Genomic DNA, 288,358 nt, shown 5'->3' on the forward strand with positions numbered 1-288,358 from the left:
AAGAGCCTCGCTGCTCTATCTTCGGAAGGACCCTTGAGACCAAGACCTGAATGCTGCAACGGCGGCACGGAATGGGAAGAGAAAGCTTTCTCCAAGGAAGAAGCAGCGAGTAAGCCAACAGATAATCTGGGTGAGCATTATCCAAGCCCACGCACCATTAAGATCACCGAATCGAGTGTGAGGGGGTGTTTTATGTCCCAAACCAAGCCTTAGGAGTTTAGTGGGGAGGTGATTATAGTGTGTGTAAGGTGTGATTTGTTGGACGAATCCAGTTATACCCTGTACATTACCGTAGTGTGCTGTTTTCTTTGTCGTCTTAATTCGCGACAGGGGCCTGTTAGGACAGGACAGTTTTTGTACTGTTGTACTGTTTCGTTTACGCCACCAGGTGTTACTTTTACTAGTGTGTGTGTGTGTGTGTGTGTGTGTGTGTGGGGGGAACCGAATAAAGCATTGTATGGTTGAGGCTGAAAGACCTGTCTCTGGTTCAGTTTTCTGCTCCCCCAAATAATTCCCGTGTCTAGAACCGTAGGCTGGGGTGATTCGAAACCATCAAGGCAAACCACCTACAAACTCCATCTGCACTCTCAGGTTGACATAAAAGATTCCATGGCACAATTCAAAGAAGAGGGATTTCTCTTGGTGTCATGGCCAACATTCCCCATAACCATCATCACAGAATATCTGGTCATTTATCTCATTGCTGTTTGTGGGACCTTGCTGTGCAGTTTAGCTGCCATATTCCTTACATAACAGCAGTGACTACACTTTACAAGTACTTCATTGGCAATGAGGTGCTTTTGAACATCAAGAGGTCATGAAGGGGGCTATATAAATAAAAGTTCTTTCTTCTTTCTTGTAATTTCTTGTGTCGTATCAGATAATATAACTTTAATTCCTACCATGGGCTAAAAATGTTCAAATAATCAACCAGATTGAAGCTAATTTTCTCTAATGCTAATGCAAGACTGAGTTTTTTTAACATTTAATAGTTAGGACAATTAATAACTGTTTTAGAAATGAAAGAACTGTTTTTGCAATAGTAAATGTGAATCTCACATTTTAGAGAAAATTGCTAATTCTACATCCCCTATAATATAACTCAAAATAAGAACCATTTGTGAAGAATGAAAAGAGGATGATTAAATGATAGATGCGGAGAGAGAGCTTGTAAGATACCCTACTTATTCTTATATACATATATTTGTAGGATTAGGATTTGGTTTAATCTCATATGATTAAGGTTTTGGCTTTCATTTCACTTATATACAGCTTGTAGACTTGTACTGTAGCTGGAAATAATAAAACAGTCATGTTGCTCATTCCCAGAATGCTTCAGGGTATGGATGACATTTATCAAGTAACAGCTTAGTCAGCAAGGAGAGTTTTTTTGTCAGCAAGGAATGAAGAATAAAGGGTCAAAGGTCTTCCAGATAAGAGGGTAATCTATATCACAAACAAACAAGGCAACGAACAACAGAATAGTTCGGAAAACTGAAGAAGAACTAAACTGAAAAATAACTCTTATCACACGATAATGCATCATCAAGGTGGCAAGGATGGATGTGAGTGACTAGAGGCCTATAAAAATCTTAAGCTTTCCTTCACAACTTGTAGACACAAGAATAGAGTGAAAGTGGGAAATATTGTTTATTTCTCTATACGATTATTGTTTAAAACATTGGGTGTGTCAAGACTTGGTCAAACTTAATAAAGATTATTTGCAACCAAGAATGGTGTTAGGTCCAAGAACCGAGCTCAAGATGTTCTAAGTCAAATTTAACTTACTCATTTATAAAAACGCATTAGATGAAGACAAAACCACAGCCTGTGTGCGCAATTCAGTTTTTGCCTCAGGACTTGAAGGGGCTTGTACTGGCATCCCTTACCCTGATCTAGCATAAAATCTATATATTATTAAAATCAAGATGACCTGTCATATTTCAATTCAAAAATTCCATGTTTCAATGTTAATTGTGGTCACACACGGTGCTGTTTACCCTGTCAGGCTTTTATTAATGGGACAGTCTGTGATGCTAGGAAACTTTTAAAAACTGTTTTTGGTTTCCCTGCAGTTCCATGCTCTAGCTACGAGGTGACATTGTGAAGCACTAAAAAGATCTTTCCCTGTCCTTGAATCTCTGCAGTATCATGGATTTTTACTTTGCATGGTGATTTGAGCTTTACTATGCAAAGATTCAAATTTTTTATATTTTAACTATATAAAATTTTATTAACTTGTTTAATTTCCCCGTCCATGTAATACTTTCCCTAAAAAGGTACTCTTTTCCCTTCCTTACAGCCTCCAGCCAGCCTCTCCCATCCCCTCCTTAACCCTGGAAATAGAATTGTAATTATTTTTTAATTGTATTAATCATTAGTTAATTGTAACTTGGTATAAATAAAAAATATATCACTAGACCTTGTTTGTACATTTTTTTGGCAGTTCTCTAGCCTGTTTGCCACTGTTTTCAGTCCACTCACAACTCCACCCCAGCTGAGATCAAACTTGGGGCCTATTCAAGGGGACCCTCTTCTGACAGAACTTTGCTCCCCCATCACCATCCCCTTCCCTTTTCCCTTCTCTTCCTCTGCTCCTCAGAGATGTTTACAGCCTTCCCTACTTCCCCTCACTTCTGTCTTTAGCCCACTCCCTTTCTCCTCCCTATCCAATCCCCCTCATCTCTCCCCTTCTCCTCATATCTACCCTTCGCCTCCTCCCTTTCCCCACCACTTTTCTCTCTCCTCCTTTTTAATCTTCCTCACTCGTGTTCTATTATTCGCACTCTCTAACCCTGCTTGCCCTGAATAGTGTACTCAGTCTTGACTCCTTGTGTACCATGTTCACTAAAAAAAGGGCACTTATCATCATGTTTTGAATTTCAATCCACTTGGTTATATATGTATTTGCATATATATAGATGTTGGGAAAATTAGTTTACAAAATAAACTTTGGCTGAACAATGATGAATACACAGATTTCTGTACATTGTAGGAAAAGTAGCCAAAATAAAGTGAGATAATTTTCAGCTCCCCAGACATCAACTGATCCAGTCCAAGTAGTCTAACTCAAAGTCGGATAAAAATCATTATTTAGTCACAGTAAATAGATCTTCCAGACTTCAGTGGAAAATTGACCAAGAAGAGTCTAATTTCCCTATTTTAAACCACTTTCACAGAACAATGTATATTCAATAAGTAATTCTATCAGTGCCCACAGGGAGATCGTGGAAATTGATGAGATACTCAGTAGCTTTCATTGTTCGTTTTCAAACCAATTGGAACTAATTTTGCTGAAGCTATTTTACAAAGCTCTGGACAATAGTGCCCTCTTGTGTACAAATAAACCAACAATTTTATTCACACCAAAAAAAACTTTTCAATTGCATCTTAGCTTCTTGGTTAACCTTCATTATAAAACAGAAGTAAAGATTTAGCAAAGAGATTAGAAACCGTTCTTCCATGATTAATTAACAATGATCAGGTAGGCTTATCAAAGGAATATACTCTAATATTCCTAGATTAATGCAGAAAGTGAAAACAATAATACTGCCCTGTTCAATGCTGTCGCAAGATAATGAGTACATTTCTGACAGGGTTTAAAGGGACTTTAAAGATAAAGATTTGGGATCTAATTTTATAACCTGAAACTGCGCACCATAATTCAATACAATGAGAATATCTAGTGATTTAATATCCAAATCTTTCACAGACTAAAGGCATGAATCTGTGATGCCTCTTGCCTCCACTTTTGTTTGATTTAATATTAAAACCATTAGCCAAAAGGATCAGATAAGATTATTACATACAAGATGTTTATGGTGAGTCAATTGAACATAAAATTGTTTCCCATGCAGATGACGTGATGTATTATTCGACAAAAATATCAATACCTAACTTAATAAGATTGAGTCATTTTGTGCTCCTAGCAACCTCAGGGTGTCATCCTGAATTTATTAGTTCTTGTTAATTTTACCAGTTACTCTTTTCACCCTGTTATTGTGCCATCCAATATTATACTAAAGAAAATGAACTATAACTAAACATTGTATGGAAGTTATAACTGAAGATCTTAAAAAAAAGGATTTTTTGTGGCATTGCTTATGGATATAAAACAAAAAGAATATCTTTCTCTTCCTGTATCTATCTCTTTAGGTGTCTCTCATGCATCAATTCTTTGTCTGCATCTCTCTCTTTACCTTCCACACGTTGGCTGCGAATTTATGTGGGGGTTCCGGGGCAGCCGGTGGGTTGCGACCCCGTTCCTGGCCCCAGCTTGCACAGTGAAAAGAATCTTCCTTAGATTGGGCTTGTTAAGTCCACCCTGCGAGGTTCCCAGCCAATTAAGAGGAAGTGGGTCTGATGGTGTCATCAGCCAGTTTCCTTAAAGGGACCATGGCCACATTGATTTTGACAGTTTGTCCTGTCAGTGTTCTGCAGCATCGAGGCACTGCAAACACTGACAAGCACTGCAGAATGGTGCACAGCTGCACCCAGGCTCTCCCATGACTCCCTGCATATGCACTGTGTCCTGTGCAGCATCAGGTGATTGCGGAAAAGGCTGGTGTTGTTGTTGGTGATGCTGGTGATCGGGCTGATTGTGGTATGAGTCTGAGGACCAAGGTGAGAGAGTTTCAAGGGCATCGATGCTGATGTAATAGATGGCAGCTGAAGTTGAGATGACAGAAGCGATCTGTCATTGGTGAGAGAGGTTGCTCCAAAGAGGTGACAGTGGATAGAAAGTTCATGGCAAACAATTCCAACCTGCCCATAATTCAAAAGTGTCTTCCAAATCCTGAAGGCTTCAGCTTCTGAGATTGGAAAGTGAACAGCTGTGAAATGGTAGTTTTTATACCACTTCTGCAGCTGTAAACTAGTCAAATCAATAGTCATTGAGAACCCAAGGTTCACGTCCCTCAATGTTCCCCGAGGGACGTGAACCTTGTAAAAAATTTGGAAAAATGGAAGTACCTTTAAAGTACATCTTAATGATATTAATTAGCTGGCCCGCCACTTGTGTCGGGTCTGTGAACCACAGCCAGATCCGGCACTTTGGAAACTGACAAGGAGGAGGGTTCAGAGCAGGATCCCGCCCCGCTGTCAATCATGATCATTTTGACAGCGGGCCCGCCTCCAAACCCGCACTCGCAGAGCTGGTAAGATTCTGGCCATTGTCTCCCTTTCCCATTTCTGAGTGGTTCTTGTACTTTCTCTCATTGTCAACTCTGATTCTTTGTTTGTCTAGGATTCTTTTAATGTCTCCTTTCTGTAAGTCACTCCTTCATATAAGTGGGAGAAAATGTCAATGTCTGTGAGGCTGAGAATATTCAATTAGAAGATTGCTTGCTTCTCCCAGAATTCAATATACTCTTAATGTAATACCTCTTCATATAATGGTCTTTTTATTAAAAAAACTATATTAAAATCAAAATAAATTGTGTACGGTAACATAAAAACAAGAATCACTCTCCATAAATGTCACAGGTTAAAACAAGGTAAATGCCAGTGAGGTCTATTCAGAATTAGAATTATTTAATTTTCTGGATCACTTTATTCTCTCTCTTTCTCTCCCACCTCCAAAATCAGGGTTGAGATAGAACAATTTGAGATGTAACCATGCCGTTTTCAAAATTCTGGAGAATTCCACTACCTAACCAGTTGGACAATCATATAATAATGTGCCAAATCTAAAAAGGACTAGAAAACACTGCAATCAAATTGGTCATTGGTCAAAGATGTCATTGGAGTATGGTGAGCATTGATTCATTAGATTATGACTAACGCTTCAGGAACTATGGGAAATATGAAATACCAAATTATTTTCATATTTACAACAGAAAGCAACAATTATTAGAAGGGTAGTCACATAGAAATAGATAATATTTGAGATGTACAGAATTATTTTAGCCACAAGAAAAACTCTCTCAAAGTATCTGGTAATAATATGGAATATATCTTAATCTACAGTTTCATATTTCGTGCTGTTTTGATTCTGCAACATTGGCACTGGTGCTGTTGTCAAAATGACAGTAGACAGCCCCTGATTCAGGGCAGTACAACGGCACAAGATTTGGTTTTGTTTCCCTTCACACAACAACAATTTGCATTTTTAGCATTAAACATAGTAAAATGTCCCAAGGCTTTCACAGAGCATTATCGAACAGTACTGGACACCAAACAAGACGATGAACTATTAGGACAGATGACCAAAAGCTTAGTCAAAGAGGTTTTAAGGAGTGTCTTGAAGGAGGCGAGGTAGATACATGGAGAGGTTTAGGGAGGGAATTCCAGAGCTTCGGGCCTTGGCAGCTGAAGGCAGGGCTGCCAATGGTGGAGTGATTAAAATTGGGAGTGTGTAAGAGGTCAGAATTAGAGGAGTGCAGAGATCTCAGAGGGTTGTAGGGCTGGAGGATTTTACACAGGTAGGGAGGGGTGAGGCCACGGAGGGATTTGAAAACAAGGATGGAAATTTTAACATCAATTTTTAAAACTAAGAAGCCGCTTCCAGTTAAATCAGACTGTAAAAATCTTTAGTGAACACATTAAGTCGCAAATAAATCAGTGTAATTTGAAAAATTAATTTTCAGTATCTTATGATGCATTACATATCATTTTATGCAAATCAACCCACACAGAAAAAAACATGTCACTTTTGTTTAGGTTTATGCTGCAAAACATATATTATGAACACTTCAAAAGAGGGATTTGAAAACAAGGATGAGAATTTTAAAATCAAGGCGTTGCCGGACCGGGAGCCAATGTAGGTAGGTCATCGTATACAGGGGTGATGAATGAACGGGACTTGGTACGAGTTAGGATACGAGCAGCAGACAAATAGAACGGCAAGGTTGCGAATGACAGTTCCCAGCGAGGGAGATGGAGTCGGTTTGTGGTGGGGACTGAAGACAATGGCTTCGGTCTTCACGATATTTAGTTGGAGGAAATTTCTCCTCTTCCAATACTGGATGTTGGACAAGCAGCATGACAAATCAAAGGCAGTGAAGCAGGTGGTGAATGGTGGTGGACAATTAAACAACGAACGGGAGGAGGAGGCTCCATGAATATCCCATCCTCAATGATGGTGGAGTCCAACACGCAAGTGTAAAGACAAGGCTGAATCATTTGCAACCATCTTCAGCTAGAAGTGCGAGTGGATGATCCATATTGGCCTCCTCCAGATGTCCCAACAATCACAGAAGCAAGTCTTCAGCTAATTTGATTCACTCCATGTGATATCTAGAAGCAGTTGAGCGTGCTGGATATAGCAAAGGCTATGGGCCCCGACAACATTCTGGCTGTCATGCTGAAGACTTGTGCTCCAGACCTAGCCGCCCCTCTAGCCAAGCTGTTCCAGTACAGCGACAACACTGGCATCTACTTGACAATGTGAAAAACTCTTCAGGTATGTCCTGCCCACAAAAAGCAGGACAAATCTAATCTGGCAAATGACCGCCCCATCAGTCTACTCTCAATCATCAGCAAAGAGATGGAAGGTGTCATTGACAGTGCTATCAAGCAGCACTTACTCACCAATAACCTGCCAGAACCACTTGGCTCCAGACATCATTACAACCTTGGTCCAAACATGGACATAAGAGCTGGATTCCAGAGGTGAGGTGACAGTGACTGCCCTTGATATCAAGGCAGCATTTGACTGAATGTGGCATCATGTAGTCCTAGTAAAATGGAAGTCAATGGGAATCAGGGGGAAAACTCTCCACTGGCTGGAGTCATACCTAGCACAAAGGAAGATGGCTGTGGTTATTGGAAGTCAATCATCTCAGCCCCAGGACATCGCTGCAGGAGTTTCTCAGGGCAATGGCTTAGGCCAAACCAACTTCAGCTGCTTCATCAATGACCTACCCTCCATCATAAGGTCAGAAGTTGGGATGTTCGCTGATAATTGCAAAGTGTTCAGTTACATTCGCAACTCCTCAGAAAATAAAGCAGTCCATGCCCGCATGCAGAAATACCTGGATGACAGTCAGGCTTGGGCTGATAAGTGGCAAGTAACATTTGCGACACACAAGTGGCAGGCAATGACCATCTCCAACAAGCGAGAGTAAAACCACCCCCCCTTGATATTCAACGGCATTACCATTGCCGAATCCCCACCATCAACATCCTGGGGGTCATCATTGATGATAAACTTAACTGGATCAGCCACATAAATACTGCGGCTACAAGAGCAGGTCAGATGTTGGGTATTCTGCTGTGAGTGTCTCACCTCCTGACTCCCTAAAGCCTTTCCACCATCTACAAGGCACAAATCAGGAGTGCGATGGAATATTCTCCACTTGCCTGGATGAGTGCAGCTCCAACAACACTCAAGAAGCTCGACACCATCCAGGACAAAGCAGCCCGCTTGATTGGCACCCTATCCACCACCTTCAACATTCACTCCCTCCACCACCAGCGCACCGTGGCTGCAGTGTGTACCATGTACTAGATGCACTGCAGCAACTCACCAAGGTTTCTTCGGCAGCACCTCCCAAAACCATGACCTCTACCACCTAGAAGGACAAGTTCATCAGGTGCATGAGAATATCATCACCTGCAAGTTCCACTCCAATTTACACACCATCCTGACTTGGAAGTATGTCGTCATTCCTTCATTGTCGCTGGGTCAAAATCCTGGAACTCCCTGCTTAACAGCACTTGGAGTTCCTTCACCACAAGGATCGCAGCGGTTCAAGAAGACGGCTCACCATCATCTTCTCAAGGGCAATTAGGGATGGGCAATAAATGCTGGACTTACCAGCGACCACATCCCAGAGTGAATAAAAAAAGAGGCTGTACGAAGGTGGAGCTGGGTGTCATCAGTGTACATATGGAACCTGACATCAGATGATGTTGCCGAGGGGCAGCATATAGATGAGAAATAAGAAAGTGCCAAGGATAGATCCTTGGGGGACTCCAAAAGTAATTATGTGGGAGTGTAAAATAAATTGTTGCAGGTGATTCTCTGACTATGACTGGATCAATAGGAATGGAATCAGGCGAGCACCGTTCCACGTAACTGGACACCTGAGGAGAGGTGTTACATAGAAAATAGGAGCAGTAGTAGGCCATTCAGCTCTTCGAGCCTGCACCACCATTCAATATCATGGCTGATCCTCTATCTCAACACCATATTCCCGCTTTCCCTCCATACTCCTTGATGCCTTTTGTGTCTAGAAATCTATCTATCTCCTTCTTAAATATATTCAGTGACTTGGCCTCCACAGCCTTGTGTGATAGAGAATTCCACAGGTTCACCACCGTCTGAGTGAAGAAATTTCTCCTCATCTCAGTCCTAAATTTCCTACCCCATATCCTGAGACTGTGACTCCTTGTTCTAGACTTTCCAGCCTGGGGAAACATCCTTCCCACATCCAGTCTATCCAACCCCGTCAGAATTTTCTACGTTTCAACGCGATCCCCTCTCATTCATCTAAACTCTGGTGAATACAGGCCTAGTCGACCCAATCTCTCCTCATAAGACAGTCCTGCCATACCAGGAATCAGTCTGGTGAATCTTCGCTGCACTCCTCTATATCCTTTCTTCGGTAAGGAGACCAAAACTGCACACAATACTCCAGGTGTGGTCTCACTAAGGCCCTGTACAACTGTAGTAAGACATTCTTGCTCCTGTACTCGAATCCTCTTGCAATGAAGGCCAACATATAATTTGCCTGCTGAACTGTTTGCTGCACCTGCATGTTTGCTTTCAATGACTGGTGTACAAGGACACCCAGGTCCCTTTGTACATCGACATTTCCCAAGCTATCTCTATTTAAATAATACTTTGTCTTTATGTTTTTCCAAGCAAAGTGAATAACTTCACATTTATCCACGTTATACTGCATCTGCCATGTTTTTGCCCACTCACTCAACTTATCCAAATCGCCTTGCAGCGTCTTTGCATCCTCCTCACAATCCCACCTAGTTTTGTGTTGTCAGCAAACTTGGAAATATTACATTTGGTTCCCTCATCCAAATCATTTATATATATTGTGAATGGCTGGGGCCAAAGCACTGATCCCTGTGGTACCCCACTAGTCACTGCCCGCCACCCCAAAAAAGACCCGTTTATTCCTACTCTCTATTTTCCTGTCAGTTTACCAATTTTCAGTCCATGCCAGTGTTGGAGGAAGATTGTGTGGTGAATTGTATCAAAGGCTGCAAACAAGTCGAGAGAATGAGAAGGGATAGTTTACTACTGTCACAGCTGCATAGGATGTATTTTGTGGCTTTGATAAGGGCTGTTTCACTTAAGTGGCAGGAGCAGAAACCTGATTGGAGGAGTTCAAACATGGAATTGTGGGAAAGATGGACACGGATTTGGGAGGCGACAACATGTTCATGGACTTTGGAGAGGAAAGTGAGGTTGGAGATGAGGGGGTAGTTTTGTAAGATCCGCGGGTCAAGGGTGGGATTTGTTGTGAGGTGGTGGGGGACAGTACCTGAGGAGATGAAGCTGTTAACAATATCAGCTAACATGGGGGCAAGGAAGGGAAGTTGGGCAGTTTGGTGGGAATAGGGTTGAGGGAGCTGGAGGTGGGTCTCATGGACAAGATGAGCTTGGAGAGAGCCAGGGCAGTAGTACTGCAACCTGCTTTATAAGTCATTACATTCAAGACTGTAGGGATAAAGGGCCCAAATTTCCCCAGCCACTTAGAGCGGCGTAGTTAGACGTGGTGCGCCGACTTCGTGGTGGAGAAAACGCGCCGAAAACTTACCGGGATAATTTGCCCGCTTCTGTGGTCCCGTGGCGTGGCGTTGCGAAACCTGCAGGGGCTGAGCTTGGGTCGCGCTTGCTCAGCGCAGCTGGCACGGGCGCGGGACTTGGGCCCAGTGTGTCTTCGGGTGCCGGCAGGGGGCGCATGTCCGTTTGTGCGTTCGCGCATGTGCAATGCGCGTTGAAGTGTGCGCACATGCGCAATGGGCCAGGAACCTTGGCAATCGGCCATTTAAAGGGAGAGCATCCTCAATGCACCAGCAGCATTGGCAATGGGCCATATTTCAAGGTAAGGTGCTAATATTGATTTTTGGGTGGCTGAAGGAGTAGAGAGGAATGCTGCATAGGTGCATGCAAGGTGAGAACGGTGTTTTTTCAACATTACCTGAGTATGAATCCGATACACCAATGACGCAAGAGCATGCAACAAGAACAAAGAACTTTTTGCATGAGGAAGTGGAGAAACTAGTCACTGTCATTGAGGACAGATGGCAGGAGCTGGATATCAGCAAGAGTGGTCCCACAAAAGTTCCACCCAAAGAAATGAGGAGACGCTGGAACCTAGTTGCAGAAGAATTCTCCGCAGGGGTGAATACCGCAAGAACTGGAAGCCAGTGTAAAAAGAAATGGCAGGACGTTGGTCAAGTAGTGAGTGTAAACATTATCTTGAGTTTTAATGGAATTGCAATTGTTACTGTGATCATCTGTATATGTCCCATCCACCAGTAGCTCACCATGTGGCAAAAATTATGTTTTCATTTTTGCAGAAGAAATTGGCCCACAACAAAAGGGAGAGAACTAGAACAGGGGGAGGGCCGCCAAATCTGCACCAACTATTACCCCTGGAACAGAGGGTCACTGCCTTGCTGAGTCGCACCTGCAGAAAAAGAATCAGCTCTGCGCAAGCTGGGCCCACAGGCGAGGGTGAGGGTCAATCATGAAAATGCATCGTCGCCCTTCAAATCAACCTGTTGCCTGGCCTGCTACGCACGAGACTACTCATTCCACCCATCCTGCCCCCTCCTTTCCTGCTAACCATTTGACAGATCTGTTGTATTTTGCAGAACAAGAAGATAAGCCTGAACATCCTGAAGATCAACAAGAAGATCCAGATGTCTCTGCTCCAGACCAAGGCGGGTGGGGGAAGGAGGGGTCCATGAATCTGTGTTCACGGGAGAATGCTGATTGTGATATGGATCAGTCCATGGTACAGGGCATCACTTTGCCAGACACCTCCATGAGCTCTGCCACGATATTCCTTGGTTTCACACCTTCTGAGGTTGCGGGTCCCAGTGGCAGTGGTGGAATGCAGGTTGGAACACCCAGGGCCCCACCTCACAATAGAGGGGTACCACTAGGCAGACCCACAGCGAGGGGAAGGAGAAGCTGACCAGTCTCTCCTGAGATGCAGCCTTCGCCAGATATACATCAGGTTTTGTCATTGGGTGAGTAGATCAATGCCATTACCCGATCACTCGTGGCCACAGTCAGTGGAGTGCGTGATGAGGTTGTGACACTATCGGGAGAAATATCATCACTGAGACGGGAACTGAGGGCGGGCATGTTAGAGGGAGTGCAAATGATGGCAGAGGCCATGAGGGAGCTAGCTGCTGCAATAAGGGCACACAGACCTGACAATCAAATGGCACTCCTACTGCAATCCCCACACCAGCCTCTGTTGAGACCCAAACCATGCCCCCAGCAACCCCCCACCACCACCGCCCCGATGAGGATGTGCACATTCCCTGATATGTGGGTGAGAGATGGGTGCAGCCTTTCTTTGCTGTTGTTCTTGTTGTTGTTATTGTTGTTGTGGAAGTGCATTGTAAGCTTTCAAATAAAAGATTTTTTGCATTAAAACTGAATCATGTTCATTATCACCACACATTTAGGAACAACTGTAAAAAAAAACATCCCTCACCCCTACAGACATGCGTGCCTGCTGCCCCTAGCCCTGGCCAAAGGGCTAGCCGGTGTGTTCTGCAGTCGGCAAGGCAGGACTGCTCTATTTGGAAAGAGGTGACATGATAGGTCCAAGTCAGCATGGATTTGTGAAAGAGAAATCATGCTTGACAAATCTTCTGGAATTTTTTGAGGATGTTTCCAGTAGAGTGGACAAGGGGGAACCAGTTGATGTGGTGTATTTGGACTGTCAGAAGGCTTTCGACAAAGTCCCACACAAGAGATTAAAGTGCAAAGTTAAAGCACATGGGATTGGGGGTAGTGTGCTGATGTGGATTGAGAATTGGTTGTCAGACAGGAAGCAAAGAGTAGGAGTAAATGGGTACTTTTCAGAATGGCAGGCAGTTACTAGTGGGGTACCGCAAGGTTCTGTGCTGGGGCTCCAGCTGTTTACATTGTACATTAATGATTTAAACGAGGGGATTAAATGTAATATCTCCAAATTTGCAGATGACACTAAGTTGGGTGGCAGTGTGAGCTGCGAGGAGGATGCTATGAGGCTGCAGAGTGACTTGGATAGGTTAGGTGAGTGGACAAATGCATGACAGATGAAGTATAATGTGGATAAATGTGAGGTTATCCACTTTGGTGGTAAAAGCAGAGAGACAGACTATTATCTGAATGGCAGCAGATTAGGAAAAGGGGAGGTGCAACGAGACCTGGGTGTCATGGTACATCAGTCATTGAAGGTTGGCATGCAGGTACAGCAGGCGGTTAAGAAAGCAAATGGCATGTTGGCCTTCATAGCGAGGGGATTTGAGTACAGGGGCAGGGAGGTGTTACTATAGTTGTACAGGGCCTTGGTGAGGCCACACCTGGAGTATTGTGTACAGTTTTGGTCTCCTAACTTGAGGAAGGACAGTCTTGCTATTGAGGGAGTGCAGCGAAGGTTCACCAGACTGATTCCCGGGATGGCGGGACTGACATATCAAGAAAGACTGGATCAACTGGGCTTGTATTCACTGGAGTTCAGAAGAATGAGAGGGGATCTCATAGAAACTTTTAAAATTCTGACGGGTTTAGACAGGTTAGATGCAGGAAGAATGTTCCCAATGTTGAGGAAGTCCAGAACCAGGGGTCACAGTCTAAGGATAAGGGGTAAGCCATTTAGGACCGAGATGAGGAGAAACTTCTTCACCCAGAGTGTGGTGAACCTGTGGAATTCTCTACCACAGAAAGTTGTTGAGGCCAATTCACTAAATATATTCAAAAAGGAGTTAGATGAAGTCCTTACTACTAGGGGGATCAAGGGGTATGGCGAGAAAGCAGGAATGGGGTACTGAAGATGCATGATCAGCCATTAACTCATTGAATGGCGGTGCAGGCTCGAAGGGCCGAATGGCCTACTCCTGCACCTATTTTCTATGTTTCAATGGGCCCAAGTTTCCACACGCACTTAGAACGGCGCAGTCCCGACCTGGATGCCCGTTTTTCGCGCTTCAAAGTGCGCCTAAAAAAATCCTCCGTATTCTCCACCTCCCTGCAGGTCCTCTGGCCCTCGGCGCAGCGCAGCACGAGCTGTGGGGAGGCGGAGCCAGGTCCCTGCGCTGAAAACAGTGCCGGGACCTCTGCACATGCGCGCTACAGTAGGCATGCAAGTGCAGTAGCTCCAGGCGCCGAACTGTGTGGGAGGGGCCCAAAGCACACAGCCCCTAGCCCTGGCCGAATGGCCTCACTGGGGCTGCGTGAATAAGGCTCCTCCCACGGCCAGCTCCTGCTTCCCCTCCCACCCCCCCCCACCCCGACCAGACCCGACACCTGCTCCGCCGCCCCCCCCCCCGGACTGGACCCGACCCGATTCCTGCTCCCGCTCCCCCCCGGACCGGACTCGACTCCCGCTCCCCCCCGCCTCCGGACATGACCGTTCCCGCTCCCACCCCCCCCCGACTGGACCCGACCCAATTCCCGCACCCCCCTGGACCGGACCCGACTCCCGCTCCGCCCCCCCGACTGGACCCGACCCACGCTCCTGCTCCTGCTCCCCCCTCCCCCCCGACTGGACCAGACCCGACCCGCGCTCCCGCCCCCCGACCCGACCCCCCCCCCACTGGACCCGACCCGACCCCCGCTCCCGCTCCGCCCCCCCCCCGACTCGACCCGACCCGACTCCCGCTCCCCACCCCCCGCCCCCGCCCCCAGACTGGATCTGACCTGACCTCCCCCTCCCTCTCTCTCTCTCGCTCCCCCACTCCCTCCCTCTCTCTCCCTCCCCCCCTCTCTCTCCCTCCTTCCCCCCCTCTCTCTCCCTCCCTCCCCCCCTCTCTCTCCCTCCCTCCCCCCGACCCGAACCGAACCGAACCTCCCCGACCCAACGCCACCTACCTGTAAATCTGGTGCTGGGGACGGGCCCTGCCTGAAGTCTCGGGCCGGCCCGTTCAGCCTTCGGTCCCGAAATGCCTGCCTGAAGCACTTTCACACAGGTAGGAAGATGGTTTATTTAATATTTTCTTTGCTTATAAATGTTTATTCAGGTTGGATTTATTTGTATAATATTTGTATAAGTATAAATAAGGATTTATTATAGAATTTAATGACTTCCCTTCCCCCCCCCGTCCTCCCCCCCACCTCGTTCTGGACGCCTAATTTGTAACCGGCGCCTGATTTTTTAATGTGTAGAACAGGTTTTTTCAGTTCTACAAAAATCTTCACTTGCTCCATTCTAAGTTAGTTTGGAGTATGTTTTCACTGTGGAAACTTTGAAATCAGGTGTCAGTGGCTGGACACGCTCCCTTTTGAAGAAAAAATTCTGTTCCAAAGTGGAACTGTTCTACCTGACTAGAACTGCAGAAAAAAAAATGTGGAGAATTGCGATTTCTAAGATAGTCCGTTCTCCACCAGTTGCTCCTAAAAATCAGGCGCAGATCATGTGGAAACTTGGGCCCTATGTTTCTAATAGCTGATTTATCTTTCATTTATTTTTGATGATGTCGTGAAGATGTTGTGTTGAAGTTGTTTTGATGTTGTGCTGATGCTGTGAAGGTGTTTAGTGCTTTAAAATTTTCTAACTCACCTTCCCCCCTCCCCCACCCCCTATCTCTGGCTACCTACGCTGATTTCTTAAATGTAGGTAAGATTTTTCTGTGCCTATAAAAGTGGCCACATACACTGGTCTAAGGTAGTTTGGAGTAACTTTTAGCTGGCCAAATTTGCTTTGATGGTCAAAACAGGCGCAAGTGGCTAGTCACGCTCTCTTTTGGAGAAAAAAAACTAAACTAAAAAAAAAACCTAACTAACTGACTTACACTGGAGCAAGTTAAATGGGGAAGTTTTCAATTTTTAAGTTACTCCAAAAAAGCGACTTGCTGCAAAAAATGCAGGGCAACTCCTGGGGAAATGTGAACCCAAAGGGAGTAAATTAGAACAGGTGATTCTTATTGTCATACAGCTTCACAGCACATAGAAACATAGAAAATAGGTGCAGGAGTAGGCCATTCGGTCCTTCGAGTCTGCACCACCATTCAATGAGATCATGGCTGATCATGCATCTTCAGTACTCCATTCCTGCTTTCTCTCCATACCACTTGATCCCTTTAGCCGTAAGGGCCACATCTAACTCCCTTTTGAATATATCTAACGAACTGGCCTCAATAACTTTCCATGGTAGAATTTCACAATTCTCTGAGTGAAAAAGTTTCTCCTCATCTCGGTCCTAAATAGCTTACCCCTTATCCTTAGACTGTGACCCCTGGTTCTGGACTTCCCCAACATCGGGAACATTCTTCCTACATCTAACCTGTCCAATCCCATCAGAATTCTATATGTTTCTATGAGATCACCTCTCATTCTTCTAAATTCCAGTGAATATAAGCATAGACGATCCAGTCTTTCTTCATATGTCAGTCCTGCCATCCCGGGAATCAGTCTGGTGAACCTTCGCTGCACTCTCTCAATAGCAAGCACACCTTCCTCAGATTAAGAGACCAAAACTACACACAATACTCAAGGTGTGGTCTCACCAAGGCCCTGTACAACTGCAGTAAGACCTCCCTATTCCTATACTCAAATCCTCTCACTATGAAGGCCAACATGCCATTTGCCTTCTTCACCGCCTGCTGTGCCTGCATGCCAACTTTCAATGACTGATGTACCATGACAACCAGGTCTCGTTGCACCTCCCCTTTTCCTAATCTGTCACCATTCAGATAATATTCTGCCTTCCTGTTTTTGCCACCAAAATGGATAACCTCACATTTATCTACATTATACTGCATCTGCCATGCATTTGCCCACTCACCTAACCTGTCCAAGTCACCCTGCAGCCTCTTAGCATCCTCCTCACAGCTCACACTGCCACCCAGCTTAGTGTCATCTGCAAACTTGGAGATATTACATTCAACTCCTTCGTCTAAATCATTAATGTATATTGTAAATATCTGGGGTCCCAGCACTGAACCTTGCGGTACCCCACTAGTCACTGCCTGCCATTCTGAAAAGGACCCGTTTATTCCTACTCTTTGCTTCCTGTCTGCCAGCCAGTTCTCTATCCATGTCAATACATTACTCTCAGTACCATGTGCTTTAATTTTGCACACTAATCTCTTGTGTGGGATCTTGTCAAAGGCCTTTTGAAAGTCCAAATACACCACATCCACTGGTTCTCCCTTGTCCACTCTACTAGTTACATCCTCAAAAAATTCGAGAAGAGTTGTCAAGCATGATATCCCTTTCATAAATCCATGCTGACTTGGACCGATCCTGTCACTGCTTTCCAAATGCACTGCTATTACATCTTTAATAATTGATTCCAACATTTTCCTCACTACCGATGTCAGGCTAACCGGTCGATAATTGCCTGTTTTCTCTCTCCCTCCTTTTGTAAAAAGTGGGGTTCCAATCCATAGGAACTGATCCAAAGTCTGTAGAATGTTGGAAAATGACCACCAATGCACCACTTCCTTAAGTACTCTGGAATGCAGCCTATCAGGCCCTGGGGATTTATGGGCCTTCCATCCCATCAATTTCCCGAACACCATTTCCTGACGAATAAGGATTTCCTTCAGTTCATCCTTCTCGCTAGACCCTCGGTCCCCTATTATTTTTGGGAGGTTATTCGTGTCTTCCTTAGTGAAGACAGAACCAAATTATTTGTTCAATTGGTCTGTCATTTCCTTGTTCCCCATTATGAATTCACCTGATTCTGACTGCAAGGGACCTACATTTGGCTTCACTAATCATTTTCTCTTCACATATCTATAGAAGCTTTTGCAGTCAGTTTTTATGTTCCCTGCAAGCTTCTTCTCGTACTCTATTTTCCCCCTCCTAATTAAACCCTTACTCCTCCTCTGCTGGATTCTAAATTTCTCTCAGTCCTCAGGTTTGCTACTTTTTCTGGCCAATTTACATGCCTCTTCCTTGGATGTAACACTATCCCTAATTTCCCTTGTTAGCCGCAGTTGAGCCACCTTACCCTTTTTATTTTTACGCCAGACAGGGAGGTACAATTGTTGTAGTTCATCCACGTGATCTTTAAATGTCTGCCATTGCCTATCCACTGTCAGCCCTTTAAGTATCATTCGCCAGTCTATCCTAGCCAATTCACGTCTCATACCATTGAAGTTACCTTTCTTTAAGTTCAGGACCCTAGTCTCTGAATTAACTGTGTCACTCTCCATCTTAGTGAAGAATTCTACCATAATATGGTCACTCTTCCCCAAGGGGCCTCGCATGACCAGATTGCTAATTAAACCTATCTCATTACCCAAGACCCAGTCTAGGATGGCCTGCTCTCTCGTTGCTTCCTCGACATATTGGTCTAGAAAACCATCCCTTATACACTCCAGGAAATCCTCCTCCACAGTACTGCTACCAGTTTGGTTAGCCCAATCTATATGTAGATTAAAGTTACCCATGATAACTGCTGTACCCTTATTGCACGCGTCCCTAATTTCCTGTTTGGTGGTCTGTACACAACTCCCACTAACGCTTTCTGCCCTTTGGTGTTTCGCAGCTCTACCCATATAGATTCCACATCATCCAAGCTAATGTCCTTCCTTACTATTGCGTTAATATCCTCTTTAACCAGTAACGCTATCCCACCTCCTTTCCCTTCCTGTCTATCCTTCCTGAATATTGAATACCCCTGGATGTTGAGTTCGCAGCCATGGTCACCCTGGAGCCATGTCTCCGTAATCCCAATTACATCATATCTGTTAACAGCTATCTGCGCAGTTAATTCGTCCACCTTATTATGAATGCTCCTCGCATTGAGACTCAGAACCTTCAGGCTTGTTTTTTTAACACTCTTTGTCCTTTTAGAATTATGGTGTAATGTGGCTCTTTTTGATTATTGCCCTTGATTTCTCTGCCCTCCATTCTTGTTTTTCTCCTTCCTACCTTTTGCTTCTGCCCCTTTTTACTTCCCTCTGCCCCCCTGCATAGATTCCCATCTGGCTTTTTGGTATCTGATTCTGTGAATCTGGAGATTAGATGCGTTATTCATCTATGAGTTGCCATCACAGCTGAGCAAGCTCCTGTACTCCATCAAAGGCAGCACAGGCAAACTTCTAGCAAATGTCACTGGAGTCTTCGGAACAGTAACTCTCACTAACTGTTTTGCCCTCCATAGTCTGGGGTCAATGCAGCTAACAGTAGCACTCCACTGTTAGTGGTTAAGATTGCTATCTCCATATAAACCACTAGAAATTGGAATGTACCAACTGTGGACCGTCTTGTACCTGATACCATGTATTTATAATTTATCTATAAAATGTTTTTAAAACTGTTGTGATACAGTGAACATCCTTCTAAAGCTGGTATTAATCAGCTCAATTAGACACAACTAAATTGGAGACCGTAAGGCAGCATTCCATGTGGGTGTTGGAGTATACTTGCAGAGAGCTGTGCAAGAACTTGGGTTTTTGAGGGTACTTAGAGGAATTAGGCATTGCAATGAACCAAGAACTAACTGTTAGAATGGCTGTTCTGCAAGATCCAGGGCTTTTGGACTCTCCGGCTCGTGTACAATCATAAGTGGCCTTGTTATTGCAAAAACTGATTATTGCTAGAAAAGCGAGGGAAAGAACCAGGGAGACTCAGAGCTGTCTACAGTTTTATCTCGTATCTCTTGTATGTCTGTGGAAATTAGCGAAATTATTATACTATAATCAATTATAATTCTCTTTTACTAATTTTCAGCATTAATCTTTGCTAGATTGTAGTTTAATATTAAGATTGCTATAGTTTTATTAATTTAATGTTATTTCTCTTGTTAAAATTAGGGAAAAGTATGTTAAAGCCTAGATTTTAATTAGTTAGAACTTGTGTTATCTTCAAGGTACTGGATTGCGTCATTTACCATGGAAACAGAAAATAAGCATAGAAAAAGCTTGTGCTAAGGTTAAAAATCAGATACGTGAGACCCAAGGTCTATGCCTGAACACAGAACTTACTGCGCCGTTTGACTGGATGGATTTCTTCGCAGTTTGGTTTTTGGGGCGTATCCTAATGGGTTTTGGACATTATCAGTATAGAAGGGCCAGGAAGGTCACTGAGCCGGACAGGTGCAGACACATATGTGAGTTAAAGGAATGAGGTATGGGCCATGGCTACTAGCCAATGGACAATAACGGGGGATATAATTCTGAATTGTACTTTCTAAACTGCTGCTCAAATACTGTAATGTATTAAGCCTCTGTTGGAGGTGCCCTCTTTCAGATGAGATGCTAAACCGAGACCCCCTCTACTCTCTTAGGTGGATGTTAAAGATCCCATGGCACTATTTGGAAGAAGAGCAGGGGAATTATTCCCAGCGTCCTAGTCAATATTTCTTTTTCTTCGGCAATCCCCGGAGTCGAGGATGACTTGCTTCCACACTAAAATGAGTTCTAAGGTGACTGATGAGACCAATGCAGGATCTACAGTCTCTGTCACAGGTAGGGCACGTGGTGGTTGGAGGGACGGGTGGATGGAGTGCTTGGTTTGTTGTTCTCTCCTTCCACTTTTTGCATGGCATCCGTGTGCTCCCAGTGAAGCGATTCGAAGTATTCAGTGTCTTCTCGGATGCTCCTCTTCCAATTTGAGCGGTCTTGGGCCAAGAATTCCCAAGAGTGACGTAGCTCGGAGAAGAGTGCTTGTTTTGGGAGACCAGCATCGGGCATGCGGGCGTGGCCCGCCCACTGGAGCTGGTCGAGCGTGGTCAATGCCTCGATACTGGAGATGTTGGCCTGAGAGAGAACGCTGACGTTGGTGTGCCTATCCCGCCAATGAATTTGCAGGGTTTTGCGGAGGCAGCGTTGATGGTACTTCTCCAGTGCTTTGAGGTGTCTTCTGTACATAGTCCATGTCTCTGAAGCATATAGGACGGGTGTCACTACTGCTCTGTAGATCTTGGTGCCGGATTTGAGATCCTGGTCTTGAACACACTTTTCCTCAGGTGGCCGAAGGCTGCATTGGCACACTGAAGGCGGTGTTGGACTTCTTCATCGATGTCTGCCCTTGCTGATAATAGGCTCCCAGGTATGAGAACTGGTCCACATTGTCCAAGGTCTCATCTTGGATCTTGACAGTCCAAGCACTCATGGTCATATTTCACTGAGAGCCAAGAAGGGAGAGGTGCTCATCAAGGACAGAGAGGCAGTCAGTGCCCGCTGGAAGGAGCACTTGAAGGATCTTCTCAACCAAGACTCTGTCTTTGACGTGAGAGTCCTTGAATCTATCCACAGCATGTTACCCATCATCACCTTCGCACAATCCCAGACCGGCATGAGATTGATAAGGCCATCGGACAACTGAAAAACAACAAGGCCTCAAGAGCAGATGGAATCGCTGCCGAAGTACTGAAGCATGGCAGAGAAGTACTCTTGGCGCAAATCCATGTCCTCATCTCTCGGATCTGGAAGGAGGAGAGCATGCCAGGGGATCTCAGAGATGCCGTAATCGTGACCACCTTCAAGAATGGAGACAAGTCCGACTGGCCAATATTTATCCCTCAATCAACAACAGTAAAACAGATTATCTGGTCGTTATCACATTGCTGTTTGTGGGAGCTTGCTGTGTGCAACTATTTTTAGTTGAAATGTAAATCAAGTGCCCCTTGATTAAAGGAGGCACTAAAACCGACAGATTAACAAATTAAACTTTAAACATTAAATGGATCAAATTAAAATTTGGTTGCCGAGGGTGCTTGCTGTGTGCAACTTGGCTGTCGCATGTTCTACATTACAACAGTGACTACACTTCAAAAAGTACTTCATTGGCTATACAGCACTATATAAATGTATGTCTTTCTTTCTCACTTATGCTTAAATAAAAATCATAACTGTTACCTTTGTATATGAATAAAGAGTCTGACTGAATACTGTGAGCTCAAAGTAAAGTGTGACCTTAGACTTTTGTTGCATGTCTCCAGTGCCTCTCCAGCCTGTGAGGTCTCCTTAAGTACTTGTGCTCCCAAGGGATTGTGGAATCCCTTGGGACTCCAGGGGATGAGCCCTCTGGTGGCTGTACAAGGTAAATACAAGTTTACATACATAACAACACTCCCCGCCCCGCCCCGCCTCCAAAGTCAACAATATAACTATTTACAAGGTGAGGCGATCTGGGGCCTTTCTTTCCCTGGTTGATTGTCTCGGTGCAAATGCTGGTTTTGGCGAATTGTTTATTGCACCCTCGCTGGGCTGCTGTGCAGCTGGCCTTGCTGGGCTGCCTGGTGCGGTGAGTCCCGCTGGGCTGCTGCGGGTGATGGGTTCTGCTTCGTGGCCAACCGCGGTGTCAGTTGCCACTGATGTGTATGTTGGGGGTCTAAAGAAGGTAGGGTCCAAAGTTGGTTGCTCAGGATAGTCCGTGAATCTTGAGTTTGATTTGGTCCAAGTTTTCCGGTGAATGAGTCCATTTGAAAGTTTGACCTGAAACACCCTGCTCCCCTCTTTGGCCACAATAGTGCCGGGAAGCTACTTGGGACCTTGTCCATAATTCAATACAAATACAGGATCATTGATTTTAATTTCGCGTGACAAATTAGCGCTATCATGATATGTACTTTATTGAAGCCACCTGCTCTCTACCTGTTCATGTAGATCAGGGTGAACTAACGAGAGCCTTGTATTAAGTGCCCTTTTCATGAGCAGTTCAGCAGGTGGAATCCCAGTGAGCGAGTGGGGTCTCGTGCGGTAGCCAAGTAGAACTCGGGATAGGCGAGTCTGCAATGAGCCTTCAGTTACCCTCTTCAAACCCTGCTTGATAGTTTGCACTGCTCTCTCTGCCTGACCATTGGATGCTAGTTTGGATGGGACAGATATAACATATTTGATCCCGTTACGGGTCATGAACTCTTTGAACTCAGTACTGGTAAAACATGGCCCGTTGTCGCTCACAAGGACATCAGGTAGTCCGTGCGTGGCAAACATGGCCCGCAGGTTTTCAGTGGTGGCAGGGGATGTGCTTGCCGATATTAACTCACATTCAATCCATTTGGAGTATGCATCTACAAAAACAAGGAACATTTTACCTAAAAACGGGCCTGCATAGTCAACATGGACCCTGGACCACGGTTTAGAGGGCCAAGACCATAAATGTAGTGGCGCCTCCCTGGGTGCATTACTTAATTGCGAGCATGTGTTACATCTGTGCACTTAGAACTCTAAGTCCGCATCGATACCGGGCCACCACACGTGGGATCTGGCTATCACTTTCATCATTACGATGCCTGGGTGGGTACATTGATGAAGGTGTCTCTGCCCTTCTTGGGGACCACTACCCAATTACTCCACAGAAGGCAGTCTGCCTGCATGGACATTTAATCTTTGCGCTGCTGGTACGGCTTTATCTCTTTCTGCATTTCCACTGGGACACTGGACCAGCTCCCGTGAAGCATACAATTTTTTACTAGGCACAGTAAGGGGGTCCTGGCTCGTCCAGGTTCTAATCTGTCGGGCTGTGACGGGTGATTGCTCACTCTCAAATGCTTCCATAACCATGACTAGATCTGCGGGCTGTGGCATTTCCATCCCCGTGGTGGGCAATGGCAGCCTACTGAAAACATCGGCACAGTTTTTTGAGCCTTGCCTGTGGCGGATAGCGTAGTTGTATGCGGACAACGTGAGCGCCCATCTCTGGATGCGGGCCGATGCATTCGTAGTTATCCCCTTGCTCTCGGAAAACAGGGATATCAGTGGCTTATGGCCAGTTTTCAATTCAAATTTTAGCCCAAACAGATATTGATGCATTTTCTTTACCTCATATACACACGCTAATGCTTCTTTTTCAATCATGCTGTAGGCTCTCTCAGCCTTAGACAGACTTCTGGATGCGTGAGCAACCGGTTGCAATTTCCCAGATTCATTAGCTTGTTGCAATACACACCCGACACTGTATGATGGCGCATCACATGCTAGTACCAAACGCTTACATGGATCATTCAACACAAGCAAGTTGTTTGAGCATAACAATTTTCTAGCTTTTACAAAGGCATTTTCTTGGTTTTTGCCCCATACCCATTCGTCTCCTTTACGCAATAAGGCGGTGTAATGGTTCTAACAGTGTGCTGAGACCTAGTAAGAAGTTACCAAAGTAGTTCAGGAGTCGTAGAAACGACCACAGCTCCGTCACGTTCAGTGGCCTCGGTGCGTTCTCGATTGCCTCCATCTTCGAATCAGTGGGCCTGATGCCGTCCGCCATGATTCTTCTCCCCAGGAACTCCACTTCAGGTGCCAGGAAAATGCACGTCGAGCATTTCAACCTGAGCCCCACGCGGTTGAGTCGACTAAGAACCTCCTCCAGGTTCTGCAGATGCTCGACTGTATCCCGATCTGTAACCAAGATGCCATCCTGGAAGACCACCGTGCGTGGGACCGACTTCAGTAAGCTTTCCATGTTTCTCTGGAATATCGCCGTGGCTGATTGAATTCCAAACGGGCATCTGTTATAAATAAAGAGACCTTTGTGCGTGTTGATGCGGGTGAGGCCCTTCGATGATTCCTCCAGCTCCTGCATCATGTAGGCCGAGGTCAAGTCCAGCTTTGTGAATGTCTTTCCTCCCGCCAGCGTAGCGAAAACGTCGTCAGCCTTTGTTAGTGGGTATTGATCCTGCAGGGAGAAACGATTGATAGTTAATTTGTAATCGCCACAGATTCTGACGGTGCCGTCTCCCTTGAGCACTGGAACAATAGGACTGGCCCACTCGTTGAATTCGATCGGCGAAATGATGCCCTCTCTTTGCAGCCGGTCCAGCTCGATCACTACCCTTTCTCTCATCATGTACAGTACTGTTCTTGCCTTGTGATGGATGGGTCACGCCCCTGGAATTAGGTGGATCTGCATTTTTGTTCCTTGGAACTTCCCAATGCCTGGTTCGAACAGTGAAGGGAACTTGTTTAAGACCTGGGCACATGAAGTGCCGTCAGCGGACGAGAGCGCTCAGACATCATCCCAGTTCCAGTGTAACTTTCCCAGCCAGCTCCTGCCGAGCAGTGTCGGACCATCGCCCGGTACCACCCAGAGTGGTAGCTTGTGCACCGCTCCATCGTAGAAGACATTTACAGTAGCACTGCTGATTACGGGAATCAGTTCCTTTGTGTAAGTTCTCAGTTTTGTGCGAATGGGAGTCAAGACTGGCCTTGAGGCCTTGCTGCACCACAATTTTTCAAAAGTCTGTTTGCTCATAATGGACTGGCTCATGCCCGTGTCCAGCTCCATTGACACCGGGAGTCCATTTAATTCAACCTTCAGTATTATCGGGGGACACTTTGTGGTAAATGTGTGCACCCCATATACCTCTGCCTCCTCGGTCTGAGGCTCTGGTTCGTCGTAATCCACCATGGATCTGTCCTCCTCTGCAACATGGTGGTTTGCAGGATTAACAGGATTTGCAGCTCGCCTGCACATACGTTGGAGGTGTCCCATTGTTCCACAGCTTTTGCAAATGTACCCTTTGAAGCGGCATGAATGGAAACGATGATCACCCCTGCAGCGCCAACAAGGTGTTAATGGCCTTGCATTCATCACCCTTGATGGTGGACTCTGAGACATCTGCAGACGTGCAGCTGCAGGCAAGTGGGATCTGTTCTGTACGTTGCGATTTGAAAACAACATCACTTTGTTCACAGTACTTGTAGCAGTGCTTGTGTGCTGAGAGATTTGCTTAGTATTGTCACTGGTGGCAATGAACGCCTGGGCTATCGCTATGGCCTCACTCAAGGTTGGGGTCGCTACAGTCAAAAGTTTGCGCAGTATCACTTCATGGCCAATGCCAAGTACGAAAAAGTCTCTGAGCTTGTGCTCCAAATGTCCTTCAAATTCGCAATGTCCTGCAAGGCGTCTTAGCTCGGCGACATAACTTGCTACTTCCTGGCCTTCAGAACTTTTGTAGGTGTAGAACCAGTACCTCGCCATCAAAACGCTTTCCTTCGGGTTCAGATGCTCCCGGACCAGTGTACACAAATCATCGTACGATTTCTCTGTGGGTTTCGCTGGAGTGAGCAGATTTTTCATGAGGCCATACGTTGGTACCCCGCAGACGATGAGGAGAATCGCCCTTTGTTTGGCAGCGTTCTCTTCTCCTTCCAGCTCGTTGGCCACGAAATATTGGTCGAGTCGCTCCACTGGTTTTCCAATCATCTCCCTCCGAGAATTTCTCCAGGATGCCCACTGTTCTCTGCATCGTAGGGTTCGTCATCTGTATCTCATCGCCAGTTGTTGTATATGAATAAAGAGTCTGACTGGATACTGTGAGCTCAAAGTAAAGTGTGACCTTTGTCTTTTATTGCAGGTCTCCAGAGTGCCTCTCCAGCCTGTGAGGCCTCCTTAAGTACCTCTGCTCCCAAGGTATTGTGGGATCCCTTGGGGCTCCAGGGGATGAGCCCTCTGGTGGCTGTACAAGGTAAATATAAGTTTACATACATAATATTACCAATATAGAGTCAGCTTCGAACCATTAAACAGACAGTCTAAGGCGATATCAATTTCTTTTCTTACACTGTCTTGTCCCATATCACAGCGAAGTTAGTTGTCCATACACTGATAGCTCTTTAAGCATATTACTTCTGATGTAAGTGCTGTGCAAGTAAAAACAGCAGTAAAATAGATAGTTTGAGGAATTAAAGAGATTCCAGCCAGATCAATGCAATTTAAAATGCTACATCAAATTAATTATGTTATAAATAAAATGTATAGGGCTGTCCTTTCAAGGCATAAATAATGCTGGCATTATTAGTTCAAACCGAGACTCCAAGCGCCAGTGAGCATACCAGCACATCAATTATGGTATTGGCCGATTCTTGAAATACATTGCGAAAATGCTGTCTGGGAAAAAAACATATTCTTAAAAGCAAACATTCCCTTGGATCCAAGTCTATGCCTTCTAAAAAGGTCAAGAGGCACAGGCAAGAGTTTTGCACAGATGCAAGGTTCTTAATCTATTATAGATGGAGGACCTATGTGTAACAAGGGTCAACTGCCATTTCCACAGTTCAGTGGAAGTCTTTCCCCTTTGCATTACCAAGTTTAGATGGAATTTGGTCCAAAATGTTAACATAAGCAAAACTAGGGTATTGGTATGCATGAGAAGCAAATTATCAGTTCATATCAGGCCATATGGCAGTTGCAAAGGAGTCAGATTAATCATGCCGAACACTGTTTCATTAATATTCTACTCTTATTTCCAAGTTGCTTAATTCAAAGGATCCAATAGTTCAATTTTCCAAGCTCTAAATTCCCATTTTGTTATTTATGTTGCTTAATTCAAATAATTGGATAATTCAAATATCTTTAGTGCAGCAAACAACGGAATTATCAGGAGTAGACTGTAAACATAACCAGGGCTGTTTAAATGAGCCTCAATTTCTTTACAGTCAAGCAACGCAATGTGAGTCATGTAAATACTTTAACTTTATACATCATCATAAGTTATTGGCACAAATGCAGCTTTGTTGCAGAAGCAGCACCTTGACTACCTCAGTATCAATGCATGTATTTTGAAACCACATCGCAGGCTTGAAAAAATTATGTTGTCTCATTACATGGTATCAGTTACAGAACTAGAAACAAAGAGGGAGTGGATAAACCAGAATCTGCCCGGCAACAAAAAGGCCAGTTCAGTCTCTCCAATTATAATCATGACTGCCTTTTTGTCGGTGGATTGGAGTTTGCACCTCTCTATGCCATCAAACCTCACTAGACAGACTACCAATGAGGACTCCTTCTCACGCTGCTAACTGAGTCAAAGCCCATTACCATGGTTACCATTAGAAGTCAAATCAGCTTGTTTGTCTGTTATAATTAGCACCTTTCTAAGACAGTGGAAAGAAATTGCTGGATTATCCCTTAGGTGCTTCCATTTTGTCTCTAAAGGTCAATATCATAATGCCAGCTTGTCAGTGAGAATGAAAGGTTACTGTTGAGTCAGGTTAGTTCTTAATGCATTTATATTCCATCAAATGTGTAATTCAACAAAAAGACAAAGGAAAGATGTTTTTTATTCATTCATGGGATGTGGGCGTCGCTGGCTAAGCCAGCATTTATTGCCCATCCCTAATTGCCCCCGAGAAGGTGGTGGTGAACCACCTTCTCGAACTGCTGCAGTCCATGTGGTGAAGGTACTCTGTTATGTAGGGAGCTCCAGGATTTTGACCAAGCGATGGGACAGACTAGTGTATCACGTGCTATGGCACTGACTGACAGACTAAGTCCACACTTGTGAAGCCATTGTATTCACCTCCCATCTACTCTGTAACCTTGCCACCGATCCCATCCATCTCCTCGGCCATTGTCTCAGGTTAAGCCAGATCGTTTGCAACCTCGGTGTCCCATTTGACCCCATATCCTAGCCATTACAACGATAACCTACTTCCACCTCTATGACATTGCCTGCCTCTGCCTCATCCATGCCTTTACCAAATCCAGCAGTGACTATTCTAATGCTGTTCTACCAGCCTCCCATCCTCCATTCTCCAGCTCTTCCAAAACTCTGCTGCCCAAGTCCTATTCTGAACCAAGTCCAGCTCACCCATCACCCCTATCTTTGCTGACCTACAGTGCTCTCTGTTCTAAGTCTCTTACAATTAATCTTGTATCTATGGTCCCTCATTCTAGATGTCTCAAGTATTGGAAACAGTCTGGTTCTTTTTATCTTGCCCTACCCTTTCATAATTTTAAACACTTCCATCATAGCACCCCGTAATATGCGTTGTTCTAATGAAAAAAGCCCCAATTTTTCAAGTCTCACAAATGCCAAAACAATGGTAGGTTCCTTCTTTTTTAATAGAATATGCTTATTCTGTATTTTTGCAATCTCCTTTTTAAAAACATCTCATCGTTGGTCTAGTCGCTTGTGTCAATTTCTCTTTCTACTTCACTTCAACTAGCTCATTCCTCATCTTTCTAGAATATGGCTTAATCCAATCTGGTGTTTTAATTGTACTTAATTTTTCTCTTTCTAGTTGGATCGTAAACCTCATCATATAGTCGTCACTACTCCCAAAGTGCTCATCCACATTTAACGCCTCTACCTGACATGACATCAGCTGTGGCTCAGTTGAAAGGACTCTTGCCTCTGAGTCAGAAGGTTGTGAGTTCACATCCACATCCTGAGACTTAAGTAAAAACATCTAGGCTGATGCTCCAGTGCAGTACTTAGGGAGTGCTACACTGTCGGAGGTGCTGTCTTTCGGATGAGACATTAAACTGAGGCCCCATCTACACTCTCGGATGGATGTAAAAGATTCCGGTACTATTTTGAAGAAGAGCAGGGGAGTTATCCTCGTTATCGTGGTCAATCAAATCACTAAAAAAAACAGATTATGTGGCAATTATCAGATTGTTGTTTGTGGGAGCTTGCAGTGTGCAAACTGGCTGCCTCGTTTTCTCCATTACAACAGTGACTACACTTCAAAAATAATTCATTGGCTATAAAGTGCTTTGGGACATCCTGAGGTTGTGAAAGATGGTATATAAATGCCAGTCTTTCTTTTTTCCTTTGATCTATTTCATTACTCGTTACCAGATCTAGCAGCACCTCTGCCTTTAAAGGCATTGTTATCATCATAGGCAGTCCCTTGGAATCGAGGAAGACTTGCTTCCACTCTAAAAATGAGTTCTTAGGTGGCTGAACAGTCCAATACGAGAACCACAGTACCTGTCACAGGTGGGACAGATAGTCGTTGAGGGAAGGGGTGGAAGGGACTGGTTTGCCTGATCTTGATTTCTGCATGTTCTCGGCGATGAGACTCGAGGTACTCAACGCCCTCCCGGATGCACTTCCTCTACTTAGGGCGGTCTTTGGCCAGGGACGCCCAGGTGTCAGTGGGGATGTTGCACTTTATCAGGGAGGCTTTGAGGATGTCCTTGTAACGTTTCGTCTGCCCACCTTTGGCTCATTTGCCGTGAAGGAGTTACGAGTAGAGCGCTTGCTTTGGGAGTCTCGTGTCTGGCATGCGAACTATGTAGCCTGCCCAGTGGAGCTGATCAAGTGTGATCAGTGCTTCAATGCTGGGGATGTTGACCTGGTCGAGGCGCTAACGTTGGTGCGTCTGTCCTCCGAGGAGATTTGCAGGATCTTGCGGAGACATCGTTGGTGGCATTTCTCCAGCGACTTGAGGTCTTTACTGTACATAGTCCATGTCTCTGAGCCGTACAGGAGGGCGGGTATTCCTACAGCCCTGTAGACCATGAGTTCGGTGGCAGATTTGATGGCCTGGTCTTCAAACACTCTTTTCCTCAGGCAACCAAAGGCTGCACTGGAGGCGGTGTTGGATCTCGTCATCAATGTCTGCTCTTGTTGATAAGAGGCTCCCGAGATATGGGAAATGGTCCACATTGTCCAAGGCCGCGCCGTGGATCTTGATGACTGGGGGGCAGTGCTATGCTGCGGGTCAGGTTGGTGGAGCACCTTTGTCTTACTGATGTTTAGCGTAAGGCCCATGCTTTCGTATGCCTCAGTAAATACATTGACTATAACTTGGAGTTCGGCCTCTTTATGTGCGTAGATGCAGGCGTCGTCCGCGTAGCTCGACGACAGAGGTTCGGGTGGTCTTGGACCTGGCCTGGAGACGACGAAGATCGAACAGATTCCCATTGGTTCTGTCGTTTAGTTCAACTCTAGCAGGGAGCTTGTTGACTGTGAGGTGGAGCATGGCAGCGAGGAAGATTGAGAAGAGGGTTGGGGTAATGCACTGCTGGAAGAAGTCTGTAAACATTTTAGGAACTCCACTCCCTTTTCCCCATTTACTCCCTATCTATCCCAATCATATAACTAAAATCTCCCAGAACAATTATTTTTTTATTCCTACTCATCTCTAATCTGACTACATATTTTCTCTTCCATTTCCTTCCTGTGATTTTAAGGTCGATAATACACTTTAATGTAACAAGCTCGTTTTTAGATTGTTGAGCACCAACCACATTACCTCTGCTGTACCACTTCATTGTCTATATCAATCCCCTTTTATCAATATTGCCACTCTGTCTCCTCATCGTTTCTATCCCTCCTAAATATATATATTTATTTTCTACTTTTGTCTAGTATTCAGCCAGATTTTTATTAATCCTATTAAGTCTATCTTCCTGTAAAATTAGTGCCAGTTCCCCAGTTTATTTCCAATACAGTATATGCATTTTAGCCCTTTTTTCTTTATCCATGATTATTTTTGTCGGAATTATTCCTACCGTTACTTCAGTCTTTGTAACTAGTCCCATTTGATTTCATTTCATATCCCTCTTGCTAATTTGGTTTTTGCATATTATCCTTGTCTATTTCTCCCAATGATTGTTAGCTGATCCTGGTTGGTTTTATTTTCTCAGCCCCACTCTTTCTGAATAATAATATTAATAAATATAAGTTTAAAAAAACAATGAAAGTATATCTTAAAATAGTAAAATTCCTCAGACTTTCAAAACGGAGATGTGGGTGTGCAGATACATAGATTGAGAGGTAGGATTGCAGGTAGAAAAGGACATAAAAATGCTAAGACTTCTTGGTTTACATATAGGGGCATTGAACATGATGTTGATTTGTGCAACACTGCTTGAGCCATCTTAAGTACTAGACAACCCATTGTTGGAAAGATAGTTTGAACCATTGAAAGGCTACAGCAAAGTTGCATTCGGACAATACCAGAAATGTGAAACTATAGTTAGGTTTGAGAAATTGTAGCTTTTCTCATTGAAATGGAGACTTTCAAAAATATGTAAACTTTTGAGAAAATAACCAAAAGAAACATTATTTCCAATGGTTGGTTAATAACGAGAGGTCAGAATTTTCAGATAAAGGCTGGTATGTGGCATTCTCTGCCACAAGGAAGGCTCTTAGAGAATTAATTGTTTGAAGAAGTGAAATATTAAGAGCTTATCAGCCAGCAGGAGGGCTAGTTGGCTCATGGGGAGGAAAAACTCAGACTTAATGGTCTGTTTAATTTCTGCACCGAAACAGCTTTACTAGTAAGAGTTAACACTATCAAAAAACGGTAAGTGCAATTATTTACAAAAAAAGCTTCACAAACTCCCCACCTTTTACCCAGTCCAACCCCGCCCTGAGGAACAGGAATCCACCCGTTCACAGTGTGTCCTGGGAGCTGTAATTCAGCGAGTTCTGTCCAATCGGCTTACAGCGCAAGACGCCTGCCAACTACAACTCCCAGAACACAGTGCGTGCGCACCACTTTTCCCTTCGATTATTTCTCTCTAAAACCCGACATTGAAAACCGAGCATGAACTCGAGGAGGGAGGCGGGCTCACTTTAAAAAAAAAACCCGCCCAGCCGGCGCGCGCTCATGAAGCCGATGTGGGGAAACGGCTGCCAACAGCCGTGTGAGGCCCCAGAGGCGGGCTGCCCGGGCCGCTGCCTGTCGGGCGGGTGGGTGGGCTTGTGTGAAATAGCTGCCCTGCCCGGTGCCGGGCTCGGAGTGCGGCGCGGCGGCCATTAGTGCGGCCGACGCCCAGGCGGTGATAGGGTTAACGGTCTCTCCCCCCGGTCCCCTCCCTCTCTCATCCTCCAGCTCCATCATGACCAAATGAACACTCGGGGAATGAAATTTAAATTTCGCAAAGGAGAACGAGTCCTCTGCTTCGAGCCAGACCCGACAAAGGCCAAGGTTTTATACGATGCCAAGGTAGCGGCGCGACTGTGTTGAATTGGCGCAGCGCCTGTTCCAGCCCATTGCCCAGACATACCAGAGTCGGGGGTCGGGCCCGTGGGTGGGGGCCCCGGGGCGGCGTGGGGTGGGTTACCCTGATCCGGGCTGCGCCGTGTTTCTCAGTTCATTGGTATTTACGTTTTATCTGCAAACAGAGCAGTATTCCAGATGTTGATGGCTGCAGTGAAAGCTTGTCCCCTCTGATTAATTGTCAATGTTTCCCCTGCCCCACGGTAACGGACTGTGCTGCTAGCGATCACCATTCCTGAGAAACAAAGATAACATAAATAGGAACAGGAGTAGGCCATTTGGCCCCTCGAGCCTGCTCTGCCATTCAATAAGATCATGACTGATCTGATCATGGCCTCAACTCCACTTCCACTCCTGCTTACTCCCTTATCATACAACAATCTGTCTATCTCCACCTTAAATATATTCAAAGACCCAGCCTCCACAGCTCTCTGGGGAGTATTCTAAACCAATGAGATTAAAGGATTGAACAATGTACAGGAAGGATCAAGATCCTTGTTACTTCTCCCTCTTGCCACTCCACCATCATGTCACAAAATGTATAACGTGCACACGCACACAAGCAAATCTGTTCGAGAATTTTGCTAACTTGATTCCTGGGCTGGTTCTCTTTCGGATTGAACCCCACTCTCTTGACTAGGAACAAAAATGGAGATTACTGGATAGAAACATCATCATAGGCTGTCCCTCAAAATTCAGGAAGACTTGCTTCCACTCTATAAAAGTGAGTTCTTAGATGACTGAACAGTCCAATATGGGAATTACAGTCTCTGTCACAGGTGGGACAGACAGTCGTTGAAGGAAAGGGTGGGTAGAACTGGTTTGGCGCACGCTCCTTCTGCTGCCTGCGCTTATTTTCTGCATGCTGTCGGTGATGAGACTCGAGGTGCTCAGCACCCTCCTGGATGCACTTCCTCCAGTTAGGGCGGTGTCGGTGGGGATATTGCATTTTATCAAGGAGGCTTTGAGGGTGTCCTTGAAACGTTTTCTCTGCCCACCTTGGACTCGCTTGCCATGTAGGAGTTCCGAGTAGAGCGCTTGCTTTGGGACTCTTGTTCAGGCATGCGAACAATGTGGCCTGCCCAACGGAGCTGGTCGAGTGTGGTCAGTGCTTCGATGCTGGGAATGTTGTCCTGATTGAGGACGCTAACATTGGTGCATTGGTCCTCCCAGGGGATTTGCAGGATCTTGCAGAGACATCGTTGGTGGTATTTCTCCAGCGATTTGAGGTGTCTACTATATATGGTCCACGTCTCTGAGCCATTCAGGAGGGCAGGTATCACCAGAGCCCTGTAGACTATGAGCTTGGTGGCAGATTTGGGGGCCTGATCTTTGAACTCTAAACAGCAAGTCAGTCTGCATTTGGCAAAGCAGTCCCAACGTCTGTCGCCGAGCTACAGTATGTGGACGACGCCTGCGTCTGCGCACATGCAGAGGCTGAAATCCAAGTCATAGTCAACGTATTTACTGAGGCGTATAAAAGAATGGGCCTTACGCTAAACATCTGTAAGACAAAGGTCCTCCGCCAGCCTACCCTCGCCACACAGCACCCCCGCCCCCAGTCTTCAAGATCCACGGCGCGGCCCTGGACAACGTGGACCATTTCCCATACCTCGGGAGCCTCTTATCAACAAGAGCAGACATCGATAACGAGATTCAACACGGCCTCCAGTGCGCCAGTGTAGCCTTCGGCAGCCTGAGGAAAAGAGTGAAGTCCAGGCCCTTAAATCCGCCACCAAGCTCATGGTCTACAGGGCTGTAGTAATACCCGCCCTCCTGTATGGCTGAGACATGGACCATGTACAGTAGACACTTCAAGTCGCTGGAGAAATACCACCAACGATGTCTCTGCAAGATCCTACAAATCCCCTGGGAGGACAGATGCACCAATGTTAGCGTCCTCGACCAGGCCAACATCCCCAGCATTGAAGCACTGACCACACGCGATCAGCTCCGCTGGGCAGACCACATCATTCGCATGCCAGATACGAGGCTCCCAAAGCGAGCGCTCTACTCGGAGCTCCTTCACGGCAAACGAACCAAAGGTGGGCAGAGGAAATATTACAAGGACACCCTCAAAGCCTCCTTGATAAAGTGCAAAATCCCCACTGACACCTGGGAGTCGCTGGCCAAAGACCGCCCTAAGTGGAGGAAGTGCATCCGGGAGGGTGCTGAGCACCTCGAGTCTCGTCGCCGAGAGCATGCAGAAATCAAGCGCAGGCAGCGGAAAGAGCGTGCGGCAAACCAGTCCCACCCACCCTTTCCCTCAACGACTATGTGTCCCACCTGTGACAGGGACTGTTGTTCTCATATTGGACTATTCAGCCACCTAAGGACTCATTTTTAGAGTGGAAGCAAGTCTTCCTCAATTCTGCGGGACTGCCTATGATGATGATGATGTACAGACAACTGACGAGTTAGATCAGGCCAGAATTTTCTGGAGCAGGGTATCTCATGGCATGTTCAGTTAGCCTTGTTCCTGCAGCTTAATTTAGCAACATTTTGCCCACAAAGTTGCTGGAAGTGTGAGCTGATCCCTGCACAGCAATGGAATCTTCAACCCGAGTGAACAATACAGCCGACGGTATTCTCAGCCAATGAGATTAAAGGATTGAAAAATAAAAATGAAGAACCGTGAAAGAGGGTGAATTAGAATGGGTGAATTCAATGTTAAATAAGGTGTAGAAAGAGAAATAAAGATTGGATTAGGAGAGATTAAGAAAGAGACAGAAAGGAAAAGCAAGATTTAAAAAAAAAAATCAGTCCTTAACCCAGATGGTTTATTTTCTGGGCCCGAGAGGTTGATTGGCAGCCATTAACAATTTTTCTTGGCAGTCCCCTGGAGTCGAAGATGACTTGCTTTCACACTAAAATGAGTTCTAAGGTGACTGATGAGACCAATGTGGGATCTACAGTCTCTGTCGCAGTTGGGGAGGGATGGGTGGGTGAGTGGCTTGATTTGTCGTACGCTCCTTCTGCTTTTTGTACTTGGCTTCTGCGTGCTCCGGCAAAGAGACTCAAAGTGTTCGGTGCCTCCTCGGATGCTCCTCCTCTGCTTTGAGCGATCTTGGGCTAGGGATTCCTGAGGGTCGGTGGGGTTGTTGCATTTTTTCAAGGAGGCTTTGAGGGTGACTTTGAAGCGTTTCCTCTGCCCTCCTGGGACTCGCCTGCCGTGACGTAGCTCGGAGAAGGGTGCTTGTTTTGGGAGTCTAGCATCGGCCATGTGGACAATGTGGCCTGCCCACCGAAGCTGGTCGAGCGTGGTCAATGCCTCGATGTTGGCCTGAGAGAGAATGCTGACGTTGGTGCGCCTTACCTGCCAATGAATTTGCAGGATTTTGTGGAGGTCTACTGTACATAGTCCATATCTCAAGCATATAGGAGGGGAGGTACCATTACTGCCCTGTAGCCCATGAGCTTGGTGCTGGGTTTGAGATCCTGGTCTTCAAACACTGTTTTCCGAAGGCAGCCGAAGGTTGCACTAGCACTTTGAAGGCGGTGTTGGACTTCGTCATCGATGTCTGCTCTTGCTGATAGTAGGCTCCCAAAGTATGGGAAGTGGTCCACATTGTCCAAGGTCTCATCGTGGATCTTGATAACCGGGGAGCAGTACTATGTGGTGGGGGCAGGTTGGTAGAGGACCTTTGTTTTGCTGATGTTTAATGTGAGGCCCAGACTCTCCTGCGCTTCAGTGAAGGTGTCAATTATGGTTTGGAGTTCGGATTCCGAATGTGCACAAACGCAAGCTTCATCTGCACATTGTAATTCAATGACAGAAGTTGAAGCAACCTTGGATCTGGCCTGGAGGCGTTGGAGATTGAACAATTTCCCGCTTGTTCTGTAGATGAACTCTGCTCCAGCTTGTTAAGGGTGAGATGAAGCATTGCAGCGAGGAAGATTGAGGTGAGCATTGGTGCAATGGCACAGCCTTGCTTGACACCGGTCTGCACTTGGGTGGATCCGTTGGTAAGAATCACGGCTTGCATGTCATCGTGAAGCAGACTGGGGATGGTGAAAATTTTGAGGGCAGCTGAATTTGAGAAGGATACTCCATAATCCCTCACGGTTGACAGAGTCGAAGGCCTTTGTGAGGTCAAAGAAAGCCATGTACAGAGGTTGATGCTGCTCCTTACATTTTTCTTGGATTTGTCGCGCGGTGAAGATCGTGTCCGTTGTGCCCCTTAGTGGCTGTAATCCGCATTGCGACTCTGGGAGGAGCTCTTCAGTCACTGGGAGGAGACGATTCAGGAGGGTTCTTGCAATGACTTTCCCTGTGGCAGACAGCAGGGAAACTCCTCTGTAATTACTGCAGTTGGACTTGTCCCCTTTCGTACGGCGTCTGAGATCCCCTGGCATGCTCTCCTCATTCCAGATGAGAGAGATGAGGTCATGGATTCATGCCCAGAGTACTTCTCCACCATGCTTTAATATTTCGGCAGGGATTCAATCTGCTCCTGAGGCCTTGGTGTTCTTCAGTTGTCGGATGGCATTTTCAACCTCATGCCGGGCTGAGATTGTGCTGAGGTGGTGGCGGGTTGCATGCTGTGGGATGGAGTCAAGGACACTTGCGTCAACGAAAGAGTCTTGGTTGAGGAGATCCTTGAAGTATCCATTCTAGTGGGCACTGACTTGATGAGCACCTCTCTGTTCTTGGCTCTCAGTGGAATAGGACCTTGAGTGCTTGGGCCATAGGTGAACTTGACTGCTTAAAAAATCCACGCACGTCATGATTGTTGGCTAGATGCTGGGATCTGCGCTTTTTCCACCCACCATTTGTTCTTTAGATCTCGAGTTGTTTTGTTGGATCTCGGCCTTCAGTTGCCTGTAGGTCTGCTTTCATTGCAACAAGGAAGATCGAGAAGAACGATAACGCAGCCCTGCTTGACCCCGGTCCGGACATGGATTGGGTCTGTGGTGGATCCGTTGGTCAGGATCACAGTTTGCATGTCGTCGTGGAGCAGGCGGAGGATGGTGACAAACTTTTGGTGGCAGCCGAAACGGAGGAAGACGCTCCCTCACAGTTGAGAGAGTCAAAGGTTCACTAAGTTGATTCTGGAGATGAGGGGGTTGACCTATGAGGAAAGGTTGAGTAGGTTGGGCCTCTACTCATTGGAATTCAGAAGATTGAGAGGTGATCTTATCGAACGTATAAGATTATGAGGGGGCTTGACAACGTGGATGCGGAGAGGATGTTTCCACTGATGGGGGAGACTAGAACTAGGGGGCATAATCTTAGAATAAGGGGTCGTCCATTTAAAACTGAAATGAGAAATTTCTCAGAGGATTGTAAATCTGTGGAATTTGCTGCATCAGAAAGCTGTGAAAGCTGGGACATTGAATAAATTTAAGACAGAGATAGACCGCTTCTTAACCGATAAGGGAAAAAGGGGTTATGGGGAGCGGGCAGGGAAGTGGACCTGAGTCCATGATCGTATTAAATGGCGGAGCAGGCTCGAGGGGCCATATGGCCTACTACTGCTCCTATTTCTTGTGTTCTTATGTGAGGTCAAAGATGGCCATGTACAAGGGTTGGTGCTGTTCCCTGCATTTCTCTTGTAGTTGTCGCGCAGTGAAGATCATGTCCGTGGTACCCCTTAGTGGACGGAATCGGCATTGTGACTTTGGGAGGAGCACTTCAGCCACAGGGGAAAGACGGTTCAGGAAATCTACTGGGAGGAGATAAAGATGCACCGACCTCACTGTTCTCGCCCAGGCCAACATCCCCAGCATCGAAGAACTGACCACACTCGAGCAGCTCTGCTGGGTGGGCCCCATCGTCCCGACACGGGACTCCCTAAGCAACTGCTCTACTCGGAACTCCTACACGGCGAGCGAGCCCCAGGTGGGCAAAGGAAACGCTTCAGGGCACCCTCAAAGCCTCCTTGATAAAGTGTAAAATCCCCACTGGTACCTGGGAATCCCTGGCCCAAGACTGCCCAAAGTGGAGGAAGAGCATCCAAAATGGTGCTGAGCACCTGGAGTCTCGTCGCCGAGAGCATGCAGAAACCAAACGCAGACAGCAGAAGGAGCATGTGGAAAACCAGGCTCCCCACCCACCCTTTCTTTCAACCACTGTCTGCCCCACCTGTTACAGAGACTGTAATTCCCGTATTGGACTGTACAGCCAATTGAGAACTCACTTTTAGAGTGGAAGCAAGTCTTCCTTGATTTCGAGGGACTGCCTGTGATGATGATGAGTTCTGCTTTCTTTCACTCGAGTTGTGGAGTTGTTTCCAATTCAGAAATGCCTTGCTTTTGCGGTTTATTAGCTCCTGGATCTCCTGGTCGTTCTCATCGAACCAATCTTGATGTTTTCAGGTAGAGTAACCAAGAGTCTCTTCGCAGATGCTAATTTTGGTGGACTTGAGGGCAGACCAGGCACTATGGACTCTGTGCGGCTCCGGTTCATTGGAGGGCGTCAGGTTGGCTGTGGGACATTGGTGGAATAGGGCTTTCTTTGCAGGGTCTTTGTGTGCTTCAGCGTTGAACTTCTTGTGGCACCATTTCTGTTGCCTCTGTTGTTTTGAGGCTACGTTGATGGAGATAACAGAGCAGATTAGGTGGTGGTCAGTCCAGCTGTCGTCCGCTCCTGCCATGACGCGAATGATGTGGACATCTTTGTGGTCCCTCGCTCGGACGATGATGTCGTCTAGCAGATGCCAGTGGCTGGAGCGAGGGTGTTGCCAGGAGGCCTTGTACTTGTCTTTCTGACGAAGCACCGTGTCGGTTATGACAAGACGATGTTCTGAGCATTTCGTCAGGTGGAGGATACCATTGAAGTTGGTTTTCCCGACTCATTCCCTGCCAATCACACCTCTCCAGAGGTCTGTGTCCATTCAAACTCTGGCATTAATTAAGAGATTGATTGTCAGTCATTAACAATTATCACATTATTAAAAGGGTACTTGAGATGAATTACTAGAGTTTCTGTGCTGAGTTTAATGGGTATTAATGTGCAAATGCAGCAACTTCATGAAACTCATGGAGAAGTGAATTTGAAATTCACGGGTTACCTTTCTCGCCACAAGTTGCTGGCCGATTTGCATATTAATAGTGGCATGTGTCGTTCATATGTCATTTTTTTCAACAAATTTTGGGTTTAGGCCCTTCAAAAACAGTCTTCAGCATTTTCTGTTTTTATTTCCAGTATTTGCAGTAATTTGCTGTTTACCCAAATTGTCTAGTACTGGTGGTTTTGTTTTACAAAAGGATATCGGACAGTTGATTTTCGGGATACCCTGTTGTAGTACTGCGTAGATTGCTGGGTTTGTATTATCAAAAGGCATTTAGGAGACCGAGGGCTAGTTACAAAACCATCTGTATGGAATATGCCATCTGTTTACTAGAATGATACCAGAGTTGAGAGGTTATACTGATCAGGAAAGATTGAACAGGCTTTGGTCTCTTTTCGCTAGAAAAGAGAAGACTGAGGGGTGATCTGATTGAGGGCATTAAGATTATGAAAGGGTTTGATAGGGTAGACGTAGAGAAGATGTTTCCACTTGCGAGTGAGACCAGAACTCGGAGCCATAAATATAAGGTCATCCTGACTTGGACATGTGCAACATCACTATAAAGACTGCAGCAGTTCAAGGAGACGACCTGCACTTTTTTAGGACTAGCTAGAGATGGTCTTGCCAGCCTACATCCCGAAACCAAATAAAATACAAATGCCTCTTGTATTGTCTGATCAATGCTTTGGAATAGCTGAAGGAGATGTCAAATGATAATGTGCACTTTAGGGTGCCCACTGCTGTATCCGACTGATGAGCTCTTTCTTCAAGTTGGTGAAGGAAGTTTGTTTGATCCCTGGGCAGTCTGCCAACAACACAACAACAGGTGTGAAAAGGAGCCATTATATTCTTTCTAAAATATCTAAAATATCAGGCTGTTAGTTTCCTCGGTGATGGATTGGATGACATTGTAATTGTAACTATTAAGTAGGTTAGATGACAGCAGATATTCTTGCTTCACTCTTCTGTTGAAAAAGTTAATCCTAATGAGCATATAATCTACCTTTACACATATGTTGGAGATGTAATACATATCCTAGATAAAATCCAAGATTTGGCCATGTATCAGATGAGGGAATAGGTTAAAAACCTTTTTAAAATTGATGAAAACGATACAAGAGTTTCCACTGAGTCTTGTGATGTTCTGTGATCTTGCACCGAGTTATAACTTGCCCTATTTAATAAAATCCAGCATATTCCTTTCTGGTAGCTGGGTCTCAAGATGTGCTTCAACAAAATTTTAAAAAGCATAATTGTTTTTTTTTTGTTAGTTTGATGCTATAGTCAAAATGACTGGTGATATTTTGACATTTGCTTAATTACTCAACACAAAATATCCAGGAAATCTCAAAATGACAGTTAACAGCATTTACACCAATGAAACTACAGAATTGAATAACTCCTCCCTTTTAAAAAGCGAAGTGAATAAATATTTGAAAAATAAAAATGTAGAAAGATTTGGGGAAAGGTCAATGAATGGAACTAATTGGATAGCTTGAGATTCAGCAGGGGGGATCATGGGCTAAATGGCTGCCTTTGCTGTACAATTCTGGTTCGATTTACTCCAAAACAAAAGAAAATGGTTCATTTGATTTATGAGAAAATAAACTTGCACATAAGAAAATTGCCCCCAATTTCTTGACACTTTTCTCTGTAAATGAGCTTGGTCGGTAGAGATGAAAAAGGCCGAAAGATCCCAGAATATCTGTAAATGAGAATATTGCAAATATTCGTTAAGATGTTGGACATTTGTCAATGAACTGTTTTAATATTCTCAAAGATTTGCAACCAGAAGCTGAACTGCCATGAAAAATATCCTCTAATTAATTGTTTTTAAAGCAAAGATGTTATAATTTCTAATTGTCTACAATTCCACAGTTCATTAGAAAAATACCCTCTGAAGTATAATTTAGATTTTTCAGTTCTGTGTTTTCTTTAGTAGATTCTTTGAGTCCTTTACAAAACTATTTTTTTTTTCTTCGAACTTCCCTTATAACTTCTCCAATAGAGGAGAAGAGTATTCTACTCCTGGGTCTCCACCAAGCTGCTCTGAACATTCTGAGATCAAAAACTCAGCGAGTGGTGTATCACAAGATCAAATCTGCACCCTGCCATTTAACTGTCTTATTTTTATTTCTTTTTTAGAGAAATTGAAGGGAGTGGGGAAATGTAGCCATGATGTTACAAGATGTTAATTCTAACAAAAACTTAATTCTTCCATTTATAAGTGGTATACTGTATGGAATTCATTTTTGATTGCATTGTTTTAAAATATTTGATCATCTCTTCTAATAGATTGTTGATGTAGAGGTCGGTAGAGATGAAAAAGGCCGAAAGATCCCAGAATATCTGATTCATTTTAATGGTTGGAACAGAAGGTAAGAAAATTCTTTGCATTTCTCAGAAACTAATCCTTTACCATACATATGTATGAATGCATAATTAGCTCTGGAAAGTTTAGATCAAATGAAAAGATCAAATCACAACAAAGATGGGAAAATCAGAGAGCAGACTACTTTAGCAAAGTGCCTGAAAGGATCAAAAATGTTACTGGTGGACGGACAGAGCTACAGGAATTTCTACAGGGGTTCTCCGATTTCTCACGGTACTGTGGAAATCCCAGGGAAATGGCATAAATGTCTGCTTATGCTGTTACTCCAGCATTTCCACCAATCTTCTACTAAAGTTATGGCAGAAGATCGGAAGAACTTACTGGCAAATGTCTTTATTGAGTAAGGACCACAGAAAATTTTCAGTAGCAACTTGCTTTATAAATCGCCTTTAATGTTAAAAAAAGGTCCCAAAGTGCTTCACAGAGGGGTAATCAGACAAAAATGGATGCTGAACCAAAAGAAGGAACTATTAGGAGAAATGGGAGGGAGGTAGGTTTTAAGGAGGGTCTTAAAGGAGGCAAGGGATTTACAATGTCAATTGACATGGGAGAGCAGGAAGGGAATTTGGATGGTCAAAAGTTTAGTGGGAATGGGGTGAAAGGAACATGGTGTGGATCTCATAGACAAAATGAGCTTGGAGGGGGGACAGGAGAGAAACTAGTGAAGGACACAGGATCAGCGTTAGGGTAGGTTTGGCTTGATGGGCAAGGGAAAGGGTGGGAAGCAGCAGAGGTGGCGACTCAATCTTACTAATAAAGAAGTACAACAGCTGTTTGCATTTGTTGGAGGTGAGGATAAGGGGTGGGGGAGAGGAGTTTGAGGAGATCGTTGGTAGTGGAGAAAATAATTCTAAGATAATCTTTGCTTTCCTGATGATTCTAGAATACTGGGCTGCTTTGGCACTGGATTGAGGCCAAATAGTGCTTGATGTTGTCCAGCCAAATCTAGTAATCGATATCTATACCAGTTGTGTACAAATACGCTCATGTCTAACACAGTGTCTGCTCCTTGGACTTGAGAGTGCAAATATGAAGGCATACCAAGGGGAACAACTACGATGGGAGAGAATAAGGGGAGAAATTGGACAGCCTTGTGCATGTTTTTTTGGCGCTATGTCGCCTTTTTTGTTAGTAAAAGGTCCTCCCCTAAATTGACCAAAGTTAACGAATTGTGGTTTTGAAATATCGCCGAAAAGCGGATCAACAATGTGCAACGCCAAAAAAAAACGCTTAAAATTGGCGAACCTGTATTCAGGGTGAAAAAAAACGCCTGAGAAAAGCCTGCGTTGAATGAAGCCCCAGAAACAGCGGTCGATATGAAGACCTACAAAAAAGGTAAATTGATGATTTTGTTTTTAAATTCTTTTTCAGCGATTCATTAGTTAAGTGTATAGTGAATGTTTTCTGATTTTTTTTTTTGTGTGTTTGCTTCCCTCCCAGGGCCTGTATTTTTGGCGGTGATAGGCCTCGAGCTAAAATTGTCGAGGATTGCGGTTTCCACCGCGAATCCTCGTGCAATGCCGATTTTTACCGTCGGGCGCATTTTTTGCCAATTTTACCCTCAAAGTTTTTAAAGAGTTATTTTTTCCGTAAGATAACAGAAAAAAACGATATCGCTAAAAACTGAATTTCTAGCCCTTAAGGTTTTACTAGGAATAAGGGCATCAAAGGTGGGAGGGGGGTGCGGGGGGGGGGGAAGGGGGCAGGTGAGAGGGAGTGATTGAACAGCTCGATAGAAGTATTGTGGTGAATGGAAGGCCAAATGCTAGGCCATTGAGAGTTTGAAAGTGCAGCTGTAAATAACTTGGATTTTTTTTCCTGGGGCAGACACTGAAGGAAGTGGGGTTGGAAAGGGATAGGGGACTATGGATGGTGAGAGATGCAAGGGAGTGGTTGTAGAAGGTCATGTCAGTGATTGAGACCATGGGAGCAGAGAGGACAAGGGAAATGACAAGGTCGTGGGGATGCCCATGAATTATGGGTAGGAGAGTTTATATGGAGGGAGAGGTTTGGGGAGGACAGGCGGGCTAAAATCAGAGGAAAAAGGCAAGCTGAGTTGAACTGGTTTTGAAAACACCAAAGATGAGGAGTGACTCAGTACAGAGACTGAGGGAGGATATCTCGGGGAGAAACTCAAGGTCTTTTGAAACCCATCAGCTTAATAAACACAATGAGATTAAGACAAATTTAATCTCATTTAAAAAAAGTGTATTAATTGAAAGAAACAAAAGTGCTAAAAATGGACAAGAGATTTCACGCAGAGCATAGTTAGAATGTGAAATTGTCTGCCACAAACCATTGTTGAAGTAGAGTCCATAAATTATTTTAAAGGGGAATTAGTTGCTTGGAAAAAGTAATATTAGAGTATAGGGAGTAAGCAGGAGTTAAACTAGATGGTTTGTGGAGAAAAACAGTCCAGATTTGATGTGCTGAATTGTCCGTTTCTGTGCTATAACATTCTAACATGTAAAAGGGAACACAAAATAAATTCAATGGGGAAAAGCAGAAAGGTATAGGAAAACAGAATGTCAAAGAAGAGATAAATTGGAGATTTATCACAATAGCAATAGAGAAAATCAGTACCATTCAAGTGATACTAAAACCATTATCAGTTTTCTAACGATACTAATTCTGATCATAACCCATAAATATAATTTGATTCCTGCATCAATATTGGAAGATGTAAAATTTCTAGTAGAGTGTGGCTGGTTGATTTCTAGTTATGCATTTTCCTTTTTTAAGTTCCAGATATTGGGCATGAATACTGTATGCACTACATTGCAGACTCAACCAAATTAGTTAAAATGTGTTGAATTTGATCACCGTCTCATCAGCTTCTGTTCATTTCTAGTTATATTTGTCTGGTATTTTTGAATTCCAAGATTAGTGGTTGTCTGTGCAGTGTTGTAAAGCAATGCATAATCTTACTGGCAGGAAATCCCCATTACCTGCACTCTAACACTTTATTTATCCCATGAATGAATAAAAATTATAGTTATGCATTGGTAAATGTTCATGACACACATTGCTAAGATTATTTCTCTGAACACTTCTTCTGTCATTTCATGACACATTGTACATTCAAGGGTGCAGTATCCTTTTGTGTTGGTCAACGCAGATTGTCTTCCGAAGGAGGAAGGCATCTGTGTACTGTGCATAAGAGGACTAGGCGAGTGAAAAGAGAACACGATGAATCTGGATAATTTTGTTGTGAGTCTGTACCCTGGATTAGTATTTGACAGAATTCTATTTTCATCTTCTTAATCCAAGCCTGTATTCCTGCACTCCCTCACTATCTATGAATCCATTCAGCTTCCTGTATTAGAATGCTAATTCTTCATTCACTGTAATTAGCTATTTATTCGGCAAGCTCTGTCTTGTGAAGAAATTTTACCTTGATTCCCATTTAGCTTGTATTATTTCTGCTGGATCTTTGCTTCTGATTCGTCACAAAGAAGTTTCTACCTTGGTTCATGATTCTTGCCTCATCATCTTTCCTACTGAGAATAAAACGCTCTCTTAATTTTCTCCTCATAACTCAACAATGTGGAATTATCCTTGTTGCCTTTGCACCCTTTCAAGTGTCCCTGTGCCTCTTTGGAGTTGTGTAATCAGAGATCGACGTAACCTGAATCTTGCCACATGTTGCGTCTAGTTCACCCAAAATAAAAATTGGATTGTGTGCGCATCATACAAATGCAAATCTGTTTCAGTACTGATCACTATACTGTCTACCCTGATCACAGAGTTGAGATAAGAATTTGGAGATAACAAAACAGCCAAGGACTACACAAACTCTGGTAAAACTCTACCAATACTATTGATGGCAGATGCCATTCATTCTCTGAATTATCTGTAGTGAAGGGCGCATCACTGAAAGGATGCATACCGATGGCTTTTGACTCTACATATGCATTCAATCACAGTTTAAGTGTATAGCTCATCTGAGCACTGTATTTTCAAACTCAACTAAGAAGTACTTTTAACATGCCAACTGATCACCTTTAGTATAGAATTTGAAGTGGAGAGTTCATTGCTACTGTTGGGTCCAATGATTTTTATTTTCCCCATTTATTTTTCATTTGTCAATTTCTGTTTCACTTTGTTGAAAGCCTCAAAGTATCTTTGTTGAGAGAGGTAGAGACATTAGTTCAAATAGATGCAGAAACTAATAGTAATAATGAATTCTACCTATACTGTCATTGTAAATTGAAGATAACCGGACTATTTGCAGTCTTGACCTTCAAATCGTTCAGTATATCATCGCTATTACTGAATTCTCATGTGCTTGAAAATCTATCACATGCACTGTCTTTATTATTTAATGTTATTCTGTTTTTGTTAATCGTCTTAATTAAAATTGATGGTTTTAATTCTATAAAGTGCAAGTTTATGGGTTTTTGCTTTTGCTGTTTGTTTAAACATAATCCTGATGAGTCTTGGTGTTCATATGTACAGTACAACTTTGTTACAATACCATCCAAGGCAATTATCACAAATAAATCTGATGTGAAGTTCTGATTGACGTTATTTCATTATTTAACTCTGTGAACTGCATCGCTTTCATGTGAATTTTGGTTGCACAAATCAATTAAAAAAAAATTGTATATAGGAAAAAGGCATGTGTTTTGCATATTTGAAGTCTGAGCTGTCAGATGTGATGTACATTCAGCATTGTATTTTCGGTTCTTAACAAACTCATTCCCATTCTCAGCTTGAGGCAATTCTTGCCGACTTTTAGGTAAATGGGAACTTTAATTAAAAAGGATTGGTAACAGGTGGTTAACTAACAAATGGTTGACACTTGAGGTTGTTTTAAGAATCAGGCCATTATAGAATCTATTCTGTATAGTGATTATGGTGTCCTTTTAATTTCTGCATTGGTCCAGGGTTATAAAGAAAGAAAGGAAGAGGCCTTTCCATGATTTCTGATAATTTAATATATTGGTTGTAAAACCTCCATTTTGAGGTGTAAAATCCAGTTTGTGTGTCTTGAGTAACTTTTTTTTTACTGGTTCTACTCAGGTTAGTTTTCACATTTGGAATTTTGTTGAGATTTGGTGAATTGCTACCATGATTTATAACAATGCGGGATTTGGCCAGTGTTGATGACTTTTAGAAGATTGATGGAATGGCAGTCTCCAAACCTGTAATAGTTCCAGTTAAATGTTTCAGTTGTACAAGAGGCAGGAGTCCTGATTCAACCATATACAATTCCAAAAATCACATCTTAGTTTTTCAAAGAATTTATAAGCTGGAGATAGAAATGGAAGATTTTCAGTTAATTCTATTAAAGTTCATTCATTCATTCATCTAGTGATTTTAATCCAAATGGCCATTTTATTGATTTATACTTTTAACACTTTGCCTCCTGGGTAAACTGGCTATTATTAGACTTTGTGATGGAAACATTTTGTATTTGTTAGTAATTCAGTATGGTAGGAATGAATTGAAAGTGGCTTTGTTCTGGTGCACTGTGCTTGTAGCTCAACACAAATTGGTGACTTTTTTTTAAAACAGTGACTACATAGGTGTGTGCTTAATAAGAACATAAGAAATAGGAGCAGGAGTAGACCGTTTGGTCCCTCAAGCCTGCTCCACCATTCAATAAGATCATGGCTGATCTGATCTTGGCCTCAACTCCACTTTTCTGTCCGCTCCCCATTACCCTTGACTCCCTTATCATTCTAAAATCTGTCTATTTTCACCTTAAATATATCCAGTGACCCAGCCTCCACAGCTCTCTGGGGCAGAGAATTCCAAAGATTCACGATCCTCTGAGAGAAGAAATTCCTCCTCATTTCCGTTTTAAATGAGCTATCCCTTATTCAGAAACTATGCCCCCTAGTTCTAGATTCACCCACGAGGAGAAACATTATTTTTGGGTATCACACCTGCCTTTAGGAATTGATCCAATGCTGCTTTTCAAAAGGAACGTTAAGTATCTGATTTACATTAAATCTAATACTTGACAGCCTTTCAGATTTCATTTTCCTATTCTTAGTAACTGTACTGTGGTAAATATATATTTTCATATTGTGTTGCAAGAATTTTTATTTCTTCTAGGAATTGCTGTATATTGTAGTGTTTTTAAGATTTAGATTCTAGCAGATCAGTCCTTTTCCTAAATATACTTTTAACCCTTTCAGTGACACAAATTAATCAGAATATCATATTTGAAAGTAGATTTGTGCTGTTGAATGGGTTAATGACATTATTTCGGTTTTGTAAGATTTTTTTTTGATTTGAGTTTTTCTTTTTTTTTGTTACCTTTTATTTTTACCTGTCTTTATCCTCCTGTCTCTAGCTGGGATAGATGGGCAGCAGAAGATCATGTACTTCGTGACACGGATGAAAATCGCAGATTACAGCGTAAATTGGCCAAGAAAGCTGTGGCTCGCATGTAAGAATAATTTACGTGATGTAAGCATCATTACATACCCCAAAGTATTTACAAAATAATAATTATATAAAAATACTTGGCAGCTTGGTCAGATAAATGCATAAATCTTTCACCTGAAATCTGGCAAGAAAGAAGGTCTCCAGAAGTTCAGCCTAAAGGATTGATGAACTGAAGTTTGAGAAACAAATGAATTCTATCGTGCTATTTCCCAATACAATATGCTGCCAGGGCATAGCTAAAGCACACTGGAATGGGTCCCCAATAAGTACAGGCTTAAAAGGTGAGTAAATGTGCTCTTGTCGTGACTCGAGTCAAAGTGCAAAGTCACAACAGGAATCCTCCAAAATATTCAATGTGAGTTGCTTTGCATGATCATGACTGACAGCCTTCATACCAAGAGTGCTGTGATTGAAAACGAGCTATTATTTGTGTCCCAAGCAAGAGTAGAATTGTACAGTAATTGCTACCAGTACAATGCCAGGCAGAAACTCCAGTACATCATGTATACAAAGATCCATTGAAGTTGCCTCAGAGATTCCTACCTGCAGTGCTGTGAAAAAGGTACCATGGACCACTTGCAACTTGCCCAACGTGTTCACTCAAGATCATATGCAGCAATACATTTACAAGTGTTCACCAACAAACTCCATTTATGTTGCGTTCTTTGTGCTGGTGTCAAGCTGTACTTAGCTGGGTTAAAAATAAGTAGGGCTAATGAAATTCAAATTACTGAAAAATATTGAATAACCTTAACTGCTATCTTGGTGGATAATTAGGAATACAAAACTGTTTGTGCAACAAATGCAGTTTAAGGATTAAAGATACTGCATCATTGCTATGTATCCTGATATAAATATATTGTTACCTTGTTTTGTTACAAAAGCTTTTGAAATGATTATTTTCCATAATAGACTAAATAGTGTTTTATATTATTCAAAGTTGTATCTTTTGTGTGTTTTTCTGTCTTGGGAAAGTGTTGAAGCAAACACTGTTTTCGGAAATTTTTCAAGCTCTTGCCTAATGGAATAAATTGACAAAGGACTGAATGGTTTAATATTAACTTTCATGTGATTAGGAAAAACAAAGGGAAAAAAAAGCGTCGTTGTCGGCTACCTGGTGTTGACTCCGTGCTAAAAAGTCTTCCTGTGGATGAAAAAGAAGAGAATGATGAAAACTGTGAGTATATTTTCTTTTAAAAGGTGTTTATTTTCTGTTTTGAATTTATAGGTCAGCTCCTAAACAAAATGTCTGTATAAGTCATGGGTCATGTGAAGTAAACTGAAATGTTGTAGTGTGTGTATTTTGCCACTCGGAGTGTATGTGTTTAACTCACTGAATAACTAGTGCTTGTTTGTTTGTTGTCAAATCCCAGACTAGCAATGCCACAATTTTTATTTTTCTTGCTGTTTACATTCTTTCCTGGTTTCTGCACTATTAGTTTGGAAAAAGATATCAGAAATAGATAATGTCCTGAACCTATTACAAAGCTTATTAGAGCGTTTTAGTAATTGGCTAATCTATGTCATAATACAATCGTGTGACCAACAATTGCATTATTGTAAAAAAAAAAGTTAAGACGATCTTATAATTTGGTGAAGATAAATGTACATTAATCATGAAATGTTTTCTGAAACCTTGATAATATAGCAAATCATATCTTCTAAAACCAGCACTAGCTAGTTTGGTAGTGCAGTCTAAATTATGTTCCTTTTTCAAAACCGCTATCTTAAATGCAAGTTGGCTAAGGATTTTTTTTAATGACATACCAAAAGAAATCTTCCCACCCACTTTCTCAAGGCATTTGAGATGTTCTGATTTAAGTGCTGATGAAGACTAAGAAAATGATTCAGATTCTTATTTCAGTAATGGTAGCGGTGTTGATGTCATGCAAGCGATAATGTCAAAAACACTGATTTACAGTGAACTTTGGGATTTCGACTGGTGCTTTGGGGACAGAAATCCACAACTCTATTATTCAATGAAAATCACAAATGAGTGGCATTTTATTATTATATGGGATGGTCCTGGGCTTTTTCAGCACTGGTGTAGAGGTCCGGGAGTTTCATGTCATAGATGTTGAAAATTAGAATCTCTGTCTCACAACTAGAAACCATTAACATTGACCTTTTTCAACTTTCAGCAAAACACAGATGAGGTAGTCAGGTACAAAATGATACCTGGTGTTTTTTTTCTTCAAAATTGCTTTAACATTACTTGAAGAAAAACAAATTCTTTCCTTCCCTCAACCCTCTTTAACCCAGGAATGTACTATTTATCAGGAAATGTTAGAGGGAAAAAAAACAGTAAGCTGTTTGTTTTTATTTTTTTAATCCTGTGTTCTAAGATTCTGAAAATACTGGAGTGGTTCTCTTTTTTTTACTAGAACTTACTTCCTTTCACTGGTGCTTAAATGTACATTTTCTAGCATAGACTTATAAATATAATGAAGCAAATTGAAGAAAGCATTTGTTGTGCAAATGTTATATGTTGTGTCATCTCAGTAAGGTATTAATGTTTTAAAATCCATAAAGTAAGGAGGATCAAAAAACAGCAGACATATTCAAATTAACTTTTCTTTGATATATTACTTGCTTCTGTAAGGACAATACAACAGAGCAGGGCTTTAATTGCACCTCAAAGTACTCAAGTTTCCTAATGCCTCTATGTTATAATCTTGTAATCTTTTGGGGCCAAGTTTCGACCTGAGTTGCTCCTGTTTTTTTGGAGCAACTGGTTTAGAATGGGGTATCTTAGAAATTGCAATTCTCAGCATTTAGTTTGCTCCAGTTCTAGTCAGTTAGAACAGTTTCAGTTTGGAACAAATTTTTTTTTTCAAAAGGGGGCGTGTCCGGCCACTTACGCCCGTTTTGAAAGTTTAGGCAGTGAAAACTTACTCCAAACTAACTTAGAATGGAGTAAGTGTAGATTTTTGTACGCTCAGAAAAACCTTGCCTACACTTAGAAAATCAGGTGTAGGGAATGGGGTGGGGGGAGGGTTTAAAGGGAAGTATACAAACATTAAACACTTCAGTTTTACAAATAAAGAGCCATCATCAATAATAAATGATGAATACAGCAATAAATCAACCAATAAATCAATCAAAAAAAATTAATAAAAAATTAAAAAATCAATAAATAAAAAATGTTCTACTTACCAACTGCAGCACCGGGAGTCCTCCAACAGTATGCTGGGACACCCCCCCCCCCAATGTATCTCTGTCAGTGTCTCTATCTCTCTTCTGTCTGGGTGTGTCTCTCTCACTCTGTCTGTCAGTTTCTGTGTTTCTGACAGAGGGAGGGAGGGAGGAGGAGAAGGGAGGGAGGGAGGGGGAGAAGGGCCCGCTCCAGCACCGGATTTACAGGTAGGTGGCTGGGGGTCGGGTCCGGGGAGGGTGGGGGGGAGCGGGGGTCCAGTCCGGTCCGGAGGGGGGGGGCGGGAGTTGGGTCCGGTCGGGGGGGGGGAGCGGGGGTCGGGTCCAGGGGGTGGGGGGAGGGGGGGGAAGAGTCGGGTCGGGAGGAAGCAGGAGCTGGGCGTGGGAGGTGCAGCCTGATCCACGCAGCCCCAGTGAGGTCATTCGGCCAGGGCTAGGGGCTGCGTGCTTTGGGCGCCTGGAGCTACTGCACATGCACGCCCACTATAGCGCGCCTGTGCAGAGGTCCCGGCACTGTTTTCAGAGCAAGGACCTGGCCCCCCCCCCCCCCCCCACAGCTCGTGCTGCGCCGCGCCCAGCTCCAGAGGACCTGCAGGGAGCCGGAAAATCGGTAAGTATTTTTTAGGCGCACTTTCTGGCGCGAAAAACAGGCGTCCAGGTCGGGGCTGTGCCGTTCTAGGTGCGGCCCGAAACTTGGCCCCATAGTGTGGTCTGCTGCACTTTGCGTTAGGTTATGGCAATCTGTGTGCTGAGTTTCTGTTTTAATATATTACATTAAATATATTACTGCCATCATTATTTTGTTTTATGGTGGATGGAGGGAGTGAAAGCGTTGCTGCATAGCATTCAGTTATTGCAGTGGCTTTATTTTTTTAATAAAAATAGGGAAAAAGCAGTGGTAACTAAAGGAAAATGCACATGGCCATTGTATTTTTTTTAATAAATTGCCTGGGCTGATAATGTACTAAGCATTCAGACTTCTTCAAAAATATTGACAAGGTAACTTTTGTTTTGATGACGCTCATTCGGTCCTTGATTTGAGCTTTTGCTCATGATTTAAGTATGACTTAATTTAAACAGTGTTTACTCCAGAAAGTTAGACCATCATCCTGGGCAGTTGCATTATCTCCATTTAATTCTTTAGTAAACCTGTGAATATAATGGCCAATAATGTTCTTGAATGGACTACGGTCATGAGCAGAAACTCGAGTTACTTTATGCAACTTAAAAACTGAAGTTTGAGTCAAATCACATGAAGATCTGGAGCATTCTTGAAGACCAAAGTGAAATTTGTGATGCCTCTGTGACTAATGGAGAATTTTTTTTCTCACATTATATTGGTTACAGTAATTAATAAGGGAAAGCTCTTAAAAAAAAAAAAATGTTGAAAGTTCCTAATGTATAGAGTTTCTTTGTTAGATTTCAGAATATAAAGTTTTGTTTACCCCTGAGGTTGAGTTCACTTAAATCTCATGTGTAAACTAACGACATTTTCAACAGCGATATTCAAATCTTTCTTCCTTTTTTTTCCTCCTTTGAAGCTATAAGTGTTACTTCTAACGATGAGGTTGATGACGACGATGATGATGAAGACAATGATGTAGATGGTACAGATGAAGAATTATTAGAGTGTGAAGATGACAGTGAACCAGAAGAGATACTAGAAATGGTAAATAAAACTGGAAATGCTGGAAATAATCAGCATCTGTGGAGAGGGAAACAGGTCAATGACTTTTCATTAGAACTGGAAGAAGCTAACTGTTTGGTAAAAATGAGAATAGGAATAGAAACAGATTTAATAGAAATGGTAAAGTTTCTTTAGGCTGATAAATCATATTTAAAAATGTTTGAATATTATCCTCAAGTGACATTGGTGGCAATAACATTCTCTGTGCATGTGTGAAGGATAGCTCCTGACGATTATCTACTCCAATAAGTCAAACTACCAAAAGGACAAAATATTTTCTGTAAATGTTACTAAATGTACAAATATATTTTTCCCTACCTAGTTGCAAGATTGTTTGCTGTATCTCATTTCTATATCTATTATCAGTATCAAATTTAAAGTTTTAAGTAAACGTAACCAAATTAGTTATCCAATGTCTTTCCAAGATTATCAGCCAAATCCAACATGATCTAATCATAATTTGTCTTGTTCATGGACTGGCTTATTTTGGCTGTCACCAGTAAGCTCTGAATTACAGAAGCTGATGGAAAGCATTAGAAATTTATAGATGTTGTTTGGTTTATAGCAGCTACAATTAAAATGTCTTGAAAGCGACCTCTTAGTCACTATCACCACAACAAGCACTACAGTAGCAGGAAAGCACAGGACCGACACAGTGGTGTAGTGATTACAGTACTAGATTAGCAACCCACAAGTTATGAAAATCCCATTATGATAACTTGTGAAAATACATTCAATCGATCTGGTCATTTGAAAATTCTGGATTGTCTTCACAGGCAGCTGGTTCACTAATATCCTTCAGGGAAGGAGACCCACTTTTGGCACACACATGGCTCAAGTCCCACACTACATGATTTACTTTTAATGCCCACTGAAGTGTCCTGTCAAGCTACTAGGTTGTAAAGACAATCACTCAGGGAGACACCCCACCATCATCTTCTCAGGGCAATTATAATGGCAATAATTCCAGCCTTGCCAGTGTTATGCACATCCTAAGAACAATTAAAAATAAAGTAAATCTGTTGTAAAACCAAAAAATTGAAATGAAAATGGTTAAAAAGGTGTCATTTATATCTGGAGAGTCTGGTATACCAAATTCCCTGTTGTGCATGATGTCATCTGAGCAATAATGATTCAAATTTCTTAAAAATAGGTGGTTCTTCTTAATATGGGATATAAAACTGATCTGAACTACAGTACCAATGATCTTGAAAGCATAAGGTAAAGGACAAACGCACGTTGGAACATAAACATTTCTATAAACAGGAAAAGAACTACCTAGCTATTTTTTATATCGCATTTCTCGGAATCCCTTCTTTCTCCAGGTACACATCAAATTGACTCCTGGTCCCATTTATATTATCTGTTTCAATGGCTTTCCTTGGTAATTTATTCTGCAACTCTATTGTCCACTGGCTGTAGAAATGTTTTCTTTTAACTTTCAATGTTTTAACTTCTACTTCCTGCCATTTGAACAATTTGTAAATTCTTTACACGATCTTAAGAATTTTAATTAGGTCACCTTGAAGATTGATTACATTCTTTTCCATAGAGAATGAGCCCAACTTCCTTAATCTTTCTTCATCATTTAAATTCCTGATCCCCAGAATCATCTCGACTCACTTCTGTACCTGCGCAAGGCCAAAAATATTCTAGCTACATTAGGTGCCCAGAATTTCACACAGTGCAGCAGTGGAGGTCTGACGGACATACTATCCAGCATCATACAGACTCTAGATTTGTAATTTTTCCATTTGCCTTTTACAGCAGCTGAGCACTGTACTAAATGTTTCAGACTTTTCCACTAAAACTCCACAGTCTTGTTCCGAGTCAGCACTCTGGTGCTGTTCCATTTAGCACAGCCCTTGTTGCGATACTAATTATTTTACATTGAACCACATTGGATTGCATCAGTCATTATCCTTATGTTCAAAATTTGCCTCTAAAAACGTTCTCTAAAATGTTACAAACATACAGAATTGAAGGGCAGAAAAAGACCAGCTGGTCCATCAAGCCTGCCCCATGCCTCACAATAGCTGGAGTATCATGACTAAACACATTCTCCCCCCCCCCCCCCCGCCCCCAACCACCACCATCGCTACAGCCATGTTATCACCTGGGAAAGGCAAAAAAGAGAACTAGTTAACAACTATAGCTGCTATTTTGTATTTAGCTGCTCCTGGATAACCAATTTTCTTCATTATCTAGAAGGATGATCAAGAGACTTGCTCTAAAAAGGAAATGGAAGAGAAAACCATAAACATAGAAATTCCAGAAATTCTGAAGAAGAAACTTGAGGATGATTGCTATTATATCAACAAAAGGAAAAAGGTATAATTTCTGTTGTGCAAAAGCTATTCATCTATTGCATAGATATTAATCATGTTTGCTGACACTGAAAGGATCTGTGTTACAAATATGGGTCTGCAATAGGCACCTGTTCCGGTTAAGTTGCATCAGTAAGCTCCTTTAAGCAATCTGGGCACCTACTTTTTATGGAAGTTGACTCCCACTACCCTATGCCTACCAGTGTAGTAGCAAGCTTTTTGCTAACAAACAGATTTTAGTTTTGCTCATGTCCAAGTTCTTTCCATTAAAAAAATAATGAAAGATCACCAACTCATGACGTGGGTAATTCTACAAATCATATCTATGCGACACATACTTGGAGGAAAGTGTACTGTAATTTACCTAACTACGTTTGAGTAAAAGGCATTGACGATTCCATGTTGTGTGAATTAGATACAGGCCCATAGCATGCAGCAGATCTTCTGTAGGGTACTGTGTTTGACAGCCATGTAAAGTGCTCTGCTTCCATTGGTCATGTTGAATAAATACTTGATTATATAGCACCTTTATCATACTGTTGTGAGTATCTCAAAGTGCTTCACCAGCAATTACTTTTTAATTGAAGTGAATTGGTGTGTAGACTAATGCAGTATCAAATAGGACATAAATGAATCACCAGTTAATGCTTTTCTGATGGTATTAGTTGATACAGGATTAAGATTACTTATAGTTTGTCTCATACAACATGTGCAGCCAGCAATGCCCCAATTACGTGAGACAAAAAACAAGTTGCGGTCGGCCACCAGATGAAAGAAAAATGCACAAAAGCAAAATACTGTGGATACTGAAATCTGAAATAAAAACAGAAAATGCTGGAAATACTCAGCAGGTCAGGCAGCATCTGTAGAGAGACAAACATAGTTAACATTTCAGATCGATGACCCTTCATCAGAACAAAATTCAAACAGCCCTAGGCAAGTTTTGACAGTTGTGAGAACTATGACAGTTGTAACAATAACAACCTAAAAACTGTGGACTAATTTTGACTTTGGGTGATAGTGGAATACAGGCAATATTAAATCGGCCGCCTGTTACACATCTACCCGATTTTCCTTACCATTGACGCCATACTTAACAACTGCTGAATCCAGATTTTTGTGTCTATAGCCTGCAGACATCTGTATCTTTGGATTGGTATACTGTATTACTGTTTGTTAAATCATTACTATGGTACAATTATGATACTTTCAAGTTGTAAACCTCTTGCATTTTATCTGCATTTTCAAATGCTTATAGTTTAAAAAAAATTTACAGTTCAGGTCAAAAATGTGGATGATCTTGTTTTGACAGTTGGTGAAGCTGCCGTGCCAGACGAACATTATTAATATTTTGGAATCCTATGTGAAACATTTTGCAATTAATGCAGCTTTTTCAGCCAATGAAAGATCTCGGCATCATCAAAGTAACTCACAGATTCCAATGAATCCTCATTACATTCCACCTGAGAAAAAGTAAGTGTGCCTAATGGCTCTTGGAAATAGGAAATGATGGTGTTCACAATTAGCCAGATTTTGCTCCCAGCGGCGAACGAACGGCGCTAGCCATTCATTACAGACTTTCTGTAGGCTTTGTACTGGAACTTGCGATGTTTAGAAATCCAAAACAGAGTGCCGCCCCCTACAGGGCATCTGGGACCTGTGTGACCAGAGCAAGAAACTGTGTATCGCCTCCAGCAATCAGATTGAAGAATCCTTACTGAGACACGCAGGGTGTAAGTTAGACTATTAATTTAATGCCAAATCCTGTGCAGAAAGTGAAATAAGGAGTTGGAAAGAAAGATGGGATTAAGAGAGATAAAAGCGAGAGAAAGAAAAAGTTAAAAAAAAAAGTTATTTTACATTTTTAATTTAAAAAAATCTCCAATAATAATTAAAATGTGAAGGAATGAGCCTCCACACTTGTTAAAATTAATTTTCATTGTCAGAGGGATTATTTGGCACTATTTATGACTAAAAATTCACTTACACTTGAGTGGACAAGTCCTAACATTTTTTTGGCATGTTTAGTGGGTATCTATCACCCAAGTACCCCAACTTCACGCCCTGCCATGTGTTTGAATGCCAAATCTCTTGGCGAGACACTGTTATAGCAAAGCTTCTGGAGGAGCCGGCAGCTTGGACACCAACTTCCTGATTTCCACATTTAACTGTGTGTGCGGTGCCAGAAGTTGCTGCCTGACTTACTCTGATAAACTCACTGTTATTTTTAACCCAAAAATCTGGGCCATTATATAAACCTGACACTTCTTATGTAATTTTTTCTGCAGTGTTGAACTTTGTAAGGAAATGGTGGATGGTTTAAGAATTACGTTTGATTTTACACTGCCCATGATTTTGCTCTACCAGTATGAGCATGCTCAGTTCAAGAAGGTTACATCATCTAAATTCTTTGTTCCAATCAAGGAAACATTATCACATATTAGGTAAGTTGCCTCTTGCTTAAGGAAATTAGATTACCAAAAGTCATGTTATTGCAAAAGTGTAAAGTCTATGCTTCCAAGGCTGTTTTAAATGATTACATTTATCAAAGTGCAGTATTTATGGTTGAGCTATATTCCAAGGCTTCATAGGGAAAATATATATGCATTACAAAAAAAAGAAAAAAAAAACTTGCATTTCTATAGTGCCTTTCACATTCTCAATGTCCCAGAGCGCTTCACAGCTAATAAATTACTTTTGAGGTATAGTCACTATTGTCGACAAATGCAGCAGCCAGTTTATGCACAACAAGGTCCTACAAACAGCAAATGAGCTAAGTGACCAGTTAAACCAATTGGGTCGTGTGGAATGAGGAATGAATGTTTATCAGAACACAGAGATCTCCCTGCTCTTCAAATAGTGCCATGGCACCTTTAAGTCCACCTGGACGGTTTAACATTTCATCCGAAAGATGGTACCTCTGACAATGAGGTACTTCCTCAGTACTTCACTGAAGTGTTGGCCTAGATTATGTGCTTCAAACCAGAATCATCTGACTCAGATGAGCCAAGCTGACTCTTATTGCAAGTACTTTTTATAAACTCATTGCATGTACTTTTCACTTTCATCTACTCCTTCACTTCAACCAAAAATATTTTTACGAAAGTACCTGGTGGTCCCGGAAGAATGTAGACTTGCGGTCCAAGGCCTCCATTCGCAGCCCAGTGTATGGGATCACACATCCCAGGAACGTAAGCGTAACCTGGGATCTCGTGAGTCTAGACCACCAATGAACATGGAGTATTCTCATTGATAATAATGGTGAGTTCTGTTTGTATGGAGCTCCCATTACTATCAATGAGAATACCCCCAAAAACACAAACATAACACAATAAATTTTAAAAAAACACCTCACGTATTTAAAATTAATTGAAATTGAATTTATTAATTAAATGTTTTAGACAAAAAATTATGTTTTAATAGAGGTAAAAATAAACTTACCTTAATGACCAGGGTTTTTAATATAAAAATTAGCGATTAAAATTTAATTTTTCTATCTTTTAAAATTCTTACGCTAGTAAAAGCAGGTTATACGTCTGCTTTTACGAGGCGTAAGAGTTTGAAGGACATTCGCTGGGCAAATAGTCCAAATCTCTGCGCGTGAATTTCCTTCTCCCGGGGATGCGTGCCATCTGTCAAAAGACATTTTGTTAGTTCGCAAATACCGATTTCTCGGCGCATGCACGTTGTGTGCCGAGAACCGGCACTTGAGAGACCTTTTTGGGCACGTGCATGCCCGGAGAGGCCGCAATTTACGGCTCATTGTTTTTGTGGTAGTCATCTCAATTTATTAAAATAAATGGCCCTCATGTATGCTCTACACTTGACCATGATTGTGGCTAGGACAAAGTCATCTCTAAATTGTAAATGTGAAGTAGTTTATTCTTTGTCTGGATCAAAATATTGCATATTAACATTTTCAACTTGTAAATAAAGATTAATTCAAGCATGCAGACCAATACAGAATTCATTGTTGCTCGTAAAAACAAACTGCTGATTTGAAAAATTCCATGTTCAGATTCAGAGTTGGGAGTCGTTTTTCATTTAAATTGAAAGTCTTGTCTTTAAAACATCTTTTAATTGCAAACTCATACACAAACTGTATTGATGTGCTCATGTGCATGAATAAGGGATTATTAAATAGCTTTTGACAGAAATCAATGCACTGAATAAATGCAACCCATGATAAATTTTCTGCCTAGTCAAATAGTATTTCGCTGGAGTAAATAACTTCCAAAGAAAGATGTTTATAATAGCTTTTACTATCTTGATGGAATAAAGTAATGTTTGTTTTCGAAGTGTCCAAACTAGTTGCTAAAATCATATTTGCTGAAGTTACGTTTTGCACTTTTGAATTTAAATTCTTTATGCATCTCTTTGGTAACTTGAGGGGTACTTCAGTAAAAATATATGCATCGTAGCTATAATGGAGACATGGCTTGGGTTTTGATAAGGCTGGGAATTCGATATTTCGGATTACAGCATTTTCATGAGAGATTGGGAGGGAAAAGGGCTGGATGGGTGGCAGAATAGTTAAAGTATTCTATCACTGCTGAAGACAGAATCTGTACAGATAGAGCTAAAAAAAAAAATGAGGTTAGGAAATTCTACAATAATTGGCATGCGCTACAGTCTACCATACAGTGGAAATCAGTTAGTGGGGGAGATCTGCTGACCGTTCAGAAAAATGTAACAAGAACAGGGTGTCAGTCTGGGTGATTTTAACTATCCCAAGATTGACTGGAATTAAGGTAATAACGTGTGGCTAAAGTGGGAAATGCTTCTTGATTGCCTTCAAGACCACTTCCTAGATCAGTTACTAGTCCAACAAGGAAATAAATATTGCTTGATTTAGTTCTAGAAAATGAAGTGGAACAAATAATTGGTGTCCGAGTAAGAGCACAATTGGGAAATAGCAACCCCAATATAGTTAGGTTCAATGTAAAAATTGAAAAGGATAATGAAATGTTTGGGATAAGGGTGCTGGATTGGAAGAAAGCAATATACAGTGAGATAATGGACCTGGCCCAAATTAATTGGCTCGCCAACACGTTAATGCTTCAGAAATGGGAAATCTTGAAATATGAGATGGGCAAAATACAAAATAAACATATTCCTAATGACAAAAAGAGGTTGCATCAACAATAGAGATTAAAACAATACTGAAACATAAATTAGATATATGAAAAAACTAGAGATAACAATCATGAAGATTAGAAAGTGTATTGGGGAGGTGAAGGGCTAAAAGGAAATATGAAAAAATGTGAGCAGATATGTTAAAGAAAATAGCAAGGGCTTTGATAAAGATATATATATATTATATATAAAATAAGAGTAGTTAGAGAAGATAGGATTGCTCAAGGATGAAGGTCAAAAATCTAACTAGAAGATTAATATTTTGGAACAGTTCTTGCAAATAATGGTTAAGGTTTACTTGACGATAACAGCAGAGGCTTTGACTGATTTTTTTCAGTTCTCCTTAGATTTGCAAATTGTGCTATGGAATTCGAGGTAGCCAGTTCTTACATTTTTCTGAACAGTCTACAGATCAAATTTGCTGCTGATACAATTATAGACATTATGGAAAACATTGAGGAGGACTGTAAAAGACTTCAGGAGAGCATAGACAGGTTGGCAGAATAATCAGGCAGGTGATGTGCAATTTATTGTGGAAATGTAGGAAGTAACACATTTTAGAAAAAGAACAAAGGAACATTCAATGAAGGGTGTGGATAAACAGAGACACCTGGGATTGAACTACATCATTCCCTTAAAGTGCAGGTAGATAAATTCACATGAAAGGCCAACTGTGGTTTCAGTTTCATACAGGGGGATGTAGAGTGCTCGAGTAAAAACAAATAATTGGTATCATGGTTATGAAGAGAAACTTGAGCAGACGTCGAGGAGGTTTAATATAGCCTTTTAAAAGTTTGAAGCGTTTTGATAGTGAATAGGGAAAGACTATTTCCTCTGGTTGGAGAGTTGGTGACAAGGAATCATCAATTTAAGATTTTCAGAGAGTGAGGAGAGAGGTTAGGAATAAATTCTTAACTCATGTTTGTTGGAACTTGGAATGCTTTCCCACAGAGTGCTTGAGGCGGAGATTTTTTAAAATTTGTTCTGGCATGTGGGTGTTGCTGGCAAGGTGAGGATTTATTTCCCATGCCAAATTGCTCTTGAGAAGGTGGTGGTGAACCGCTGCAGTCTGTGTGGTGAAGGTACTCTCACAGTGCTGTTAGGGAGGGAGTTCCAGGATTTTGACCCAGCGATGGTGAAGGAACGGCAATATATTTCCAAGTCGGGATGGTATGTGACTTGAAGGGCAACTTGCAGGTGGTGATATTCCCATGAGCCTGCTGCCCTTGTCCTTCTAGGTGGTAAAGGTCACGGATTTGGGAGGTGCTGTTGAAGAAGGCTTGGTGAGCTGCTGCAGTGCATCTTATAGATGGTACATACTGCAGTCACGGTGCGCCGGTGGTGGAGGGAGTGAATGTTGAAGGTGGTGGATGGGGTGCCAATCAAGCGGGCTGCTTTCTCCTGGATGGTGCCGAGCTTATTGGGTATTGTTGGAGCTGCACTTATCCAGGCAAGTGGAGGGTATTCCATCACACTCCAGACATGTGCCTAGTAGATGGTGGAAAGGCTTTGAGGAATCAGGAGGTGACAGACTCGCCACAGAATACCCAACCTCTGACCTGCTCTTGTGGCCACAGTATTTATGTGGCTGGTCCAGTTAAGTTTCTGATTGATGGTGACACCCCCCAGGATGTTGATGGTGGGGAATTCGGCGATGGTAATATCGTTGAATGTCAAGGGGCGATGGTTAGACTTTCGTTTGTTGGAAATAGTCATTGCCTGGCACTTGTGTGGCATGAATGTTACTTGCCACTTATCAGCCCGAGCCTGAATGTTGTCTAGGTCTTGCTGCATAATCTGAGGAGTTGTGAATGGAACTGAACACTACAATCATCAGCGAACATTCCCTCTTCTGACCTTATGATGGACAGAAGGTAATTGATGAAGCAGCTGAAGATGGTTGGGCCTTGGACACTGCCCTGATGAACTCCTGCAGCGATGACCTGGGCTGAGATGATTGAGCTCCAGCAATCACAACCAGCCAGTGGAGAGTTTCCCGCTGATTTCCATTGACTTCAATTTTACTAGGGCTCCTTGGTGACACACTCTGTCAAATGCTGCCTTGATATTAAGGGCGGTCACTGTCACCTCACCTCTGGAATTCAGCTCTTTTGTCCATGTTTGGACCAAGGCTGTAATGAGGTCTGGAGCTGAGTGATCCTGCCAGTACCCAAACTGAGCATAGTGAGCAGGTTATTGGTGAGTGCCACTTGATAGCACTGTTGATGAAACCTTCCATCACTTTGCTGATGATTGAGAGTAGACTGATGGGGTGGTAATTGGCTGGATTGGATTTGTCCTGCTTTTTGTGGACAGAACATACGTGGGCTATTTTCCTACATAGTCAAGTTGTAGCTGTACTGGAACAGTTTGGCTAGAGGCGCAGCTGGTTCTGGAGCACAAGTCTTCAGCACAACAGCCGGGATGTTGTTGGGGCCCATAGCCTTTGCTGTATCCAGTGCACTCAGCCGCTTCTTGATATCACGTGGAGTGAATTGAATTGGCTGAAGGTACTTCTGTCTGAAGATGGTTGAAAACGCTTCAGCCTTGACTTTTGCACTCGTATGCTGGGCTCCGCCATCATTGAGAATGGGGATATTCATGGAGCCACCTCCTCTAGTTAGTTGTTTAATTGTCCACCACCATTCACGACTGGATGTGGCAGGATTGCAGAGCTTCACAGCTCCTGTAAGCGCCCCAGAGGGGCAGCCATGGTAGTGGGAAGCATTTCCGGGCTGGCGGCCAGCTTCCAGCGCCCTGCCGGGACTTTTGGTGCCGGTTTCAATGGGGCGCGGAGCATTATTGCCCAGAAGAGGCGAGCCGGTTGTGACACTGCCTCGATTTTTGCCTGCCAACCGATCCATAGCGCTCCATAGAGCGCCCTGCCGGGATCACCTGTGAAAGCTGGTGGTCCGAGCTGTAGCGGCCGCGGTGAGGTAAGTAATATTGACGTCAGGTAAGAGTGATGGTTTTTTGTTGCGATTTATGTTGTGTGGCATGAGTTATTTATTGGGAATGTATTTTGAGTTTTTTTCCCCCAGGCCTCTCTTAGAGCGCCCCCAAGGCCGGTTGTTTAACTCTGGATTTTCGCTTGCTCAGCCGGCCTAGCGTCCTAAGAGAGGTGTGTTAACATCTTCCTTAGCGCTCCGCCCCACACTTGGGGCCCAGCTGATGAATTTTGGTGACTGAGGCGCAAACTGTTACTGGGCGCAAAGGTTACCGCCCCGAAATAAGCAGAACCGAAAATCCAGCTCGATAATTGTGGAATCGCCTAGCTCTGTCTATAACATGCTGCTTCTGTTGTTTAGCATGCATGTAGTCCTGTGTTGCCACTTCCCCAGGTTAGCACCTCATTTTTATGCTGGTGCTGCTCCTGGCATGCTCTTCTGCACTCCTCATTGAACCAGGGTTGGTCCTCTGGCTTGATGATGATGGTAGAGTGAGCGATATGCTGGGCCATGAGGTGCAGCTTGTGGTGGATTACAATTCTGCTGCTGATGGTCCACAGTGCCTCATGGCTGCTGAGTTTTGAGTTGCTAGTTCTGTTCTGAATCTATTCCATTTAGCACGGTGGTAGTGTCACACAACACAATGGAGGGAGTCCTCAGTGTAAAGAGGGGACTTCGTCTCCACAAGGACTGTGCGGTAGTCAATGCTGTCATGGACAGATGCATCTGCATCAGGTAGATTGGTGAGGACAAGGTGAAATAGGTTTTTCCCTCGTAGGTTTTTCTCACCGCCTGCCCCAGGCCCAGTCTGGCAGGCATGTCCTTCAGGACTTGCCCAGCTCAATCAGTTGTGGTGCTACCGAGCTACTCTTGGTGATGGACATTAAAGACCCCCACCCAGAGTACATTCTGTGCCATTGCTACCCTCAGTACTTCTTCCAAGTGATGTTCAAATGGACGAGTACTGATTCATCAGTTGAGCGAGGATGGTTAGTGGGAATCAGAAGAAGATTTCTTTGCTCATGCTTGACCTGAAACCATGAGACTTCGTGGGGTCCGGAGTCAATGTTGAGGACTCTCTTGGAAATTCCCTCCCGACTGTCTACCACTGTACCGCCACCTCTGGTGGGACAGGACATACCCAGGGATGGTGATCGAGGAGTCTGGGACATTGGCTGAAAGGTATGATTCTGTGAGTATGACTTTCAGTCTGTTGCTTAACTGGTCTGTGGGACAGCTTTCCCAATTTTGGCACAAGTCCCCAGATGTTAGTGAGGAGGATTTTGCAGGGTCGACTGCTGGGTGTGCTGTTGTCTTGTCCGAAGCCGGTGTCAAGGTCGATGCTGAGTGGTCCGTCCGATTTTACTTTTATTGCTTTTTGTAGCGGTTTGTTACAACTGAGTGGCTTGCTAGACCGTTTCAGAGGGCAGTTAAGAGTCAATAATGGGTGAAATTACAGAGGGGGAATGCACAAATAGCCAGAATTGAAGGTGACATCAGGCTCGAGGATCTGGTAAGATAGGGCAGTAGAGGGATTTGAGGACAACACTGAGGATTTTAGATGCCATGCAGTGGAGAACTGGGAGTAAATCTAGATGAATAAGGACTGGGGTGATGGGCAAGTGGTATAGACACGGGCGGCTGCATTTTGGGCAAGCAGAAGTTTATGTAGAGTGGAGAATTGGAGTCTAGATATGACAAAAGAGCGATTAGAGTTTTGCTGGCAATGGAGCTGAGGTAGTGGTGGAAGCAGGCGGTGTTCAGGAGGTACATCCTAGGGTCTTAAAAGAAGTGGCTGCAGAGATAGTGGATGCATTGGTTGTAATCTACAAAAATTCCCTCGATTCTGGGGCGGTCCCAGCAGATTGGAAAACCGCAAATATAATGCTCCTATTTAATAAAGGGAGCAGACAAAAAGAAAGAAACTATAGACCAGTTAGCCAAACATCTGTCGTTGGGAAAATGCTGGAGTCCATTATTAAGGAAGCAGTAGTAGGACATTTGGAAAAGCATAATTCAGTCAAGCAGAGTCAGCATGGTTTTATAAAATTTGGCAGATGGGGTATAATGTAGGAAAATGTGAGGTTATCCACTTTGGCAGAAAAGATAGAAAAACCAATTATAACTTAAATGGAGAAAAATTACAAAGTGCTGCAGTACAGAGGGACCTTGGGGTCCTTGTGCATGAATCACAAAAAGTGAGTATACAGGTTCAGCAAATAATCAGGAAAGGCAAATGGAATGTTGGCCTTTATTGCAAGGGGGATAGAGTATAAAAGCAGAGAAGTCCTGCAACAATTGTACAGGGTATTAGTGTGAGGCCACACCTAGAGTACTGTGTACAGTTTTGGTCTCCGTATTTAAGGAAGGATATACTTGCATTGGAGGCTGTTCAGAGAAGATTCACTAGGTTGATTCGGGAGATGAGGGAGTTGACTTATGAAGATAGGTTGAGTAAGTTGGGCCTATACTCATTGGAGTTCAGAAGAATGTGAGGTAATTTTATCGAAGCATAAGATCATGAGGGGGCTCAACAAGGTGGATGCAGAGAGGATATTTCCACTCCTAGGGGAAACTAAAACTAGGGAACATAGACCCAGAATAAGGGGTCGCCCATTTAAAACTGAGATGAGGGGGAATTTCTTCTCTCAAAGCATTGTAAATCTGTGGAATTCTCTGCCCCAGAGAACAGTGGAGGCTGGGTCATTGAATATATTTAAGGCGGAGATAGACAGCTTTTTGAACGATAAGGGAATAAAGGGTTATGGGGAGCGGGCAGGGAAGTGGTACTGAGTCCATGATCAGATCAGCCATGATCTTATTAAATGGCGGAGCAGGCTCGAGGGGCCAGGTGGCCTACTTCTGCTCCTATTATGTTCTTATGTAAAACTAAGCGATCTTGGTGATGGATAGGATGTGAGGTTCGAAGCACAGTTCCCGCTAAGCTGCGCGGCCACATATTGATCTGGAAGTACCGCGCAGGCCGCTCACCGGCTTTTTCAATGGAAATAACCGTGTATGCACAAAAAATTGAATAGTCTGAGCAACCAATTAAAGGGCCCGCCCACCAACAAAAAAAATTACAGGGAACATTGGTTCAAATCCCATCGCTTGGTTGAACACGACAGTAAGGTTTTACACAGTGAATGGCCCGGGTTGGGGTTGGAATCAATGACAAGGGAGTGGGATTTATGACTGGACCAATAACAATTATTTTGGTCTTCCTCATGTTCAAATTCAATTAAGAGCGTGATTTGAAGACCAGTATTCTGTCTTTTTCACTTGGTTGACCATGAAGGAAGTTAACAGCTGGTACGATAAACAGTGACCAGCTGACCTTGCAGTCACTACATGCTCCACTTTGCTCACTCACACTTCAATTCAGAGTCGAATTAACTGGCATCAGTGGTTACTGTGTCGCTTGGTAACTTCCTTCACAGTCAGGTGGATGGAGAGCAACAGTACTTTAAAATCTGCTTGTCATTAAAACGTAAGTGTTGATCAGCAGAGAGATTGACTGGAAAATTTTCAGAAAATTGTGACTCGGGCACATGGACCAGGCCAATGTCACTGAACTGGTGTACTGACTAGTCCTCTGTCTAGACTACTTTGGTAGGGTAACTATACTCCAACAAAGCTCATTGTTGACTTTGGTCATTTTAGTTATGTGTCTGCTTATGCGTCCATTTTCAATGTGTCTGCAGGTGCACCACAAGTCTGCTCGCCGTAAAATTTACTGAAGAATTGCACTTAATTAAGTGCATATTCTGTTTACTAACTGGTGTGTTTTTTAAATAGACCTCAAAAGGAGCATTCACCAAGTCCTCCTCCTCTTCTGAACCCATCAACACCTCAATCGACAGACAGCCAGCCGTTGTCAGGAGACTCTGCAACACCAAAGCGACGAAAGATTGATCCTGAATCTGTTCAGTCATTGAGGCGATCTACACGCCATGCATCAGGCTGTGACAGGCTGTCTGAAAGCAGCGCTTCTCCCCAGTCAAAGCGCCGGTTTTATGAATCTGCTGCCCAAATGCCCAGGTTACTTTTACACTTGGAGAAAAGTAAGTGTTTTAACACTTTCGCTTCAATAAATTGGTGATGACCTTAATTGAAAAGAATCCTTTTTCAGGTTGCACATAAGGTTATTCTTGGTGTATCACCTTTTTAATTGTGAAATATTCGTTATTGGGGATAATTGGTGACATAGCCACAGTTAATAATGGACAATCACTATTTAAGTGACACTGATTTAAAATGTGTGGTAATATAGCGACTTCACATTTTAGGTTGGGTCAAGTGTACGAGACTGGATGGAGTTAATGGATTAATGTCCTTGGACTCTGGGACCTGGACTTGAATCAAGTCCAGATTCATGGGATGAAAATCTTCCGTGTCCATCTGTAGTGGTCCTATGAATTTGGGCTGTTTTGTTTAGTTCTGACTGGTCATGGTCTCCCAGCACTAAACTGCCAATCTCACTCAAAGATGTCTCGTGTGAGAAATGCACTGTATAACTTTACCATGATGTCTTCAGACTAGCAGTAGAATTCAGCATTCTGTTTGTTTTGCTTATTGCTGCTGCACAATGATCCCCAGATTTTCTGCTTCACCTTCAGCTATTTCCACATCATCCGTGATATACTTGTGAGGTCCATTTCCCCAACAATGTGTAGCACCTTAAACTTAACAGCATTATATTTCATCTGCTACTAAATTGCCCAATTGCAGATTTTATCTAAATCCTTTTGTAGGTCACTGATTGCTTTGTCCAGTTGAACAGTCTTCTCTCTGAACTTGACCAGGTTGCAATGGGTTTCTGTATCTTGGCCACTCGTATAGATTAGGTACAGTAGGAGCTCAGCCTGAACCCAGGGAAATGTTTAAGTGGGATATTTTGCCTAAAGGAAATAACCAATGCCTCTGTTTTGTGGTGACTGTACGAGTTAAATGCTGTTTTCATTGACTAAAATCGTCAAAACCCCATGCAATGTTCTGGAGATTGCATTCTGTAATTCTATCAGTTTTTAAGAAAATAAGAAATAGGAGCAGGAGTAAGCCATTTGGCACCTCGAGCCTGCTCCACCATTTAATAAGATCACGGCTGATCTGATCATAACCTTTTATTCCCTTATCACTGAAAAAATTTTCTATCTCCGTCTTAAATATATTCAATGACCCAGCCTCCACAGCTCTCTGGGGCAGAGAATTCCATAGATTTACAACCCTCAGAAGAAATTCCTCCTCATCTCAGTTTTAAATGGGTGGTCCCTTCTGAGACTATGTCCCCTAGCTTTAGTTTCCCCTATGAGTGGAAATATCCTCTTTGCATCCACCTTGTCATGCCCCCTCATTATCTTGTATGTTTCGATAAGATCACCTCTCATTCTTCTGAACTCCAATGAGTATAGGCCAAGTCTACTCAATCTATCTTCATAAGTCAACCCCCTCATCTCTGGAATCAACCTAGTGAACCATCTCTGAACAGCCTCCAATGCAAGTATATCTTTCCTTAAATACGGAGACCAAAACTATACGCAGTACTCTAGGTGTGGTCTTACCAATACCCTGTACAGTTGTTGCAGGACTTCTCTGCTTTTATACTCTATCACCCTTCTAATAAAGGCCAACATTCCATTTGCCTTCCTGATTACTTGCTGTACCTGCATACTAACTTTTTGTGTTTCATGCACAAGTACCCACAGGTCCCTCTGTAGTGCAGCACTGTGCAATTTTTCTCCATTTAAATTATAATTTGCTTTTCTATTTTTTTTCTGCCAAAGTGGATAACCTCACATTTTCCCACATTATACTCCATCTGCTAAATTTTTGCCCACTCACTTAGTCTGTCTATATCCCTTTACAGATTTTTTGTGTCCTCCTCACAATTTGCTTTCGCACCCATCTTTGTATCATAAGCAAACTTGGCTACATTACACTTGGTCCCTTCATCCAAGTCATTAATATAGATTGTAAATAGTTGAGGCCCTAGCACCGATCTCTGCGACACCCCACTAGTTACTGTTTGCCAACCGGAAAATGACCCATTTATCCCGACTCTCTGTTTTCTGTTAGTCAGCCAATCCTCTATCCATGCTAATATATTATCCCCAACCCAGTGAGCTTTTATCTTGTGCAGTACCCACTTATGTGGCACCTTATCGAATGCCTTCTGGGAATCCAAATATACCACATCCACTGGTTCCCCCTTATCCACCCTGTTCATTACATCCTCAAAGAACTCCAGCAAATTTGTCAAACATGATTTCCCTTTCATAAAAGCATGCTGACTCTGCTTGATTGAATGTTCTTGTATGAAAACCAGTGGCTGTGGCAATAAATGGCACATTTAGGCTGTTTAAGATGTTATGGTACTGGAGAATTGTGCTTGAAGGTAGCCTCTTGTGCTTTCTCCTCTTTATGGTAACTTTGTAAAATGAAAGTTAATATTTGTTTCTTTTAAATTTATTTTAAAGAAACACCTGTCCATAGTGGCTCTTCATCTCCAGTCACACTTACACCTAGTAAAGAAGGGGTCGCAGTATTTGATGGCAGAAGAAGTAATGAATTGAATGAGGTAGGAGTCCCTAACCTCTTTCTGGGCTCAGCATGTGTGTATATTATTTTTTTTAAATTATAGCGCTTGTTTCGAACTTGGCATGTTCTTAATGTGGACCGTGTTTTTTTTTTCTCCCAGAAAAGCTATCCATCCTTTAATAAAATGCCATTGTTGGAAGCCAACAATTTTGTGCATTTATACTAACATGCATAGTCTATGAAAAATATTCAAATTCTGGTATTTTATGTTCAGTCTGAATTCATTATGAATTCCTACAAACTTGCTGCATACAGTTTAAAGATGAAAACCATTTCATAAGGACACTCATTCCAATATGGGGGAAGGCTTGTGTCTCAAAAATGCTTGGAAGTGCAATTGGACCGACGGGAGTTCGGGGCGTTGGTGAGGCCTAAAAAGGCCCGGCGGCAGAGGAGAGGTGGGAGTTCGGGCCGTTGGTGAGGCCTATAAAGGCCCAGCGGCAGTGTCGGAGGCGACCGACCGGTGCAGCTGCAGCAGGGAGAGAAGGCAAAAAGAAGTAGAAAGAAATCGAAAGGTGACATCACAGCCAAGGGGGTAAGTGATTGGCTGGTGATTGGTAAGTAGCTTTTCTTTTTTCTTTTCTATATCAGTAAGTAACATTTAGCATTATTGTTGCCAAATTAAGTTTATCTAAGGATTAAGTCATGGCAGGATAGCTCGGACACGTGTTATTCTCCTCCTGTACTATGTGGGAAGTCAGGGACGCTTCCGGTGTCCTTGATGACTAAGTGTGCAGGAAGTGTATCCACCTCCAGCTCCTGACAGACCGCATTGTGGCACTGGAGCTGCGGGTGGATTCACTCTGGAGCATCCACGATGCTGAGAATGACGTGAATAGCACGTTTAGCGAGTTGGTCTTACTGCAGGTAAAGGGTACACAGCCAGATAGTAAATGGGTGACCAACAGGAAGAGCAGTGCAAGGAAGGTAGTGCAGGGGTCACCTGCAGTCATCCCCCTGCAAAACAGATACACCGCTTTGGGTACTGTTGAGGTGGATGACTCATCAGGGGGGAGCAGCAGCAGCCAAGTACATGGAACCGTGGGTGGCTCTGCTGCACAGGAGGGCAGGAAAAAGAGTGGGAGAGCTATAGTGATTGGAGATTCGATTGTAAGGGGAATAGATAGGCATTTCTGCGGCTGCAACTGAGACTCCAGGATGGTATGTTGCCTCCCTGGTGCAAGGGTCAAGGATGTCTCGGAGCAGGTTCAGGACATTCTGAAAAGGGAGGGTGAACAGCCAGTTGTCGTGGTGCATATAGGTACCAACGATATAGGTAAAAAATGGGATGAGGTCCTACGAGACGAATTTAGGGAGATAGATGCTAAATTTAAAAAGTAGGACCTCAAAAGTAGTAATCTCAGGATTGCTACCAGTGCCACGTGCTAGTCAGAGTAGGAATCGCAGGATAGCCCAGATGAATATGTGGCTTGAGGAGTGGTGCAAAAGGGAGGGATTCAAATTCCTGGGACATTGGAACCGGTTCTGGGGGAGGTGGGACCAGTACAAACTGGACGGTCTGCACCAGGGCAGGACTGGAACCAATGTCCTAGGGGGAGTGTTTGCTAGTGCTGTTGGGGAGGAGTTAAACTAACATGGCAGGGGGATGGGAACCTATGCAGGGAGACAGAGGGAAATAAAATGGAGGCAGAATCAAAAGATAGAAAGGAGAATAGTAAAAGTGGAGGGTAGAGAAACCCAAGGCAAAAAACAAAAAGGGCTACATTGCAGCAAAATTCTAAAGGGGCAAAGTGTGTTAAAAAGACAAGCCTGAAGGCTCTGTGCCTCAATGCGAGGAGTATTCGGAATAAGGTGGACGAATTAACTGCGCAGACAGCAGTTAACGGATATGATGTAATTGGCATCACGGAGCCATGGCTCCAGAGTGACCAAGGCTAGGAACTCAACATCCAGGGGTATTCAACATTTAGGAAGGATAGGCAGAGAGGAAAAGGTGGCAGGGTGGCATTGCTAGTTATAGAGGAAATTAATGCAATAGTAAGGAGAGACATTAGCCTGGATGATGTGGAATCGGTATGTGTGGAGCTGCGGAATAGCAAAGGGCAGAAAATGCTAGTGGGAGTTGTGTACAGACCACCAAACGGTAATAGTGAGGTTGGGGACAGTATCAAACAAGAAATAAGGGATGTGTGCAATAAAGGTACAGCAGTGATCATGGGCGACTTTAATCTACATATTGATTGGGCTAACCAAACTGGTAGCAATGCGTTGGAGGAGGATTTCCTGGAGTGTATTAGGGATGGTTTTCCAGACCAATATGTTGAGGAACCAACTAGAGAGCTGGCCATCCTAGACTGGGTGATGAGTAATGAGAAGGGACTAATTAGCAATCTTGTTGTGTGAGGCCCCTTGGGTAAGAGTGACCATAGTATGGTAGAATTCTTTATTAAGACGGAGAGTGACACAGTTAATTCGGAAACTAGGGTCCTGAATTTAAGGAAAGGTAACTTCTATGGTATGAGGCGTGAATTGGCTGGAATAGACTGGCAAAGGATACTTAAAGGGTTGACGGTGAATAAGCAATGGCAAACATTTAAACATCACATGGATGAACTTCAGCAATTGTACATCCCTGTCTGGAGTAAAAATAAAACGGGGAAGGTGGCTCAACTGTGGCTAACAAGGGAAATTAAAGATAGTGTTAAAACCAACGAAGAGGCATATAAATTGGCCAGAAAAAGCAGCAAACCTGAGGACTGGGAGAAATTTAGAATTCAACAGAGGAGGACTGAAGGTTTAATTAAGACGGGGAAAATAAAGTACAAGAGGAAGCTTGCAGGGAACATTAAAAACTGACTGCAAAAGCTTCTATAAATATGTGAAGAGAAAAAGATTAGTGAAGACAAATGTTGGTCCCTTGCAGTCGGATTCAGGTGAATTTATAATGGGGAACAAAGAAATGGCAGACCAATTGAACAAATACTTTGGTTCTGTCTTCACGAAGGAAGACACAAATACCTTCCGAATGTACTAGGGGACATTGGGTCTAGTGAGAAGGAGGAGAACTGAGAACTCCTTATTAGGCGGGAAATTGTGTTTGGGAAATTGATGGGATTGAAGGCCGATAAATCCCTGGGGCCTGATAGTCTGCATCCCAGAGTACTTAAGGAAGTGGCCCAAGAAATAATGGATGCATTGGTGATCATTTTCCAACAGTCTATCGACTCTGGATCAGTTCTTATGGACTGGAGGGTAGCTAATGTAACACCACGTTTTTTTTTTTAAAAAAAGGAGGGAGAGAGAAAACAGGTAATTATAGACCGGTTAGCCTGACATCAGTAGTGGGGAAAATGTTGGAATCAATCATTAAGGATGAAATAACAGCGCATTTGGAAAGCAGTGACAGGATCGGTCCAAGTCAGCATGGATTTATGAAAGGGAAATCATGCTTGACGAATCTTCTGGAATATTTTGAGGATGTAACTAACAGAGTGGACAAGGGTGAACCAGTGGATGTGGTGTATTTGGACTTTCAAAAGGCTTTTGACAAGATCCCGCACAAGAGATTGGTGTTCAAAATCAAAGCGCATGGTATTGGGGTTAATGTACTGACGTGGGTAGAGAACTGGTTGACAGACAGGAAGCAGAGAGTTGGGATAAACTGGTCCTTTTCAGAATGGCAGGCAGTGACTAGTGGAGTGCCGCAGGGCTAAGTGCTGGGACGTTCTTTACAATATACATTAACGATTTAGATGAGGGAAATGAGTGTAATATCTCCGAGTTTGCAGATGACACTAAACTGGGTGAGCTGTGAGGAGGATGCTAGGAGGCTGCAGGGTGACTTGGACAGGTTAGGTGAGTGGGCAAATGCATGGCAGATGCAGTATAATGTGGATAAATGTGAGGTTATCCATTTTGGGGGCAAAAACTCAAAAGCAGAATATTATCTGAATGGCGGCAGATTAGGAAAAGGGGTGGTGCAACGAGACCTGGGTGCTATGGTTCATCAGTCATTGAAAGTTGGCATGTAGATACAGCAGGCGGTGAAGAAGGAAAATTTTATTTTGGCCTTCATAGAGAGGGGATTTGAGTATAGGAGCAGGGAGGTCTTACTGCAGTTGTTCAGGGCCTTAGTGAGGCCTCACCTGGAATATTGTGTTCCGTTTTGGTCTCCTAATCTGAGGAAGGACGTTCTTGCTATTGAGAGAGTGCAGCGAAGGTTCACCAGACTGATTCCAGGGATGGCTGGACTGTCATATGAGGAGAGACTGGATCAATTGGGCCTTTGTTCACTGGAGTTTAGAAGGATGAGAGAGTATCTCATAGAAACGTATAAGATTCTGACGGCACTGGACAGGTTAGATGCGGGAAGAATGTTCCCGATGTTGGGGAAGTCAAGAACCAGGGGACATAGTCTTAGGATAAGGGGTAGGCCATTTGGGACTGAGATGAGGAGAAACTTCTTCACTCAGAGAGTTGTTAACCTGTGGAATTCCCTGCCGCAGAGAGTTGTTGATGCCAGTTCATTGGATGTATTCAAGAGGGAGTTAGATATGGCCCTTACGGCTAAAGGGATGAAGGGGTATAGAGAGAAAGCGGGAAAGGGGTACTGAGGGAATCATCAGCTCTGATCTTGTTGAATGGCAGTGCGGGCCCGAGGGGCCGAATGGCCTACTCCTGCACCTATTTTCTATGTTTCTATGAACTGGGCACAGGAATCTGTCCTTGAGGGGAGAGAGCTTGGAAGGTGGAGGGTGTTGGGGAAAGTATTGCAGTGTGTGGGCTGAAATGGTCTATGGCTCTGCAGCCAAGAATGGAGAGAACGGGGGATATGAAAGAGGTCAGAGTTAAGAGCAGAGAGCACATACAGGAACATGGGGCTGAATGAGGTTGCAGAGTTAAGGAGGGGCAAGGACATGAAAGGATTTGTAGATCATGATAAGGATTTTGAAATGGGCAGTTAGGAAGCTACTGAAGTATGAACAGCTGATGATCAATGCAATGGAAATTCGTCCTTTAACCAAGCAAACTATTGGATCTCTCTGGAGGCAAGAGGCAGTGAGTAAATACATGTCTTCTCCCAAAGATTTATTTTCAGTATATACAGTACCAGTAACAAATTCACAGTATCTTTTAAACTCAAGTTTTTAAAGCACTCCTGCCATGGAAGCACAAGTACTCCTCAGTCTACTCCTTATAAAATAACTGAACCTCGGCATCGAGTTTTTCAGATTCCCTTTTATTTTGTTCATGGACATTCACTCTACAGAATTTTGAAAAAGATTAAATTGGAAATTGTAACTTAAGTTAATGTAACAACGCCAATACAGCTGTCATCTTAACAATTATGCTGTCGAACCATCAAGAAATTCAGAGCTCATCTTAAAAGGTATATGAAAATGCAGTTTATAAATAAAAAAGCAAATTTAACGCAAATGGTTTGTTATAATACGATCATAGTCCCAACAATAAAATCCAAATGTCAGAATTATGACATAGCTCAAACTCTGCCGCACGCATTCTGTCCCATACTTAGTTCCGTACCCCTATTACTCCTGGGCTTGCTTCAGTATCTGAATCTGAATCTGAAAAACTCGATGCCGAGGTTCAGTTATTTTATAAGGAGTAGACTGAGGAGTACTTGTGCTTCCATGGCAGGAGTGCTTTAAAAACTTGAGTTTAAAAGATACTGTGAATTTGTTACTGGTACTGTATATACTGAAAATAAATCTTTGGGAGAAGACATGTATTTACTCACTGCCTCTTGCCTCCAGAGAGATCCAATAGTTTGCTTGGTTAAAGGACGAATTTCCATTGCATTGATCATCAGCTGTTCATACACAGAATCAAATCCAGAAATATTTGTGGTTAATCACAAGACTAGTATATTCTGTATACTATGACTTCAATTCTCTAAATTATGTGCAAATTTGCCAGGAGGTTTGTGTCAATAAATATATATCTGGATTGAATTGTTTTTAAAGGATGTCCCATTTTAGTCTATCAACGGATCAATTAAATTAACCATCTATTTTATTTAACAGATAACTAGTTCTGTAAATGTTGAATGCAAGTGTGTAAATATACATATACCACACTATGTCCCGATCAATCATCACTCTGGTCCTCATCAGCCGACAGTGGCCCCCAGTCCCTCAATCCCTCCAATTTAAAATTCTCATCATCATGTTTAAATCCTTTCATGACCTCAGCCTCCCGATCTCTGTAACCTCCTCCAGCTCTACAACCTTCCTCCCCCACCCCCAAACTCTCTGTCCCTCTGATTCTGGCCTCTTACATCCCCTCTCCCTTCATCCCACAACCACCACTAGTGGCTTGGTCTTTGGCTGTCTCTGAGATTCTCCTTCCCCGCCCCCCCCCCCCCCCCCTCCAAATCCCTCCACCTTCCTCTCCTCTTTAAATTCTACCTCTTTGACCAAGCTTTTGGTCGGCCCTCATGATATTTCTTCCTTTGGCTCGCAACTGTTCTTGTCTGACTATGCCAATTGGATTATTTTTCTACATAAAAGGTGCTGTAGAAGTGCAAATCATTGTTATGCAGAATAAATGTCTACCTTTTTTAAAAAAGGAGATTATAGATTTTGGCTGGATAAATAGAGGCTAATATGATTAAAAATATGAGAAAATAAGGAGAGAGGTTATGAAAGGGATAGGGAAGCAAGGATGGAGTATGAAGAGCGAATCTCAAAAAAAATATTATTACATAGAAACATAGAAAATAGGTGCAGGAGTAGGCCATTCGGCCCTTCGAGCCTGCACCACCCTTCAATATGATCATGGCTTTTCATCACCTCAGTACTCCTTTCCTGCTTTCTCTCCCTATCCCTTGATCCCTTTAGTCATAAGGGCCATATCTAACTCCCTTCTACAAATATATCAGCAAAAAGAGAATTGGTAAATGTGAGGTGTGACCTTTGAGAGGAATGGATAGTGAGTTAGTATAGGGTAAGTGGAAATAGGTGGGAATCTTTTAACAAGTCCTTTTGCTTCAGTGTTTACTAAAGGGAGGGATATTGGGAAGGAGGTAACTCCTGAAATTGATTAGAAGTGAATTGGCATATTAAAATAAATAAAAGAAGAGAAATTAATAAAGCTAAAGGAGGACAAAGTACCGGGACCTGATGGGATACAACAGCAGAAGCCCGAGAAATCTTATTGCAAGATGCTATTGAAAGTGGATGTGTACCGGAGGAGTAGCCAATCTGATATTCATTTTCAAAAAGGGAGGCAGAGCAAACCTGGGTAATTACTCGAGTTAATTAACATCTGTGATAGGGAAAATGTTGGCATCTTTAATTAAAGGTGAAATTCCTAAATATCTGGAACAAGGGAAAATAATTAGAAGCAACCAACAAGATCACGCTTGGCAAACCTGATGAGAGTTCTTGGAGGAGTGACAGGTATAGTGATGGGGGAAATACGGGGTACTTTGAGAAAGCCTTTAATAAGGTATCACACTGCAGACTATTGGAGAAGATTAAGGGGTATAGAATTGTAGTAGATTAGCAAATTAAATTAAATACTGGTTAGAAGGGAGGAAACAAAGGCCTGAATTTTAATTTGGAAGTGGGTTGGGAGTGGGGGTGCTTGGAAGCAGTCTAGAAACCTGGGAGAACAGATTTCCTGCAGGCCCTGCCGAATTTAGCAGCAGGGCCTGATTTGCATGGGAAACCTCTGTTTCCCACCCGCAGCCAGATTGAGGGGTTGGCTGGCTGTAGGTGGATGGGCCTTCAAAGGGAGGGAGAGATCGCGTGCGGGCTGTGGGATGGCTGGAGCAGCAGCGCCCTGGAGCAGCTTGGGAATGATTGGAGCAGTGGGGGCATGAACAATCGGAAGGTCGGGGAGGCGTCGGCTGAGCAGCAGAGTTGGGGGAGGCTGGGTGAGCATTGGAGGGCCAGGAGCTGCATGATCTGGGGGCCGGAGGAGTGTCGGGGGATGATCGGAGGTTTGTGGAGTGGTGATCGGAGGCTTGTGGGAGAGGAGATCGGAGGCTTGGGGGTGGGAGTTCTGAGGCCTGTGTGGGGCGGTGGGATAGAGTGCGTGAAGAGATCGGAGGCCTGTTGGGAGGGTGGATGGGGGAAGATCGGAGGCCTGTGGGGCGTCTCGAATCACTGGGGGTGGGCTAGGTAGGGACGTTGAATCCAGAGATAAGTGTAAAGGGACTTGCCTCCTGGTTCCAGCAATCTTCACCTTACTTTAGCTGGTGGGTTTCACGAGGCGTTCACCCGACCAGCTACAGTTAAATTTAAAATGGATGTTAAATCTGAGGCACGATAGCCTCATTCTAATATTTAAATGGGCGTCCCACAGCGGGTTGGCTGCCCACACCCTGCCCCACTTCCGTTAAAACCCCAAGTGGGCGCGTTAGGGTCTGGATTTAGACTTTTAACACTTCAACGGGATGTGACTAATGGTGTCCTGCACGGATCTGTGTTGGGGCCTCAACTATTCACAATATTTATTAACAACTTAGATGATGGCATAGAAAGCCATATATCCAAATTTGCCAATGACACAAAGATAGGTGGCATTGTAGGTAGTGTAGATGAAAGCATAAAATTATAAAGAGATATTGACAGATTAAGTGTGTGGGCAAAACTGTGGCAATTGGATTTCAATGTCGGCAAACGTGAGATTTGGACCTAAAAAGAATAGAACAGAGTACTTTCCAAATGACAAAAAGCTAAAAACAGTGGAGGTCCAGAGAGACTTGGGGTCCAGGTACATTAATCATTAAAATGTCATGAACAGGTATAGAACATAATTAAAAAGATAAATGGAATGCTGGTGTTTATATCTAGAGGACTAGAATACAAGGGGGTAGAAGTTGTGCTGCAGCTATACAAAACCCTGGTTAGACCACACCTGCAGTACTGTGAGCAGTTCTGGGCGCAACACCTTCGGAAGGATATTTTGGTCTTGGAGGGAGTGCAGCGTAGGTTTACCAGAATGACACCCGGACTTCAAGGGTTAAGTTACGAGGAGAGATTACACAAATTAGGGTTGTATTCACTAAAATTTAGAAGGTTAAGGAGTGATGTGATCGAAGTTTTCAAGATATTCAGAGAAACAGATCGGGTAGATAGAGATAAACTATTTCTGCGAGTTGGAGATTCTAGAATAGTCTAAAAATTAGAGCCAGACCTTTCAGGAGTGAAATTAGGAAAGACTCCTACTCACAAAGGATGGTAGAAGTTTGGAACTCTCTTCCACAAACAGCAATTAATGCTAGATCAATTGTTAATTTTAAATTGGAGCTTGATAGCGTTTTGTTAACCGAAGATATTGAGGGATATGGGCCAAAGGTGGGTATATGGAGTTAGGTCGCAGATCAGCCATGATCTCATTCAATGGCAGAACATGCTCCAGATGCTCAGTGGCCGACTCCTTTTCCTATGTTCACCCAACCCCAGCCCACCAGTTTTTGGGGGTTAAAATTACCCCCAAAGTTTAAAGACAGTTTGTCAGAGTAGTTGCAACTGGGTAGTGGTGTTACACAGGGTTTAATTCTGGGACTACTTCTGTTTGCTGTACTCGTCAATGATTTGGATATAGGGCTAGAGTGAATGGTGTCCAGATTTGCAGATGATACTGAAATAGAAGGTTGATAAGTAATTCAGAGGACCAAAGGAAACTACAAGGCACCCGTTTTTGGTCTTTGAATTTCCATGTACTTCTATGTAAAAGTGTTCTATTTTTGAAGAAAGTAGAACTTGAGAAATGTACAGAATTGGGAACATTTCTTAGTATTAGTGTAAACTATTTGGTTTTGTTATAGAAAAACAACTGGAATCCTAATATTTCACTTTTCACTTTTAAATTTATTTTTGCAAAAGTAATGGAGACCTAAAATGGGCTGCTAGATTAGATTTGGCAATGGATTGATGTTTAAGATTTAGTAAACTGTATCTTGAACGTGACTATTTAGATTGGGAAGCATTTAGCTATAAAATATGACTATGTGCTATTGATTGGATTAGGAATGTAGGAATGCATTGGAATTGACTTTAATCTGTTGAAATTTTGTTGCTTTGACTTTTAAAAGCAAATGAATGTGACCCAAATCTGATTTTTGTGTTGGTTTAATAGGTTTTGTCTTGGAAAATGATGCCAGATAATTATCCATTGACTGAACAGCCTCCTGCACCCTCGTATATCTATGGAGCTCAGCATCTTTTGCGACTGTTTGGTAAGTCGTTGTGCATTTTTATTTTCAGTTGAAGAAACTGAAAGTGTGCAGAGGAACTGTATTCTCTTTCATTATAAATAGATGCCATATCAAATGGAAAACTAGTCAAAATTTGAATTTCAAAAGACATTCCACGCTTAATGTAAGGAATTTTCAAAAATGGCAGCTAAACCTCTGATAATCCCATGTCATATATTTTGCAGGATTATGGGGGAAACAGTAAGGGAGCAGGACTAATTGAATAGCTCTTTCAAAGAGCAGCACAGGCATGTTGGGCAGAATGGCCACTTTCTGTGCTGTATGATTCTATGATTTACCTGGTCAATATTTTAATTAGTTATTCTATCTGGTATTGAATATTAAGTCAAAAATGTATCTTTAGGAGTTAACCATTGTAAGCTAAATCTATCCTTTAAAGCAATGCTGCAAGCTAAAACAAAATCCTTTCAATATGGGTACAAGTCCCCAATGCTACAGCAAGTGACAGAGTGTATGCAGTTTTGAATTTATTAATATAGACATGCACCTCTGAGACTGGTGTGACCCATGTGAAAAATTTACAATTAACTAGGCTTACGTGGCAGGTTAAAAAACTGAGATTTAATTTTGTTTCACCTTTTACTACAACTTTAACCATTAAATTAAAATTCTGAGTGCATAATGTTGTTGCAGATGAGGTTTTTTGTGATGCTGAGGATTGTTAATGTCTGCGATAGGATCAGAAGTAGTGTTTGAGGAATTCTGGTGCTGACCTTGGACAGTGGCCAAAGTTCATCAGGCAATCAGCCAACCAACCAGTCAGGAAATAATTAACTGTTCAGGTGCTGGTTATTGAACACTCAATAGCTTGGTGGGTGGGGAATTCTCTTGGCATTGATACACCAATGGCAACTTCAGGAAACTGTAAATCCACCATGGGATGCAAGTAGATAGAGGAAAAAAAACTCTGAATCCAAATGGAAGATTTTGAGGGGGAGGGGTGCAGAATAAATACATTATTGCATCTTTAGTAAATGCTGCAAATGCGTATTGGAATGAGGAGGAAAAAATACATTAAGTAACTAATAGAGAATAAGGGGTTTGGTTACTTGCTCTTCAAGTTCTGGGAAATAAAACAAATAATATAATAAATATGGTCACACTCTTTTTGTTGCCAAGGGACGCAATGGATGATTAAAGAAGCTTCAATGCCATCTAATAACATTTTTTAACTAAATTGCAATTGCTTTATCAATTTTGTTACAGTGAAGCTACCAGAGCTGTTAGGAAAGATGCAAGTTACTGACCGGAATCTGAAGGTCTTGGTAAAGCACCTAGAGCTGTTCCTTAGGTAAGATTTTAAAATGTGCTCATAAATAGAATTTTGTGGAATTAGTGGTAATCAGCTGCAGTGAATTGAGAAGCTATACCAAAAAAAGGTTCTAGCTTGTATTCATTGTTTTATCATGAATTGCACGAAGCATACCATCTTGTCCTTGCACAAGATCTTAATTAGGCCTCAGTTAGAATGCGGTGTCTAGTTTTGGTGTCTTCACGTGCAGATGAGGGCCACAAGATTAAATCCCAGTTTACTTAGGAGAGGTTGAGAAGAAGGTCCTGCAAATACTGGACCTGTCCAACAGGTACGATGTACTCGATACCTGTGAGGATGAGGAGAAAGACTGCGAGGAGGACAGCGACAATGCAAACCAGGGCACCGTGGCTCAGAAGGCTGTCCAAGGGGCGAGAGGGGGTGGGAGAGCAGAATATAAGTGTGGTAGTGATGGGGTATTCTATAATTAGGGGAATAGATAGCGTCCTCTGCAGCAATGAATGAGAATACCGAAGGGTGTGTTGCCTCATGGTGCCAGGGTAAGGGATAAAAACAGAAAATGCTGGAAATACTCAACAGGTCAGGCAGCATCTGTGGAAAGCGAAACAGAGTTAACATTTCAGGTTGATGACCCTTCCTCAGAACTGGAAAAAATTAGAGATGTAACAGGTTTTTAAGCAAAGGAAAGGGGGAGGGGAGGAATGAACAAAAGGGAAGGTTTGATAGGTTGGAAGGCAGAAGAGATTCAGAGACAAAAGGGATGGCAGAGCAAGGCAAAAGGAGATGGTAATGGGACAAGTTAAGAAACAAAAGATGAGTCTAGATAGGGTATAAATGGAAAAATCATTAACAGCCGCCATGGGAAAGAGAGAAAAACAGAAAAAGAAAACAAAATAGGGTCAGGGGTTACGGTCTGAAATTGTTGAACTCTATGTTGAGTCCAGAAGGCTGTAAAATTCCTAAAGGAAAGATGAGGTACTGTTCCTCGAACTTATATTGAGTTTCATTGGAACAGTGTAAGAGACCGAGAATGGAGAGATCAGAGTGGGAATGGAGTGGAGAAATAAAGTGACAGGCAACTGGAAGCTCAGGGTCACGCTTATGGACTGAACGGAGGTGTTCCGCAAAGCGGTCACCCAATCTGCGTTTGGCCTCCCTAATGTAGAGGGATCCACATCGTGAGCAGCGAATACAGTATCCTAAATTGAAAGAAGTACAAGTAAATCGTTGTTTCACTTGGAAGGAGTGTTTGGGGCCCTGGACAGTGGGAAGGGAGGAAGTAAAAGGGCAGGTGTTGCATCTCCTGTGCTTGCACGGGAAGGTGCCATGGGAATGGGGAGGGAGTGCTGAGGGTGATTGAGGAGTGGACCAGGGTGCCGTGGAGGGGACAGTCTATTTGGAATGCTGAAAGGGGAAGGTTTGCTTCTGTATCAGGGATATCTCGAGGCGGCTGGAGAGGAATTTGGAAAGGGAGAGGGTAAATCCAGTTGTCCTCGTCCATGTCGGAACAAATGAGTATCAAGAGTTAGGAGCAAAATTAAAAAGGTAGGACCTCCAGGGTAATAATCTCTGGATTATTGCTGAAAGAGGGGTTCCTTTTCATGGGACACTGACAGTACTAGGACAGGAAGTAACTATACCGATGGGACGGGCTCCATCTGAACCGGGATGGGACCCATATACTAGTAGGAAGAGTAAATAAGGAGGTGGCAAAGGTTTTAAACTAGTAAGACCTGGGAGGGGGTAGGGATCTACAAGTAAGGAAACCAGTCCAAATATAAACAAAACCGGAAAGGAGAGCATTAGGAAAGAACAAAGTAAGGGACATTGATGGCCAGGGAATAAATAGAGTTATAGAACAGGAGTATAAAGAGATGGTTAACAATAATGTGAGAGGAACTGTTATTAAAAATGAGTTGGTATGAAACAGGGAATCTGGAGGCAGTAATACATGGAACCATCATCATCATAGGCAGTCCCTCGAAATCAAGGACGACTTGCTTCCACTCTAAAAGTGAAGTTTTAGGTGACTGAACAGTCCAATATGGGAATTACAGTCTCTGTCACAGCTGGAACAGACAAGTCGATGAAGGAAAGAAATCAGGACTGGGAATTAAACATTGCAGGGTATAACATATTTAGAAAAGATAGAGAGGGTAAAAGGAGAGGTGGAGTAGCTGTACCTATTAGGGACAATATAATGGCAGTAGAAAAAAAATGACGCAGCTATCAACAAGACAAAAATAGAATCCGTATGGATAGAGATAAAAGATAATAAAGGATCAATCAGGGGTTATCTACAGACCAGCTAATAGTGGAAGGGAGATGGAGGAAGAAATAGGCCAATAAATTAGGGAAATAAGTAAACAAAAATTGAATAATAATCATGGGATATTTCAACTACCACGATATTATTTGGCCAGAAGAGGTTGGCAAAGGGGATAAGGGAATGGAGTTCCTACAATATGTACAGGACTCCTTTCTAACCCAGTATGTAAGAATCCCAATAAGGGATGATTTTTAAAAATTTGTTCAAGACATGTGGGCACTGCTGGCTAGGCCAGCATTTATTGTCCATCCCTAATTGCCCTTGAGAATATGGTGGTGAGCCGCCTTCTTGAACCACTACAGTCCGTGTGGTGAAGGTACTCCCACAGTGCTGTTAGGGAGGGAGTTCCAGGATTTTGACCCAGCGATGATGAAGGAACAACGATATACTTCCAAGTCAGGATGGTCCTTCAAGGTGGTAGAGGTTGTAGGTTTGGAAGGTGCTACCAAAGAAGCCTTGGCAAGTTGCTGCAGTGCATCTTATAGATGGTACACACTGCAGCCACGGTACGTCGGTGATGGAGGGAGTGAATGTTGAAGGTGGTGGATGGGCTGCCAATCAAGTAGGCTGCTTTGTCCTGGATGGTGTCAAGTTTCTTGTGTTGTTGGAGCTGTACTCATCTAGGCAAGCGGAGAGTATTCCATCACACTCCTGACTTGTGCATTGTAAATGGAGGAAAGGCTTTGGGGAGTCAGGAGGTGAGACACTCACTGCAGAATACCCAGCCTCTGACCTCTTGTTGCCACAGTATGTGGCTGGTCCAGTTAAGTTTCTGGTCAATGGTGACCCCCCAGGATGTTGATGGTGGGAGATTCGGCAATGGTAATGCCATTGAATATCATGGGGCGGTGGTTAGACTCTCGCTTGTTGGAGATAGTCATTGCCTGGCACTTGTGTGGCGCAAATGTTACTTGCCACTTATCAGCCCAAGCCCGAATGTCGTCCAAGTCTTGCTACATACGGGCCTGGACTGCTGCATTATCTGAGGAGTTGCGAACGGCACTGAACACTGTGCAGTCATCAGCAAACATCCCCACTTCTGACCTTTTATGATGGAGGGAATGTCATTGATGAAGCAGTTGAAGATGGTTGGGCGGTAATTGGCTGGATTTGATTTGTCCTGCTTTTTGTGGACAGGATATACCTGGGCAGTTTTCCACATTGTCGGATAGATACCAGTGTTGTAGCTGTACTGGAACAGCTTGGCTAGAGGCGCGGCTAGTCCTGGGCCCAGAGCCTTTGCCGAATCCAGTGCACTCTGCCATTTTTTGATATCACGTGGAGTGAGTCGAATTGGCTGATGACTGGCTTCTGTGATGGTGGGGACCTCAGGAGGAGGTCGATATGGATCATCCACTCGGCACTTCTGGCTGAATATGGTTGAAAATGCTTCAGCTTTGTCTTTTGCACTCATGTGCTGGGCTCCGCCATCGTTGAGGATGGGGCCTCCTCCCATTAGTTGTTCTACTACCATGACTGGATGTGGCAGGACTATTGGATCTAGTAATGGGGAATGAACCAGAGCAGATAAAGGAAGTTCAAGTAGGGGAACATCTAGGCAATAGTGACCATCATATAATATGCTTTAAGATAATAATTGAGAAGGACATGAGTATGACGAAGACCGGGGTAATAGATTGGAGAAAAAACAATTTTGCAGGGCTGAAAATAGAACTTGGAAAATTAAAATGGACAACAATATTGGCAAACAATGATGCAGAACAGCAATGGGAAACCTTTAAAACGGTATTCAACAGAGTCCAGGAAAATATATTCTGCTAAAAAACAAGAACAAACTAAACATTAATGAGACACCGTGGATGAAAAAAGACACAAGGAAAAAATTGAAGGTAAGGAAAGAGGCAGACACTAAGTACTTGGACAGCAGGGGAGCGCATGACGAGAAAGAATACAAAGGGATTAGGAGAGAAGTAAAAAAAAAAACAATTAGGAGACAAAAAGGAACTATGAAATCAAATTTTCAAAGAACATAAAACAAAATAGTTAAATATTTTACAGGCATATTGATAAATTAAGGAAAGTCAGCATGGAAATCATTTCTCTGAGGGATGGACAGGATAATATCACAGACAGCGATAGAGAACTGGCAGAAATATTAAATAGTTACTTTGCTTCAATATTTACCAGAGAGACACAAGAGATGGACATGACATCAGATGAGGAGATTAGAAATGAGATAACAGCATTTTCAATAAAAAAAGAAGAAACATTAAATAAACTAATCAAGCTCAAAGAGGCTAGAACCCCTTGTCCGGACAGATTACATCCATGCATTTTAAAAGAATCTAGGGAAGAGATAGCAGAGGCTTTACTATACATATTTAATAATTCATTAGAACAAGGTGTAGTGCTAGAGGACTGACTGATAGCTAACGTAATACCTACATTTAAGAAGGCAGATAGAACATGTCCAGGGAACTAGACAGTCAGCTTAACATCAGTGGTAGGAAAAATAATGGATTCCCTACTAAAGAAGAAAATAGAAGAACATCTAGAAATCAAAAATATAATAATGAATAGGCAGCATGGATTTCAAAAGGGGAAGTCTTGCTTGACCAACCTCATTGAATTTTTTGAAGAAGTAACAGAGAGAGAAGACAAGGGTATTTTGCGCATGTCCGTGCAGCAGAGCAAGTCTCCAATCATCCTGATTAACCCTTGCCACTGGATAAAGGCCTAGCTCTGTCAAGCCTGTGTGGTAGCTGATATGCAAGGGTCACCACATGTTAAAAAAATCCATGCACATGCATCTTCCACCCCCTCAATTGGAGTTCAGGACTGGAACATCGGGTCCTTCATTGAAACATCTGTGAACTCGTGAAAGTAAGTCATCCTCGTTCAAGGGACTGCCTATGATGATGAGTACATGTAATTTAACTAGATTTTCAAAAGGGGTTTGATAAGGCATCACAATAGACTAATGATTAAGGTCAGGGCATGTGGAGTCGGGACAAGTAGCAGAATGGATATCTAGCTGGCTGCAAGACAGAAAACAGAGAGTAGGGGTAAAGGGTAGCTATTCAAAGTGGCAGAAGGTGGGAAATGGTGTTCCACAAGGATCAGTGCCGGGACCACTGTTGTTCACAATTTATATTAATGATTTAGACTTTGGAATAAAAACACAATTTCTAAATTTGCAAATGACACCAAATTGTGGGGGGGGGGGGGATAGTCAAAACTGAGGAGTACTGCAACAAATTACAAAAAGACATTAATAAACTTGCAGAACGGTTCGGGTATTTCCAATTTCGGAACGTCAGAAAGGCGGGGGGGGGGATTCCCGCTGGCTGGCCCACCCGACAACCTCCTCAGCGGGGCCAGCCCGCACAAACACCTTCTCAGCGGGGCCAGCCCACCCGACAACCTCCTCAGCGGGGCCAGCCTGCACAAACACCTCCTCAGCGGGGCCAGCCCACCCGACAACCTCCTCAGCGGGGCCAGCCTGCACAAACACCTCCTCAGCGGGGCCAGCCTGCACAAACACCTCCTCAGCGGGGCCAGCCTGCACAAACACCTCCTCAGCGGGGCCAGCCGACACAAACACCTCCTCAGCGGGGCCAGCCCGCACAAACACCTCCTCAGCGGGGCCAGCCTGCACAAACACCTCCTCAGCGGGGCCAGCCCGCACAAACACCTCCTCAACGGGGCCCGGCCCACCCGACAACCTCCTCAGCGGGGCCGCCCCGCACAAACACCTCCTCAGCGGGGCCCGGCCCACCCGACAACCTCTTCAGCGGGGCCAGTCTGCACAAACACCTCCTCAGCGGGGCCGGCCCGCACAAACACCTCCTCAGCGGAGCCGGCCCGCACAAACACCTTCTCAGTGGGGCCCGGCCCACCCGACAACCTCCTCAGCGGGGCCGGCCCGCACAAACACCTCCTCAGCGGGGCCGGCCCGCACAAACACCTCCTGGGCGGGGCCGGCCTGCACAAACACCTCCTGGGCGGGGCCGGCCTGCACAAACACCTCCTCGGCGGGGCCGGCCCACCCGACAACCTCCTCGGCGGGGCCGGCCTGCACAAACACCTCCTTGGCGGGGCCGGCCCACACAAACACCTCCTCAGCGGGGCCGGCCTGCACAAACACCTCCTCAGCGGGGCCGGCCCGCACAAACACCTCCTCAGCGGGGCCGGCCCACCCGACAACCTCCTCAGCGGGGCCGGCCCGCACAAACACCTCCTCAGCGGGGCCGGCCCGCACAAACACCTCCTCAGCATGGCCGGCCCGCACAAACACCTCCTCAGCGGGGCCGGCCTGCACAAACACCTCCTCGGCGGGGCCGGCCCGCACAAACACCTCCTCGGCGGGGCCGGACCGCACAAAAACCTCCTCGGCGGGGCCGGCCCACCCGACAACCTCCTCAGCGGGGCCGGCCCGCACAAACACCTCCTCAGCGGGGCCGGCCCGCACAAACACCTCCTCAGCATGGCCGGCCCGCACAAACACCTCCTCAGCGGGGCCGGCCTGCACAAACACCTCCTCGGCGGGGCCGGCCCGCACAAACACCTCCTCGGCGGGGCCGGCCCGCACAAACACCTCCTCGGCGGGGCCGGCCCGCACGAACACCTCTTCGGCGGGGCCGGCCCGCACGAACACCTCCTCGGCGGGGCCGGCCCGCACAAACACCTCCTCGGCGGGGCCGGCCCGCACAAACACCTCCTCGGCGGGGCCGGCCCGCACAAACACCTCCTCGGCGGGGCCGGCCCGCACAAACACCTCCTGGGCGGGGCCGGCCTGCACAAACACCTCCTGGGCGGGGCCGGCCTGCACAAACACCTCCTGGGCGGGGCCGGCCCGCACAAACACCTCCTGGGCGGGGCCGGCCCGCACAAACACCTCCTTGGCGGGGCCGGCCTGCACAAACACCTCCTCGGCGGGGCCAGCCCACACAAACACCTCAGCGGGGCCGGCCCGCACAAACACCTCCTCAGCGGGGCCGGCCCGCAGAAACACCTCCTCAGCGGGGCCGGCCCACACAAACACCTCCTCAGCGGGGCCGGCCCACACAAACACCTCCTCAGCGGGGCCGGCCCGCACAAACACCTCTTCAGCGGGGCCGGCCCACCCGACAACCTCCTCAGCGGGGCCGGCCCACCCGACAACCTCCTCAGCGGGGCCGGCCCGCACAAACACCTCCTCAGCGGGGCTGGCCCACACAAACACCTCCTCAGCGGGGCTGGCCTGCACAAACACCTCCTCGGCGGGGCCAGCCCGCACAAACACCTCCTCGGCGGGGCCGGCCTGCAGAAACACCTCCTCAGCGGGGCCGGCTTGCACAAACACCTCCTCAGCGGGCCCGGCCCACCCGACAACCTCCTCAGCGGGGCCGGCCCGCACAAACACCTCCTCAGCGGGGCCGGCCCGCACAAACACCTCCTCAGCGGGGCCGGCCCGCACAAACACCTCCTCAGCGGGGCCGGCCCGCACAAACACCTCCTCAGCGGGGCTGGCCCACACAAACACCTCCTCAGCGGGGCTGGCCTGCACAAACACCTCCTCAGCGGGGCCGGCCTGCACAAACACCTCCTCGGCGGGCCCGGCCCGCCCGACAACCTCCTCAGCGGGGCCGGCCCGCACAAACACCTCCTCGGCGGGGCCGGCCTGCACAAACACCTCCTCGGCGGGGCCGGCCCGCACAAACACCTGCTGGGCGGGGCCGGCCTGCACAAACACCTCCTCGGCGGGGCCGGCCTGCACAAACACCTCCTCGGCGGGGCCGGCCTGCACAAACACCTCCTCGGCGGGGCCGGCCCGCACAAACACCTGCTGGGTGGGGCCGGCCCGCACAAACACCTCCTCGGCGGGGCCAGCCCGCACAAACACCACCTCGGCGGGGCCGGCCTGCACAAACACCTCCTCGGCGGGGCCGGCCTGCACAAACACCTCCTCGGCGGGGCCGGCCTGCACAAACAGCTCCTGGGCGGGGCCGGCCTGCACAAAAACCTCCTCGGCGGGGCCGGCCTGCACAAACACCTCCGCAGCGGGGCCGGCCCGCAGAAACACCTCCTCAGCGGGGCCGGCCCACACAAACACCTCCTCAGCGGGGCCGGCCCACACAAACACCTCCTCAGCGGGGCCGGCCCGCACAAACACCTCTTCAGCGGGGCCGGCCCACCCGACAACCTCCTCAGCGGGGCCGGCCCACCCGACAACCTCCTCAGCGGGGCCGGCCCGCACAAACACCTCCTCAGCGGGGCTGGCCCACACAAACACCTCCTCAGCGGGGCTGGCCTGCACAAACACCTCCTCGGCGGGGCCAGCCCGCACAAACACCTCCTCGGCGGGGCCGGCCTGCAGAAACACCTCCTCAGCGGGGCCGGCTTGCACAAACACCTCCTCAGCGGGCCCGGCCCACCCGACAACCTCCTCAGCGGGGCCGGCCCGCACAAACACCTCCTCAGCGGGGCCGGCCCGCACAAACACCTCCTCAGCGGGGCCGGCCCGCACAAACACCTCCTCAGCGGGGCCGGCCCGCACAAACACCTCCTCAGCGGGGCTGGCCCACACAAACACCTCCTCAGCGGGGCTGGCCCGCACAAACACCTCCTCAGCGGGGCCGGCCTGCACAAACACCTCCTCGGCGGGCCCGGCCCGCCCGACAACCTCCTCAGCGGGGCCGGCCCGCACAAACACCTCCTCGGCGGGGCCGGCCTGCACAAACACCTCCTCGGCGGGGCCGGCCCGCACAAACACCTGCTGGGCGGGGCCGGCCTGCACAAACACCTCCTCGGCGGGGCCGGCCTGCACAAACACCTCCTCGGCGGGGCCGGCCTGCACAAACACCTCCTCGGCGGGGCCGGCCCGCACAAACACCTGCTGGGTGGGGCCGGCCCGCACAAACACCTCCTCGGCGGGGCCAGCCCGCACAAACACCACCTCGGCGGGGCCGGCCTGCACAAACACCTCCTCGGCGGGGCCGGCCTGCACAAACACCTCCTCGGCGGGGCCGGCCTGCACAAACAGCTCCTGGGCGGGGCCGGCCTGCACAAACACCTCCTCGGCGGGGCCGGCCTGCACAAACACCTGCTGGGCGGGGCCGGCCTGCACAAACACCTGCTGGGCGGGGCCGGCCTGCACAAACACCTCCTCAGCGGGGCCGGCCCGCACAAACACCTCCTCAGCGGGGCCGGCCCGCACAAACACCTACTCAGCGGGGCCGGCCCGCACAAACACCTCCTCAGCGGGGCCGGCCCGCACAAACACCTCCTCAGCGGGGCCGGCCCGCACAAACACCTCCTCCGCGGGGCCGGCCCGCACAAACACCTCCTCGGCGGGGCCGGCCTGCACAAACACCTCCTCGGCGGGGCCGGCCTGCACAAACACCTCCTCGGCGGGGCCGGCCCGCACAAACACCTCCTGGGCGGGGCCGGCCCGCACAAACACCTCCTCCGCGGGGCCGGCCTTCACAAACACCTCCTCGGCCGGGCCGGCCTGCACAAACACCTCCTCGGCGGGGCCGGCCTGCACAAACACCTCCTCGGCAGGGCCGGCCTGCACAAACAGCTCCTGGGCGGGGCCGGCCTGCACAAACACCTCCTCGGCGGGGCCGGCCCGCACAAACACCTCCTCGGCGGGGCCGGCCCGCACAAACACCTCCTCAGCGGGACCGGCCCACCCGACAACCTCCTCAGCGGGGCCAGCCCACCCGACAACCTCCTCAGCGGGGCCGGCCTGCACAAACACCTCCTCGGCGGGGCCAGCCCGCACAAACACCTCCTCGACGGGGCCGGCCTGCACAAACACCTCCTCGGCGGGGCCGGCCTGCACAAACACCTCCTCAGCGGGCCCGGCCTGCACAAACACCTCCTCAGCGGGGCCGGCCTGCACAAACACCTCCTCAGCGGGGCCGGCCTGCACAAACACCTCCTCGGCGGGGCCGGCCCGCACAATCACCTGCTGGGTGGGGCCGGCCCGCACAAACACCTCCTCGGCGGGGCCAGCCCGCACAAACACCACCTCGGCGGGGCCGGCCTGCACAAACACCTCCTCGGCGGGGCCGGCCTGCACAAACACCTCCTCGGCGGGGCCGGCCTGCACAAACAGCTCCTGGGCGGGGCCGGCCTGCACAAACACCTCCTCGGCGGGGCCGGCCTGCACAAACACCTGCTGGGCGGGGCCGGCCTGCACAAACACCTCCTCAGCGGGGCCGGCCTGCACAAACACCTCCTCAGCGGGGCCGGCCCGCACAAACACCTCCTCAGCGGGGCCGGCCCGCACAAACACCTACTCAGCGGGGCCGGCCCGCACAAACACCTCCTCAGCGGGGCCGGCCTGCACAAACACCTCCTCAGCGGGGCCGGCCTGCACAAACACCTCCTCGGCGGGGCCGGCCCGCACAATCACCTGCTGGGTGGGGCCGGCCCGCACAAACACCTCCTCGGCGGGGCCAGCCCGCACAAACACCTCCTCAGCGGGGCCGGCCCGCACAAACACCTCCTCAGCGGGGCCGGCCCGCACAAACACCTACTCAGCGGGGCCGGCCCGCACAAACACCTCCTCAGCGGGGCCGGCCCGCACAAACACCTCCTCAGCGGGGCCGGCCCGCACAAACACCTCCTCCGCGGGGCCGGCCCGCACAAACACCTCCTCGGCGGGGCCGGCCTGCACAAACACCTCCTCGGCGGGGCCGGCCTGCACAAACACCTCCTCGGCGGGGCCGGCCCGCACAAACACCTCCTGGGCGGGGCCGGCCCGCACAAACACCTCCTCCGCGGGGCCGGCCTTCACAAACACCTCCTCGGCCGGGCCGGCCTGCACAAACACCTCCTCGGCGGGGCCGGCCTGCACAAACACCTCCTCGGCAGGGCCGGCCTGCACAAACAGCTCCTGGGCGGGGCCGGCCTGCACAAACACCTCCTCGGCGGGGCCGGCCCGCACAAACACCTCCTCGGCGGGGCCGGCCCGCACAAACACCTCCTCAGCGGGGCCGGCCCACCCGACAACCTCCTCAGCGGGGCCAGCCCACCCGACAACCTCCTCAGCGGGGCCGGCCTGCACAAACACCTCCTCGGCGGGGCCAGCCCGCACAAACACCTCCTCGACGGGGCCGGCCTGCACAAACACCTCCTCGGCGGGGCCGGCCTGCACAAACACCTCCTCAGCGGGCCCGGCCTGCACAAACACCTCCTCAGCGGGGCCGGCCTGCACAAACACCTCCTCAGCGGGGCCGGCCCGCACAAACACCTCCTCAGCGGGGCCAGCCCGACGGCAACTTCCTCGGAGTGGCCGGCCCGCACAAACACCTCCTGGGCGGGGCCGGCCTGTACAAACACCTCCTGGGCGGGGCCGGCCTGCACAAACACCTCCTCGGCGGGGCCGGCCCACCCGACAACCTCCTCGGCGGGGCCGGCCTGCACAAACACCTCCTTGGCGGGGCCGGCCCACACAAACACCTCCTCAGCGGGGCCGGCCCGCACAAACACCTCCTCAGCATGGCCGGCCCGCACAAACACCTCCTCAGCGGGGCTGGCCCACACAAACACCTCCTCAGCGGGGCTGGCCTGCACAAACACCTCCTCGGCGGGGCCAGCCCGCACAAACACCTCCTCGGCGGGGCCGGCCTGCAGAAACACCTCCTCAGCGGGGCCGGCTTGCACAAACACCTCCTCAGCGGGCCCGGCCCACCCGACAACCTCCTCAGCGGGGCCGGCCCGCACAAACACCTCCTCAGCGGGGCCGGCCCGCACAAACACCTCCTCAGCGGGGCCGGCCCGCACAAACACCTCCTCAGCGGGGCCGGTCCGCACAAACACCTCCTCAGCGGGGCTGGCCCACACAAACACCTCCTCAGCGGGGCTGGCCTGCACAAACACCTCCTCAGCGGGGCCGGCCTGCACAAACACCTCCTCGGCGGGCCCGGCCCGCCCGACAACCTCCTCAGCGGGGCCGGCCCGCACAAACACCTCCTCGGCGGGGCCGGCCTGCACAAACACCTCCTCGGCGGGGCCGGCCCGCACAAACACCTGCTGGGCGGGGCCGGCCTGCACAAACACCTCCTCGGCGGGGCCGGCCTGCACAAACACCTCCTCGGCGGGGCCGGCCTGCACAAACACCTCCTCGGCGGGGCCGGCCCGCACAAACACCTGCTGGGTGGGGCCGGCCCGCACAAACACCTCCTCGGCGGGGCCAGCCCGCACAAACACCACCTCGGCGGGGCCGGCCTGCACAAACACCTCCTCGGCGGGGCCGGCCTGCACAAACACCTCCTCGGCGGGGCCGGCCTGCACAAACAGCTCCTGGGCGGGGCCGGCCTGCACAAACACCTCCTCGGCGGGGCCGGCCTGCACAAACACCTGCTGGGCGGGGCCGGCCTGCACAAACACCTCCTCAGCGGGGCCGGCCTGCACAAACACCTCCTCAGCGGGGCCGGCCCGCACAAACACCTCCTCAGCGGGGCCGGCCCGCACAAACACCTACTCAGCGGGGCCGGCCCGCACAAACACCTCCTCAGCGGGGCCGGCCCGCACAAACACCTCCTCAGCGGGGCCGGCCCGCACAAACACCTCCTCCGCGGGGCCGGCCCGCACAAACACCTCCTCGGCGGGGCCGGCCCGCACAAACACCTCCTCGGCGGGGCCGGCCTGCACAAACACCTCCTCGGCGGGGCCGGCCCGCACAAACACCTCCTGGGCGGGGCCGGCCCGCACAAACACCTCCTCCGCGGGGCCGGCCTTCACAAACACCTCCTCGGCCGGGCCGGCCTGCACAAACACCTCCTCGGCGGGGCCGGCCTGCACAAACACCTCCTCGGCAGGGCCGGCCTGCACAAACAGCTCCTGGGCGGGGCCGGCCTGCACAAACACCTCCTCGGCGGGGCCGGCCCGCACAAACACCTCCGCGGCGGGGCCGGCCCGCACAAACACCTCCTCAGCGGGGCCGGCCCACCCGACAACCTCCTCAGCGGGGCCAGCCCACCCGACAACCTCCTCAGCGGGGCCGGCCTGCACAAACACCTCCTCGGCGGGGCCAGCCCGCACAAACACCTCCTCGACGGGGCCGGCCTGCACAAACACCTCCTCGGCGGGGCCGGCCTGCACAAACACCTCCTCAGCGGGCCCGGCCTGCACAAACACCTCCTCGGCGGGGCCGGCCTGCACAAACAGCTCCTGGGCGGGGCCGGCCTGCACAAACACCTCCTCGGCGGGGCCGGCCTGCACAAACACCTGCTGGGCGGGGCCGGCCTGCACAAACACCTCCTCAGCGGGGCCGGCCTGCACAAACACCTCCTCAGCGGGGCCGGCCCGCACAAACACCTCCTCAGCGGGGCCGGCCCGCACAAACACCTACTCAGCGGGGCCGGCCCGCACAAACACCTCCTCAGCGGGGCCGGCCCGCACAAACACCTCCTCAGCGGGGCCGGCCCGCACAAACACCTCCTCCGCGGGGCCGGCCCGCACAAACACCTCCTCGGCGGGGCCGGCCTGCACAAACACCTCCTCGGCGGGGCCGGCCTGCACAAACACCTCCTCGGCGGGGCCGGCCCGCACAAACACCTCCTGGGCGGGGCCGGCCCGCACAAACACCTCCTCCGCGGGGCCGGCCTTCACAAACACCTCCTCGGCCGGGCCGGCCTGCACAAACACCTCCTCGGCGGGGCCGGCCTGCACAAACACCTCCTCGGCAGGGCCGGCCTGCACAAACAGCTCCTGGGCGGGGCCGGCCTGCACAAACACCTCCTCGGCGGGGCCGGCCCGCACAAACACCTCCTCGGCGGGGCCGGCCCGCACAAACACCTCCTCAGCGGGGCCGGCCCACCGACAACCTCCTCAGCGGGGCCAGCCCACCCGACAACCTCCTCAGCGGGGCCGGCCTGCACAAACACCTCCTCGGCGGGGCCAGCCCGCACAAACACCTCCTCGACGGGGCCGGCCTGCACAAACACCTCCTCGGCGGGGCCGGCCTGCACAAACACCTCCTCAGCGGGCCCGGCCTGCACAAACACCTCCTCAGCGGGGCCGGCCTGCACAAACACCTCCTCAGCGGGGCCGGCCCGCACAAACACCTCCTCAGCGGGGCCAGCCCGACGGCAACTTCCTCGGAGTGGCCGGCCCGCACAAACACCTCCTCGGCGGGGCCGGCCTGTACAAACACCTCCTGGGCGGGGCCGGCCTGCACAAACACCTCCTCGGCGGGGCCGGCCCACCCGACAACCTCCTCAGCGGGGCCAGCCTGCACAAACACCTCCTCAGCGGGGCCAGCCTGCACAAACACCTCCTCAGCGGGGCCAGCCTGCACAAACACCTCCTCAGCGGGGCCAGCCGACACAAACACCTCCTCAGCGGGGCCAGCCCGCACAAACACCTCCTCAGCGGGGCCAGCCTGCACAAACACCTCCTCAGCGGGGCCAGCCCGCACAAACACCTCCTCAACGGGGCCCGGCCCACCCGACAACCTCCTCAGCGGGGCCGGCCCGCACAAACACCTCCTCAGCGGGGCCCGGCCCACCCGACAACCTCTTCAGCGGGGCCAGTCCGCACAAACACCTCCTCAGCGGGGCCGGCCCGCACAAACACCTCCTCAGCGGAGCCGGCCCGCACAAACACCTTCTCAGTGGGGCCCGGCCCACCCGACAACCTCCTCAGCGGGGCCGGCCCGCACAAACACCTCCTCAGCGGGGCCGGCCCGCACAAACACCTCCTGGGCGGGGCCGGCCTGCACAAACACCTCCTGGGCGGGGCCGGCCTGCACAAACACCTCCTCGGCGGGGCCGGCCCACCCGACAACCTCCTCGGCGGGGCCGGCCTGCACAAACACCTCCTTGGCGGGGCCGGCCCACACAAACACCTCCTCAGCGGGGCCGGCCTGCACAAACACCTCCTCAGCGGGGCCGGCCCGCACAAACACCTCCTCAGCGGGGCCGGCCCACCCGACAACCTCCTCAGCGGGGCCGGCCCGCACAAACACCTCCTCAGCGGGGCCGGCCCGCACAAACACCTCCTCAGCATGGCCGGCCCGCACAAACACCTCCTCAGCGGGGCCGGCCTGCACAAACACCTCCTCGGCGGGGCCGGCCCGCACAAACACCTCCTCGGCGGGGCCGGACCGCACAAAAACCTCCTCGGCGGGGCCGGCCCACCCGACAACCTCCTCAGCGGGGCCGGCCCGCACAAACACCTCCTCAGCGGGGCCGGCCCGCACAAACACCTCCTCGGCGGGGCCGGCCCGCACAAACACCTCCTCGGCGGGGCCGGCCCGCACGAACACCTCTTCGGCGGGGCCGGCCCGCACGAACACCTCTTCGGCGGGGCCGGCCCGCACGAACACCTCCTCGGCGGGGCCGGCCCGCACAAACACCTCCTCGGCGGGGCCGGCCCGCACAAACACCTCCTCGGCGGGGCCGGCCCGCACAAACACCTCCTCGGCGGGGCCGGCCCGCACAAACACCTCCTCGGCGGGGCCGGCCCGCACAAACACCTCCTCGGCGGGGCCGGCCCGCACAAACACCTCCTGGGCGGGGCCGGCCTGCACAAACACCTCCTGGGCGGGGCCGGCCTGCACAAACACCTCCTGGGCGGGGCCGGCCCGCACAAACACCTCCTGGGCGGGGCCGGCCCGCACAAACACCTCCTTGGCGGGGCCGGCCTGCACAAACACCTCCTCGGCGGGGCCAGCCCACACAAACACCTCAGCGGGGCCGGCCCGCACAAACACCTCCTCAGCGGGGCCGGCCCGCAGAAACACCTCCTCAGCGGGGCCGGCCCACACAAACACCTCCTCAGCGGGGCCGGCCCACACAAACACCTCCTCAGCGGGGCCGGCCCGCACAAACACCTCTTCAGCGGGGCCGGCCCACCCGACAACCTCCTCAGCGGGGCCGGCCCACCCGACAACCTCCTCAGCGGGGCCGGCCCGCACAAACACCTCCTCAGCGGGGCTGGCCCACACAAACACCTCCTCAGCGGGGCTGGCCTGCACAAACACCTCCTCGGCGGGGCCAGCCCGCACAAACACCTCCTCGGCGGGGCCGGCCTGCAGAAACACCTCCTCAGCGGGGCCGGCTTGCACAAACACCTCCTCAGCGGGCCCGGCCCACCCGACAACCTCCTCAGCGGGGCCGGCCCACCCGACAACCTCCTCAGCGGGGCCAGCCCGCACAAACACCTCCTCGACGGGGCCGGCCTGCACAAACACCTCCTCGGCGGGGCCGGCCTGCACAAACACCTCCTCAGCGGACCCGGCCTGCACAAACACCTCCTCAGCGGGGCCGGCCTGCACAAACACCTCCTCAGCGGGGCCGGCCTGCACAAACACCTCCTCGGCGGGGCCGGCCCGCACAAACACCTGCTGGGTGGGGCCGGCCCGCACAAACACCTCCTCGGCGGGGCCGGCCTGCACAAACACCACCTCGGCGGGGCCGGCCTGCACAAACACCTCCTCGGCGGGGCCGGCCTGCACAAACACCTCCTCGGCGGGGCCGGCCTGCACAAACAGCTCCTGGGCGGGGCCGGCCTGCACAAACACCTCCTCGGCGGGGCCGGCCTGCACAAACACCTGCTGGGCGGGGCCGGCCTGCACAAACACCTCCTCAGCGGGGCCGGCCTGCACAAACACCTCCTCAGCGGGGCCGGCCCGCACAAACACCTCCTCAGCGGGGCCGGCCCGCACAAACACCTACTCAGCGGGGCCGGCCCGCACAAACACCTCCTCCGCGGGGCCGGCCCGCACAAACACCTCCTCGGCGGGGCCGGCCTGCACAAACACCTCCTCGGCGGGGCCGGCCTGCACAAACACCTCCTCGGCGGGGCCGGCCCGCACAAACACCTCCTGGGCGGGGCCGGCCCGCACAAACACCTCCTCCGCGGGGCCGGCCTTCACAAACACCTCCTCGGCCGGGCCGGCCTGCACAAACACCTCCTCGGCGGGGCCGGCCTGCACAAACACCTCCTCGGCAGGGCCGGCCTGCACAAACAGCTCCTGGGCGGGGCCGGCCTGCACAAACACCTCCTCGGCGGGGCCGGCCCGCACAAACACCTCCTCGGCGGGGCCGGCCCGCACAAACACCTCCTCAGCGGGGCCGGCCCACCCGACAACCTCCTCAGCGGGGCCAGCCCACCCGACAACCTCCTCAGCGGGGCCGGCCTGCACAAACACCTCCTCGGCGGGGCCAGCCCGCACAAACACCTCCTCGACGGGGCCGGCCTGCACAAACACCTCCTCGGCGGGGCCGGCCTGCACAAACACCTCCTCAGCGGGCCCGGCCTGCACAAACACCTCCTCAGCGGGGCCGGCCCGCACAAACACCTCCTCAGCGGGGCCAGCCCGACGGCAACTTCCTCGGAGTGGCCGGCCCGCACAAACACCTCCTGGGCGGGGCCGGCCTGTACAAACACCTCCTGGGCGGGGCCGGCCTGCACAAACACCTCCTCGGCGGGGCCGGCCCACCCGACAACCTCCTCGGCGGGGCCGGCCTGCACAAACACCTCCTTGGCGGGGCCGGCCCACACAAACACCTCCTCAGCGGGGCCGGCCCGCACAAACACCTCCTCAGCATGGCCGGCCCGCACAAACACCTCCTCAGCGGGGCTGGCCCACACAAACACCTCCTCAGCGGGGCTGGCCTGCACAAACACCTCCTCGGCGGGGCCAGCCCGCACAAACACCTCCTCGGCGGGGCCGGCCTGCAGAAACACCTCCTCAGCGGGGCCGGCTTGCACAAACACCTCCTCAGCGGGCCCGGCCCACCCGACAACCTCCTCAGCGGGGCCGGCCCGCACAAACACCTCCTCAGCGGGGCCGGCCCGCACAAACACCTCCTCAGCGGGGCCGGCCCGCACAAACACCTCCTCAGCGGGGCCGGTCCGCACAAACACCTCCTCAGCGGGGCCGGCCCACACAAACACCTCCTCAGCGGGGCTGGCCTGCACAAACACCTCCTCAGCGGGGCCGGCCTGCACAAACACCTCCTCGGCGGGCCCGGCCCGCCCGACAACCTCCTCAGCGGGGCCGGCCCGCACAAACACCTCCTCGGCGGGGCCGGCCTGCACAAACACCTCCTCGGCGGGGCCGGCCCGCACAAACACCTGCTGGGCGGGGCCGGCCTGCACAAACACCTCCTCGGCGGGGCCGGCCTGCACAAACACCTCCTCGGCGGGGCCGGCCTGCACAAACACCTCCTCGGCGGGGCCGGCCCGCACAAACACCTGCTGGGTGGGGCCGGCCCGCACAAACACCTCCTCGGCGGGGCCAGCCCGCACAAACACCACCTCGGCGGGGCCGGCCTGCACAAACACCTCCTCGGCGGGGCCGGCCTGCACAAACACCTACTCAGCGGGGCCGGCCCGCACAAACACCTGCTGGGTGGGGCCGGCCCGCACAAACACCTCCTCGGCGGGGCCAGCCCGCACAAACACCACCTCGGCGGGGCCGGCCTGCACAAACACCTCCTCAGCGGGGCCGGCCCGCACAAACACCTACTCAGCGGGGCCGGCCCGCACAAACACCTCCTCAGCGGGGCCGGCCCGCACAAACACCTCCTCAGCGGGGCCGGCCCGCACAAACACCTCCTCCGCGGGGCCGGCCCGCACAAACACCTCCTCGGCGGGGCCGGCCTGCACAAACACCTCCTCGGCGGGGCCGGCCTGCACAAACACCTCCTCGGCGGGGCCGGCCCGCACAAACACCTCCTGGGCGGGGCCGGCCCGCACAAACACCTCCTCCGCGGGGCCGGCCTTCACAAACACCTCCTCGGCCGGGCCGGCCTGCACAAACACCTCCTCGGCGGGGCCGGCCTGCACAAACACCTCCTCGGCAGGGCCGGCCTGCACAAACAGCTCCTGGGCGGGGCCGGCCTGCACAAACACCTCCTCGGCGGGGCCGGCCCGCACAAACACCTCCTCGGCGGGGCCGGCCCGCACAAACACCTCCTCAGCGGGGCCGGCCCACCCGACAACCTCCTCAGCGGGGCCAGCCCACCCGACAACCTCCTCAGCGGGGCCGGCCTGCACAAACACCTCCTCGGCGGGGCCAGCCCGCACAAACACCTCCTCGACGGGGCCGGCCTGCACAAACACCTCCTCGGCGGGGCCGGCCTGCACAAACACCTCCTCAGCGGGCCCGGCCTGCACAAACACCTCCTCAGCGGGGCCGGCCTGCACAAACACCTCCTCAGCGGGGCCGGCCCGCACAAACACCTCCTCAGCGGGGCCAGCCCGACGGCAACTTCCTCGGAGTGGCCGGCCCGCACAAACACCTCCTGGGCGGGGCCGGCCTGTACAAACACCTCCTGGGCGGGGCCGGCCTGCACAAACACCTCCTCGGCGGGGCCGGCCCACCCGACAACCTCCTCGGCGGGGCCGGCCTGCACAAACACCTCCTTGGCGGGGCCGGCCCACACAAACACCTCCTCAGCGGGGCCGGCCCGCACAAACACCTCCTCAGCATGGCCGGCCCGCACAAACACCTCCTCAGCGGGGCTGGCCCACACAAACACCTCCTCAGCGGGGCTGGCCTGCACAAACACCTCCTCGGCGCGGCCAGCCCGCACAAACACCTCCTCGGCGGGGCCGGCCTGCAGAAACACCTCCTCAGCGGGGCCGGCTTGCACAAACACCTCCTCAGCGGGCCCGGCCCACCCGACAACCTCCTCAGCGGGGCCGGCCCGCACAAACACCTCCTCAGCGGGGCCGGCCCGCACAAACACCTCCTCAGCGGGGCCGGCCCGCACAAACACCTCCTCAGCGGGGCCGGTCCGCACAAACACCTCCTCAGCGGGGCTGGCCCACACAAACACCTCCTCAGCGGGGCTGGCCTGCACAAACACCTCCTCAGCGGGGCCGGCCTGCACAAACACCTCCTCGGCGGGCCCGGCCCGCCCGACAACCTCCTCAGCGGGGCCGGCCCGCACAAACACCTCCTCGGCGGGGCCGGCCTGCACAAACACCTCCTCGGCGGGGCCGGCCCGCACAAACACCTGCTGGGCGGGGCCGGCCTGCACAAACACCTCCTCGGCGGGGCCGGCCTGCACAAACACCTCCTCGGCGGGGCCGGCCTGCACAAACACCTCCTCGGCGGGGCCGGCCCGCACAAACACCTGCTGGGTGGGGCCGGCCCGCACAAACACCTCCTCGGCGGGGCCAGCCCGCACAAACACCACCTCGGCGGGGCCGGCCTGCACAAACACCTCCTCGGCGGGGCCGGCCTGCACAAACACCTCCTCGGCGGGGCCGGCCTGCACAAACAGCTCCTGGGCGGGGCCGGCCTGCACAAACACCTCCTCGGCGGGGCCGGCCTGCACAAACACCTGCTGGGCGGGGCCGGCCTGCACAAACACCTCCTCGGCGGGGCCGGCCTGCACAAACACCTCCTCAGCGGGGCCGGCCCGCACAAACACCTCCTCAGCGGGGCCGGCCCGCACAAACACCTACTCAGCGGGGCCGGCCCGCACAAACACCTCCTCAGCGGGGCCGGCCCGCACAAACACCTCCTCAGCGGGGCCGGCCCGCACAAACACCTCCTCCGCGGGGCCGGCCCGCACAAACACCTCCTCGGCGGGGCCGGCCTGCACAAACACCTCCTCGGCGGGGCCGGCCTGCACAAACACCTCCTCGGCGGGGCCGGCCCGCACAAACACCTCCTGGGCGGGGCCGGCCCGCACAAACACCTCCTCCGCGGGGCCGGCCTTCACAAACACCTCCTCGGCCGGGCCGGCCTGCACAAACACCTCCTCGGCGGGGCCGGCCTGCACAAACACCTCCTCGGCAGGGCCGGCCTGCACAAACAGCTCCTGGGCGGGGCCGGCCTGCACAAACACCTCCTCGGCGGGGCCGGCCCGCACAAACACCTCCTCGGCGGGGCCGGCCCGCACAAACACCTCCTCAGCGGGGCCGGCCCACCCGACAACCTCCTCAGCGGGGCCAGCCCACCCGACAACCTCCTCAGCGGGGCCGGCCTGCACAAACACCGCCTCGGCGGGGCCAGCCCGCACAAACACCTCCTCGACGGGGCCGGCCTGCACAAACATCTCCTCGGCGGGGCCGGCCTGCACAAACACCTCCTCAGCGGGCCCGGCCTGCACAAACACCTCCTCAGCGGGGCCGGCCTGCACAAACACCTCCTCAGCGGGGCCGGCCTGCACAAACACCTCCTCGGCGGGGCCGGCCCGCACAAACACCTGCTGGGTGGGGCCGGCCCGCACAAACACCTCCTCGGCGGGGCCAGCCCGCACAAACACCACCTCGGCGGGGCCGGCCTGCACAAACACCTCCTCGGCGGGGCCGGCCTGCACAAACACCTCCTCGGCGGGGCCGGCCTGCACAAACACCTCCTCGGCGGGGCCGGCCTGCACAAACAGCTCCTGGGCGGGGCCGGCCTGCACAAACACCTCCTCGGCGGGGCCGGCCTGCACAAACACCTGCTGGGCGGGGCCGGCCTGCACAAACACCTCCTCAGCGGGGCCGGCCCGCACAAACACCTCCTCAGCGGGGCCGGCCCGCACAAACACCTCCTCCGCGGGGCCGGCCCGCACAAACACCTCCTCGGCGGGGCCGGCCTGCACAAACACCTCCTCGGCGGGGCCGGCCTGCACAAACACCTCCTCGGCGGGGCCGGCCCGCACAAACACCTCCTCGGCCGGGCCGGCCCGCACAAACACCTCCTCCGCGGGGCCGGCCTTCACAAACACCTCCTCGGCCGGGCCGGCCTGCACAAACACCTCCTCGGCGGGGCCGGCCTGCACAAACACCTCCTCGGCAGGGCCGGCCTGCACAAACAGCTCCTGGGCGGGGCCGGCCTGCACAAACACCTCCTCGGCGGGGCCGGCCCGCACAAACACCTCCTCGGCGGGGCCGGCCCGCACAAACACCTCCTCAGCGGGGCCGGCCCACCGACAACCTCCTCAGCGGGGCCAGCCCACCCGACAACCTCCTCAGCGGGGCCGGCCTGCACAAACACCTCCTCGGCGGGGCCAGCCCGCACAAACACCTCCTCGACGGGGCCGGCCTGCACAAACACCTCCTCGGCGGGGCCGGCCTGCACAAACACCTCCTCAGCGGGCCCGGCCTGCACAAACACCTCCTCAGCGGGGCCGGCCTGCACAAACACCTCCTCAGCGGGGCCGGCCCGCACAAACACCTCCTCAGCGGGGCCAGCCCGACGGCAACTTCCTCGGAGTGGCCGGCCCGCACAAACACCTCCTCGGCGGGGCCGGCCTGTACAAACACCTCCTGGGCGGGGCCGGCCTGCACAAACACCTCCTCGGCGGGGCCGGCCCACCCGACAACCTCCTCGGCGGGGCCGGCCTGCACAAACACCTCCTTGGCGGGGCCGGCCCACACAAACACCTCCTCAGCGGGGCCGGCCCGCACAAACACCTCCTCAGCATGGCCGGCCCGCACAAACACCTCCTCAGCGGGGCCGGCCTGCACAAACACCTCCTCGGCGGGGCCGGCCCGCACGAACACCTCCTCGGCGGGGCCGGCCCGCACGAACACCTCCTCGGCGGGGCCGGCCCGCACGAACACCTCCTCGGCGGGGCCGGCCCGCATGAACACCTCCTCGGCGGGGCCGGCCCGCACGAACACCTCCTCGGCGGGGCCAGCCCACACAAACACCTCAGCGGGGCCGGCCCACACAAACACCTCCTCAGCGGGGCCGGCCCGCACAAACACCTCCGCAGCGGGGCCGGCCCGCAGAAACACCTCCTCAGCGGGGCCGGCCCACACAAACACCTCCTCAGCGGGGCCGGCCCACACAAACACCTCCTCAGCGGGGCCGGCCCGCACAAACACCTCTTCAGCGGGGCCGGCCCACCCGACAACCTCCTCAGCGGGGCCGGCCTGCACAAACACCTCCTCAGCGGGGCCGGCCCGCACAAACACCTCCTCAGCGGGGCCAGCCCGACGGCAACTTCCTCGGAGTGGCCGGCCCGCACAAACACCTCCTCGGCGGGGCCGGCCCACCCGACAACCTCCTCAGCGGGGCCGGCCCGCACAAACACCTCCTCAGCGGGGCCGGCCCGCACAAACACCTCCTCAGCGGGGCCGGCACGCACAAACACCTCCTCAGCGGGTCCGGCCCACCCGACAACCTCCTCAGCGGGGCCGGCCCACTCGACAACCTCCTCAGCGGGGCCGGCCTGCACAAACACCTCCTCAGCGGGCCCGGCCCACCCGACAACCTCCTCAGCGGGGCCGGCCCGCACAAACACCTCCTCAGCGGGGCCGGCCCGCACAAACACCTCCTCGGCGGGGCCGGCCCGCACAAACACCTCCTCGGCGGGGCCGGCCTGCACAAACACCTCCTGGGCGGGGCCGGCCCGCACAAACACCTCCTGGGCGGGGCCGGCCCGCACAAACACCTCCTCCGCGGGGCCGGCCCGCACAAACACCTCCTCGGCCGGGCCGGCCTGCACAAACACCTCCTCGGCGGGGCCGGCCTGCACAAACACCTCCTCGGCAGGGCCGGCCTGCACAAACAGCTCCTGGGCGGGGCCGGCCTGCACAAACACCTCCTCGGCGGGGCCGGCCCGCACAAACACCTCCTCGGCGGGGCCGGCCCGCACAAACACCTCCTCAGCGGGGCCAGCCTGCACAAACACCTCCTCAGCGGGCCCGGCCCACCCGACAACCTCCTCAGCGGGGCCGGCCCGCACAAACACCTCCTCAGCGGGGCCGGCCCGCACAAACACCTACTCAGCGGGGCCGGCCCGCACAAACACCTCCTCAGCGGGGCCGGCCCGCACAAACACCTCCTCAGCGGGGCCGGCCCGCACAAACACCTCCTCCGCGGGGCCGGCCCGCACAAACACCTCCTCGGCGGGGCCGGCCCGCACAAACACCTCCTCGGCGGGGCCGGCCTGCACAAACACCTCCTCGGCGGGGCCGGCCCGCACAAACACCTCCTGGGCGGGGCCGGCCCGGACAAACACCTCCTCCGCGGGGCCGGCCCGCACAAACACCTCCTCGGCCGGGCCGGCCTGCACAAACACCTCCTCGGCGGGGCCGGCCTGCACAAACACCTCCTCGGCAGGGCCGGCCTGCACAAACAGCTCCTGGGCGGGGCCGGCCTGCACAAACACCTCCTCGGCGGGGCCGGCCCGCACAAACACCTCCTCGGCGGGGCCGGCCCGCACAAACACCTCCTCAGCGGGGCCGGCCCACCCGACAACCTCCTCAGCGGGGCCAGCCCACCCGACAACCTCCTGGGCGGGGCCGGCCTGCACAAACACCTCCTCGGAGTGGCCGGCCCGCACAAACACCTCCTCGGCGGGGCCGGCCTGCACAAACACCTCCTCGGCGGGGCCGGCCCGCACAAACACCTCCTGGGCGGGGCCGGCCTGCACAAACACCTCCTCGGCGGGGCCGGCCTGCACAAACACCTCCTGGGCGGGGCCGGCCTGCACAAACACCTCCTCGGCGGGGCCGGCCTGCACAAACACCTCCTGGGCGGGGCCGGCCCGCACAAACACCTCCTCAGCGGGGCCGGCCCGCACAAACACCTCCTCAGCGGGGCCGGCCCGCACAAACACCTCCTCAGCGGGGCCGGCCCGCACAAACACCTCCTCAGCGGGGCCGGCCTGCACAAACACCTCCTCAGCGGGCCCGGCCCACCCGACAACCTCCTCAGCGGGGCCGGCCCGCACAAACACCTCCTCAGCGGGGCCGGCCCGCACAAACACCTCCTCAGCGGGGCCGGCCCGCACAAACACCTCCTCAGCGGGGCCGGCCCGCACAAACACCTCCTCAGCGGGGCCGGCCCGCACAAACACCTCCTCCGCGGGGCCGGCCCGCACAAACACCTCCTCGGCGGGGCCGGCCTGCACAAACACCTCCTCGGCGGGGCCGGCCTTCACAAACACCTCCTCGGCGGGGCCGGCCTTCACAAGCACCTCCTCGGCGGGGCCGGCCTGCACAAACACCTCCTCGGCAGGGCCGGCCTGCACAAACAGCTCCTGGGCGGGGCTGGCCTGCACAAACACCTCCTCGGCGGGGCCGGCCCGCACAAACACCTCCTCGGCGGGACCGGCCCGCACAAACACCTCCTCAGCGGGGCCGGCCCACCCGACAACCTCCTCAGCGGGGCCAGCCCACCCGACAACCTCCTCAGTGGGGCCGGCCTGCACAAACACCTCCTCGGCGGGGCCAGCCCGCACAAACACCTCCTCGACGGGGCCGGCCTGCACAAACACCTCCTCGGCGCGGCCGGCCTGCACAAACACCTCCTCAGCGGGCCCGGCCTGCACAAACACCTCCTCAGCGGGGCCGGCCTGCACAAACACCTCCTCAGCGGGGCCAGCCCGACGGCGACTTCCTCGGAGTGGCCGGCCCGCACAAACACCTCCTCGGCGGGGCCAGCCTGCACAAACACCTCCTCGACGGGGCCGGCCTGCACAAACACCTCCTCGGCGGGGCCGGCCTGCACAAACACCTCCTCGGCGGGGCCGGCCCGCACAAACACCTCCTCGGCGGGGCCGGCCCACACAAACACCTCCTCGGCGGGGCCGGCCCACACAAACACCTCCTCGGCGGGGCCGGCCCGCACAAACACCTCCTCAGCGGGGCCGGCCCACACAAACACCTTCTCGGCGGGGCCGGCCCGCACAAACACCTCCTCGGCGGGGCCAGCCCACACAAACACCTCCTCGGCGGGGCCGGCCTGCACAAACACCTCCTCAGCGGGGCCGGCCCGCACAAACACCTCCTCGGCGGGGCCAGCCCACACAAACACCTCCTCGGCGGGGCCGGCCTGCACAAACACCTCCTCAGCGGGGCCGGCCCACCCGACAACCTCCTCAGCGGGGCCGGCCCGCACAAACACCTCCTCAGCGGGGCCAGCCCGCACAAACACCTCCTCAGCGGGGCCGGCCCGCACAAACACCTCCTCGGCGGGGCCGGCCTGCACAAACACCTCCTCGGCGGGGCCAGCCCGCACAAACACCTCCTCAGCGGGGCCGGCCCGCACAAACACCTCCTCGGCGGGGCCGGCCTGCACAAACACCTCCTCGGCGGGGCCAGCCCGCACAAACACCTCCTCAGCGGGGCCAGCCCGCACAAACACCTCCTCAGCGGGGCCGGCCCGCACAAACACCTCCTCGGCGGGGCCGGCCTGCACAAACACCTCCTCAGCGGGGCCAGCCCGCACAAACACCTCCTCAGCGGGGCCGGCCCGCACAAACACCTCCTCAGCGGGGCCGGCCCGCACAAACACCTCCTCGGCGGGGCCAGCCCGACGACGACTTCCTCGGAGTGGCCGGCCCTCCCAAACAGCACCTTGGTGGGGCCCGCCCGACAACTTGCTTGGTGGGGCCCGCCCGACAACATCCTCCTCGGTGGGGCCGGCCCTGCCGAGGAGGTTGTCGGGCGGGCTCGGCCCCGCCGAGGAGGAGTTCGAGCAGGCCCCGCCAAGGAAATTGTCGGGTGGGCTAGCGAGGAGGCTCCAAGATAAGGGCAGCAGCGGTGGGGCGTGCTCCCTAGGTTGGCAGGGTTGTCTGGTCCGTATTCCGGAACATTTTCCAGATTCCGGACGACCCTGCCACCGATCGGTCCGGATTCTGGAACATTACAGATTCCGGACATCCGGATTTTCGACGATGCACCTGCATTACATTTTGGTAAGAAAATTAGGGTGATCATATATTACTTGGAAAATAATAATCTAAGTGGGGTAGAAGGGCAAAGGGATCTCGGAGTACAAATACACATATCACTAAAGATAGCTACACAGGTTAACAAGGCCATGAAAAAGCAAACCAAACACTAGGATTTATTTCTCGAGGGTTTGAATTGAAAAGTAGAGAAGTTATACTAAACTTGTATTGAACCTTGGTGCACCACACTTGGAGTACTGCGTACAATTCTGATCACCATATTATAAAAAGATATGCAAAAAACATTTACATGCATGATACCAGAAATGTGAGGGTATACCTAGCAGGAAAGGATGAATAGAGAAGACTGAGGAGTGACCTAATAGAGGTCTTTGAAATTATGAAAGATTTGATAGAGTAGATACAGTGAGAGTGTTTTCACTTGATGGGAAGAGCATAACTAGAGGTCATCAGTATAAGATAGTCACCAAGAAATAAATACAGGTTGGACCTCCCGTATCTGGGACTCGCTTATTCAGCATCATTCCCGGCCGTGGGGATGGTGGGGGGGGGCGGCGCGGCGGGGCTTCACAAAAAATAACAAAAGTGTACAGGAACTAAACCATTTAATTATACGGGGTAGACACGTCCTCATAACTAGCTTCCCTTTTCTGAAACCCAGAATGAACTAAATTGTAAGATGAACAAGATCGCAAATGACAGTTGACCGATCCCCCTTTCCATCTTTCACTGCACGTCTTGATTTTGATATTCAGAACAAACAGATAAACACCTATATACAAAGACAACCCCACAATATTAATCACAATTTCGGAATCATGTCCCCGAATCTCATGTTTTAAACTCCAACACACAGTTAAACACGAAGAGGATACTACACCAAGTTCCCAAATCACTCACTCGGCTTCAAAAAGCTTTCAAATGCACAAACTATATTTTAAAAAAGAGCCTTCCAGAACATAAATTTTAAAAATAAATTTGTACGGGGTGGTCACCAATATAATCTTTCTCCTCGATGCCGAGGTTAACCACTGCCTCCTCCTCGTTACCCTGCTGGAACTCCTGCAGCCACAGTCCTTGGACTGGCCGTTCCTCTACTCAGCACTCCCTCTGGGGGATCAGGCTGGCGGGCCACGTCCTTGGTCCCACTCGGGCCGTGCCAACTCTTCAGGCCCGCTCGGGCCACGCCAACTCTTCAGGCCGCACCAACCTCCCACTGGTGCTGCCCCCCCCCCCCACCCACCTTGACCTCGGGCTACCTCCCCACCCCCCCCAAATCCTGCCGGACCTCCCCTCATCTGCCAAAACCCCTTATTCGGCACAGGCCAGGTCCCGAGGGTGCCGGTTAAGGGAGGTTCAACTTGTAATTGGCAAATGAAATTCAATACAGATAAATGTGAGGGTTCTGACAAAAAGGGTCGTTGACCCGAAACGTTAACTCAGTTTTTCTCTCCACAGATGCTGTCTGACCCATTGAGATTTCCAGCATTTTCTGTTTTTATACCAAGAAATAAAATAGGGAATTCAGAAGGAACTTCTTTAGCCAGAGAGTGATGCGAATGTGGAACTCGCTACCACAGGGGTAGTTGAGATAAATAGTCATCATCATCATAGGCAGTCCCTCAGAATCGAGGAAGACTCGCTTCTACTTTTAACATGAGTTCTTTGGTGGCTGTATAGTCCAATACGAGAACCACAGTCTCTGTCACAAGTTTGACAGATAGTCGTTGAGGGAAGAGGTGGGTGGGTCTGATTTGCCGCATGCTCTTTCCGCTGCCTGCGCTTGATTTCTGCATGCTGTCGGCGATGAGACTCGAGGTGCTCAGCGCCCTCCCGGATGCACTTCCTTCACTTAGGGCGGTCTTTAGCCAGGGCCTCCCAGGTATCAGTGGGGATGTTGCACTTTATCAGGGAGGCTTTGAGGGTGTCCTTGTAACATTTCCGCTGCCCACCTTTGGCTCGTTTGCCGTGAAGAAGTTCCGAAGAAGTTGCTTTGGGAGCCTCGTGTCTGGAATGCGAACTACGTGGCCTGCCCAGCAGAGCTAATCACGTGTGGTCAGTGCTTCAATGCTGGGGATGTTGGCCTGGTCGAGAACACTAATGTTGGTGCGCCTGTCCTCCCAGGGGATTTGTAGGATCTTGCGGAGACATCGTTGGTGGTATTTCTCCAGCGATCTTGAGGTGCCTACTGTATCTGGTCCATGTTTCTGAGCCATTCGGTAGGGCGGGTATTACTACAACCCTGTAGACCATGAGCTTGGTGACAGTTTTGAGGGCCTAGTCGTCAAACACTTTTCCTCAGGCGTCCGAAGGCTGCACTGACGCACTGGAGGCGGTGTTGGATCTTGTCAATGCCTGCTCTTGTTGATAGGAGGCTCCCGAGATCGGGGAAGTGGTCCACATTGTCCACGCCGCGCCGTGGATCTTGATGACTGGAGGGGGCAGTCCTGTGCGGCGAGGACAGGCTGGTGGAGGACCTTTGTCTTACTGATGTTTAGCGTAAGGCCCATGCTTTCGTACGCCTAGTAAATACGTTGACTATGTTCTGGAGTTCAGCCTCAGTATGTGCACAGATGCAGGCGTCGTTAACGTACTGTAGCTTGATGACAGAGGTTGGGATGGTCTTGGACCTGGCCTGGAGACGGTGAAGGTTGAACAGATTCCCACTGGTTCTGTAGTTTAGTTCTACTCCAATGGGGAGCTTGTCGACTGAGGTGGAGCATGGCAGCGAGGAAGATTGAGAAGAGGGTTGGGACGATGACGCAGCCCTGCTTGACCCTGGTCCGGATGTGGATAGGATCTGTGATGGATCCATTGGTAAGGTTCACTGCCTGCATATCATCATGGAGCAGGCGGAGGATGGTGACGTACCTTTGGGAACATCTGAAACGGAGGAGAATGTTCCATAGACCCTCACGGTTGACAGTGTCAAAGGCCTTTGTAAGGTCGAAGAAGGCCATGTATAAGGCAAATAGTATAGATGCATTTAAGGGGCGGTTAGATAAGCATATGAAGGAGATGGAAACAGAGGATTATGCTGATAGAGTTAGATGAGTAAAGATGGGAGCAGGCTCGTGTGGAGCATAAACGCCAACATGGACTGGTTGGGCCAAATGACCTGTTTCAATGCTGTATATCTTATGTAAAACACCTTCATTACCCAGATAGGTTCAAGGAGCTTGTCTATATACTTAAGAAAAGCATAGACTCGGATGATTTAATCGAGGTTTCAAAAATAATGAAGGAATTTGATTATGCTTATGTGGACCAATTATTTCAACTGGATAGGGTCGGGAGGACCCTGGGGTCACGCTTATAAGTTATGTTTGGGCAGTAGGGCAGAACTAGGTTAGATGTTAGGCAATTGATATTTTTCCTGAAGAGAATAGCGGACTTGTGGAACAAGATGCTAGCTCAAGCGATGAACACGTTGATTCGCCACATTCCATCACGAGAGATTTGGAACTGTTCTTGTCTCGGTGGAGGATAACTTGTACAAATTTGAAGAGGTTAGAGAGGAATTTTTCCCTGAATTGACCTTTCTTTTTTCTGGTTTTCGCTTCTCCCATGAGATTACGTAGCTCCAGGCAGGTGGGAGTGTCTGTATTGTGATGCACTAGGCATTACAATTATGGATGCGTCTATTTGTACTAACTGAAATTCAACCGTTTCTCTGGCTCTCCAGACCTATTGCTGATTGGTCCCCCTTGGAGGATAAGCCACACCCTTAAGTTCCTCTGGAATGTTTAACTGGAATCGCCCAGCCCAAGTTCTGATTGACTTTCCAATTTGTAATTTTGACTTCAGAAGCCAGAGAATAGATCTCCCCAAAAGTCACCAAGTTCCAGCCGAAGTCCATTCCCCAGCATAAGTGCATCCCTCCGCCAGCTGAAGACCATTACCCCAGCACATGTGCTGCCTCCCACAGCCGAAGTCCATTACCTCAGTGTAAGTACTTCCCTCCCCCAGCTGAAGACCCTTAACCCGGCGCAAGACCTTACCCCCCCCACTCCCATAGATGGGGCATTGTGTGCGGATTGTTAACATGTTTATTGGGTATGAAGTGAATAGTGACAGTGTCGTGACTTCTGGATTTCATTCACCCCATCGCCGTTTGTAACACACGCACCGAGTTTGCACACACCAGGGGGTTGGAAGAACGAGATCTGTCTTCTGTGAGTCCCTCCTCTCCCCTCCGATTCTCCCCCCACCTGTGTCTATTTCTCCCCACTCTTTCCCCCTTCCCCCCCCGCAGGCTATCTCTCCCCACCCCCATCTCCTCCCAAAGCTCTCCACTTCTCGCTCACCCCACTGACCCGCTCTCTCCAAACTTGTCCTGGCCGCCTGCTGCCTGATCGGAGGCTCGAGGCTGCTGATGGATCGGAGGCAATTGAGGCAACGTGTGGGCCAGTTTCAATCGGAGGGGTGGGGGGGAGGCGGGGAGGGAGAGAGGAGGACGCATGCGCAGAATAGGGTTAGTGGTCAGGAGACGCATGCGCATAAGGGAGACTTAATACAAATAGTTACTCCGTACAATTATATGGGACAGGCTAAATGGACGGAGTCTTTTCCTGCCTTTTATTTTCATATGTTCATTTTGCTTTCTCTGCTGTTTTAACAGACCTGTTACCCCATTTATTTAACTCCACAAAATTGACAAAGAAAGCAACTTCAGACAAATCTCCGTTCCTGCCTATTATCTCAGAGTGTTATCACAAGCCCCCTCTATCTGGCCAGTATTGGAATTTTAGAGCTCTTAATTGGCTGTGTAGAAAACTGATCTCTTAATTTTGTCTCAGTAACATAGGAAATATAGTGCCAAGCAAACTGGAAGAGGATGGTCCGTTCCCTGCCAGAATCTACACTACACCTTTAAAGAAACTTGCCTGGGCTTGTTGATTTTCTAGAATATTATGATGGGAGCGCCAGTACGAGTTGCTGCATGTTCATGCCAGATACATGAGAGCATAGAGCTGCCCCTTAACATTATGTATTAAACAAAGAAATATATCATAAATAGCAGCAGCAAAGCTTAACCCACTACTTCTATCTGTGGAGCTACTTTCCAGACATTATTAATTACTGGAAGGTTCTTCTCTACCAAAGTTTAAATCTAGAATTAAAGATCCTTTCCTGAACCAGATTTGGTGGATCAGGCACTGGACTATGGGAAATCTGTGACTTCCTCATTCATCTCCCTGCATATCTTCTCCCAAGTTCCTTTTGTGCTCCCAACAACTGCCTTGCTGCAAATGTCTTTTTTTTACCATGCAGTGTTGCATCCACTGTGTGTAGAGTAATTCTAGTGGTTTCATCAACTCAAATCAAATTGAGAACAGGAACTTGCTTAATCTTAAACCTCTTAAACTGGACAAAGGCATCCTGGTTATAGAAGGAATAAAGTGAAATTGGAAAGAACTGTATAAAAAGATAAACTGTAACTTTTGTGCTTCTCTCCACTTTGTTCAATTGACACCCTCTCTAGCCTCGGGAATCATGTCAATGGCTCTTCCGAGTGCACATCTTGGTAATCAGTAAGCTTCTCATCCACAGTTCTGTAGGGAGAGAATAACAAAGAAGAATCTCTGAGGGACTTGTAAAGTTAGTTTTATTAATACTTAATATTTTGCATATGACAAACATCCAGAAAACATTTGCTGAGCCATTCTTGCTATTCTTTATTGCATATATTTATTTACAATGATTGAGCTTGATTCGTAATCATATTGCTAGGTCCTTGCCTATTTATACAATTTAATGGCAAGACAGAATTTAACATTGCCGATATTGATGAATCCTGAAGAAAAAAAATTAACTAACCACTTTGCCAAGAAACAATCCTTGTATGTGGATCACTAATGGAACCAATAAGAAGTATTAAACTGAACTGTTTGGACCAAATGTGTATTTAGCTGTACTGAACTGTGGTGTACACTAACAGCGTTAAGAATTAACTGCTCACGTAAAATAAACTACAAAATGCTAGAAATGCATAGCTGGTTCATCAGCATTTGAAAATAGAAGGACTTTACATTCTCACTTTCTGATATAACAACAGTTCTTTATTTTGCATGTATGTGACACTTTGTCGGACGGATAAGCAATTTCTGCTACACCCTTTTAAGTTTTTTTTGGTGGGAGGGAACAATAAAGAAAAATAGAGTATGGTCTGATGGTCTAGTGCCCAGTTCATTCATTTTTACACTGTTTATATAAAAATCTTATGTAGGACAAGCACCTCCTGTCCAAAAACTTTACTTCCGTTGTCATGATTTTTGCTCATGCTTTCCCATCATTGTAAGTTGCAGTATCGACATTTGTCATTCAGTTTTGCTGTGTCAATTGTCATGATGTAGTTACATGCTCTGGCCACCAAATTGCTCTGCGGTGCAAATTTCTGAAGTGTTTCTCCCAGCTGTCGGCATCTTTTATATAAAACATACTTGTATTCAACAACAGGCCATGTGTCATACTCATATTCAAAATAAATGTTAACCACTTCCAAATGAATATTTAATCTGCTTTATGTGGCTACCATCTTTTTCCTTGTATACCACACAGCACACTGGTGGTATGCGCCACAGTGGTCTGACCAGTGCACAGGAAAATGGTGATCATGGAGGCAAAACCAAAGATAAAAGACTGAAGGTTAAGAAGCCATAATATATCAATTCAGAATAACAAATATGCAAGAGCGTTGAATAACTATATCAGACTTGTATGGAAATTAATAGCTTAGTGTAAGTAAACGATCGGCTGCAACTTGTCTTTGACTCTTGTGTTCAAAGACAAAGGAATGATGAGTGACTTAAAGCACACTGCAAATATTGCTGTAACATTTTCCACACCAAAGCATCTCAAATGCCCCACTTTTTTCTAAGCTGAGGTTTCCCCTTCACAGGGTCATCAGGACCCTTGACTATCAGCCCCATTTCCTGGGCCTCTACTCTCACCCACTCCCCCCTCTTATCGTAAGAAGCTGTCCTTAGCCTCTGTTACCCCACCCCTTGCACTTACAAGATTATCTTTCTACCTCACCAAGCACATCTTTCTCTCCCCTCCTTTCTCTACTTTGTGGAGGCACCATCCATCCCAGCATCCCCCTCTTCACTTTTCCATCAACCATGCTTCCAGCTGACCTTTGCACTGCTACCTTCCCTTGCAGTTGCAAGAGGTGCAAAACCTGTCCATTTATCTTCTCCCACACCACTGTCTGGCACCTCAAATACTCCTTTCATGTGAGATAGCAATTTATGTGCATTCCTCCAATCTGGTATGCTGTATGCAGTGCTCACAAAGTTTCCTCTTCTACATTGGGGGAAAGACCAGACTCCGATTAGGTGATCATTTTGCTAAATATCTCCATTCCATCTACAAGTGTGACCTCAATGTCCCTGTGGCTTATCATTTTAACTCCTCTCCGACTTATAAGAACATAAGAAATAGGAATAGGAGTAGGCCATACGGCCCCTCAAGCCTGCTCTGCCATTCAATAACATCATAGCTGATCTGATCATGGACTCAGGTCAACTTCCTTGCCTGCTCCCCATAACCCCTTATCGTTTAAGAAACTGTCAATTTTTGTCTTAAATTCATTCAATGTCCCAGCATCCACAGCTCTCCTGAGGCAGCGAATTCCACAGATTTACAACCCTCTGAGAGAAGAAATTTCTCCTCATCTCAATTTTAAATGGGCGGCCCCTTATTCTAAGATCATACCCTCTAGTTCTAGTCTTCCCCCATCAGTGGAAACATCTTCTCTGCATCCACCTTGTCAAGCCCCCTCATAATCTTATACGTTTTGATAAGATCACCTCTCATTCTTCTGAATTCCAATGAGTAGAGGCCCAACCTACTCAACCTTTCCTCATAAGTCAACCCCCTCATCCCCGGAATCAACCTAGTGAACCTTCTCTGAACTGCCACCAAAGCAAATATATCCTTTCGTAAATATGGAAACCAAAACTGCACGCAGTATTCCAGGTGTGGCCTCACCAACACCCTGTATAGCTGTAGCAAGACTTTCCTGCTCTTATACTCCATCCCCTTTGCAATAAAGGCCAAGATACCATTGGCCTTCCTGATCACTTGCTGTACCTGCATACTAACCTTTTGTGTTTCATGCACAAGTACCCCCAGGTCCCGCTGTACTGCGGCAGTTTGCAATCTTTCTCCATTTAAATAATAACTTGCTCTTTAATTTATTTTCTGCCAAAGTGCATGACCTCACATGTTCCAACATTATATTCCATCTGCCAAATTTTTGCCCATTCACTAAGCCTGTCTGTCTTTTTGCAGATTTTTTGTGTCCTCCTCACATAGAAACATAGAAAATAGGTGCAGGAGTAGGCCATTCGGCCCTTCTAGCCTGAACCGCCATTCAATGAGTTCATGGCTGAACATGCAACTTCAGTACCCCATTCCTGCTTTCTCACCATACCCCTTGATTCCCCCAGTAGTAAGGACTTCATCTAACTCCTTTTTGAATATATTTAATGAATTGGCCTCAACAACTTTCTGTGGTAGAGAATTCCACAAGTTCACCACTCTCTGGATGAAGAAATTCCTCCTCATCTCGGTCCTAAATGGCTTCCCCCTTATCCTTAGACTGTGTCCCCTGGTTCTGGACTTCCCCAACATTGAGAACATTCTTCCTGCATCTAACCTGTCTAACCCCGTCAGAATTTTAAACGTTTCTATGAGGTCCCCTCTCATTCTTCTGAACTCCAGTGAATACAAGCCCAGTTGATCCAGTCTTTCTTGATAGGTCAGTCCCGCCATCCCGGGAATCAGTCTGGTGAACCTTCGCTGCACTCCCTCAATAGCAAGAATGTCCTTCCTCAGGTTAGGAGACCAAAACTGTACACAATACTCCAGGTGTGGCCTCACCAAGGCCCTGTACAATTGTAGCAACACCTCCCTGCCCCTGTACTCAAATCCCCTCGCTATGAAGGCCAACATGCCATTTGCTTTCTTAACCGCCTGCTGTACCTGCATGCCAACCTTCAATGACTGATGTACCATGACACCCAGGTCTCTTTGCACCTCCCCTTTTCCTAATCTGTCACCATTCAGATAATAGTCTGTCTCTCTCTTTTTACCACCAAAGTGGATAACCTCACATTTATCCACATTATACTTCATCTGCCATGCATTTGCCCACTCACCTAACCTATCCAAGTCGCTCTGCAGCCTCATAGCATCCTCCTCGCAGCTCACACTGCCACCCAACTTAGTGTCATCCACAAATTTGGAGATACTACATTTAATCCCCTCGTCTAAATCATTAATGTACAGTGTAAACAGCTGGGGCCCCAGCACAGAACCTTGCGGTACCCCACTAGTCACTGCCTGCCATTCTGAAAAGTCCCCATTTACTCCTACTCTTTGCTTCCTGTCTGACAACCAGTTCTCAATCCATGTCAGCACACTACCCCCAATCCCATGTGCTTTAACTTTGCACATTAATCTCTTGTGTGGGACCTTGTCGAAAGCCTTCTGAAAGTCCAAATATACCACATCAACTGGTTCTCCCTTGTCCACTCTACTGGAAACATCCTCAAAAAATTCCAGAAGATTTGTCAAGCATGATTTCCCTTTCACAAATCCATGCTGACTTGGACCTATCATATTACCTCTTTCCAAATGCACTGCTATGACATCCTTAATAATTGATTCCATCATTTTACCCACTACTGATGTCAGGCTGACCGGTCTATAATTCCCTGTTTTCTCTCTCCCTCCTTTTTTTAAAAAGTGGGGTTACATTGGCTACCCTCCACTCGATAGGAACTGATCCAGAGTCAATGGAATGTTGGAAAATGACTGTCAATGCATCCACTATTTCCAAGGCCACCTCCTTAAGTACTCTGGGATGCAGTCCATCAGGCCCTGGGGATTTATCGGCCTTCAATCCCATCAATTTCCCCAACACAATTTCCCGACTAATAAGGATTTCCCTCAGTTCCTCCTCCTTACTAGACCCTCCGACCCCCTTTTATATCCGGAAGGTTGTTTGTGTCCTCCTCAGTGAATACCGAACCAAAGTACTTGTTCAATTGGTCCGCCATTTCTTTGTTCCCCGTTATGACTTCCCCTGATTCTGACTGCAGGGGACCTACGTTTGTCTTTACTAACCTTTTTCTCTTTACATATCTATAGAAACTTTTGCAATCCGTCTTAATGTTCCCTGCAAGCTTCTTCTCGTACTCCATTTTCCCTGCCCTAATCAAACCCTTTGTCCTCCTCTGCTGAGTTCTAAATTTCTCCCAGTCCCCGGGTTCGCTGCTATTTCTGGCCAAATTGTATGCCACTTCCTTGGCTTTTATGCTATCCCTGATTTCCCTTGATAGCCACGGTTGAGCCACCTTCCCTTTTTTATTTTTACGCCAGACAGGAATGTACAATTGTTGTAGTTCATCCATGCTGTCTCTAAATGTCTGCCATTGCCCATCCACAGTCAACCCCTTCAGTATCATTCGCCAATCTATCCTAGCCAATTCACGCCTCATAGCTTCAAAGTTACCCTTCTTTAAGTTCTGGACCATGGTCTCTGAATTAACTGTTTCATTCTCCATCCTAATGCAGAATTCCACCATATTATGGTCACTCTTCCCCAAGGGGCCTCGCACAACGAGATTGCTAATTAATCCTCTCTCATTACACAACACCCAGTCTAAGATGGCCTCCCCCCTAGTTGGTTCCTCGACATATTGGTCTAAAAAACCATTCCTTATGCACTCCAGGAAATCCTCCTCCACCGTATTGCTTCCAGTTTGGTTAACCCAATCTATGTGCATATTAAAGTCACCCATTATAACTGCTGCACCTTTATTGCACGCACCCCTAATTTCATGTTTGATGCCCTCCCCAACATCACTACTACTGTTTGGAGGTCTGTACACAACTCCCACTAACGTTTTTTGCCCTTTGGTATTCTGCAGCTCTACCCATATAGATTCCACATCATCCAAGCTAATGTCCTTCCGAACTATTGCCTTAATTTGCTCCTTAACCAGCAATGCTACCCCACCTCCTTTTCCTTTTATTCTATCTTTCCTGAATGTTGAATACCTCTGGATGTTGAGTTCCCAGCCCTGATCATCCTGGAGCCACGTCTCCGTAATCCCAATCACATCATATTTGTTAACATCTATTTGCACAGTTAATTCATCCACCTTATTGCGGATACTCCTTGCATTAAGACACAAAGCCTTCAGGCTTGTTTTTTTAACACCCTTTGTCCTTTTAGAATTTTGCTGTACAGTGGCCCTTTTTGTTCTTTGCCTTGGGTTTCTCTGCCCTCCACTTTTCCTCATCTCCTTTCTGTCTTTTGCTTTTGCCTCCTTTTTGTTTCCCTCTGTCTCCCTGCATTGGTTCCCATCCCCCTGCCATATTAGTTTAAATCCTCCCCAACAGCACTAGCAAACACTCCCCCTAGGACATTGGTTCCGGTCCTGCCCAGGTGCAGACCGTCCGGTTTGTACTGGTCCCACCTCCCCCAGAACCGTTTCCAATGCCCCAGGAATTTGAATCCCTCCCTGCTGCACCACTACTCAAGCCACGTATTCATCTGCGCTATCCTGCGATTCCTACTCTGACGATCACGTGGCACTGGTAGCAATCCCGAGATTACTACTTTTGAGTTCCCAGCCCTGATCATCCTTAAGCCACGTCTTTTTGCACAGTTAATTCATTGCTTTTCCTCCCATCTTTGTATCATCACCCCAAACTTGGCTACGTTACACTCAGTCCCTTCATCCAAGTCGTTGTTATAGATTGTAAATAGTTGGGGTCCCTGCACAGATCCCTGCGGCATCCCACTAGTTACTGGTTGCCAACCAAAGAATGAACCATTTATCCAGACTCTCTGTTTTCTGTTAGTTAGCCAATCCTCTATCCATGCTAATATATTACCCCCAGTCCCGTGAACTTTTATCTTGTGCAGTAACCTTTTATGTGGCACCTTGTCAAATGCCTTCTGGAAGTCCAAATACACCACATCCACTGGATCCCCTTTTATCCGCCCTGTTCGTTACATCCTCGAAGCACTCCCGCAAATTTGTCAAAGATGACTTCCCCATCATAAATCCATGCTGACTCTGCCTGACCGAATTTTGCTTATCCAAATGTCCTGCTACTGCTTCTTTAATAATGGACTCCAACATTTTCCCAATCACAGATGTTGGGCTAACTGGTCTATAGTTTCCTGCTTTTTGTCCTTTTTTAAATAGGGGTGTTACTTTTGCAGTTTTCCAATCTGCTGGGACCTCCCCAGAGTCCAGGGAATCTTGGTAAATTACAACCAATGCATCCACAATCCCTGCTGCTACTTCTCTTAAGACCCTCGGATGCAAGCCATCAGGTCCAGGGGATTTATGTATTTGACCTCCTGCACTGCTCCATTTAACCTCAATGTAAGTTTTAGCAACAGTGTCTCATCTCCTGGGCACTCTACAGCTCTCTAGTTTGATTATTGACCAGTAAATTCAGACCTTGGCTATATGCTCCTTTTTCTTCAGATGGTGATGGTGGATTGGTCTGTCTATTAATTGCGGGGTGGGGGGTGGGGGGCATTGGCTTGTTGGGGTGGAGCCTTCATTGGAGCTGGTGCGGTGGAGGGAGCAAACACCAGTGTTTTGCTAGCATTTTCTGTTTTCATTTCATACCTCCTGCACTTAATCGAGGCGAAAAACCCATCTAATTTTCCTCCATTTTCGTGCCTTTTATGTGGCCTCTCCCATGTCTTTTCATCACCTTCATTATTTGCACATTCCTTTGTTCTTTCCTCGCCTCACTGATCTTCTAGATTTCAGGCCATTTTACCCATTAACTCGATCTCTATTGTTGAAATTCTTATTTACCCAGCTCCCAACCATACGAAAATGTATTTGTTTTTAATTTTCAGTTCCGATGCAGGAGATGAACCTGAAATGTTGAACTTGTCTTTTATCTTTACAGATGCTGGCTGACCTGTGTGTTTCCAGCATTTTGTGTTTTTAATTCTGTTTTAATGGTTATTGCTGTCTAAAAATGTTTAATGCCTATGTTACTAAACCGCATCTTTCAAATTACTGGCTGTAAAATGGTTTTGATTTTTTTCTTTTTAAATTTTCTTTTTAAATTACTCATGTGTTTTTCATCCCATGAAACAGACTGCTTCTGATTTGTAGTTATTAACATGTCCATATACGGTGAATTCCCAATCTTAGCCTCGACAGTCATGCATGGTGCATTGTTCCTAAAGTTGAACTTGTGGCCATCTACTGGATCTTCCAGCATCTAGTTATAAAGCAGTATTGGAAGACGGTTTAGGTTTATAGGCAAGGTGGAACATCTTTCAACATTTGACATACTTTGCAGCCTTGTTCAATATCAACATTTTAATGAACTCCAGCTTATTTTGTATCTTTAAATCTGCAGGTTTTTGGCTGAATACCAAGAGGATTTTTTTCCAGAATCTGCTTATGTAGCTGCATCTGAAGCTTACTATTGTACCAAACGTCCTCAGGCTATCTACTAAAGCATAAGCAGACCTGTGAATTAAGCCCTCATTGTTACTTTTAGTCTGCTGGTTATTGGTCGAAGGAATGTAAATGATCTTCAGCAGCTGAGAACAAAAGAGGGCTTATGTCCTCTTAAGTAGTGCTGCCTGCTGGAAATCTGTTGACGTTACATTGTGGAGATGGACCACATTTTGTTTGAACTCTGCTGTTTCCACCTTCATCCCCGCTTGATGCAGTGTGCACACATTGTGTTCTTCTGTGGTTGTGTCATGTTGATTACAAAAGAAATGACTATGTAATCAAAAATCTCTTCTGCAAACAGACTAAATGCATTTTGAAATGCAGACTGCATTTATTGAACAAGACTTAATTCAATTCTGTACAAAATTGTTTTGGATGTCCATCTTAAAGTGATGGGAAACCATGTTTTAAAGAGATGTTCTGAAAAGTTACAAGTTGAAGAAAAGGCATTGTATAATTTGCAGCAGTGCTTGCTTGTCCATTAGTAAATACATTTTCTGTTGTATGGTAATATTTTGTTTTATTAATTTATGTACCTGTTCAAAGTCCAATAGTACTGTTTTTGTGAGTGTTATTTTATGCAGTGGCCAGTATTGGTATCCTTTTAGGACTAAACTGTTGTGTGTCGTATAAGTTTTTCTTTACTCTTTGGAACCACACTCATTTTGGCAAGAGAATGAGCAGAATCTGGGTTGCTTTAGTGTGGCTGCATTATTACTAAAGGGATGTTGCTTTTGCAGGATGAAAAATATCTAGTCTTTTTCCTCTCAAGGTGAAACACTGGTGATACAGTCCTCCATCTACCATCCCATCCAGCAATGTGACACTTTACCTTGGTAGACTGTCATTTCAGGTTAATATTTGACATTTGGCAGTAAATCTGATGTCCTAATTCTAATCACTTCAATATATTTAGTTGTTCCTAAAACATGGATATTTTCTTTTAGTGAGTAGTAGTTAGTTGATCAGAAAATAATTATAATAGTATCAGTAGATGGTTGGAGAATCCTGGGTGAAGTTCAGCAGTTATCTAATGCCTTGATTAATTACAGGTTAGCTAGAAAACATTGATTGAATTATATTAACCCAAGTAAAGGCCTTTTAATTTGAATTTTAGGCTTATTGAGGTTCTAGAAAATGAAAGAAAAAAGAATGACCATTACAAATGTGTTGGAACATAGAAACTGTATTTGAATCGTAATAAATGGGTCTGCCATCCTTGATGCCCGAAGCCACTATATAAGAAAAATAGTTTATTGGCTGCCTATTTATGGAGGAGGAGTCGAATCTGGATAAAACTCAAATGCACTGTCACAGGAATTTAGATTAATTGGGAGTGCACATATCAAGAGTACAGATTTTTTAATTTATTAGATCAGAGATAGAAGCCACTGATCGCTCCCTTCAAGCTGTTTTTCCTAAGTTTGCTCTCATATATCTTCACTTGAGCTTTAATCCTATAATTTCTGTCTCTCTCTCCCTGCAGTTGAAAATATTGGCAGGGATATGAGTTTTCTTTTTTTTTAATTGCATAAACAGTAAAATATTAGGAAGCAAAGGGCTTTGCCTGATAACAACAATAGCTTGCATTTATATAGAGCCCTTAACATAGTGAAAACATCCCAAGGCACTTCAAAGGAGCGTTCAAAATTTGACATCAAGCCACATAGAGATATTAGGACAAGTGACCAAGAGCTTGATCAAAGAGGTAGATTATAAGGAGGTAGAGAGGCGGAGATGTTTAGGGAGGGAATTCCTGAGATTAGGGCATTTATTTGAGGCACTTTTGTAACCAGCAGTTTGTGTCATTTGGCACAATAAAACAAAGTTGCAGCTATTCTGAGGTGCTAGGCTAAGTGGTGTCAGTTGCACTTGGCTTTTTAATTTCTGATGACATCCTTCTACCGATTCAATCATGCCTGCCAGATATTAATTCCACTGTGTAACTTCACCCCCTAAATGTAAGAGGCTCTTACCTTGTGGAAAACATGCACTGGAAGAACTGCAAGTGAGATAGAAACATAGAAACATAGAAAATAGGTGCAGGAGCAGGCCATTCAGCCCTTCTAGCCTGCACCGCCATTCAATGAGTTCATGGCTGAACATGAAACTTCAGTACCCACTTCCTGCTTTCACGCCATACCCCTTGATCCCCCGAGTAGTAAGGACTTCATCTAACTCCCTTTTGAATATATTTAGTGAATTGGCCTCAACTACTTTCTGTGGTAGAGAATTCCACAGGTTCACCACTCTCTGGGTGAAGAAGTTTCTCCTTATCTCGGTCCTAAATGGCTTACCCCTTATCCTTAGACTGTGACCCCTGGTTCTGGACTTCCCCAACATTGGGAACATTCTTCCTGCATCCAACCTGTCCAAACCCGTCAGAATTTTAAACGTTTCTATGAGGTCCCCTCTCACTCTTCTGAACTCCAGTGAATACAAGCCCAGTTGATCCAGTCTTTCTTGATATGTCAGTCCCGCCATCCCGGGAATCAGTCTGGTGAACCTTCGCTGCACTCCCTCAATAGCAAGAATGTCCTTCCTCAAGTTAGGAGACCAAAACTGTACACAATAGATGCTCTTTTTAAGTCTGTTGTCTGGTTGTCGATTATGTGCATTTTCCTAGATCCTGCTTTTTGTTAAGACTGGCTTCATATACATTGTTGTAGCTAATGCATGAGCCCAGAAGTAATTCTATTTCTAGTGATTCTTGCTCCTTCCTGCCCCCATTAGCTGGATTTAATTTTGTATGTGAAGGTTGAACTTCTAAAAGAATGAGGAAAATTATACCTGTGGAAAGTCATTGCCATTTTGTGCTGTATAATTCAAATGCTAACATTTCAAATCTTTGTATAATTTTGTATTTTTTTGATCAGTTAATAATTCTTTTATAACTATGCTAATGTCTAGGTTTCCGTTTTTTAATACCCCCTTGTGAGCTCTGAGTGAGAGTACCAATTTGTACAGAGTTATTTGTGGAACTTCGCTCACTGGAAACTGGGCTAGGATTTACCGTACTCAGTTTCACTTACAGTCCTTAGATTGAGTCTCCTACTAAATAAGTGAAAGTGCATTGTACTAATCAACTTGACCTAGAATTGCTAGTTGAAATTGTGAAGAAATCAGATTTGCATATCTTCCCAAAAGGCACATTTATATAGCTGCTTAATTAGTTGTAGACAACAAATTGCAAATATAAATCAAAGTCCCTTGTAAAGTGCTTCCCATTATTGGGGCATCAAATTTTGTCTTTGAAAATATTGAGTTGCATTACTTCCCTGAGAATTCCAAATGAGAAATTTGCTTCTTTACACTAACTTTGTAAATGTGAAACATTTTATTAATAAGTATTAGTGTATCTCACATTTTCCTTGGACAATTCTAATATATAATTAGCTTGGCTATTGAGAAGATGTAGTTTGATCTTTTAAATCTTAAATGAATTGTGAAGTGAAATTTTAAATGAACTGTTTCATCAACAGTATATTGATGATTCAGAATGGTATAATTGTGTTTCATAGTCATTCCCTAATTCTAAGCAGATTAGAACCAGCACAATACGAATTGATGTGATTTTATAGACTACATGTAGTCATTGGAATGGTCCTGAAGCTTTTATAGTTTACCTTGGTAACCCTCTCCACATAAGAACCTGCTTTTTTGGTAAGGAAACAGATGAAAATTGAAAATGTCACTGCACATCACGTAATCAGAAAATCTTTTGGAATTATGAATGACTATACCTCATAACTTGGTCAAAATTTTAGATTTCTCTGTAATGAATGTAGAAATCATAGCTGGCCATGTTATTTTGAATATTTTTAAATATGTAAGTGTAGAGAATTTTGGCACTTCAGATAGAGGTGTTTGACAAATAGTTTATATTGGAGCCATTTTTGCCCATGGTCATCTTGTAGCACATGGATATACATTCTAGGCCTTTATCCTAAAGTTGGTGGAGATGTTCCCTTGTTAAAAACAGCTAATTAAATTGTACTAAATAATTGTGATTGTTGCTAAAAACTGAACTTTTATCCAACGAAAAAGAACCTGAACCAATCCAACTGCAAAAAAATGGAACACATTGAAACATAAGAACATAAAAAATAGGTACAGGAGTAGGCCATACGGCCCCTCGAGCCTGCTCCGCCATTCAATAAGATCATGGCTGATCTGATCATGGGCTCAGCTGCACTTCTCCGCCCGCTCCCCATAACCCCTTATCCCCTTATCATTCAAGAAACTGTTTATTCTGTCTTAAATTTATTCAATATCCCAGCTTCCACAGCTCTCTGAGGCAGCGAATTCCACAGCTTTACAACCCTCTGAGAGAAGAAATTTCTCCTCATCTCTGTTTTAAATGGGTGGCCCCTTATTTTAAGATCATGCCCTCTAGTTCTAGTCGCCCCCATCAGTGGAAATATCCCCTCTGCATCCACCTTGTCAAGCCCCCTCATAATCTTATACATTTCAATAAGATCACCTCTCATTCTTCTGAATTCCAAGGAGTCGAGGCCCAATCTACTCAACCTTTCCTCATAAGTCAACCCACTCATCCCCGGAATCAACCAAGTGAACCTTCTCTGAACTGCCTCCAAAGCAAGTATATCCTTTCGGAAATATGGAAACCAAAACTGTTTGCAGTATTCCAGGTATGGTCTCACCAATACCTTATATAGCTGTAGCAAGACTTCCCTGCTTTTATACTCCATCCCCTTTGCAATAAAGGCCAAGATACCATTGGCCTTCCTGATCACTTGCTGTACCTGCATACTATCCTTTTGTGTTTCATGCACAAGTACACCCAGGTCCCGCTGTACTGCGGCACTTTGAAATCTTTCTCTATTTAAATAATAACTTGCTCTTTGATTTTTTTCTGCCAAAGTGCATGACCTCACACTTTCCAACAAATGTTTTCTTTCTGCAACATCCATCTCATCTGTGCTGCTGCAAGACCGTGAGCAAACTTAGCTGGAAAGCATTGTTATCCATTTTTAACTCATACATTTAAATTCTGACAACTGCTACATTTTCTGAGGAATAAACAATTACTATTAAAGTGCTTGTAACTTCTGTTGGCACGTACTGCAAAAACAATCGAGCAAATCGTTCAGGGCTCCTCAAGTCCTTTCGGCAATCATGTTACTTCTGCACATGCACACATGAAAATTAAAATACTATAATACATTGGTCTAGAGTTTCCAGTAGGTTGCGCTGGTTTTTACAGCCCAATTCGCCATAAATTGGCCAAACCAGCGCAAAAGGTCGAGGAATTTCAAGCGCAAGTTATGTCCAGCACATAGTGAGTTTCTCTGAGTTTTGTGCTGGTTTAAAAACCATTGTGCTGGAAGCCGGTTGAGCCCACAAAACTTTGCTACGCCTCCAGATCGAATTAAGAATGATCTAATTCTAAAAAAAACCTCAGCCATAAAATTAGCCACTGAATGTTGGAAATGCTTTCAAGAAGTTTCTTCTGTAAATACCAGCTCTCTCTGAGTCCAGACTAGAAATATGCTCTGTTTCAGAGCCACGGTTATTCAACTGGAGAGAAGAGTTATAGCTCATGTTCACAATTGCTTTGTGTGTGTGATGGATACATCATGGAGTTGTAATTTTCACCCCTCTCCTGTGGAACTATAATGCTCAAAATGCACTGTGACAATACATATTACGTGACAACCAGGCAGAAACGCATTGTTTCAACAGGGGTGTGGAATTCCAGCTCGGATTGATAAATTCTGCATGTGAGAGATATGTAACATGGAACTGGTAATTTTCACTCGTCTGTAAAATTAAACTACTCAGAGTGCACAGTGTCACATAACCAGTCAATGGAAAATAACATTGTGATGCATGAATAGTAAAAAAAAGTCAATAGTTTCAAAAATATTTTTGTACAATTTAAGCTGTTAAATAAAATTTTTGAGCTTAAGGTATTTTATGGATGAGTTTTTGTGGGGATGTAACATCGCAGCTGGAGCCAGTTCGGCTCAAACTAGCGCAAAAGCCCACTTGTTCAAGGTCCCGGCCATTGGAGACTTGACAATAGGGGAAGATGCTTTTTGTTACAGTGCTTCAGCAAGAACAAGCAAGAAAAGTAAAAAAGAAAAAAGTCACACTCATGTAATTAACCGAGAGAATAAAGGTTTTAGGGCGCAAAGAGTGGAAATTAAATAAATGTACGTCCAAATAAGGAAAAACTCCAATTCAACTAGGCCAAAAAATATGTAAATTGCTGTGAGTAAGAGGTGTTGGGGAGGGAGGACAAAGTTGCTTGCATCTTTAAACAGTTTTTTGTGAAGTGTTTGTAAATGCTACAAATATATTCCTATCTCTGTCATTGAGATGCAAAGTAGTTTATCCTATGTTCACTGTGTGATGCATTGTTTCAGTAATTTTGCTGCTATAGCAATGGGTGAGCTGCCATGGAGGCAGCTGGAAGGAGTTTAAAACATAAGCGTCTCCCTGACAACGGAGGCAGCTCAAGCCTGGAACTATTACAGGTCCCAAAAAATCTGTAAAAGGACATAGACAGGCTAAGTGAATGGGCAAACATTTGACAGATGGAGTATAATGTTAGAAAGTGTGAGGTCATGCACTTTGGCAGAAAAAAAATCAAAGAGCAAGTTACTATTTAAATGGAGAAAGATTGCAAAGTGCTGCAGTACAGTGGGACCTGGAGGTACTTGTGAATGAAACACAAAAGGTATGCAGGTGCAGCAAATGATTAGGAAGGCCAAAGGAATCTTGACCTTTATTGCAAAGGGGATGGAGTTTTGGAAGTCTTGCTACAGCTGTACAGGGTATTGGTGAGGCCACACCTGAAATACTGCATGCAGTTTTGGTTTCCATATTAATGAAAGGATATACTTGATTTGGAGGCAGTTCAGAGAGGGTTCACTTGGTTGATTCCAGAGATGAGGGGGTTGACTTATGAGGAAAGGTTGAGTAGGTTGGGCATCTATTCATTGGAATTCAGAAGAATGAGAGGTGATCTTATCGAAATGTGTAAGATTATGAGGAGGCTTGACAAGGTGGATGCAGAGAGAATGGTTCCATTAATAGGGGAGACTAGAACTAGAGGGCATAATCTTAGAATAAGGGGCCGCCCATTTAAAACAAATGAGACATTTCTTCTCAGAGGGTTGTGAATCTGTGGAATTCGCTACCTCAGAGAGCTGTGAAAGCTGGGACATTGAATAAATTTAAGACAGGAAATGGACAGTTTCTTAAATGATATGGGGTTATGGGGAGCGGGCAGGGAAGTGGACCTGAGTCCATGATTGGATCAGCCATGTTTGTATTAAATGGCAGAGCAGGCTCGAGGGGCTGTATGGCCTACTCCAGTTCCTATTTCTTATGTTCTTATGTCCCGTCAAGGGAACAAAATGAGAAATAAAAAGAAATAACATTATGACATCACAAGGATGGAGGACGGTGATTGGTTCTTCCATTTTAATTGAATCACTGAACAGGGAATGAATCTTAAAGAAAGCTAATAATTTATTTATTTTGCTTCAATTGCTGATTTTCTAATTTTAACTGAATTTATAATTATGGTATATATTTAATTTTCTTTAATTATAATTAATCTATTATACTGATTTTACTATTGTATACTCATTGTATTATTTACAATGTAATTTGAATTTTTTTGTTTTTTCGCCTGTGTCTTTCTGCGTGCACATTTTGGCTGCCGCTTCAGGCCCAAGCCTTTAACCTCTTTTTACACTTCCTTCTCCCGCTTTATCTCGCTTTTTCTCTCTCTCCCTCAATAGTCAATATCTAACGTGTTGTAAAATTGATGTGAAGCACCTTGGGATGTTTTACTATGTTAAAGGCGCTATATAAATAAAAATTATTATTATCGGGAATCCCACTTCAAGTCCCAGACTACCTGTAAGCATAGCTATCATAGATCCACTAACAAATCATTGATTTGCTTATTGCATGATCTTTTTCTGCTCATATTGTAGTCTTTTGTAAATACTGTAAAAACAGTTGCAAATAGATGACTTCTTTGCTCTTTTTTTCTCTTACTATATTATTTGGAAAAGAGACAAATTGTAGTGACTCTAGCTGCCATTTCTTTTGTACTTTGACAAACTGTGTTTAGGCGTGCTATAGAAGCTCAGAGTGAGTTTATATGATCTGCATTTTTGCTTACAGATGGGAGCTGTCATAATATTGTATGAGTGAAAAGGACTGATTTCATTTTCCATCAGTGACTGTAGTTTGTACCTTCTGTTTATTTAATTACTTATACAGACGAGAGAGTAAATAAATCAATACAGAGAACACAAGCTACAATGCCATTCAGAAAATCTGCTATTATCTGTGTCATTATGTTTAACTTCTCGCAAAAACACTAATACAGCAATATAAGTTGGAAGGCAAATTTGATTCTTGAGGCATTTGAGCAAAAAGAGGCAAATCTAACTCTAGTGAATAGTCTGTCACCCAGTTGGTCTTTGCACTGGCTGTAGTACTGCCAAATGTAAAGCCAAGCTTAAAAAATGCCCAGGTAGTCTATCTCTCCTAACTTCAAATGTAACTGACCAACAAATGGAGTTCTGCATGTGTACAAGCACGTATGCACAGATCATCCTGTCACTTGGCTCAAAGTAACTCATAGCTGACATAGCAAATAGTAAATTGGGTCTCCTGGTTCCTTTTTACACTGAAAAGACACCAGTCTCAGATTAGTACCTGTAGTATAACAACAGCCTTACAGTGTACACAACAGAAAGCAGATCAAGTAGAGCTTTAAAATGTAGTTCCATTGAGCTCAATTTTCCACATGGGTAATTTTTGGCGCAGTTGAAGAGGTACGTATGATTTTTTAGTGGCCCAAATGCACCCCAAAAAAATCCAAGTTTCGCCGGAATTAACTTTGAATTTGGAGCACCGCAGATTGACCTTAAGCCTTGTGGGTGGAGCTTAAGGCCTGCGCCAAAAACTGATGTTGCTAGGGTAACGAGGGACATTCAGAAGGTCTGAGGTTAAAAACCGAAAAAGGGCTGGGCTGGAAACTGAAGCCACTGCCATTCTGGGCCGAAAGGCCCCCCCGCACCGGCCCACTGCCTTCCCGGGCCGAAAGGACCCCGCACCTAACTACACCCGAAAGCCCTCCCCCACCACTCGCTTCCTCCTCTCCCCTTCTCTTATCATTCCTGCTGCTGTTGTCTGGGCCTCTGCTGCACTTACTTGCGACAATTTCCTTACCTGTGACGATTTCTTTAACTCTCCGCAAGGGTTTTCTCGAGTGGCCACAAATGCTGGCCTAAGTAGAAATGGAGTAACTATTAGCTGGCCAAAGTTGCCTAAATGGCCAGAATTGGCGTTGGTGGCTGGTAACGTCCCCTTTGGAGAAAAAAAAAACTTGCCTAAAAAAAATGTAACACAGTCAGTTACGCTGGTGCAAATTGATTGGGGAAACTGGAATTTTTAAGTTAGGCCAGAAAAAGCAGCCTATTCCAAAAACAACGGAGCCAATACTGGGGAAATTGAGCCCAAAATGTTATTTTTGTTTTACTATCTTTTCAGGTCGATATTAGAATATTGGACCCCCTCATAAGAATGTGTCATTCCAATAAATTAATATTTTCAGGTGCAAAAAAACCTCATAATATATTTCACAAGAACATAATTAAATTTATCAATTGAATTGTTTGTTTCTTTTAATAAATTTTTACAAGTCCAAAAACCGGAGCTTGGACTTGATATTTTTGTCTCGATCAGTGATTTTATTGCCCTATAAATTTCAGAGAGCATATTAGTGCTGGTGTATTTTAGGCCATCAGCCCCATCCTCCATAAAATGAGGGAGGGGCGTGGAAACTCAGGGAAGCATGTCACTGAGCATGTTTCTAACTGTGTCCATGTCAGATCTGTAGGAAAAGTGATAGGACAATGCCAAAAAGCCTGTCAGTGTCTTTTCTTAACCTAATTGGAGTTATAAATATGAACATACGAAAAAGGACACAAAAATACCCATCGTGTCTCATTCCTACATGAGACTACCTACTGCCTCGACACCCCCTTCCTCACCACCGCCTCATCATAATGTTCTGTGAGTAGCAAGACAAGGGGAATAAAATGTTTAACTTAATTTTGGAAACTGGGGAAATTCCTCTCCATCCATAAAAGCAATCAAGCAAGCTCCAAGAGATCGGGGTGGCTGATATTATTAATCCCAGTTAACCCACTGACCGACCTTTAACTCGAGATGCTTTCCACTCGTAGGATCTCATCCAGCTCCCTTTTGATGACCTGCAATAAATTTGCACTCAGCACAGATGGTGGCAACCTATTCTAAAAGTTGAGAACAAACACTGTGCAAAAAGTATTCCTGACACTAACCGAACCCTACCATGAACAATACCATGAGTGATCCACCAGTGTATACAAATACACGAGTGGATACTAATACAGTGAAACAAATCGTTGATAATCAGAAATCAACTGTTATGCAACTGAAAAGAAATGTTTTCAAAGTCCTACAGGAAATGGATCACAATGGGGTGGGCCTTAGATTCAAAGCCAGGCTGACTGGCTGAAAATGGGTTGCTCGGGGCCTCCACCGCTGTCAATTAGCGGTGGAGTCGTGATGTCACAGCGTGTATGCATCATCATTAAAGGGGAGAGAATCTATCATTTTTGAATCACTGGGCCACCAGGGAGGGTTTCCCCGGGGACAGTATTTGTGCCGTTGTTACCTCTAGACTTGACTACTACAACTCACTCCTGGCCAGCCTTCCACATTCCACACGACATAAACTTGGAAGTCATTCAAAACTCAGCAGCCTGTGTACTAACCTGCACCAAGTCAAGATCACCTGTCACCCCTGTGTTTTCTGACCTACATTGGCTCCCAGTTAAACAACGCCTCTGATACGTATGCTTATCACTATAATAAATCACGTGGCCCATGCTGGAGCTGATTACCTTGTGACCTTTAGGATTAATGTAAACTCCAAAGGTCCTCACGGGAGGGGGAGCCTGCTTTATATAGGGAGACAGCATGAGGTGCAGTAATGTGTACCTCCCGGGCTTTCCCCATCTGTTGGCTATTACATGTAATGACATGGTACAATGCATGGTACAGAGTATGGCTGCAAATACATCACAACACTTCCTCCCAAGTCTTCGATGCGGTTTACAGATCAAGCCTGACCGGGGGTCTGCGCTCTCTGGTTGAGCGTTTGAGTTGGACGCTGGGTGTGGGTGGCCTGACCGGAGTATCGCTGCCTTGCGGTGCTGCGGCTCTGGTCGGATTGTCCGGTGCGACGGGTTCTGTCTCTTGGTGAACCGCTGGTTCTGTTGCTTGTCGTTGGAAGTCGATGTCACTGTAGTCATCCAGCGGTTCTGGATCATCGGTGAATCTCAGTTTGGTTTGATCGATGTGCTTCCTGCAGATTTGGCCATTAGTGAGTCTTCCCCCGAATACCCTACTTCCCTCCTTAGCTATGCCAGTGCCTGCGAGCCACTTGGGGCCAGTACCAAAGTTCAGCACGAAAACAGGGTCATCGACATTGATACAACGCGTTACAGAGTTGCGGCCATGATATGTACATTGCTTAAGACGCCGGTTTTCGCCAATCTCACTTAAAACCGGGTGCACGAGGGACAGCCTTGTTTTGAAGGTCCTCTTCATGAGGAGTTCGGCGAGCGGAACCCATGTGAGTGAGTGGGGCCTCGTCTGAAATGCGAACAACACGCGGGTCTGCAAGGGGCCTTCTGTTACTCGCTGCATGTCCTGCTTTATGATCTGTACTTCTCGTTCAGCTTGGCCATTGGAGGCTGGTTTGAACAGGGCCGACCTGACATGCTTTATGCCGTTACAGCACATAAAATCGTGAAATTCGAAACTCGTAAAGCATAGTCATTGTCACTAACAAGGACATCGGGCAGGCCATGGATGGTGATCATTGTCCGAAGGCTCTCTATTGTGGCGGTGGATGTGCTGGACGACATTATAACACATCCGATCCATTCCATTTAGAATAAGCATCAATTACAACTAGAAACATTTTTCCAAGAAAGGGACCCGCGTAGTCTACGTGGATGTGGAACCAGGGTTTGGAGGGCCAGGACCACAGGCTCAGGGGGGCTTCCCTGGGTGCGTTACTGAGTTGCGCGCACATGTTGCATCGGCGTACGCACGACTCTAAGTCTGTGTCAATGCCGGGCCACCACACGTGCGATCTTGCAATGGCTTTCATCATTACGATGCCGGGTGTGTGCTATGGAGATCTTTGACAAATAAATCTCTGCCCTTTTTGGGTAGGACTACACGATTTCCCCACAAAATGCAGTCGGCCTGGATGGATAACTCATCCTTGTGCCGGTGAAACGGCTTAAAATCGCCATGCATCTCTCCATACGTGGTTGCCCAGTTTCCACTTAATATACAGTTTTTCATCTGGGACAGCAGAGGGTCTTGGCTTGTCCAGATTCTTATCTGGCGCGCCGTGACGGGTGACCCTTCACCCTCAAAGACTTCCATGGCCATGACCAGTTCCGCGGGCTGCTCTGTTTCACCCTCGGTGGTGGCGAGCGGGAGCCGGCTGAGCGCATCTGCGCAGTTATCGGTGCCTGGTCTGTGGCAGATCGTGTAGTCGTAAGTGGACAGCGTTAATGCCCACCTCTGAATGCGAGCTGAGGCGTTGGTATTAATGCCTTTGCTCTCAGAGAATAACGACGTGAGCGGCTTGTGGTTGGTTTCTAGTTCAAACCACCGGCCAAATAGGTACTGCTGCATCTTTTTTACCGTGTACACACAAGCTAGGGCCTCCTCTTCGACCGTGCTGTACCCCCTTTCAGCCTTGGAAAGGCTGCGGGACACATACGCTACAGGTTGGAGCTTACCCGATCCCGTAGGATGACGCATCACACGCTAAAACAAGATGCCTACAGGGATCATACAGCGCCAGTAGTTTGTTTGAGCACAATAAGTTTCTGGCCTTCTCGAAGGCAGTTTCTTGATTTTTACCCCAGACCCAGTCATCACCCTTGCGGAGCAGTACATGTAATGGTTCAAGCAAAGTGCTCAGCCCAGGCAGAAAGTTACCAAAGTAGTTCAGTAGTCCTGGGAACGAGCGCAACTTCATCATGTTGCGTGCTCTCGGGGCCTTCTGGATCGCCTCCGTCTGAGGGTCTGATGCCATCTGCTGCGATTCTCCTTCCCAGGAATTACACCTCTGGTGCCAAGAAGACGCATTTGGTTTGTTTCAATCTTAGACCTACGCGATTTAGTCAGCGTAGCACCTCCTCCAAGTTATGGAGGTGTTCATTGGTATCGTGTCTGGTGATCAAGATGTCGTCTTGGAAGATGACCATTCTCAGGACAGATTTTAGCAGGCTCTCCATGTTTCGTTGGAAGATCGCAGCCGCTGATCAGATTCCGAAGGGGCACCGGTTGCATACGAACAGCCCCTTGTGTGTGTTTATGCACGTCACCTTCTTGAACAATTCTGCCAGCTCCTGGGTCATGTACGCCGAGGTGAGGTCCAATTTCGAAAACAGTTTTCCGCCCGACAAGGTCGCGAACAAATCCTCCGCCTTGGGTAGCAGGTACTGGTCCTGTAACAATACTCGGTTTATGGTTACTTTGTAATCTCCATAGATTCTAATTTTCCCATCACTTTTAAGAACGGGGACAATGGGACTGGCCTAGTCATTAAATTTCACTGGTGATATGATGCCTTCGCGCAGAAGCGATCTAGCTCGACTTCTACTTTCTCCTGCATCATGTAAGGGACCGCTCTGGCCTTGTGGTGAACAGGTCTCGTGTCTGGGCTGAGGTGAATTGTCACCTTGGCCCCTGTGAAGCTGCCGATGCCAGGCTGGAACAGTGACAGAAACTTGTCTAAGACCTGCGCACACGTGGCTTTCTCCACCGATGATAATGCTTTTACAACGCCCCATTTCCAGGTAAAATTCCGTAGCCAGCTTCTGCCAAGCAGCGTGGACCCGATACCAGGAACAATCCATAGTGGCAATTTATGCACAAAACCATCATACAGCACCTGAACCATTGCACTTCCGAGGACCGGGATAATCTCTTTAGTGTAAGTGCGCAGCTTCGCATCGATCGGGCTCAGCTTGGGCCCGTGTGCTTTCTTTTCCCATAACTTCTCAAAGGCCTTCTGGCTCATGATCGATTGGTTCGCACCCATGTACAGTTCCATCGGTACCGGTATGGCATTCAGTTTAACATCATAATCGGGGGACTCTTGTTAGTAAAGGTGTGCACTTCATGCACGTGCACCCCATGTACCTCTTCCTCCTCGGTCATCTCTGTGCGATCCTCAGGATCTACGCTTAACCTCCCATCCTCCGCTACGTACCGAGTTGTAGCACGTTTACACATTCGTTGGAGGTGCCCCATCATTGAGCAATTCTTGCAGACATATTGATTGAACCTGCACTGGTTTGCGCGATGAGCCCCTCCACAGCACCAACAGCTTGCTGATGGACTTGCATTCACAGGTACTGATCTCTTCGCATTAGTTCCTTGTTGTGGTGAGTGAGTCATCTCAGGTCGAGCAGAGGCCGCATTAACCCAGCTGGGGGCACTTCTCCTGTCTGCCGACGAATTTAGCTTATTCACTGTGTTTGGCCCCGGGTGATTCCGAAGTTGTGTGTTGAGTAGCTTTGTTTCTTCCTCTCTTGCCATGTATGCCTGAGCAATTAGGGTGGCTTTGGCTAGGTCCAAGTCTTCCTCCGCTAGCAATTTGCGGAAAATCCCTTCGTGCCCGATTCCCAAAACAAAGAAGTCTCTTAACATTTCTTCAAGAACTATCCCGAATTTGCATGGCCCAGCAAGACGCCTTAGCTCAGCGATGAACGCTGTCACGTCTTGGCCTACTCCGTGCCGGTGGTGTAGAAACGGTACCTCACCATGAGCGCACTGCGTTTCGGCTTTAGGTGATTTCGAACTAGCTCGCACAGTTCTTCGTAACTTTTCTCAGTGGGTTTCGTCAGGGCCAGTTGGTCCTTGATCAATGCGTATGTCCGTGATCCGCAGACCGTGAGGAAGACGGCCCTGCGTTTGCTGGCATTCGCGGCTCCCTCTAAGTTTTTTGTGACAAAGCATTGATCCAGCCGGTCAATGAAATCATCCCAGTCTTCCCCGACGCAATATCGCGCGATGTCGTCAATGGTGGCCATAGCTGCGTGTTAGTATCCCATCCTCATCACCAGTTGATACGTATGCTTATCACTATAATAAATCACACGTGGCCCATGCTGGAGCTGATCACCTTGTAACCTTTAGGTTTAATATAAACTCCAAAAGTCCTCACTGCAGGGGGAGCCTGTTTTATATCGGGAGACAGCATAAGGTGCAGTAATGTGTGCCTCCCGGGCTTACCCCATCTGTTGGCTATTACATGTAATTACATGGTTCAGAGCATGGCTGCAAATACATCACAGCCTTGATTTCAAAATTCTCATCCTTGTTTACAAATCACTCCATGGCCTTGCCCCTCCCTAGCTCTAATTTTTTTCAGCCTCACAATCCCACAAGATGTCTGCACTCCTTAAATTCTGGCCTCTTGAACATCCCCCATTATAACTGCTCAACCATCGGTGGGCGTGCCTTCAGCTGCCTGGGCCCGAAGCTCTGGAACTCCCTCCCTAAACCTCTCCGCCTCTCTCCCTCTCTTTCCTGTAAGACGCTCGTTAAAACCTACCTCTTTAAACAAGCTTTTGATCATCTGCCTTAATTTCTTCTGTGGCTCGGTGTCAAATTTATCTGTTTGCCTGTAACACTGTTGTGAAGCGCCTTGGGATATTTTACTACGTTAAAGACGCTAGATAAATAAAAGTTGTTATTATTATTTAGCCGGCCGATCAGCAAGTCGGCCGGCAAAAATGTTTCCATTGTGGCCATGCCAGTGGGCCCTCCTTTAAGGGTGGCCACGCTCAGTGCGGAGATGGTGCACCAGCAGAAAAACCTGCGGAGGGCACCGCGTGGCATGGGATCGGCGGATTCAGGTGAAAATCGACCGGTAAGTTTTTATTGCTTTTTTTAAATTGTTTTCATTGGCAGTGCAACCACTCGGGCGGGATAGGGTCCAGACCGAAAAATCCCCAACCTGAATTTAGGTCGGGTCAGCCTGTTGAGCCCAAAGCGCCGGCCATCCGATTTTTAGGAATGGCCGCTGCAAACGGGCATTAATGGGTCTCTTTGAGACCCTGAATTTCGGCCTACTGTTATTTAAAAGAGGATTTTCCAAAAATCAAATTCCTTTACTTAATAGTAAAGAGTTAACTTTGAAATCTGGCATTAAACAAGTTCCATTGTGACATAACGTTGGATGCAATTAATTGAGAGTTACAGGAAATGATTTAGTGCTTCAGAATGAGCAAATTAAGATATAAAAGGATACAGGTTGAATCACTTATCCGGGACTCCCCTAGCCAGCACCACCCCTCTTCCGGCACCATTCCCGGCCGCCAAGTAGCGCATGCGCAGAACGCAACCTGCCAAAATCCTACTCACCAATATAATCTTTCTCCTCGATGTCGGGGTTATCAGCTGCCTCCTCCTCGTCACCCTACTGGAACTCCTGCAGCCACAGTCCTCGGGCCGGCTGTTCCTCCCCACAGCGCTCCCTCCGGGGGGGTTGGGCCAGCTGGCCGCCCGCTCGGGCCGCGCCGACACTTCGGGGCCTGTCGACACTTCAGGGCCCACCGACTCTTCGGGCCCGCCGAACCCCTCCCCTGACCTCGGGCGACCTCCTCCCCCCCCCCCTCCCCGACCTTGGGCAACCTTCACCCCCCCCCCCCCGCGGGCTGCCTCCTTCCTCCCCTGGGCCGATGATCTCTCCCCTCATCCGGCAAAATCCCTCAATTGGCACAGGCCAGGTCCCGAGGGTGCCGGATAAGAGCTATCACTGAATATTGGAAATAAATATTGAGGACAAGAGTCCCAAGCGTATGAGGAAATGCCAAAACACTTTCACTATAGCTTACAGAATATAAACCTACATGGGTAGGAATGTGTCCCTGATATTTTCTAAAATTACTTCCTTTGACATTATCTCTAAAACTCAAATATGAAAGTACAGCACATTTTTATGGGAAATCAGTTAAAGTAAAACTGCTTACTTTGTCATATTTCTCCAGTGTTTGCATTAAATGCAAATGGTTGGGATGACAGTGTATGCATTATGATGTGAACTCTCAAGTAGCGGGTACATGAATTTCTACGAAGGGCAGATAGGGCATAATGGTGTGTGATATAACTGCTAGTTCCATTTGTAGCACTGTCATACCTTATACTCCATCAGAACATTACATTTTCTTTTCTTTGCTATTTTTGGAAAATTGAAGCTCTTCGAAGTGAGGGATGCTAATATTGGTATAGTGAACACTGTAACAACCTTGAGAGCTGCCAGCTCGTCTCAAACCAATACTTTAGCCACAACTTCTGACAAGCCTATTGCACCAGAATATTTTCTTATCCCATCTCCCTTACCAGCTAAGTGAGATTTCCAAATTAGGATTAATGTTGTACGGAAACCAACGCCCACCAGGGACCGGATTGAAAATATCCGAACTTATTTAATGAAGGAGCCATAACAGACAATAGATAGAGAGGGATCTTTGCTTTCAATATCCTGAGCTGAATTTGAAACTTGTTTCAGTGTCTAACTCACTGTGTAACTAGCACTAGAGATTGTCCCAAGTCAATCTCAGCACCTACAATGCACTCTCTTACTCCCCTCCAGGCCCCGATCCCCAGTGTGGATTAATGTTCACAAAAATAACATTTCTCATATCGCACTTGAATCAGGTAAAATTACATTACAGTCCTACACTTACTAGGGTAGGAAGCAAATGGGATTCAAACACTTTATTCAGGCTTAATTTTATTTCTATTTTGATTGAAAAAATTCAAATATAGTATCAAGTGGAGATTGTTTTTAATTTACACTCATTTCAGACAACAAATAACTTAATGATCTTTGCACAGCATCATTTAATTGGGGACATTTGCAAATTATGTCTTTTTTTTTAAAAGCACATGAGTATGTGTAATAATTGGTGCCAGAATGAATGTCATTTTGGAGCCTTGTGACTCAGACTATCCTTTAGAGGGAGCTCTTGCTTTATGCTTCTGATTGGTGATTCAAGTTGTCATAAGTGATCTTCATTAGAGTTACCAATTACAATTTTACATGTGGTCGTTTAGGTTGTGTAATTGTCACCTGTCAGTTGAACTGACCTACTTGTTGGAAGTAAAATATGAACGTTCTCAACGAGACTGCTATTCACAGCACCTTACTACTGTGGGTAGCTTTATCCTTGAGGGAGAGGAGAAATGTACAGACAGCAGATTTTCTCATGAGTGATCAAAGAACTGCCTTGGCACTCAGAAAGCATTCCATAGTCCATTATCTTGTCTAAAGAGAATTTGAATATGTAACTATTACTACAAAGAGATAATCTGAAATAAAAATAAAACGTTATAAAAAAACATAATGGGGTTAAAAAAAATCAGTGGGTGAAGGAAGGGAGTCACATTAGTGCTGAGTTCAGGGGAGGTTCATTAATTTTAATACAAATGACAGCCGCCCATGCCACTAAGGGTACTTTGGCTCACAGGCCAGAATTTTTAGTGGATGTTGCTGGTTTCTGTCGGGACGCCCCGCTTGGGCACCACAAATTCCTGTTTTTTTTCTGTAGGGGTCCAGCCTACTGCAGTGTTGGCCTGGACCCACTTTGGCTCTTTCACTGGCTGATATGCCTGGTCTCAGCTGGTGCGTCTGAGGGCTGGATAAGTTGCGCTCTCTAATGTCCTCATCTCCAGCCCTGCTGCCTTCTGCATCCAGAAAACTCCTGGGGAAATCTGGGACCCAACCTAACTGCGTCCAGACCTGAATTGAAGCACTTTTAGCACACGTCTGACAGAGGTAGGTCTATGGATTTTTGGTCTCAATAACCAAATTAGTGTGCATCAATAACAGTATCACTGTTCACAGAAATAGTATTTCTCATACGTCAGGTGGCCTAGTGTTGCAATCCATTTAGAAAGAAAGACTTGGATTTATAAAGCGCCTTTCACGATCACCGGATGTCTCAAAGCGCTTTACAGGCAATACTGTTGTAATGTGGGAAACGCAGCAGCTAATTTGTGCAACAAGCAAGCTCCCACAAACAGCAATGTGATAATGACCAGATAATCTGGTTTTTTGTTTATGTTGATTGAGGAATAAATATTGGCCAGGACACCGGGGATAACTCCCCTGCTCTTCTTTGAAAAAGTGCCATGGGATCTTTTATGTCCATTTGAGAGAGCAAACGGGGCCTCGGTTTAATGTCTCATCCAAAAGATGGCACATTCAAAAGTGCAGTGCTCCCTCAGCAACGCACTAGAGTGTCAGCATAGATTTTTTTTTGTGCTCAAGTCCCTGGAGTGGGACTTAAACCCACAACCTTCAGACTTGGAGGCGAGAGTGCAACCTACTGAGTTATAGCTGACACTCTGAGAGCATTTGAATCCTAACCAGGAACTCATGACTTCAAGTATCAGATCTGTTTTTCCACTCAAAACTGCTAATTACTGTTAGGTGAGTTTAATTAGTTCTTACCCAGACTGGTAGACAGAGTGTGAGGCTTGCTGTCTTTGTGTACAGCATAGGTGAACCAGAATTGCCCACATTCTCATGCTAAAACTTGGCAGACAAATCACAAAGCAATGTTGATTCCGTTTGCGGATGGGCTGGTGTCTACTTTAAGTTATGTGGGTGATATGCTGAGGTGTGCATGGCAGTCCTTCAGTACTAGCTTCCTTGCCCTAAGGGACAGCCAGTGGCTCACTTGGTAATGTACTCGCTTCTGAGTCAGAAGGTTGTGGGTTCAAGTTCCACTCCAGGGACTTGAGCACAAAAAAAAAATCAAGGTTGACACTCCAATGCGGTGCTGAGGGAACACTGCACTGTTGGAGGTGCCATCTTTTGGATGAGATGTTAAACTGAGGCCTGGTTTGCTCTCTCAAGTGGACGTAAAAGATTCCACGGCACATTTTCGAAGAAGAGCAGGAGAGCTAACCCGGTGTCCTGGCCAATATATATCCCTCAATCAACATAACAAAAACAGATTATCTGGTCATTATCACATTGCTGTTTGTGGGAGCTTGCTGAGTACAAGTTGGCTGCTGCATTTCCTACATTGCAACAGTGACTACACTTCAAAAAGTACTTCATTGGCTGTAAAGTGCTTTGGGACATCCGGTAGTCATGAAAGGCACTATATAAATGCAAGACTTTCTTTATTTCTTTAGGCTTGTAGTCTTTCTGCAAAAGAAGTCACAGAATGAGCAGCTCGGCGCATCTTTGTTACAATAACAGCAGAGTCAAAGTTTTTCAGCAGAACACAACACTGCTTTGAGACAGTGAAATTCAGTAAAAACAAGCAATTATTGAACAAATTAAGAGCATTATTGTCTCCACAAACATAGTATCCAATCATCATCAGCATTGGCAGTCTCTGGAAGCGAGGATGACTTGCTTCCACGCCAAAAAAAGGACAAGTTCACAGGTGTTCCAATGAAGGACCTAATATTCCAGATCCCGAATTACATCGTGAAGAGTGGAAGATGCTTGTGCGTGGACTTTTTTAACGTGTGGTGACCGTTGCACACCAGCCACCACACGGGCTTGACAGAGCTAGGTCTTGGTCCAGTAGCAAAGATTAACCAAGGCAACTGGAGACCAGCTCTGCTGCATGGACCTAGTGCGCAAACATATCGCAGTGTGGGCTGGCCCATGCTGCCCCTGGGCCCCTGGCCCTGAACTCGCGCCACCCCTGGGCCCCAATCACGTCCCTCTACATTCTCTCGCCGTTCCTTCACTCCGACCTCGCTGCTCCTGCTGTATCTGCCCACGCTCCATAACCAGCACACTACCATACCCTGATGTCGGCCTGCCTAAACTAACATCTAAATATGACCCAGACAGAAGCTGTAAGCTCTGAGCAAGGCCCCATCGCAAATATCCCTACCCCCTGGCCCTGTACAGCACACTGGGGATGTACAGAGCCCCCAAGGAGAGAGGCAGGGAGGGAGAGAGGGAGGGAGTATCACCCAAGTCCTGTACAGCTGATGACATCCATAATGGCCTCCCAAAGTAGGCATTTGGTTTTATCTGTTGTGTATCATTACCAGTCCTGGCACAGTGGTTGCTGTTGAAGGCCACAAAGAAAAGAACCATATTGTGTGCATTGTCAAAGATGTAATTTGCAAAGGTTGCACAACAATGTATGTACTTCCTAGCCTAATAGAATGAAATGTGTGAAATTATTCAGCTAAACATGGCTGAAACTTGCAGCCTCCTTGGACAGGCACTTTTACCAATGCAAGATAGTTGGTGCTCATATCCCTATACATGCATACCCTAATAGTTTCCTTAGCATATATAGTGGTATGAGGTGATAGATACTGAATCTAATAGCTTACCCTAACAGCTTCTGCATTTACTTACATGCATGTCGGATTGTTGACACCGCATTAAGTTTAGTGGTGGGTTAACCTACCAATGTGTAGAGGCATTTCACTGTTCCCTTTATATTAATCCAAAGAGCCTCATGAGTAAAAGGGTACAAAGGGACCTTCCCCTGCTTTAATCCTATCCTGCACCCTACCCCCATCTGCGCTCCAATGTGTGCAATCTATGGTTGAACTGGTGCACTGTACGTTTATTTGATTCAGCACTATCATTGCAGTTTTTTTCTGATTGGCTACTTGCTTATATCCAAAGGCTTTTTATACTTAACCATTTTTGTTCCTCTGTGCCTTACTGTTCTGTGTTTATACTGTTTCCTTGTTCTTATCATGATACCCATCATAGGTGGTCCCTCGAAATGAGGATGACTTGCTTCCAAGCCAAAAAAAGGATGAGTTCACAAGTATTTCAATGAACTACATCCTGAAGGATGGAAGATGTCTGTACGTGCATTTTTTTAACGTGGGGTGGCCGTTGCACACCAGCCACCACACAGGCTTGACAGAGCTAGGTTTTGGTCCAGTGGCAAAGATTACCCAAGACAGCTGGGGATCAGCGCTGCTGCACGGACCTAGTGCGCGCACAGAGTGCAATGTGGGCTGGCCCATGCTGCCCCTGGGCCCCTGGCCCTGAACTCGTGTCTCCCCTGGGCCTCGATCACGTCCCTCCACAGTCTCTCGCCGCTCCTTCGCCCCGACCTCGCCGCTCCTGCTGTATCTGCCCATGCTCCAATCACCGACCTGGGACTTGATGATGTCACTCTTCACAGCCGTCACCCTCCTGCACCAGCTCGCGCTGTACCTTGTAGTGGCATGCCTCCACGCTGCCCACTGCCGCTGCTCGCCGCTCCTTTTATGGCCCACATACGGGCAAACAAGATTGCAATTGATGTTATCTGTTCGAGTGGAAAGAACACAGAATGTCTGAACTGAGAGCAAGTCGAAATTAAGCTGATGGCAGTGTTTGCACAGTGCCCTCGTGCTTAACATCAACAGCTAAATCAGAATTATTGCTAGTTAATGTCTAACTCAACATCACTGAGCTGGTCTTGTGCATTAACATGTTAATGCCATAAACACTGTTTTACGTCACAATGCAAGCATACAAATGCAATGAATTAATTCTGTATTTAGCAGACCATCAAAGGAGATCATTGTTCTGGGAGGCCCATGATAAAGTGGGTCTGCACCACTGTTGGAACAAGGTAGTTGCATCAGTTATATTTACAGGTACAGTGATGCTTTACCATCAGCTACAATTCTGAAGCATAAGTCTCTCAAACTCCAAGAATAGGCTATGAGTGCACTAACAAGACTGGGAGAAAAAAAATCATTTAATGCTCAATCAGATGCTGAATGAGGGTGAAGTACTTTCCCCTGAGGGAGAAACTTTGAAAGGAGATAGACTTGTGTGCCTCTTGTGCTTTATTTGTAGTTGTCAAACAATTGATTGTTGAACAAGTTGCTGCCTGTTCGTTCAGTCATTTTACAAGTTTTAGATTTTCACTGCATCCACTAGTGCAGTATACCAATACCATGACAAGACCTTGGGCAATGTGGACAGCTTCCCATACCTTAGGAGCCAACTATCAGCAAGGACGGACATCGATGACGAAGTCCAAGATCGCTTTCAGTGTGCCAGTGCAGCTTTTGGCTTGAGGAAAAGAGTGTTCGAAGACCAGGATCTCAAACCCAGCACCAAGCTCATAGTCTACAGAGCAGTAATAATACCTGCCCTCCTATATGCTTCAGAGACATGGACTATGTACAGTAGGCATTTCAAAGCACTGGAGAAGTATCACCAATGTTGCCTCTGCAAATTCCTGCAACTTCATTGGCAGGATAGGTGCACCAATGTCAGCGTTCTCTCTCAGGCCAACATCCCCAGCATCGAGGCATTGATCACGCTCGATCAGCTCCGGTGGGCAGGCCACATTGTCCGCATGCCCGATGCTAGACTTCCGAAACAAGCACTCTACTATTCCAAGCTACGTCACGGCAGGTGATCCCCAGGAGGGCAGAGAAAATGCTTCAAGGACATTCTTAAAGCTTTGAAAAAATTTAACATCTCTAATGACTCTTGGCAATCCCTGGCCCAAGACCGCTCAAAGTGGAGGAGAAGCATCCGAGAAGGCGCCAAACACTTCAATCTCTTCGCCGGGAGCACATGAAAGCCAAGTACCATCAGCAGAAGGAGCGTACGAAAAATCAAGCACCCTACCCACCCGTCCCTCCAATCATCATCCGCCTCACCTATGACAGAATGTAGATCCCGCATTGGTCTCATCAGTCATCTTAGAACTCATTTTTAGTGTGGCAACAAGTCATCCTCGACTCCGGAGGACTGCCTAAGAAGAAGAAGAAGATACCAATAGCTAACATACTCATCCCCCCATCACTTGGTGAATTGATCATTTCAGCCAACTCATCAGGTGTAACACTTAGTTGAGGGAAGATGCTGAGCTGATATGAGGGGCAGAAGACAGGCACACATTGGAACCACTTGCCTGCTAGCAAGAGACAGACCAAGATGATATTCACATTCACCTGCCTCTCCTGAATGAATTGAAGGATATCAAGAAGATTTAACGCAATAATTGTCAAATTCTGTTTAATTCATGTATTATTGTTAATTTATTGAGTTTCCTCTGTGATAATCAACCAAATCTAAGAGTGAATAACCTACAAACATTACAGCCAAGTATTCTGTTTATACCACAAGCAATAATATGTTAATTGGACTATTGTAACATCAGAAAATATATTAATACCCCTTACCCCTTTATGTGAAATTACTTTTACTGATCTGGCAGGAAAGCAACCTAGGTGTGGATGCCAGGTAAGTGGGGGGGGGCGATGGGCGATGTGAGTGTTGGAGATCATGGGTGGGTCGGAGAGTGGGGGGCTGCAGATGAGGGAGGGAGGGAGTCGGAGATCAGGGAGGGGTGGGGCGGTACAGAGGTAAGCATGATGGACCTCGGGGAAACATTCCTGCTCCTCCTGGCCCACAAGCTGTGCTGTAAAGGCACTTACCTTATGAATCTGGGCCTTCTTGCCTCCTTTTACCTTCCAAGATTCCCGAGCCCCGGGAAACCCGGCTCCGTTAGTTAAGAAATGTTTTAAACTTTTAACGTGGAGGTTGCATAGCCGCAGTAAAAGATTTCAGTCACTGACCCACCTCCTGAGAGCGGATTGGTCATCTGCCCCCAATTTGCCCCTGTTAAAACCAGAAGTGAGCGGGTTGGAGTCAGGTTTGAAATTTTTCAAATTTTTACTTTGTAACTGACTCAAACCCACCTGTTCTTGGGGGTTAAAGTTACCCCAGAGTATTAAAACATACCCATTTTTTTTGAGCGCCGACATTTCTGGAGATTAATCCCAGTACCTGCACCAGAATAAATGAAGCAAATGAGAGATCAAGTGGGTCTGTACCCCACAAAAGTGGAAATTATACAAAGAAATATTACATCTCTTAAAGCAGAGTGAACTGAATAATACATTCAGTGATCTTCATGTCAGCATTTAGAATGTAACATTAGATACAAATACAGATGGTGAATATCTGAGCAGGAGAACACTCCGGAGACAGAATCGAAGTGCGGTGTCTGGTGTTTACAGCAGTTCTGTTGCAGCCAACATGTGGTGGTGGTTTGCCCCTTGCAATAATGCAGTAAATTTATTGAAGCTATACACCACATGCCCAGCACGGTTGAAAGATATTATATGCTTTACTGATCATGAACGATAAAGGCATCACAGACATAATGGGGTAAATTTTATGATCTTCATTTTAATGCCCATAAAATTTGAATGGACCATGCCAGAATTCCTGAGATGCATTTCTGTCGCTTGATGTTCTGCATTGGAAGCGCGAAATTGTAACATTTTTGTTCTACCTCCCATAGTGCAGGTTTAGTGTTTGCTTATACATTGTCTTGAGAGGTATCCAAAAGTAGAATGAAGAAATCATTTGAGTGATTCGTCTGAATTTCTCATGGTTATTTAGTTTCTTGATCCTGATGGGTAATGGTAGAAACTGGATATTTAATCAAATCAGAGCGGTTAACTGAAGAGAATTATCAGTTATTTAAACCAATAATTAAAACATGACATTCAGATTTGTAGAGTGATGCGTGCTATACATAGAATTACATAGAATTTACAGGACAGAAACAGGCCATTTGGCCCAACTGGTCTATGCTGGTGTTTGTACTCCACATGAGTCTCCTTCCATTTTACTTCATCTAACCCTGTCAGCATATCCTTCTCGATTAGACATTTAATTATATAGATAGAATGTATAGGGTGTTCAAGGCTGTTGTTTGTAAACTTCTAGAGGCTCGCTTGAAGGTTATAACATCATTTATACTTAATCATAGAAGGAGGCCATTCAGCCCATCGTGCCTGTGCCTGATCTTTGAAAGATCCATCCAATTAGTTCCACTCTCCTGCTCTTTCCACATAGTCCTGCAAATTTTTCCTTTTCAAGTACTTATCCACTTCCGTTTTGGAAATTATTATTGAATCTGCTTCCATCATCCATTCAAAATCTCCCCGTAACCTTCTCTGCTCTAAGGAGAACACACCAGTTTCTCCAGTCTCTTCTGGTAACTAAAGTCAGCCCTGGTACCATTCTAATAAATCTCTTCTGCACCTTCTCTAAGGCCTTGCATCCTTCCTAAAGTATGCTGCCCAGAATTGGCCACAATACTCCAGCTTTATCCCTCCTTTTTTGAACAGGAGTGTAACATTTTCAATCCTCCAGTCCTCTGGCACCAGTCCAATATCTAAGGAGGATTGGAAGATTCTGGCCAGAGAACTCCACAATTTCCACCCTTACTTCCCTTAGCAACCTAGGATGCTTCCCATCTGTATCAGGTGACTTTTCTACTTTGAGTGCTGCGAACCTTTTAAGTACCTCTTATTTATCTATTTTTGTCCTATCCAATTTCTCTACCAGCTCCTCCTTTATTGTGACATTGGCAGTATCCTCTTGTTACTCCTTTACAATGTATATAAAAGCTGTGATAATCCCCTGTAACATCCAGTGCAATAAATCCCGATAACACTGCTGTTCAGAGAAGTATTTGGTATGATACAAGACCAGTACGTATCCCTAAAAAGTGAGGACTCCACTTATGTAGCTAATCAACCATAGTCAACGGACGAGGTAAGAGACAGTAACAAAGAAAAAGCTTAAACAAATGCAGGGAAAAGTAGAAATCCAGCGGACTGAAAGCGCTATAACGAGCAGCAAAGGGATACAAAAAAGGAGTAAGATGTGCAAAAAGCAAATCTGCAAATAAACTTGCAAGGGATAACAGCAAAAGTTAAAAAAATATATATTAAGAGGAAGAGAATAGTAAAGGGGAGTGTGGGCCTATTAAAGATAGATGCAGGTGAAGCTGTACTACACAATGAGGAAATGTCAGACTTGTTACATGAGTACTTTATGTCCATTTTCACAGGGGAGGAAGAGGATAATACACTAGTGATACAAGGAAGCCTAAAAATAATGAATTTCAAGCCTGTCATTTCATTCAAAATTTATTATGAAAGCTTTGCTCTTGTAGTTTGTCATGTTAAATTAGATCACAAGTTTGTAACTCAGCCTTTGGTATTTATTATTTATTATGTTTGCTATCACACTTGTATTATCCTGTCCATATGCAGGTGTTGAGATTTTTCATCGGAGTAAAAGAAGCTGTACCACTTAGATTAACATTGACAATGGTATATCTTGTTCTTTAGCAATACAACTCACCTAATAAAGTAATGAATATGGAATCACTTTGAGACTGCCTGCCATCTCAGCCACAAAATGAGATTACAGTTTTGAAATCACATTTGAGTGTCTTTGTTTTTATGTGCTGCAAACTTCATGAGGTAAGTTTACCAATGTTACATCTGTTTTAATAAAACAGAGGTTTTCAGCATAGCTGCTGATTGTTGGTATAACTCATGCTATCGACGCTCAGTGATGTGCACACCAATAATTGTCTCATAATCACTAAAATGTTAATTGAGAAATAATTTGAATTTGATTGCTGGTAAATAGCATGGTTTATATTTTCAATAATGAAAAGATATGTCCAATCTTTGTAAACATCATCCTCTAACAAATAATCCATTTGTCTATTTTTCCCAGGTTTGGTAACCATGACTCCGCTTCCTATAATACATAATGTACACCTCCAACAGTGTAGGCCACTGAGTCACAGTTGCATAATCTATAATTGTTCTTCACTTTCAAGAGAAGCAGTACACGATGAAAACACACCCATGCCTTTAAAAAGTACAAAAAATCTCCTTCAGGGCAATGTACTTGTACAGGCTTGTACTTCTCCAATGGCTGTGTGAATTTATCCAATGAGCATCTGTATAGAAACATAGAAACATAGAAACATAGAAAATAGGTGCAGGAGTAGGCCATTCGGCCCTTCTAGCCTGCACCGTCATTCAATGAGTTCATGGCGGAACATGCAACTTCACTACCCCATTCCTGCTTTCTCGCCACACCCCTTGATTCCCCCTAGTAGTAAGGACTTCATCTAACTCCTTTTTGCATATATTTAGTGAATTGGCCTCAACAACTTTCTGTGGTAGAGAACCTTACTACTGTGGGTAGCTTTAATCCTTGAGGGAGAGGAGAAATGTACAGACAGCAGATTTTCTCATGAGTGATCAAAGAACTGCCTTGGCACTCAGAAAGCATTCCATAGTCCATTATCTTGTCTAAAGAGAATTTGAATATGCAACTATTACTACAAAGAGATAATCTGAAATAAAAATAAAACGTTATAAAAAAACATAATGGGGTTAAAAAAAATCAGTGGGTGAAGGAAGGGAGTCACATTAGTGCTGAGTTCAGGGGAGGTTCATTAATTTTAATACAAATGACAGCCGCCCATGCCACTAAGGGTACTTTGGCTCACAGGCCAGAATTTTTAGTGGATGTTGCTGGTTTCTGTCGGGACGCCCCGCTTGGGCACCACAAATTCCTGTTTTTTTTCTGTAGGGGTCCAGCCTACTACAGTGTTGGCCTGGACCCACTTTGGCTCTTTCACTGGCTGATATGCCTGGTCTCAGCTGGTGCGTCTGAGGGCTGGATAAGTATGCGCTCTCTAATGTCCTCATCTCCAGCCCTGCTGCCTTCTGCATCCAGAAAACTCCTGGGGAAATCTGGAACCCAACATAACTGCGTCCAGACCTGAATTGAAGCACTTTTAGCACACATCTGACAGAGGTAGGTCTATGGATTTTTGGTCTCAATAACCAAATTAGTGTGCATCAATAACAGTATCACTGTTCACAGAAATAGTATTTCTCATACGTCAGGTGGCCTAGTGATGCAATCCATTTAGAAAGAAAGACTTGGATTTATAAAGCGCCTTTCACGATCACCGGATGTCTCAAAGCGCTTTACAGGCAATGAAGTACTGTTGTAATGTGGGAAACGCAGCAGCTAATTTGCGCAACAAGCAAGCTCCCACAAACAGCAATGTGATAATGACCAGATAATCTGTTTTTTTGTTTATGTTGATTGAGGAATCTGTCACCATTCAGATAATAGTCTGTCTCTCTGTTTTTACCACCAAAGTGGATAACCTCACATTTATCTACATTATATTTCATCTGCAATGCATTTGCCCACTCACCTAACCTATCCAAGTCACTCTGCAGCCTCATAGCATCCTCCTCACAGCTCACACTGCCACCCAACTTAATGTCATCCACAAATTTGGAGATACTATATTTAATCCCCTCGTCTAAATCATTAATGTACAGTGTAAACAGCTGGGGCCCCAGCACAGAACCTTGCGGTACCCCACTAGTCACTGCCTGCCATTCTGAAAAGTACCCATTTACTCATACTCTTTGCTTCCTGTCTGACAACCAGTTCTCAATCCATGTCAGCACACTACCCCCAATCCCATGTGCTTTAACTTTGCACATTAATCTCTTGTGCGGGACCTTGTCGAAAGCTTTCTGAAAGTCCAAATACACCACATCAACTGGTTCTCCCGTGTCCACTCTACTGGAAACATCCTCAAAAAATTCCAGAAGATTTGTCAAGCATGATTTCCCTTTCACAAATCCATGCTGACTTGGACCTATCATATTATCTCTTTCCAAATGCACTGCTATGACATCCTTAATAATTGATTCCATCATTTTACCCACTACCGATGTCAGGCTGACCGGTCTATAATTCCCTGTTTTCTCTCTCCCTCCTTTTTTAAAAAGTGGGGTTACATTGGCTACCCTCCACTCCATAGGAACTGATCCAGAGTCAATGGAATGTTGGAAAATGACTGTCAATGCATCCACTATTTCCAAGGCCACCTCCTTAAGTACTCTGGGATGCAGTCCATCAGGCCCTGGGGATTTATCGGCCTTCAATCCCATCAATTTCCCCAACACAATTTCCCGACTAATAAGGATTTCCCTCAGTTCCTCCTCCTTACTAGACTCTCCAACCCCTTTTATATCCAGAAGGTTGTTTGTGCCCTCCTTAGTGAATACCGAACCAAAGTACTTGTTCAATTGGTCTGCCATTTCTTTGTTCCCCGTTATGACTTCCCCTGATTCTGACTGCAGGGGACCTACGTTTGTCTTTACTAACCTTTTTCTCTTTACATATCTATAGAAACTTTTGCAATCCGTTTTAATGTTTCCTGCAAGCTTCTTCTCGTACTCCATTTTCCCTGCCCTAATCAAACCCTTTGTCCTCCTCTGCTGAGTTCTAAATTTCTTCCAGTCCCCGGGTTCGCTGCTATTTCTGGCCAATTTGTATGCCACTTCCTTGGCTTTAATACTATCCCTGATTTTCCTTGATAGCCACGGTTGAGCCACCTTCCCTTTTTTATTTTTACGCCAGACAGGAATGTACAATTGTTGTAGTTCATCCATGCGGTCTCTAAATGTCTGCCATTGCCCATCCACAGTCAACCCCTTAAGTATCATTCGCCAATCTATCCGAGCCAATTCACGCCTCATACCTTCAAAGTTACCCTTCTTTAAGTTCTGGACCATGGTCTCTGAATTAACTGTTTCATTCTCCATCCTAATGCAGAATTCCACCATATTATGGTCACTCTTCCCCAAGGGGCCTCGCACAATGAGATTGCTAATTAATCCTCTCTCATTACACAACACCCAGTCTAAGATGGCCTCCCCACTAGTTGGTTCCTCGACATATTGGTCTAGAAAACCATCCCTTATGCACTCCAGGAAATCCTCCTCCACCGTATTGCTTCCAATTTGGCTAGCCCAATCTATGTGCATATTAAAGTCACCCATTATAACTGCTGCACCTTTATTGCATGCACCCCTAATTTCCTGTTTGATGCCCTCCCCAACATCACTATTACTGTTTGGAGGTCTGTACACAACTCCCACTAACGTTTTTTGCCCTTTGGTGTTCTGCAGCTCTACCCATATAGATTCCACATCATCCAAGCTAATGTCCTTCCTAACTATTGCATTAATCTCCTCTTTAACCAGCAATGCTAACCCACTTCCTTTTCCTTTTATTCTAACCTTCCTGAATGTTGAATACCCCTGGATATTGAGTTCTCAGCCCTGATCATCCTGGAGCCACGTCTATGTAATCCCAATCACATCATATTTGTTAACATCTATTTGCACAGTTAATTCATCCACCTTATTACAGATACTCCTTGCATTAAGACACAAAGCCTTCAGGATTGTTTTTTTTAGCACCCTTTGTCCTTTTAGAATTTTGCTATACAGTGGCCCTTTTTGTTCTTTGCCTTGGGTTTCTCTGCCCTCCACTTTTCCTCATTTCCTTTCTGTCTTTTGCTTTTGTCTCCTTTTTGTTTCCCTCTGTCTCCCTGCATTGGTTCCCATCCCCCTGCCATATTAGTTTAACTCCTCCCCAACAGCACTCGCAAACACTCCCCCTCGGACATTGGTTCCAGTCCTGCCCAGGTGCAGACCGTCCGGGTTGTACTGGTCCCACCTCCCCCAGAACCGGTTCCAATGCCCCAGGAATTTGAATCCCTCCCTGCTGCACCACTGCTCAAGCCATGTATTCATCTGAGCTATCCTGCGATTCCTACTTTGACTAGCACGTGGCACTGGTAGCAATCCCGAGATTACTACTTTTGAGGTCCTACTTTTTAATTTAGCTCCTAGCTCCTTAAATTCGTTTCGTAGAACTTCATCCCTTTTTTTACCTATGTCGTTGGTACCAATGTGCACCACGACAACTGGCTGTTCTCCCTCCCTTTTTAGAATGTCCTGCACCCGCTCCGAGACATCCTTGACCCTTGCACCAGGGAGGCAACATACCATCCTGGAGTCTCGGTTGCGGACGCAGAAATGCCTATGTATTCCCCTTACAATTGAATCCCCTATCACTATCGCTCTCCCACTCTTTTTCCTGCCCTCCTGTGCAACAGAGCCAGCCTCGGTGCCATGAACTTGGCTGCTGCTGCCCTCCCCTGATGAGTCAACCCCCTCAACAGTACTCAAAGCAGTGTATCTGTTTTGCAGGGGGATGACCACAGGGGACCCCTGCACTACCTTCCTTACACTACTCTTCCTGCTGGTCTTCTAGTCCCTAGCTGGCTGTGGACCCTTCACCTGCGGTAAGACCAACTCGCTACATGTGCTACTCACGTCATTCTCAGCATCGTGGATGCTCCAGAGTGAATCCACCCTCAGCTCCAATTCCGCAACGCGGTCTGTCAGGAGCTGGAGGCGGATACACTTCCCGCAGATGTAGTCGTCAAGGACACCGGAAGTGTCCCTGAGTTCCCACATGGTACAGGAGGAGCATATCACGTGACCGAGCTCCCCTGCCTTGACTTAACCCTTAGGTACACTTAACTTGGCAACAACAATGTTAAAAGTTACTGACTGATACAAAAAAGAAAGAAAAAGAAAAGCTACTCACCAATCACTTACCCCCTTGGCTGTGATGTCACCTTTTGATTTCTTTCTACTTCTTTTTTGCTTTCTCTCCCAGCTGGAGCTGTACAAGCCCCACCTCTCTCGACGCTCACCGGACTGTCCGACTGCTGAGCCTTTATAGGCCGCTGCCTCTCACCGACTCCCGCCTCTCTCGACGCTCACCGGACTGCCCAACTGCTGAGCCTTTATAGGCCGCTGCCTCTCGCTGACTCCCGCCTCTCTCAACGCTCCAGGACAATCCCTGGTTCATTCGCTGATCTCTTCTGAACTAACTGATCTCAGCCAGGCCAGCGGTCCTCAGTATCACTGGGTTAAGGAGGGAAAAATTGTCCTGGATATGCACCTATTATTGCTCCCCGGCAACCTCCTGCTAAAAGTGTGTGTATATGGACCTCGGCCATGGCCAGGATATGGTTGTGATGTCCTATTGGTCGAATAGCCTACCGAAATTGACAATGGACTAACACATAAATAATGTCCATGTGGGCAAGGCACCGCGAGTTCCAGCCAACCATAGAGCTGTATCCGAGTAAAGATTCAATGCCTTCATTGGAGGGAAAATTCGGTAATGCCCATAATGTTTTTATAAACGGCAATCTTGTTTGTAAAGGGGTATTATGTTTTAATTGGCCCAGATTTTGCAGCACGAAAAGCAGTTAGGCTTTTAGCACTCACCATTATAAAGGAGTAAATTGGACAGCAACTTCCAGCGTCCACACATGAGCAGTTAAATACAGAAATCAAGAAGTTGCTGTCCGATTTCTCCTGCTCCTCCACAAGCTTCGCCACGCCGGTATCTTGCCGATATTCACATTCACGTATCAACATTCACATCCATGAAGGGCATGAAGTTGGGGCATTTACAAACTAGATACCCACTAAACATGCCAGAAAATGTTAGGGCTCGTCCGTGCAAGTGTAAGTGAATTTGTAACAGCGTGATAAGTCTGAATTACTGCCAAACAACTTCTCTGACACTGAAAATTTATTGTTGCAAGTGTGGCGTCTCATTCCTTCAGATTTTAATTATTATAGGAGATTTAAAATAACTTTTTAAAATGTTTTCATCTTTTATCTCTCTCTAATCTCATCTTTCCTTCTCTTTATTTCAATTTCTGTACATGATTTTATATTGAATTAAACATTGTAACTTACACGTCCTGCTTTAGACGGTGCATGCCTCAATAAGGACTCTCCAATTTGATTGGTTGAGGAGAGAAGGCGTTGCTTTCCCCGTTCATGCAGGACCCAATCCCCTGTAGACAGCACCATGATATTTTGACTGTCTATTAACTGCAAATTGTAATGTAAAAGCCCACAGAGATTCTGTGGGCAAGTAGTAACATAATTAACAGCGAGCACCATTCATTCACCGCTGACCACCAAATCCGGGCCATTAGCTTTTTTTGGCAGAAGAATCAGAGGGGAACTGAGAATGGCTTCCTGTGCTGTATAATCCTATTGTTTTTATGAGGATGTTCTACATAACTTATAATTGATTTCATTTATTGTGAGTTATTAGAGCTGCCAGGATTCCTCCATTCATTGCATTGTTATTTTTTCTCCATACATCTAATTAGTCATGTTGTATTGTAGATTACTGAGCTGCTAGATTGGTTCCGCTGTGTCCATATACTGATAGCTTTTTAATCTCTCAATATTTAAGTTACAAAATTTAAAGCTATCTTCCCTCTTTATTTCTTTCACTATGAATGTTTTATCCCACATTGTCTTCCTGGGACTGCTGGGAAGGCTATTAGTTCTAGAATTATGGTAAGGAACCTGATGGGAAGGGTAGGTTTGATATTCCTGCCCAAACATTACTAAGTTACTATGAGCAAAATGAATGAGCAGGAAATCCAGGTTTTTGCCAGATTGCCAGATTTCCTGAAAACCTGCGCCAAAACAATGGCGTAATGTCAATTTTTGGCATAAAAGAGTGAGAATATTAGGGCAGAAGGGACTTGTACCTGTTTTAATGCTAAACCCGAATTTTGTCTTTTAATTAGTCAATTCCATGACATTTCCACTGAAACCAAATGCTGTGCATTAATGCTACCCCCCCCCCCCCCATGCAAAATTCCTGAATTTATGCTAGTGGTGAACAGGCTGTACAAGTTTTAGGTACATGATTCAAAGTCATATGGAACATTTTTTAAGCAATGTTCTTTACATTTCTCCTCATCGAGACCTAAATTGTAACGTCTTGAGCTTTGACTGTCTCGTTATGGTATCAGAATGATTTAGATTATAGATTGAAAAACTTCCACGATTGCATTTTCTTCAACTTGCTGTGCCCAATGTGCATAAATGATGATTTGATGGCTTCAAATTTTAATTTCCATGCATAAAGAGGGACTTAAAAAAGAAATATGAAGTAAGTTCGTCGCTTTCCTTGGGCCCCGATTGTTTATGCTGATTTTTACATTCCGCCATATGTTAATGAGAAGGTCAGGAAATTTTGGTGTAACTCAATGTTGGGGAGTTTGGCTTAAATTTCGCTGTAAAGGCTTTTAAGAAATTCCGGTTTAGAGTTGACACATTTTGAATGCCAGTGGCCTCATTGGTCATCAGCAAAGACTGGAACTGCTACACTTTTCAGCTAATTTCTCATCAATTATTCTTATGAATCAAAAATATACTCTAAGTGTACTGTACTGTACTTTTCTCCTGTGGCATCATGATTGAGCTGTTTTGCAAAAGATTGTCTACAGTGAAAATAACTTATATTTGCTGTGTATCAGCAATCCGTAAAGGGTTAAATTTGAAGTACGTTCAATGGTTGGTGACCTGCTCATAATTACTCACTATTGTGAAGAGCTGATTTCAAAAAATAATAATGCGCTGGGAAATTACTGAAAACACAACTGATAATGCGTTGGGGTTGTAAAACAAAAATAGAGAATAGGACCTTGAAGTATGCAGCACTGAGTGCTTAAGCTATTGTTCACAAGCACTTCGCTATCTACATGATGTAGCCTGAGAATCCTTAATGTCATGTCACGCTTGATTGGCATTCCATCCAACATCTTAAACATTTACTCCCTCCACAACCGGCACATCGTGGCTGCAGTGTGTACCATCTACAAGGTGCATGGCAGCCACTCACCAAGGCTTCTTTGACAGCACCTCCTAAACCCGTGACCTCTACCACCTAGAAGGACAAGGGCAGCAGGTGCATGGGAATACCATCACCTCCAAGTTGCCCCCAAGTCACTCACCATCCACCTGGAGCTTCCTACCGAACAATACTGAGAGTACCTTCACCACACGGACTGCAGCGTTTCAAGAGGACGGCTCACCACCTCCTTCTCAAGGGCAATTAGGGATTGGCTCAGTCAACAACGCCAACATCCTGTGAATGAATTTTTAAAAAATGTAGTTGCCAGCATGGTACACAGCACAAGGCCTCAGTGCCCCTGTACACTTCAGGCTATCTTTGCTGATTTTTTTTAGATTGTCCATAATTGGACAATGCAAACATTCAGACCATGTTCTGTGCAATGGTGATGCAAATGCTGCCCAGAGGGGAGGGGGAAATGAAAAGTTGCTCAGTGGGGTGTGGGGGGAGTCGCCAGGTAGTGGACATGAAGTGTATGTGGAAATGGGGCAGAGTGGTGGGGGTGGGGGCGGAGGGTTGGTTATGGGTCATGTGAATGCCACTGTTCAAAAAATGTAAATATTAACAGCTTGAGGAGAAAGGAAAATAGCAGCCAGAGATGGTGAGGGTTCACAGAATGGGGTGAAAGCCACTACGCAGCCGGTATGTGATTGAACCATAGGAACTTTGCATAGGAATGGGCCTTACACTAAACATTAGCAAGACAAAGGTCCTCCACCAGCCTGTCCTTACCACACAGCACTGTTCCCCAGTCATCAAGATCCACGGCGCGGCCTAAATCAATCCACAACCTAAATCAATCCATTAACCGGCTGCACTGCAAGTGCAAGACAAAGGGAGAGTAACAAACATGGTTGCAAACTTGCACAACAAGATTGAAAAATAACTTAGCTTGGAATTGCAAGATAATATCCTAGGTTTTCCGATTGACATAATTTTAATATCGGTAGTAATCCATTTAAAAATAAATGGTTATTTAGTAAGCTGAGTCGATCAGAAAATCTGGACTATTCACCCAGCTTTAAATATTCTTGCAAATCTTCTGTCGTTAAGGTATATTCAGGTAAGTTATGCATATGTCCATGAACTGTGCTGTTGCTTAAAGTACAGCAGGAAATATTTGCTCCTTTAATGTATGTTTATCTTCTCTTTATAGAAAATGGTCAACTTCAGCAAAAGGCATACAGCACCAATGAGAGGATACAGCAGACCTAACCTTTCTCACCCTTTAAAGATGCTATTAAGCTAGTCATTGGAAAGAAAGCTTACAATGGCAAGGAAGAGTGAAATATGCTTCATGATTGTACAATTATAATCACATATCTTCTCTGTGCAAATGTGGTTCATCATGTGTAGTGCAGTGACTGTGCACAGCAAAACATGCCATATACAGCAGAACTCTCCACAATGTTTTATTATTGGTCCTTTTTTTATTCTTGCTACACATATGCCACAGAAGCAGCAGCTGGACTCAATGCCATCGTCACTTAAAGCATACACCGGTCCAGACTGTACAACGTTAGTGATTTAGAACAGGAAGCACGGGACAAATCATTTCTCACAGCTGTGAAAGAGACTATAAAAGGCTGGAAGCTGCTAAGTGGAGGCCTACTACTCACTCCCATAGTCCCTGTTTACAATAACAACAACAACGTTTACTTATATAGCACCTTTAATGTAGTAAAACATCCCAAAGCACTTCACATCAGTGTTATAAGGCAAAACACATAAACTTGACATCAAGCCACATAAGAAGAAATTACAGCAGATGACCAAAAGCTTGGTCAAAGAGGTAGGATTTAAGGAGTGTCTTAAAGGAGGAAAGAGAGGTAAAGAAGCGTAAAGGTTTAGGGAGGGAGTTCCAGATCTTAGAGCCCAAACAGCTGAAGGCACGGCCACTGCTGGTTGAGCAGTTATAATCAGGGATGCTCAAGAGGGCAGAATTTGAGGAACGCAGCCATTTCGTGGGGGTGTGAGGCTGAAAGAGAATACAGAGATAGGGAGGGGCGATGCCGGGAGCCAATGTAGGTCAGCGAGCACAGGGGTGATGGGTGATCAGGACTTGGTGTGAGTTAGGACATGGGCTGCCGACTTTTGGATGACCTCAAGTTTACATATGAATGTGGGAGGCCAGCCAGGAGTGTGTTGGAGTAGTCAAGTCTAGAGGTAACAAAGGCATGGATGAGGGTTTCAGCAGCTGAGGCAGGGGCGGAGGCGGGCAGTGTTACGGAGGTGGAAATAGGCGGTTTTAGTTACGCCGTGGATATATGGCCGGAAGCTCATTTCAGGGTCAAATCAGGCCTAGGTTGCGAACAGTCTGGTTTAATCTCAGATAGATGCTAGGGAGAGGAATGGAGTCAGTGGCTAAGGAACACAGTTTGTGGCGCGAACCAAAGACAGTACTGGATGTCGGACAAGCAGTTTGACAATTTAGAGACTATGGAGGAGTCGAGAGAAATGGCGAGGTAGAGCTGGGTGTCGTCAGCATACATGTGGAAACTGACTCCATGTTTGAGGATGATATCGCCAAGAGGCAGCATATAGATGAGAAATAAGAGGGGACCAAGGACAGATCCTTGGGGAACAACAGAGGTAACGATGCAGGAGTGGGAAGAGAAGCCATTGTAGCAGATTTTCTGGCTACGATTAGAGAGATAGACATGGAACCAGGCAATTGCAGTCCCACCCAGCTGGACGGTGGTGGAGAGGTGTTGGAGGGGGATAGAGTGGTCAACCGTGTCAAAGGCTGTAGACAGGTCCAGAAGGATGAAGAGGGAAAGTTTACCTTTGTCATAATCACAAAGGATGTCACTTGTGACTTTGATGAGAGCTGTTTCGGTGCTGTGACAGGGATGAAAATCAGACTGAAGGGATTCAAACATGGAGTTCTGGGAAAGATGGGCATGAATTTGGGAGGCGGCAACACATTCAAGGACTTTGGAGAGGAAAGGGAGGTTGGAGATGGGGCGGTAGCTAGCAAGTACAGTGGGGTCAAGGGTTGGTTCTTTGAGGAGAGGGGTGATGACGGCAGATTTAGGGACAGTGTCTGAGGAGAGAGAACCATTAACAATGTCGGCTAACATGGGAGCCAGAAAAGGAAGTTGGGTGGTCAGCAGTTTAATGGGAATAGGGTTAAGGGAGCAGGAAGTGGGTCTCATGGACAAGATGAACGTAGAGAGGTCAAGAGGGGAGATCAAATAGAAACTGGAGAAAGATGCGAGTTTAGAACTTTGGCCCCGTGGGCGAGAGGAAGGAAGGGAACTGGAAGAGGCAGATGATTGGATGGTCTCAATCTTTGAAACAAAAAAGTCCATGAGCTCCTCACATTTGTTGGAGTGGTGGAGACAGGGGAGAGGGGTTTAAGAAGACGGTTAGCAGCAGAGAATAGTAGCCAGGGGATATGTTTGCATTCCAGAATGATTCTGGAATAATGGACCTGATAATGCTTTATGTGGTCCAGGCAGGTCTGGCGGTGAATGGCAAAACCAGTTGTCCGCCACATCCATTCAAGTCTGTGCCCCTTGGACTTGAGGGAGTGAAGATGAGGGCTGTACCAGGATGAACGGTCAAGGTGAGAGAGAGTAATGGTTTTAATAGGGACTAGGTCATCAAAGGTGGTGGTAAGGGTATGGTTGAGCAGATCGGTGGCTGTAGAAATGTCATGGTGAATGGAGGGCCAAAAACTGGAGAATTTGGAGGTGATAAGTGCAGTTGTAAGAGAGTTTGGAGAGAGTTTTTTCCAGAGGCGGATGCAGAAGGAAGTAGATTTAGATTGGGGAAGGGGGATGTGGGTTGAGAGTGATACAAGGAAATGGTCAGAGATGGCTTTATCTTTGATTAAGACGGTTGGAATAGCGAGGCCACGAGAGATTGCAAGGTCAAGGGGGCAGCCATGAGTATGGGTTGAGGAGGGAAAGATTAAGGGAGGACAGGAGTGTAGTGAACTCAGAGCACAATGAATTGAGATGGAGGTTGAAATCACCGAGGATGAGAAATCACTCGGTGCAGAGGCTCAGGGAGGAAAGCAGTGAGGATATCTCCGTGATAACATTTTTATCACACTTGGGTGGGCGGTAGAGAACGAGAATTTTAATTGAGAGATGAGAGTGGTGGAATAAGGTGAGATGTTCAAAGGAGAAGAAAGTGCTGGAAGAGTAGGGGGGCAGACCAAGGTATGATTTAGTGATGAGAGCCACTCCGCCACCACGGCGGTTTGAGCAGGGCAAGTGGTGGAAAGTATAGCCTGGCAGGAAGGCTTCGTTTAAAGGTAAGGTGTCATCACCCCTCAGCCAAGTTTCCGTCAGGGCCATGCTGTCGATGCAGTCATCCACAATAAGGTCATGGATGGCAAGGGCCTTGTTTGCAAGTGAACGGACATTCTGCAAGGAGATTTTGAGAGGATCCATGGTGGCTGATCTACTGCCAGTATAGACATGGTCATAGCTTGGAGGGATGAGTTGGATGGGGAGATTGGCAAGGTTAGCCCTCACAGGGCAAGCTGGGTGGTAAGGTCTGTGAGAGAGTAGGATGGGACAGTTGGGGTTACTACTTGTGAGGAGACAGCGACGAGTGCCACAGTGGGCCCCTCGGAAGATGCCAAGAGAGACACAGAGGGAAACTGCAGGCTTGTCTAAAGAAGTCGATCCTGGGACAATAGCAGGAGGATAGAAAGGTCGAAGAGTAATGAAGGGTTGGGCTAGGGATTTGGGAGAGAATGAGAATGTATCCGAGAGAGGAGAGATAAAAGGTGGCCTGACGACAGGGGAGACTGGTCAGGGAGGGATAGAGAGAAAAGAAAAAGCGTGAGAAGGAAGTGGAAATAGAAGTGAATGGCTCGGGTCCGAAGCGGCAGCAAAAATGCACACACAAATAGACACAGGAGAACAAACTCAATTGACATAGGGAATAAGTTGATGACTATAGTAGAATAAGTGGGGATGTTGGCCTGGTCAAGGACGCTAATGTTGGTGTGTTTGTCCTCCCAGGAGATTTATAGGATCTTGCGGAGACATCCTCAAAGCCTCCCTGATAAAGTGCAACATCCCCACTGATACCTGGGAGTCCCTGGCCAAAGACCGCCCTAAGTGGAGGAAGTGCATCCGGGAGGGCGCTGAGCACCTCGAGTCTCATCGCCGAGGGCATGCAGAAATCAAGCGCAGGCAGCGGAAAGAAGGTGCGGCAATCCAGTCCCACCCACCCCTTCCCTCAACGACTATCTGTCCCACCTGTGACAGGGACTGTGGCTCTCGTATTGGACTGTTCAGCCACCAAAGTACTCATGTTAAGAGTGGAAGCAAGTCTTCCTTGATTGCGAGGGACTGCCTATGACGATGATGATGAAAATCAGTATAATTAAGATCAAATATAATAAAACAAAAATTATTACTATATAGATTACTTATGAGTAAATTTAAAATCAGAACTTGAGTAATTACACAGAATTACATAGAATCACAGCAATGAAGCAGGCCATTGGGCCTAACTGATTTATGCTTTTTTCTCTTTTTAAATGTATTCATTCATGGGATGTGAGCGTCGCTCGCAAGGCCAGCATTTATTGCCCAACCCCAATGGCCCTTGAAAAGGTGGCAGTGAGCCGTCTTCTTGAACCGCTGCAGTCCGTGTGGTGAAGGTACTGTCGCAGTACTGTTCGGGAGGAAGTTCCAGGATTTTGACTCAGTGACGATGAAGGAACGGCAATATATTTCCGAGTCAAGGTGATGTGTGACTTGGAGGGGAACGTGGAGATGGTGGTGTTCCCATGTGCCTGCTGCACTTGTCCATCTAGGTGGTAGAGATTGCGGGGTTGGAAGGTGCTGCCGAACAAGCCTTGGCAAGTTGCTGCAGTGCATCTTGTAGATGGTGCACACTGCAGCCACGGTACATTGGTGATGGAGGGAGTGACTATATAAGATGATGGATGGGGTGCCAATTAAGCGGGCTGCTTTGTCCTGAATGGTGTCAATGTTGTTGGAGCTGTACTCATCCAAGGAAGTGGAGAGTATTCCATCATACTCCTGACTTGTGCCTTGTAGATGGTGGAAAGGCTTTGGGGAGTCATGAGGTGAGTCACTTGCCGCAGAATACCCAGCCTCTGACCTACTATTGTTGCCACAATATTTATGTGGCTGGTTCAGTTAAGTTTCTGGTCAATGGTGACCCCCAGGATATTAATGGTGAGGGATTTGGCGATGGTAATGCCGTCAAGGGGCAGTGGTTAGACTCTCGCTTGTTGGAGATAGACATTTCCTGGCACCTGTGTGGTACGAATGTTACTTGCCACTTATCAGTCCAAGCCTGAATGTCATCCAGGTCTTGCTGCATGTGGGTACAGACTGCTCTATTAACTGAGGAGTTGCAAATTGCACTGAACAGTGTGCAGTCATCAGCGAACATCTTCACTTCTGACCTTGTGATGGAGGGAAGGTCATTGATGAAGCAGCTGAAGATAGTTGGGCCTAGGACACTGCCCTGAGGAACTCCTGCAGTGATGTCCTGGGGTTGTGATGATTGACCTCCAACCATTACAACTATCTTCCTTTGTGTTAGGTATGACTCCAGCCAGTGGAGTCTTTTCCCCCGATTCAGTTTTACTCAGGCTCCTTGATGCCACACTTGATCAAATGCTTCTATGATGTCAAGGGCAGTCACTCTCACTTCCCCTCTGGAATTCAGCTCATTTTCCATATTTGGACCAAGGCTGTAATGAGATCTGGAGCCATGTGGTCCTGGCAGAACCCAAACTGGGCATTGGTGAGCAGGTTATTGGTCAGTAAGTGCTGCTGTACTGTAACAACACCTTCCATCACTTTGCTGATGATTGAGAGTAGACTGATGGGGTTATAATTGACCAGATTGGATTTGTCTTGCTTTTTGTGGACAGGACATACCTGGGCAGTTTTCCCCATTGTCGGATAGCTGCTAGTGTTGTAGCTGTACTGGAACAGCTTGGCTAAAGGGGCGGCTAGTTCTGGAGCACAAGTCCTCAGCACAGCAGCCGGGATGTTGTCGGGGCCCATAGCCTTTGCTGTATCCAGTGCACTCAGCCTTTTCTTGATATCACGTGGAGTGAATCGAATTGGCTGAAGATTGGTTTCTGTGATGGTGGGGTCCTCAGGAGGATCATCCACTAGGATCATGCACTTGGCACTTCTGGCTGAAGACGGTTGCAAACGTTTCAGCCTTGTTTTTTGCACTCACATGCTAGGCTCTGCCATCATTTAGGATGGGGATATTCATGAAGCCTCCTCCTCCCGTTAGTTGTGGAGTTGCTCCACACGAATCTCCATTCACCCTAGTTCATCTCACCCTATCAGCATAATGATCTATTCCTTCCTCCCTCATGTGCTTATCTAATTCCCCTTAAAAGCATCTATGCTATTGGCCTCAACCACTCCATACAATACGAAAGAAATGTTGCCTGAATTCCTTACTGGATTTATTAGTGCTATCTTGTATTTATGACCCCTAGTTTGGATTCTCCTACAATTTGAATAACTTTTGAATAACTTCATGATTTTTAAACCTCACAGGGCCAGCTATGAAATTGCGGATACTTCAGGAGTACGAATAACTGTGCCATTCAGTGCAGAGCATGATTCAAACAGTACACAGTTGGACAATGTTGTGCTGGAGAGGTTCTCAGCTCTGTGGACTACCATTGAATAGCATACAGTGTCTGTGACACCTGAGGGAAGACCTCAGACATACAGTCAAAACCACTCTCACAAATGCTTTCAATGATGCTGCTAAAGTATTAAAATCAACACTCCATTATGGGAGAACAGCCAACATCAACATGCTTGGTGACAAACTCCAGAGAGCCATGAACAAACAACTCAGAGATCTTGAGGCATTTCAATGTTCTGTGCTCAAACTGTAAAGTGGCCAATGTGAAGACTTTTCCTCAAATGGGCGCGTGCAATTGGAATGTGGTTGGCTGTCAAATCTCCATCTGTCCTTTCCTGCAGTTGCCTCTGGACATGATAGAAGCAACCACTGAGAATAAGCAAGGCCCCCTCGCCATTAGAAGACGAGGTCATCTCGGTCTATGACATGGTGAAGTATGCATGAAGAACATTGTAGATTTTTCTAGATCAATGAGGTGGATGGGCCAAATGTCCTTTGTTGTGTTCATACTCTATTTATTTGTTACAGCTCACTGAACGGGCATTAGGACCCTATGGGAGCTATTCACAGTTGCTGTATTCATTCTGGTTCATGCCGGTTTGAGACTAAATTTTTGGGTTGTATAAAAGCACAGTTAAGTTAAGTTACTTTTCTCTTGGCTCAGTTTGTCAGTTATTTACACATACACAACATAATTTGGTGATGAGGATGAATCAAATTAACCTCCCTGCCCCCCTTCCCCGCCTTTCCTCTCCACACCCGGGGACCGGTGGCCGAGATGGATAAAAACATTTTCTACATACACCACTGCGACTGGGTTAGACGTCGAGAATGTAACACCACCTTGCCACAAGGCAATACTTATCCACTGCCTCGGCACCAAAGGCCAACGCATCTTTGGCCAAATCGAAGACACGGAGTCCTACAACAAAGCGTTAAGCACCCTAGAGAACTATTTTGGGCCAAAGAAATATCGTGATGGAGAGATACCAATTTCGTAAAAGGGGGCAAGGGAACGGTGAACCAATCAAACAGTACATCGTTTCATTAACTGAACTGGCCGCTATGTGTAACTTTGGAGCACTTACATAGGAAATGATCAGGGATCAAATGATTGAGAAAGCAACGATCCCCCACATTCAGGAATGTTTGCTAATGGAGGATGATAAGTTGACATTAGACAAAGCAACTAATTTGGCCATCCAAATTGAATCAGTGATTTCCGATTCAAAACCGATCAGATCCCCTGCTCCCACTGTGCAGCAGACTGCAGCTACAGCCCACGTGCAAGGCGTTCGTCCAAAGCGGAAATCACAACAGAGACCCAGGGCTAGTAATAAGCCACCCACTACGGATCGCAGGCTTAACTGTGGGGACAATTCACACTCAGCAAAGAGTCCTAACTACCCTGCACGTTGGAAGAAATGGTCTGCATGTGGTAAAATGAACCATTCGGTCATCGCAGCATATTCGACATGAGGATAACCCCGATAGTGATGAACCCAGTATGGTTTACACCGTTAGTGACATTTCGCACATTGATTCGGGCAAATTCAAGGACTGTGAGTTAAAAATTGACAGCACGCCCTGCTGCCTCCTCATTGACGTTGGATCCAAAGTCTCCATTTTGAGCGAGGCTGTGTATAAAACCCACTCCACGCACTGTCAACTGCAACTTCCATTTCACATGCGTACTCCAACTCCAAAATTGAGGTACTTGGGGTCATATCTGTCCCGATATACAACAAGAACATAACATTGGAGAACTTTTCCTTTTATGTCGCGAAGGGACGAAGCCTCATGGGTGTTGACCTTTTTGACAAGCTTGGATTTAAAGTTTACGACCCAACTGGCACACCTGTGTACATGGTGGACTTTGACAAGCAGTATCCCTGGAGTGACAACAAAATTCTACCATCGTCCCCATTTTTACCCTTCTGTCAAACCGGTTACACAGCGACTTCGCCGTCTCCCATTCGCAGTTCGTGACAAGTATCCGCAGAATTAACGTGACTCGAATCTCAGGGAATCATTGAGAGCATCGACTCCTCACCCTGGATCTCGAACTTAGTCATTGCTTGGCGTAACAATGAGGAGATCTGCCTATGCATTCACCTGAAAGAGGTCAACAAGGCCATCATCCCCGACAAGTATCCTCTTCCTACCATCGACGAACTGTCTTCAGAATTCCACGGCTCAATAGTTTTTACGAAACTCAACATGCGCCGCAGTTACCTGCAAATACCCCTAGTGGAGGACAGCAAACCACTCACGGCATTCACGATGCATGATGGTCTGTATCAGTATCGATGTATGCCCTACGGACTGTCTTCTGCACCAAGTGCATTTCAGAAGATTGTCACTACTATGCTAGCAGGCATAGAGGGAGCCCTCAATCTGCTTGATGATATCGTCATCCATGGACGGACAATGGAAGAACATGACCAGTGACCTCACACAGTTATTGCTAGACTTGCTACACACAACATTATACTTAATGCCGATAAATGTACATTTGTTGCTGGAGAAATGAATTTTCTGGGCTACAGAGTCACAGCACAAGGTATCAAGTCGACGCTTGACAACATTGTCGCGATCCAGCGAATGCAGGAGGCTACCAACGTCAAAGAACTTTCATCATTCCTCGGCACTTTCAACTTCTATCTGAAGTTCGTACCGTACTACGCGCACATTGCCGAACCACTTCACAAGTTGCTGCGCAAGGACATCGATTGGAAATGGACAGATTCCCAGGCTCAAGCATTCATCACACTTAAGGAGAAAATCACATTCTCGCACACTTTGATCCGAATGCCCCTACGTACATCACCACGGGTGCATCAGGTACCACCTTGGGCGCTGTGCTCTCGAAATGGATTAATGGTCTGGAGCGCCCAGTTACCTTCGGCTCTTGCACGCTCTCGTCAGCAGAATGTATATACTCTACAGGGGAACTCGCTTGCATCTACGCATGTGAACACTGGCACAGTGACCTCATCAACGATTGTCACTATTCTGTAGCCTCTGTACATGAAGTGGGGCCTCCCAGAGGTCATAATCACTTACAATGGATCACAGTTTGTATTCGACCAGTTCGCTCATTTCCTCATTCGTCATGCTATCGAGCATCATCTTACTGCTCGGTACAATCCTCAAAGCAACGGAGATGTTGAGCGTTTTAAGCGCGTCGTCAAAGAGGGTTTGAAAGCCAATCTCACAGCAGGCCAAACATTCGACGAAACAGTTCAAACCATTCTCCGTTCATACCATTCGACAAAGCATTCGCTAACGGGGAAGACACCCGCTGAGCCAAAGATTGGGTGGAATCTTCGCTGGCTACTGGACATTCTCAACCCCCCAGCATGAAGATAACCACACTCACGTCCCAGATTTTGGAATGCTAACGAAAAGCAAAGTTATACACTGACACAAAACGACGCGCTCAATAGCCCCAACTGAAGAACGGTGATTGATTCAGAGTTAAGCCCCCAAACCAGAGTCATAAGCTCACATCTTCATTTTCGCCTCTGAAACACATTGGGCGAAAGTTCAGCCCTCACACCTACGAGCTCAATGATGGAACTCGATGGAATGCTCGTAGACTGATCCCAACTCAGAAACACGAAGGCAGAATATTATCTGATTGGCGGAAGATTAGGAAAAGGGGGGAGGTGCAACGAGACCTGGGTGTCATGGTTCATCAGTCACTGAAAGTGGGCATGCAGGTACAGCAGGCGGTGAAGAAGGCAAATGGTATGTTGGCCTTCATAGCTAGGGGATTTGAGTATAGGAGCAGGGTGGTCTTACTGCAGTTGTACAGGGTCTTAGTGAGGCCTTACCTGGAATATTGTGTACAGATTTGGTCTCCTAATCTGAGGAAGGACGTTCTTGCTATTGAGGGAGTGCAGCGAAAGTTCACCTAACTGATTCCAGGTATGGCTGGACTGTCATATGAGGAGAGACTGGATCAACTGGGCCTTTATTCACTGGAGTTTTGAAGGATGAGAGGGGATCCCATAGAAACGTACAAGATTCTGATGGGACTGGGCAGGTTTGATGCGGGAAGAATGTTTCCGATGTTGGGGAAGTCCAGAACCAGGGGACATAGTCTTAGGATAAGGGGTAGGCCATTTAGGACTGAGATGAGGAGAAACTTCTTCACTCTAGAGAGTTGTTAACCTATGGAATTCCCTGCCGCAGAGAGTTGTTGATGCCAGTTCATTGGATATATTCAAGAGGGAGTTAGATATGGCCCTTAAGGCTAAGGGGATCAAGGGGTATTGAGAGAAAGCAGGAAAGGGGTACTGAGGGAATGATCAGCCATGATCTTATTGAATGGCGGTGCAGGCTCGAAGGGCCGAATGGCCTACTCCTGCACCTATTTTCTATGTTTCTATTAACTCACAGACTAACAGACCAGCAAGGTGGAACAGAGGCACCGTTCTGTTTCCCAACCGAAAAACTTGATCAAACACTGCAAGCACCACGCCAGTCTCAGCGTATCAGAACACAGCCTGGCTATCTCAGTGACTTTGTCTGTACATAGACCGTGGTTTTAAAAGGGGGGGAAATATGTTGTGTTCATACTCTATGGGCCCGAATTTGCTGAAGGCCCCTGCCCACCCAAGTGCCACCCAAAGGATCGCCGATGGCCGTTGAGGTACCTGACGGTACTTTGAGCGGAGTTTTCATCGGAGAGGTCCCTCGAAGGTCAAATGAGTGACTTATGCCGCCAATCTGGGCGGCAGCCAGCGGGAACGCTCCTACTTGGCGGAAAGGTGCTTGCCAACCAAGTGCCACCGAGGATGTAGTCGAGCACACAGAGGGTCGAAGAGCTGAAAAGCAAAAGCATTAAAAAAAAATTAAAATACCATCTGAAGACCTCAGAGGACTCCTTTTAGGTAAGTCCCTGTAAAGAAAAAATTACAAAAAGTGTACTTACCTTTGTTTCCCCATCTCCCGACCTACCGTCGGGAATAGACCAGCCCCGTTGTGCCACTGACTGCCACCGACTCCCGCCTGCATCAATATCACAGCTCAGCGGGTGAGAGGTCAGTTGCACGACTCGGCCACCCACTGACATTGGCGAGCTCTTCCTGGCAGTTCTCCCCTCCCACCTGCTCCAGCCTACTCGAGCCAACGTTGAAAATGGCACTGGGCGGTTCGACGAGAGGAATGTTGGCGGCAGTGGGCGGCAGTCGGCAGTAGTGGGCGGTAAGTTCTTCAATTTTGGGCCCTATTTATTTGTTACAACTCACTGGATGGGAATTAGGACCCTGCGGGAGCTATTCACGGCTGCTGTAATCATTCTGGTTCATGCCGGTTTGAGACTCCGTTTTTGGGTTGTATAAAAGCACAGTTACGTTAAGTTACTTTTCTTCTGGCTTAGTTTGTCAATTATTTACGCGTACTTATCTGTACTTACCTTAGTGATTTTTTGAGAAGTGGCCTGTCAAAATGCAACTATTTCAAAGCAGTCCTCCCTGGACACCTTCACAATAACTTGTTCCTTTCATCTATCAAATAGGAGTAGCAGAGTATGAATATAATGGGAGACAAGTTTACCTATCACAAGCAGTAGGCACAATGCCACATCAATTTAAGCACACTTAACAGCCTTTATTGTTATATTCAATAAAGTTAGAACAGATCAGATTATACTTATGGGCATTGTTGACTTTTGAGCTCAACAGTTTCCACATAAACTGTTGTAAAATGGTTGTTCATATCAAAAAAAATAAAGTCCAGTGAAACATAAAGGCAAGCCTCAAGAGAATTGCTGCTTGATCAGAAGCTGCTGAATCCATGCTCCTCAATTTTCCCTTTGAATGCTATCAGTTTTCTCCACACTGTTACCTAACTGCAGAGTTTGATTAACCAAAACAGACTCCCCCATCTGGACAGAGACAAAGCCAGGTCCATTTGTCATTACTGTGGATGATGGAATCTGAAATAAAAACAGAAAATGCTGGAAATACTCAGCAGATCTGTGCAGATCTGTGGAGAGAGAAACAGAGTTAGCGTTTCAGGTTTGTGACCTTTCAGCAAAAGTGGAAGAAGTTAGGGATGTAACAGATTGTTATGCAGGTGTAGAGGCAGGGAAAGCGGGAAGAGGAAGAAGAAACAAAAGGGATGGTGTGTGATGGGGTGGAAGGCAGGAGTGGTTAAGTGCTGCATATGGGCATGACAGAATCATCAACAGCTGCCATATGAAAAAACAGGGGCAGAGGTTATGGTCTGAAATTGTTGAACTCGATTTTGAGTCCAGAAGGCTGTAAAGTGCTTAATCGAAAGCTGAGGTGCTGTTATTTGAGCTTGCATTGAGCTGCATTTGATCAGTGTAAGAGGCTGAGGACAGAGATATCAGAGTGGGAGTGGAGCAGAGAATTAAAGTGGCAGGCTAAATGTGGAAGCTGGTGGGATGAAAGGTGAGGACAAGGGGAACCCTATCCTGGTTCTCAGAGGGAGGGGAAAGGGTGAAAGCAGAAGTGCAGGAAATAGAAATGGACATGGTCGAGGGCCATGTCAACCATGGTAGAGGGGAATATGCGGTTGAGGAAGCTTCAGATCACCCTTATCCACTGAATGGAGGTGTTCCACAAAGCAGTCACCCAATCTGAGTTTGGTCTCCCCATTATAAAGGAGACCGCATCGTAAGCAGCGAATACAATACATTAAATTGAAAGAAGTACAAGTAAATCGCTGTTTCACCTGGAAGGAGTATTTAGGGCCCTGGATGGTGGGAAGGGAGGAGGAAAGAAGGCAATTGTTGCATCGCCTGCGCTTGCACGGGAAGGTGCTATGGGAAGGGGAGGGGATGTTGGGGGTGATTGAGGAGTGGACATGGGTGTTGTGGAGGGAATGTTCCTTTCGTAATGCTGAAAGGGGAGGGGAGAGGAAGATATTTTTGGTGGTGGGATCACACTGGAGGTGGCGGAAATGACGGAGGATGACCCGCTAAATGTGGAAGCTGGTGGGATGAAAGGTGAGGACAAGGGGAACCCTATCCTGGTTCTCAGAGGGAGGGGAAAGGGTGAAAGCAGAAGTGCAGGAAATAGAAATGGACATGGTCGAGGGCCATGTCAACCATGGTAGAGGGGAATACGCGGTTGAGGAAAAAGGAAGACATATCAGAAGCACTAGTGTGGAAGGTGGCATCAAGGGATCAAGGGGTATGGAGAGAAAGCAGGAAAGGGGTACTGAGGGAATGATCAGCCATGATCTTATTGAATGGCGGTGCAGCCTCGAGGGGCCGAATGGCCTACTCCTGCACCTATTTTCTATGTTTCTATGTTTCTAAAGTACTGTCAGGTATCTCGGTAGTCCTTTGAGCGGAACTTGGCTTCCACCAAGTTCGGGCCCTTAATCTTCTTTAGAAACCATAGATGTGAAATTTTATTAAATACATTAAGAAATCTAATTGAATTACAACCATTGGCTAGCCCATATCTGCTAATTTGCTGCGCTTCTTAAAAAATTCCAGTCGATTCATGATGCATGTCCTGTTGCTTCTAAATCTATCCTGACAAGTCCTTGTGAACTCTGTGGTTTTAAAATAAATATATTGACATTTTTCTATAACCTACACTCCCCATCACTAATGTTAAACTAATTACTGTATAGCTCTTCAGTTCATGATTCATTTTACAGGCAACTCTCGATTATCCGTACACGGATCTAACGGAGAACCCGCTGCAGCGGCACTTTTAAAAACTGTCGCACACGTGAATATCTCGATCACCTCAAGTGTCAATGACACATAAATTGGCTCAGGCCTGTTCTCACTTTGCAACTGCCACATGCATTGAAAGCAGTTCAACCAGCCGGGTGCACAATTTAAAATGTATTGTGGAGGCACTGAAAGGAAACGAAAGGTATTGTGCATTCAGCAGAAGTTAAAAATTATAAAGAAGTATGAAGCTGGAAGAAGTGTGCATAACTTGATGGAGGAATATGAAGTTGGACCATCAACAATTTACGATATCAAGAAGCAAAAGAAAGATCTTGAAAGATTCACCGATGCTTCTGAATCTCCCGTGAAGGTAATGGTCCGCAAGAATTTGCAAAAGCCGAAGCTGATAAAGTAGACCAGGTGCTTTATGAATGGTTTGCTTTGAAGTGGGTCTGAAGGTATGGCAATTTCAGGTCCAATGATTACAGCAAAGGCCAAGGACTTCAAGATGAGAATGAATCCAGATTTTCTCAGAGGGGTGGCTCACACAATTTAAGCAGCGCCATGGCATTCGTCAGCTGGATGTGTCGGGCGAGAAAAGATCAGCAGACAATGAGGCCGCACAGAATTATGCAAGAACATTTGCTGGAATGGTGCAGGAAATGAAATTGATCGCAGATCAAATGTACATCGCCGATGAGACTGGCTTATTGTCGAGATGTTTGCCGACTGCTACGTTGGCTGCAGCAGGGGAGAAGGAAGCTGCAGGCTTTAAGATGAATAAGGAGAGATTAACAATCTTAAATTGTGCCAATGCCTCTGGTGAACACAGACTTCCACTTTTAGTGATTGGCAAATCAAGACGACCACATGCTTTAAAGGGAATTGCTCATTTACCAGTCAGCTATAAGGCTCAGAAAAGTGCGTGGACGACAAGGACATATTCATGGATTGGTTCTCAACAGAATTCATCCCCCAAGCTCGAGAAAACGTGAAGAAAATAGGCAAACCTAATGGGAAATGTGTCCTGCTTTTGGACAATTGCAGAGCACACCCGCATGAGTCAAAGTTAGTGTCGGGTTGTGGCAATATTTTCGCATGCTATCTGCCCCCAATGTGACCTCGCTCATTTAACCAATGGATCAGGGTGTCATACAAAACTTCAAGTGCTACTACAGGAACAACTTCATGTGCAGATTGATTAATAGCTATCGATCAATCATTGAATTTCCAGAGAGCAGACACTATTAAAGATGCCATCTTCGCATGCTCTCTGGCATGGAGAGAAGCAAAAAATGTTACACTGATGAGGTGTTTATTGTGTTCCTAACACAGATGAGACTGCACACAGGGGGTTAAAGTAACAGTGACCTCAGTCTTTAATAAGACATTCCAGAGTGAGGAACAGGCCTTAGAGGCCGGCTTATATATAGTGCTCCCAAGGGATGCTAGGATCCCTTGGGACTTCAGATGATGAGCTCCCTGGTGGCAGAACATGGGAGTGCATGCTTTACAGATACACAACATCACTCCCCCGCCAAAGTCAAAGTGAAAACTATTTATAAGGTGAGGCGGTCGGGAGCATTTCTTTCCCTGGTGGACCGCCTCGGTACAAATGTGTGTTCTGGAGTGTTGGCTGTGCCCTCGCTGGGCTGGCGTGTTGTTGGCCCTGCAGGGCTGCGAAGTGAGCCTGGCTTTGCTGGGCTGTTGGGCGTGATGGGTTTGATTTCGTGGTCCAGCGTGGTGTCGTTGATCCTTTGGGTGTGTGTTGTGGGCTCGAAAAAGGTGGTATCTGCTGTGAGTTGTTCAGGGCAGTCTGTGAACCGCAGCCTCATTTGGTCCAGGTGCTTTCTGCAAATTTGTCCATTGTCCAGTTTGACTACAAACACCCTACTCCCTTCTTTAGCTATCACCGTGCTCGCGATCCACTTGGGACCATGTCCATAGTTTAGCACATACACAGGGTCATTCAGATCAATTTCCCGTGACACAGTGGCGCGACCATCATTTACATTTTGTTGCTGCCGCCTGCTCTCTACCTGATCATGCAGGCTGGGGTGAACCAGTGAGAGTCTGGTTTTAAGTGTCCTTTTCATGAGTAGCTCAGCCGGGGGCACCCCTGTGAGCGAGTGGGGTCTCGTGTGGTAGCTGAGCAGTACTTGGGACAGGTGGGTTTGGAGTAAGCCTTCTGGAACTCATTTAAGACTCTGTTTGATGGTTTGTATGGCCCGCTCTGCCTGCCCATTGGAGGCTGGTTTAAACGGGACCAAGGTGACATGTTTGATCCCATTGCAGGTCATGAATTCTTTAAATTTGGTACTGGTGAAACATGGCCCGTTGTCACTGACCAGTATGTCAGGCAGGCCATGGGTGGCAAACATGGCCCTCAGGCTTTCAATGGTGGCGGTGATGGTGCTTCCTGACATTATTTCACATTCAATCCATTTTGAAAAAGCACCACCACCAGGAACATTTTATCAAGAAACGGGCCAGCATAATCGACATGGATCCTCGACCATGGTCTGGAAGGCCTGGACCACAAACTTAGTGGTGCCTCTCTGGGCGCGTTGCTCAACTGAGCACATATGCTGCATTGCCGTACACAGGACTCTCAGTCAGGGTCGATACCGGGCCACCACACGTGGGATCTGGCTATCGCTTTCATCATTACTATACCCGGGTGTGTGCTGTGGAGATCCGAGATGAACGTCTCCCTGCCCTTTTTTGGGAGCACTTCGCGGTTACCCCTCAACAGGCAGTCTGCCTGAATGGACAGCTCGTCCTTTCGCTGCAGGAATGGCTTGATTGGCTCTTGCATTTCAATGGGGATGCTGGCCCAGCTCCCATGCAGTACACAGTTTTTTACTAGGGACAGCAGAGAATCTTGGCTGGTCCAAGTCCTAATCTGGCGGGCCGTGACGGGTGATTTATCATTTTCAAACACTTCCATGACCATCAGCAAGTCTGTTGGCTGCGCCATCATCAACAAGTTTACAGGCTGCGCCATTTCCACCCCCGTGGTGGCCAATGGTAGCCGACTGAGAGCATCCGCATATTTCTCGGTGCCTGGCCAGTGGCGGATGGTATAGTTATACGCTGATAGCACGAGTGCCCACCTTTGTATGCGGGCTGAGGCATTAGTATTTATCCCCTTGTTTTCAGTGAACAGGGATGTGAGGGGCTTGTGATCGGTTTCCAGCTCAAATTTGAGGCCAAACAGGTACTGATGCATTTTCTTTCCCAAACGCACACGCTAATGCTTCTTTCTCAATCATGCTGTAGGCCCTCTCGGCCTTAGACAAGCTCCTGGAAGCATAGGCGACAGGTTGCAACTTCCCCGCAACGTTAGCTTGTTGTAATACACACCCGACTCCGTATGACGACACGTCACATGCTAGCACAAGTCTTTTACACAGGTTGTACAATACAAGCAGCTTGTTGGAGCATAAAATGTTTCTGGCTATCTCAAAAGCAATTACTTGGTTTTTTTCCCCATACCCAGTTCTCACCTTTGTACAATAACACATGTAGGGGCTCTAAAAGGGTGCTTAACCCCAGTAGGAAGTTACCAAAATAGTTGAGGAGTCACAGAAACGACCGCAGCTCTGTGGCGTTCTGTGGCCTGGGCGCGTTCCTGATGGGCTTTGTCTTGGCGTCTGTGGGCCAAATGCCGTCCGCCGCAATCTTTCTCCACAAAAACTCCACTTCTGTTGCCATGAAGACGCATTTTGACCTCTTCAGCCGCAGCCCTACGCGATCCAGCGCTGGAGGACCTCCTCCAGGTTTTGTAGGTGCTCGGCAGTGTCCCGACCCGTGACCAATATGTCGTGCTGAAAGACCAACGTGTGGGGTACCGACTTGAGTGTGCTCTCCATGTTTCTTTGGAAGATCGCTGCAGCCGACCGAATTCCAAACAGGCATCTGTTGTGGATGAACAGTTCCTTGTGCGTGTTGATGCAGGTGAGGTCCTTCGAAGACTCCTACAGCTCCTGCGTCATGTAGGCTGAAGTCAGGTCAAGCTTGGTGAACGTCTTGCCTCCTGCCAGCGTCGCAAATAGAGTTGTCTGCCTTAGGTAGCGGGTATTGGTCCTGTAGCGAGAAACGATTAATAGTTACTTTATAATCGCCGCAAATCCTGACCGTGCCATCACTTTTGAGTACTGGAACAATCGGGCTGGCCCATTCGCTGAATTCCAATGGGGAGATGATGCCCTCGTGTTGTAGCCTGTCCAGCTCGATTTCCACTCTCTCCCTCATCATGTGAGGTACCGCTCGCGTCTTGTGGTGAATGGGTCGTGCCTCTGGGACCAAATGGATCCGCACCTTCGCCCCGGAAAAGTTTCAAATGCCTGGCTCAAAAAGGGAAGGAAATTTGTTAAGAACCTGGGTACATAAGGCCTCATCGACATGTGATAGAGCTCGGATGTCATCCCAGTTCCAGCGGATTTTGCCCAGCCAGCTCCTTCCAAGCAGTGTGGGACCATCGCCTGGGACAATCCAGAGTGGAAGTTCGTGCACCGTGCCCTCGTAGGTGCCCTTGACCATGGCGCTGCCCAGGACAGTGATAAGCGCTTTGATGTACGTTCTCAGTTTCGTGTGGATGGGGCTCAGGGCTGCTCTGAATGCTTTGTTGCACCACAGTCTCGCAAACATCTTTTTACTCATGATGGATTGGCTAGCGCCAGTGTCCAGTTCCATGGCTATGGGTAAGCCATTCAATTTTACGTTTAGCATTATATGTGGACATTTCATCGAAAATGTGTGCACTCCGTGTAGTTCAGCATCTGTATCCTTTCTCTGAGGCACAAAATTGCTTTGATCCACCATGGACCGATCTTCCTCTGCCACGTGGTGGTTAGCAGGTTTTGCAGAGCTTGCAGCTCATTTGCAAGCTCGTTGGAGGTGCCCCATTGTTCCACAGCTCTTGCAAACATACGTTTTGAAGCAGCATGAATGGACTGCATGGAAGCCTCCACAACACCAACAAGGTGTGAATTGCCTTGCATTCATCCTTTGTTGGGGACTCTGAGTCATCTGAGTCACCTGAGGCCTGCTGGCAGTTGCAGACTCGTGGGTTCTGTCCTGCACATTTCTGCTCGCAAACACAGTTCCAATTAATTTATGAACATTGCTGCCACTTGTGTGCTGAGAGATTTGTTTGGTGTTATCACTGGTGGACATAAACGCCTGTGCTATCGCAATGGCCTTACTGAGGGTCGGTGTCTCTACAGTCAAAAGTTTTCATAGGATGATCTCGTGGCCAATGCCCAGTAGAAAAAAGTCTCTGAGCATTTGCTCCAGGTAGCCATCAAACTCACATTGTCCTGAAAGTCGCCTTAGCTCGGCGATGTAGCTCACCACTTCCTGGCCTTCAGATCGCTGGCATGTGTAGAACCGATACCTCGCCATCAGCATGCTCTCCCTCGGGTTAAGATGCTCCCGAACCAGTGTACACAGCTCTTCATACGACTTATCTGTGGGTTTCACCAGAGCCAGAAGATTCTTCATGAGGCTGTAGGTCGGTGCCCCGCAGACCGTGAGGAGGACCACTCTCCTTTTTGCAGCGCTTCCTTCTCCGTCCAGCTCGTTGGCTACAAAATACTGGTCTAGCCGTTTGACATAGGTTTCCCAGTCCTCACCCTCCGAGAACATTTTCAGGATGCCCACAGTTTGCTTCATCTTTGCTTTGGATTCGTATTCTCGTCGCCAGTTATTGTGTTCCTAACACAGATGAGGCTACACATGGAGGTTAAAGTAACAGTGACCTCAGTCTTTAATAAGACACTCCAGAGTGAGTAACAGTCCTTAGGGGCCGGCTTATACACAGTGCTCCCAAGGGATGCTGGGATTCCTTGGGACTTCAGGGGATGAGCTCCCTGGTGGCGGAACATGGGAGTGCATGCTTTACAGATGCACAACAGTGTTGGCGCAAGTTGTGGCCCAATGTCATGATTGAAGACAGTGCTTCTGATGACGAAGCATTCGAAGGTTTCTATGCTGGGGCTAATACAGAACAGGCTGTCAAAGAAATCGTGGAGATTGTCAGCAGTGCTCACGATACAAATGCACTTAAATCCCAAGCAGAAGATGAGATTGCTAACTGAATACATGTTGATATTGACACAGCTGTAGCACAATCTTATATCGACGAGCAACTTATTGGCATAGTCACCAATAAAGAGCAATCTGATGAAGAGATTAACGATTCAGACACTGAGATTGAAGTAAAAGAAAGGAAAACTTGGACATGTGTTGAAGAAGCAATGAAATATGTCGCAAGTTTCTTTGAGGAGAATTCTCATTTCACTTCTCACGAGGTTCTGCAAACTCATATCATCACACAACATTTTAATAAAGAAGAAAATGAATTTATTTAAACAAGCAGATATAAGATCGCCTTTTTAAAAAGCAAGCTCAGTTTTAACACTTTTAACTCTTTTAACATAATAAAATAATTTTGAGACGATATGTCATGTATTTTATTACCTTCATGCTATGATAACACGAACTAAGTCTTTGTGGTTGGTTCTATCACCATCAAATTTCAGCTCTGAGACGTGCATTCGCCCTAGCGACAAAATCGTTTACCCGGAATAGCTCGATCCCCAAGGGACCCGGATAATCGAGAGTTGCCTGTATTAAATCTATTGGCCTCCCGCATCCCCAATCCTCAGGTATGATTCCTGTATTTATGGAACATATAAAAATATTAACTAAACCTTTGCCTATTCTTTATTCAGGCCCTTGAGGATTTATGAATCTAGAACTGTGCAGACCCAATGGGAAATCATTCTAAATGACTGTTAGACAATGCTTAAGGCTTCATAGAATTCATATGCAACTCGTGAACTAAATAAATATCCGGCATTTCAAGAAGCATTACTGTCTGTGGCACCCCATACAAATTGAATATAATAAATTATTGGTCACATAGTAAGTAAATTGCGTCCCTGAGGGATAAGATAAAATATGTATGACAGGGCTTCCTTAATGACTCAACAAATGGTTAAGGTACTGAGTAGCTGAGCAAGATTAGTTCAGGAAAGCTCCAATTTGATCCTTGGTCTATCCTGACTTAGCTGTACCTTGTAGGCTGAAAATATGAATAAGGAATAAGCCAGCTCTGATATCCCCTTGCTCAGCACCTAAACCATCCAATTTAACGTGACCACCTCTCATCCAGAAAAATCCCTTATCCAGAACAGGTTAGGTCCCGAGGGTTCCGGATAAGGTAGCGTTTGCCATGGTGTCATCCACGTATTAAAGTTCTCAATAGTTTGAACAATAATCAACAAAGATCAGATTGCTATTACTGTACCATCAAAAATCTACAAGGTTATTTTAATTTTTTCCTGAATAGTGGTCAGACACTTCATGAATCATTGGGGACTGCTTATGGTGTCCAGTCTCCATTGTTTGACAAGCATCACATTGCTCTGCATAACTTTTCAGTTTGGCATTAATACTTCACACATTTGCATGTTCTTCTTAAATATTTGGCTCATTTTCGGCTCATTTGCGCCCCATTTAGCGCCTCAGCGGGTCGCAAAAATGAGTTTTTGGGTGTGAAACAAGGCGCACGAGAGAATTTTTGCCAAAGGTTTTAAAGCGGCGCTAAAACTTAGCTTCCTGCCGCTGTTTTGACCATTTGGATGATGTAAATCGTCGTGCATCGCTGCACTAGCACCCTGGGCAGAACTTTCGAACATTTTGCCCAATTTAGCGTTCGCCCGGGAACCGACCCAGGAAAAGCCAGGTGCTAACAGTGCCGTCTTGAAAAAGGAGGAGAAAGTGATTAAAAGCACTGGGAGAAGTGCGCTGCATAATTTCATACTTTTGATTGTGAAATTTATGCGAGTTTATAGTTTGTTTTAAAGGACATTTAAGGACATTTTAAAAGCTATATCAGGAGCCAGTAATCCTGGCTGCTGTTGCCAAATGGCGTTAAGCTGGAAGAAGGCTTATTGATTATCATTTTCAACATAATCGAAGAGGTCGCAGACCTATTGGGAGTAGGCCTCACCCCCATGTGTTTACAGGGAACATCGTTCATACCTGTAGCTCTCTGAGGTACAGTGTGTTAGAAGGCTGCGTTTCCGAAAAGAGCTGGTCACAGAGATATGCCAGCTCATACAGGCAGACCTACAGCCTACCAGCGGCAACAGGACTGGACTGCCCGGTGAGGTTAAGGTGACTGCGGCACTTGCCTTCTACGCCTCCGGCTCATTTCAGGCATCAGCAGGGGACATATGCTCCATCTCGCCGTACGCTACACATTGCAGCATTCGCCAGATCACTACTGCACTGTACGCACGCAGGATGGACTTCATAAACTTCCCAATGACCGAGGAGGCATAGAATGAGAGGGCTGTAGGTTTTGGATGATTTGCTGGCTTCCCCAAGGTTCAGGGTGCCCTTCACTATCTGCACGTCGCCCTGCGAGCACCTTTACACAATCCAGAGGTTTACCGAAACCGAAAGGGATTCCACTCCATGAACGTACAGATCGTCTGCGACCATACTCAGTGCATCATGGCAGTCAATGCCCAATTTCCAGGGGGCATCCATGATGCTTTCATCTTGCGTGAGAGCAGTGTCTCACGCATATTCCAGCATCAACCACAAGACTAGAGCTGGATGCTGGGGGACAAAGATTACGGCCTCACCACCTGGCTCATGAACCCCCTCCGGAACCCTCAGACAGAAGATGAGCATTGTTATAATGAGAGCCATGCAGCCACATGCAACATCGTCGAACAGACAATTGGAGTGCTCAAGCAGCACTTCCGATGCCTGGACCACTCTGGAGGCAGCCTGCAATACTCCCCTCAGCAGGTCTCTGAGTTCATTGTGGTGTGCTGCATGCTGCACAACTTAGCCATCATGAGGGGACAGGATTTGCCACTGGGGATTGCAGGAGCACCTCAAGAGAGTGGGGGGGGGGTGGTGGGGGGGAAGGAGGAGGACGAGGAAGAGGAGCCTGGCGAGGAACCCATGACACCACCATAACCACAGGGGAGGCATTGTGGAGATTTTGCTGCTGCAAAAGCCTCACAACGGCAGCTCATAATTGAATGCTTTGCTTGAAGAGTGAATGGCACGTTTGACCATTGCCTGGCCACTCTATCCCACCATGTTGACGATTCCCCCTCTTATTCTGAAAATGAGACACTACACAGGAATGATTAAGATGAACAAAATAATTTATTAAACATTGTAAACTTTGTTGACTTTGTAAACTTAATTGTGAAACTTTAATAAAATAACATAAATTAGCTGCATCCAGCAGTGTCATCATTCAACAACAACAACCTTATGAACAACATAAATCAGAACATAACTGTTGTGTATCTGTAAAGCATGCACTCCCATGTTTCGCCACCAGGGAGCTCAACCCCTGAAGTCCCAAGAGATCCCAGCATCCCTTGGGAGCACTGTATATAACCCAGCCCCTAAGGCCTGTTCCTCAGTCTGGAGTGCCTTATTAAAGACTGAGGTCACTGTTACTTTAACCTCCCTGTGTGCAGCCTCATCTGTGTTAGGAACACAATAACTGGCGACGAGAATACGAATCCAACGCAAAGATGCAGCAAACTGTGGGCATCCTGGAGAAGTTCCGGAGGGTGAGGACTGGGAAGCCTATGTCGAACGGCTAGACCAGTACTTTGTAGCCAACGAGCTGGACGGAGAAGGAAGCGCTGCAAAAAGGAGAGCGGTCCTCCTCACAGTCTGCGGGGCACCGACCTACAGCCTCATGAAGAATCTTCTGGCTCCGGTGAAACCCACAGATAAGTCATATGAGGAGCTGTGTACACTGGTTCGGAAGCATCTTAACCCGAGGGAGAGCGTGCTGATGGCGTGATATTGGTTCTACACGTGCCAGCGATCTGAAGGTCAGGAAGTGGCGAGCTACGTCGCCGAGCTAAGGTGACTTGCAGGACAATGTGAGTTTGATGGCTACCTGGAGCAAATGCTCAGGGACTTTTTTTGTACTGGGCATTGGCCACGAGACCATCCAACGAAAACTTTTGATTGTAGAGACACCAAACCTCAGTCAGGCCATTGCGATAGCACAGACGTTTATGTCCTCCAGTGATAACACCAAACAAATCCCTCAGCACACAAGTGCTAGCAATGTTCATAAATTAACTGGAACTGTGTTTGCGAACAGAAATGTACAGGGCAGAACCCACGAGTCTGCAACTGCTAGCAGGCCTCAGGTGACCCAGATGACTCAGAGTCCCCAACAAAGGATGAATGCAAGGCAATTCACACCTTGTTGGTGTTGCGGAGGCTTCCATTCAGCCTATTCATGCCGCTTCAAAGGGTATATTTGCAAGAGCTGAGGAACAATGGGGGCACCACCAACGAGCTTGCAAACGAGCTACAAGCTCCGCAAAACCTGCCAACCACTACGTGGCAGAGGAAGATCGGTCCTTGGTGGATCAAAGCAATTTCGAGCCTCGGAGAGAGGAGGCAGATGCTGAAGTACACGGAGCGTCCACCTATAAGGCTAAACATAAAATTGAATGGCTTACCCGTAGACATGGAATTAGACACTGGCGCTCGCCAATCCATTATGAGTAAAAAGATGTTTGAGAGATTGTGGTGCAACAAGGCATTCAGACCATCCCTGAGCCCCATCCACACGAAACTGAGAATATACACCAAAGAGCTTATCACTGTCCTGGGCAGCGCCATGGTCAAAGTCACCTACGAGGGCACGGTGCATGAACTGCCACTCTGGATTGTCCCGGGGGATGGCCCCACACTGCTTGGAAGGAGCTGGCTGGGCAAAATCCGCTGGGATGACATCCAAGCACTATCACATGTCGATGAGGCCTCATGTACCCAGGTTCTCAACAAATTTCCTTCTCTTTTTGAGCCAGGCATTGGAAATTTTTTCGGGGCGAAGGTAAGGATCCACTTGGTCCCAGAGGCACGACCCATTCACCACAAGGCGCGAGCGGTACCTCACATGATGAGGGAGAGAGTGGAAGTCGAGTTGGACAGGCTGCAACATGGGGGCATCATCTCCCCAGTAGAATTCAGTGAGTGGGCCAGCCCGATTGTTCCAGTACTCAAAAGTGATGGCACGGTCAGGATTTGCGGCGATTATAAAGTAACTAGTAATTGTTTCTCGCTACAGGATGAATACCCGCAACCTAAGGCAGATGACCTATTTGCGACGCTGGCAGGAGGCAAGACGTTCAGCAAGCTCGATCTGACTTCGGCCTACATGACGCAGGAGCTGTAGGAGTCTTCAAAGGGCTTCACCTGCATCAACATGCACAAGGGACTGTTCATCTACAAGAGATGCCCGTTTGGAATTCGGTCGGCTGCAGCGATCTTCCAAAGAAACATGGAGAGCCTACTCAAGTCGGAACCTCACACGGTGGTCTTTCAGGACGACATATTGGTCACGGGTCGGGACACCGCTGAGCACCTACAAAACCTGGAGGAGATCCTCCAGCGCTGGATCACGTAGCACTGCGGCTGAAGAGGTCAAAATGCGTCTTCATGGCAACAGAAGTGGAGTTTTGAGGGAGAAAGATCACGGTGCACGGCATTCAGCCCACAGACGCCAAGACAGAGCCTTTCAGGAATACGCCCAAGCCACAGAACATCACAGAACTGCGGTCATTCCTGGAACTCCTCCCAACTATTTTGGTAACTTCCTACCGGGATTAAGCACCCTTTTATAGCCCCTACATGTGTTATTGCACAAAGGTGAGAACTGGGTATGGGGAAAATAAAACAAGTAATTGCTTTTCAGAAAGCCAGAAACATTTTATGCTCCAACAAGCTGCTTGTATTGTATAACCCGTGCAAAAGACTTATGCTAGCATGTGACGCGTCGTTGTACGGAGTCAGGTGTGTATTACAACAAGCTACCGTTGCGGGGAAGTTGCAACCTGTCGCCTATGCTTCCAGGAGCTTGTCTAAGGCTGAGAGGGCCTACAGCATGATTGAGAAAGAGGCATTAGCGTGTGTATTTTGGTAAAGAAAATGCATCAGTACCTGTTTGGCCTCAAATTTGAGCTGGAAACCGATCACAAGCCCCTCATATCCTTGTTCGCTGAAAACAAGGGGATAAATACTAATGCCTCAGTCCACATACAAAGGTGGGCACTCATGCGATCAGCGTATAACTATACCATCTGCCACAGGCCAGGCACTGAGAACTGTGCGGATGCTCTCTGTCGGCTACCATTGCCCACCACGGGGATGGAAATGGTGCAGCCTGCAAACTTGTTGATGATGGCGCAGCCCGCAGACTTGTTGATGGTCATGGAAGCATTTGAAAATGATAAATCACCTGTCATGGCCCGCCAGATTCGGACTTGGACCAGCCAAAATCCTCTGCTGTCCCTAGTAAAAAACTGTGTACTGCATGGGAGCTGGGCCAGCATCCCCATTGAAATGCAAGAGCCAATCAAGCCGTTCCAGCGGCGATAGGATGAGCTGTCCATTCAGGCAGACTGCCTGTTGTGGGGTAACCACGCAGTGCTACCAAAAAAGGGCAGGGAGATGTTCATCTCGGATCTCCACAGCACACACCCGGGTATAGTAATGATGAAAGCGATAGCCAGATCCCACGTGTGGTGGCCCGGTATCGACTCCGACTTAGAGTCCTGTTACGGCAATGCAGCGTATGTGCTCAGTTGAGCAACACGCCCAGAGAGGCACCACTAAGTTTGTGGTCCTGGCCCTCCAGACCATGGTCGAGGATCCATGTCGACTATGCGGGCCAGTTTCTCGGTAAAATGTTCCTGGTGGTGGTGGATGCTTTTTCAAAATGGATTGAATGTGAAATATTTCAGGAAGCACCACCACCGCCACCATTGAAAGCCCGAGGGTCATGTTTGCCACCACGGCCTGCCTGACATACTGGTCAGTGACAATGGACCATGTTTCACCAGTGCCAAATTTAAAGAATTCATGACCCGCAATGGGATCAAACATGTCACTTCGGCCCCATTTAAACCAGCCTCCAAGGGGCAGGCAGAGCGGGCTGTACAAACCATCAAACAGAGCCTTAAAGAAGTCACAGTAGGCTCACTCCAAACCCGCCTGTCCCGAGTACTGCTCAGCTACCGCACGAGACCCCCGGCTGAGCTACTCATGAAAAGGATACTTAAAACCAGACTCTCGCTGGTTCACCCCAACCTGCATGATCAGGTAGAGAGCAGGCGGCAGTAACAAAATGTAAACGATGGTCGCGCCACTGTGTCACGGGAAATTGATCTGAATGACCCTGTGTATGTGCTAAACTATGGACATGGTCGCAAGTGGATCGCGGGCACGGTGATAGCTAAAGAAGGGAATAGGGTGTTTGTAGTCAAACTGGACAATGGACAAATTTGCAGAAAGCACCTGGACCAAACGCGGCTGCGGTTCACAGACTGCCCTGAACAACCCACAGCAGACACCACCTTTTCGAGCCCACACCACACACCCAAAGGATCAACGACACCACGCCGGAGCAGGAAATCGAACCCATCACGGCCAACAGCCCAGCAAGGCCAGGCTCACCTAGCAGCCCTGCAGGGCCAACAACACGCCAGCCCAGCAAGGGCACAGCCAACACACCAGAACAGACATTTTTACTGAGGCGGTCCACCAGGAAAAGAAATGCTCCCGACCGCCTCACCTTGTAAATAGTTTTCACTTTGACTTTGGGGGAGCAGTGATGCTGTGTATCTGTAAAGCATGCACTCCCATATTCTGCCACCAGGAAGCTCATCCCCTGAAGTCCCAAGGGATCCCAGCACCTTGGGAGCACTGTATGTAAGCCGGCCCCTAAGGCATGTTCCTCACTTTGGAGTGTCTTATTAAAGACTGAGGTCACTGTTTCTTTAACCTCCCTGTGTGCAGCCTCATCTGTGTTAGGAACACAATAATAATAATGAAACATAAAACATAGGATGCATCCAGCATCAACAACATAATGCAGCAAACCCTGCCTCATTATTTTTTACCACCAGCTTTCCACCTCCCTCCCCTTTCCCTTATTACCCTCCCTTGCTTGCTGCTCCTAACCCAAGTGGTAGCAAGATGGTGTGCAGCAATGTTGCCAGAATGCTGCTGTGTTGGGGGGAGAGACAATGGAGATGCCGCCTAGGGACACGCTGGAGAGCTCGAGGCATGGAAGTCCCAAATTCTGACTGGCGAGCCTCTTCATCAGCGTCGGCAGTCATAGGTGGTTTTGGTTTGCATGTGATACTAGGGAATGCAGAAAGTATGGTGGGAGGGTTTATGGACAGCACCACCTGACCAAGCTGTGCCTGTTGTTATGTATGAATAAAGAGTCTGACTGGATATTGCGAGCTCAAATTAGAATGTGACCGTAGTCTTTTATTGCAGGTCTCCAGAATGCCTCTCCAGCCTGTGAGGGCTCTTTAAGTACCTGTGCTCCCAAGGGATTATGGGATCCCTTGGGACTCCAGGGAATGAGTCCTCTGGTGGCTGTACAAAGTATATACAAGTTTGCACATATAACACCTGTGATGCACCATATTCCGTAAGGCTTTGAGTCACACCATCCGGGACGCCAGTGTCACTGCTGGAGGCCACCAGCTTCATGTGGGCACTGATGGCCTCGCTGGTATCACGGCCCACATCGACAATCTGCGACCCTATCCCGATAATGGTCGCAGTGAGACTCTTGATGCTCGTGGGAATCCTACCCAAGACATCAAGGAGCTGACAGTTGACCTGATGCTCTCCCTGGACATTCCCACCATGTCCAATTCCACGTCTGAATGTCTGTCAGTAGACTGACTTTGTCGACTCACCCTCCGGAGAGATCGTATGTGGAATTGGACCCCAGAACTGCGTTGCTGCACACCATTGGTCCCAGGAGTCTCGGAGTTGTCAAATCCTGAGAAAGTTACATCATTGTCCTCAGACGAGGTGAATGCTGGTGGCAAAAGAGGAGTGGATTGCATCTGCGCCGGAGTTTGCTTATCGGTAAACTCATCCACTTCTTCTTTCTCCTCCTCCAGACTATGGCCTGAGGTGGAGTGTTGCCTTTAGGGATGCTGTGGCTGTGGCTGGTCATCTGGAAGTAGAAAGCAACAGACGAGTGGCTAGCAGCAGGGGAGGGGGCAGGGTGACATGAGGAAGGTCGCATAGCACAGGCTCATTTGAAGGACCGTCGCTACTCCATTACATCTAGTCCAGAGACACTGCAGGACATTGCCCCAACCTGATCTAGAGGCACTGCATGACATTGTTACAACTCAGCCCAGTGAGAGGGCTTACCCTCAGATACCAAGCAGGGGTCAGCGCCCCCAGTGGCAGTTGCCCGACTTGAGACGCTGATGAGTCCTGCCACTTGCTGCTCAATGTCAGTGAGTGGCAGGGTGTGAGGCAGATCGCCGCCTGTCCTCATCTGCTCGCGCCGATTATGTGACTTCTTGGCCTGCAAAGATGAAATGGGAATGGTTACAAGAGGATCCATTTGCTCTTGTGGCACACACAGATAACCACCAAAGCACTTATACCATATTGTCTGAATGTAATACAGTCCTCTGTTTAATGGCTTTGGAAGTTGCACGTGGTTCGTCAGGAGGTCATCGAAGTGCGGAGACATCTTATGAGATCTCAGAAAGCAATCTTAATCATTTGTAAAGATCATTCATGGCAAAAGGGTGCCAAACTAAGCCTACCTATGTGTCATGCATTTTAGGAGGCAACCCACAGAATGCTGAGAGACAGCAATAACATGAGCACAAATAGTGTGTCAGATTTACAATTGAAGTATTGAAAGAATGCATGAATTAAAATTGTACTCACTCTAACGACCCTCAAAAGATCATTGAACTTTTTTCGCTACTATGTGCCACTCCTGACCACTGTGTCTGAGGCAGAGACTTCCTCAGCGATTTCCCTCCAAATGCATTTGATAATGGATGGCAAGAGTCTTGATCCACTCCTGCGATGTACCTCCTGCCATCTTCTCTCCACAGCCCCCATTAGAGATTCGTTAGCCTCCTGGCTGAATTGCCTGGCACGCTGTCTCGATTCCTCATCCTCCATCATGAAAATTCATGCTGGTTTTGGGACAGAATTATGGAAGTTGCTATAAAGGACACAGTTAAGTTACCCTACTCCTGTTTCAGTTAGTCTGTTTATTGACGTATCCAACATAATTTGGCAATGAGGATGAATCAAATTAATCTCCCTACCACCACCACCCCCCCCTGCCTTTCCTCTCCACACCGGGGGACCTTCCAATCCCGTGTCTGAGATGGATAAAAACTTTTTCTATGAACATCATGGCGAGTGGGTTAGATGGTGGCAACATAACACCAGTTCGCCGCATAAGTGCAATACTTATCCACTGCTTCGGCACTGAAGGTCAACACATCTTTGGCCAAATCAAAGAAACGGAGTCATACAACAAAGCGTTAAGCACCCTAAAGAAATATTTAGGGCCAAAGAAAAGTATCATGATGGAGAGTTACAAATTTTGACAAAGGGGGCAAAGGAACGGTGAACCAATAAAACAGTATATAATTGCATTAACTGAACTGGCCGCTACGTGTAACTTTGGAGCACTCAGAGGAAATGATCAGGGATCAAATTATTAAGAAAACAACGATGCCCCGCATTCGAGAACGCTTGCTAATGGAGGATGACAAAGTGACATTGGAAAAAGCAACTAATTTGGCCATCCAAATCGAATCAGCACTTTTTGATTCAAAATTCTGCCTTCTTCCCCACGTTGACCCTTCCTGCAAACCGGTTACACAGCGACTTCGCCGTCTCCCATTCGCGGTTCGTGACCAAGTATCCACAGAATTAACACCACTCGAATCTCAGGGAATCATTGAGAGCATCGACTCCTCACCCTGGATCTCGAACTTAGTCATTGCTTGGCGTAAAAATGGGGAGATCCGCCTATGCATCGACCTGAAAGAAGTTAACAAGGCCATCATCCCCACTAAGTACTCTCTTCCTACCATCGACGAACTGTCTTCAGAATTCTACGGCTCAATAGTTTTTACGAAACTTGACATGTGCCGCAATTACCTGCAAATACCCCCAGCGGAGGACAGCAAACCGCTCACAGCATTCACGACGCATGATGGTCTGTATCAGTATTGACGCATGCCCTATGGACTATCTTCTGCACTGTGCATTTAAGAAGGTTGTCACTACTATGCTAGCAGGCATAGAGGGAGCCCTCAATCTGCTTGACGATATCGTCGTCCATGGACAGACATAGGAAGAACATGATCAGCGACCTCATACAGTTATGGCTAGACTTGCTACACATAATATTACACTTAATGCCGATGAGTGTACATTCGCTGCTGGAGAAATAAACGTTCTGGGCTATAGAGTCATAGCACAAGGTGTCAAGCTGGTGCTTGACAACATTGATGCGATCGAGCGAATGCAGGAGGCTACCAACGTCAAAGAACTTTCATCATTACTCAGCACTTGCAACTTCTATCTGAAGTTTGTCCCGCATTACGTGCACTTTGCTGAACCACTTCACAAGTTGCTTCGCAAGTACATCCCTTGGGAATGGACAGATTCCCAGGCTCAGGCATTCACCTCGCTTAAGGAGAAAATCACATACCCTCCTGTCCTCGCGCACTTTGATCCGAATGCCACTACATACGTCACCACGGATGCATCAGGCAATGCCATGGGTGCTGTGCTCTCGCAATGGATTAACGGCCTGGAACGCCCTGTAGCCCTTGCCCCTCGCACTTTCGTCTGCAGAAAGTAAATACTCTACAGGGGAACATGAAGCACTCGCTTGCATCCACGCATGTGAATGCTGGCACATCCACCTCTATGGCAGGAAATTTACCTTCCATACGGATCACCAAGTGCTAGCTACGCTACTCGCTACAACTGGATCTGAGCACAGACCACTATGAATCAGCCGAAGGTCAGATTGCCTTCATCAATATAACTTTGATGTACAATACATCACTAGCAGTCGCAACCACGTAGCTGACATGCTCAGCCGCTCGTCACCTGCTTTGGACTCTGGTGCTGACTTGTTCGCAGATGACGATGTATATGTCACGTCGATCATCACAGTCAATCAGGAACCTTGTCTCCTGCGATGAACTTAAAACTGAATCACAAACTGATGTTATGCTCCAGCACGCGAATCACTTCCTCCAGACTGAGTGGCCTAACCAAATTTTGGAAGAGCTGAAAACATTCTACAGACTTCGCAATGAATTTTCCATTTGGAACGATGATGATAGAGCAGGAATTCCCAAGTCGCTTCAACAGTGCGTTCTCTCATTGGCACACGTTGGATATCCTGGCATTGTCCGCATGAAGCAGAGATGTCGCAATTCAGTATGGTGGCCTGGGATTGATACTCGCATCGAGGAGTTCGTCTCACACTGCGAAGCATGCAATCTGAGCGAAAAGGCCACAAACATCTGACCAGCACCAATAAGCCCATTCCATGGACACAAAGACCATGGCAACAACTTCAGTTGGATATCTTCGGTCCAGCTGAAGCAGCTCCACAGCACCAGCGTTTCCTTGTGGTAGTACTTGACCTGCATTCCAAATGGGCAGAAATTGCTACAAGTGACCTCATCAAGGATCGTCGCTATTCTGCAGTTTATGTTCATGAAGTGGGGCCTCCCAGAGGTGATAATCACTGACAATGGATCACAGTTTGTGTCCGAGCAGTTCGCGGATTTCCTCACTCGTCATGCTATCGAGCATCGTCTTACTGCTCAGTACAATCCTCAAAGCAACGGAGGTGTTGAGCAATTTAACCGTGTCATCAAAGAGGGTTTGAAAGCTAACCTCGCAGCAGGCCAAACATTTGACGAAGCAGTTCAGACCATTCTCCGCTCATACCGTTTGACAAAGCACTTGCTAATGAGGAAGACACCCACTGAGCTCATGATCTCATGATTGGGCGGAATCTTCGCTGGCTACTGGACATTCTCAAACCTCCAGCCAAACCTAGCGCGAAGATAACCACACTTGCATCCCAGATTTCGGAAGCCAACGAAAAGCAAAGTTATACACTGACATAAAACCACGCACTCAAAAGCCCCAACTGAAGAACGGAGATTGGGTCAGAGTTAAGCGCCCAAACCGGAGTCATAAACTCGCATCTTCACTTTCGCCTCCAAAACAGATCAGGTGAAAGTTCAGGCCTCACACCTACAAGCTCAATGATGGAACTCGATGGAATGCTCGTAGACTGATCCCAACTCACAGGCCAACGACCAGCAGGATGGAACAGAGGCACCGTTCTGTTTCCGAACCGACAACCTTGATCAAACACCGCAAGCTCCACACTGGTCTCAGCGTATCAGAACACAGCCCGGCTAAATCAAGGACTTTGTCTGTTCATAGATTATGTTTTCAGAAGGGGGAAATATGTTGTGTTCTTTCCCTATTTGTTTGTTACAGGACACTAGACAGGCATTAGGACCCTGCAGGAGCTATTCACACACTGCTGCAAACATGCTGGTTCATGCTGGTTTTGGGACACCATTTTGGGAGTTGCTATAAAGGACACAGTTAAGTTACCTTACTCCTATTTCAGTTAGTCTGTTTATTTATGTACACAACAGGAAGCTTGATAAGTACATGAGGGAGAAAGGAATAGAATGTCATGATGATAGGATGAAATGAAGTAAGGTGTGAGGAGGCTCGTGTAGAGCATAAACACCAGCAGACACCTATTGGGCCGAATGGCCAGTTTTTGTGCTGTAAATTCTATATAATTCTCGTAACAGATTGTTCTGTATCAATAGTGTATGTTAGAGTGATGACCTCAGTTTATAAATGTGAGAATAGAAAAGGCTAAGACATGAATAATAATTTTTGTCAATGTCAGTAGAGACCTGCCCACAAACACAGCCCATCATTATAACTTCATCTTTGTAATACAGGTTGAGCATCCCGAATCCAGTTACCTCTGGACTGATATCGAGCCCGGTTTTCATGTTTTTCGGACTTCGGAATATGCAGTAATCTATAACTGTACTCAATGTGAGCTTCCCGGCCTGTATCCTTTGCTACCATCTTCAAAGCATGAAATATAATAAAGGTTTTTATTTGTAAAACCATTGTTATGAAATATAGAACAGTAAATGAAGGCTTTTATTTGTTAAACAGAGTGAAAATAAACAGGTACAGTTACAATTGGCTGAAGGTTGTGCTTGAGGTAGAGGGCTTAGCTATGCTGTCTGGGGCTCATGATGGGCCAGCAATAGGATTATCAAATGTGGAAATAACTGGTGTAGTTGCACGCTGTAAGTCTTAGAGACATAGAAACATAGAAAAGAGGTGCAGGAGCAGACCATTCAGCCCTTCAAGCCTGCACCACCATTCAATATGGTCATGGCTGATCATTCAACCTCAGTACCCCACCCCAGCCTTCTCTCCATATCCCCTGATCCCTTTAGCCATAAGGGCCACATCCAACTCCCTTTTGAATATGTCCAATGAACTGGACTCAACAACTTTCTGTGGCAGAGAATTCCACAGGTTCACAACTCTCTGGGTGAAAAAGTTTCTCCTCATCTCGGTCTTATATGGCTTACCCCTTATCTTTAGACTGTGTCCCCTGGTTCTGGACTTACCCAACATTGGGACCAGAACTGCACACAGTACTCAGCCGCGGCCTAACCCATGTTTTATACAGTTCAAGGATAACCTTCCTGCTCTTGTATTCGATGCCTCGACTAATAAAGGCAAGTATTCCGTATGCCTTCTTAATCACCTTATCTATCTGGCCTGCTACCTTCAGGGATCTGTGGACCTGCACTGCAAGGTCCCTTTGTTCCTCTACACCTCTCAGTGTCGTAACATTTAATGTGTATTCCCTTGCCTTGTTAGACCTCCCCAGATGCGTTACCTCACACTTACCCGGATTGAATTCCATTTGCCACTGTTCTGCCCACCTGACCAGTACATTGATATCTTCCTGGGCCTTTTGATGCAACATCTTTTGAAAGATATTTAATATTGTTGTTTGTTTAAATAATTTGGGCTTTTCTTTCACTAATCTTTATGAATTCTGTAGACCTGCAGTGTTTCTTTTTCACTTATGAAGCTTCGTTGTTCCAAGGCGTGAATTAATTCTGAACAAAGATTGATTGCATTGTCAATCGGCACTTGATCACAGGCATCATCATCATCCTCACTGCTTTCATCCTTTTCTTCTGGATGCAAAACCTTCTGCATGATTTCTTCATCTGTCACTGCATGCACAATGGGAGCATCGTTGTCGATGTCCATGACTTCTGCGACATCGTCCTCATTCAATTCCTGCACAGCTTCGCAAGTCAGCCCTCTTACATAATCTAAAAGTTGAACAATCAATGCTTTCTCCCTGGACACACAAAAGCCTTGAAAGTCCTGAGGAGCACCATCCGCATCATCGTCAACAAACATACTTGATGGGCAGATGTTATGCCAAACATTGACCAAGGTGTCTGCATTTACCCAAGTTCCATGCATCCATATGGCATCCTTGATAGAGAAAGCTTTTGAAAATGCTTTTATTCCCATGCCTGTGTTCACATCATTAAGTAAACACCTCATAAACTCGTTTTTGTACAGACACTTCATCGATCTCAAAATTCCTTGGTTCATTGGCTGTACCAGTGATGCAACATTTGGAGGTAAGTAGATTGCATGGACATTGTCCTTTACCAAAAGCTCAGCATCGGGATGTGCAAAGCAATTGTCTAGCAGCAAGTATATTTTGCAGTTTTCCTCAAGGCCAGCTTCCATGCACTGAGCACGCGCCTGAGGGACAAAATTCTTCTCAAACCCTTGCTTTCTTATTGGCATAATAATGCACTGGCAATACTCTCAAACCTTTGAAACATCGTGGACGTTGGCTTCTCCCAATGACCATAAGCTTACACTTATGTGTCCCAGCCGCATTTGCAGCAGCAAGCAATCTATCCTTGCCGTCTTTTATACCTGCTGGCTGCCTTTCATCTGCTGCTGCTAATGTCTTTCGCAGTACGTCGCGTCAACACAGTGCTTTCTCATCAGCATTGTACATTTGCCCAGGTGAAAGGCTTTCATCAGCAATTAGTTTGATGAACTCATCGATATAATGTTCAGCTGCATCATGAACTGCTGAGGCTTTCTCACCACACACTTTCAGTCGCCTGATACCATGACTCCTTTTAAGTTTGGCTAGCCAACCAGGAGAGTACTCACATGGAGTTTCAAACCCCAGTTGTGCATGGAATATTTTAACTTGTTACACCACCATTGGGCCAGACAAAGGAACTTTTCACTTCGCCTCTGTTGCCACCATTCCATCACTGCTCAATCCAAATCATCACATTTCGGCTTATGCATACTTTTTCTCTTACTCCTTTCCTTATGATCATCACTTTCCACATAAAACTTCATGAGCTGTTCTTTCTGTTTTCTAATATCATAGATGGTGCAGAGTCCAACACCATACTCTCACTCAATCTTCTCACTGAAGCACCTCTATCTAATCCCTGAAGTAACTCAACTTTCTTGGCAATTGAAAGTGAACTATAATTCCTCTTTCCTTTATCTGAACCCATTGGGGTATCTGTTGGCCTTTATGACATTTTTGCAATGACAGCACAAATTCACAATCTTTACCTGTGCAGATCTTTACATCGGGAAAAACACCACAGCAATGGAGTCAGGTTGGGTGGGGTCTGATCATGGGATGTAGGTGGGTCAGCTGGGGTAGCCCTATAATGTTTAATGCAGCTAATTTAAAAAAAAAATGCTGAATTTAAAAGTGCATGTACAGTACAGGTGCAGGTAGTATTTTTTATTACAGGAAACATGTACAGGTGTGCAAGCTTAAAATCACAATCTGGTCGGGTGAGGTCGGCTTAGCTCCGCTCGGAGTCATGGAGCGTGGTGATCCGATCGGGCGGTTGCTGCTTTGGAGAGCTGCAGTGTGCTGTGCAGAGTTTGATTCTGGCCGAGAATTTGTACGCGGGAGGGGACTTACGCACGGGAGGGGTTCTGGCCAAAGGGATTGTGTGCTGTGCAGAGTTGCTGGGGAACCAGGAGCAGCGGTGCGGTGACTGTGAAGACCTGGCTTGGAACAGGTAGGATTAGCGTTTTTATTCTTGCAATTTTTGTCACGGTATAATGTCACTTGCCAATGTTGGATTTCATTTTTTGACTTTTCCCTGGGCCCGGCTGGCGGCGAAAACGGTTTGACAGGGTGTCCGGATTCCGGAACATTTTGCGGATTCTGGACGACCCTGCCACAGATCATCCCAGAGTCTGGATTTCGGAACATTCGGATTCTGGAGCTCTGGATTTTGGATGCTCAACATATATTTTAAAGCATATAAAGTCCAAAAATATGAATTTGCACCATTGCCTTGTTTGGAATATTGTTTGAAACATTTTTCTGCAGTCTTGATATAAAACATGAAGTTTTCCAGTACAACGAAAGATGTTACGTATTAGTACAGCACAGCAAACAAAATTTTAGAAATTAAATTTATTGTGTAATCAAATATGAAGTCTTTAATTATTTTGTATGAATAATTGTTCCAATATGAGTTAAAAAGTGTACAGCCCATCATGTGCAAGTAGTTAATTAAGGCTGTTGGCATGACAATTTGAGATAGGGGAAGGAGAAGGGTTTGTCATTGACGAGGGGTTACCAAACTCCAGAAGGTGGGTTGAATTTCCTGGACTGTAATTGGTTTATTCCATCATATACCAAAACAAGCAGGCGCAACTCGTCAACCAATGATCTCATGCCTTGTTGTCTGGCCACTTGGCATTCCTCCATTATAGAGGAGCTCTAGATCAAAGTCAACAACTCTTTTGTTGTGAAACAAATTAAACAGTTAGTTCCAGTGTCCCCTGATTAAAGGAAGGGGACACTCCAAATACTTTTCAAGTGCCCTTTTTTTTGGTGTTCTTTTTGTGTGTTTTTTTGGGCACTAAAACCACAAATTATACAAGTGCCCCCTGGCTAAAAGGGAGGGGACATTAAAACCTTGCAATAAAACAAATTAAACATTAAAACATAGAAAATAAAATTAAAATTTGGTTGCCGGGGGTGATGATGCACTCCAGTCCCTCTGGCGCCCAACTCTCGTGGAAGGTTGCGAGCGTACCGGTGGACACCGCGTGCTCCATCTCCAAGAACACCCTGGCTCGGATGTAACCGTGGAAGAGAGGCAGGCAGTCGGGCTGAACGACCCCCTCGACCGCCCGCTGCCTGGACTGGCTGATGGCCCCCTTGGCCGTGCCCAGGAGTAATCCTACGAGGAGGCCCTCGGACCTACCCGCTCCCCTCTGCACAGGGTGCCCAAAGATCAGGAGTGTGGGACTAACACAAAGTCTACATCTAGGCTTAAATAGTTAAAGCTGGAGGAAGAGACCCACTTTGCAATTAAAACTGTACTGACTTTGGGATAGTCTGATCAAGTCTCCCCTGGATGTGTATATCCACAAACTGACCCCCGTCCGGACAAAACCTCCCTCGGGAGCCGGCGCCTCACAACTTGAACCTCCTCCAGGAAATCCCCTCCGTGCCTTTCAGTTCTGCATGGAGGGGATTCCTATACAGACTGTGTTGTGTATTTAACCCTTTGTAACCTGCATGACACCTGACCACAAGAGGGCCCACCTGTTGGAGTCCCAAGGGATCCCAGCTTCATTGCGAGCACAGTATATAAACAGGCCACACACGAGGTACCTGTACTTTGGAATCATATTAAAGGAGCTAAGGTCACACATGCTCATTACACACAATACTCAGTCTCACCCTTTATTATGAGTGTAATAATTGCTGATGAGGTAATGAACAACGGTGCGAAACTGCAAAGAACAGTCGGCATCCTGGAGAAGTTCTCAGAAGGGGATGATTGGGAGCCTTCGTGGAGAGACTCAACCAATACTTCCTGGCCAACGAGCTGGAAGGGGACGAGAATACGACCAAACGAAGGGCGATCCTCCTAACTGTCTGTGGGGCAACAACCTATGGCCTCATAGATGTTAACAAATATGATGTGATTGGGATTACGGAGACGTGGCTCCAGGATGATCAGGGCTGGGAACTCAACATCCAGGGGTATTCAACATTCAGGAAGGATAGAATAAAAGGAAAAGGAGGTGGGGTAGCATTGCTGGTTAAGGAGGAGATTAAGGCAATAGTTAGGAAGGACATTAGCTTGGATGATGTGGAATCTATATGGGTAGAGCTGCAGAACACCAAAGGGCAAAAAACGTTAGTGGGAGTTGTGTACAGACCTCCAAACAGTAGTAGTGATGTTGGGGAGGGCATCAAACAGGAAATTAGGGGTGCGTGCAATAAAGGTGCAGCAGTTATAATGGGTGACTTTAATATGCACATAGATTGGGCTAACCAAACTGGAAGCAATACGGTGGAGGAGGATTTTCTGGAGTGCATAAGGGATGGTTTTTTAGACCAATTTGTCGAGGAACCAACTAGGGGGGAGGCCATCTTAGACTGGGTGTTATGTAATGAGAGAGGATTAATTAGCAATCTCGTTGTGCGAGGCCCCTTGGGGAAGAGTGACCATAATATGGTGGAATTCTGCATTGGGATGGAGAATGAAACAGTTAATTCAGAGACCATGGTCCAGAACTTAAAGAAGGCTAACTTTGAAGGTATGAGGCGTGAATTGGCTGGGATGGATTGGCGAATGATACTTAAGGGGTTGACTGTGGATGGGCAATGGCAGACATTTAGAGACCGCATGGATGAACTACAACAATTGTACATTCCTGTCTGGCATAAAAATAAAAAAGGGAAGGTGGCTCAAACGTGGCTATCAAGGGGAATCAGGGATAGTATTAAAGCCAAGGAAGTGGCATACAAATTGGCCAGAAATAGCAGCGAACCTGGGGACTGGGAGAAATTTAGAACTCAGCAGAGGAGGACAAAGGGTTTGATTAGGGCAGGGAAAATGGAGTATGAGAAGAAGCTTGCAGGGAACATTAAGACGGATTGCAAAAGTTTCTATAGATATGTAAAGAGAAAAAGGTTAGTAAAGACAAACGTAGGTCCCCTGCAGTCAGAATCAGGGGAAGTCATAACGGGCAACAAAGAAATGGCGGACCAATTGAACAAGGACTTTGGTTCGGTATTCACGAAGGAGGACACGAACAACCTTCCGGTTATAAAAGGGGTCGGGGGGTCTAGTAAGGAGGAGGAACTGAGGGAAATCCTTATTAGCCGGGAAATTGTGTTGGGGAAATTGATGGGATTGAAGGCCGATAAATCCCCAGGGCCTGATGGACTGCATCCCAGAGTACTTAAGGAGGTGGCCTTGGAAATAGTGGATGCGTTGACAGTCATTTTCCAACATTCCATTGACTCTGGATCAGTTCCTATGGAGTGGAGGGTAGCCAATGTAACCCCACTTTTTAAAAAAGGAGGGAGAGAGAAAACAGGAAATTATAGACCGGTCAGCCTGACATCGGTAGTGGGTAAAATGATGGAATCAATTATTAAGGATGTCATAGCAGTGCATTTGGAAAGAGGTGACATGATAGGTCCAAGTCAGCATGGATTTGTGAAAGGGAAATCATGCTTGACAAATCTTCTGGAATTTTTTGAGGATGTTTCCAGTAGAGTGGATAAGGGAGAACCAGTTGATGTGGTATATTTGAACTTTCAGAAGGCGTTCGACAAGGTCCCACACAAGAGATTGATGTGCAAAGTTAGAGCACATGGGATTGGGGGTAGTGTACTGACATGGATTGAGAACTGGTTGTCAGACAGGAAGCAAAGAGTAGGAGTAAATGGGTACTTTTCAGATTGGCAGGCAGTGACTAGTGGGGTACCGCAAGGTTCTGTGCTGGGGCCCCAGCTGTTTACACTGTACATTAATGATTTAGATGAGGGGATTAAATGTAGTATCTCCAAATTTGCAGATGACACTAAGTTGGGTGGCAGTGTGAGCTGCGAGGAGGATGCTGTGAGGCTGCAGAGCGACTTGGATAGGTTAGGTGAGTGGGCAAATGCATGGCAGATGAAGTATAATGTGGATAAATGTGAGGTTATCCACTTTGGTGGTTAAAAACAGAGAGACAGACTATTATCTGAATGGTGACAGATTAGGAAAAGGGGAGGTGCAAAGAGACCTGGGTGTCATGGTACATCAGTCATTGAAGGTTGGCATGCAGGTGCAGCAGGCGGTTAAGAAAGCAAATGGCATGTTGGCCTTCATAGCAAGGGAATTTGAGTACAGGGGCAGGGAGGTGTTGCTACAGTTGTACAGGGCATTGGTGAGGCCACACCTGGAGTATTGTGTACAGTTTTGGTCTCCTAACCTGAGGAAGGACATTCTTGCTATTGAGGGAGTGCAGTGAAGGTTCACCAGACTGATTCCCGGGATGGCGGGACTGACCTATCAAGAAAGACTGGATCAACTGGGCTTGTATTCACTGGAGTTCAGAAGAATGAAAGGGGACCTCATAGAAACATTAAAAATTTTGACGGGGTTAGACAGGTTAGATGTAGGAAGAATGTTCCCAATGTTGGGGAAGTCCAGAACCAGAGGTCACAGTCTAAGGATAAGGGGTAAGCCATTTAGGACCGAGATGCGGAGGAACTTCTTCACCCAGAGAGTGGTGAACCTGTGGAATTCTCTACCACAGAAAGTTGTTGAGGCCAATTCACTAAATATATTCAAAAAGGAGTTAGATGAGGTCCTTACTACTAGGCGGATCAAGGGGTATGGCGAGAAAGCAGGAATGGGGTACTGAAGTTGAATGTTCAGCCATGAACTCATTGAATGGCGGTGCAGGCTAGAAGGGCCGAATGACCTACTCCTGCACCTATTTTCTATGTTTCTATGAAGAACCTCCTGGCCCCGGCAAAACCAACAGAGAAATCCTACGAAGCATTGTGTACGCTGGTCCGGGAGCACCTAAATCCTAAGGAAAGTGTTTTGATGGTGAGACAATGGTTCTACACGTGTCAATGATGGGAGGGCCAGGAAGTGGCAAGCTACGTCACCGAACTAAGACGCCTCGCAGGATATTGTGAGTTTGAGGGATTCCTAGAACAAATGCTCAGAGACTTTTTTGTATTGAGCATTGGACATGAGATAATCTTTCGCAAACTGTTGACTGTAGAAACTCTGAATCTAAGTAAAGCCATAACGATAGCCCAGGCATTTATGTCCACCAGTGACAACACCAAACAGATTTCGCTGAACAAAGAAGTTTCGACCAGTACTGTGCATAAAGTAACGTCGGTTTCGAGCAGAAATGTACAGGGCAGAATGTACACACCGGCTGCTGTGGCCCGATCTCAATTGACCCAGAGTCCGCCATCAAATGTTAATACGAGGCAGTTAACACCCTGTTGGCGCTGCGGAGGTGATCATCGGCCCCATCAATGCTGCTTTAAGCACTATGCGTGCAATGGTTGCAAAACAATGGGACACCTCCAATGAATGTGCAGGCGAGCTGAAACCCTGCAAACCACCACGTTGCAGAGGAAGATCAATCTACAGAGGATCAGGCTGAATTGGAGACTCGTACTGAGGAGGCAGAAGTATGGGGCACACACGTTCACTACGAAATGTCCACCAATAATGTTGAAAGTTGAACTGAACGGAATTCCAGTATCTATGGAGCTAGACATGGGGGCAAGTCAGTCCATAATGAGGAAAAAGGCCTTCGACAGGCTGTGGCGGAAAAAGGCACACAGTCCCAAGCTCAGGCCCATTCACACCAAACTAAGGACTTACACCAAGGAACTAATCCCTGTAATTTGCAGTGCAGAAGTCCAAGTCTCCTACGAATGAGCAGTGCACGAACTTCCGCTGTGGATTGTACCAGGGGATGGCCCCACATTGTTTGGCAGAAGCTGGCTCGAAAATATCCGCTGGAAATGGGACGACATCCGAGCGCTTTTGTCCGTCGACGATGCCTCATGTACCCAGGTTCTGAGCAAGTTCCCATCATTGTTCGAACCAGGCATTGGAAGCTTCTCAGGGGCGAAAGTGCAGATCCATTTGGTTCCCAGTACGCGAACCATCCACCACAAGGCTCGGACAGTAGCGTAAATGATGAGTGAAAAAGTGGAAATTGAGCTGGATAGGCTGCAACGTGAAGGCATCATCGTGCCGGTGGAATTCAATGACTGGGCCAGTCCGATTGTCCGGTACTCAAGGACGATGGCACGGTTAGAATTTGTGGGAACTATAAAGTAATGATTAACCGTTTTTTGCTGTAGGACCAGTACCCGCTACCGAAGACAGACAACCTATTTGAGACCCTGGCTGGAGGAAAGACTCTCACCAATCTGGACCTGACCTCGGCCTATATGACGCAGGAACTGGAGGAGTCTTTGAAAGGCCTCACCTGCATTAACATGCACAAAGGTCTGTTCATCGACAACCGATGCCCATTCAAGATTCGGTCGGCTGCGGCGAACTTCCAGCGGAACATGGAGAGCCTGCTAAAGTCAGTTCCTTGTACAGTGGTCTTCCAGGACGACATATTGGTTACAGGTCAGGACACCATGGAGCACTTGAAGAATCTGGAGGAGGTTCTTAGTCGGTTCGATCGCGTGAGGCTCAGGTTGAAACACTCGAAGTGTGTTTTCCTGGCACAGGACGTCGAATTCTTGGGAAGGAGAATCACAGCAGACGGCATCAGACCCACTGACGCCAAAACGGAGGCCATCAAGAATGCGCCGCGACCACATAACATGATGGAGCTGCGGTCGTTCTTGGGACTCTTTAACTATTTCGGTAATTTCCTACCTGGGTTAAGCACCCTGCTAGAACCCCTACATGCGCTAAAGCGCAAGGGAGACGACTGGGTATGGGGAAATTCACAAGAGGCTGCCTTTAAGAAAGCCAGAAATCTATTGTGTTCTAACAAATTGCTGGGCCTGTATAACCCTTGTAAATGATTAGTGCTAGCTTGTGATGCGTCGTCAAAATTCTAAAGGGTCAAAGTGTGTTAAAAAGACAAGCCTGAAGGCTCTGTGCCTCAATGCGAGCAGTATTCGGAATAAGGTAGACGAATTAACTGTGCAGATAGCAGTTAACGGATACAATGTGATTGGCATCACGGAAACATGGCTCCAGGGTGACCAAGGCTGGGAACTGAAAATGCAAGGGTATTCAGCATTTAGAAAGGATAGACAGAAAGGAAAAGGAGGCGGGGTGTCGTTGCTGGTTAAAGAGGAAATTAATGCAACTATAAGGAAGGACATTAGCTAGGATGATGTGGAATCGGTATGGGTGGAGCTAGGGAATACCAAAGGGCAGAAAACGCTCGTGGGAGTTGTGTACAGGCCACCGAATAGTAGCAGTGAGGTTGGGGACAGCATCAAACAAGAAATAAGGGATGTGTGCAATAAAGGTACAGCAGTAATCATGGGTGACTTTAATCTACATATTACTTGGACTAACCTAACTGGTAGCAATGCGGTGGAGTAGGATTTCCTGGAGTGTATTAGGGATGGTTTTCTCGACCAATATGTCGAGGAACCAACTAGAGAGCTGGCCATCCTAAACTGGGTGATGTGTAATGAGAAGGAACTAATTAGCAATCTTGTTGTGCGAGGCCCCTTGGGGAAGAGTCACCATAATATGGTAGAATTCTTTATTAAGATGGAGAGTGACAAAGTTAATTCAGAAACTAGGGTCCTGAACTTAAGGAAAGGTAACTTGGACGGTAAGAGGCGCGAATTGGCTAGAATAGACTGGTGAATGATACTTAAAGGGTTGGCGGTGGATAGGCAATGGCAAACCTTTAAAGATCACATGGATGAACTTCAACAATTGTACATCCCTGTCTGGAGTAAAAATAAAATGGGGAAAGTGGCTCAACCGTGGCTAACAAGGGAAATTAAGGATAGTGTTAAATCCAAGAAAGAGGCATACAAATTAGCCAGAAAAAGCAGCAGACCAGAGGACTGGGAGAAATTTAGAATTCAGCAGAGGAGGACAAAGGGTTTAATTAAGAAGGGGAAAATAGAGTACGAAAGGAAGCTTGCTGGAAACGTAAAAACTGACTGCAAAAGCTTCTATGTGAAGAGAAAAAGATTAGTGAAGACAAATGTAGGTCCCTTGCAGTCGGATTCGGGTGAATTTATAATGGAGAACAAAGAAATGGTAGATCAATTGAACAAGTACTTCGGTTCTGTCTTCACAAAGGAAGACACAAATAACCTTCCAGATGTACTAGGGAAGCGAGGGTCCAGTGAGAAGGAGGAACTGAAGGATATCCTTATTAGTCAGGAAATTGTGTTAGGGAAATTGATGGGATTGAAGGTTGATAAATTCCCAGGACCTGATAGTCTACATCCCAGAGTACTTAAGGAAGTGGCCGTAGAAATAGTGGATGCATTGGTGATAATTTTCCAGCAGTCTATCGACTCAGGATCAGTTCCTATGGACTGGAGGGTTGCTAATGTAACACCACTTTTTAAAAAAGGAAGGAGAGAAAATGGGTAATTATAGATCAGTTGGCCTGACATCAGCAGCGGGGAAAATGTTGGATTCAATCATTAAGGATGAAATAGCAGCGCATTAGGAAAGCAGTGATTGGATCGGTCCAAGTCTGCATGGATTTATGAAAGGGAAATCATGTTTGACAAATCTTCTGGAATTTTTTGAGGATCTAACGAGCAGAGTGGACAAGGGAGAACTGGTGGACGTGGTGTATTTGGACTTTCAAAAGGCTTTTGACAAGGTCCCACACAAGAGATTGGTGTGCAAAATCAAAGCACATTGTATTGGGGTAATGTACTGACGTGGATAGAGAACTGGTTGGCAGATAGGAAGCAGAGAGTCGGGATAAACGGGCCCATTTCAGAATGACAGGCAGTGACTAGTGGAGTGCCGCAGGGTTCAGTGCTGGGACCCCAGCTCTTTACAATATATATTAATGATTTAGATGATGGAATTGAGTGTAATATCTCCAAGTTTGCTGATGACACTAAACTGGGTGGCGGTGTGAGCTGTGAGGAGGACGCTGAGAGTCTGCAGGGTGACTTGGACAGATTAGGCGAATGGGCAAATACATGGCAGATGTGGATAAATGTGAGGTTATCCACTTTGGGGGCAAAAACAAGGCGGCAGAATATTATCTGAATGGCGGCAGATTAGGAAAAGGGGAGGTGCAACGAGACCTGGGTGTCATGGTTCATCAGTCACTGAAAGTGGGCATGCAGGTACAGCAGGCGATGAAGAAGGCAAATGGTATGTTGGCCTTCATAGCTAGGGGACTTGAATACAGGAGCAGGGAGGTCTTACTGCAGATGTACAGGGCCTTAGTGAGGTCTCACCTGGAATATTGTGTTCAGTTTTGGTCTCCTAATCTGAGGAAGGACATTCTTGCTATTAAGGGAGTGCAGCGAAGGTTCACCAGACTGATTCCAGGGATGGCTGGACTGTCATATGAGGAGAGACTGAATCAACTGGGCCTTTATTCACTGGAGTTTAGAAGAATGAGAGGGGATCTCATAGAAATGCATAAGATTCTGACGGGACTGGACAGGTTAGATGCGGGAAGAATGTTCCCGATATTGGGGAAGTCCAAAACCAGGAGACATAGTCTTAGGATAAGGGGTAGGCCATTCAGGACTGAGATGAGGAGAAACTTCTTCACTCAGAGAGTTGTTAACCTATGGAATTCCCTGCCGCAGAGAGTTGTTGATGCCAGTTCATTGGATATATTCAAGAGGGAGTTAGATATGGCCCTTACGGCTCAGGGGTTCAAGGGGTTATGGAGAGAAAGCAGAAAAGGGGTACTGAGGGAATGATCAGCCACGATCTTATTGAATGGCAGTGCAGGCTCGAAGGGCCAAATGGCCTACTCCTGCATCTATTTTCTATGTTTCTATGTTTCTATACGGGGTTGGGTATGTGTTACAACAGGCTAATGAATCGGGGATTTTGCAACTGGTCGCCTAAGCTTCCAGGAGTTTGACCAAGGCCGAAAGGGCCTACAGCATGGTTGAAAGAGGCTCTGGCGTGCGTCTACCGGGTAAAAAAAATGCACCAGTACTTATTTGGCCTCAAGTTTGAGCTTGAAACTGACCACAAGTCGCTCATATCGCTGTTCTCTGAGATCAAAGGGATTAATGCCAATGCCTCTGCCCGCATCCAAAGGTGGGTGCTCACACTGTTGGCATACAACTATGTAATCCGCCACAGACCAGGCACAGAGAACTGCGCAGATGCTCTCAGTCTGCTGCCATTGCCCACCTCTGGGGTAGAAATGGCACAGCCAGCAAATTTGCTCACGGTCATGGAGCCATTTGGGAATGAGAAGTCCCCTGTTACGGTCTGCCAGATCAGGACCTGGACCAGCCAGGATCTTTTACTGTCCTTGGTAAAAAACTGTGTCCTCCATGGGAGCTGGTGCGGTGTCCCAGTGGAGATGCAGGAGGCGATTAAGCCGTTCCACAGACGTAAAGACGAGTTGTCCCTGCAGGCGGACTATCTATTGTGGGGAAATCGCGTGGTCTTGCCCAAGAAAGGCAGAGACACATTCATATGTGAACTACACAGCACCCACCCAGGCATCGTAATGATGTAAGCCATAGCCAGATCCCATATGTGGTGGCCCGGCAGCGACTCAGATTTAGAGTCATGCGTGCGCCAGTGCAGCACTTGCTCTCAGCTGAGCAATGCACCCAGAGAGACACCACTAAGTTTGTGGCCGTGGCCATCCAAACCATGGTCAAGGATCCATGTTGACTATGTGGGCCCTCTTCTAGGCAAAATGATTTTGGTTGTCGTGGACGCTTACTCAAAATGGATTGAATGTGCAATAATGTCTGTAAGCACATCCACGGCCATCATTGAAAACCTATGAGCCATGTTTGCCACGCAAGGCTTGCCTGATGTCCTAGTCAGCGACAATGGGCCGTGCTTCACCAGTGCTGAATTCAAGGAATTCATGACCCGAACGGGATCAAATATGTCACATCTGTCCCGTTCAAGCCCGCATCCAATGGCCAGGCAGAACGGGCAATTCAGACCATCAAGCAAAGCTTGAAACATGTGTCGGAAGGCTCCCTGCAGACCTGGTTGTCCCAAATGCTGCTCAGCTACCGCACCAGACCCCACTCACTCACCGGGGTTCCCCCAGCCGAGCTGCTCATGAAAAGGGCAGTTAAAACAAGGCTCTTTCTTGTCCACCCTAATCTCCATGATCACGTGGAGGGCAACCGGCATCAACAAAGTGTGTACCATGACCGCGCAAATTTGTCACGCGATATTGAGATCAATGATCCTGTGTTTGTGCTCAATTATGGACATGTTCCCAAATGGCTTGCTGGCACAGTCACAGCCAAAGAGGGGAGTCGGGTGTTTCAGGTTAAATTGGCCAATGGACAAACGCACAGAAAACATTTGGACCAAATCAAATTGCAGTTCACGAGCAGCTACGAACAACCCGAAGAGGACACCACCAACTTTGACCTTCCAACACACACACAAGTGGCAACTGACATCACAGTTGACCACGAAACCAAACTCATCATCCCCAGCATAACGGCAAGGCCGGCTGCCCAACAGCCCAGTGAAGAACTGACCAACCCACCCTCACCAGCATTTGTACCGAGACTTTTGACAAGGGAGCGTAAAGCCCCAGATCGTCTAACCTTGTAAATAAGTGTACTGTTGACTCCACGGGGAGTGATGTTAAGTATTTAACCCTTTGTAACCTGCATGACACCTGACCACCCGAGGGCCCACCTGTTGGATTCCCAAGGGATCCCAGCATCCCTTGGGAGCACAGTATATAAGCAGGCCACCCACGAGGTACCTGCACTCTGGAATATTATTAAAGGAGCTAAGGTCACACTTGCTCATTACACACAGTACTCAGTCCCACCCTTTATTATGAGTGCAATAGACTGCTCTTGCACACTCTCCACGTTGCCATCCTCATCTGCCGTCCGGACGTGCCATGGTGCACCATCTTGCCATCCGGAGGAGGCGGGGGTCCCCAATAGAGTGCTCTCTATGCAGGAGTTCTCTCCTTATTTATTGGCGATTTGACCTGGAGGGTGTTGCATGGCGCAGTCCTGTGCAATAAGTTTTTAAGTCAGTTCACGGGCTCCCAGGCCTCCTGCAATTTCTGCACTCTGGAATGTGCGAGGTTGCAGCCCCTCTTCCAATATTTGAAGGGGCTGCTCATCCATTTCAGGTTGCACTTCCTGATCTTTGGGCACTCTGTGCGGAGGGGAGTGAACTGGTCGGAAGGCCTCCTCGTAGGACTGCTCCTGGGCAGCGGGCGGTCAAGGGGGTCATTCAGCCCTACTGCCTGCCTCTCTTCCTCGGTTACATCCAAGCCAGGGTGTCCCTGGCGATGGAGCACGCGGTGTTCACAGGTACGCTTGTGGCCTTCCGCGAGAGGTGGGCGCCAGAGGGACTGGAGTGCATCATCACCCCCGGCAACCAAATTTTAATTTGATCATTTAAGTTTAAAGTTTAATTTGTTTAATTTGCCAGTTTTAGTGCCCCCCCCACCCTTTTAGCCAGGAAGCACTTGTATAATTTGTGTGTTGGTGCGCTCAAAAAAAACATAAAAAAAGGGGGCACTGGAAAAAATTTATTTTGGAGTGTGACCCCCCCTTGTTTAAAGTGCACACCTCAAATAGTTGAAGTAAGGAAAGTGGAGTGTGTTTCCATGGGAGAACATCTGGATAATAGTGATCATAATATAATTAGGCTGAAGTAGTTACGAAAAGGGATAAAGAAAGATCAAAGATGAAAGTGTCCAACTGGAAGAGAGCTAATATCAGTGATTTGAGAAGGGATCCAGCACAGATGGACTGGAAGAAAAGATTGGCCAGGAAAACTGTAAATAAGCAATGGCCGGCCTTCAAGGTGGATATACTTCTGGTACAAACCAAGCATATTCCCATAATGAGGAAAGATGGGACATCCAAAGCTACAGCTCCCTGGATGACAAAAGAAAGAGGCTAAAATAAAGCAGAAAAAGGAGGTTTATGATAAGCGGCAGGTATAGAATTCAACTGAAAACCAGTCAGAATACAGAGAGTGCAGGGGGAAATTGAAAAGGATATATGAAGGGCAAAGGGAGAGTATGAGAAAAGGTTAGCAGATAACATTAAAGGGTACACAAAAATCTTTTATAAACCTGTTGAATGGAATGGTGGGTCCCATTAGGGACAAAAAAGGAAATCATCTTGGCCCTGAATTTGTGGTCAGGTGCTTCCCGCGGGGAAATACCTCCGATCTGCAAATAAAATGCCCACTTACCTGCTGGTCTGGGAGGTACGGAGATTCACGGTCCTGGGCCTCTCCGGGTATGCACGGGAAGAGGCCCACGTACCTCGGGTGCACGTGCTTCGCAAGTGCCCCTGGGATCACGTGGGCCAGCCCAACGAATGACAGAAGGAAATCCCCATTCATGTTTATGGGGATTCCGTAATTATGAATGGGAATACCCATAAAAATGCCCCTATATTTTAAATAAATAAAAAAAGAAACATTGCATATTTAAAATGAATGAAAATAGCATTTAATGAAATATTTAAAACTAAAATATTGGGGTAGAATTTGCGGTCTGGGGGGGATCCCGCGGGCAGGTGCCCCCAACCAGCAAAAAATCTCTGAAGTTACCTGGTGGTCCGGAGGTTTGGCGACTTGTGGTCCTGGGATTCAACACGTAAACCTGCGTTGAGACCCACCTTTACTGGCAGGGGCTAGACTTTCAACACATCATTGCCCATTTAGCATCCATATAAGCGCTGAGATGCAGGCAATCGCCCATATTTGCTGAAAAGTGGAAACTAGCGCCCGATTATAGCCCATTTATCGCCGGCCCAACTTTCAGCACTGCTGAAGGAGCTGCATCGCCCGGCCTACTTTGAAATAAAAAATGATGACGTCATCCTCATGCAAGGCCAATAATGGTTTAGTTGAATAAAATGTTATATAAAAGTAGTAATTTTTTTAAACGTTAACAATGTAATAAAATAAAAAAATTTATGAATAAAAATTTTCACGACAGCAAACATTCTAAAGAACAAACAGCATCATCATCATAGGCAGTCCCTCGGAATCGAGGAAGACTTGCTTCCGCTACTAAAGTGAGTTCTTTGGTGGCTGAACAGTCCAACACGACAGCCACAGACCCTTTCACACGTGGGACGGATATTCATCGGGGGAAGGGGGGCTGGCACTGATTTACCACATGCTCCTTCCGCTGCCTGCGCCTGACCTCATCACGCTCACAGCGTTGAGATTCGAAGAGCTCAACGCCCTCCCGGATGCACTTTCTCCACCTAGGGTGGTCTTCGGCCAGGGTCTACCAGGTGTCACTCTTCACCAGGGAGGCTTTGAGGGTGTCCTTGTAACGTTTCCGCTGCCCACCTTTGGCTCATTTTCCATGAAGGAGCTCCGCATAGAGCAATTGCTTAGGGAGTCTCGTGTCTGGCATGCAAACTAAGTGGCCTGCCCAGCGAAGCTGATTGAGTGTGGTCAGTGCTTCAATACTGGGGATAGTAAAAGCTTTTACAGATATATAAAACGGAAAATTGACTAAAGTAAATGTTGGTCCCTTAGAAGATGAGAAGGGGGATTTAGTAATGGGAAATGTGGAAATGGCTGAGACCTTAAACAATTATTTTGCTTCAGTCTTCAAAGTGGAAGACACAAAAACCATGCCAAAAATTGCTGGTCACAGGAATGTGGGATGGGAGGACCTGGAGACAATCACTATCACTAAGGGGGTAGTGCTGGACAGGCTAATGGGACTCGAGGTAGACAAGTCCCCTGGTCCTGATGAAATGCATCCCAGGGTATTAAAAGAGATGGCGGAAGTTATAGCAGATGCATTCGTTATAATCTACCAGAATTCTCTGGACTCTGGGGATGTCCAGTGGATTGGAAAGCAGCTAATGTAACGCCTCTGTTTAAAAAAGGGGGCAGACAAAAGGCAGGTAACTATAGGCTGGTTAGTTTAACATCTGTAGTGGGGAAAATGCTTGAAGCTATCATTAAGGAAGAAATAGCGGGACATCTACATAGGAATAGTGCAATCAAGTAGATGCAACATGGATTCATGAAGGGGAAATCATGTTTAACTAATTTACTGGAATTCTTTGAGGATATAACGAGCATGGTGGATAGAGGTGTACCGATGGATGTGGTGTATTTAGATTTCCAAAAGGCATTCGATAAGGTGCCACACAAAAGGTTACTGCAAAGATAAAGGTACGCGGAGTCAGAGGAAATGTATTAGCATGGATAGAGAATTGGCTGGCTAACAGAAAACAGAGAGTCAGGATAAATGGGTCCTTTTCAGTTTGGAAATCGGTGGTTAGTGGTGTGCCACAGGGATCGGTGCTGGGACCACAACTGTTTACAATATACATAGATGATCTGGAAGAGGGGACAGAGTGTAGTGTAACAAAATTTGCAGATGGCACAAAGATTAGTGGGAAAGCGGGTTGTGCAGAGGACACAGAGAGGCTGCAAAGAGATTTAGATGGGTTAAGGTTTGTCAGATGGAATACAATATCGGAAAGTGTGAGGTCATCCACCTTGGAAAAAGAAACAGTAAAAGGGAATATTATTTGAATGGGGAGAAATTACAACATGCTGCGGTGCAGAGGGACTGGGGGTCCTTGTGCATGAAACTCTTTTAGAGTCTACCTGTAAAACAAAAAACATTAAACCGTGCCACCCGCCCTGGATGACACAGCAGACATTTACAAGGCCCTTTTTTTTTTCCTTTTTTGTGTTTTATTTTGTGTTTTTCTTTTTTTTTGGTTTTTTTTTGGGCGCTAAAATCAAATTTTTTCCAGTGCCCCCTATAAAAGGGGAGGGGGACACTAAAAACACCGGCAATTAAAACAAATTAAACTTTAAAACATAAAATCAAATTAAAATTTGGTTGCCGGGCGTGATGATGCACTCCAGTCTCCTTGTGCATGAATCCCAAAAAAAAGTTAGTTTGCAGGTGCAGCAGGTAATGAGGAAGGCGAATGGAATGTTGGCCTTCATTGCGAGAGGGATGGAGTACAAAAGCAGGGAGGTCCTGCTGCAACTATGTAGGGTATTGGTGAGGCCACACCTGGAGTACTGCGTGCAGTTTTGGTCACCTTACTTAAGGAAGGATATACTAGCTTTGGAGGGGGTACAGAGACGATTCACTAGGCTGATTCCGGAGATGAGGGGGTTACCTTATGATGATAGATTGAGTAGACTGGGTCTTTACTCATTGGAGTTCAGAAGGATGAGGGGTGATCTTGTAGAAACATTTAAGATAATGAAAGGGATAGACAAGATAGAGGCAAAGAGGTTGTTTCCACTGGTCGGGGAGACTAGAACTAGGGGGCACAGCCTCAAAATACAGGGGAGCCAATTTAAAAAACCGAGTTGAGAGGGAATTTCTTCTCCCAGAGGGTTGTGAATCTGTGGAATTCTCTGCCCAAGGAAGCAGTTGAGGCTGGCTCATTGAATGTTTTCAAGTCAAAGATAGATAGATTTTTAAGCAATAAGGGAATTAAGGGTTACGGGGAGAGGGCGGGTAAGTGGAGCTGAGTCCACGACCAGATCAGCCATGATCTTATTGAATGGCGGAGCAGGCTCGAGGGGCTAGATGGCCTACTCCTGTTCCTAATTCTTATGTTCTTATGTTCTTATGTCCCCTGCAGCATTGCTGGGTGAAAAGGCCTTATCGAATGGTTTCTGAAAATCCCAAATTGTCATGTATGTACATTCTGTTTGTAGCCACCAGATGGCGTCATTATTGGAGGCCACTGAGCAGCATGTATATAGTGCTGTTCAGGTATAAAAGGCCAGCACTTTTGGGCCTAAATAAAGCAGAGCCAAGGTTGTACCTTGCTTAGTTAAACATTACTCCGTTTTAACCTTTATTCTTGTGTTCTTATGTTCTTATGATGTTAGCCTGGGCAAGGACACTGATGTTGGAGCCTCTGTCCTCCCAGGGGATGTGCAGGATCTTGCGGAGACATCATTGGTGATATATCTCCAGCGACTTAATGTGTCTTCTATACATCGTCCATGCCTCTGATCCATACAGGAGAGTGGGTATTATTAAAGCCCTGTAGACCATGAGTTTGGTGGTAGGTTTGAGGGCCTGGTCTTCGAACACTCTTTTCCTCAGGCGGCTTAAGGCTGCACTGGTGCAATGGAGGCAAAGTTGAATCTCCGCATCAATGTCTACCTTTGTTGACAAGAGGCTTCCGAGGTATGGGAAGTGGTCCACGTTGTCAAGGGCCGCGCCGTGAATCTTGATGACTTTGGGGGCAGTGCTGTGCGGCGGGGACAGGCTGGTGGAGGACCTTTGTCTTACGGATGTTAAGCGTAAGGCCCATGCTTTCATGTGCCTCGGTGAATACATCGACTACTTCCTGGAGTTCAACCTCAGAATGTGCGCAGACGCAGGCGTCGTCCGCGTACTGCAGTTCAACGACAGAGGTTTGGGTGATCTTGGACCTGGCCTGGAGGCGGCATAGGTTAAACAGCTTCCCACTGGTTCTGTAGTTTAGTTCCACTCCAGCGGGGAGCTTGTTGACAGTGAAGTGGAGCATGGTAGCGAGGAAGATTGAGAAGAGGGTTGGAGTGATGACGCAGCCCTGTTTGACCCCAATCCAGACGTGTAATGGATCCGCTGGTGAGGATCACGGCCTGCATGTTGTTGTGGAGCAGGTGAAGGATGTTGACAAACTTTCGGGGACATCCAAAACAGAGGAGGACGCTCCATAAACCCTCGCGATTGACAGTGTCAAAGGTCTTTGTGAATCGAAAAAGACCATGTATAAGGGCTGGCGCTGCTCCCTGCATTTTTCCTGCAGTTGCCGTGCTGCAAAGATCATATCCGTTGTTCACCGTGGTGGACAAAATCCGCATTGTGACTCCGGGAGGAGCTCCTCGGCCACAGGAAGAAGATGGTTGAGGAGAACTTTAGCGACAACCCTCCAAATGGTTGATAGCAGGAAGATTCCCCTGTAGTTGCCGCTGTCAGATTTGTTCCCCTTTTTAAAAATGGACACGTTCACTGCATCTCTGAGATCTTCTGGCATGCTCTCCTACCTCCAGATGAGAGAGATGAGGTCATGTATTCAAGCCAAAGTGCCTCTCCATCATATTTTAGCACCTCAGCAGGAATTCCATCCGCTCCCATAGCCTTGTTATTCTTGAGCTGTTTTATGACTTTGCCTGGCTCGTGCATTGTTGGGGTTTCACTGAGGTGGTGGCGGATTGCATGCTGTGGGATGGAGTTGAGAACACTCGAGTCAAACGCAGAGTCTTGATTGAGGAGATCTTCAAAGTGCTCCTTGCAGCAGGCCCAGATAGCCTCGGTGTCCTTGATGAGTGTTTCCCCTTTCTTGGCCAGGAGTAGGGTGGGGCCTTGGGAGTTTGGACCGTAGGTGGCCTTGACTGCAATGAAGAATCCTCGCATGTCGTGGCTGATTGCTAGTTGTTGTATCACCTGCGCTTTCTCCATCCACCACCTGTTCTTTAGGTCCCACGTTTTTTGTTGGACCTCAACTTTGAGCCGTCTGTAACGTTGCTTTGCAGCTCCCGAGTTGGGTTGTTGCTTGAGGTTCAGAAATGCTCTGTGCTTACGATCTATTAGTTCTTGGATCTCCTGATCGTTTTCATCAAACCAGTCCTGGTGTTTTCTGGTTGAGTAACCAAGTGTCTCTTCACAGGCACTGGAGGGCAGGCCAAGCGCTATGGGCATTGAGCATCTCAGGGTCTTCAAGGCACGCCAGAATGGCTGTGAGGCACTGTCTGCATAGGGCTCTCTTAACTGGGTCTTTAAGTGCCCCGGCATTAACTTTTTTGCAGCACTGCTGTCCCCTCTGCTTTGGGGCTATGTTAATATTGATGACGGATCAGATTAGGCAACAACAACGACATCAACAACGGTATAAACAGCATTGAAAAGACTACACCCTCCCACAATTCTACTTGCGGCCACCTTTCCTCCCCAATCTCCCCCTGACCTTTGGCCCTGAACCCTTCCTCTTCCTCCCGCTAACAATATCCCTGGCCCTGCCCACGTCGGGACCAGAACGTTCTGCACCAGCAGAGCACATCGAGCGTGAGCGGGAGGTGGGTGGGCGCGAAAATGGCAGCGCTATGTGTGGGGGCTCTGGAGAAGATGGAAGTGCTAAGGACCCATCTTCAAAATCGGAAGAAACTGGTTCCTCTCAACTATTGGGTGCTGTCACCTTGGGATGCAGTGCCATATCCCACAACCGTCGATTGCTGCATTGCATTGACGGTCTGGGTGTGCTCCCTCACTGTGGCAGTCAGCTCCGCCATGTCCTCCGATTGGGGGGCTGCTAAAGCCGCAATGTTTTCCGACAACCCAGCAATGGACTGGAGGAGCTCGCGAATCAACTCGATGCTCATCCTGGACAGTCCCACCATGTCCAGGCTAGCATCTGCCTGCCGCGCAGCGTTCCCACTTTGGCGGATCAGCTGCCGCGGATTCACCACGGGGGTCGGTCGGTGTGCACCGTTGCAGCCTGCTTCGTCCCACTTCCTCGGACTGGAATCCAAGAAAGTTGGATTCTGACGAGGGACCGGTGACCGCAGGTAGAAACGACCCTTGAAGTCCCGCCACCCCTCCCTCCTCATGCAACAGCAGCGTTACAACACTTTGAGGAGTGTTCTCCTGCAGCTCCTCCAGGATCATTGCCTCCGTTTCCTCCACCACTATCTGTTCATTTTGTCTCCTCTGTAATGACTCCTCTCTCGGAGCGGCAGGCGGCTCCCCCTGTGCAACTGTAAAAACATAACATTAATGGTTGGTGACAGAGGAGGGGAGGGGTCAGAGGTAACATCAGAGCAATTCACGTTGCGCAGGCTTATGTGGAGAACAAACGTTTTTTGCTGAGAATCATTACATCAAGGTATCATAAGCAAAGGATAGAGAAAGTACATAACATGACAAAACTTCAGTCCCAAACAGTTTGGTTTCCAAGTGGCACAATGTGATCAAACAAAAAATCATGTCACAACTAACAACATTTCTTGGTCCCACCATTACATTACATTCTACATTATATTGCCATAACCTTGAATTACATGACCGCAGTGCAGTCCAGGGATTATGCAGACTTACCCTCCAGGACAACTGGTTCGGCACCAACACACGTGGCGGTGCGATCATACGCCCCCATCAGAGCTGCAGCGCGTTCCTCGAGGTCAGTGAGAGGAATAGTGTTGGGCGGACCACTGCCCTTTTTGCGCAGCTCTGCCCTATTGGCGACTAGTTCTTCTGCAAAGGTGAGGAAAAATATGTGTGAACTAATTTGACAGCTACTAATACTGAACACACACATTCATACATACATACACAATATATTGGTGCACATCTCCAATTAACCGTCCCCAGACTTTTCGTCAATGACTGCACAATTTAAGTTTTGTTAGCATGCAAATGTTGCATGATGAACACATTAAAATACAGAGGACTAACACAATGAGATCGATGATGGGAAACACAAATGACACCAAGCTTTACAACTTCATAAAGCGTGCCACTATTCAAGAGTAAATCGTCAATACATGATAAAAGTTAGCACTTACTCTCGCAGATCCAACAATGTCATTCCACTGTTTGTGGCACCAGTTCGGCCCCTGCATCATGGGCGCAACGGAGGACACCGCCTCAACGATCCCTCGCCGTTAGCGCTGATAGATAAATGGTGACGGTTTACCTCACCCACTCCGCCTCCACTTCGTCCATCAATGCCCCCTGGGCTTCCTCCGAAAAATGAGTGGCCCTTTTTCTCCCACCTAACTCCCTCTCCACTTGCATGGCTTGATTCTCCATTCTTTGCATATTGATATATATATATATATATACATAAATATATCGATATAATTTCAATTTAAATAATTAATTTATTATTATTTTTTAGATTTATTATTATTATTGCTTATATTAATAGAAACATAGAAACATAGAAAATAGGTGCAGGAGTAGGCCATTCGGCCCTTCTAGCCTGCACCGCCATTCAATGAGTTCATGGCTGAACATGCAACTTCAGTACCCCATTCCTGCTTTCTCACCATACCCCTTGATTCCCCTAGTAGTAAGGACATCATCTAACTCCTTTTTGAATATATTTAGTGAATTGGCCTCAAGAACTTTCTGTGGTAGAGAATTCCACAGGTTCACCACTCTCTGGGTGAAGAAATTCCTCCTCATCTCGGTCCGAAATGGCTTCCCCCTTATCCTTCGACTGTGTCCCCTGGTTCTGGACTTCCCCAACATTGGGAACATTCTTCCTGCATCTAACCTGTCTAACCCCGTCAGAATTTTAAACGTTTCTATGAGGTCCCCTCTCATTCTTCTGAGTCCAGTGAATACTAGCCCAGTTGATCCAGCCTTTCTCGCTATGTCAGTCCCACCATCCCGGGAATCAGTCTGGTGAACCTTCGCTGCACTCCCTCGATAGCAAGAATGTCCTTCCTCAAGTTAGGAGACCAAAACTGTACACAATACTCCAGGTGTGGCCTCACCAAGGCCCTGTACAACTGTAGTAACACCTCCCTGCCCCTGTACTCAAATCCCCTCGCTATGAAGGCCAACATGCCCTTTGCTTTCTTAACCGCCTGCTGTACCTGCATGCCAACCTTCAATGACTGATGTACCATGACATCCAGGTCTCGTTGCTCCTCCCCTTTTCCTAATCTGTCACCATTCAGATAATAGTCTGTCTCTCTGTTTTTACCACCAAAGTGGATAACCTCACATTTATCCACAATATACTTCATCTGCCATACATTTGCCCACTCACCTAACCTATCCAAGCCACTCTGCAGCCTCATAGCATCCTCCTCGCAGCTCACAATGCCATCCAACTTAGTGTCATCCGCAAACTTGGAGATACTACATTTAATCCCCTCGTCTAAATCATTAATGTACAATGTAAACAGTTGGGGCCCCAGTACAGAACCTTGCGGTACCCCACTAGTCACTGCCTGCCATTCTGAAAAGTCCCCATTTACTCCTACTCTTTGCTTCCTGTCTGACAACCAGTTCTCAATCCATACCCCCAATCCCATGTACTTTAACTTTGCACATTAATCTCTTGTGTGGGACCTTGTCGAAAGCCTTCTGAAAGTCCAAATACACCACATCAACTGGTTCTCCCTTGTCCACTCTACTGGAAACATCCTCAAAAAATTTCAGATGATTTGTCAAGCATGATTTCCCTTTCACAAATCCATGCTGACTTGGACCTATCATGTCACCTCTTTCCAAATGTGCTGCTCTGACATCCTTAATAATTGATTCCATCATTTTACCCACTTCCGATGTCAGGCTGACCAGTCTATAATTCCCTGTTTTCTCTCTCCCTCCTTTTTTAAAAAGTGGGGTTACATTGGCTACCCTCCACTCCATAGGAACTGATCCAGAGTCTATGGAATGTTGGAAAATGACTGTCAATGCAACCGCTATTTCCAAGGCCACCTCCTTAAGTACTCTGGGATGCAGTCCATCAGGCCCTGGGGATTTATCGGCCTTCAATCCTATCAATTTCCCCAACACAATTTCCCGACTAATAAAGATTTCCCTCAGTTCCTCCTTCTTACTAGACCCTCTGACCCCTTTTATATCCGGAAGGTGTCCTCCTTCGTGAATACCGAACCAAAGTACTTGTTCAATTGGTCTGCCATTTCTTTGTTCCCTGTTATGACTTCCCCTGATTCTGACTGCAGGGGACTTACGTTTCTCTTTACATTTCTATAGAGGCTTTTGCAGTCCATTTTAATGTTCCCTGCAAGCTTCCTCTCGTACTCTATTTTCCCTGCCCTAATCAAACCCTTTGTCCTCCTCTGCTGAGTTCTAAATTTCTCCCAGTCCCCAGGTTCACTGCTATTTCTGGCCAATTTGTATGCCACTTCCTTGGCTTTAATACTATCGCTGATTTCCCTTGATAGCCACGATTGAGCCACCTTCCCTTTTTTATTTTTAAGCCAGACAGGGATGTACAATTGTTGTAGTTCATCCATGCGGTCTCTAAATGTCTGCCGTTGCCCATCCACTGTCAACCCCTTAAGTATCATTCGCCAATCTATCCTAGCCAATTCACGCCTCATACCGTCAAAGTTACCCTTCTTTAAGTTCTGGACCATGGTCTCTGAATTAACTGTTTCATTCTCCATCCTAATGTAGAATTCCACCATATTATGGTCACTCTTTCCCAAGGGGCCTCGCACAACGAGATTGCTAATTAATCCTCTCTCATTACACAACACCCAGTCTAAGATGGCCTTCCCCCTAGTTGGTTCCTCGACATATTGGTCTAGAAAACCATCCCTTATGCACTCCAGGAAATCCTCCTCCACCGTCTTGTTTCCAGTTTGGTTAGCCCAATCTATGTGCATATTAAAGTCACCCATGATAACTGCTGCACCTTTATTGCATGCACCCCTAATTTCCTGTTAGATGCCCTCCCCAACATCACTACTACTATTTGGTGGTCTGTACACAACTCCCACTAGCGTTTTCTGCCCTTTGGTATTCCGTAGCTCCACCCATACTGATTCCACATCATCCAAGCTAGTGTCTTTTCTTACAATTGCATTAATTTCCTCTTTAACCAGCAACGACACCCCGCCTCCTTTTCCTTTCTGTCTATCCTTCCTAAATGTTGAATATCCTTGGATGTTGAGTTCCCAGCCTTGGTCACCCTGGAGCCATGTCTCCGTGATGCCAACTACATCGTATCCATTAACTGCTATCTGCACAGTTAATTCGTCCACCTTATTCCGAATACTCCTCGCATTGAGGCACAGAGCCTTCAGGCTTGCCTTTTTAACATACTTTGACCCTTTTGAATTTTGCTGCAAAGTAGCCCTTTTTGTTTTTTGCCTTGGGTTTCTCTGCCCTCCACTTTTACTCATCTCCTTTCTGTCTTTTGCTCCTGTCTCCATTTTGTTTCCCTCTGTCTCCCTGCATTGGTTCCCATTCCCCTGCCATATTAGTTTAACTCCTCCCCAACAGCACTAGCAAACACTCCACTGGTCCCACCTCCCCCAGAACCGGTTCCAATACCCCAGGAATTTGAATCCCTCCTTGCTGCACCACTGCTCAAGCCACGTATTCATCTGAGCTATCCTGCGATTCCTACTCTGACTAGCCCGTGGCACTGGTAGCAATCCTGAGATTACTACTTTTGAGGTCCTACTTTTTAATTTAGCTCCTAGGTCCTTAAATTCATCTCGTAGTACCTCATCCCGTTTTTTACCTATATTGTTGCTACCAATGTGCACCAAGACAACTGTTCACCCTCCCTTTTCAGAATGTCCTGCACCCGCTCCGAGACATCCTTGACCCTTGCACCAGGGAGGCAACATACCATCCTGGAGTCTCGGTTGCGGCCGCAGAAACGCCTATCTATTCCCCTGACACTTGAATCCCCTATCACTATCACTCTCCCACTCTTTTTCCTGCCCTCCTGTGCAGCAGAGCCAGCCACGGTGCCATGAACTTGGCTGCTGCTGCCCTCCCCTGATGAGTCATCCCCCCCAACAGTACTCAAAGTGGTGTATCTGTTTCGCAGGCGGATGACCGCAGGGGACACCTGCACTGCCTTCCTTGCACTGCTCTTCCTGTTGGTCTTCCATTCCCTATCTGGCTGTGGACCCTTTACCTGTGGTAAGACCAACTCGCTAAACGTGCTCTTCATTTCATCCTCAGCATCGTGGATGCTCCAGAGTGAATCCACCTCCAACTCCAATTCTGCAACGCGGTCCGTCAGGAGCTAGAGATGTAGTCGTCAGGAACATCGGAAGTGTCCCTGAGTTCCCACATAGTACAGGAGGAGTATATCACGTGTCCGAGCTCTCCTGCCATGACTTAACCCTTAAATATGCTTAATTTGGTGACAACAATGTTAACAGGTTACTTACTGATGTAAAAAGAAAAAGAAAAGCGACTTACCCATCACCAGCCAATCACTTACCCCTTTGGCTGTGACGTCACCTTTTGATTTCTTTCTACTTTTTTGCTTTCTCTCCCCGCTGCAGCTGCACAAGCTGGGCCTCCGCGACTCACGCTGGCCTTTTGTAGGCCTGGGACGCTGCCGCTCCACCTCTCCACCTACTTTGAAAGTAGTTCTTCCATCATATCCTTTGTGTTTCATGGACAAAACAACTTGTATGCATCAAAAGGGAGTTAGATATGACCCTTATGGCTAAAGGGATCAAGGGGTATGGAGAGAAACAGGAATGGGGTACTGAAGTCGCATGATCAGCCATGATCATATTGAATGGTGGTGCAGGCTGGAAGGGCTGAATGGCCTACTCTTGCACCTATTTTCTTTGTTTCTATGTCTATGTTTCTAATGCCCTGTTCCATCAGAAGGACAAATATAAAGCTTCATGGCAGCACCCTCGCTCCAAGCACTGACACCTGCTCGACTACGTCATTGTCTAAGCGAGGGACTGCAAAAACATCCGCATCACCTGTGCCATGACAGGAGCTGATGATTCTTGGATGGACCACCGGCTGATTCGCTCTGTCATCAACATCAACACTGTCCCAAAACAGTGATGACAACAGAAATAATGCCTCAGGAAAATCAATGCCGGTGCACTCAAAGATCCTGCTTAAAAAGCCCTATTCAGCCAATGCCTCGCTACCAACCTGACGACTCTCAGTGTCCCAGAGACGCAGAATGTCCACAGTGCCTGGTCTGCCCTCAAGGCCTCCATAATTAGCACCTGTGAAGAGACACTCGGTCACTCGACCAGGAAACACCAAGACTGGTTCGACGAGAACGTCCAGGAGATCAAGGAGCTAATATGCTGTAAGCACAAGGCATTCTTGGACTGGAAGCAGTAACACAACTCGAGGGCAAAAAAGGAGCTCGACAGACATCTGAAGGCCGAGGTCCAACAGAAAACCCGCGACCTAAAGAACAGATGGTGGGTGGAGAAAGCTCAAGAAATCCAGCAGCTAGCCGACAACCACGTCATGCGAGGATTCTTCAGCGCAATCAAGACGACCTACGGCCCAAGCACCCAAGGCCCTACCCTACTACTGGCCAAGAACGGAGAGGTGCTCATCAAGGACAGGGAGGCAGTCAGTACCCACTGGAAGGAGCACTTCTAGGATCTCCTCAACCGAGACTCTGTGTTCGACGTGAGTGTCCTCGACTCCATCCCACAGCACCATCTCAGCACAACCCCTGCCCGGCACGAGGTAGAAAAGGCCATCCGACAACTGAAGAACAACAAATCATCAGGAGCAGATGGAATCCCCGCCGAAGCATTAAAACATGGCGGAGAAGCACTACTGGTGTGGATCCATGACCTCATCTTATTATCTGGAAGGTGGAGATCATGCCAGGAGATCCCAGAGACGCTGTAATCATGACCATTTTCAAGAAAGGTGACAAGTCTGACTGCGGTAACTACAGAGGAACCTCCCTGCTGTCGACCACCAGGAAAGTTAGCACAAGAATCCTCCTGAATTGCTGCCTTCCTGTAGCTGAAGAACTCCTCCCAGAGTCGCAATGCGGATTCCATCCACTAAGGAACCCAATGGACATGATCTTCACCGCGCAGCAGGTACAAGAGAAATGCAGGAAACAGCACCAACCCCTGTACATGGCCTTCTTCGACCTCACAAAAGCCTTTGACACTGTCAACTGTGAAGGATTATGGAGCGTCCTTCTCGGGTTCGGCTGCCCTCAAAAGTTTGTCACCATCCTCCGCCTGCTCCACGATGACCTGCAAGCCGTGATCCTGACCAATGGATCCACCACAGACCCATTCCATGTTCGGACCGGGGTCAAGCTGTGTCATTGCACCAACGCTCTTCTCGATCTTCCTTGCTGCAATGCTCCATCTCACCCTCGGCAAGCTCCCTGCTGGAGTAGAGCTAAATTACAGTACAAACGGTAATCTGTTCAACCTCCGCTGCCTCCAGACCAGATCCAAGATCGTCCTACCCTCCATCACGAACTACAGTACCCAGACGACGCTTGCACCTACGCACACTCGGAGGATAACACCTTGACCAAGGCATACGAGAGCATGGACCTTGCACTAAATGTTCATAAGACAAAGGTCCTCTACCAACCTGTCCCTGTCATAGTAGCATTGCCCCCCCGGTTATCAAAATTCACGTTGAGGCCTTGGACATTTTCCATATCCCGGAGCCTACTCTCAACAAGGGCAGACATCGACGATGCGGTCTAACACTGCCTTCAATGTGCCAGTGCAGCCTTCGGTTGCCTGAGGAAGAGAGTGTTTGAAGACCAGCATCTCAAACCTGGCACTAAGCTCATGGTCTGCAGGGTTCTATGGTCTATATGGCTCAGAGACATGGACTATGTACAGCAGGGACCTCAAAACCCTGTAGAAGTACCACCAACGCTGCCTCTGCAAGATCCTGCAAATCCATTGGCAGGATAGATGCACCATTGTCAGTGTCCTCGCTCAGGCCAATATCCCCAGCATTGAAGCACTGACCAAGCTTGATCAGCTCCGCTGGGCGGGCCATATCACCCCAAAACAAGCGCTCTACTCGGAGCTCCGACACGGAAAGTGAGCCCCAGGTGGAATCGCTTCAAGGACCCCCTCAAAACCTCCTTGAAAAAGTGTAAAACCCCACCAACACCTGGGAATCCCTGGCCCAAGACCGCCCAAAGTGGAGGAAAAGCATCTGGGAAGGCTCTGAACACCTCGAGTCTTTTGGTTTTTGTCATGTATTCAACTATCATTGTAACCCATGTATAAGCTGACCTAAGTTGTACACCTTGAGAACATTGACCACAGGGGGCGAACTTGTGGGAGGCACCCCTAACCTGGACTTTCTGGTATAAAAGGGGAAGTTCCACCCACCGTCTGTCTCTTGAGGTTTTGATAATAAAGGTAACTGGTCACAGAGTGATCTTCTCTCAAGAATGGGCCTCGTGTGCATTTATACTGTATAGTAAGGACATATCATTGGTGATGAGAAACTGGGATTTAAACCATGCGAGCATGGCCACTAGCAGCACAGAAGAGAGGTACTGTGTTGGTGATGATTGGGACGACTTTATAGAGCGTCTCCAGCAAAGTTTTGTCACGAAGGAATGGTTGGGACAGGATTCGGCCGACAAACGCAGGGCTCATCTCCTGACGGTTTGTGGATCCAGGACGTACTCCCTGATGAAGGACCTTCTTGCGCCAGAGAAGCCGGAGGGCAAGACGTTTGAAGAGCTCAGTAAGTTGATCGGGGAACACTTTAAACCGGCGAGCAGCATGCACATGGCGAGACACCGGTTTTACACGCACCGGTGGCGAGAAGGGCAAAGCGTTCCAGCCTTCGTGGCAGATCTCCGGCGACTGGTGAGCCTATGTAAGTTCCCAGATGCATGCAGAGCGGAGATGCTGCAAGACTTTTTTATTGAGAGCATCGGGCACGCTGGGGTTTTCAGGAAACTGATTGATACCAAAGACTTGACCTTGGAAGCAGCGGCTCTGATAGCCCAGACAATTATCTCAGGGGAGGAAGAGACCAGAATGATTTATGGCAAAAATCTTGGCTCAAATGCAGTAAACGACCAGGGAGTCAACATTGTTAACGCGGTACAGAGTTCTCTAGGCAGACAAGGGCAATCAGACATGCTCCAGCATGCAGTCGAACCCAAAGGGGGAATTCAACAGAGATAATGGCCAGCTGAATGGCGATTCATGCCATCGCAATGGACAATGCGGCTAGTAATGGGGCCATCAACACCTGTTAATGGTGCGCTTAAGGACAGTTACAGAGATAGTCAGAGACGATCGACTGGTAATGCACCTTTTGTTTCCAACAATGGGGCCTCTAGCTCATGCTGGAGGTGTGGAGGCAAACACCCAGCCAGAGCTTGCAGGTATCAGCAATATACCTGCAGAAACTGCAACATCAGCGATCACTTGGCGCATATGTGCAGGAAGCCTGCAGCCAGGTTAATGTACAAGGAGGACGGGCCCGATGTAAGCCCTACGAGACCAAATGAATACTGGGGAAATCGCTGGAAGCTGAAGTTCAGCGAGTTCATGTGGAGCACCTATACAGTTCATATACCAGGACGCCACCGATAATGATGAAAGTGCTCCTCAATGGCATCCCAGTATTAATGGAGCTGGACACGGGAGCCAGCCAGTCCCTGATGAGTATCAAACAGTTCGAAAGGTTGTGGGTGTCCAAGGCCAGGAGGCCAAAATTATTGCCGATTGACGCACAGCTACAGACATATACAAAGGGGATCATTCCGGTGCTAGGCAGCGCCATGGTAGTCGTGACCCACAAAGCTTCGGAGAACAGATTGCCACTCTGGATTGTCCCGGGGGACTTTCCCGCACTGCTGGGGAGGAGTTGGCTTGCTGTCATGAACTGGAAATGACGCGATGTCAATGCAATTTCTTCTGTGGAGCGAGTATCATGCTCACAGATCCTGGACAAATTTGACTCATTATTTCAACCCGGCATTGGCACTTTCATGGGGACCAAGGCAGTGATTCACAGAAACCTGGATGCCAGGCCAGTACACCACAAGGCCAGAGTGGTGCCGTACGTAATGCGGGAAAAGATAGACTGTGAATTGGACCGCCTGCTGAGGGAAGGCATCATCTCGCCAGTCGAATTCAGTGACTGGGCGAGTCCGATTGTGCCGGTGCTCAAGTCGGATGGGTCGGTCAGGATATGTGGCGATTACAAGGCCACCATCAATCGGGTGTCACTCCAAGACCAGTACCCGCTACCGAGAGCGGAGGACCTCTTTGCGACGCTATCTGGTGGCAAACTTTTTTCAAAATTGGACCTGACTTCAGCTTACATGACCCAGGAGCTGGCGAGTGAGTCAAAGAAGCTGACCCCCATCACGACACACAAGGGGTTGTTTGAGTACAACAGATGTCCGTTCGGGATTCGTTCGGCTGCCGCGATCTATCAGCAAAGTATGGAAAACCTCCTCAAGTCGATTCCAAGGACGGTGGTTTTTCAAGATGACATCCTCATCACGAGTCGCGATACTGAAGAACACCTCCACAACCTGGAGGAGGTGCTATGCAGACCGGACCGGGTAGGGCTGCGACTGAAAAAGGCAAAGTGCGTCTTCTTAGCTCCAGAGGTAGAATTCCTGGGGAGGAGGGTAGCAGCAGACGGGATCAGGCCTACTGCGTCCAAAATGGAAATGATCCAGAGAGCACCCAGACCCCGTAACACGACGGAACTGCGTTCGTTCCTGGGGCTCCTGAACCATTTTGGCAACTTTCTTCCCAAATTGAGCACGCTATTGGAGCCGCTACACATGCTCCTACGCAAAGGTCGCGATTGGGTCTGGGGGGACAGCCAGGAAAGGGCTTTTGATAGAGCAAGCAATTTGTTATGCTCCAACAAATCGTTAACGTTATATGACCCGTGTAAGAAACTAGTTTTAACACGTGATGTGTCGTCCTATGGGTTCGGGTGTGTGTTGCAGCATGTGAATGCCAATCGTCAGTTACAGCCGGTAGCTTATGCCTCCAGAAGTCTGTCCCGCGCAGAAAGGGGCTACGGGATGGTAGAAAAGGAAGCGCTAGCATGTGTATATGCAGTAAAAAAAATGCACCAATACCTGTTTGGCAGGAAATTTGAGCTGGAGACAGATCACAAACCCCTAACGTCCCTTTTGGCTGACAACAATGCATCGGCCCGCTTACAGAGGTGGGCACTTACGTTAGCCGCCTATGACTACACAATTCAGCACAGACCGGGCACTGAAAACTGTGCCGATGCACTCAGCAGGCTACCACTAGCCACCACTGAGGGGCAGCTGAGCATGATGCTGAGATGGTCATGGCTGTTGAAGCTTTCGAAAGCAAAGGCTCACCTGTGACAGCCCGTCAGATTAAAGTCGGGACAAATAAAGACCCGCTACTGTCTTTAGTTAAGAAATGTGTCCTGAATGGGGACTGGGCAGCTACGTATGGGGCATGCCCTGAGGAGTTTAAACCGTTTCATAGGCACAAGGATGAACTCTCGATTCAGGCCGATTGCCTACTTGGGGAAACCGAGTAATCATGGCCCTGAAGGGCAGAGAGGTGTTTATCAGAGAACTTCACAATGAGCACCCGGGCATTGTCATGATGAAGGCAATTGCCAGGTCACACGTTTGGTGGCCAGGGATAGATGCAGACCTGGAACTTTGTGTTCGCAGGTGCAACACGTGTGCCCAGCTGGGCAATGCACCCAGAGAAGCCCCCCTTACGCCCTGGTCCTGGCCCGCCAAGCCATGGTTACGCATCCATGTGGACTACGCAGGTCTTTTCATGGAAAAATGTTTTTGGTTATAGTAGACGCCTACTCCAAATGGATTGAGTGTGCCATTTTAAATTCAAGCACATCCTCTGCCATGGTTGAAAGTCTACGGGCAATGTTCGCCGCCCATGGTCTACCGAACATCTTGGTCAGCGACAATGGCCCGTGCTTCACAAGGACTGAATTCCAGGACTTCATGGCAGGCAATAGAATCAACCATGTCAAAACGGTACCGTTCAAGCCGGCCTCAAACGGCCAGGCGGAACGAGCAGTGCAGATAATCAAACGGGTGATGCTCAGAATCCAAGGGGGTTTGCTACAAAGCCACTTATCGCGCCTCCTGTTGGTCTACAGATCCCAACCACACTCGCTCACAGAGGTTCCACCCGCAGAGCTGCTAATGAAAAGGACGCTCAAAACCAGGTTATCCCTTATACACCCTGTCATGAAAGAAATTGTTGAGAGCAGGCGTCAGTCACAATGTAACTACCATGACAGGAATGCGAGGGTGCGATGTATTGATGTCAATGACCCTGTTTTTGTCCTTAATTATGCTGCAGGGCCCAAATGACTTGCAGGCACTGTGATTGCCAAAGAGGGGAATAGGGTTTTGGTAGTTAAACTTACCAATGGACAAATCTGCCACAAATACGTGGATCAAACTAAAAGGAGGTTCAGGAACCCCATAGAAGAAGCAGAGGAAGAACACGACGTTGAGTTTACTCCACCACAGGTGATCGAACACCGGAACCAAGTGGAGGAGAGCCCAGTCACTGTGGGCAGTCCAGACAGGCCTGAGGCACCGCAAACAGCAGACACTCAGGCCAGCACCCAACAACCGGAGCCCCAACTCAGGCGCTCTACAAGCGAGCGTAAACCACCAGAGAGACTTAACCTGTGATCCCAATAAGACTTTGTGGGGGGGAGGTGATGTCATGTATTCAGCTGTCATTGTAACCCATGTATAAGCTGACCTAAGTTGTACATCTTGAGAACACTGACCACAGGTGGCGAACTTATGGGAGACACTCCTAACCTGGACTTTCCGGTATAAAAGGGGAAGCTCCACCCACCGTCTGTCTCTTGAGGTCTTGGTGATAAAGGTAACTGGTCACAGAGTGATCTTCTCTCAAGTATGGGCCTCGTGTGCATTTGTAGTAAGGACATATCAGTTTTTTTCCATGAAATCTTTGACATCTTGCTATGGACGTTCACCAGTACACTAGATCCTGTAATTTAAACATGCTTTCTAACATTACTAGAACCAGCTGAAGGTAATTGCACTTGCCCTGTTGGTCTGTTGGTTTAATTTTCTCTTGGCAAGGAGAGATGGCCTTCAGGCTAGTGTAGAAAAGTCGAGGTGGTAGTAGATAGGGCAATAGTAAACAAAGGTGTTGAAACCATCGTGTATTTTCTGAGGGGGCCTGGAGATTATTGGGCACCAAGGGACAGTAGTAAGAAGTAATGCGGTCGAAATTGCCCCCCACCGAAAATGCGGCGCATCTACCGTGTTTTGACTGTTTTTTCCGCCGCAGTAGATGTGATGGCCTCTTGCACGAAATTCTGCTCTTTGCCTTTTTTTTCAAGCAAGTCGGTCATACTGGTAGTGGAAGTGTGGTCGTGAGTGGAAGTTCGGTAAGTCGAGGGGCAGAAGTGGGGGCGGGCGGAGTGTCCGCTGCTGTCACTCATCAGCGTAGCGCTGATGACGTCATCACGCTGGCACATCACCACGTCTCTTTCCTTCACAAAAACGGGGGAGAGCCTCTGCGATTCTTTAAGTTAGGTTCACTGGGCCATCAGGGAGGGTTTCGGCCAGGCCAGCGGCCTGGCACCCAAGAGGGAGTGCCAGGCTGCCTGTTGGTGATCCGGCCCAACCCGGGGGCATAATTGACAGCCCAACATGGCAGTCGGCCAGCAAAAAAAAAATCAGATGCTGGCTACGGCAGTAGGTCCGCCCCTTTAATGGCAGCACTTCAAGCACAGTGCACTGTCAGCAAAAACTGACGGTGGCATTGAGCGGCGGGAGCAAGATTTTCTGCACGGAATTTCACGTTCGGGAGACACATCGGCGATGTGCGCTCTGATGACACACTTATGACGGATCTCGCAGCAGCGGAGCATAGTGGGGGGAGCGGGTCACCGCCGGGGAACCGCAGCAGTGGAATTTTTAAAATGCCGGCCATTCGACTAAAACTCAGCAGCCATTCTCTGCAGCATGGCTGTCGATTTCTGCCGGTAACAGGCCTTAAGGGAAGGGGCAATTTCGGCCCCAACAACTTATGAATATAGGTAGTTAAAGCAGTAATTTAACTGTTCAGTAGAAGTTTGTGTTGCTTCAAGAACACCTGCTCCTGAACCAAGTACAGCTCTAGTGGGGTGTGGATTCCTCTCGTTGCTGTGCCCAATGATGTTGAGGGTTTCTTCTACCTGGTATTTCCTGTAAAATTGGAAACTGATTTCTTAATGTAACTATTTAACTTGGAAATACTGAACAGAAGCAATCTTCTATAATATTATACAATAGCTCCACAGACAGTGACTGGAAGAATTGGTCATTTAAAGTGATGCATGAAAATAGCATTCGTGAAAAATTCATGGGGTTAATGGCATCCATGCTAATTGATAATTAAGACCATTGATGCCTTTATCTGCACAGGACCATTGACCTTTCTATATTTTACATTTTGTGACATTTTGTACAGATCTGAATTCTGTGATAATAGGATGTTCACAGAAAGGCTGGTTGAATCTTGTATTCCAGCCAAGCCTTGCGTATTGTAATTTTAATGATGGTTCTTGCTTATAATTTCCCATTAATTGTGATTGTACTGTGTCTGGCCTGGTTCTGAATCTTGTATATTTATTGAATTGTACAAAGGAGCCAGTGAAATTACAGATGTAAACCCACCCTGTCCTCCCCAGGGCCAGGGTTCGCACCTACCTGTGGTTTTGACCTACCGCCTGCCGTTTCCCGCTCGGCTGGAAGCCAGCCTGTCTGTGACATCCCATGCATGCTGTGGGGTCTACTGAAGCCCCCTGCTCCCGGCGGGTCAAAACATTCTGGCCATGATTCAAGATCTAAGCATCAGCATTACCACATTTTTGGGGGGATTTGTGTTTTTGATTGTGGGTATTTTCTTTTTTTTGAGTGCTATTTTCCATTCCATTTTGGTAATGCGTGTCATTTGCACTGTAAGTATAATCAACAGCAAGTCGGGGCTTTAAAGGTCGAACAGCATGGAGCATACACTTCAAGGTACAGTGCGTGTTGGTGCAGGAGAGTGACAGCTGTGAAGAGGGCGACTGGATTGGACATCACCAACATCCGGATCGCTGATTGGAGTGCGGGCAGGTACATCAGGGGCGGCGAGGTCGGGGCAAAGGCGCGGCGAGGTCAGGGCGGAGGAGCGCCGAGAGATTGTGGAGCGACGTGATCGGGGCCCAAAAGAGACAAGGGCCCAGGGGCAGCACAGGCCAGCCCACCCTGTGATATGTGCGCACACTAGGTCCATGCAGCAGAGCTGGTCTCCAGTTATCTTGGTTAATCCTTGTTGTAAAGCCCTGTCCCCTCAGTACAGATTCACACGAGGCATGTAGTGAAGTCAAGGTCACTCTGGACCTGCACCTTTATTTCACAGCTCTGGAATGCTGCACTTGCCTGAGACTTGTCCTTATATACCTGTCTCTTGCAAGTGCACCCCTGGTGGTAAGGTATGCTGGTGGTTACAGGTCATATCTTATTACAGTCATGTATAGCATGTTAGGATACAGTTATATATAATAATGTAAGATACATGACATCACCCTCCCCCAAGGTCTTATTGTCTTTATAGGTTCAGTCTCTCAGTTGGTCTACGCTCTTGTGTGGAGCGTCTGAGTTGTGGTTTGCCTTGGTGTCTGTTTTTCTTTGGGTGTGGTTGCTGGTATCTCGCCTGGGCTGTCTGTTTCGATTGGTGTGATTGTTGTTGACTCGCCTGGGCTGTCTGTTGGGATTGCCCTTTCCTCAGGTTGTTCCCTCTGTCTGCCCACCAAGTGTGGTGCGAATTCCACATTGTAGTCTGCCTCTGGTTCCGCAGTGTTGTTGGTAAATCTGCTTTTGACTTGGTCTACATGCCTCCGGCAGGTTTTGCCATTGTCCATTTGTACTACCAGTAGCCTGTTTCCTTCCTTGCCCGTCCCTGCAAGCCATTTGGGACCCCTGCCATAGTTTAGTACAAACACTTTGTGCCCTATCTCATTCCATCTCCCCATCTTCTGTCATGGTACTCAGTCAGCTTACGGCACTTTGCCTCAACGATTTCGTGCATGTCTGGGAGGATTAATGAGAGCCTTGTTTTTAAAGTCCTTTTCATCAACAGTTGCGCGGGGGGGATCCCAGTCAGTGAGTGCGGACGAGATCTGTATGCCAGCAGCAGTCGCGACAGGCGGCCCTGCAGCGTGGGACCTTAGATTTTAAGCATGCCTTGTTTAATGATTTGCACTGCTCTCTCCGGCTGGCCGTTGGAGGCCGGCTTGAACGATACCGTCTTGACGTGATTTATTGCGTGGTCAATTATAAAGTCTTGGAATTCTGCGCTGGTGAAACACGGACCATTGTCACTGACCAATATGTCAGGGATTCCGTGCGTTACGAACATGGTTGCGAGGCTCTCCACAGTGGTGGAGGTTGTGCTCGAGTTTAAAATGGTGCATTCGATCCACTTTGAAAATGCATCGACAACTACGAGGAACATTTTGCCCATGAATGGGCCCGCATAGTCTACGTGCACCCGCGACCATGGTTTGGTAGGCCAGGGCAAGGGGCTCAGTGGAGCCTCCCTGGGGGCATTGCTGAGTTGGGCACAAATGGTGCACCTTCGGACGCAGAGCTCCAAGTTCGCGTCAATACCAGGCCACCAGACGTGGGATCTGGCTATGGCCTTCATGAGAACGATCCCCGGGTGCTCGCGGTGGAGCTCCCGGACAAATGCCTCTCTGCCTCGCAGAGGCATGACTACTCGGCTGCCCCACATCAGGCAGTCTGCTTGTAGTGATAGCTCATGCATGCGCCTGTGAAAGGGTTTTAATTCCTCGGGGCAGGCATCACGAGCCTCTGCCCAATCACCGGTTAGGACACATCTTTTTACTAAGGATAATGTGAGGTCACTGGCCGTCCAGGCTCTGATTTGGCGAGCCGTCATGGGCGAACCTGTGGACTCGAAGGCATTGATTGCCATGACTATCTCACAGTCCTGTTCGTCAGTCCCTTCCGTGATCGCCAGGGGTAGCCTGCTGAGCGCATCGGCACAGTTGTCTGTGCCTGGTCTGTGCCTTATGGTATAGTTGTAGGACGCCAACATGAGTGCCCACCATTGAATTCGCGCCGAGGCGTTGGCGTTTATTGACTTGCTCTCGGATAGGAGGGATGTGAGGGGCTTGTGGTCGGTTTCTAACGCGAACTTGGCCCCGAAAATGTATTGGTGCATCTTTTTGACACCGTACACGGACGCGAGCGCCTCCTTCTCTACCATTCCGTACCTGCGCTCCACCTGCGAAAGTGACCTGGAGGCATAAGCTATGGGTTGTAATTTGCCCGCACTATTGACATGTTGCAAAACGCACCCGACCCCATACACCGACGCATCGCATGTGAGAACTAGCTTTTTACCTGGGTCAAAGAAAGTCAAAACACTGTTGGAACACAGAGGTTGCGTGCCTTATTGAAGGCGGGTTCCTGGGCGTCCCCCCAAAACCAATCGCACCCCTTCCTGAGTAGCACGTGGAGAGGCTCCAGCAGCGTGCTTAAGTTCTGCATAAAGTTCCCAAAGTAATTGAGTAGCCCGAGAAAGGCGCGCAGGTCTGAGACATTCCGGGGCCTGGGTGCCAGGCGAATTGCTTCTGTTTTGGACTCCGTTGCGCGAATCCTTCTGCCCAAAAATTCAACCTCGGGTGTGAGAAACAGGCACTTGGATTTCTTGACTCGTAGGCCCACCCGATCCAACCGCTTTAGTACTTCCTCCAAATTACGGAGATGGGAGTCGGTGTCCCTGCCTGTGATAAGTATGTCGTCTTGAAATCCCCGGGATGGACTTGAGCATACTCTCCATGTTGCGCTGGAATATGGCAGCTGCCGACCTGATGCCGAATGGACATCGATTGTACATGAAAAGGCCTCGATGTGTGTTGATGGTGGTGAGTAGCTTGGATTCCTCGGTCAATTCTTGCGTCATATACGCAGATGTGAGGTCTAATTTTGAGAAAGGTTTACCTCCAGCCAATGTGGCAAATAAGTCCTCTGCTCTGGGCAGCGGGTACTGGTCCTGTAGGGAGACTCTGTTTATTGTAGATTTGTAGTCCCCACAGATTCGTACGGATCCATCAGGCTTCATGACTGGGACGATGGGACTTGCCCAGTCGCTAAATTCCACAGGTGATATAATGCCTTTCTGCAGAAGCCTGTCAAGTTCGTGTTCAATCTTTTCCCTCATCACATAGGGTACAGCTCTGGCCTTGCGATGGACCAGTCTAGCATCCTGTGTGATGTAGATTTTGACTTTGGCCCCTTTGAAAGTGCTCACACCTGGCTGAAAGAGATGTTCAAATCGCTTTATAACTGTTGAGCAGGAGGTCCATTCCTCTCATGACATGGCATGGACATCATCCCATTTCCAGTTTAGTTTTGCCAGCCAGCTTCTCCCCAGCAGTGCTGGGGGGTCTCCGAGGACAATCCACAGGGGAAGTCGGTTCACTGTCCCTTTGTGTGTGACAGAGAGCATGGCGCTGCCGAGGACTGGTACGATTTCTTTGGTATAGGTCCTTAGTGTGGTGTCGACCCTTGTGAGTTTTGGTCTGTCTCTTTTATGCGGCCACAGTTGTTCAATTGTTGAGCGCCCATGAGAGATTGACTCGCTCCCGTATCCAGCTCCATGTTGACAGATATCCCGTTGAGTAGGACCCTCATCATTATAGGAGGCGTCCTGTTGTAGGAGCAGCAGCCATTGATCGTATTGACCCGCTGTCCATCGGTGTCCCGGGTACTGTCCCCACCATCACCTAGTCCGCTTTCCGACCCATCTGATTCGTATACCAGCCGAGCTGCCGTTTTTTTGCACATGCGGGCCAAATGCCCTTTATATTCACAATTTCTGCAAACAGCCTGCTGAAGTCGACATCCCCTTGACGAGTGCCCACCCCCACATCTCCAGCACAGACCTGTTCTATTGTCTAAAGTGTTCCCAAAGAATGAGCTGCGTCTGGTTGATCTCTCTTGAGCTTCTCTCAGTTTTTAGTTGATTGCTCGCATTGTGGGTTGATGAGGTGTGAACGGCCGTTCCTGTAGCCCTTGATGGCTTCTGCCTGCTGTCGAGAGCCTGTTCTCCCAGTTTTGTCTGTGTGTGGGGGTAGCAGCTTGTTTAATGCTGTGAACTTCTTGTTCTGATATTTCGTTAGTTGTCGTACCTGCATTTTAAATCAACCTCGTTTCTTCTTCCCCTACCAAGAATGTCTGTGCAACCAGTGCTGCTGCCTCTAAGGTCAGGTTCTTGGTCTCTATGAGCTTTCAGAATATGCCTGCATGGCCTATTCCTTCAATGAAAAAGTCTCTCAGCATTTCTCTCCTCAGTTCATCGGAGAACTCACATAAACTAGCCAACCTCTGAAGTTCCGCCACGAAGTCGGGTATGCTCTGGCCCACACAGCGTCTGTGGTTGTAGAACCTGTGTCTGGCCATGTGTAGGCTGCTCGCTGCCTTCAGCTGGTCTCTTACCAGTGTGCTCAATTCTTCAAACGACTTGCTTGCTGGTTTCTCGGGTGCTAACAGATCCTTCATTAAGGCGTATGTTTTCGAGCCACAGCTGGTCAAGAGATGGGCTGTTCTCTTGTCTGCCTTATCGTCGCCTAACCAGTCTTTGGTTACAAAGCTTTGCTGGAGCCTTTCTATAAAGTCCTCCCAATTGTCTCCCGCATTGTACTTTTCATCTGATCCGTTGTTCGCCATTCTGTGGATTCTGTAATCCCATAACTCGTCGTCACTGTAAAGTCCTGTCCCCTCAGTACAGATTCACACGAGGCATGTAGTGAAGTCAAGGTCACTCTGGACCTGCACCTTTATTTCACAGCTCTGGAATGCTGCACTTGCCTGAGGCCTGTCCTTATATACTTGTCTCTTGCAAGTGCACCCCTGGTGGTAAGGTATGCTGGTGGTTACAGGTCATATCTTATTACAGTCATGTATAGCATGTTAGGATACAGTTATATATAATAATGTAAGATACATGACACTTGTCACTGGACCAATGCCTAGCTCTGTCAACCCCGTGTGGTGGCTGGTGTGCAATGGCCACGATACGTTAAAAAAAATCCACGCACAGGCATCTTCTACCCTTCAACATGTAGTTCGGGACCTGGAATATTAGGTCCTTCATTGAAACACCTGTGAACTCATCCGTTTTTGGCATGGAAGCAAGTCATCCTCGATATGAGGGACCGCCTATGATGATGATGTATAATTTGTATAGCACATTGTTTCTGGTGATGGTCTGTTGTGCCTCACTTTTTGTAGAGCAGAGTTGATTTGTACATCAGCATAACATCCATACAGCTGCCTCTTTTTGTAGAGCTTGCCTCACTCTAAGCATTGTGGTAATGTCACCCAGTGATCTGATCCGAGAAGTGAGTCATTTGAGTTTTGTGAAAGAACAAATAGTTTGTAATTGTGGCCTATTATTGCTGTTCACAAATACACTGTCTTGATACTGTAAAATTATTCAGTGGAGAATTTGTACTTTTTGTGAAATCACTCGTTTTGTGCCACAATATTTACAGGAGAATACATGGGCACATTGGTGTAATTGTGCTATTTTAATCCTTACACTATGATGACAGGCCTCCATGGTTACACAGTGCTGAAGTGCATATTAAAGATCCAAACCCTTGGTTAATTTTAATTGTTCTTATTTTTGTGTTCTAGTGTCTTGGAAAAGATTGCCACTATTTCAAAATGAGCCAATTATGGCTTTAACACTACATCCTATGGGCTCCATTTTCCTGGGTCATTTGCGCTGTTTTTCTTTTGGCGCGTGCCGTTTTTTCTGAGGTATTCTTTTTTCAAAATTTCCTCCTGCAGTCTGCACTGGCATAACTGAGTTAGTTATGATTTTTCTAGGTGAGTTTTTTTTTATGCCTGAGCCAGTTTTCATAATTTTTTGGTGTTTGTCCAAAAATGTTTCCTCCTAGGTCGGCGTATCTGGCCACTCCCAAAAACCTTCCAGTGAGTTAGCAGAAAGCAGCAAACATTGAAAAATTGTCACTGGAAGACGCCATTGTTTCTCATCGAAGATTTTGGTGGGAGTCAAGTACACTCTGAAAATTAATAATAAAGTTCAACTTTTTTTACTTGTCAACGTAGTAAATGGAAGTTTTTTGGATTTCAGAAATTTTCATTTTTTTTCCACAGAACGTCTTCAGGCAGGGCTGGAGGGTCATAGCTTTGGCCGGCAGAATTGGTGCCATGCCTGAACACAGGGGCTTGGGGCTCGGCTACAAAACAAGGCCGGGTGGGTGTGGGAGGGGGGAGAGAGGGAGATGCCGACCGATCAGAAGGCTTATGCACTGAGCCTGGGGAGGGAGGTGCCGATCGGAAGGCTTTTGAAAGCTGCATTGAGTTTGGGGAGGAGTGGGGGTTGGTGGGGTAGTGGGGGGAGAAGGGGAAAAGAAGGGGAGAAGTCACAAGACTGCAATTAGTTGGGGGGAGGGGGAGAGAGAGGAAGTTTTAATAATCAAACAAATAATGGAAATCATTCAGTTTTAATGTAAAATATATTTTATTCAAAATTTTAACAAACAGTTTGTACTTAAGTTAACTGTAATACAATTATTCTTGTATCAAACTTTAAAGTTTTCAATTACGATCACTTACATACTTTAAGATCACTTAAAAACTTTAAGATCACTTACTACTAAATGTGTAAATTTACATAACTTACAAAAAACTTTTAATTTGAGAACAGTTACAAGAGTAACAATAATAATAACAACAACAACAGCAGCAAAGAAAGGCTGCACCCATTGCACCTGTTGGGGGGGGCGGGCGGGAGGCGGCAGTGTGGAGGGCCCGGCTTGGAGCTCTTCAGCGGCTGGTCTGGGATTGGAGCGGGAGTGGCAGTTGATTCTGTCAATGGGCGCGGGGTCTAGGCGTGTTCCCTTATTGCAGCAGCGATCTCCAACATGCCGTCCCTCATGCACCCTGACAGTGTCTCAACGACCTGCAACATTCCCTCCCTCATATTGAGCAAAACTGTCTCAACTACCTGTGACATTCCCTCCCTCATGTGCAGTGATAGTGTTTGCACCATCTCTGACATTCCCTTCCTGATGTTCACTGACAGTGCATCACCTACCTATGACATTTCCTCCCTCACGGTCACCGACATCATTCCCATTTCTCATGAGATTGCTGTTACTTCTCCCAACAGACCCGCTACCTCGTCACCCACCCCACTGATGGTGTCCAGGAGTGATTGTGTAAGGTCAATGCTCTCCCCACTCATTGCTATCATCTGAAGGACATTTGTTAGATCCTGCACCTCAGGAGAGTGCGGTCCAGCTCTCCTTCCCCTCCTCCCCATGGGTGTGGCTCGCACCCCACCACTGGGACCTGCAGCCTTGGATGGAGGGGACCATGGAATGTCCCACCAGCATTCAAACCACTAGTCACGGAAGGGGCAGTCACCGCAATGAGCGGCACCTCCTCCAAAGTCAGTAAAACAGTGGGGTCTTCATCCAGCTCCATCCCCTTCCCTTCCCTCTCACTCCCATGTTCTTGGTCTGGAGGGTTGGATTTGAAGGTGTTATCCTGTTCAGGCTGGTCCTCGTCTGAATTTTCTTCTACATCGTCAGGGTCGGTTTCAAGTTCTGCAAAATATAACAGAACACAGACAAATGGTTAGCAGCAGAGGAGGGAGCTGGGTGGGTGGCATGAGTAGGCTCACACAGCGCAGGCCAGGCAGCAGTCTGATTTGAAGGACCACGATGAATGATAGCATAGTGTATCAACCGAAGCGTAGCTGACGGAGACAACCCCATGAACCGAAGCATGGCTTGCCCACGCAGTACTTAACATTTAGCAAAGCCAGACTGTGGAATTTGCAGGACTTACCCTCTCCCTCGAGTGTGAGCCCAGTTTGTGCAGTGGTGATTGCTTTTCTCCAGGCAGGATCCATCACAGCAACAACCCTCACTTCCAAGGGTGTCAGTGGCTGCAGATTGGCCGGGCTTCCTCCTGTTCGAGTTCTTTCTCATTTGTTGTGTGCCACTTTCCTCTGCAAAGATGAAAACATAACTTTTTAGAGAGGGTGTCTTTCTGCTGGGTGGAATATATACAGCTGGTCACATTTACAATTGCATAGAATAAATGAAAATATTACTTACACTAACGACTTGACCAAGGTCCTGCCACTTCTTTTTACATTGGTATGCAGATCTTGTGCTGATCACCATTGCGTAGTAATCTTCTGCAACTTGGTTCCAGCGTTTCTTCATTTCTTTGGGTGGAACTTTTATGTGACCTCTGCTGGTGTCTAGCTCCTGCCATCTGTTCTCAATCATAGTAACTAGTGCCTCCATTTCATCCTGCAAGAAATTTTTGGCCCTTACAGCATGTTGCATCTCGTATTGCAGCTCCGATTTTTCCGATGCTTTCACACAGCACTCCTTCTCACACACACAACTACCTCTTTAAAAATGGCCGATTGCCAACTTGGAGCTGTACCATGCATGCGCATCCATTGCAACGATGTCAAAAACGTAACTTTTTTTGTCACACATGCGCAGAAGGTGCGGCATCGTTTTTTCGGTGCAGACAGCAGGTTCCACCCCCCCAAGGCGACTGGACACGCTGCACGGCGCTAAATTTGAATTATAGATCGGGGAAACTGTGACAAAATATTTTCGGCGCATTTCTGGCCTAGAAAAACAAGCATAATTGGCAATACGCCATAAAACCGGCTTGGGCAAAATTGAGCCCAATATAACTCAAAACATAGCTTAAACACTCCAAAATCTGTTTCTTTTGTGTAGAGTTTGAGCACCTGCAGCTAACCATGCAGTTTTAACACTCAGCAAAACGTATTCCGTTGAATATTAAATATACAACCTGTGAAATTATTCCCTTCATATTCTGTCAATGTCTATTTACTCCAGAGCAAAATTACCAATTCAAGCTTTGTTGAACCCTACTCCATAGCACCAAGAGGCATTTATTTTACAGATCACATTTTTAAAATAAATTAAAACTTTGCAGGGTTAGTCAGCCTCAAACAACTTCTCAAAGGAACAATAATTTAGCAAATTGATGTCTGCGGTTGCAAAATAAATGTCCAGTCAGCATGATCACAAAGCCATTTTCCTTAATTACTGGAAGTTTATTTTGACCTCAGTGAACTATAGAGTATGACTTATCTGAGGGAAGCTTTCATTGACTTCCATCGCCAGCTTCATGCTGCTGACGTTGTTGCACACTGGGCAGAAAATTTGCTGGCTAAAATTGATCATTTCCTGCAGGCTTTTGGGAATATTGACTGCGGTGTCTATTGGACATGCTTGTACTTTAGAAACCAGATATTATACTTTATTACTGATTTTAATTTAGCAACTGCATATATTATTGTGCCTTTTTTAAACACCATTAGTGTTGTTTTATAGGCCTCAATTTTCTACATGGCTGATTTTTGACGCAGTTGTCGAGTTACGTCCGATTTGATTTTTAGTGGCCGACTGTGTCAAAAATAAAATTGCAAGTTTCGCCGGAATAACCTTTCATTTTGGAGCGGCACAGATTGTCCTTAAGCTCCACCCACCTAAAACTGATGTGACCTTAGTCTCTTTAATACAACTCCAGAGAGCGAATACGAACTGGAGGAGGTTCGGCAAATGTGCATCCACTGACCCCCCTGGAAGCGATGATCGCTGGTATGATTGGTGCTGGCTCTTGAAGGTCAACAACCGGTGCACATGCTGGGCCCAGCTTACAGAGAGAGGGTAAGTCCTGCAAATTCCATAGTCTGGCTTGGCTAAATGTTAAGAACTGCGTGGGCTAGCTACGCTTCGGTTTATGCAGTGTGCTATCATTTATTGTGCTCCTTCAAATGAGCCTGTGCTGTGTGAGCCTACTCATGCCACCTTGCCCCCTCCCCTGCTGCTAACTGATCGTCTGCTCTGCTATATTTTGCAGAAGTTGCGACCATCCCTGAGGAAGCACAACCACCTGCCACAGAAGAACAAGCATTTGCGGAGGAGCCTGACCAGGATGAAGTCTTAATGCACAACTTCCACAGGAAGGTCTGGACGAGGATAAGCAGGAGGATCAGGGGGAGCGGGAAGGCCCCAATATTGAGACTGTGACATTGAATCTGGAGGAGGTGGTGCCACACAGGGATGTGCCAAGCCCTTTCCGGACTGCCATGAGTTACTGGACATTTCATGGTGTCCCACAGTTCGAGGTTGCGGGACCTAGTGGGTTGCAGCGAGCCACATCCAGGGTGAAGAGAGCTTGAAAGTGCTCTCTTGAAATGCAAGATCTAACAGACGTGGTTCAGCTCATGACAATCAGTGGGGAGAGCATTACCCAATCACTCCTGGACACCATGGGTGGGGTGGGTCATAAGATAGCGGGATTGTCGTTAGAAGTAACAACACTCTTGGGAGAAATGGGAACACTATCGGGGCAAATTAGGGAGGGAGTGTTGGATGTAGCTGCTGCAATATGGGAACATGCCCAGTCTCTCGTTGCCCTGCAGTGAATGACAGAATCACCTGCTGCCACTCACACTCCAATCCCCAGACCAACCTCAGGTCATGTGCAGGTTCATCCACAGGCCGCGGAAGAGGCTGAACAGGCGCAAGCCAGGCCTTCCACAATGCTGTCTCTTAGGTCTGTGCACACCCACTGTTAAGTATGGAAGAACTCCACAAGACTGAGTACTGTGAGCTAAAACTGATGTGACCTTAGTGTCTTTAATACAACTCCAGAGTGCCTAAGCAGCATGATAGACAACCTTTCATACTGCCTTGCACGAGGTGTGCAGGTGACCCTTGGGACTCCAACAGTTGTGCCCTCTGGTGGCAAGTCTTACACAGTTACAATGTTTACATACATAACGTTTCCCCCCCCCCCCCCAAATTCTTTGATACAAATTCTTTACAAGTTCAGACGATCCGGAGCCCTATGCTCCCTGGTTGATCGTCTGAGTTCAAACTCCGACATGGGTGAGTTGGTCAGACCATTGCTGCTCTGTGGCACGGCTGGTCTGACAGGACTGTTGGGAGTTGTGGGTTCATCCTCTTGATTGATAGCGAGGTCGATTGCTGGTTGGGTGTGTGTTGGTGGATCGATGATGGTGATGTCCTCTTCAGGTTGTTCCTCGTTGTCGGTGAACTGCAGTTTGGTCTGATCCAAATGCTTTCTGCACGTTTGTCCATTCAATAGTTTGACTATAAACACTCTATTCCCCTCCTTGGCCAAAACAGTGCCAGTGACCCATTTAGGACCATGACCATAATTAAGAACAAACACAGGGTCATTAACCTCAATGTCACGCGATACAGCCGCGCGATCATGGTACACGTTATGCCAGTGACGCCGGGTTTCCACATGATCATTTAGACCCGGGTGGACTAGGGAGAGCCTAGTTTTGAGTGCTCTCTTCATTAACAATTCTGCAGGGGGCATCCCAGTGAGCGAGTGGGGTCGCGTCCGGTAGCTGAGCAGAACCCGAGATAAGCGGGTCTGCAAGGAGCCTTCTGTCACGCGTTTCAAGCTCTGCTTGATAGTTTGGACTGCCCGTTCCATTTGACCATTGGATGCAGGCTTAACCGGGGCAGACCTGACATGCTTGATTCCATTGCGGATCATAACCTCGAGAATTCCGAGTTGGTGAAACATGGTCCATTGTCACTGACAAGGATGTCAGGCAAGCCATGGGTGGTGAACATAGCCCGGAGGCTTTCAATGGTGGCAGGGGATGTGTTGGATGACATGATTACGCATTCAATCCATTAAGAGTAAGCGTCCACTACAACTAAAAACATCTTTCCGAGAAATGGGCCAGCAAAATCTACGTGGATCCTGGACCACGGTTTGGAGGGCCATGACGACAGACTCAATGGAGCCTCCCTTGGTGCATTGCTCAATTGTGAGCACTGGTGTACGCATGACTCCAAATTTGAGTCAATGCCGGGCCACCAAACATGCGACTTGGTTATAGCCTTCATCATGACTATGCCTCGGTGGGTATTGTGTAGGTCGCGTATAAATGTTTCCCTGCCTTTTTTTGGCAAAACCACGCGATTATCCCATAAGAGACAATCTGACTGGATGGACATTTCATCTTTGCGTCGGTGAAATGGCTTAGTTTCATGTTGCATTTCCCCGGGAACGGCCGACCAGCTCCCATTGAGGACGCAACTTTTTACAAGTGATAGCACAGGATCCTGGTTGGTCCAGGTCCTGATCTGCCGAGCAGTGACGGGTGACCCCTTGTTCTGAAAAGTATCCATGACCAGAAGCAAGTCTGCGGGCTGCACCATTTCCACCCCGGTCGTGGGCAATGGTAGCCGACTGAGGGCATCAGCACAGTTCTCCGTGCCTGGTCTGTGGCGCATAACATAGTCATAGGCGGACAATGTTAGTGCCCATCTTTGGATGTGGGATGATATATTGGTGTTTATACCTTTGCTTTCTGAAAACAGCGAAATGAGCGGTTTATGGACGGTTTCAAGCTCAAATCGAAGTCCAAATAGGTATTGGTGCATTTTCTTAACCCCATATACACATGATAATGCTACTTTCTTGACCATACTGTAGGCTCTTTTAGCCTTAGACAGACCTTTAGACGCGTATGCAACCGGTTGAAGTTTGCCCAATACATTGGTTTGCTGTAACGCACACTTGACCCCGTACGAAGATGCATCACAAGCTAGCACTAATCGTTTACACGGGTCATACAGTACAAGTAACATATTAGAACAAAGTAGGTTTCTGGTCTTCTCAAAGGTTGTCTCTTGAGATTTACCGCAAACCCAGTCGTCACCTTTATGTAGCAACATGTGCAACGGTTCCAGCAAAGTGCTTAACCTGGGTAGAAAGTTACCAAATTGGTTGAGGAGTCCAAGGAATGAACGCAGCTCCGTCATATTCTGTGGTCTGGGTGCATTCTTGATGGCCTCTGTCTTTGAGTCCGTGGGTCTGATGCCGTCTGCCGCAATCTTTCTCCCCAAAAATTCAACCTCTGCCACCAGGAAAACACACTTGGAGCGTTTCAGCCTGAGTCCCACTGTCTAGTCGACTTAGAACCTCTTCCAGGTTGTGCAGGTATTCGGTGGTGTCACAACCGGTGATCAGGATGTCGTCTTGAAACACAATGGTGCGCGGAACCGATTTCAGCACTCTCCATGTTCCTCTGGAAGATGGCAGCAGGCGAGCAAATCTTCAAAGGGCACCTGTGATATATAAGCTGTGCGTGTTGATGCACATCAATCTTTTCGAAGATTCAGCCAGATCCAGTGTCATGTAGGCAGAGGTTAGGTCCAACTTGGTGAACGACTTCCCCCCCCGCCCCCCGCCCCCCCCCCGTTAATGTTGCGAACAGGTTATCCACCTTGGGTAGCGGGTAGCGGGTACTGGTCTTATAACGAGACTCGGTTGATCGTTACCTTGTAGTCTCCACAGATTCTGACCGTGCCATCGCTTTTCAACACCGGAACAATCGGATTGGCCCACTCGTTGAACTCGACTGGCGATATGATTCCTTCTCGTTGAAGTCTGTCCAGTTCGATCTTGACTTTCTCCCTCATCGTGTATGGAACCGCTTGAGCCTTGTGATGAACAGGCCTTGCATCGGGGACTAGATGGATCTGCACTTTGGCGCCTGTGAAGTTGCCTGGTTCAAATAGCGACGGAAACTTGCTCAGCTCTTGGGCGCATGAAGCATCATCCACTGAAAATGGTGTTTTGATGTTGTCCCAGGTCCATCGAATCTTTCCCAGCCAGCTTCTGCCGATGGGCCATCACCTGGTACAATCCACAGTGATAAATCATGCACAGCTCCATTGTACGATTCCTTAACTGCCGCACTGCCAATGACTGGTATGAGCTCTTTGGTGTAGGTGCGCAGCTTTGTCTGAATCGGGCTCAGTTTGGGCCTTTGTGCCTTGTTGCCCCACAGTTTTTCAAAAGCCTTCTGGCTCATAATTGATTGACTCGTCCCCATGTCCAACTCCATTTATACCGGAATACCGTTCAATTTGACTTTCAGCATGATAGGAGGGCTCTTGTGGTGAAGGTCTATACCCCATACACTTCTTCCTCGGGTTGAGTTGCCTCTCTTGTTTGATCTGCGTGATCCGCACCGGCTTGATCATCCTCTGCCGACTCTTCCACATGGTGTGTCGCAACACTTGCACATTCGCTGGAGGTGCCCCATTATTTCGGAGTCTTTGCACACATAGTGCTTGAATCGACATTGATGTGCTCAATGATTACCCCTGCAGGGCCAATATGGTGCTAATGGATTTGCATTCATGCCCGATGGCGGACTCTGAGTCATCCTAGGTCTTGCAACTGCAGACGTGTAGACCCTGCCATATGCAGTTCTGTTGCTAGCAATGTTATTTTATGCATAGTACTTGCCGCTGAGCTTCGATGATGGGAAGATATCTGTCTGGTATTATCGCTTGTGGATATGAATGTCTGGGCTCTCGTGATGGCCTTGCTCAGGTCTAGGGATTTGGCAGACAGCAGTTTGCGAAGAATGACATCGTGGCCAATGCCAAGCACAAAAAAGTCCCGCAGCATTTCCTCCAAAAATCCAGAAAATTTGCAAGTTCCTGCAAGGCGTCTCAAGTCAGCGACATAACTCGCCACATCCTGGCCCTCGGAGCGGTGGTGTGTGTTGAAGCGATACCTGGCCATTAAGACGCTCTCCTTCGGCTTGAGGTGGTTCCGATCCAGCATACACAACTCTGTATATGTCTTCTCCCTGGTTTCTCCGGTGCTAGCAGATTCTTGATGAGGCTGTATATTGTGGACCCACACACGGTGAGGAGAATCACCCTGCGCTTGATTGCTTTATTGTCCCCATCTGGCTCGTTGGCCACGAAGTACTAGTCAAGACGCTCAACGAAGGCTTCCCAATCATCACCCTCTACAAATCTCTCTAAAATACTAACGGCAGCCATGACCACGTGAAAGTTCATAATCTGTTACTCGTCGCCAATTGTTAAGTATGGAAGAACTCCACAAGACTGAGTACTGTGAGCTAAAACTGATGTGACTTTAGTCTCTTTAATACAACTCCAGAGTGCCTAAGCAGCATGGCAGACAATCTTTTATACTGCCTTGCACAAAGTGTGCAGGTGACCCTTGGGCCTCCAATGGCTGTGCCCTCGAGTGGCAAGTTTTACACAGTTAACATACATAACACCCGCCAACAAGAAATGTGCTGTACTGGAGATGCTGAAAAAAGTAGCTTGGTTCCAGCGGGAGAAGGCCTGCGGAACTGGCCAAGGGTAGAGGCAGCAAGGGCAAGCGCAGCCGGCCGTCTTAGAAAAAGGGGGAGGAAAGATGGCTGCAGCTAAAGTTTGTTTGCTACTACTGTTGTTACTGTACTTAAGTTACTGTTATTTAACTGATCTTAATTGAAAAGTTTAAAGTTTGTAAGTAATGTAACTTGAAAAGCTTAAAGTTTGTAAGCAATCTTAATGGAAAAGCTTAAGGTTTGTAACAAAAATATTTTTATTAAAGTTAAGTTACGTACAGGTGTAAAAATATTTAATAAACATAATTCTTTTTTCAATTAGAAATATAGAAACATATAGGTGTAGGAGTAGGCCATTCAGCCGTTCGAGCCTGCACCACCATTCATTATGATCATGGCTGATCATACAACTTCAGTACCCCATTCCTGCTTTCCCTCTATACGCCTTGATCCCTTTAGCCGTAAGGGCCACATCTAACTCCCTTTTGAATATATCTAACGAACTGGCCTCAACAATGTTCTGTGGTGAGAATTCCACAGGTTCACAATTCTCTGATTGAAGAAGTTTCTCCTCATCTCGGTCCTAAATGGCTTACCCCTTATCCTTAGACTGTGACCCCTGGTTCTGGACTTCCCCAACATCGGAAACATTCTTCCTGCATCTAACCTGTCCAATCCCGTCAGAATTTTATATGTTTCCATGAGATCCCCTCTCATTCTTCTAAATTCCAGTGAATATAAGCCTAGTCGATCCAGTCTTTCTTCATATGTCAGTCCTGCCATCCCGGGAATCAGTCTGGTGAACCTTCCCTGCACTCCCACAATAGCAAGAATGTCCTTCCTCAGATTAGGAGACCAAAACTGTACACAATAGTCAAGGTGTGGCCTCACCAAGGTCCTGTACAACTGCAATAAGACCTCCCTGCTCCTATACTCAAATCCTCTCATTATGAAGGCCAACATGCCATTTGCCTTCTTCACCGCCTGCTGTACCTGCATGCCAACTTTCAGTGACTGATGTACCATGACACCCAGGTCTTGTTGCACCTCCCCTTTTCCTAATCTGTCACCATTCATATAATATTCTGCCGTCCTGTTTTTGCCACCAAAGTGGATAACCTCACATTTATCCACATTATACTGCATCTGCCATGCATTTGCCCACTCACCTAAACTGTCCAAGTCACCCTGCAGCCTCTTAGCATCCTCCTCACAGCTCACACTGCCACCCAACTTAGTGTCATTTGCAAACTTGGAGATATTACATTCAATTCCTTCGTCTAAATCATTAATGTATATTGTAAATAGCTGGGATCCCAGCACTGAACCCTGCGGTACCCCACTAGTCACTGCCTGCCATTCTGAAAAGGACCCGTTTACTCCTACTCTTTGCTTCCTGTCTGCCAACCAGTTCTCTATCCACGTCAATACATTACCCCCAATACCATGTGTTTTAATTTTGCACACTAATCTCTTGTGTGGGACCTTGTCAAAAGCCTTTTGAAAGTCCAAATACACCACATCCACTGGTTCTCCCTTGTCCACTCTACTCGTTACATCCTCAAAAAACTCTAGAAGATTTGTCAAGCATGATGTCCCTTTCATAAATCCATGCTGACTTGGATCGCTCCTGTCACTGCTTTCAAAATGAACTGCTATCAGATCTTGAATAATTGATTCCAACATTTTCCCCACCACCGATGTCGGGCTAACCGGTCTATAATTCCCTGTTTTCTCTCCCTCCTTTTTTATTAAGTGGGGTTACATTAGCTACCCTCCAATCCATAGGAACTGATCCAGAATCTGTAGAATGTTGGAAAATGACCACCAATGCATCCATTATTTCTAGGGCCTCTTCCCTAAATACTCTGGGATGTAGACTATCAGGCCCTGGGGATTTATCGGCCTTCAATCCCATCAATTTTCCTAACACAATTTTCTGACAAAAAAGGATTTCCTTCAGTTCTTCCTTCTTGCTAAACACTCGGTCCCCTCGTATTTCCGGAAGGTTATTTGTGTCTTCCTTAGTGAAGACAGAACCAAAGTATTTGTTCAATTGGTCTGCCATTTCTTTGTTCCCCATTATAAGTTCACCTGATTCTGACTGCACAGGACCTACATTAGTCTTCACTAATCTTTTTCTCTTCCTATATCTATAAAAGCTTTTGCAGTCAGTTTTTATGTTCCCTGCAAGCTTACTCTCATACTCTATATTCCCCCTCTTAATTAAACCCTTTGTCTTCCTCTGCTGAATTCTAAATTTCTTTCAGTCCTAAGGTTTGCTGCTTTTTCTGGCCAATTTATATATCTCTTCTTTGAATTTAACACTATCCCTAATTTCCCTTGTTAGTCACGGTTGAGCCACCTTCCCCATTTTATTTTTATGCAGAGAGGGATGTACAATTGTTGAACTTCAGCCGTGTGATCTTTAAATGTCTGCCATTGCCTATCCACTGTCAACCATTTAAGTATCATTTGCCAGTCTATCCTAACCAATTCATGTCTCATACCATCAAAGTTACCTTTCTTTAAGTTCAGGATCCTAGTCTCTGAATTAACTGTGTCACTCTCCATCTTAATGAAGAATTCTACCATATTATGGTCACTCTTCCCCAAGGGGCCTCACACAACAAGATTGCTAATTAATCCTCTATCATTACACAGCACCCACTCTAGGATGGCCAACTCTCTGGTTGGTTCCTCGACATATTGGTCTGGAAATCCATCCCTTATACACTCCAGCAAATCCTACTCCACCGTATTGCTACCAGTTTAGTTAGCCCAATCTATATGTCGATTAAAGTCACCCATGATGACTGCTGTACCTTTATTGCACGCATCCCTAATTTCCTGTTTGATGCCATCCCCAACCTCACTACTACTGTTGGGTAGTCTGTACACAACTCCCATGAGCGTTTTCTGCCCTCTGTTGTTTCACAGCTCTACCCATACAGATTCCACATCATCCAAGCTAATGTCCTTCCTTACTATTGCGTTAATCTCCTCTTTAACCAGCAATGCTACCCCATGTCCTTTTCCTTTCTGTCTATCCTTCCTGAATATTGAATACCCCTGGATATTGAGTTCCCAGCCTTGGTCAACCTGGAGCCATGTCTCCGTTATTCCAATTACATCATATCCTTAACAGCTGTCTGCGCAGTTAATTCATCCACCTTATTACAAATGTTCCTCACATTGAGACACAGAACCTTCAGGCCTGATTTTTTAACACTCTTTGTTCTTTTATAATTATGTTATAATGTGGTCCTTTTTGATTTTTGCCCTCCACTTTTCCTTATCTCCTTTCTACCTTTTGCTTCTGCCCCCAGAATCATGAACATTATTCTTTAAATTAATGCAACAAAACAGTCAACATGGCGAATGATCAAACGTGCCACTCAGCCTTCATGCAGCAAAGCATTCAAGGATTAGCCACTGACGCAAGGCTCTTGCAATGGCTATCGGTGTACGAGGGCTCCCCCTCTTCCACCGTCGTCTTGCGTGTTAAGGTGGTGGCATGGCTTCCTCCTGCTGCTGCTGCTCATCCTCCTCCTCCTCCTCATCATCATCATCCTCATCAACCTGCTCGTCATCCTCCTCATCCCCTCTTGCCTGAGGTTTTCCAGTGCCTGTTGCCTCATGATGACTAAGTTGTGCAGCATGCAGCACACGACAGTGAACTGACTGACCATCTCGGGGCGTATTGCAAGTAGCCTCCAGAGTGGTCCAGGCATTGGAAATGCTGCTTTAGTATTCCAATTGTCCTCTCAATGATGCTGCATGTGGTTATGTGGGACATGTTGTACCGACGCTCGGCTTCTGTCCGCTTCTAGGCTGCAGGTCTGTCCTGATTAGTTGGTAGATCTCTGATCACCTCTTTCTGAAAGCGCAGCCTGCGCATGCAATCTGCCTCACTCAGGTGCAGGTTTGAGCGCCTCTCCCTGTGCACCCAATCCGGGTAAGGCCTCCTTGCCATCATTCTGCGAGCTCCCTGGTTCCTGACATATTGTTGTCTTATTAATCTTCTCCTTTGCATAGTCATGATGCAAAACGCTCTTACTAAATTAGGCTTTGTTAGGATCACCCCCATTGTTTTTTCTTAGTCGCAAATGAAATGAAACTATTCACAGAAAGCACTCTCACCTTCCCTCTCCCTTGCTGCAAAAGGTTGATGCCCTAGTCCATGGACCACACCCTGGTTTGCACATGCCCCTGGTGCCGGTGCCACTGAATTTATTCTGTTGTGTCATTGCTGATTTTTCTCTCCCCAAAAACTTCTATTCTATAAATGTTTTGGAAGGCACAGTATAAAATTTCAACTTTGGAATTTATACTATTTAAATTTTGTTTGAAAGGAGGGATAAGGGGAGATAATAGGACAAAACATAACTCTCATGTTTTTATTCAACTGTTTTTTGTCTTGCCATTTTAGCAACAAATGCACAAAAAGGTTTACGTTCACATGCACACACCATGTGAATGAGTATTGAGATCACATGTCTAATGACTGTGTCTGTTCATTTTTTATTTACTAATCAGAAATGCAATTAGCCACATCTGAATTCCCATGGCCTTGTGGGGCTATTTTTAACTGTATCGCCAGGTGAATAGCAGGCGACAGCGAATCAGCCGTCTGTTTTACACACCAGACGATTCACCTGTTTTCCGTCCAGCGATAAAGTTAATATTATCCCCAATGTATCGAGTATATGAGATATAGCATATTGCCAGGTGGACAATCCTCATTTATTGTAAATTTGCTATTGGAAAGCTGTAAGGTTCTGCTACATCTCATGTCACTTCAGAAGATGGATAATATCAGACATGCCAGACATGTTTTATTACAGGCTAAACTAAACTGGTTTGTTCATGAATAGTTACTTACAGCAGCTAACAGTATGTGAAATATTGATCAATTCAATGCAGAACGAGAAATTTGCCAACAGTGCACAGGGGTTTAATGGAAGAAACCATGAAGGCAAGTCTCTTTAAATTCTTCTTGCAGAATAAAATACTTCCTGAAGAAAATAAGCAATCTTTGTATGATTTATATAATTTTGTGCTTATGACGACTAATTTATCTCTGTACACCAAACTGCCCAACACACAATGTGCTGTTTTTAATACTCGTAATCCCTTTTGAAGAACAGGTGCTGCAAGATACAAACATAAAAGCGTGTGGATTGTCATCAGATGTTTGATGAGGAACGGAAGTATACAGCACCTAAGTTTGACAATTTTGACATAGTTTTAAGCCACAATAAACTTTTGACATGTTCCATTTCTTCTTCTTGGGCAGTCCTTGGAGTCGAGGATGACTTGCCTCCACACTAATATGAGTTCTCAGGTGGCTGATGAGTCCAATGTGGGAACTAGAGTCTCTGTCACAGGTGGGGAAGACGGTGGTTGAAGGAATGGGTGGGTAGGGTGCTTGGGTTGTCGTGCGCTCATACCGCTGTTTACACTTGACTTCAGCTTGCACCCGGCGAAGAGACTCGAGGTGTTCAGCGCATTCCCGGATGCTTTTCTTCCACTTTGAGCGGTCTTGGGCCAAGGATTTCCAGGTGTCGTTGGGGATGTTGCATTTTATCAAGGAGGCTTTGAGGGTCCTTGAAACGTTTCCTCTGCCCACCTGGGGCTCACTTGCTGTGTTGAAGCTCCAAGTAGAGCACTTGTTTTGGGAGTCTCATATCAAGCGTGCAGATGATGTGGCCTGTCCAACAGAGCTGATCGAGCAAGGTCAATGCTTCGATGCTGGGGACGTTGGCCTGAGCGAGAACACTGACATTGGTGCGCCTATCCTGCCAATGGATTTGTAGGATCTTGCAGAGGCAGCGTTGGTGGTATTTCTCCAGTACTTTGAGTTGTCTGCTGTACATAGTCCATGTCACTGAGCCAAATAGGAGGGCGGGTATCATTACTGCTCTGTAGACCATGAGCTTGGTGCCGGTTTTGAGGTCCTGGTCTTCAAACACTCTTTTCCTCAGGTGACCGAAGGCTGCACTGGCGCACTGAAGGTGTGTTGGACTTCATCATCGATGTCTGCCCTTGTTGACAGTAGGCTCCCGAGGTATGGAAAAAGGTTCACACTGTCCAAGGCCTCATGGATCTTGATAATCGGTGGGGGGCAGTACTGTGTATTGGGGGCAGGTTGGTGGAGGACCTTTGTCTTACGGATGTTTAGTGTAAGGCCCATGCTCTTATATGTGTTGATGATGGTTTGGAGTTCGGCCTCCGAGTGTGCACAGACGCAAGCGTCATCTGCATACTGTAATTCAATGACAGAGGATGGGATGACCTTGGATCTGACCTGGAGGTGGCGGAGGTTGAACTGTTTCCTTTTTGTTCTGTAGATTAGCTCCACTTCAGTGGGGAGCTTATTGAGGATGAGATGGAGGATTGCAACAAGGAAGAGCATTGGTGCGATGACACAGCCTTGTTTGACCCCGGTCCAAATGTGAATTGGGTCTGTGGTGGATCCATTGGTCAGGATCATGTCATCGTGAAGCAGTCGGAGGATGATGACAAACTTTTGATGGCAGCCGAATTTGAGGAGGATGCTCCATAATCTCTCACGGTTGACAGTGTCTAAGGCTTTTGTGAGGTCAAAGAAGGCCATGTACAGGGGTTGTTGCTGTTCCCTGCATTTCTCTTTGATTTGCCGTGTGGTGCACATCATGTCCATTGTGCCCTTTAGTGAGCGGAATCTGTATTGTGATTCTGGATTCTGGGAGGAGCTCTTCAGCCACAGAGAGAAGGTGATTGAGGAGGATTCTTGCAATGATGTTCCCTGTGGCAGACAGCAGGGAAAATCCTCTGTAACTACTGCAATTGGACTTATCTTTCTTGTAGATGGTCACGATTTTGGCGTCTCTGAGATCCCCTGGCATGCTCTCCTCCTTCCAAATAAGAGAAATGAGATCATGTATTCACACCAATAGTGCTTCTCTGCCATGTTTTAGTGCTTCGGCACGGATTCCATCTGCCCCTGAGACCTTGTTGTTTTTCAGTTGTCGGATGGCCTTTTCTACCTCATGCCGGGCTAGGGTTGTGCTGAGATGGTGGCGGGTAGCATGCTGCAGGATGGAGTCGAGGACACTTGTGTCGAAGACAGAGTCTTGGGTAAGGAGATCTTCGAAGTGTTCCTTCCAGCCGGCACTGACTGCCTCTCTGTCCTTGATGAGTACTTCTCCGTTCTTGGCCAGCAGTGGGGTCGGGACTTGGGTGCTTGAGCCGTAAGTGGTCTTGACTGCGCTAAGGAATCCTCACACGTCTTGGTTGTCGGCTAGTTGCTAGATCTCTTGCATTTCTCCACCCACCATCTGTTTTTTAGGCCACGCGTTTTTTGTTGGACCTCGGCCTTTACACATCTGTAGAGCTGCTTTCTTGCTCTCGAGTTGTGTTGCTGTTTCCAGTTCAAGAATGCCTTGCGCTTGCAGCTTATTAACTCCTAGATCTCCTGTCATTCTCATCAAACCAGTCTTGGTGTTTCCTGGTCGAGTAACTGAGCATCTCTTCACAGGTGCTAATTATGGAGGACTTGAAGGCAGACCGGGCACTGTGGACACTCCGTGTCTCTGCGTCATCGGGAGTCATCACGTTGACAGTCAGGCGTTGGCTGAATAGGGCTTTCTTAGCAGGCTCTTTGAGTGCTCCAGTGTGAATTTTTCTGTTGCCGTCGCTGTTTTGGGGCTATATTGATGATGATGACAGAGTGGATTAGGCGGTGGTCCATTCGGCAGTCGTCGGCTCCTGTCATGACACGGTTGATGTGCACGTCCTTGCGGTCCCTCGCTCGGACGATGACGTAGTCTAGCAGATGCCAGTGCTTGGAGCGAAGCTGTTGCCATGAAGCTTTGTACTTGTCTTTCTGATGGAACAAGGTGTTGGTTATGACAAGGCCATGTTCTAAGCATTTACTCAGGTGGAGGATATCATTGGAATTGGTTTTCCCTACCCCTTCTCTGCCGATCACACCTCCCCAGAGGTCTGTGTCCTTTCCAACTCTGGCCTTAAAGTCGCCAAGAAGGATCAGCTTGTCGCCCGTTGGGACTCTGGACAGGGATTGTTCAAGGCTGGAGTAAATTCCTCTTAGGTCTCATCTGTAGCTTCCAGTGTGGGGACGTACACACTGAAGACCATAGCGCACTGGTTCTGGGCTAGGGTGAGCCAAAGGGTTATGAAGCGTTTGTTTATGCACGGGGAGTCTCTGAGATGGCCAACTAGCTTATTTTTTATGGTGAAGCCTACGCCATGGAGGCGCTGTTCTTCTTCTGATTTACCTTTCCAGAAGAAGGTGTTCTTTAAGCTGGCCTTCCCCTGCCCGCCGTGTCTCACTTAGGGTGGCGACGTCTACATCAAAACGTCTGAGTTCCCGGGCAATGATAGTAATGTGACATTCCGGTCTGTCACTGTTGCGGTTGCCCATGAGGACCCTGATGGTCCAGGTCCCGAACTTCAATTTGAAGGGTGGAAGATGCCCGTGTGTAAATTCTTTTAACGTGGGATGGCCATTGCACCGGCTATCACATGGGCTTGGCAGAGCAAGGTCTTTGTCCAGTGGCAAGGGGATCCAAGACGACTGGAGACCAGGCGCTGCTGCTATTTGTTCCATCTAGACTTGGTTCAAAGCATTGTTTAATTTAATTGAGTTATTTCTGATCAAATTGGAGCAGCGTTTTTCTAACAGCCTGTCCTAACCAATGCAGTTTTTTCAAAGAGTTACATGGACAGTAACTAGATATCATCTTCTCTATGGTGTGACCTCCATTTTGGATGTGGTGTATTAAAACCTACAAGGGAGAAAGCTATCTTAGATCTGGTCCTGTGTAATTAGGCAGGAAAAATAAACGATCTCCAAGTAAAAGATCCTCTCGGAATGAGTGATCACAGTATGGTTGAATTTGTAATACAGATTGAGGGTGAGGAAGTTGTGTCAGAAACGAGCGTACTATGCTTAAACAAAGGGGACTACAGTGGGATGAGGGCAGAGTTGGCTAAAGTAGACTGGAAACACAGACTAAACGGTGGCACAATTGAGGAACAGTGGAGGACGTTTAAGGAGCGCAACAAAAATATATTCCAGTGAAAAAGAAGGCTGGTAAGAGAAGGGATAACCAGCCATGGATAACCAAGGAAATAAAGGAGAGTATCAAATCAAAGACCAATGTGTATAAGATGGCCAAGGTTAGTGGGAAACTAGAAGATTGGGAAAATTTTAAACAACAGCAAAGAATGACTAAAAAAGCAATAAAGAAAGGAAAGATAGATTACGAAGGTAAACTTGCGCAAAACATAAAAACAGATAGTAAAAGTTTTTACAGATATATAAAACGGAAAAGAGTGACTAAAGTAAATGTTGGTCCCTTAGAAGATGAGAAGGGGGATTTAATAATGGGAAATGTGGAAATGGCTGAGACCTTAAACAATTATTTTGCTTCGGTCTTCACAGTGGAAGACACAAAAACCATGCCAAAAATTGCTGGTCACAGGAATGTGGGAAGGGAGGACCTGGAGACAATCACTATGCCTAGTGGGGTAGTGCTGGACAGGCTAATGGGACTCAAGGTAGACAAGTCCCCTGGTCCTGATGAAATGCATCCCAGGGTATTAAAAGAGATGGCGGCAGTTATAGCAGATGCATTCGTTATAATCTACCAAAATTCTCTGGACTCTGGGGAGGTACCAACGGATTAGAAAGCAGCTAATGTAACGCCTCTGTTTAAAAAAGGGGGCAGACAAAAGGCAGGTAACTATAGGCCGGTTAGTTGAACATCTGTAGTGGGGAAAATGCTTGAAACTATCATTAAGGAAGAAATAGCGGGACATCTAGATAGGAATAGTGCAATCAAGCAGACGCAGCATGGATTCATGAAGGGGAAATCATGTTCAACTAATTTACTGGAATTCTTTGAGGATATAACGAGCATGGTGGATAGAGGTGTACCGATGGATGTGGTGTATTTAGATTTCCAAAAGGCATTTGATAAGGTGCCACACAAAAGGTTACTGCAGAAGATAAAGGTACGCGGAGTCAGAGAAAATGTATTAGCATGGATAGAGAATTGGCTGGCGAACAGAAAGCAGAGAGTCGGGATAAGTGGGTCCTTTTCGGGTTGGAAATCGGTGGTTAGTGGTGTGCCACAGGGATCGGTGCTGGGACCACAACTGTTTACAATATACATAGATGACCTGGAAGAGGGGACAGAGTGTAGTGTAACAAAATTTGCAGATGACACAAAGACTAGTGGGAAAGCAGGTTGTGTGGAGGACACAGAGAGGCTGCAAAGAGATTTAGATAGGTTAAGCGAATGGGCTAAGGTTTGGCAGATGGAATACAATGTCGGAAAATGTGAGGTCATCCACCTTGGGAAAAAAAACAGTAAAAGGGAATATTATTTGAATGGGGAGAAATTACAACATGCTGAGGTGCAGAGGGACCTGGGGGTCTTCGTGCATGAATCCCAAAAAGTTAGTTTGCAGGTGCAGCAGGTAATGAGGAAGGCGAATGGAATGTTGGCCTTCATTGCGAGAGGGATGGAGTACAAAAGCAGGGAGGTCCTGCTGCACCTGTATAGGGTATTGGTAAGGCCGCACCTGGAGTACTGCGTGCAGTTTTGGTCACCTTACTTAAGGAAGGATATACTGGCTTTGGAGGGGGTACAGAGACGATTGACTAGGCTGTTTCCGGAGATGAGGCGGTTACCTTATGATGATAGATTGAGTAGACTGGGTCTTTATTCGTTGGAGTTCAGAAGGATGAGGGGTGATCTTATCGAAACATTTAAAATAATGAAAGGGATAGACAAGATAGAGGCGGAGAGGTTGTTTCCACTGGTCGGGGAGACTAGAACTAGGGGGCACAGTCTCAAAATACGGGGGAGCCAATTTAAAACCGAGTTGAAAAGGTATTTCTTCTCCCAGAGGGTTGTGAATCTGTGGAATTCTCTGCCCAAGGAAGCAGTTGAGGCTAGCTCATTGAATGTATTCAAGTCACAGATAGAGAGATTTTTAACCAATAAGGGAATTAAGGGTTACGGGGAGCGGGCGGGTAAGTGGAGCTGAGTCCACGGCCAGATCAGCCATGATCTTATTGAATGGCGGAGCAGGCTCGAGGGGCTAGATGGCCTACTCCTGTTCCAAATTCTTATGTTCTTATGTTCTTAAAACTGTTATTTTAGATGAGGAGAAACCATGAACAACAAATTCCATTTTTTTCACAGCACATACTTCCCAAGTGCTTACTTACTCTGTGCCTGATGATAAATTCCAATAATTGCCACTCTTGCTAAGCTCACCGGTCTGTAGTTACTTGGTTTCTTCCTTCATTCCTTTGTAAATAATGTACCATTTGTTGTCTCCTAATCTTCTGCTATTATCTTTGAATCCAGCTAGCTTTGGAAAATTATAACTTAATGCTTATCCAGTTTCCTTGTCTATTTCTTTTGATACCATTGGGCAGAATTCATATGGACTTAGATATTTGTCTGGGATCCATCTCATTAGTTTATCTATTATAATTTTTCTGTTGATACTAAGACTTGTTGGTTTCTTCCCTTCATTAATATCTAACCTTTCCTGTACCTCTGGAATCTTATCCTTTGAATACCAAATCAAACATTAGTTTAGCCATTTCTAGTTCTTCACAAAACCAATAAAGATCATTGTTTGACTGTTGACCTACCAATTCAATCATCCTTTCTAGTTAGTCGTGTATTTTGCCAAGATAACTTATTCATAAACATTTCTGATCTTTTCCCTGTATGCCTTTCTCAAAATTCATTGTCGTGAGGTTTATTTCTTTCCTCTTTTACTCTGTACAGTTACTCCATCTTGTACTTTACTTTCACTTGATTATGAATAACTTACTCTTTTGAATATTTGTGTGCAGCTGTGATGTTTAAACATGCATGCAACTGTTCCTTGGTCATGATTTGCATTGTAGGTGCTGTGTCTGTGGTACAGCCATTGTGTCGCATTATTGGTGTGAGACAACTTTTTCAGCTATTCCATTGGACTTCAATTGGCAGCATTTATTGCACATTTAGCACTAGTGTGTTTTGCACTACACCAAATGTGCAGCCTCACCAGGTAAGTACAAAATACTAATCTAACCAAAAATAAATCAATTCATTTTTTCCTTTTTAATTTATGTTTGTGCTGAAAATTTTAATAAACTTCCAAATGCAACCTGGAAACACGGTGTTTTGGTAGAGCATTTCTCTTGTAGTTTATACTGAATGAATAATAAAATGGATTACAATATAATTAGCTATTTTTATTTGGAGTTGTGAGAATTCTGATTCCATGCATAACATTTTGAGGAAATTTGCTTCTGTGTCTTTTCCCGATTTCAACTGTCGGCCCTTAAAGAGGCATTGTCATCGAGTAAAGTATCCCACCAGACAGGTTTGAAAACAAGGGTATGGACAGTCATATGAGTAGCAATGCTGCAATATAATGGCATCATCAGTCACATCTACCCTGATAAATATTTAAACTTGAATTAAAAACAAATCTTTGCAAAAATCCATGTCTGGCCCACTGCAGTGTCCAACATGGAGGATTATTATATATATATAATTTAAAAAAATTTGTATTTCAAGCTTTTAGCATGCATGTAAGCTCCTTAGTGCAGCAACACAGATCAATACACTGAAAATGCTCCTTGAATTTCACTGTAAATTTGGAGCAACGGCAAATCATACTGTTTAATTGTACCTTCCTGTAAATAGTTTGATGCAACTATTTAACTATTCTGCAGTAAGATTATCAGTAATTATTCAAGTATGACCACCACAAAAGGAATGTTTGTTCGTAAAGTAAAATTCAAGTTAAGTATATATGGTTGTGCGTACAGTGTTGTAATTTAATCTTGGGGTTTAAATCTCCTCCAAACCACTTATGACATCATGTAAACTGGTCAATTAAATTACTGCCTTTTTGCTTTTGACCATCCATTATTCTATCCATTAGCATTGGTGTGGTAGAGTCTCTGCTTTGGATGCAATTGACAAAATGCACTTATAAAAACATAAGAACATAAGAAATAGGAGTAGGCCATTTGGCCCCTCGAGCCTGCTCCTCCATTCAATAAAATCATGGCTGATCTGATCCTGGCCTCAACTCCACTTCCACTCCCGCTCCCCATAACCCTGGACTCCCTTATCATTCAAATATCTGTTTATGTCCACCTTAAATATATTCAAAGACCCAGCCTCCCCCGCTCTCTGGGGTAGAGAATTCCAAAAACTCACGACCCTCTGAGAGAAGAAATTCCTCCTCATTTCTGCTTTAAATGGGTGACCCCTTAATCTGAAACTATGTCCCCTAGTTCTAGATTCCCCCATGAGGCGAATCATTCTCTCTGCATCTACCCTGTTAAGCTCCCTCAGAATCATATATGTTTCAAAAAGATAGCCACTCATACTTCTAAACTCCAATGAGTATAGGCCCAACCTGCTCAACCTTTTTTCATATGACAACCCCTTCATCTCAGGAATTAACCACGTGAAACTTCTCTGAACTGGCTCCAATGCAAGTTTAGCCTTCCTTAAATAAGTTTACGCAGTATTCCGGGTGTGGTCTTACCAATGCCTGTCCTTGAGTCTCGTCGAGAGCATGCGGAAGACAATCGCAGACAGCGGAAGGATTGTGCGGCAAACCAGACTCCCCACCAATCCTTTCCTTCAGCGACCGTCTGTCCCACCTGTGACAGAAATTGTAATTTCTGCATTGGACTGTACACCTGAGAACTCACTTTTAGAGCAAATCTTCCTCGATTTCGAGGGACTGCCTATGATGATGTACAGTTGGAGCAGGACTTCCCAACTTTTATACTCCATCCCCCTTGCAACAAAGGCCAACATTTAATTTGCCTTCCTGATTACTTGCTGTACCTGCATTCTAACTTTTTGCATTTCATGTACAAGAACTCCCAGATCCCTCTGTCCTGCAGCATTTTGTAATTGCTCCCCATTTAAATAATAATTTGCTTTTTAATTTTTCCTGCCAACGTTGATAACCTCACATTTTCCCACATTTTTGTCCATGTGCCAAATTTTTGCCCACTCACTGAGCCTATCTTTCCCTTTGCAGATTTTTTGCTTTCTCCTCACAGCTTGAAATTGGGCTGGTTCGGTTTCAGTTGAAGTTTCCGATAAGATGATTTGCATAATAACAAATGTAAACCCTTCAATCAACCAACACAATCGGGCAGCGTAATAAAATGAAATTGTTTATTTTTCTTTCCATTTTAAGAGTGGTAACTTGATGCAGTTTTCTCAATGCAGCAGAAAATGGTTTTATCACCAAACAGAAGCATTTTTAATACGTGTCCCGTCCTCCACCTATAAATCACTTAAAATTACAGGCAACTCTCATTTATTCGGATCGCTCGGGGATTCGGCAATTCCGGGTAAACGAATTTTACATTAGGGCGAGTTTACATTTTAAAGTTAACACTGTAATGAATAAATACAATCAGCTACAAACAGTAACAAGGCAGTTAAGTATACAAAAGATGGACATTTCCAGCATGCATGTACTTCCGCCGGACTGTCATCGTGGAGGGACGAATGCTGCACTGGGAATGGTTGCAGGTGGCCTTGAGGAGGAGATTGTCTAGCTCCGGGGTTCTGGAGCGCATTCTCCAGGCTGTGTTCTGTGCCTGGAACCCGGTGCCGGCACTGCTCCCGTTCCCAACGTCAGCGGTGGTTGCGAGAGACAGCGGCTGCAGCAGCGTGCGCACACACACACCAGCAAAGCAAGGGCAGAGGAGGGTGAACTTGTGTATTCAGTTTTTAGATTTTTACAGAAGATTTTCTGAGTCCTTGCTCATGGTGAGTGTCACGTTGTGCAATTGTTAGCGATTTTGCAACAGAATTTTAAATTCCGTTACAGTGGGTTTTCCGTTAGATCCGTATCTGGATAAACGAGAGTGCTGTACTTAAAAAAAAAAATTATACTGAACCATTTTATAGTTCCATTGGTGTACACTAGTCAGTTTCTTAATAAATTAAATATTTTTTGATTTTGATGTTTTAAATCTTTTACGTGTCTACTAGTGCCTGTGCGACTAAGAAAATGAACGCAATTTGAAAAGCCTTCCTGAACCCACATAATCGGCGGAATCTCTCCATTTTGATCTGGGGGCGTAGCCAGTTTTGTGAGCGAGGCCTGATCCGGGCGAATTGAATCTTGGGGTATAACTCCCTTATGTTAGAAATGTTCGCTTCAGCAGATTCAGGCCGGATTGTACTGATATTACTAACTTAAACAAGAGGAAACTCTACCCCAATGTGTTTTTGGTAGGTGACTTTGGATTCCAAACATTTTTGAGAACTCGTGGCCAGCGCACCATGCCAAGACTTTGCTTCAGTGAGCTATAAAATGTTGGGATGTCTGCTCGCGCTCAAATCTTTGCTCTGCACATTTTCTATGCTGTCATCGGGAGGCACTAAGTGAAGGTCTGGCACTTTCTACAGAGAGAGGAGGGGACGGGGAAATTGGAAAGCCGATCGGAAATACCTCCAACTATTTGGTTAGAAAGCAGGAATTGGAAAGGGTATGACACAAAATGGGAAATGGAGAAAACATTAACCAAAATAGCACGAACCAGGAACGATAACTTTACAGTTTTAGTATTTGTTCGTTCCTCATCTCCAACCATCCTTCTCCAAGGTCCTTGATGCTTTTGCCTCCGAGCTCCATGCCCATCTCCCACAACTCCTTGTATGAGTCCCTTCAATCCAGTGTTTGCCCTGCTCCCAGCACTGAGATTGGCCAAAGTTACACACATCCTCTGTGACTGCATACATTACTTCTCATCTTCCTCAACTTCCTTGCATTGCATTGCATGGTTCACCACATTGTCCTTTTCCACTATTTGCCCTTTATCGTCTAGTCCCATGGGACAGCCTTGGCATAGTTCCACGCTTACCAGTCAATAGAGTCAGCACATCTCCCATAATGGTTTTTCCTCCTGTCCCTGCATGGTACCCTTCGGAGTTAACAAAGAATCCAGTCTTGGTCCCTTCCTCCTCTTTGTCTACATGTCCTTAATTATATTGTCAATAGGAATGGGATCAGCGCCATATGTACATTGACAATATCCAGCTGTATCTCCTTGCCATTCTCTCATCCTCATGAGCATGTAATTCAAGTAAATTGGATCATACTTTGAGATAAAAATTCAAAATAATAAAATCAAACCTCTGATGAGCACCTGTTAGGCTTGATACCGGGAAATGTCTCTCTTTCTTTCCACTTCTAATTCACATAATTTGATTTAAAATTACATCAGATATATATATGTCAATGGGCATTACAGCTTGGTCTCCACTAGAATATCGTGATCTTTTTTTCTGGGAGCTATAAAATAACCTAGTTTTAAAGACACAAAATTGTGAAATTTGCACAGCAGTGGATTGGCACGTTTCTTTGTCTTTTGGACCTGGGTTTGAATTCAGCCAAAACAGAAAAAAAACTCCTTCTGATGATATTGTTCTCTAACCTATAATTTCCTTCAAAATTATAGGGTGCTGTCAGGTTCAAAGTTACAATTTCAAGCTCGTGCTGCTCATGCACTTTCGTGATTATGCCCCCCTGCCTCATGAATATGAAGGAGATGTATTATTTAGTAAGACAAAAGCTCCACAGGACATAATGAGAGTAACCAATATGGCAACAATACTGGAGTCTTGTCACCATTTTATTCTAACAACAATTTTTTAGGAACACTTTTCAGTTGTGTTCCATATCCAAATTTTTCTGATGGTATCTAGTTTTTAAACTGTCCAAAAACAAAATAATTTTATAGAATTCTGATTGCTTCATTGGCTATATTGAATTTTTATTATTCCTTTTTGGTCTGTGTTTTTCTCTTGACATTACATGGCTGAAGCAGGAAGGAACTGCCTCGTTGTGATGCTCCAATCAATAGAGTGCAGTGTTAAGGCTTGGATATATTCTCAGTTAAAGTTTTAGGAGCTCTGTCTTCTTTACGCTTAGTATCCCCATGGGCAAAAAGGAAAAATATTCAATTTTCTCAGCTCTACATGATAATCTTACGCACAGAATTTATTCTAATTGATGATTACACCTATTATAGAAAACATATTAATATTAGTTTTGGAGGTGGCAGCATTTGAAAAATTTAATGTTCGGCAGAAAAGTTGCCGGCAGTTAATGGCCGCAATGCTAACTGAATGAAATTCGTCTGGGGGGCATGGAGATAGGTGGCACAGTGCTTATCTTCTGTACAACGCCGTCCTGGTGGGGTTGCTGGAGGGATTCGGGATGAAGCTTCTGTCCAGGTCCGGCATTGCAGCTTCCCACAGCCTTGAAGCTTGCAAGGAATTGTGAGTAATGAAGAGCTCTGCGATTTAAAGGGGTCATGCACACTGAAAAAACACAAAATAAAATCCAGTGAATCAATACATTATTCAGCCCTTTCTGCCTTTGGAAGAAATATTCGATATTTAAATGTTCCAAGTGTGCATATTCAGCTGTTATAGCTGAATTACCTTACCAACCTTAACAAATGGGAAAACTGCCTCAGCACTAACGCAAATGACTCATCAAACCAGAGAAGGGGTACCGAGGGTCTCACATGCAGCACTCCAGGTTTCTACAGCAACAGCAAAAGCGGCGCTCTACCCACAGGAACCAGGAGGCCCTTCAGAATGAACAATGTGGGAGTACATCACTAAGGCTGTCACTGAAGTTTAAAAACCACAAGACGGAGCAATTTGGACATCGGAAAATACGGAAGGGTCACAGACGGTTGCTGGGAGAGAGCTGCAGACTTGTCATAGAGACTTTCAGTAAAATCTGATCTTATTACAGCTATACAGCATCTATAAGTAAGTAAAAACTTGCATTTATATAGCATATTTCACAACCTCAGGACATCCGAAAGTGCTTTATAGCCAATTAATTTCTATTGAAGTGCAGTCATTGTTGTAATGCAGGAAAATGGGGCAGTCAATTTGCACACAGCAAGGTCCCGTGATCAGCAATGAGCTAATGACTAGATATTCTTTCTTGATGATGTCGGTTGAGGGATAAATATTAGCCAGGACACCCAGAGAACTCCCTGTTCTTCCAGTAGTGCCATGGGATGTTTTACATCCACCAAAGAGGACAGCCTCGCCTTAACATTTAATCCAAAAGACAGCAGCTTAGACAGTGTCGCAGTCTCTCAGGACTGTACTGAAGTGTCAGCCTAGATTTTGCACTCGACTCTCTCGTGTGGGGCTTGAACTTATGACCTTCATGAGGCAAGAGTGTTATCACTGAACCAAGATTTGAGAGCTTGGCAGATTGTAGCCAGATCGGGAGTGAGGACATTTGTACGGGCAAGATTGGGCTATTTACCCATATCTTGCCCAGCAAATGTCCTTAAAATTCTTGTGCCTGAAAAAGCCAGCGCATAGCCTACTTTTACAGGCGCAAGTGTTTTAAAACACACAGAAACAATTGTAATTTAAAATTATAAACACATAGTTTATTGTTAAAAACATTCCCCACTACGGTAAGTTTATTTTTAACCATAATTAAAAATCTTTTTTAAAAATTGGGAAAATATTTTATTTTTATACGACATAATAACTTTAATTTCAATTAATTTTAAATATGTGTGGTCTGTTTTTTATTTTTTAATATTTTGTGTGATTGCTTTTGTTCCCATTAATAGTACTGAGAGTCTACAGTGCTATTAATGGGAACCTGTGAAATACTTATCTAATTGGCTGAGCAGTCACACGTGACTGCTTCTTCTGCATCGGGACCCTCTGGACAGGAGCACGCTCCGCAGCACGGGAGGAGAAGGCCTCCCCATCGGAAATCAGGCCGCCTCCTAGACCACCAGGTAAATTCATAAAAAATATCCAGCAAGGAGGCAATTGCCCGCGGGAAGACCCCCAGAGGAATTTCTGGGCCTTTATGCTCTTGGACAGATTTGGGTGCTGTTGTAGGCATTAGGCACCTGCTGAATATATTAAAACACTAGGCATTAGGCACCTGCTGAATATATCTAAACTCATATAGGTTTAAAGTGGCCACATATAAAATGGCTGCCCAAGCATGATGGGAACTCAGTTAGTCAAGCAATGAACTGTTGACTGAGGCTGACCGAGCAATGACCTAGTGAGGCCCACTACCGGGAATGCCTTGGATCATCCGCTTGAGACAAGATAACTATAACGAACCATTATAGTACCTGGTATGGAATGTCCTTAATCAAGGACTTTGCACAGCAGAGCCCCGAGGAACAGAGATAAGGGGTGCCTACCTCACATAACGAGGTCATTAATCAGCCCGAGCTGACAAGAACCGAACATACAGCCCCTGTGGTATCAGGGGAATTCTATTGGGTAAAAGAAACCTATATGTAATCTATAATCGTTGTCGAAGTGGGCTGAGTAACTGTAATGAACTATTGTAAGACATATAAATATCGATGAATTTCTTTGTTCGGTGGAGTGGAGTGCCTGGAGTTGGACCAGAGGCTCTCTCCCCGTCGGCGTAATAAAAGCCGTTTTGGCATTGGAACCGACCCAGAGTATCGAGTGATTCTTGCAGGAAAACATTCGCGCTAACAGGTGCACCTTTGGAAGTGGGTTTTGAGTTGCAGTGAATGGTGAGACATAATGGTACCCCCCGCAATGGGGGTGAGTGTGAAAGGAATGGCTTAGGCATGGAGGGATGCTTTATGGTGTTGGTGTGGGGTGGTGCCAACTTGGTGCATCATCTGGCAGCCAATGTGTACAGCGTCAAACTAGATAAATATGGCCATGGTGAGGCCATTCCTAGCGTCATGGGCACCAATGTGTTAGGGTGCTGATGCCCTGTTTCCTGTGCAGCATCAGTTGATTGCGGAGAAGGTTGGTGTTGGTGTGCCTGGTGCTGCTGGTGTTGGGGCTGATTGTGGTGGGATTCTGAGGACCAAGGTGAGATAGTTACAACGGCACCGATACTAATGTAATAGATGATAGGTAAACTTGAGATGACAGAAGCGATCTGTCAATGGTGAGAGAAGTTGTTCCAATGAGGTGACAGTGGATAGAGAGATTGCTCCAAAACTTGCAACATGCAAAAATTCTTAATATGCCTTCTAAATGCAGTTTGAAAGAGCTTTTAATCTTGGAAAGTGAACAGCTGTGAGATGGAAGCTTTTATAGCACATTTGCAGCTATCAGGTAAATAAATTAATTCATGGTCACAGGACTCCTGCTGTCCTTACCTGACATGATCCCCGAGCAGCATGAATCTCATGGAAAACCTGATAAAGTGGTATGTTCAGCTCAAAATTCTTTTTAATAGGCTCTTAACAAGCTCATAACTATATAAATAGTCTCCCCTGCCTCTGTGTGTTGGGTCTGTTCAGCATTGACAGACCCGACATCTGGGAGAGAAGCATGGCAGCGGGTTGACATCGGAGTCCCAACCCGTTGTCAATACAACTGACCCGCTACCCATCCCATCCTCTGAGCACCGGAAAAATTCCGGCCAAATTAACTATGCTGCTCCACATAATTTTAATCTATATCCTTCAGAACACTCCATTCATCATTAAATGTTAAAATCCCAAGAAGGGCCAAAGTCCATCACCATCCTTTTCAGTTTCTGTGCAAATTTTGTCTTTTTGTCATTGATCCACGGAAGAACAGAGTTTTTCGAATGACTAATATCCTTTAATCCCCGAGGGGGTGAAAAAAAGTATTTCAAATATCCTGCAAACCCTCCAAAATGCTTCCCTGGACATCATGGAATCTGGTAAATATTACTCTCTCCATTCTGTCACCCAGAGCCAGAATGTCACCAAAGCCTACATATTGGAGGAGATGACTTGCTTCTGTACTCTGAGATGTAGATAGAGGTTCCTGCAGCTGCCATTCACTCCAATCTACTCTGTATTGTTGAGGAGCACTTCCTGATTTTGCCACAAAGAAAACCCAATTCCTGCCATCTGTTGCACATTTTCAGAGGGCCTCTTCAGTGTCTTCATGTGAGTTTTTTTCTGCTAGTAACTTTCTTTTCATGGTGGGTCCCTCGATCATCGTCTGAATGGTACTTAGTCAGGGGCTGCCATTTCCTATTGGGTTAGTTCAGTGCAATGATAGGGAGAATGACTGGGTTAATTTCAGCTGGCAATTGATCAGTACAAGCCATCTGCGGTGCAGGCCTTCCAAAGTCTCCATCCTATACAGTTAACTGAATGAGTTTCCATTATGTCCTCCTCGTGTGGCGATAAGACGCGATGCCTGTTGTCCCTCTTTCTGTAGCCTGTCCTTCTCGGCAATTGTGAGCTATCTTTCCTGCATGTGAAAAGAATGTTTGTTGCTGTCAGTCACAGACTGTTTCATTTAATCGCTATGATAATTCTACACAATTCTAGTGGAATTCCCACAGAAATAGCGAGTCTTCATTACACGATGCTGCAAGTGCTTTAAGTCTTCCATGTAGAGTTGTCACTACAGTCATTTCATGCTCGGTGAAGCTCTTAAGTTTTAGAATGGATTTTTAGGGTAAATGTTGGTGTACTGTCTGAAATATCCTAAATATACATTATTAGCAGCTTGCAGCCATAATGCTTACTTTTGCTAACCTTGTGAGGTCATGAAACTTTGTTTTGCATTGGAGATGTGTCCGGGGAGTGGGAGGATTTGGAGGGTGGGTGGGGGCACGGATATTAAGGTGTTGTCATTCACTACCTAGCATTTCCTTCTGCGTGTCGTTCTTATTATATTTGCTCATCTCTTGCTACTCTCACCCACAATGCCACCCCTCCTTTGCCTAATTTCAGTTAATAAATGTTGAACTTCTTCTGGCCCCTTTCCTGGAGCCATTTCCTCTTCCTTATGAGGGCAGTCCCGCCTTAAATGCTGAAGCCATACTCCAGCAATGCCTTCCTCTGTGTTACAATCACTTTACTCTAAAAAAATAATTAATTGTGCCAGATGCTTTGAGACATTTTGACAATATAAGTGCGAGTATTTATTTCATGTATTTATGCAATGGTAATTTGTGTTTTATCTTTTTGAGAATGTGAGCCATAAATAGCAGCTATTGACAGTGGGGAAGATGTTCTAATATCAATGTTGATATAACTCAGCTAACATATATATGGAAATACTTGTAGTTTACCCTTTCCAGTGCTGCTTGTGTTTTTTTCTATTTGAAATCACTTCATATAAACTGCTCATCATCAGTGGTTTGCTCAAAGCAGGTTCTACTGGCATTCTCTCCTCTTCTAACCTAGTGACAGATTCTTGATTTTTTTTTATTCTTCACATCATTCTCTCCAATTCTCCACACAATCTCTCATTCTGCAGGTCATGCAGAAGCATTCTTCTTTCCCGCCCTCTTGATCTTTAACTGCTAATGCCCACTGATTGTTTTTTTGACATTCACCCCCCCCCCTCCCCCACCCCCACACTTTATACACCAAGCTTCAGATGCATTTCCTAACTTTATATAATCAATTTATCTTTTAAAGAAGAAACAGAAGATTATAAGGTCTTTCGGATGGGATGTTAAACCGAGGCCCCGTCTTCTCTCTCAGGTAGACGTAAAAGATCCCCCATGGCACTATTTTGAAGAAGAGCAGGGGAGTTAACCCCGGTGTCCTGGCCAATATTTTTTCCTCAATCAACACAACAAAAAAACAGATTATCTGGTCATTATCACCTTTCTCTTTGTGGGAGCTTGCTTATGCGTAAATTGGCTGCCGCCTTTCCTACATTACAATCGTGATTACACTTCAAAAAGTACTTAATTGGCTCTGTAAAGCGCTTTGAGATGTCCTGTAGTCGTGAAAGGCGCTATATAAATCCAAATCTTTCTTTTTACATAGGAACAGCAATAGGCCATTTAGTTACTCAAGCCTGTTCCAACATTTAATTACTTTATGACTGATTTGTATCTAACTCCATCCATCAGCCTTGGTTCCATAACTCTTAATAACCTTGCCTAACAAAAATCTATCATTCCCAGTTTTGAAATTTTCAATTGATCTAGACTCAACAACTTTTTGGGGGGAAGGTGGGGTAAGAGTTCAAGATTTCCACTACTCTTTGTGTGAAGAAGTTCTTCCTGACATCACCCCTGAACAGCTGAGCTCTAAGTTAAGGTTATTCCCTCTTCTTCTGGACTCCCCCACCAGAAGAAATAGTTTGTCCCTCCATTCATCCGTCTATCTATCTAATCAACTCCTTTGATCATCTTTAAACACTCAATTAGATCACCCTTTAATCTTCTATATTCAAGGGAATACAAGCCAAGTCGATGCATCCTGTCCTCATAATGTAATCCTTTTAGCCCAAGTCTTGTTCTGGTGAATCTGTGCTGCACCCCCTCCAAGGCCAATATATCCTTCCTGTGGTGCCACACGAGGAGGACATAATGGAAACTCACTCAGTTATCACTGTATAGGATGGAGACTTCGGAAGACCTTGTACTGATCAATTGCCAGCTGAAATTAACCCAGTCATTCTCCCTATCATTGCACTGAACCAACCCAATAGGAAATGGCAGCCCCTGACTAAGTAGCATTCAGACGATGATCGAGGGACCCACCATCTTCATCCAGAAGCTACAGTCAACAGGAGGATTGAACTTACAGAAATTCAACAGTGCCTTACTCTGTCTTGGCAAACTAAAGATAGGGATGACAGATGACTGAACTATCTTCAGCGAGTTACTTGACACATTGCTATTCTCAATTTTTTTTAAATTATCAAGCATAGTTGATTTTCATGACCAAATATACCATTTCATTTCCTAACTATTGCGTCTTCAAACAGTTCTCGCTTTCTGCACAAAATACCAGTGCAGACAAAACTCCAGTCTGGTCTCTCTTTTCAAGTTTAATTAGGCTGAATAGAGTCACTGGTTTAATGCTGTCACGCAATAATTACCATTGCTTACCTGGTCCTCTCGAGCTGCAGATAGGAAATAAATGAACAATTTCACAGTTGTCGTGTTTCAGCAAAATGTGGTTTGATTGATTCTGACTAGTGCTTTACAGAGCGAAAGCTCATATTAATGGGACTGTACGAATTACACTATGAAAGGAACAGACAGAAATGGATTCATGAGTTACATACAAAGCTGTAGGTCAATCTTTGTTTAGAGAAACAAGTCCTTTTTCTTTGAATTTGATGACCTGGTAAAAGACAAGAAATGATACAGTTGGGAGTGAGAAGTGCTGCCACAGTCTGTGAGCTCTGAGATGCAATGAAGCTTAAGCTAGTGAAGGAAGGCAATCTGCAGTCTATATCTTTTCTATTGATCTCTGCAACTGAATTTATTATCCTTGCACATTACAAGAATGTTATGCAAAACTAACACAATTCAAGTTGGGTCAGAGATATCTATTAAATAAAGCTAGCTTGTTTTCTGGTGCATGTGCGCCATGGAAAAGATATGAATGACCTGGTCTGTGTATGTATTTGTTCTGTGATGAGTGACTACTAATGTTCTTCGCTGCTTGCCAATATATAGAACAAATAAACAAAAGCAAAATATAAATGACAAAATCAGCATACTGCAAGAATGCTGTGACACAATGCAAGTGGTGCTGATCGGATGAATATTGGATCTGCTTTTGTTTTGCTGGATTTTTCATCTGTGCCTTGTATATAATGAAAGAAAATGCAGAAAAGAGAATAATGAGTCAGGAAAGGCAAAGAAGTGCAATTACATTGTGACCTTGAAAGCTCAAATTCCAAATAAAGATTTTTTTTTACTGTATTACAGCTAATTGCTTATTTAGCTTAATCTGATACTCCCAGCTTGCCCAAGTACCAGTTCTGAAGCAACTATGGCCCAAGATCGGGTGTCTGCACTGGAAGATGAAATGGGAATCTGAGCCGGGTCTATTTTATCGAGGGCATCTTCAGGAACTGGATGCTGCTTCTGCAACTCGAGTAGCTGCTTTCATTAATGCCTCTTCACCTGCCTCCCCTCCCAGCCCCCCTTCTCCATGACAGGCCATGTACAGCCTTTCAGTTTATCTGATTAAAATTATTTGGCCTTGGATGACATTGAACATTAAACAGTAGTAGAAGGATAGGAATCTTTAAAAAAAATTAAACCAAGTGTCTGTACACGAGGCAGCTTAATGCATTCAATTGATTATAAGAAAGATTATAACATTGGAGAATGTTGAAATACAAAAAAGAAATTGGGTCTATTTCATTTCAAGCCATTTGCCCCATGTTCTGTTCTACAATCTGCTTTAAGTGTTGAAAGCTCAAGAAAGTTAGGGCAAATATATTTATTGTAGCTGCGAGAGCAACAAAAGTAACTTGCATTTATAAAGCGCCTTTAAAGTAGCAAAATGTCCCAAAGTGCTTCACAGGAGTGTTGTCAAGAAGAATTTGACACCAAGCCAAAAAAGGAGATATTAGGGCAGATGAGGGTCATAGAGGTAGGTTTTAAGGAGCGTCTTAAAGGAGGAGAGAGAGGTAGAGAAACTGGGAGATTTAGGGAGGTGTAATGTATTTGTTTCATAGGTTCTTTGCTTAAGCATTCATAGCAACACATTGCTATTAAGAACTAGTTGGTTTATTAACAAAGGTTTAACAATCACACTACACATTACCAGATCATTCACTGGAGGGAATTCCAGAGCTTAGAGCCTCGGCAGCTGAAGGCACAGCTACAAGTGGTGGAGCGCTTAAAATTGGGGAGGCCAGAATTGGAGGAGTGCAGAAATCATGGAGGGTTGTGGGGCTGGAGGAGGTAATTTGAAAACAAGGTTGAGAATTTTTAAATCGAGCACCTCGATTTAGAAAATTATAAATTAACTTGTTTTTATGATTTCTGCTGCTTAGAATTTGCCTCAGAAATGGCTCTGTAGGATATTGATGTTATCACAGCTCAGTTCAATAACTCGAAAGGTGCAGCTTTCATTTATTAATTATCACATTTGCTGTGCCAAGTTCCTACCAAAGGAAATCATTCCTGAGTCACTGATTCCAGTCTCACACATGATGACTTATCCTTTTTGGCTCTAGGTTATATTTTGGTATCATACCAGTATACATGTTTCTACTCAAATTTGAGCATCTACATCTGATCTCCCTGTATACAACTGGCCAGTGTAGTGAGCTAAAGTCACCGTGCTGGTCTCTCTCATTCCACGCATACACTGGATTGCAAAGGTTTGAGCTCTTCAGCACTTTATAGGCTCTAAACCATGGGCTACCACTGCAAAAGAGCCGACGAGAATCCTTCTATGTCTCAATTCAAAAATAGCAATTAAGAGAAAGAGATTCAAAGAAATAGCATGTCAAACATGGTAATTACAGTGGGGAAAAGACAGTGCTTTCGTTTTTTCAGCTGTGCCTCTTTCGTTGATGTGTTAATTAGCTTTTGTCCTATTCTGCTTTTCGCAACACTTGCCATGCCTCCCCATCAGCTGTGTTTTTTTACTTTATAGGGATACAAAGGAGGCTTCTCTTCCTCAAAGTGGACTAACTAATATAGTTAATCGACACCTCGCCCTTCTGTTGGGGTTAAAAGGAAGGCTTCTCTTCCCCGGAGTGGACTAACTGATATAAATAATCGACACCTCGTCCATCTCCCACTGTATAACGACCACGGAAGTAAACAAATGAAACCTCAGGTTTACCGGTTTTATTACAAGCAATGCACGGGAAGGTTCAGCCTAAAACCTCCGAAATACAAGAGTTTTCAAGTAGAACTTATACAGGTTTTGGAGAGAAGCAATCTCCTACAAAATCCTCGATAGGTCTAATACTATCAGTGAAGTTACATTGATTTGTCGACTCTTATCAAACTGTCTCTGAGTGGTATATGCAATTGCCCATCTTCTATGGTGTTGTTCCATGACTTGCACTTTGCCACAGTATAATAGACGCCTAAACTGGCTTCCTTATCTCTTCCTCAGAGACTTCTCATCAACAATTGCTGATTTTGCTGTTTAAGTATTACAGAGGTTACGGATTCAGTTTAATGCGTTATGCATTTATGCTATACCTACATAAGCAAGTGTTACATATATAGGCAATTATACAGACCCTCCTAATACTGATAAGTTCACTACCTTCAGCATAATTCTGACCACCTATTTGCAACTCTTACAATTTATCCCTTACAATTTCCCCCTAATGGCCCTTGGCCATATGCCCAAGATAGGCCATTTCCCAATTAATACCTCACAGGTGAGCTTTCAGGGTTGTCCTTTCGCTTGGGTAGTGCTACTTCCACAGCTGCAGGATCTACCTGTTGGCTTTTCCATCAAGATTATACTAAGTAAGTCCTTTCTGCCGGACTGTCCAATTTCCCTTTATTCAATGTTTTAACTATAGTACGGGCTAGGGCCTGCCTTTTACGTCGGTTACACCTTTCTGCAGGATAATACTAGCAAGATGAGTTCCCTTTAGTCCAGATTAGTTTGTGTTTAAGTCCTTTTTAGCCAACATTTTCTCGGTGTTCGAATTATGCCCTGCCTGGGGTATCCTCTGTTTCTTCTATCTTTCTTCCACTTTGGGTCTTCTCTATTCTGCCGACTTTCTGCCCCGCCTGGGGTATCCTCTATGTTGTCGAATGGTGTCCAATTCAGTCGGGTTTGATCCTCTTTCAGTTCGAGTATCGGTTTTCCTTGTGGCCCGATGGCCTTCGCGTAACCTCCTCAGGTAATGTCCATCGTTGTCCCCTCAATTTTTCCTCCTTAAGCTCAGGGGTTATAATAAATCCGTTTATATCTGTCTCATCAAGCAAAATAAAGCAGAAGTCAATATCCAAAATGGTGCATGAGGCGTTCCTTTCTTCATTTCAGTTGCCGTGGTGCTCACACATGATTCTCCATTTTCTTGTGGAACAGTGATAATTTCGTAGTCCTGTGTTAGGGGGCATGATACTCAAGGTGCACCCATCCACTTGGCTATATCCACAGTCATCTTTGATCATTCGTAATGAATCTCGACATAAAGCAACGTGGTTATTTTTATAACAATCATCTATGCTGAGACTCTTAGGGCTCAAGTTTCCACATGATTTGCGCCTGATTTTTAGGAGCAACTGGTGGAGAACGGACTATCTTAGAAATCGCAATTCTCCACATTTTTTTTTCTGCAGTTCTAGTCAGGTAGAACAGTTTCACTTTGGAACAGAATTTTTTCTTCAAAAGGGGGCGTGTCCGGCCACTGACGCCTGATTTCAAAGTTTCCACAGTGAAAACGTACTCCAAACTAACTTAGAATGGAGCAAGTGAAGATTTTTGTAGAACTGAAAAAACCTGTTCTACACATTAAAAAATGAGGCGCAGGTTACAAATTAGGCGTCCAGAACGAGGTGGGGGGGGGGTGGGAGGGGGGGGGAAGGGAAGTCATTAAATTCTACAATAAATCCTTATTTATACTTATACAAATATTATACAAATAAATCCAACCTGAATAAACATTTATAAGCAAAGAAAAGATTAAATAAACCATCTTCCTACCTGTGTGAAAGTGCTTCAGGCAGCTTAGCGGTGTGGCGTTGTTCCCGCGAACGGGAGGGAGGGAGGGAGGGAGGGGCAGTAAGCAGGCAGCAAGCAGCCTTCCACTTGAGGTGGAAGCCTTACAGTCAGCTCAGCGGTGTGGCGTCGTTCCCGCGAACGGGAGGGAGGGAGGAGGCAGCCGTTCCCGATGGCGGGCAGGGGGGGAAGGAGGTAGTGAGAAGGCTGCAGGAAGTCTCAGAAGTTGAGCAGCCATTCCCGATGGCAGGGGGGGGAGAGGCCGTCGGGAAACGGCTGCCTCAACTTCTGAGGCTTCCTGCAGCCTTCTCACTGCTGCAAGAAGCCTCAGTGCTGATCATAGAAGGGCAATGTGCTTTTATTAAAAAATGTTTAAAAATTAAACAGCTACAAAGAACTACAAAAATGGCTGAGTGCCAATGTTTCCTTCACACTGCGCGTGCGCGAACGCTCCAACGCGCACGCGCAGGGTTGCCGGCACGAAAAAAACTAATTTAAATGGTACCCGCCCCCTCCCACTTACAAAATCGGCACGAATGGTAGGTTCCGCCCCCCTGGGCGCCGCGCCAAGCAGACATGGAGCTGTAGGGCGCTCCAGAATCGCGCGGTTTTTTTCAGGCGCCGTTTTTGGCGTGAAAAACGGGTGCCCAGCTCGGAAGGGCACCCGTTTTGTAGCATGTGGAAACTTGGGGCCTTAGTACTGTTGCTCTCTTCAGTTACATTTCTGGTTTGTCATGGTACCGCACACGAGTTTGATTTCTTATTTCTCCTACATTATTTGGTATAGAGGATCTCCTTTTGTCACATCATACTGTGGTATAGATAATACAAAACCTATTATATTTAAATGTCCGGGACCCAAGCATGACTGTTTCTCTGCACCTCGCAGCCATGAGTCATGTTTTTGTCCAGTGTCCAGTTGGTAAATACATCAAGTGTTATCCAATCCGGCACCTTTCCATTCTGAAGCTGCTCTAGATTATATTGTATTCCAATGAGCAACCATGCTCCATATCCTGTACATACTAGTTCTGTCTGTATGGTTTTACTTAAGTTCCGTTTTGCTCTATTCATCGAATTTATCGTTCTGGTGTGGTCTCGCAATGTGTGGGCCACTTGTAATAATTCCCTTTCTGCGCCATTACCCAGCTGTGCCTGTATCTTTTCATTAGCCTCATCCCTTTCCAGCAATCCTTGCAAGATTTGTGTTAGAGCGTTAATTCGATTATCTATCGTCTGTAGGTCCATAGTGTTTATCGTCGCGTATCCCGCCGTGTATCTTGCCGTGTATCCTGCCGCGTATCATTTCTAGTATTCCTCTTTTTCCCCCGTCCCATTTTTTACCTGACCCTCTTTCCACATTAAAATTCATGGTTTTTGATCCAGGGCCTTTAAGAGCTCGCAGGGTCAAGTTCCTATACAGGCTTATAGTGTTTCACCCGCAGAAGTTGGGGGTGGTTATAGTGTTTAAATTTAGGAATACAGTAATTATTCGCTGACGTACCCCGAAGTGTATCTTGTCCTTGGTCTGCCTTATCAATCCCCCTTTGTCCCCAGCTTTCATAGTTGTACACGTTTGTGACGCTGGCGGTGTGGTGGTCGAGGCCCTGGTAGTGTTCACTGTTGCTAAAGTATTGGGTGGGGCCGTGTTGTTGGGTCTATCTCGGGAGATATCCCTCCACCACCATTCATAGATGTTGAGTGAACTCTGCACCCTCTTCCCCCGGGTGCAGTATCTCTGTCCCTCCTGATTATAAAACACACCCTGGTCTTATTCCCACTAATTATTGGTCCCGTATTACTGGCACATCCCCAATGTTGTTTCATTTCCTTGTTACGTTGTTTTATGCCCGTTATTTAAGTCTACTGTTGCTCTGTCAGTCACCATCAGTGTTTTTGATTCTTTTTAAAGTGATTCGCCTGAGTCCCTGTAATACAGGCCTTGCCGTCCCTTAACCTGTTGTCCTTGATATGAGGCTGCATTACCCACGTTGTTTCCACCAGCATGAGAGTCCTGCAAAAAACAATATTTCCCGGTCATCACTGGTTAGTTAGTGACCATGCTTTTTTAACTGGGTCCAGTGTTTTCACTTGCCGATACCCCTTATAACTACCATAACTTACCATTATTACCTGATGGGGTCCGGTCCATTTGGGTGCGAGCCTGGACCTCTCTGGAGTAATCATCTGACTGCCTATTTGGGGTGTTTGGACCTTCTGTTTCTTAGTGTCGTTCTTTAAGTCCTTGATTTGCTAATCTCTAGCCTGTGTCTTTAAATTATGTAACTGTTTAAAGAGTTCCATTACAAATTTCCGTATCCTGTCTTTTTTTAGTTCAAAGGGCGTCAGTCCTGTCATCTGACTAGGAGTTGCCTTGAGCTTCATTAGTACTCTGGGTATCCTGTCCTCCCATCCTTTTCCAGTCTCTTTGATATGGAATATTTTTGCCTGATCCCTAGTAAAGCACAGATCTGTTTCATCACCTTCCCTGTGAAGTGTGTACCTTGATTTAAGTCTACTGTAGTGGCATTATTTCTTCTGCTAGGATCCTGGCCACGGTTTCTGTTGAACAATTTCTAGTGGCAAAAGCCTCTACCCACTTCGTAAACTGGTCTATTACTGCTAGGCAGTATGTCTTCCCTTTGTTGCTGGGTAACCGTCCAGTAAAATCTATCTGCAAGTTTTCCCAGGGTCCTTTCGGTCGGGCTGATGTCCCATTCTGACTTTTACTTTCCCTCCTGGGTTGTATTTTGCGCATATCACGCACCTTCTACAGTGGTCCTCTATATCTCTACCCATTTCCTTCCACCACCAGCATCTGGACATCAAGCTTATCACATTGGTTCTACCTGTATGGACTTATCCGTGGTATAAATTTAATAGGCTCCCCTGGATGCATTCCGGGGCCATCATATTCCCATTATTTTTTCCATATCCCGTCGGTCCTTTGTTGGGCCCCCCTTTGCTTCCACCCCTCCTTTTCCTGTGGAGTGGCTTCTCCCTGTACCTTAAGCATGTTTACTTCCTCAGGCTCGATTGCACATGCTCTGACCTGGGCTTCCCCGACCAGTGTACCTGTCTCTGCCACTCGCTTGGCTGCTTCATCTGCCCATGCATTCCCCTGTTGATGTTGATCGCACACTCTTGGGGAACGAGGGAGGCTTCTACTAATCTTTTAACAATCTCCTCATGTTTAATCGGCCCTCCTTCTGAGGTCATGTATCCCCATCTGCTCCAGGCCATCATATAATCATGCACTACTCCAAAAGCATATTGACTGTCTGTATAGATGTTTACTCTTTTTCCCCTAGCCTGCCTCAGAGCTTCAGTGAGAGCCACTAATTCAGTCACTTGAGCTGATTGACTCCCTTCAAACTGTCCTTCCCTTTTGACCTGTCCGCTGCTATCTACCACGGCCCGTCCATGGTGTTCCATATAGCGCCGAGACCCATCTACATATAGATCCATGTCTGCCTCCTCAAGTCTGACTACTTCCCTTGTCTTCCCCTGTCGGGCTACACTGATGCTCCTTTCCCTGCATAATGATCCATCCTGCAGGGTTGTTGCAGTTGTCTTTTATTGTTACCGTCCTGTTGGAGGGGTAAGATCATTGCTCCCCACCTTGCCCTTCATGCGTCGGATACCGGTTTTAGCCTTCCTGTGTTAAGCAATTCGACTAAGGTATGCCGGGTATGTGTCCCAACATTACTATATCTCTGGCCTATGCCTGTCCCCATGTAATGATCTTTACTGTGGTGGGTATAGATGTGGAAGGTCCTATTCTGGTCGAGTAATCCCAGGGCTGGAGTACTTGTGAGAGCTTGTTTTAACCTTACAAGCACAATTTCCTGATCTCAACATTTCTGCAGTAGTTGAATAGCCCTATTACCTGCCTGACCCCTTTCATGGTTCCTGGCCTGGGCATTGATCGAATTGCTTCCTTTCTGAACTTAGGCATCTGTCATGTATCCTAGATGTTACTTCGCCCCTTCCCATCTGCACCTTCCTGGGATTTATTTTTAAGTCTGCACTCTGTATAGCTCCTAGCATTGTAGTTGAATCTAGTATGTGTTGTTGTTCTGTGCTGAAGACAATAAGGATATCATCCACATACTGCAAAAGGGTGCTTCCTTCTTTGCCTGTTGTGGGCCTCGCCTTCCTGCGCCTCTTCCCTTATTGCAGCTAAATCATCAGGCGAGCTGCGCAGGGTTGTGTCTCCTCCCCCTTCGTCTCTGCTGCTATTTTTGCTATCTTCTCCCTTTGTTTTGACTTTAACTCTTCTACCTATTCTGCCCATTCCAAAGTTTCATCGTAATCATTTCCTATCTTAAATCCCAACTTAATTATCTTTTGATGTGCCTCTCCGTCTTTAAACATTTTCAAGAATGCTGCATTATTTTTGTCGGGGTCATCAGCCCCAGAGTGTTTTTTGTATTCAATCCACTTTCATTCCCCGTACTCCCCTACCCTTTTGCCTGCCTTTTGAGTCACAGTATTCTACTCCAATCTTTTGTCAGAGTTCTGTATTTCTACTATTTTGCTTTAGGGGTTGGTAACTTATTCAATAGAATTTGTCTCTCATGTGGGCTGAGGGGTACCTCCTGTATGGTAATGTGGGCTGCTCTACGTCGGTTGGTAGGAATGATGGTAATGCGTATCGGTGCAGCTGATAAATAGCCATTATCATGTGCTGGGGGCCACTCTACTCCACACTCGTTATCCCAGTCTGGTTTACTGTTAGGTTGGGTTTGTGGACTACACTTGCCCACCGTGGGGTACATTGGCTCTATTACCATAGGTGATGGTGCTATGGCTGTGCACTGCACTATCCATCTGGTCCCGTTTTTTTTTTCTCTCAGCTTATTTATCTCAGCTTCTAATTCTTGAATTTGTTTTGTTTGAGTATCTATCTGTCCTCTGTAGCAGGCGAGTATTATTACATAGGCTTTCTTCGTTTTATTTTTATTCTGTCTATCATTTCCTCTGTCTGTCAGGTGACTCTTCTTTCTTTTATTAAGAAATCCAAATTAATAATGTCCAGTATAAAACAGCTGTCAATGGAAAGGGTTAACTCCTTTACAGGTTTGTAAGAAGGCCTGACGTTATTACGTGACTTCGCGTAATCATCCGAAAATGTTCCCCTAAGTCTTTGTGCTTTCAAAACTTGCTTAGAAATTAGGAATCCGTTAAAACAGCAGAAATCATTAGTAAAGTTGTCATAATAAAACCTTCCTATCGGGAAAGACAGCATTTTGGAATAAGCTCCAATTTCTCGAAACTTCCAATTCAAATACTTGCCAAAGATTTTTTCATTGATTTAAAACGAGACCACACATTTTTAATAGCTATTTTGTTTACTGAAATCCAATTTTCACACAAGCTATATACATTCCAACATTTTGTTTATTTACAGTCCTGTTCACTGAGCAAATCTTGTGTTTTATTTCTCTCGGCACAAAATCTAAACTTCCGTGCGGTTCCATCTTTTTAAAGAATTTTCTAATTCCCAGTTTTTTCCTTCCTTTGCTGAGTTCGCATAGCTTAGGTCTTTTCCCCCTTTTGAATCTGAACTTAATAATATTTTGATGACCTTTCTCCAGTCCATAGTTAAACATCTTTGTTTCTCTTTCTCGGCACAAAGCTTCTGTGTCGGGTTTAACTCGTAAGTTTTTATTATAGCTATTCTGTTTTCCTTTTTAGCAGCTGTAGCTTTCAAGGTCGCATTTTACACAGAGGGCTTGTGTCTCCGTGAATTTGTTAATTTAAACTACATAAGACCATCGCAAACACTTTTTTTCCCAATTAGACGTTCAATTTTTCTTTTCTTTTTCTTTTAGAAACATAGAACATAGAAAATAGGTGCAGGAGTAGGCCATTCGGCCCTTCTAGCCTGCACCGCCATTCAATGAGTTCATGGCTGAACATTCAACTTCAGTACCCCATTCCTGCTTTCTCGCCATACCCCTTGATCCCCCTAGCAGTAAGGACCTCATCTAACTCCTTTTTGAATATATTTAGTGAATTGGCCTCAACAACTTTCTGTGGTAGAGAATTCCACAGGTTCACCACTCTCTGGGTGAAGAAGTTCCTCCGCATCTCGGTCCTAAATGGCTTACCCCTTATCCTTAGACTGTGACCCCTGGTTCTGGACTTCCCCAACATTGGGAACATTCTTCCTGCATCTAACCTGTCTAACCCCGTCAGAATTTTATATGTTTCTATGAGGTCCCCTCTCATTCTTCTGAACTCCAGTGAATACAAGCCCAGTTGATCCAGTCTTTCTTGATATGTCAGTCCCGCCATCCCGGGAATCAGTCTGGTGAACCTTCGCTGCACTCCCTCAATAGCAAGAATGTCCTTCCTCAGGTTAGGAGACCAAAACTGTACACAATACTCCAGGTGTGGCCTCACCAATGCCCTGTACAACTGTAGCAACACCTCCCTGCCCCTGTACTCAAATCCCCTTGCTATGAAGGCCAACATGCCATTTGCTTTCTTAACCGCCTGCTGCACCTGCATGCCAACCTTCAATGACTGATGTACCATGACACCCAGGTCTCTTTGCACCTTCCCTTTTCCTAATCTGTCACCATTCAGATAATAGTCTGTCTCTCTGTTTTTACCACCAAAGTGGATAACCTCATATTTATCCACATTGTACTTCATCTGCCATGCATTTGCCCACTCACCTAACCTATCCAAGTCGCTCTGCAGCCTCACAGCATCCTCCTCGCAGCTCACACTGCCACCCAACTTAGTGTCATCCGCAAATTTGGAGATACTACATTTAATCCCCTCATCTAAATCATTAATGTACAGTGTAAACAGCTGGGGCCCCAGCACAGAACCTTGCGGTACCCCACTAGTCACTGCCTGCCATTCTGAAAAATACCCATTTACTCCTACTCTTTGCTTCCTGTCTGACAACCAGTTCTCAATCCATGTCAGTACACTACCCCCAATCCCATGTGCTCTAACTTTGCACATCAATCTCTTGTGTGGGACCTTGTCGAACGCCTTCTGAAAGTCCAAATATACCACATCAACTGGTTCTCCCTTATCCACTCTACTGGAAACATCCTCAAAAAATTCCAGAAGATTTGTCAAGCATGATTTCCCTTTCACAAATCCATGCTGACTTGGACCTATCATGTCACCTCTTTCCAAATGCACTGCTATGACATCCTTAATAATTGATTCCATCATTTTACCCACTACCGATGTCAGGCTGACCGGTCTATAATTCCCTGTTTTCTCTCTCCCTCCTTTTTTAAAAAGTGGGGTTACATTGGCTACCCTCCACTCCATAGGAACTGATCCAGAGTCAATGGAATGTTGGAAAATGACTGTCAACGCATCCACTATTTCCAAGGCCACCTCCTTAAGTACTCTGGGATGCAGTCCATCAGGCCCTGGGGATTTATCGGCCTTCAATCCCATCAATTTCCCCAACACAATTTCCCGGCTAATAAGGATTTCCCTCAGTTCCTCCTCCTTACGAGACCCCCCGACCCCTTTTATAACCGGAAGGTTGTTCGTGTCCTCCTTCGTGAATACCGAACCAAAGTACTTGTTCAATTGGTCCGCCATTTCTTTGTTCCCCGTTATGACTTCCCCTGATTCTGACTGCAGGGGACCTACATTTGTCTTTACTAACCTTTTTCTCTTTACATATCTATAGAAACTTTTGCAATCCGTCTTAATGTTCCCTGCAAGCTTCTTCTCATACTCCATTTTCCCTGCCCTAATCAAACCCTTTGTCCTCCTCTGCTGAGTTCTAAATTTCTCCCAGTCCCCAGGTTCGCTGCTATTTCTGGCCAATTTGTATGCCACTTCCTTGGCTTTAATACTATCCCTGATTTCCCTTGATAGCCACGGTTGAGCCACCTTCCCTTTTTTATTTCTATGCCAGACAGGAATGTACAATTGTTGTAGTTCATCCATGCGGTCTCTAAATGTCTGCCATTGCCCATCCACAGTCAACCCCTTAAGTATCATTCGCCAATCCATCTCAGCCAATTCACGCCTCATACCTTCAAAGTTAGCCTTCTTTAAGTTCTGGACCATGGTCTCTGAATTAAGTGTTTCATTCTCCATCCTAATGCAGAGTTCCACCATATTATGGTCACTCTTCCCCAAGGGGCCTCGCACAACGAGATTGCTAATTAATCCTTTCTCATTACATAACACCCAGTCTAAGATGGCCTCCCCCCTAGTTGGTTCCTCGACATATTGGTCTAAAAAACCATCCCTTATGCACTCCAGAAAATCCTCCTCCACCGTATTGCTTCCAGTTTGGTTAGCCCAATCTATGTGCATATTAAAGTCACCCATTATAACTGCTGCACCTTTATTGCACGCACCCCTAATTTCCTGTTTGATGCCCTCCCCAACATCACTACTACTGTTTGGAGGTCTGTACACAACTCCCACTAACGTTTTTTGCCCTTTGGTGTTCTGCAGCTCTACCCATATAGATTCCACATCATCCAAGCTAATGTCCTTCCTAACTATTGCCTTAATCTCCTCCTTAACCAGCAATGCTACCCCACCTCCTTTTCCTTTTATTCTATCCTTCCTGAATGTTGAATACCCCTGGATGTTGAGTTCCCAGCCCTGCTCATCCTGGAGCCACGTCTCCGTAATCCCAATCACATCATAATTATTAATTAATTTTATTAATTTTCCATTTTTCTCAGCTATCATATATACCCAGGCCCTTTTTGGTCTATATTCCAGAGACCTCCCTTGGTCTTCATTTTATCACACTGGCCAGTTTTCCTAAACATCCTGGGGTCCCACCCCTCTTTTTAGATTGTATTCTTTCTTGTTTGCGCTGAGCACGATCAATACCGGCTTCTCCGTGTTATTACCGTGTCACGATTCGGGACATACACCTTATTTTTCCTCTAATGATCGCTGGGGTCCTCTCCCCCTTAGGTTGTATTCCTTCTTTTTCAGGCAATACACCTATTCTCAACCTTGTTTTTTGTCCTTCCGTGGTTCGCTCTAACTTATTCTACAGATGACCCCTTCTAATTCTTTATACAGATTACCTCCTTCCCCATCAATACTACAGCTGCAGGTGGTACAACATCATACTCACTGCCATTCAGATGTCACATCATCCAGGTTGGACTGTCTATATCCTGCCAACTACGCCAAATATAGGGGTACAAAGGAGGCATCTCTCCTTCTAAGGTGGACTAACTGAAAGGAAGGCTTCTCTTCCCCAGGGTCGAGTAACTATATCAGTTAGTCCACTTTGAGGGAGAGAAGCCTCCTTTTACTCCAACTGATGGGCAGGTGTCAATTAACTATATCAGTTAGTCCACCTTAGAAGTAAAGAAGCCTCCTTTGTACCCCTACAAACTTGGACTGCATTTTATCCACAGTTGTCCAGAAAGGGCTGCGGCTATCCTTTTGCCATAATTGTTGGTGGATTTTATGCTTTAGTTATATGCTTGATGGTGCAACATGCCATTGGTACTGAGAGTAGGAAACTACTTCAAAGGTTGAGCTTTCTTACCCAGCTCGAGGTCACACTACCACCTGGAGATGTACCTATCTATCACCACAAGAGGGGCGTTCGAGCTCAATATGCATTCTGTTGGATATCTTATCAGTCATGCTTCAGTGAAGCAGTTCAAATTATTACAATGGAATATAATGATTTGCATATCTGATACATAGTTCGGTACATATTCAGCATTTTAATGGCTCTGCAGAAGATTTTGCTGCTTTTAATAAGGGACATGTTGGTTGTTATAAAGTCTGCTATTCACTTCTATAGACGTGTGGATTAGTTTAATCAGCTTCTGTTCTCTTGATTATCTGTGGATAAAAAGAGCAGTGGATCCCTGTGACATGTTCATTGAAGCTACATTAACATTAATTTTATTTTGGATATCTTTAAAAAAAATTGATCCAAAGGCATGTGTATGTGTTTTCATTCTATGCAATTTGCTTCATTGTACATTTATGCAAAATAGGACTGGCAAACTGTAAGTTTATGTAAATTGTTAATACTGAATATGTACATTGTTAATACTGGAATGGTGTGTAAATTACTAGAAAAGCACATATAGAAGAAATAAAAGATTATATCAAAATTAAATAGACTTGCATTTTTCATTCTAATCTTTGAGGTTACTAAATGCTTTGAGTTGATGCTACAGCTGTCGTCCTGCAGACATGCTTGCTGTTATGACGTCGGTGAAGATTGCAAGTAGTTACCATCATGTAATTTTTATCACCCTCTTTCTCTTCCCCACCCTCACCGCTGGCTTGTCAAAATAACATACTTGTGCTTTTCCATTGGTCCCTATATAATTCTTACTGCTGCAGGTTTCTAACCACATATTCTGGATTTATTCTCTTAGTAGCTCTGTATACCTAATAATACAGTCTTGCTAAACTTCTTTGTGTTAGGTTCATGAATAAGTAAATGCTGCAGCAGTTCATTTACAGGACTCACATTAATCTCGCCTAGCTGCATGGTTTTCTGATTACTCACTTTCTGAGACTGTTTCACTAAATATACATTATTTCTCTTTTGAAGAGTTTGAAACATTAATTTTTGCTTTATCTGTGTACTGGGACAGGGTAATAACTCCCAACTTGGAAAAAGAGCTCCAATTTAATACAGACATAACTTAAACTAAAGGAAATGAAATGAAAGGTGACGAATGATAGTTTAGAATCGTTTGAGACGTGCTTGAAAATTAAATAAAAATATTGGGCATTGGTAATTAACAAAAAATCTCGCCAGTATAATTTTTGATTATACAAAATAAGACAATCCTGTCTGAGTTAGGTTCTTGATGCTTTTCCCAACGAAACGTTGAGGGTGTTTTACCACTCGGTGTGATACCACTTGTGCTCACTCAGTATGTGGCCTGAAGCAAATATTATCTGTTGCATCAGTCAGTGCCAAATGCGTGTGGAGGAGGTGTCGCTGGTGACAGTGCTGCTGAGAACATCCGCAGAAACAGATATTGGTGCTGAATGTTCCAGTCAGTGCTATAATGAGCGAATCATGCTGAGTCAAACCAAACATCCCTGACTCGTGACTGTGTTCATGCCCAACACCCGGATCCCAAGCACTTTCATTAGAATGTAACGGCGATGGAAGGATAGGACCGGGTTTTTTAGGCATCAAGCAGTAAGACAACCTAAACATCCTGTAAATTTATCAAAACATTTTCAATGAGTCTGGTAATTAATGTGGGCAAAGAAATAGTTCAAAGACTGATGGAGTGAATTACTGTGTTAGTCAATGCAAACCTATTTAGCTTGAGAAAATATTTCTAGAATAAATTAACAGATGCTGTCTGAGCCTGCAACTATATATAATCAACAAAAGGGGCATTTTAAGAAAACATAGTTTAACAACTTAAGTGTTCTTCTGATCTGAAATACATAAAGCTCCAATGGTTTCATGATAGATTTGTTCTTCATTTAAGTTTATATACTTGCTATAGGATTGATGAGACCTAAACTTAATTTGTATTGAGAGCAGGCTTGAATTAGAGAGTTACAGTTTAACTAAATACCTGATTGAAACTCAGTTTAGAGGTTATTAAAAATTTGACTTTGCTCCACCCCTTTAAAAGTTATGGCAGCTCCCACATGCATCCTACTGTGCTTAGGAACAACATATCCTGTGATATATTCCCACTGTAATCATACAATCATGCTGAACTGAAGGAGGCTATTCGACCTAACATACCTGTTGGCTCTTTGAAAGACCTATTCAATTAGTCCCACTCACCTACTCTTTCCCCATAGCCCCTCATACATTTCCTTTTCAATTATATATTCAATTCCCTTTTGAAAGTTATATGATCTGCTTCCGCCACTCTTTCAGGCAATGCATTCCAGATCATCGTAACTCAATTCCTAAAAAGATTTCTCATCTCCCCTCTGGTTGTTTTGCCAATTATCTTAAATCTCTGTCTGCTGGTTACCAACCCACCCACCAGTGGAAACCATTTCTCCTTATTTGTTCTATCAAAACCTCTTGTAATTTTGAAAGCCTCTATTAAATCTCCCCTTAACCTTCTCTGCTCTAAGGAGAACAGTTCTAGCTTCTCTAGTCTTTCCACATAACTAAAGTCCCTCATCCATCGAATTAATGAGAAAACAGCTGCTGTCTATGGCAGCAGCCATGCAGCTAAGATAAATTTTAACAATTGTAAACATGCTTTTGAAAAAATGTGTATCTTCTGGCTGATGGCCTAGTGAGAAATGTTCAATTGTACTGGCACTGGTGGGTTAGTAAGATGGGGTAGTGATACATCTGTCTAATTCCTGATAGTCGATTGGGCAGAATTTTTGGCAGCCTCATATAAAATATGTTTGTCTGATTTCTGTTGACTTTAATGGTGAGGATAATCATATCTCTGTATCATTTCTGTTCATCTAATGGGGAGAATTGCCTTGCGCCTGAGCTCAGATAGACAAGTGGAATTATGCTGGAAGCTGTGTAGTCTGTCTATTCAATTGGCAGTATGTGATCAGTTATATTATTCAACATTCCTTGATGTAGAAAATTAAATCTCCCTATAAATCTAAACATTGCAAAGCAGTTTTGCTGAGTAACATGAGCAAGAACCACCAGCATTCTGAGCTGCATGTCACAATGTTAATATTTTGACAATTTTAAAGCACCGCATCTGTGGAGGGAAAGTGACAAGTTAACGTTTCTGAATTTTAAATTCTCTCTAAAATGGTATCAGGACCAGATTATCTTTACTGCCTAGGAACAAGACCTTGCCTTTATGGATCTTATTGTTGGGGCTTTTTTCAGCCTCTCAAACACTATTGGATAAATAGCTGTTAGACATTTTACAAAGCAACTAACAAAATAATTAGAATTTTGCTGCAGCTATACCAGAGACTAACTTAGTCTGTTATCGTAGTATGTTTCAGTACATCGCTTGTACTGCAATGCTATTCTCTTTGGTTAGACTGTTTAAAGAGTTGGGTTTCATTACAGCCTCTGCACCAGGAGACTTGTGTCTATGGTAGATCCTGTGATGGGTTTTATTGCAGTTTCAGTGACCATGGTAACAAACGATTGACCTGATTTCCAAATTCCTCCAAATTCCATCCATTCACATTACCATTCTAAATGCAGTGAATACATAGAGATTAAATCTTTAATTTTTTTTTGTTATTGAACTTCTTAAACTGACCTGCTCACTGGAAAAGGAGCATTGCCTACCTCAAGTCAATGGAGCAATCAGATAATGATTTGGCCTTCTGACATAAGATATGTAGCATGGAAGGTATTCGAAATATAATGTGTTGATCTTTGGCTATTTTTGGTGGCCAATTGGTAAGGTGATGAGATAATAATCCATTGTGTTGAGCAGATCAATGGTTCAAGTCTTGTTCTTGCCAATAGGGCAGTGTTGAATGTTTGCATTGTGGCATTGCACCAAGTGGATAAAATTAAAAAGTTTCCTTGCATCCCTATGATCTGGAGTGCATCTTTTACTGCCCAATAGCTAATTAAGCAATGGCATGATTTGGAAATTTTTATTTTTTTATTCATTCCTGTGATATGGGCATCACTGACAAGGCCAGCATTTATTGCCCAATCCTAAATGCCCTTGAGAAAGTGATGGTGAGCCACCACCTTGAACCACTGTAATTCTTGTGGTGAAAGTACTCCCACAGTGCTGTTAGGGAGGGAGTTCCAGGATGTTGATCCAGCGACAATGAAGGAATGGCGATATATTTTCAAGTCAGGATGGTGTGTGACTTGGAGGGGAACTTGCAGGTGATGGTGTTCCCATGCGCCTGCTGCCTTGTCCTTCTAGGTGGTGGAGGTCGTGGATTTGGGAGGTGCTGTCGAAGAAGCCTTGGCAAGTTACTGCAGTGCATCT

General features: G+C 46.6%; 1 protein-coding gene across 8 annotated transcripts; it reads left to right on the forward strand.

The window, feature by feature from the left end:
* Positions 1–32,497: 32,497 nt before the first annotated feature.
* LOC139276225 (MSL complex subunit 3-like) lies at positions 32,498–166,159 on the forward strand. 8 transcript variants are annotated; one of them, XR_011595872.1, is made up of 15 exons: positions 32,498–32,718; positions 42,081–42,163; positions 48,485–48,580; positions 49,656–49,756; positions 53,274–53,401; positions 55,628–55,750; positions 57,059–57,219; positions 58,035–58,190; positions 67,629–67,894; positions 70,307–70,407; positions 80,499–80,598; positions 81,844–81,928; positions 159,060–159,176; positions 162,889–163,620; positions 165,436–166,159. XR_011595872.1 is itself a non-coding variant. In XM_070893878.1 (13 exons), exons 1-13 carry the CDS (start codon positions 32,620–32,622, stop codon positions 159,097–159,099), a joined length of 1,539 nt encoding a protein of 512 aa, XP_070749979.1. In that variant the 5' UTR covers positions 32,498–32,619; the 3' UTR covers positions 159,100–159,311. The 8 variants fall into 8 exon arrangements, 7 of the variants coding, with proteins under 7 accessions (XP_070749979.1, XP_070749976.1, XP_070749977.1 ...); XM_070893878.1 differs by lacking the exons at positions 162,889–163,620; positions 165,436–166,159 and having other exon boundaries at positions 159,060–159,311; XM_070893875.1 differs by lacking the exons at positions 159,060–159,176; positions 162,889–163,620; positions 165,436–166,159 and adding an exon at positions 122,225–124,531.
* Positions 166,160–288,358: the final 122,199 nt, after the last annotated feature.

The sequence above is a fragment of the Pristiophorus japonicus genome, chromosome 11 (genome assembly GCF_044704955.1).
Source record: "Pristiophorus japonicus isolate sPriJap1 chromosome 11, sPriJap1.hap1, whole genome shotgun sequence".
Taxonomy (NCBI): Eukaryota; Metazoa; Chordata; class Chondrichthyes; family Pristiophoridae; genus Pristiophorus; species Pristiophorus japonicus.

Excerpts from the sequence above, each read along its gene's own strand:
- LOC139276225 (XM_070893875.1), top strand. The coding sequence starts at position 32,620 with ATGAACACTCGGGGAATGAAATTTAAATTTCGCAAAGGAGAACGAGTC. Across the intron at positions 48,581-49,655 it reads AAGAAAGCTGTGGCTCGCAT|GAAAAACAAAGGGAAAAAAA; the intron begins GTAAGAATAATT and ends TCATGTGATTAG. Across the intron at positions 53,402-55,627 it reads CAGAAGAGATACTAGAAATG|AAGGATGATCAAGAGACTTG; the intron begins GTAAATAAAACT and ends TTCATTATCTAG.